The 276,377-nt window shown below is 48.9% G+C and overlaps 14 protein-coding genes, 1 long non-coding RNA gene and 1 pseudogene across 73 annotated transcripts in view; 9 read left to right on the forward strand and 7 right to left on the reverse strand.

The window, feature by feature from the left end:
* LOC125715314 (gamma-synuclein-like) overlaps positions 1 to 148 on the forward strand; it is a 7,120-nt gene extending 6,972 nt beyond the window's left edge. For both annotated transcript variants that reach the window (XM_048986631.1, XM_048986632.1), the window contains one exon: positions 1 to 148. This exon is cut by the window's left edge and continues 684 nt beyond it. The gene's annotated coding sequence lies outside the window, so the exon portion shown is untranslated.
* A 4,981-nt stretch (positions 149 to 5,129) lies between these two features.
* On the reverse strand, positions 5,130 to 20,682 carry LOC125715312 (glutamate dehydrogenase, mitochondrial). Its single transcript, XM_048986628.1, has 13 exons — positions 20,074 to 20,682; positions 16,184 to 16,264; positions 16,011 to 16,066; positions 14,924 to 14,987; positions 14,468 to 14,562; positions 11,042 to 11,221; positions 9,865 to 10,002; positions 9,216 to 9,353; positions 8,991 to 9,071; positions 8,127 to 8,250; positions 7,053 to 7,144; positions 6,741 to 6,803; positions 5,130 to 6,262 (listed from the first exon to the last, which is right to left on the reverse strand). Exons 1-13 carry the CDS (start codon positions 20,471 to 20,473, stop codon positions 6,143 to 6,145), a joined length of 1,632 nt encoding a protein of 543 aa, XP_048842585.1. The 5' UTR covers positions 20,474 to 20,682; the 3' UTR covers positions 5,130 to 6,142.
* Positions 20,683 to 30,887: 10,205 nt separating this feature from the next.
* On the reverse strand, positions 30,888 to 61,396 carry LOC125715952 (aerolysin-like protein). Of its 47 annotated transcripts, none has more exons than XM_048988087.1 (7): positions 59,038 to 59,076; positions 45,978 to 46,088; positions 39,193 to 39,227; positions 35,921 to 38,103; positions 34,217 to 34,327; positions 33,988 to 34,022; positions 30,888 to 33,172 (listed from the first exon to the last, which is right to left on the reverse strand). In XM_048988087.1, the coding sequence occupies exons 6-7, from the start codon at positions 33,988 to 33,990 to the stop codon at positions 32,225 to 32,227; spliced, it is 951 nt and encodes a 316-aa protein (XP_048844044.1). In that variant the 5' UTR covers positions 33,991 to 34,022; positions 34,217 to 34,327; positions 35,921 to 38,103; positions 39,193 to 39,227; positions 45,978 to 46,088; positions 59,038 to 59,076; the 3' UTR covers positions 30,888 to 32,224. The 47 variants fall into 47 exon arrangements, with proteins under 47 accessions (XP_048844044.1, XP_048844046.1, XP_048844041.1 ...); XM_048988089.1 differs by lacking the exon at positions 39,193 to 39,227 and adding an exon at positions 45,624 to 45,658; XM_048988084.1 differs by lacking the exon at positions 45,978 to 46,088 and adding an exon at positions 39,513 to 39,623 and having other exon boundaries at positions 59,038 to 59,056.
* Positions 61,397 to 65,745: 4,349 nt separating this feature from the next.
* Positions 65,746 to 76,268, forward strand: LOC125715951 (nuclear factor NF-kappa-B p100 subunit-like). Its single transcript, XM_048988065.1, has 22 exons — positions 65,746 to 66,218; positions 66,698 to 66,779; positions 66,881 to 66,921; positions 67,164 to 67,262; positions 67,901 to 68,052; positions 68,223 to 68,335; positions 68,432 to 68,590; positions 68,750 to 68,854; positions 69,037 to 69,122; positions 69,225 to 69,363; positions 69,505 to 69,651; positions 69,780 to 69,959; positions 70,068 to 70,209; positions 70,305 to 70,419; positions 71,126 to 71,333; positions 72,038 to 72,207; positions 73,773 to 73,875; positions 74,278 to 74,456; positions 74,557 to 74,635; positions 74,793 to 74,956; positions 75,270 to 75,381; positions 75,734 to 76,268. Exons 1-22 carry the CDS (start codon positions 66,177 to 66,179, stop codon positions 75,805 to 75,807), a joined length of 2,691 nt encoding a protein of 896 aa, XP_048844022.1. The 5' UTR covers positions 65,746 to 66,176; the 3' UTR covers positions 75,808 to 76,268.
* An 836-nt stretch (positions 76,269 to 77,104) lies between these two features.
* On the reverse strand, positions 77,105 to 120,835 carry LOC125715950 (PH and SEC7 domain-containing protein 1-like). Its single transcript, XM_048988064.1, is given in 18 exon segments — positions 77,105 to 80,653; positions 81,275 to 81,418; positions 81,713 to 81,857; positions 82,646 to 82,803; positions 82,964 to 83,034; positions 83,681 to 83,865; positions 85,603 to 85,646; positions 97,828 to 97,917; positions 98,420 to 98,478; positions 99,149 to 99,261; positions 99,574 to 99,654; positions 100,630 to 100,821; positions 104,194 to 104,420; positions 104,422 to 104,638; positions 105,342 to 105,828; positions 106,116 to 106,233; positions 106,979 to 109,394; positions 120,460 to 120,835. Coding segments are annotated over 17 exon segments (4,773 nt in total). The 5' UTR covers positions 109,199 to 109,394; positions 120,460 to 120,835; the 3' UTR covers positions 77,105 to 80,431.
* On the forward strand, positions 118,358 to 119,349 carry LOC125715953 (uncharacterized). Its single transcript, XR_007384228.1, has 3 exons — positions 118,358 to 118,613; positions 118,708 to 118,814; positions 118,973 to 119,349. It is a non-coding gene; the product is annotated as an uncharacterized LOC125715953 (long non-coding RNA).
* A 9,336-nt stretch (positions 120,836 to 130,171) lies between the features above and the next one.
* Positions 130,172 to 140,782, forward strand: LOC125715910 (elongation of very long chain fatty acids protein 6-like). Of its 2 annotated transcripts, none has more exons than XM_048987967.1 (5): positions 130,172 to 130,667; positions 130,930 to 131,063; positions 132,933 to 133,064; positions 136,868 to 137,019; positions 137,493 to 140,782. In XM_048987967.1, exons 1-5 carry the CDS (start codon positions 130,665 to 130,667, stop codon positions 137,918 to 137,920), a joined length of 849 nt encoding a protein of 282 aa, XP_048843924.1. In that variant the 5' UTR covers positions 130,172 to 130,664; the 3' UTR covers positions 137,921 to 140,782. The 2 variants fall into 2 exon arrangements, with proteins under 2 accessions (XP_048843924.1, XP_048843925.1); XM_048987968.1 differs by having other exon boundaries at positions 130,663 to 130,779.
* A 4,811-nt stretch (positions 140,783 to 145,593) lies between these two features.
* On the forward strand, positions 145,594 to 166,759 carry zgc:154058 (Transmembrane protein 150A-like). 5 transcript variants are annotated; one of them, XM_048987479.1, is made up of 9 exons: positions 145,594 to 146,150; positions 146,684 to 146,999; positions 147,258 to 147,495; positions 153,411 to 153,458; positions 155,063 to 155,149; positions 156,875 to 156,942; positions 160,057 to 160,184; positions 163,371 to 163,548; positions 164,215 to 166,759. In XM_048987479.1, exons 3-9 carry the CDS (start codon positions 147,431 to 147,433, stop codon positions 164,463 to 164,465), a joined length of 825 nt encoding a protein of 274 aa, XP_048843436.1. In that variant the 5' UTR covers positions 145,594 to 146,150; positions 146,684 to 146,999; positions 147,258 to 147,430; the 3' UTR covers positions 164,466 to 166,759. The 5 variants fall into 5 exon arrangements, 3 of the variants coding, with proteins under 3 accessions (XP_048843436.1, XP_048843433.1, XP_048843434.1); XR_007384144.1 differs by lacking the exon at positions 145,594 to 146,150 and having other exon boundaries at positions 146,522 to 146,999; positions 164,215 to 166,138; positions 166,176 to 166,759; XR_007384145.1 differs by lacking the exon at positions 145,594 to 146,150 and having other exon boundaries at positions 146,522 to 146,999; positions 164,215 to 166,138; positions 166,213 to 166,759.
* A 2-nt stretch (positions 166,760 to 166,761) lies between these two features.
* Positions 166,762 to 174,862, reverse strand: LOC125715670 (S-adenosylmethionine synthase). The gene is made up of 9 exons (XM_048987475.1): positions 174,564 to 174,862; positions 172,923 to 173,000; positions 172,703 to 172,825; positions 172,104 to 172,216; positions 171,586 to 171,729; positions 170,735 to 170,953; positions 170,385 to 170,567; positions 169,991 to 170,124; positions 166,762 to 169,375 (listed from the first exon to the last, which is right to left on the reverse strand). The coding sequence occupies exons 1-9, from the start codon at positions 174,652 to 174,654 to the stop codon at positions 169,273 to 169,275; spliced, it is 1,188 nt and encodes a 395-aa protein (XP_048843432.1). The 5' UTR covers positions 174,655 to 174,862; the 3' UTR covers positions 166,762 to 169,272.
* A 3,749-nt stretch (positions 174,863 to 178,611) lies between these two features.
* dydc2 (DPY30 domain containing 2) lies at positions 178,612 to 185,918 on the forward strand. 5 transcript variants are annotated; one of them, XM_048986665.1, is made up of 8 exons: positions 178,613 to 178,901; positions 179,303 to 179,411; positions 179,698 to 179,859; positions 180,306 to 180,419; positions 181,064 to 181,177; positions 181,699 to 182,070; positions 183,272 to 183,397; positions 183,955 to 185,912. In XM_048986665.1, exons 3-8 carry the CDS (start codon positions 179,713 to 179,715, stop codon positions 184,126 to 184,128), a joined length of 1,047 nt encoding a protein of 348 aa, XP_048842622.1. In that variant the 5' UTR covers positions 178,613 to 178,901; positions 179,303 to 179,411; positions 179,698 to 179,712; the 3' UTR covers positions 184,129 to 185,912. The 5 variants fall into 5 exon arrangements, with proteins under 5 accessions (XP_048842623.1, XP_048842622.1, XP_048842625.1 ...); XM_048986666.1 differs by lacking the exon at positions 179,303 to 179,411 and having other exon boundaries at positions 178,612 to 178,901; XM_048986668.1 differs by lacking the exons at positions 178,613 to 178,901; positions 179,303 to 179,411 and having other exon boundaries at positions 179,418 to 179,859; positions 181,837 to 182,070; positions 183,955 to 185,918.
* A 1,451-nt stretch (positions 185,919 to 187,369) lies between these two features.
* LOC125715331 (peroxiredoxin-like 2A) lies at positions 187,370 to 192,142 on the forward strand (annotated as a pseudogene).
* Positions 192,143 to 192,404: 262 nt separating this feature from the next.
* LOC125715330 (sideroflexin-1-like) lies at positions 192,405 to 203,188 on the reverse strand. 2 transcript variants are annotated; one of them, XM_048986670.1, is made up of 11 exons: positions 202,927 to 203,188; positions 200,424 to 200,606; positions 199,442 to 199,612; positions 199,235 to 199,333; positions 198,406 to 198,481; positions 197,925 to 198,010; positions 197,556 to 197,683; positions 196,998 to 197,047; positions 196,787 to 196,836; positions 196,467 to 196,514; positions 192,405 to 195,743 (listed from the first exon to the last, which is right to left on the reverse strand). In XM_048986670.1, the coding sequence occupies exons 2-11, from the start codon at positions 200,585 to 200,587 to the stop codon at positions 195,647 to 195,649; spliced, it is 969 nt and encodes a 322-aa protein (XP_048842627.1). In that variant the 5' UTR covers positions 200,588 to 200,606; positions 202,927 to 203,188; the 3' UTR covers positions 192,405 to 195,646. The 2 variants fall into 2 exon arrangements, with proteins under 2 accessions (XP_048842627.1, XP_048842626.1); XM_048986669.1 differs by having other exon boundaries at positions 200,424 to 200,609; positions 202,927 to 203,185.
* A 104-nt stretch (positions 203,189 to 203,292) lies between these two features.
* Positions 203,293 to 218,066, forward strand: LOC125715326 (PDZ domain-containing protein 7-like). Of its 2 annotated transcripts, none has more exons than XM_048986661.1 (16): positions 203,293 to 203,384; positions 203,791 to 205,215; positions 205,612 to 205,749; positions 207,900 to 208,074; positions 208,445 to 208,621; positions 208,881 to 209,028; positions 209,978 to 210,038; positions 210,254 to 210,691; positions 210,774 to 210,944; positions 211,449 to 211,573; positions 212,179 to 212,270; positions 212,709 to 212,800; positions 213,061 to 213,132; positions 213,834 to 214,382; positions 215,924 to 216,024; positions 217,384 to 218,066. In XM_048986661.1, the coding sequence occupies exons 2-16, from the start codon at positions 205,044 to 205,046 to the stop codon at positions 217,540 to 217,542; spliced, it is 2,670 nt and encodes an 889-aa protein (XP_048842618.1). In that variant the 5' UTR covers positions 203,293 to 203,384; positions 203,791 to 205,043; the 3' UTR covers positions 217,543 to 218,066. The 2 variants fall into 2 exon arrangements, with proteins under 2 accessions (XP_048842618.1, XP_048842617.1); XM_048986660.1 differs by lacking the exon at positions 203,293 to 203,384 and having other exon boundaries at positions 203,439 to 203,938; positions 204,602 to 205,215.
* Positions 218,067 to 219,116: 1,050 nt separating this feature from the next.
* On the reverse strand, positions 219,117 to 232,615 carry LOC125715327 (leucine zipper putative tumor suppressor 2 homolog). Its single transcript, XM_048986662.1, has 5 exons — positions 232,459 to 232,615; positions 223,356 to 223,856; positions 222,679 to 223,257; positions 222,322 to 222,591; positions 219,117 to 222,048 (listed from the first exon to the last, which is right to left on the reverse strand). Exons 2-5 carry the CDS (start codon positions 223,827 to 223,829, stop codon positions 221,314 to 221,316), a joined length of 2,058 nt encoding a protein of 685 aa, XP_048842619.1. The 5' UTR covers positions 223,830 to 223,856; positions 232,459 to 232,615; the 3' UTR covers positions 219,117 to 221,313.
* Positions 232,616 to 263,528: 30,913 nt separating this feature from the next.
* twnk (twinkle mtDNA helicase) lies at positions 263,529 to 270,565 on the reverse strand. The gene is made up of 7 exons (XM_048987341.1): positions 270,465 to 270,565; positions 270,191 to 270,277; positions 267,933 to 269,305; positions 267,267 to 267,507; positions 266,650 to 266,757; positions 266,205 to 266,346; positions 263,529 to 264,784 (listed from the first exon to the last, which is right to left on the reverse strand). The coding sequence occupies exons 3-7, from the start codon at positions 269,272 to 269,274 to the stop codon at positions 264,455 to 264,457; spliced, it is 2,163 nt and encodes a 720-aa protein (XP_048843298.1). The 5' UTR covers positions 269,275 to 269,305; positions 270,191 to 270,277; positions 270,465 to 270,565; the 3' UTR covers positions 263,529 to 264,454.
* Positions 270,456 to 273,700, forward strand: mrpl43 (mitochondrial ribosomal protein L43). Its single transcript, XM_048987342.1, has 3 exons — positions 270,456 to 270,698; positions 271,076 to 271,182; positions 272,989 to 273,700. Exons 1-3 carry the CDS (start codon positions 270,568 to 270,570, stop codon positions 273,204 to 273,206), a joined length of 456 nt encoding a protein of 151 aa, XP_048843299.1. The 5' UTR covers positions 270,456 to 270,567; the 3' UTR covers positions 273,207 to 273,700.
* Positions 273,701 to 276,377: the final 2,677 nt, after the last annotated feature.

Below are 276,377 nucleotides of genomic sequence, written 5' to 3' on the forward strand. Positions count from 1 at the left end.
TGCGGCACCCCACGGCCATGGAGAACACGCTAAACCTCACGCACAGCAACACGCCCACACTCACACACCCGCCGTGTGTACATCGGCATCCAGGCTGATTTTATAAACAATACCAGTTAATTAAAGATCATTTTCTTGAAACCCAGAACCAGTGTCTTGTCTTTTATTTCTCTGCATTCCAACAAAATTATGACGCTTCATTTTTTATTTCATTAGATTATATTAACGTGCACATTCATTTAATTAGCGATGTCATATCCAAGTAAGGAAGACTTGCTTCGATTTGTTATTTTATTAGATGTCTTCTTACATGAGAAAACCAGAAACTGTTTTACTGTGGTAACAAAAGTTCAAACACATGCCCAAAAATGGGCATATCCAAGTAAGGCAGACTTGGGGTCAGAGAGCAGGAGCAGCCAGCATCCCTGGAGAAGCTGAGGCCTAGCACCTCACTCAAGAGCTGAACAGAGACACCATTACTGAGAGTCAGGGGATTCAAACCTCTGACCTTCCACAAGGGACACAGATTCCTCACCTGCTCAGTGACGAAAATGAAAAACATTGTATTCAGGACAAAATGACAGGAGTCGGAGACCTTGTTTAATTGAGCATCTCGGGATACTCAGGTGACTCATGTTCATGCTTGAACAACTGAGCTTTATTTTGCCATTTCTTTAAGTACAGATACATTGGAATGGGGTTTCTTGCATATCACATCTTGCTCTCGGTTTCGGTTATGGCTGCACTCACACTAAACCCGATTGCTTGTACTGTGCCCAAGCATGATTGCCCCCCTACCCACTATCTCACTGGTCACAGAGGCCTAAGCCACTGAGCCACACCATAAGCCCCCCCCCCCCATTACATTCTGAAGAGGCAGCACATAGAGTAAGAAGATCAATGGCCCAGAGGCCTGTGGGATTCCACAGGGAATCTCATCTCCTTATGAGTCATGCTCTCCTCGGCCCTCGTTAGGTCTGATGGCACCATTCTGAAGGTGATTAATTACTAAGAACAATGATCTACAGTGTGAAAGGCGGCACGTGAGTGGCGCTAGAATGACGGAAGATCACTGACCCCATTGAGGTCACTGGCTGGCACAGCCCACACAGCCACATGCAAGGACATTAGAGTTAGGCATAGCCAGTATGCTTGAAAAACATTGTGTTGCTTTAAACAGTTTAGATATTTTTTTAGGAAAGAGTTTAGAAAACATACTGTTGCTCTGTTTTAAGTAAAGCCTACACCATAAGCAGTTTCAGTGCAATGGGAAATGTACTGGACTTAAAGGAGCAGTTGTTAATGTCACATGTCAGGCGTAGGATCCAGTGTTGTGGGAGGCAGTGTGTCTGTGATCGGGAGGTCGTTGGTTCAGATCCAAAGGTCAGCAGTTGCTCCAGGCGCTGTGTGACTCTGCTTTTTCTAAATGTTCATCGATTTGGATAAAAACATCTGGGAGATCAATCATTATAGTTAAATTATAGTTCAACCATTATAGCTGTGCTACAATTAACTACCCAAGTTAACAGAAAGAAACAACTCATGACTTTATTTAATCATCTTTTTAAATGCATTTTCAAGTTTAGCTGCCTGAAGATGGACTCGTGAAATGGTTCTGAAAAACATTTTTGATTGTCTTTTTGTTCACTCAGTACATGTGAAAAGTGATGTCGTCTTGCCGTCCTCAGTGCACTCAGATAGCAGACTTTGGAAATCCCTTAGGACAGTGTAAGCATCCACTCACTAGGTCTCAGGAAGAAGACATATCTGGCCCAGTGGTATAATTAGCAGAGCTAGTAAACATTTTTGCTGTTCCTGTTGTTAGATGGGCCTTTTATATAAAACATTAAAGGCTTTTCTTAATGTCAAAGGGCGCACGGTAACAGTATGGTTATGGCCTCCAAAACTACAGCTGTAACTTTATTTGCATGCTGGTCAGAGACACAGCTTTCAGAGGAGCACAGTAGGTCGTCGTCGGCTGACGAAATATCTGACATGGGGGATCTGTCTGCCTCTCAACAGGTAAAGAGAGACTGGAGAGGCGAGGTGAGCTTCCCAACACGGACTCACACCCTGAACTACTTAAGGACATGTTAGGCTTTTATCACAGTCATCATTCCAGGACATAAGCAAGTCGTGTTGGAATATGCCAGGCCGAGAGGAATGAGTAAGGTGGGGCTATGTTTAGTTCAGTAGGCATATAATATGGAGCCCGGTAACAACATGCATTACTGCTTATCACCAGCAGGGGGATGAAGGTTGGGAAAGGCAGCATACTGATACACTATGGTAGTACAGTGGGCAGCTTCTCTTTTTGTTGCCTGGCTCCCCTCTGGACACTCTTCATTCCTCCTGCAGTATAATAACTGGTGTTTAGGGAAGCTATAAATGACCCATTGTGTGAAAGAGAAAGGAATTGAATTCTAAGCTGGGTTTGAAATATGCAGGAAGCTGTAACAGGAGACTGTAACCTTGGAAACAGCCCTTAAATCTCTCTATCCATTTTGCATTTAGATTTGACTGCTGATTCCATCCATCCATCCATCCATCCATCCATCCCAGAATAGATTCATAGGTATCTGGCGGATTTTGTTGCCACTAATTTTGGGGCCTATTAAAATCCAAATAAAAAAACTGATGTTTTTATTTCTCTTCCATCAAAATTCCAGGCTCGGGAGGGGAGGAGCTCCCACCCAGCACCATGAGGGTGTGCCCAGTGCCCCCGCCCTTCCGGAATGCCCCCTGTGACCACCCATGCCCTCACATACAGAAGTGTTTATATAAGCCCTTTATTCTTTGTCTGTCCTTCCATGCTTCCTGTTTTCACGTTTGTTTATTCATATGTAACTTTTTGACCATGGCAGTTAGGAGGCTTCTGGCTTCTGACAGTCTGGTGCCTGCTCGGTTCCCCGGAGCACAGTCAGTTTGTGCTGGTTTGTCCTGCTGGGTGGAGTCATGTCTGTGGTGAGCTGAGAGGCAGCCAGCCTCAGAGCTTTTAAAACAATGATTCATTAATCTGGATCCTTACTTGGCATAACTGGTGTTTATTTTGCCAAGCCTGTCCTAAATTAAACTAGCTTGAACAAAATTACTTTCAAGTGTCAGTTGTGGGACTGTGTGCATCTGTGTTTGTGGGGCAGTACGCATTGGTGTGTGTGTGTGTGTGTGTGTGTGTGTGTGTGTAAACTTTGCAACATCTAAGTACCCACACCCCCGGCTCTATGGGCTGGTCCTCAGTAGAGCACGACTGTATAAGACTCTCCCCCTGCCTGGATTTGCCAGACGACGCAGCCACTCACAACATCCCCAGCAGAAACCACCGGACCACAGGACTTACACTTGGACATGGACTTAATCAAGGGCGCCGTCGGAGAGGATCAGGTCAACAAGGTCATCGACCAAGCTGGTGAGTTCCGAGATGGGCGTGCGATAGACAGAAGGAGGAATGATTAAGTTAATGTTTTGTTGTATACTTCTGTCTTGAATACACTTAAGTCAAGTAGTTTTTCGTAGTAAAACTATTTGCATACAAATTGCTTCGACATTTACAAAAAAAATTAAGCACAGAAAGTTTCTAACAAATGAACTATCGCATTGACTTGTGCTGCTCTTAGGCAAGTTTTTTAAAACTTCAAGCAAGCGTAAATGTTCGGCTGTTGTGGGCGTGTCCCCCGCATCTTTTTCGTGAATATTCGACTGAGTTTTGGCTACCGGGGGGGGCGCGTTTGCGGCGCATCTTTCGGCTGCTGACAGTCTGTCCCACAGGTTGTTGTACCCAGTTGCACCCGCTGAACACACGGCAACACTCCAATTCACTATATATTTGCCGTTTCTGTAAGGCACTCAGCAAGTTGTTGGATATGTTTTCATAAAGTAGCCAAAATGCAGAAATCTACAGTAATCTAGTAATGCATGTAACACGGACAATTATCCAGTTCTAATGATATATTATAAAATACCCATCTATTCATCTTCAAACCGCTATCGGTAGAGTGCAGCGGAATAAAGACACGCTTTTAAATATTAATTTTAGTGGCAAAGAAAAATCCCCGACCGCTCTCACTCTCTCTTTCGGGGGTTTCCTGTGTCCGTATTAAATGACTGAGTCTGATTTTATTCTCTGTCATATAAAACCTTATTGCTTGGAAGAGCGCACAAATCTGTCGGGTATAATTTCAGTCGTTACGCTCAGATTAAATCTTCTGTTTTTTTCCCGGTTACAAAATTAGATCTTGGGGTTTTATAATGCAATTAACTGGTCAATGTTTCTAAGCCGGACCGCTATAATCACCGTGACAGGTCTGCAGATTTTGTCCTGCACTGAGTAATGAAAACAAATTATGCTGTTCTATCTCTTTACGGTTTTGCAAAGTTTCCCTATCTTAGAACTGCATAATCTGTTCGGGATATTTAAAATGTTTCAGCCGGTGTAGCAAAGGAGAAGGTTGGGCAGCTGATCGGAACCGGGGGGAAGCAGCAGCAGAAGCAGCCCGAGCCGCCGCCGGAGCCGCCGAAGACGGGTGGGTGACCAATCAGCCCTGCGTACTATTTAAGTGTTTTGCGCCACATGCCTTAATATGTATCTAACGTAATTACGAGCGATCTGTAAATTTCAGAACCCACAGGCTTGTGCGACATACTGAGCAACGCCGCAGAAAAAGCCATCTCCGACGCGGCCAAGGACAAGGCGGCGGATTCGGCCATATCCTTCGGCAAGAAGCTGCTCGGCTGATCGCGGGATTTTCATACTAAACGTGACATACCCAAATCCGGGTCCTAGCGTATATACTGTATAGACTATATACTGGCTTCTTAAACCTCCTTTTACCGTCAAGCCGCAATTCCCATCAGGTAGGCTGGATAACTGTTGCAATTTCAATGTAAAATTAAAATAAAAGCCACTTTTACATGGTTATTTTCATGTGGTCTTAACCATCTCTGGCTGCATATACGGCAGCTGAGGGCTGTTCCGCTCTCTTCCTTGGTCCTTGTGGTCCAGTTTCATGTGCTTTTTTATGCTCTTTGATCCATGTTTTCTAAAATTCTTTTCACTTCACTGGAAGAAGGGAGACACTTGTTTTCCACAACACAACTTATGGGTGAGACAACCGGCAAAGATAACAGCTGAATTGTTGTTGCAATTTTATTTGTTTTCAAGAAAACAGGCAACGATAAAATTTCCCCAAGGAGTCCAAATCGAGTCTCATATGACCAAGTAGGGGATACGGGGATATGAGTCATTGTTCCCAAATGTATTCCTTATAGAATCTTCTCATCTCTCTTCCATGAAAATAAATTAAATTTAACCAAAACAGGGTGGAGAAAATGGCCCTCGTGGAGCTTAAGATGCCAAAATGCCTGACGTTCGAACAAAGTCTCTGGTATTTACATCTGTAGCTGCCTCAACTGACATTCCAATACAAACACAAATGTGCTAGTTTAGCTTGAAGGGTTGAACCTCCAACTTTTAAGAGCTAAGGTTACAAGAGAGCGAAAAGCCCTGCCTTTAAAACCTGAGAAGGCTGGAATTTTGAAGGGGCTTTGAGGGACGAAAACGAAATGCAGTATAAAACAAAACAAAATCATGACATGTAAGACAGGACAGGACCTCAGTAAAGAAGAAACAACCTGTTCACAAACACCCTACCGTTTAAATGTCCTGTTCGGAATTGACTTCACAAAAACATCTAACAGAAATAGCTGATTTATAAATGTACAGGTGCATAATACAGCAACTCAACTCATTTGGACACTTGGGCTACTGTGGCAGAGCCTTAAAAGCCCTAAACCTTTTGGCGCTAAAATGAAAGTGGGCACTGAAATACGACATGGTTGCCAGGAGCCGAGAGCAAAGCGGTAAGATGCGGTTTGTGTCGTGCAGATGTAGCGTGCCTGGGTTTGTGAAACTAGGACGGCAAACTCCCACAGTCTAACCTCAGAGGAAGTCAAACGCAGACAGACGGACCTCAGGCTGGCACCGTGTGGTCTGTTAACGGCATGGCACCTGCCCAACATGTTTTCGCAAAGCACGCTTTTGACGGAGAAGCAATCGAGGCGTGGATGGAGGTTTTACAAGCCGACAGAAGAGCAGAGACTGATATGGAAACTTGGGTTTTGGGGGGGGGGGGGGGGGGGGGACAGCCTATGTGAAGGTCAGGCCAGCCTCGTTGTACACCTTGAAGACCTTCTCGATGGCATTGACGTACGCGGCTGTCCTCAGGTCCAGCCCCAGGTTGTACTTGCTGGCTGTGCGCATGATTTGCTAGCATGGGGAAGAGTAACGGAATTAGCAACGGATCTCGGTCACGCGCCTTCGGCTCAAGTTGCAGTTTCGTTTGTTTGAGCCTCTGTGCTTTTAAAACCTCCTTGGACACGCTGGCCTAGCAGCACAGTGGGTTGTTTCGTTGTTATTTATAGTGTCAGAAGCCACCCCCAGCCCCTCCCCCAGCCTCAGCCCATCAGGCAGACAGAGGAAGCTCCCAACATACCAGGCCCAGTGAGTCACTGGAGCCAGAGGCCAGGGTGAACACACCAAGTTTATCGGTGCGACGCCCTGTCCCCAAGCAGCAAAATACTCCGCAAACTTGTCAGATCCTCATTTAACTGCCAAATAACACTGCAACTTCATGCATTAAATCATTAGAAAAAATGATGTGACAGCAGCTAGTTATGGCACAATCCATCACCCGTTTATGTGTGGGAGCCCTAGAAGCTTCTGGATGTACTGATCAGCCGCTTACCCTGGCAGACCTCTCCATGGTGTAGGCAAGGCCAGAGTGCACGATGTCCTTCTCGGAGGCGCCCTGGTGGCGGACAGAGATCGAGCTTGTCAGTGCAAAGGTCGCGCTCAAGACCCCGGCAACTCCACTGGCTCTGCAGTGACCACACTGAAGTGGCCAACTGGCAAAGATGCAAATTTTGGTGCAAATTAATGATCTGCTATTCTAGGGCTGATTTGTGGGAACACTAACGACTGCAGGTCCCCAACACAAAGCATGCCTCTGCGTAGGGCACCTTTTATGTCCAGCGAACAGTGATCACCAGTTACTCACCGCCACTCTGGCCTGGAAGTCAGCTGTGGGCACGATGGGTATGGGTCCGCCTTGCTTCCCAAACTTCCTCTCCATGCTCTCCTGGACGGACACTGCGGGGAGGATAAATAGGAAGTGGCCATGGCTGGTGTGTAGTTGGCACGATTTTGGTTATTTTTTTCAGCGATGGAAAACTGCCTTTGTTGCGCGAGCCAAACGGCATTCCACAGGAAAACAGCCACTTGTTTCTGAACTAGTCTACAAAACGACAGGAAAAAAAGGACGAATGATGGTAAAAAAAAAGATTAATCACGGCGTCATTATTGGATCTCTTTAGTGCTACTTACTGCACTTCTGCAATATGAACAGTATTAACTGTTTGAGAGGGTGTGTCGGTCACTCAACCCAACACACACACCCATCAACCGTCTAACCTCACTTCGCTATATTTCGAACAAAAGTTATCGCATATTCCTGAGCATTCGATTATCACCGGGCTGGCTGGTGTTAGAACCATCCCTTCCAGGATGTGGATGAGATGGTGCCCCCCCCCGCCCCCCCAGTGTGCAGTTGGCAGTCAAAAGAAAAAAACATGCCCAGGGGCTGCACTAACGTTACAGCCTCCCCATCCGTCACAGCCACTAGGGACCTACAGGAAGCAGATATTTACCGCGCTGCAGATGTCGCGGTGCACGTCCGCTTAAAGCCCTGTGTTGAGGCAGAAAAATATGCCACTATAGTGCATATAACGGTTTAGATTTTATGCAAAAGAACAAAGGAGAATCAGGAGAGCCGCTCAAGCCAGGTGCAAGGGAATCAATTCAATGTGACAAAGCGCAAACGCTATAGCTTCCTGCCGGGAGCTGTGATTGTTGAAGTCACTCGCCACCTTGTGGCTGAACAGATGTACTACAATAAAAGTATTCCTAAATCTAAAAATTGTACTGACAGGCTTCAACTGTTAGTGTTTGAGTTCATGCAATTGCTATGCCATGTACGTGCGATGTCCGACTGTTTTCTCCTCAAAGGGTTGAAGATGTTGGGTGAGAGTGGATGGCGCAGTCAGTCTTTTGGTCGAATGGTGCGCAAACTCACTGAGCAGGTGGTAGTTGGAGTCCCTCTCGTACTTGAAGGTCAGTCGGCCGTAGCTCACGTGGTTCAGGTTCTTCAGCCACTCAAAGTAGGAGACAGTCACCCCCCCCGCATTCAGGTACATGTCCTGCCGACCACAGGACATGGCATGGAGAAGCACACACACAAATGTGCCGGCCCACAGCCCAACACAAGAGTCTGTTCTGGCAAATGAGAGCAGCTGGGTTATTCCCAAAGGTGTCACACACTGACATTAAGCTGCGACACATATGTATGCAGCGCAGCGTCAGGAAGCACATTCTGACGTCCGCTTATTGGAGTATCTGCGTCGCATGTTAAGTTCACCAGGCGCCACCTGGTGGATCCCGCAGAGAGGATTTCAGACTGTATCACAATGGAAAGGCCCCTCTGAAGCAGCGTGCCCCACACCATAAAGAAAAGGCAGGCAACAGTCATTAAACCTTCCAAGCCTGACCAGGAGCACCAAGCTTTGGCTCCTCACGGTGATGTGGGACCTGGGGCACCGGACGGGTCACAGATCAGAATAACTTTCCCAAGAACCTCTGGGGCAGCGGATTGGAGGCACTGAGCCGGTTACGGTGCTACAGCAGAATCCTCCTGCCATGCTTCTGAAAGCTAATGAGGTTAGCAGGGTGTTCCAGACCTTGTACTGCTTGTGCAGGCCGAATCAAATATCCAAAGGAAGGTACCCACAGGCACACATGCTCTCAGATAGACACGCACAAACACTGTTCCACATTTTTCTTTGGACAACTCAATTCACACGTTTTAGGCCCTTTTGCAACCCAGCTAAGTGGGTTTCAGACACCGCTGAAGCAGAGGAAGGGGGAAATTACTCGTTCTTACCGGAATGACCATGATGTTCCTCTCCAGGAAGATCTTATCAGCGTCGGGGGTTGTGGGCCCGTTAGCTCCTTCCGCAATAATCTGTAGCCAGCACCCCCCCCAACATTGATAACATGACTGTTGTTGTTAGATACATTGTTACATAAATCCACCGTCCATCCACCGACTACTCCAACAGGACAGAGGACACATAAACCTCACGCCAGCCGCAGCACCCCGTCAGACCTTGGCCTTGATGTTGTGTGCGTTCTTCCTGGTGAGCTGTTTCTCGCTGGCCGCCGGGATCAGGATATCGCAGTCGGCCTCCAGGATGTTGCCCTCGTAGGGCTTGGCGTTGGGGAAGCCCACAATGGTACCATGTTGCTGTGGAATAGCGACAAAAACTGATCTCACTCTTGGGTCCTTGAGCAAGGCCCTGGATCTTAACCCAGCTTTCTCAATTGTATGTTGCTTTGGAAAAAAAGCATTTGCTAAACAAGTAAATGTAAAATGTATGTAATCATTGACTTCTAATGAGGAATAGCGTCTGTCAGCCACACAGATGAGCCTTTTAACACACTATCGATATATTCTGCTGCATCCAGATTATGGACAAACCACGAAATTGGATCAGGTGCAAAGAATCAACAGAGAAGAACAAAGCTGTAGGTTGAAATTGGACTGACTGCAGTACACCTGCCACTTCCCTAGGGGGCACCCTAACTCCAGATTTCACATAGGTTGCCTATACTGAAGAAAACGAGATCGAGAGCTGAATGCTTAAAACTGTGCATGGGTCCACAGGACAGTAACATTTCTGGAGCCATGCGGTTTCAGAGTTAGAAGGATGCCTCATAGTAGTCCCAGCAAACATAGCCCCACACACAGATCTCACCAGTTTGTAGTCCTCCAGCTCTTTGGGGTCGATGCCATCGGGGTTCCAGATGTTGCCATCCACCTCACCAACACCAACACACTTGGCACCATAGCGGTGCAAGTAGCGCATGGAGTGCAGGCCCACGTTGCCGAATCCCTGCAGGGGGAGAGGCGTGACAACGTTTATCAGTCCTTATATCAGGTTAAAAAGGCAAAAAATAAGGCTGCAGTCAATCATGGGCTTCTGTCTAGTAAAGATTTTCATAGCCCTCCCATTCGTTTGCCCCCCCCGGTTACAAAGCAGGAACAGACCACTCCACAGCAGACCACCCTGTGAAACACCGTGAACATATTTTGTGTTTATAAATGAAACATGAGACTCTGCTGTCACGTCACTCACACTTTCTGTGTGCACAGTGAACACCCCCATCTCAAAGCAGTAAACACCCTCAACACAGTAAACACCTGGTTGGGAGACCATGAACTTATCCTCGCCATCCCCCCCCAGCTACGCGACCTCCGGGAGTGAGTGCGTTTGTGCACGTGTGCAGGCTACCAGTAATCTACACCAGCCGACTCACACTAATGTGACCCCTGAAACCCGGGGATGACGTCAGCACATTGCAACACGCCCCCACATATTTGACAAGCAGATAAATATAGACTGGCACTCAGAGTGGGGGTGGGACAGAAGAGGCCCTCCCAGTCACATGAGCGCTTTGATGCAGTGCTTCACACAGGATGCGGGTAATCAGACTGGTCAGGTCCTGTTACCAAGTGAAGCTGTCAGTCCCTGTTACAGGCAAACCATAGCACCGCTTCTGTTCCACTGCTTCCTTTAATTCACACCAGCTATTTCTTCCTTTGAAGAATCACTTCATTTTAGCGCCGCGATGATTTTTATGAAATACAAATTAATCATCCTCTCTCCTGATGACATCAGCTGGTTCTGTGACGTCACAATGCTTACAAATATCATAAATTACTTCGCTGTCCCAATGTACTTTAGTGTAAAGCTGTAATGGATCTCATTACAAAGCCACAAACCCTGCACTTTCATCATAATGCAGTTAGAATGATGTCAATGGTTCCTGATGCTTGTTACTTGTCACGAGATGCTTCATTTTGTTCCGTACGATTCTGCGATTGGTGTCAGTGCAATGTGGGGGGGGGGGGGGGGGGGAGATGCCACAAACCTGAATGATAAACGTTTTGTCCGCAAAGCCAGGTGTCAGGCCCACCATGCCCATGTATGATGCCTCGTTGATGAAGTTCTCGATGCCGTGGAAGACTCCGCGGCCGGTGGCCGAGATCCTGCCATGGATCCCTCCCTGACTGATGGGCTTGCCTGTGACGCAAGCGTGAGCGTTGATGTCCTGTGGAAAAGCACAGGGAACGACGTGACACACCTGGCATTGAATTAACGTTTAAAATACACTTCAGAGTTCTAAATTCAGACCACTTATAGCTGTTTGGGACAGAGGAAAAAAGGCAGTCATTTTCAGCAATGAAGAGGGTGAGCGACAAATAAGGCCGATTAAGTCAAGCTGGGCTAAAGGGCCTATCACATGGTAGACAGGCGGTACTGCTATGCTATGACCAGCTGACATGGCGGAGTCAGATGGCCAAAACACGTGGGATTGGCTGGATTAGAGGCTATGCTTCTGGCTGCCTGCTATGGCCAGTCAGGAACCTTGATGATTATTCTCAAAAGCAGACACTGCAGTACGTACATCAGTCACAATATTACCATCAAAGCCTCGCTTGCCCACAGATTATTTTCTCTTTTGCTTAAATCTACGAGCAGTCAGGCCTGGGGCTCCAGCACAAGCTCACGCCTGGCCTGCTTTCCAGGCCTCACAAAAACACTTTGTGTGTCTGCCACGGTCCCTCCAGAGTCCCCCGAGGAGCCGCGGCAAAGGCGGGCGTCATCCAACACCAGCGGAGAGGGACGGTGTGTCCACTCTCACGCTCCTCGCCGGCAGAGTCAACAAAAGCAAGTCTCTCTTACAGAAAGCACCCCCTCGCTCATGATTCACCCCGTGAGACAGACAAGCCCTTTCCTATCCAATCAGACCCCTTTAACATCCTCTCAGAGGTCAGCCTCATGGGCAGGCTTTTAACACGAATGCCTGAAAGCCAACTGTAGCCATCGCCCAGCCCCCAACAGGGCGGGGTACCCCACACATGAAAAAGTACTTTTTCCAAGTTAAACAGTCAACTGTTACATCACAGTTTGGGCTTCCATTGTGCAAAAGAACAAAAAAACATTAAGGAAAATGCAATGTAATGCACTATGTGATGTGGCATACTCATGTTTTTACTGTTAGGTGGCTGAAAAGCATTAGCTACATAATTACTGAGAAAGGAGGAATATTCTTTAAAAGAAAATCTGTCCTCTGTTCCCTTTCACCCCCCTCCAGCCACACCCCCCACCCCCAAGCCCCTGTGACTATGGGAACAATGTGACCAACATCAATTCCCCGCAATCCAGACCAAACTTCCTTGGCTGCCATGGTAACACGACCGTGCAGAAATAAAGACAATTAAAGTCTCTCGATAAGCACTTTGAGAGAGAGCACGGCTTCCTTAAAATCCCCCCTTACAATCCAAGCCACTGAACCCGTTACGAGCATTAAAGCGGCACGACAGGAAAGTGCGTTACGGTAACGTGAGCCCCTGCTGCGCTCTGGCCCCCCCCCCCCCCCCGCAGCTGGTGCCTGGCAAAGTGATTCCCAGAATAGGGACGGTTCTGTTCACATGCCCACCGCCACCCCCCCCCCCCACTCTTCTGCTGTGCTTAAAAGCCAGCACTGTCACTAGCATTGCTCATAATGAACATTATCTTCATTGTTTAATCATTTGGCCTGCTCCTTCTTTAAGGTGGACTTCTGCGACTGAGGTTCTGCTACTGGGAGGTGTGGAACCCCAAAGACTCCAGTGCCATCCTGACCTTCTGTCTCTGCTGTACTTCTGACCTTAACCTGAGACCCAGGAGGGCAGATGGCACAACTTTAAGGGGATTGGCGGGGGGGGGGGGGGAGGGTAGTAAGATGTCATGGCTGCAAGACTCTGGTACGCTGCTGTATGACCCCAAATAGGTAGCGGCATGACAGGCGACATTCGGGGAGGGAATCCGAAACAGGCCAGCAGGTACGGTAAGCAGTATCACACAGCGGCTGATGAAAACGTCAACACAAATCAGTCTAGGTTAGACTGAGTCAGTGATGAAGGCCTTTCCTCTCTGTGAGTTTTCATTTCACATTCTCTGGATAGATAAAGTTAAATAAACCACAGCATTCTGAAATAAAAACCCTTCCCTATGTTCTGTAATGCTCACCCTACCAAAGCCCCTGACGATTGGCTTTCTCCTGTACGGAAAACCTTCAATGCACACCTCAGAAGAGTCCTGAATGCTGGGCAGTTCACAGAGGCAGACGGGGGCCGCGGTGCTGCCCTCCCCCCCAGGTCACTGCCCTGATTAGCATTCCTTTTCTCACACTTAATCCTTGTCTTTTTTAATGAGCGTTTCTCATCCCCCAAGGAAGTCGGGTCCAGAGGGGAGTGTGCCAGCCCCAAACGTGGCTGGTGATAAAGCCACTTCTCATCCCAGCAGCTATTTACCCCACTGTGGGCTCGCCACTGAAACACGCCACACAAACGTTACCATCTCATCTGCAGTGAGAACCCCACTGTGGGCTCGCCACTGAAACACGCCACACAAACGTTACCATCTCATCTGCAGTGAGAACCCCACTGTGGGCTCGCCACTGAAACACGCCACACAAACATCACCATCTTATCTGCAGTGAGAACCCCACTGCGGACTCACCACTGAAACACGCCACACAAACGTTACCATCTCATCTGCAGTGAGAACCCCACTGTGGGCTCGCCACTGAAACATGCCACACAAACATTACCATCTCATCTGCAGTGAGAACCCCACTGTGGGCTCACCACTGAAACATGCCACACAAACGTTACCATCTCATCTGCAGTGAGAACCCCACTGTGGACTCGCCACTGAAATGCACCACACAAACATCACCATCTTATCTGCAGTGAGAACCCCACTGTGGGCTCGCCACTGAAACGTGCCACACAAACATTACCATCTTATCTGCAGTGAGAACCCCACTGTGGGCTCGCCACTGAAATGCACCACACAAACATCACCATCTTATCTGCAGTGAGAACCCCACTGTGGGCTCGCCACTGAAACGCGCCACACAAACATTACCATCTTATCTGCAGTGAGAACCCCACTGTGGGCTCGCCACTGAAACATGCCACACAAACATTACCATCTTATCTGCAGTGAGAACCCCACTGTGGACTCGCCACTGAAACATGCCACACAAACATTACCATCTCATCTGCAGTGAGAACCCCACTGTGGGCTCGCCACTGAAACACGCCACACAAACGTTACCATCTCATCTGCAGTGAGAACCCCACTGTGGGCTCGCCACTGAAACACGTCACACAAACGTTACCATCTCATCTGCAGTGAGAACCCCACTGCGGGCTCACCACTGAAACGTGCCACACAAACGTTACCATCTCATCTGCAGTGAGTATGTTCAGTGGCATTTGGGAGTCTGCTGGTGGTGACTTACACCGTGGGCAATTGTGTTTGCATACGTGTCGGCGATCCAAGACATCTCCCTCTCGCCCGTGCTCATGTCGGGGGCGGGGACGTCGATGCCAGGCCCTGCAGAAAGAAAAACACACAGAACATCACAACACAGGAAGTGCGACAGTGGCACATTTGCTAACAGCCTGAGAGCCCAGACACTTGAGGATCCTTCCCCATATCTTCTCCTCCAACCTCCCAAGCTAGTTTGGGACTAATTATACACACAGGCTGACAGGAGCAGTTTGAGAGGCTCCTCGCTTTGAGCGTAGGAAGGGGGAAATCATCTGAAAAGCCAGGCTAACTCGCACAGAACACTGGCCCTCTGTGTCCACAGCGCATAAAAAGGTCTGATAGCTATGTGTTTAGGCAAATAGGACTGGCTTGAAAAATGGGGTCAGGGGTCTTCGGTCAGTCAGACTGAGGTGGGAGCACGCACCAATGAAGCCCTTCTTGGCCAGCTCGATGGTGAATCTCCTGGTGATTTTTTCCAGCTCATTGTCCTGTATGGGATGAATGGCAAACATTCTTATTAGATGTCAAAGTTACATGCCATTTTGGATTGAAAAACCATCACATGTTAGATGTCACTCTAAATTTTCAAACACTGTGTCTGTGACAGAGCTACAAAAATGCAGCGAAGTGGCGAGGCACCGCATGGCGCCTGCTCAGAGAGGCCAGGCCCAGAGTGCCCCGGGACTGGCAGCCAACTGACAACTCGGCTGTTCTCTGTCCAAGGACAAGGAAAGACCAGCCACCAATCAGTATGTGTTAGCGTGCCGGCCACAGGAAGCAGCGACAGCTGCGGAAATGAACTATTTCCTGTGCACTGTGGACACACAGCAATTAAGCAGAAAGCATACGGCCGACTAACTAAACAACAAGGACACTATTTGCGGGCTTATGATGCATGCAAATGGGTCTCTCAATTTCCTATCCAGCAAGCTCACAACTGAACAAAAATAACATGCTGTGCAGTATTAAGAAAACACACACCAGTGAAATAAATGAAATTATTTCATTTAAATCTCCCTCTCAATACTCAGGTGGTTTTCTGACTTATTTAATCTCTACTAGCATGCTTGAGGGACATAGTAAATAGAAAACACCAGCATTCATCACTTCAGGAATAGCAATCAAACAGGAGCACAAGATGGATCCAGTGCCACCAAGGAACAGGACTGGAACTGCTGACCCACCAGTGGGAAGAAAACCCAATGCAGGACATACAAAATGAGGACAATAACTAATTTTTAGAGCTTGCTGTTGAGACTAAAAAGAAAATGCACTTGTAGCATGAACTACACAAATGCCAGGATTGCCGCTAAAACCTCTGCTTGGTATACAGTGACAGCCACAAAAAGATGGCTTGGAGATGAACTTCATACATTCAGCCAGCAAGCACATCTCCACTGCATGCACACACAACACAAGACAGGATAGGTTAATGCAGAGAAAATGTAGCAAATGGAAAAAAGACAGTGTAACTCCCACAGGCGGTTCTGAAGGTCACACCCGAAACTTACAGAGTAATTCCTGGGGTTAATTTTTACTCCCGCCTTGGCTCCACCAAATGGCACATCTGAAATGGAAGACTCAGTGTGTAAGGCGAAACAGACTACAGAGCTACAGAGCACTGCAGAGCAGTTTATAAACACTGTGATTTCACAACGCCCAAGGGAGAGACGAAGGATCTTACCCACGACTGCACACTTGTACGTCATCAGAGAGGCCAGGGCTTTCACCTCATCCACGGAGACATCCGTGCTGTATCGGATACCTGAGGTGGCAACGGTGAAGAAAGGAGTGATTGGTGATCATTTTCCCAATATGAAGCTTCATGACATTAAGTAGCATCAAGTAAGAGAAGCGATAGCTCAATAGACCAGGGCATTATGGGTTTTAATCCCAGGAGGGACAGTAGGCTACATGCCGCATTTCATACTCTACATAGTCAGCCTATACATCTCCTGGGCTGAGGTCCACCACCTTCTGTTTTGAAATACAGGACCATCCCACTCCAAACCTTGGCCACTATTCTGCGTTTGATACACCAGGAAGTAATCAGGTCTCCAAGTATAAAACAACTTCTTAAATATTCAGATACACGTAAATCCTTTTTTCATTTATTAACCTCTCCTGATAAAAACATTTGCTATGACCTCATTTTTACTGCTGAAGGGTCTTGTTAAAAACGCACCACTGAAAATGTGCGCACACAAATGCTATCAAGCTCAGATAAGCTTTAATAAGCTTTGAAACGACCTTGTGACCTTTGATGTTTACTACAACTGTGAGCCAGTCCCACCCACAGCACTCCTTGAGCTACTAGGGTTTTGCTTAACATGTCCAGCAAAGTTGGCCTCTTCCAGATCACTGAACAAGTCAGAATGCCAAACTGATAAAAGGGGGAGGGAACAATTCCAGCGAGCGCTGACCTAAAGCACATGTAAAGTACAGGCAGACATTCACCTTGGCTGCATCAGCCAAACCTTAATGCAGGTAATGGGTGTGATCAAACCCCAGGACAATTAATTGCCATTTTTAATATGACTTGATTTAATTATAAAAGGAAACAGACACAGGCTGCCCCGAGCTTGCTGGATATAAACTTTCACTTTGGGCTCAGACGTCCAGTCGATTAGAAGATGATTGGTTCGGTCTTCTCCTGCTGGCCAACAACTGCCCGTTTTAATTAGTGTCTCCCGCTGCAGAGTGGAACCCCTGCATACAGACCTGCCAAAAGAGCGAGGCTTATTAAACATCGCACACGTGCTGCTGCTCTGCAGCCCCATTCTGCCGACGCTCAGAATGGGTTTATGAGAACACCCCACAAACACTGCAAGTATGGTGTTTATTCAGATTGCATGTACTTATTGCTTTATTGAAAACAGAAGAGACAAGTGATTAAAAAATAAAACAACTGTATATGAGGAAAGGGATGGTGTTATGAGCCTCCACCCCTTGGGCGGAGGGTAATCCCCATTCCTAAACTGTAGGGGGCGGTGTGTGGCTTTGCAGGTCAGGACTCTGTGGCTGACAAAATAATGGCCCTATAGGGCTCTTGAGCAAAACCCCACTTTTTCCAGGGACGCAGGCTAACCCTGCTCTGCGATTCTCGCCCATAAATCACTTGGACTAATGTGTCCATTAAATAAATAAATGTGCATATTATCCAGGCAGCTCAAAGCCATGCTGAAGACAATGAACCTCGGAGCGCACCAGCTTCAGGAAGAGGATGACCAAATGCTGCCCGCTCCGTCAAACACACTGCAGTCTGGGCCTCAGGCAAGCAAATGTTTACTATAAAACAGTAAATATTGCTGTAGTCGTTAGTGGAATATATAGCTGCGGCTCTGATATGAGGAGGATTCTGAGATGTGAGACTAGTTACGAACTGCCTCTGTCCGGATGGCTGGGTGGGAATGGAAGACTGAAACTTCAGAGCACGAGGTCGGGCGTCTCACCCGGCACAGAGGCAACTTTCATTTCTTCATCTGAGCAGAAACAATGTTTTATCACTCAGTTGAAATTCACGAGGCAAGAAATGACACAAAGCAATAAAAAAAGGAGTTTTATTATACCATGCCCATTGACCATGACTGGTATACTTGTACTCAAATTTTGTTGCACCAGGCATCTAGGTTAAGCCACCAATTGCTTTAGGCAGGAAGCACATGGCAGGAATGGAGCTGCACATGCCTGCTTACTGAGTGACATGAGCCCCAAGGAAGTGTCATGCAAGGACAAAGTCGCTACCCGGAGGTTCCTCCATCACTACAAAAGTACGAGGAAACTCTGCCCTTACACTTCCAGGAGTGGGTGGCCGTATAGACGGACAGCGAGACATCTGCAGAATGGTGGCATTAACTGTCAATATATCTGTGTCTCAATCTCCAAGGCAATGTGCCATCTCAATTCTTCTAAGCTGTTTTGTAAGCCATATCTTCAACACCACAAATCCCATCTGTTTGAAACTCAACAAGCCTGGAATGACGAGTTTTGTTTGATTTGTCTTTAAGCATGCAAGAACAAATTTATAGAATGATGACTTTCGGATTTCAATTGCATGTGACGTATTCAAACCTTATTCAAAACCTGAAACTTGGATTAAAAGAATCTGGGTGGCTTTGAGGCCTGTCAGTTACTGGTTACTCAGATCTGGGTAGAGGGAGGTACAGTGTGGGCCTTTTAAGAAATGCCAAACTCACAGGCTGACACCACACGAGGATTAAGCTGCATTAAATTTAAAACAATAAATGCATCACTTTTCATGCTTCTCTTGTTTGCAGACGCCCTTTTCAACTGTAGAAGTTGCTAAATAAAACAATATAAATTAATCAACTAACAACAAATGTCAATATATAAAGTTGGGCAGGGGGCTATTTCACCCCTGCCCAAAAGGCTGAAAAATTCAGCTGAAGTTCGAGTGGCCTGATGTACAGAGGCATGTGGGGACTCGTTCTCGGCTCATAGGACACACCCCCACACCAACAGCCCACCTGACAGCTGGCCCTGTCTTGCTCAATGTTTCAGACATGCAACTACTCAGCCCTTTTCAGCCATTCCTGCCCAGTGTCCTGTCCTTAGACCCACTACTTACCTAGACCTGCGAAATAAAATTGGACTGATTTGAATAGATATAGTAAAGATTCATCCAAACCAGTTCTTTCATTGCCTCCAATAGAAAAGAACCCTCAGGTAACAGTTTAAGTTAGACAGAAGTGTTTTTAAAGTGCATATAGGCAGAAAGGCTATCGTAGGTGGAAGTCAGACACATAATAAGGCATAAGGGCTGAATTTTTCCCTTTTACACATGAATCATGCATAGTTTGACCTGGAGACGAAGATCCATCTGCTTGCGATTTTAAAGTATGTGTCCTTAACTATGCAGCATGTCTGCTACAGTTATTCATGCATCACACGGATCCTGACGCGTATCAAAATGTTATTTCAGCACATTTACGGCTGCCAGATCCAAGGCCCGGCTGTGTCGAGAACATAGCCAGGGTCACCTGTTATTTTACAGGTGAGAGACCCGCATAAATTCCCGTGACAGGTCACCCAGAAGGGCACTCAGGCCGGGTCAGTGTACAACTACGTGACACGTTACGTGTCGCTGCACAGCGCGTCCAGGAGCATTTCCATTTCGCACACCGCCTTTCCCAAACGATTATCAACAGCAGACATTAATAGCCGCTCAAGTAAAATAACCGGTTAACCCCAGGACCCACGTTTATGGTTGGTTAAATTGGAATTACACGCCGGTTCGGGCCGCAAAGCCGCAGGGACAGGAGCGCATACTGTTACGAATAAACGAGCCGGTCGCCATCGTTACACTCGCAACCAGTAAACCAGCTATTTTTGTTTGATTATTGTCTGCTTCTTTATTTCCTGAGTGGGGGCTGGCTAGCGGGCACTGAGTTACGGCTAACGTGCTTATCCTTATTAACCGGTAACCCGGTAGCAAGAACAGTCAACAAGCCGTTACATTTCGTGCTAGCGACGCATAAAGCGCCTGCGCCAGAGGAGGCTCGCGGGACCCTCGCGGACTCATCGCCGCCCGTCCGCTGACAGGGACCGGCTCACCTCCTTTACACGGCGTCCGGTGCTGGCTGTGCTGGGCCCGGTAGCCCTCGATCACTTCCCACTCGCCGTTGTCCCGCTTGATGGGGAACGACACGCTGAGGACGTGGTTACACGGCTTAATGATCCTCAGGATGCCCCGCACCCGATGCCTCTTCTGCTCCGGCGTCTCTCTGCTCTTCAGGTCCTCCACCAGCTTGTTTTCCACGATGGAGGCGCCACGGTCGAAGAAGCCCTCTACCATTTTAAAAAAGTTGGGGTCGTCTTCCTTCTCTCCTACGGCTTCGCTGTAGCAACGCACCCGCATCAAAGACGCGGAAGCCGGCAGGATGGAGTCGGCGCATCCAGAGGCCAGCGTGCCGCTGGCTCCACGAGTCAGCAGCTCGCCTAAATACCTGTACATTCTGAATGAAAGGAGGTAACTAAATGGCTTAAAAATGAAGAAATAAAACGCGAACTGGTATGACAGTAACGTGGACTGAAAGAGGGAATGGAGGGGCAATGCGAAAAAAAATATATATATGAAAGGAGACAATGACAACTCCCTACCGAATCCCACCCAACATAAACCTGACAGCGTACATGCAGTCCGCTGGCTTTAAAAAGCAGGCGACGGACTGCAGTGGCGCCGGCGCGAGCGTAGGGGCGGGTCCACGCCGCGGAGCGCTACGAGGGGCGGAGTCTTACGAGGGCACGACCCCGCCGTACTCCACAGACAGATACACAGTATAAATAGATACTGGCAGCCTAGGGGGGAAAAAAGCGTGAGTACTTGGGTCAATCATGAATACTGTCAATGACAGGAGACAGAGTGCGTCTTTATATAGCTGAATAAGTGATTCTGAAGATTCTGCTCGTCTGCATTATGTGGGAATATCTTTGGTGCAGAACCAAATCAGGTTCCACGTATTTGGAGGAACACTGAAATTCTGTTGCCAGAGGTCCGGGGGTTGGGTGGGATAGGACAAACAGCAGTGCAATAAAAGGCAAGGCAATATAAGAATAAGTGAACAATAACTGAGCAATAAATAGGTGAGGCAATCATAACATTTCTATAGAGTCAAGGATCTGCTTCGGAAACTTTAGATGCCAGGGTGTCACTCACTCTCTCTCTCTCTCTCTCACACACACACACACACACGTTTGTATTAATTTCTTAATGGGGACTCTACATTCATTTTTATGGGCAAACCCTAATCCCAACCATGACAGCCGTAACCCCTACCCAGCCCTAACCTTAACTATAAGTAACCAAAAAAAATACAAGTGTTTTGGAGTTTTTAGTTTTTTGATCAACAGTCACAGATTTTTATAAAATTGGGGTTATTCTTTTTGCAAGGTAAAAAGTTACAAGTTTTCGCTACATTGTGGGGAAATCTGTTCTTCACAGTGTCATGTTTACAAACACAGACACAAACACACAGTGATGTGCAGAGATCTTTGAGGTGCTCAAACAGGTGGGCGCCCAACTCAGTAAATTTACATGATCGGGAGATTTTGCGTGATTGTCAGTTATTGAAAAGGGCATGTTTAACATCAAAGGAGGATCAATCGTGGCCCCCAGCCAATTCACCAGACAGACGGAAACCCAAACAACACTCAGGGAATGTGCCAGCTCCATACACAGTCAAAGAAGGTAGGGATCAAACCCATAACCTTGGGGGGTATGAAGGGTTAGGGTTACCCACTGCTACCCACTGAGCTACCCCTAATAACACTCAGTCCCAGCCAAGTGCGGCTCATTAAAGAATCTTTTTTTCCTTATCATTACAACTTTAATATCTTTAAAAGAATACAGAAATTGTCTTGTCAAGTTCAGTCTCTGCAGTTGAAGGATGGCCAAGCTTATTTATTCCTGCCGTACTGTCATGTTATTTACTACCATAGAAATTAAAGCAGTTATGAGCTTCTAGCTAAAAACTATACAAAATAATGAACAGTTACTCACAATGTGTCCTTGGGTTTTGTACAAGGTCCAGCCCCTGAGCTGTCGGCTCGTAGTCCATGCTTACATTCCGAGGTGTGTCAATTTTCTGTTTCGTGAACTTTTTCAATAAATTCAAATTCTAGTTAGTGCCATGAGAAATTTGACCTTTTCGGTAGATTTAAAAAGAAAAAAAAAGGACAGATCTGACAGGCACAATAGATTGTGATTTTCAGAATTTCACTGACAATTTGCATAAGTAGTTGCAACGACAGATTTGAACTGAAAACAAACAAATATTTTGAGACTAACATTTTCATTCTTGGGATTTTGTCAGCTGTTATATGATGTGTGGGTGGCACCCTGGGGAGACATCTGGACATTTTAGCTTATTTTCACTAGGAACGATAGGATAGGACAGACAGACAGAGAGTAAACCAGAGAGGGCTGGCTCCGTGGAAAGCTCTGCTGCATCAGATCTCCCAGGTTAGGGGATCCAGTTCTGCCCCCACTTAATGTATGTGTGAAGTTTGCATGCTCTTCCCTTACTGCGGGAATTTCTGATCTTCTTTTGCAGACCAAAGACGTGTGTCTGCTGAAGTTGCAGTGTGTATTTAATTTAATTTGCATTACCACTTGTCGGTTCTCTCTGGCGCAGTGTGAAAGCCAGCAGGTTAGGGCACTGGAGCTTGTGAATTGCAACCCTGTGGCTGGCCGAGTGATGTCACCACTGGGCCTTTCAGCGAGGCCCTAAACCTCACCTGCTCCAGGGTCACTGGCTGACCCTGCTCTCTGATCCTTACGTCTATGCTGCTATGGATAAGAGCGTCTGCTAGATGCATAACAGTCAGTAACTGAATGTAGTCGGTGAAAGAGAGTTCAGCATATGTTGCATAAGGGGTGATGCACATTCTCCAGTACAGTATGGAAAACTTGATGTCAGGTCTCCATTTCAGTATTGACCATGCAGCTAGTAAGAGAATGTCAATGTACTACAGAAAAGGCACAAATAGGCGCTAAAGGATGGATACTCATTATTGGTCAAAAGTACTGGAGGGCTTGGTCAGCCAGTTTGCTCTAGCTGGGGCTGATCTCACACCGACACACACTGACATTCGCAGTCGGCAGGCTGCAGATATCTTTAATGTTTTTTTACTCTTTTTCTTGTCTTTATTATGGGTTGGTGATAAGCCTGAGATAAACGATGAAAGACAAGTTAATTTAAACATGTGAAAAATAATATATCAATCAAACTATATTATGCTTATGATCCAGAGTGTGAATTAAGAACAATCTCTACCGTGCTAGTAAGAATCGCATTTTGGGTCTGTGTAATACGACCGTCAGTGGTGACGTTCCTCTAATTTGATTAGCCAGTTCATGGTAGATTTCTCAGCATGACCTTGCTCTGGCAGAGCAGATGGTGTAATATTGTACACAGCATAGTATACTATACACAACATATTTGTATGAAGCTCATTTTGATGGACTAACCTCAAACCTCTTGAAATGAGTCAGGTTCATTCGTAAGTGTTAAAGTCTGTAGTTGAAGGTCTTCATCAACCAGTTCTGTCCTGCAGTCACCGGTCTCATTCATTCCCCATAGCACTTTGACCAGACTATCTCCTGCCCTTGCATTGTATTTCCTGCTGAGCCGGTCTGGAAATACACTCCTTTCCTACTTGCTGAGATCAGCATTAAGATGCATATTCAGTGGCACAGTTGATTTGTGTATCTGAAGTTGTGTTTAGGGGTTTCATGCCTTGGCACCCTTCCACGGGCTGAGAGTTATGTGGACAGAAGCCTGGGTGATAACCAAGGCTCAGTGGTTTTATGAAAGGGAACAGTGGGGGACAGAGAGAGAGAAGGTGGAGAACAGGGCAGCAGGCTCACCCCAGTGCACTGCTGTGTCTTGGGCCTTCTGTCACCTAGAAACAGATCACTGGGGATCCTCTTCCCCACTTTCTTTACTCCCAGTCGCCCTTATGTGCCCCTTGTGCATGTGTTATTGTAGCCACATTGCGTCAGGCCACACTGAGAAAAGGTTACATCTGTGGCTTAATCAGCATGATAATTAGTTAATTCCAGTGTTTCAATGCATCGACGAAGTGAAGAGCTTGAATTCACCAGCAACTCAATAAAAGCAGCTCCATAAGAATCATCAACTAGCATGGCATGAAATTGTATTTCTTATGTGGGGGGGTCCCCTATGGCTGCAGCTGTGCAGGCTGGGAATCCCTTTGCTGGCAGATTGATATCATCATTAGCCCCAGCTGCTCCAATGACATTGGCTGAGCCTGATCATAACTTCTATGTTGCCTTTGATAAAACTATCAGCTCAATAAACTTAGGTGATTTGGGCCGGCCTGGTTTCAAACTAGGCTGAAGACCTGCGTACACAAGCACAAAGATTTATAATGAGACACGGCAGAACTGTGAGATCAGAGCAGAGACCACAGTGCCACATTCTGTCAGTATCCCAAGCGTCTTCATCCAGTGCCATACTCAGATATGTCTGCTGTTACTACATGACAAAGTTCCGTTTCATGCCATTATGAACATCAGCTTAGCTGTCTGTTGGTCAGTCACTCATCCCTGACTGACTGCTATTAGGGCTCTTCACACTTTATACATTTATTTTTTATGCATATAGTTACTGTAGTTTTTGTCCACAGAACAAAGTGTTTGTATTCTGTAACTGTACTCGATTCCTCATTTATTTGACATACGCAAGGGCAAAAGTTAAAGGTCACTGCAAACACTCAGACCCTCCTAATAAGCTGGGTCTAGATGTACAATGTGAGGCTTGGAATCTTGGAATCTAATTCAATTCATTATCAATTAAGCAGATAATTATCCCCATTCCAGATGCGGGACGTGGCTGTGAGGACAGACCCCCCCCCCCCAGCAGGATCCACTGTGACGTCCCCATCCAAACGATCCCCTCTGCGGCCCCCCTGCACTCAGCCTTTTGACTGGACTCTGCACTGCGATAGGCAGATAAGGTATCTTCTGATCCCCGTGGATCCTGGCACAAACAGTTCCCTTTACTTTGCTTAAAAATCTCACAATTATTAACTGTCCCCAGTACTGTGAGGGGGAGTGGCAGAATGGCCAGATAAACCTCTGATAACCCCCCAACCAGCACCCTCATCCCGCATGCACTGTCCTTCAGCAGGGGTTCACCCCAGTAACTGTATAATAAATGACTCCTACTTCTGACATTCTGCCTTAACAGGCCATTGGGTCTTGTCCTTCCTATATTATTACATTACACTTTCTGCTAAATGCACTTAACCAGAATGACCTACTTGGGTTAGAGTTTTAATGACGCTTTAATTATTCATTCAGTCGAATGCTTATGGAAGTAGTTCAAGTTTAATAAGCTTGGCTCTGTGTGCCTTACAGAAGATGAAGACTATGCTGTATGATCTGGTGCTGGGGCTTTTCTTTGTCAGCCATGTGATCTTAACCTCAGCCCCCCTCCCTAACTCCCCCCCAAGTTTTGCAGAAAGCATAGCAACTGGAGGGTTGGGTCTGTGCTGTGATTGGCTCACACAGACAACACCCTTGGCACAGAGGGGTGAGGGTTGTGTCAAGGGGTTATAAATTAAGCTTGTTTTTTCCCCTTCCTCTCTCCTCCCTCTCCCCTATCTTAGAAAAAAAGTCCAGTGCACAGAATATACTGTAGATAGTCAGTGACATGTTTGTGTTGTTAGAGAAAACTGAGCTGTTGGTAGTGTGATGGAGGTTGGTGAGGGTTGGGGGTTTCGTTCAGTGACATCAGTCTAGCATTTAGATCTTGTCGAGTGTGGAGATCTGGCCATATGTTTGCAGGCATCTGCGGTTGGTGTTTAACAGACACCTTTTCCAAAAGCAATCAGCTTACGACCATCCAGGTACAATGACAGCTTAATAAAATGAGATGATAGGCACAGTAGGTACCCGGAGGCTGCGGCCCAACTCTTCATGTTAAAAGACTAAAAGAACCACAAAAGTGTCAAGCAAATGCGGCTCCCTGATAAAGGAGGATGATTTATCAGATATTACCGAAGCTACTGTGTTCACCAGTATTTTGACAAATATAATTTTTTCCTGCAAAATACCTCATAAAACAGGGTAATTTTGGCTTAATTCAACAAATGGTCCATGCTCGGGCATCTCAGAATTGAACAATTTTGTGGCACTTTGTTTGCCCCTGGGCCAATATGAAAAAACAAAATTTCTCTGGCCTAGCATGTTAAATTTAGGAGTTACGCTGACTTTAACTTTAATGAGATTTTTCCTTTGTTTGCAAAAATGCCTGGTCGGCTATTTTCAGATGCCTGTGTTTTTGGAACGGTAACACCTAGGCACCGGAAAAAAATTGTGGATATACAAGTCTTTGGCCTAATTCCATATATTATTTATTCAGCTTGTAGCATGTACCCAACTAATGATAAAAACATTTTCTAAACATGTGCCCCTATTCAATTTTGACTGGTATTCTAAAGGCCGTATGTCAGTCAGCATTGTAAGTAAGGTCACCTAACATTATTGACATGTATTCATTACTCCATACTCTGCAACTGCACTTGGTATCTTCCTCTTATCTGCCAAGAGGTGCGCACTACAGGTCACCAAACATCCCAAATTTCCATATCAGGAGTCCTGCCACAAGCTCAGAATCTCAAGGGGTAGTAAAAATATTGTCAAAATGGAATGCTACAATATTGTCATTGTGTCATTTGAAAGTTCTAGGTTTGCTTTACTACACATAAACAATAATGGTGTTTTTTGTTTTAAGGGTTCTATTGAATTATGTTTTAGTCACCCATGGTGGTGATTATGCAGCAACTTCCTTTGTGTTAGATAATGTTCTATTTTGGTTACTGAATTTATGCCTGAGAAAAAGCTTAGCTCGAATTACAAAAAATGTAAACTTTGGTATAGCTAACATAGTATGAACATATTCCAGATGTCTTACTTTATGAAATATTTCATTTAAACAATGGAGGCTCAACAGTCGCTCAGTTAGTGCACTGCATGTTGTCTTTGTATACTTCACACGCTTCTGTAGTATGCTGGGGGCGGAATTATTCAATTCAGCAATTATTATTATTCAGTTATAAAAGTTACAATCAGAGCACAAAGAAACAGGAAGCAATAAAGAACTTGCTAAATTACAATCAAATGAGTAAGATATCTAAAATATACTTTTACTATTACAGCTACAGTTCAGAGACGCTCGAGCGTGGGCAATACCAAATACTTATTAAACTGAGCCAGAATGACCCAGCAAGATAATACACCAACACAGAATGTGCTAATTCCTCCCTTTTTCGCTGCCACTTCAAGAAAAAAAGCAATTTTATGTCCATCAGCAGGTTCCTAGTCTTCCAGATTACTTATCAACTTAAGATGGAATATGCACCTGACACAGCAGCTGACTAAATAAACATTAATTCCATTTTAACACTGTAAACCATGCAATTAATAATAATTATTAGTGTATAATGAACGCGAATAAAATAGAACAAAGAACGGTTATCACATGTTCAATGTAATCCTACAAAACTTTTAATGTTCTGGTAGCCTTTATTAAACATAATTTTTCTTTTCATAGTAACCCAAACGCTTTCTGGCATGAGAAATGGTGAGTAACTGTAAAGGAGTTTTAACCTTTTATCTGCAGCTAATATTGCTAGCATAGTTTTGAAAACAAAACAGAGCTAATATTATACTGACCAATCTGCCTCAGGGTATATGTTCAGTAGAGGGCAGAGGTTCCACTCATAACTCGCCTGTTGGTCAAAGCAAACATGGCAATTCACAACCAACCGTCAACTCCATAGCTGTTAGTAGCAAAAACACTAAAATCGAATGCTACAAAGCAGCGTTTCTCAAACCAGTCCTTAGTGACAAACAGACAGTCCACATTCTTGCTCCCTCCCGGCTCTCAAAAATGTGGACAGTCTGTGAGCCCTGAGGACCGGACTGGGAAACACTGCTAAAAAGTAAATTAAGGAATTAGCAATAGGTATTTTATACAACCAAGGAGAGGCATATCGATGCAGCTAGGAGCCGGATGTCGAGTGGGAGGGCCAATGTCGAGTAGGAGGGGTAATGTCGAGTGGGAGGGCCAATGTCGAGTAGGAGGGGTAATGTCGAGTAGGAGGGCTAATGTCGAGTGGGAGGGCCAATGTCGAGTAGGATGGGTAATTTCGAGTGGGAGGGCCAATGTCGAGTAGGATGGGTAATGTCAAGTGGGAGAGCCAATGTCAAATAGGAGGGGTAATGTCGAGTGGGAGGGTCAATGTCGAATAAGAGGGGTAATGTCAAGTGGGAGAGCCAATGTCAAATAGGAGGGGTAATGTCGAGTGGGAGGGTCAATGTCGAATAAGAGGGGTAATGTCGAGTGGGAGGGTCAATGTCGTGTAGGAGGGGTAATGTCGAGTGGGAGAGCCAATGTCAAATAGGAGGGGTAATGTCGAGTGGCAGGGTCAATGTCGAATAAGAGGGGTAATGTCGAGTGGGAGGGCCAATGTCAAATAGGAGGGGTAATGTCGAGTGGGAGGGCCAATGTCAAATAGGAGGGATAAGGTCGAGTGGGAGGGCCAATGTTGAGTAGGAGGGGTAATGTCGAGTGGGAGGGCCATTGTCGAATAAGAGGGGTAATGTCGAGTGGGAGGGCCATTGTCCAGTAGGAGGGGTAATGTCGAGTGGGAGGGCCAATGTCGAGTAGGAGGGGTAATGTCGAGTGGGAGGGCCAATGTTGAGTAGGAGGGGTAATGTCAAGTGGGATGGCTAATGTTGAGTAGGAGGTACAATGTGGGAGGGGTTTATAACATATCATTTGATACCCCAACCCTCATTATAAACCTGTCCTACTCGACATTGGCCCTCCCACTCGAACGCTCTTCTTCCACTAAGTAGTGAGGGGAGAAATTATTCTTTTTTTTGGGACACAGGTCATTTGATACAGTTCACCTAAAAGATTCGTTTTGAGCTACTAAACAAATTTTGTTGTATTTCTGATACAATGACAATAAAGTGTCATATTAAAATCATTTTAAATCATATCATATTGCATCTCTAAAATCCAGCTGCAGCCTCTGGAAAATCACTTCAGGTGTAGGATATATGCTACACCAGTAGATGGAGTATTTCAGTCACGACCCAGGTACGGCTCTCAGAAATGTACAGTATAGGTTTAACATACAAGACACCAGAGATTGTCTTTTGCTGGTCCTATAGGGTCGCTTGCCTTTTCAGCAATGGTGCTCCGAAACTGAGTTTCCCCTTAATGTGCCTGTCGCCACACTTTAGTTTCTACTGCAACTTGCTACAGCACTGCCCTTGGTTCACTCCTTCGGTTCTCTCGTTCTGGGGTTCCTTTCCTAACTTATATAGTTGTAACCATTCAGTTACATGCTATAAATACAATGAATTATTTAAATGATAAATGTGCACACATACCAATCATCGGTCAAAACATTGGTAAATTTGGCTGAATTATAAAGGCCAGTAGGGCGACTAAATAGCCGTCAGCTCTTATGTCTGAACTGAGCGCTGACCAAAAAGAACCTGAATGCCCATCACTCAAGGAGAGACTCTCGGTCGTTAGTTCACTGTAGGCGTGAATTAGGTCCCTGGTTCAGTTTTCAGCCAATCATATGCTGTCTTACAACACGCCCTTACATGCCTCACTGGCTCTCACTGGCCGTAGTCCAGGAGAGAAGCAGCATTGACGTCATATTTCTGAGGACAAGCGGAAGTGTATAATTCTTGTAAAGGACTTGTTCCCCGCAAACGAGTCACTCGCGAACGTCACTTCAAGATGGGCATATGGGTTTTTGTTTTGCAGCTTGATGTCATATTATGATAAACCTTCAAAATACACTGATGTATTAGTGAACATTGTTATTTTAATGGGTAAATATCATCTGCATAAGTGTAAATGGAACAATCAACCGCCTTCATTTACTGGATTCAAAAATGAACTTAAATTATACTTCTCCACAATATGTCTTGCTGATATACCAGTCAGTGGGAAAAAATAAGTGATACTGCAAAAAATGTACTAACATTTTAAGCAAATTGTCAGAACCTATTTATTTTACCGTAGTCATACACGTTTTTATTCTAATTGAATGTGTAATCATGCTTCATTTCCCGCTGATTGTCTATAATTTACTTTCAAACGGCCATGCGATTTATTGATTTATTTTTCTTGAATGTTACAACACGAGTGACATCCCATCGAGCTATTGCATCTTTATGAAAATAAAGCATTACAAAAAGCCCCCCAACCTGACTGAACACTGCCACTCCAACTCGTATACACAAGTATCACTTGAGGATTTTTACTAAATGGAAGCAGGGTGTCGGGGATGGCTATTTCAACACAAACAAAAATACATATTATAAATAAACTAGTAAAAATACAATTATAGAATTCTGCTCCTTATCCACTCATGAACAAATCGAAAACTGTCACTGCAGAACGGTAAAATGGACTGCTAAAGAAGTTAGAATCGAGACGCAAGCGGAGAGGGAACCTACCCTCCCCAATGCCAGTGTCAGCAGAATAGAAATGCAAATCAACTCTGCCTTTACTGCACATGAGGAATGTCACGCTAGCTTCCAGGTCACGGTGTGGAATGTGGAGGTGCGCTTACAATAAGTGGTCAACAACAGGTGAGTTTTTAATTGCATAAATAGTTTAAAACGCTATACAATGGTAATTCTGTGGCAGACTAGCCGAAGACAAGAAATCTCAAATGGGATGCGATAAACGTACCTACAGCGCCATCTGCTGTTTGGGAAGTTGATGTTACTCAGCCCGTTTGTGAGAAAATCTTGCAACACAGAAATGTTTGTGCGAAAATCACATGAGCCACAAATACAAAGCTGCCATTTTTGTATTTTTTTAATGAGAAATTGACCTTTTATATTGAGAAACACGTTGCATTTGCGAGAAAGTAATCGTTTCTGAATAAAAATCAAATAAACGCCCCTCCACTAAGTTCACTAGGATGCACTCCGGGTTCCCATTTGCAGAAGCAACCATGTTTAGTTATTTAACTAGCAACGCAAAAGCCGTGGGTTCAAATATAAGGAAACACACCCAAATTGTAACTTGTCCCTCTACTATAAATTGATGTTAGGCATATGAGGCAAAATGTAGAACAAATAATAAAAACTTATGTAAAATACATCCCACATAAAGTCCCACATAAATGAAAATATATTTGTAAAGTATAGGTTTAACATACAAAGTGTTAAGACATTGGTTACCTTATTTTTCGTTAACTTTGAAATTCATATTAAAGTACATGAGTAACAGTTTTCACAAAATGTTATTGTAATTTAATGAGATTTAATGCCTGCTGTAATGTCTGTAATCCACCGCAAGTCGCTGTGAACGTATCGAAAGGGCAACATAGAACATTGGCTGCAAAACCGTAGGACCATTAAACACAGGATGCGAACGCAACCTCCAGGATTGGCCTGGTTTTCTGTCTCCGCCGCGCCTTCCGAATCCTGTCATTGGTCACATGTGCCGCCCGATCTTTCGATTCAGCCAGTGGACCAGTCGGAACGATCCATCTGTGGTTGGGGTGTAACTATTGTCTTTCATGGCTACTTGTCTACCACGAATAACTACGAACAAAAAATAAATGAATTAATTAAAGTGTTAATTATACGATTGTTATAAGGTATGCTGTTATTCCTCAAACAAATATTAAAGCGTAATTGTAAAAAACTGGACAAATAACCTAAGGGAAGTTGTTACCACCTGTTATGTTCGAAAACGTGACCGAATGAAAACAACTGCAAGACTGCAATCTTTAGTCACACAAACATGGGCGTGGAACTGGGAAGTCGCCTGCGCGCCGCGGGCGGAGAAGGGTTAAGGAAAGCAATACGGTACATCGTTTAAAAATTAATGATGTTTGACCCTATTTGTCAAATAAATTAAGCAGGGAAAAAATAAAATATGAGTCTGATCATAAAAGACTAGTTTTACACAGTTAAAATAAGTCGACATAAAAGTGAGCCAGAGAGGACGTTATGAGATAAGATTCTCTTTCTGCTTCTCCTGCTTCTGCTGTTACGGAGGCCGGGGCATTGAATCCATGGTGCATTTCCTCCTGCTGATGATAAACTAAGGTTTCTTCCTTTGTGTTATTTGTAGATAATTAGAAGAAAGCATGTTGCTTATTAAGTGTCACGGCTCCACTTCACTCACAGATTCTCCTCCTTGATGTCAACATTCACGTTTTCATAAATCACACCCCTCCACATGCCCTGTTCAGTGAGCTCCTTCACCTCTCCATTGCTCTTGATCTTCTTGATTTTAGCAGTAAATGGGATGTCACAGTCCTCCTGCTTGCTGATTATTAAATTAGCTGTTACCTTTTTACGGGGTGGGATGGTGACCTCCGTCTCTTCCCCCAAGGTCATGGATGTCTCTTTCGTGGAGCTGGTGCCGTACGATCCCGAGTATGAGATTGTGACTTCTGATTTACATTTTACTATATATTCACACTCAAAAGACACAGTGGAGCTCAAACCCCAAGCATGATTCCAAGTGGTTGTTGCAGACTCAGTTTTCGTCCAAGTCATATTAAACTTGTGCTTCTGTTCCACGCTACTGCTGTTTGTGTAGGTTTCTTTCTTCACCACAGTTGGTTTTTGAGTCAGTGGAAGGACATTCTTGAAGTCCACAGAGATGATCTCAAACTCAGGACTGATGATGTCTCCGATGGTTGGGGTAAATTCACAATACTTGTCCGGCCCGTCCTTGGCAGCTTCAATGTTGAGGAGTCCACGGTCAATGAGACTCAGATATTTACCATTGTCAGCTCTAAACAAAACCTTCCCACCATTCCTGAAGACTTCAAATTCACAACATATGTCAGGGGAATTCTTAGCTGCCTCAGTGAAGTTAATACTGCCTCTCTGAATTCGACTGAGGTATACCCCTCTCAGATCTGTCATGCGAACTCTATGGTGCCCGACCTTTTCTATGAGGAACTTGCACCAAGGGTCTTTTGCCTCCTTGCAGCACTCAATAGAATATATTCCCTTCCGTTCAATCGGACTCCAGTATTTGCCATTGACATCAGTCAGAGCCACTCCCTCTTCTGCCCCAATGAAGGCTTCAAGTGGACCGAAACCAGCGACAATTGCCTGAAGCAAAAAATGCACATTTGTACAAAGGGCCTATATGTAGGTAATTAAAATAATACAGCAGTAACAGTTAGTGATCGGGAGTTAACAATATTGTAAAATGTACGTATTCAGTGTTCTGTAAAATAATTTGCAAGAGAATGAGAAGGTTATTAAATCACAACAGCTTGCATCGTACCCTGCATGAAAATATGACATTGAGCTTTTAACTAACAGAATGTACCACATAGTATATAATAAAATAATGTTTTAACATCAGATCAGGAGATGAACATGCAAACTGCACATATGCAGTACTGGACAGTTATACCAGCACAGATGATTCGCTAATCATGTGGTATCGCTGTCACTGGGAGGGGGTGTACTGTTATTGTCAATGTTTTGTGTTTTTGTCGTTTTTGCCTGGTCTCCCTAGGCAGCAGAAGAACTGATGATGATTGGGGACTTTGGAGACCCCAAACCTGTCACCGGGAGGGGGGGGGATTTCTGGTATGTTCACTTGGAGTGCTTTGCAGCGAATGGATCTGTAAGGAGCGGCTGTGGCCGACAGCAGTCATTATTAGCGAACGCTTCAGTAATTATAGGGTCTGATTTACTAGCACCTGAAATTAGACAACAGCTAATCGAAATGAAGCTCAGACTGGGCATTTGTGGTCTGTGTGCATGAGAGAAGTGACAGAATATCAGGCAATAAACCTACAACATATTAAAATGTACAGAGTGATCAATGCATGAGAAACGTATCTGGAAATGCTAATTTAAATGTAATAAGAAAACAGAGACTGAGTTATTTATGACGAAGAAACACAGCTCACCATTTTCTGCTTCAGAAATGATCTTTTCCTGTAACCTGAAATTCAAATTATGAATCATGAGCGCAGCAGACACGCAGCAGGGCAGACACGCAGCAGGACAGACAGGCAGCAGGACAGACACGCAGCAGGGCAGACACGCAGCAGGGCAGACACGCAGCAGGGCAGACAGGCAGCAGGACAGACACGCAGCAGGACAGACACGCAGCAGGCCATGTAGAGCGGCCCTTACCTGCACTCGCTTCTGCTGTCTCTCTCCAAAGGAGTGGAGCTTATTTTTGGTGATGAGCTCCTACTTCTGGTGCTTCCTTGAGAAGATGGTGGAACGTCTGAAGTTCTGAATCTGGCCAAAGACAGAAGATGATCAGTGGACCTGTGGCTGCAAATGATGCTTCCTTCAAGAGGAATAATCAAATGTGTACTTTGTTATTCTGTAATACTGTATGTTAAATAAAAACAGAATACAGTATTCTTTTCAGAAATGACTTTTATTGATTATCTTAGCATAATCCTGTCCTCTTAGGAGCTGGCTGCTCCTAAGATGTTTGGAATGTCCAACCAAAATGTGATTAAAATGTCACTTAATCTTGACTTTTTATATAGCTGAAGAAATATGACTCCTCCCTCCCACCCCCACCCCCCACAGCCTCGGGGATTATGCTGTCAGAAAGGGGTGGTGGCAGGAATAGTGCAGGTAATGAAAAGTTTTTAAATATAAGTAACTGAGCGTTACATTCTTACAGATGCCTGACTGACTCCTTAAAACAGCCAGTACTAACATTAATCCCCTGACAATGCTTTCAATGCAATTCATTGTGCAGGTTCCACAAAGAAATCTAAAAAATAAGAAAATGTCTAAGGTGAGAATTTTTCAGGCTCGTACTTGTCTGCTCGTGTACAAACAAGCTGTTTTTCCTGGTATACAGGGACATGCTCTCAGGCAGAGCAAAGGTTTTGTCTTGTGGGAGGTAATGAGAAATAGTCAGATGCCCCATTCAATGCAACATTTAACATGAATGGACATGAATGCACAAAACAAAAACAAGGTCGATGTTTTCCTTCAACAGTCTTACAAATCAGAGAAGCGTGTAATAACCAGCACAATAACACAAATGCTGTCGGTTTTGTGATTTTATGCTCTTTTTCCAACAAAAGATTCTATTCAAAGTCAAGACGAATGATCTCAACAAACGAAAGGAAATAGGCACCGTTGTCACATACCGGCCTATCAGTGACCAAAGACTGCCTACGTTCACAGCCATACCCCAAAACTCCAGCACCCTTATCAATGCAGGCTGTGCAGCCAAAGTTAACGTTACCATTCCACTCATTAATAAAGCGTGAATTTACTAAACCATTCTCACTGTCACTCTCTTCAGACTCCGAGAGAGGATAATGATCCTGCTGAATCTCATTTCCATTGATACATATTCTGAAGATATCCATCCATCCATTTTCCAAACCGCTTATCCTACTGGGTCGCGGGGGGTCCGGATCCTATCCCGGAAGCAATGGGCACGAGGCAGGGAACAACCCAGGATGGGGGGCCAGCCCATCGCAGGGCACACTCACACATCATCCACTCACACATGCACACCTTCGGGCAATTTAGCAACTACAATTAGCCTCAGCATGTTTTTGGACTGTGGGGAGAAACCGGAGTACCTGGAGGAAACCCCACGACGACATGGGGAGAACATGCAAACTCTGCACACATGTAACCCAGACGGAGACTTGAACCTGGGTCTCAGAGGTGTGAGGCAACAGTGCTAACCACTGCACCACCATGCCACCCCTCTGAAGATATCAATGGAATTGGCAACATCAGCATTTGGCAACATCAGCATGGTTAGTGCCTCCACCTCCAAAGCCCTAACATTAACGTTGATGTTGGTAGAAACTACTTGCTAAGGCAGCAGAAATTCAGTCCGCCCACCTCCTCCCCTGCACCGCCTTCGGCTCCCCGTCCTGGCCCAGGGTCAGCTCCTTCGCCTCCTGCCTGATCTCCCAGCCAGATCTGTCAGCTTCAGTGACAATGGAGCCGACAACCAAGAGACGGGCTTCACCAAATCACTTTTCCGTACATTCACATTGTTCTAAAAGATAAACACTCTTGTCGACTCAAACGATTGAGGTCTCCTTGGTTGAATTAAGAAGGAAGCCCTTACTCTCCATTATATCAAAATAACACCACACCATTCACAGACAGGGCATTTATTTAGAAATTACGTTTAAAGTGGATAAGAAAAAAATGACAGGATGTCAAGCAATAAGCCTACAAAGTATTAAAATATATAGAATGATTAACATACGAAATGTGCAGAGCTGTCACGATTATTCAATTAAACTCGATTACACGATTATTAAAAAGCATTGATTTAAACTTTCCTAATCGATCTGTCGGCAATATGCTGGAAGGATGGTGAAGCATAGAGGGTGAAAGTCCAACTACAGAGCAAAAGCATCATTTGTGTGGAAGCACTTCGCATTAACCACACAGCATGCAGGGCGCTTCGGTCCATAAAGGTTTGTTCTTCAATGTTATTGTATCAGTAGGTTTGATCAGAGAGCGAGACAAGTGCAAAAGAATTAGCTTGTTCATTCACTGCACATCTCTAAAAGATAAAAAATATACATGTACGATATGCATAGGGCACAGCGAGAAAAACACATTTTACAAATTAATAATGTTTGACCATATTTCAAAAGTAAATTAAAAGTAAAAAGGAAAATTTAACAAAATTAGAGCAGTACGGTAAGCTTATATTGTGACGACCGTGTGCAGGGAGAGCAAACAGGAAGCGGGGAATCAGGGTCAGGCACATGGAGACACAAAATCAAGGGGGGTTATTGTTGGCAGAGCAACACGGTAAAAACGTCTACGACAGGACTGGGGAAACAGACTCGAACACGGACTAAATACAAGGGACTGATCAGGAATAAGACGGGACAGCTGCTCACGTCGGAATTCCACACGAGGTAATGAAGGGGATGGTATGAGCAGGTCATGACATATATGAGACACAGTCAGACAGGACTGTATGACCATCAGGGTAATTTATCCAGTAAGACTCTTCCATGTTGGTTGTAAAGTACATGAATTTCTAGATTCATCTTTATTACATGTATTTCACCAGCTCGCTTAGGGGAGATGTTGCTGTTATATCTGATTACTGCTCTTCACAAATCCTCCTCCTCAACTTCAACAATCACATTTTCATAAATCACCCCCCTCCATGTACCCTGTTCAGTGAGCTCCTGTACATCTCCACTGCTCTTAATCTTCTTAATTTTAGCAGTAAATGGGACCTGACAGTTTTCCTGTTTGTTGACTACTAATTTAACAGTTATCTTTTTATGGGGTGGGATGGTGACCTCCGTCTCTTTGCCCAAGGTGATGGATGTCTGTTTCGTGGAGCTGGTGCCGTACGATCCCGAGTATGAGATTGAGATTGCTGCTTTTATAAATGCACAATCAAAAGTCAGAGTGGAGTTCAAACCCCAAGTATGATTCCAAGTGGTTGTTGCACACTCAGCTTTTGTCCACGACATACTAAACCTGTGCTTCTGCTCCACGCTACTCCTGTTAACGTAAGTTTCTTTCTGGACAACAGCTGGTATGTGAATCAGTTCACGGACATCCATGAAGCCCACAGAGGTGATCTCAAACTTAGGACTGACGACGTCTCCAATGGTTGGGGTAAATTCACAATACTTGTCTGGCCCGTCCTTGGCAGCTTCGATGTTGAGGTGTCCACGGGTAGCACGACTCAGAAATTTACCATTGTCAGCTTTAAACAAAACCTTCTCACTTTTTGTGAAAACCTCAAATTCACAAAATGCGTCGGAGGGATTCTTAGATGTCTCAATAAAGTCGACACCATCTCTGTGAACTCGACTGAGGTATACCCCTCTCAGATCACTCATACGAACTTTATGGTCCCCAATCTTTTCTAAGAAAAACTTGCATGAAGGGTCTTTCGTCTCCTTGCAGCATGCAATAGTATATACTCCCCTCCGGTCAACTGGACTCCAGTATTTGTCATCGACATCAGTCAGAGCCACTCCCTCTTCTGCCCCAATGAAGGCTTCAAGTGGACCGAAACCAACTACAATTGCCTGAAACACAAACAAAAAATGCACATATCTACAAAGGACCCAATGTAAAGGCACTTAAACTGATAGAGCTGTAGTAGCTGATGATTGGGAGTTAAAAATATTGTAAAATGTCCATCCATCCATTTTTCTGAAACTGCTTATCCTATTCAGGGTTGCGGGGGGTCCGGAGCCTATCCTGGACACAATGGGTACAAAGGGGGGGACAACCTAGGATGGGGGGTCAACCCATTGCAGGGCACACTCACATACCAGTCACACACACATGCACACCTATAGGCAATTTGATAATTCCAATTAGCCTCAGCATGTTTTTGGACTGTGGGGGGAAACCGGAGTACTGTGTGTATTCAGCGTTCTGTAAAATAACCTAAGACAAAGGGAAGGTTATTAACTGACAACAGTTAAAAAAATATAAAATGGAGTGTGTAACTAACAGTGTAGCTTAGTGTACAAAGATGTCATGTTTTTTAAGTTAAAAGCACAAGAGATGAACATGCAAACTGCACATATGCAGTGCTGGACAGTTATACCAGGACAGATGATTCGCTAATCATGTGGTATCGTTGTCACTGGGAGGGGGTGTACTGTTATTGTCAATGTTTTTTATGTTGTTCCTGTTCTTTTGGGGTGCAGGTCTCCCTAGGCAGCAGAATAACTGATCATGATCGGGGGCTGTGAAGACCCCGAATCTGGGGCTTGGTGTCACCGAGGGGGGGCATTTGGGGGGCGTTCTCTCTCCCTCGGTGGTCTGAACATTTGGGGTTTGGAGTGAATGGATCTGTAAGGAGCGGCTGTGGCCGACAGCAGTCATTATTAGCGAACGCTTCAGTAATTATAGGGTCTGATTTACTAGCACCTGGAATTAGACCACAGCTAATCGAAATGAAACTCAGACTGGGCATTTACTTAGAAAGCACATCCAATGTGGTCTGTGTGCATGAGAGAAGTGACAGAATATCAGGCAATAAACCTACAAAATATTAAAATGTACAGAATGATCAATGCATGAAAAATGTATCATGAAATGCAAAATTTAAATGTAATAAGAAAACAGAGACTGAGTTATTGTGACAAAGAAACACAGCTCACCATTTTCTGCTTCAGAAATGATCTTTTCCTGTAACCTGAAATTCAAATTATGATTCATGAACACAAATATATTTCCTGTATAGAATGAGTTATAAAATAAGGAAATAAGTGGCTGTAATGCAGGGCAGACACGCAGCAGGGCAGACACGCAGCAGGACAGACACGCAGCAGGACAGACACGCAGCAGGACAGACACGCAGCAGGACAGACACGCAGCAGGACAGACACGCAGCAGGACAGACACGCAGCAGGGCAGACACGCAGCAGGGCAGACACGCAGCAGGGCAGACACGCAGCAGGGCATGTAGAGCGGCCTTTACCTGCACTCGCTTCTGCTGTCTCTCTCCAAAGGAGTGGAGCTTATTTGTGGTGATGAGCTCCTACTTCTGCTGCTTCCTTGAGAAGATGGTGGAACGTCTGAAGTTCTGAATCTGGCCAAAGACAGAAGATGATCAGTGGACTTGTGGCTGCAGATGATGCTTCCTTCAAGTACTAAGATGAATAATTAAATGTGCACTTTGTATTTCTGTAATACTGTATGTTAAATGAAAAAACACAAAATGTAGCCTTTTCATAAATAACTTATATTGATTATCTTACACACTAATATAACCCTGTCCTCTTAGGAGCTTGCTGCATTTAAACATCCATGCAAAATGTGACTAAAATGTCACTTAATCCTGACTTTTTATATAGCTGAAGAAATATGACCCCTCCCTCCCAGCCCCACACAGCCTCGGGGATTGTGCTGTCAGAAAGGGGTGGTGGCAGGAATAGTGCAAGTAATGAAAAATTAAAAAATATGAATAACTGAGCGTTACATTCTTACAGATGCCTGACCGACTCCTTAAAACAGCCAGTTATAACAATCCCCTGACAATGTTTTCAATGCAATTCATTGTGTAGGTTCCACAAAAAACGGAAAAAAGCAAAAAAAATTGTTAATGTATAGGGTGAGGATTAGGCGGGCTTGCTGGCAGGCTGTCTGTCCTGGTATGCAGGGACGCCGTCTTGTGGGGGGAGATGAGAAATCGTCAGAGGGCCCATTCAATGAATATCTTGTTGTATAATAACATTTTACTGACAGTTAATGCAACTTTTAACATGAATGAACATGTAATAACAACCATCCCTATTTAACAGCCATATAACGTCCAACTACCAGGATCGACAAAACAAAACAACGTTGATGTTTGCCTTCAGCAATTTTACAAATCAGAGGCATATATAATTACCGGCGCAGTGACCTAATTGCTCTCAGTTTGGTAGGTTTAATATCCTCTTTTTCCAACAAAGGATTCCATTCAGAGCCAAAACAAATGTTCTCAACAAACAAAAGGAAATCAGTGAGCAAAGACTGCCTGCGTTCACAAAAACACCCCAAAACTCCAGCACCTTTATCAATGCAGGCTGTGCAGCCAAAGTTGTTGTTGTTGCAGACTCAGCTTTTGTCCAGGACACACTAAACCTGTGCTTCTGCTCCACGCTACTCCTGTTAACGTAAGTGTAGGGCCCCTTTGCTCTCATGGCGTTCAATAGGGGTAGCTACCCCAGGTCCCTTGGTAATGGGTGTAATCTGTTACTAATAAATAATTTACCTTACTTATCAAACTTAGGAGCTTTCTTGTCCTGGAAGCTATTTGCATTAATGTCCCTATGAAAACTAATGTTAAACCCAGGGTATAAACCTTCAAAAGATATGTAGTTACCCGTTTTACTAACAAATATGCTTTCTAACTAATCATTGTAAATATATCTCCCCCAGAAATATCGGTACCCCTATAATACCTACTACCAGTATGCAAAGTATAACCAATAATGCACACTCATTCAGGGAAATATACACACACACAGAAATATAAAACCACCATATCACTATTTACTTGAATGAACCTTAATCACATACCTTAAGAATTTAACACACTTTCCCAGTTGCAAGTTATTCCCATATCGTTACCTTAAATCAAATTCAAACTATTGGTTCTCCTACACATAAACCAATATTCAGTAATTCTTGAACTTATTCGTTCAAATAACCTAAAGCCGGCGTAAATTTAGAATACATAAACCTCAAAATGTTCACCGTTGCAGGCCCGTACGCCGCTCGTGTGCGCTGTAGCCCCGCCGAATAGCGGCTTCCCACATATGGAAGATAACCAGGTACCGGAACCTTCGGGATATCACTGAATCACAGAAGTGGAAATCCTGTACGATGAAGATGAGGAGAATCCATCGGCATCCGTCCGTCGCGATGTTAGATGAGTCCAGTGCAAAAGTCCGGCGAATCCGGCGTCCTCTGGGTCGCTGGCCCGGCACTCCCGTTGTTAGCTGTCCGCTAACACTTCAGCTCCGGCCACCATAGGCACCTTTACCCACCGTGCGCGAACTCTCTTAACCTCTGTCAGTGTCCCAAGCCGTTAACTTCACTCCGAAGTTACACTTAACCACCGACAAACTTTACCACCCATAAAGTTACTTTTTAATGATCTAGCCGATCATGTACGCGAACTTTTACAGGCGGTTTTAGCAAATACACTCTCCGTGTACTTCACCGTTATCTCTCCTCTCTTCTCTTCCCGCCTCTCCCTCCTCCTTACTTCGTACTTCCTTCCACCCTCGGACACATACTCCCTTCTCATTGGTTCATTGGTTACGTAATGCACATTATACATTCCAATTATATTCTTAAAATACCAAACAATATTATAAATAACATTAAGCACAGAACAATACAGGCACACAATTTTTTTTATTTAAAATGATGTTTCCTTCAAGTATTAAAATGAATGATCAAATCTGTTTTTCCTGCTAAGACGAGGGCTCAAGCCAGCAGCCTTCTGACCACAAGCACAGAGGAACAGAAGCTTACACCATTCAGCTGGATGCTGCCCCCAACATGTGTGGTGCATCTTCACATTTAACAAAAGTTCAAAGTTCAGTTCACATGGATTAAAATGAACTAGACAAGTGTGGGTTTTGTTGCAGGGACTGTTGCTGCATGGTTGGAGTTCTGTTTGTGCTCTTATTATGGTATTAGGCTCGCCGTAATACCATAGTCCAGGTGATTAGCTAGGTTTGCTGGTTTGGGATCGGGAGGGGCCGGATTAATTATTCTGGGATTGGGAGCGGACCGGATTTTTTATAAATCTATCGTGGGATTCGGACGGAACTGGAATTTCGTTGTGGGAATGGGAATGAAAAATCGCTGCCGTTTTTTTAATATGTTAAAAAATGTTCGAATGACATCTTAAAAAAACATCGTGGCATCGGAAAATATCGGAAAGATGCGTCATGATTCATTAATGATGAACGAACATGATATCAGTATTTCACATGTGTTATTCATGACTAGTTCACAAAGGTTTACAGAATTTACAGACATACTAACAAATAGAGTTCCTGATTGAGATAAAACTTTCCTCACGATACATTAATAATGCACTAACACGAGATTAGTATGTAACTAAGACTTAATTTGTGGCTAGTTAATACATAAGTAATACCATAATACTATATCATGTGTGCCCTGTCAACGTAAGTGTTGTCTAGCTGATAATAGCAAACATGATGGATTGTACACTGTACAGAATGAAATCCACAAAGGCGTCTTCCTCTTTGTTTGAAAACGGACTTGTCTGTCGTAATTCCTGACAAACACAACGCACAGAACCTTACATACATCTCCAGGTCTCCTTGAGTAAGCTATAGGAGGAAGCGCGTTTTTACACTGTTGGTAGAATTTTTAAGCAAATACTTTTCCTGGAAATAATTTTTAGCAAAGGTTGGGCAGACATAAAAGTGAATTCAGAAGTCTTCTTTTGTTCTACGTAAATTTATTTAGAGAGAAAGCCTTACATTAGTCTGTCACAAACAAAACAAAGAAAAGCATTTGATTATCAGTCTGCCCAATTACCGGCAAAATGGGAGGATTTTTCTTTCTTCACCACCAACAGAAATACTAATAAACACATTTAGATATTTAGTCTATAATGCAAAGGCTGTGGGTAGGAATCCCCGGGACCCGAACTGTAATCCTCCCCTCTACTGTAAACTGTTTTAAGTAAAAGTGTTGGATAAATGAGATAAAAATTTAACAAAATATATATTTGATATACTTCCCACATACACAATGACAACATATTTTTAAACTATAGATTTAATATGCGCATAATATCCAGACATTAGTTAGCTTACTTTTGGTTAACCCTGAAATTCATACTGACGTACATTTCTAACAGTGTCTACCACGTTTACTGTAATTCATCCAGGCTGCCTGCTATAACGTCTGTGATCCACTAGATGTTGCTGTTTGACAAGTGAATTATGCAGAAACAAAAAACACAAAATTGAGTCTGATTAAAAGGGAAAATTTAACAAAATTGAAGTAAGTGATATAAGAGACACAGCCAGAGAAGATTGTATATACATCAGGGTAACTCATTTAGTTCATTACAGGAGGATGATCTTTCCGCTGGTCTTGCTTTTGCTGTTACGGGGGCTGGGATGGTATAATTCCTCCTAATGATAAACTAATATTCATTTCTTCCTTTCTTTTATTTGTGGATAATTAGAAGAAGGCATGTTGCTTATTAAGTATCACTGCTCCACTTCACTCACAGATTCTCCTCCTTGATGTCAACATTCACGTTTTCATAAAGCACACCCCTCCACGTGCCCTGTTCAGTGAGCTCCTTCACCTCTCCATTGCTCTTGATCTTCTTGATTTTAGCAGTAAATGGGATGTTACAGTCCTCCTGCTTGGTGACTATTAAATTAGCTGTTACCTTTTTATGAGGTGGGATGGTGACCTCCGTCTCTTCCCCCAAGGTCATGGATGTCTGTTTCGTGGAGCTGGTGCCGTACGATCCCGAGTATGAGACTGTGACTTCAGCTTTTGCAAATGTAAATTCAGAAGACACAGTGGAGCTCAAACCCCAAGCATGATTCCAAGTGGTTGTTGCAGACTCAGTTTTCGTCCAAGTCATATTAAACTTGTGCTTCTGTCCCACGCTACTGCTGTTTGTGTAGGTTTCTGTCTTCACCACATTTGGTTTTTGAGTCAGTGGAAGGACATTCTTGAAGTCCACAGAGATGATCTCAAACTTAGGACTGACGATGTCTCCGATGGTTGGGGTAAATTCACAATACTTGTCCGGTCCATCCTTGGCAGCTTCGATGTTGAGGTTTCCACGGGCAATGAGACTCAGATATTTACCATTGTCAGCTTTGAACAAAACCTTCCCATCCTTCACAAAAACTTCAAATTCACAACATATGTCAGGGGGATTCTTAGCTGCCTCAATGAAGTTGATACTATCTCTGTAAACTCGACTGAGGTATACCCCTCTCAGATCTGTCATGCGAACTCTATGGTGCCCGACCTTTTCTATGAGGAACTTGCACCAAGGGTCTTTTGCCTCCTTGCAGCACTCAATAGGATATATTCCATTCCGTTCAATCGGGCTCCAGTATTTGTCATTGACATCAGTCAGAGCCACTCCCTCTTCTGCCCCAATATACACTTCAAGTGGACCGAAACCAGCCACAATTGCCTGAAACACAAACAAAAAATGCACATATCTACAAAGGACCTAGTATATAAGTACTTAAACTAATAGAGCAGTAACAGTTGGTGATTGGGAGGTAACAATTTTGCAAAATGTGTGTATTCAGTGCTCTGTAAAATAACTTGCAAGAGAAAAGGAAGGTTATTAACTGACAAGATCGTACCCTATATGAAAACACATGAAAATATCTAATGTGCAACTACTAAAATATACCATAGAGTAATGTTTTTAACAGATGAACATACAAACTGCACATATGCAGTGCTGGACAGTCCTACCCGCACATCACTGTCACAGTGATACATTCATTTACTTAGTTGGCCCTTCAAATTTCTTCCCCAGAATGAGCATGATAATTAAATAATGTGTTTTTTGTTTGTTGTTCCTGCTTTTTTTCGGGGGAGGTGGGGGGTCTCCCTAGGCAGCAGAATAACTGATCATGATCGGGGGGCTGTGAAGACCCCGAACCTGGGGCTTGGTGTCACCGAGGGGGGGCATTTGGGGGGCGTTCTCTCTCCCTCGGTGGTCTGAACATTTGGGGTTTGGAGCGAATGGATCTGTAAGGAGCGGCTGTGGCCGACAGCAGTCATTATTAGCGAACGCTTCAGTAATTATAGGGTCTGATTTACTAGCACCTGGAATTAGACCACAGCTAATCGAAATGAAACTCGGACTGGGCATTTACTTAGAAAGCACATCCAATGTGGTCTGTGTGCATGAGAGAAGTGACAGAATATCAGGCAATAAACCTACAAAATATGTACAGAATGATCAATGCATGAGAAATGTATCATGAAATGCAAAATTTAAATGTAATAAGAAAACAGAGATTAAGCGTTATTGTGACAAAGAAACACAGCTCACCATTTTCTGCTTCAGAAATGATCTTTTCCTGTAACCTGAAATTCAAATTATGATTCATGAACGCAAATATATTTTCTGTACAGAATGAGTTATGAAATAAGGTCACAATAAGAAGCTGTAATGGATGCCAGACCACAGCAAGACAGACACGCAGCAGGACAGACACGCAGCAGGACAGACACGCAGCAGGGCAGACACACAGCAGGGCAGACACGCAGCAGGACAGACACGCAGCAGGACAGACACGCAGCAGGGCAGACACGCAGCAGGGCAGACACGCAGCAGGACAGACACGCAGCAGGGCAGACACGCAGCAGGGCAGACACGCAGCAGGCCATGTAGAGCTGCCCTTACCTGCACTCGCTTCTGCTGTCTCTCTCCAAAGGAGTGGAGCTTATTTGTGGTGATGAGCTCCTACTTCTGCTGCTTCCTTGAGAAGATGGTGGAACGTCTGAAGTTCTGAATCTGGCCAAAGACAGAAGATGATCAGTGGACCTTTGGCTGTAAGTGACGCTTCTTTCAAGTGTTAAAAGGAATTATGAAATGTGTACTTTACTTTTTCAGAAATACTGTATGTTACACTAAAAACACGGAGTACTGTATCCTTTTTAAAAGTAGAATGTAGTTATTTTCCTCTTACGTACCAGTGTCTCTCTGTCCTCTTAGGAGCTTCGCTTCATTTGCTGCATCCAACCAGAATGTGAGTAAGACGCTGCTAAATCTCGACTTTTTATCTAGTTGAAGACAAATAACCCCTCCCTTCCACCCCCACACAGCTGTCAATCCATCAGCCGAACCTCACCTACCTGAACATTTTTGGAATTTTGAGTCTCTTTGTAATTTGTTATATGAGGAAGGCGCCTTAGCGATTACGAGAGCCAGAAAGGGGGGGTCAGTTTAACCTGTAATAGGGACTCAAAATGCCTGAATGACCCCTAATATTCACCCCACCAACAAACTTTTCAGTGCATTTCGTTTGGCGGATTCCCCAGAAAATACAGGAGCTGTGATGTCAGGGGTTATCGCCCCAGTAGGGTCTCCCAAGGCATACTGGTCCGAGGTGAGTGACCAGACAAAGTATGCTTCACAGAGACTCCCATGAAGAATACCATAAAGGACTATGTGGCCCCACCATGATTGGGGAGACCAGGGCCCTGTCCTGGCGCCAGGCCTGGGGGGGGGGGGGAGCTCGTGGGCGTGTGCGTGGAGGAATTTCTCAGATTCCCCAGAAACATTTTTCAAAAATTACAGCGTGAGAATATGACAGGCTTGTTGGTGGGCTATGCGGGAATTTGCGGTTTTGGTGCATTAAACAGAAATCTCACACCAGAGACCCTGTAATAACTTATTTATAACTGTAAGAGAGCCTCAGACGACCTGGGAATCCAAATGCGGAGCAGACGGTAACCGGTGACAGAGTCAAAAGCCAGAACAGAGCGGCAAATTATTATCTATGTGTAACACTAATCATTAAGATGAAAAGGACAACTGTGGCGACACCTACTGGCAGGAGAGGAAACAGGATGCTTTCTTTTACTACTCTTTTACGTCTTCAGAAAGATGACCGATTAGAAAAAAAATTCAAGAGTCACATAGATGGCAGGTATTGTGCAATCATTGGGGTTCCAGGAGGAACAACCATGTGTTAAAATGTTTTGATAAAACATTTAGCCTGTATGCCCAACACTGCCGGCGAGACTGGGAATATATAATATTTCTCTCTCCTTTGAAGGTTTAAACTGGCTTATTGAAGGAATTCAGGCAACTTGTTGCCCCCATTTCACATTCATTTTTCCAGATTTTTTAAAAGAGAAATTCTTTCTCCATAGAATCTTCTGCTATCCATCCATCCCCAGCCCTCAATCATTGCTGCTTCCCAAACTCAATGAATTACTGTATACTACTGTTAAAAGTCAAGAAAAACGGAAGTGAGTAGCTGTTTTAGCGCCTAATGTATCATAAAGCAGGACAACACAGATTAGATCAGTTTACAGACTGAATTCAGCTTGATGTCATTTTTTCATACAGAAAGTGAAAAAAGACGGTGTCTCAGAGATATGATATACTCGCCTGCTTCAACTCCATGTGTCGTTTCAAATTCGTTGCAAATATGGTTGATGTTCGGACCTGTTTTTTCAAACCTTTCAAACACATTTTGCATGAAAATGAGGGATTGTTTTCTCTTGGAATCTGTACTGATTTGTTCATAAATGTCATTCAAATGTTCAGACGAACTGCCTTCAGCGGAACCAGCGGCAACATATTTGGAATTGTTGGCGCGGTACCAGCCCAGCCGCACACCTGCCAGGCGCCACCATAAAACAGCGAAAAACATTTACGATCACATTCATTAGCTGGAAACTGATTCGTTCAATACACCGTTCAGCAAAAATATGAGCACGTCCAACGAACGCCCCCCCCCCACCACCTTTGGCATCGCGTGAGAGAGCCGAGGCTTTCCTCACTTCACGCTTTTGGCTCTTCTGCGAATCAGAGTGTCTAAAAGTAGGCGTACTCGATTTATAACTTCAGTAGACCTTGAGCATTACGCATTTGCTAGTATATAGTTAATAATTGCAAACACGCAGGATAATACAATGCAGAGTCAAACCCCTAAAGTCAGCTTCCTGTTTCAGACAGATTTAGGCAAACGGAGGCAGAGATTCCTGACAAAGACCACACACAGTACGTTACATAAAACCTCCAGGTCTCCATCACTAAACTAGAACAGGAAGCGCATTTTTACAAGCACAACGAGCCTTTATTGTTTATTATGTCGTTTATCTTGTACAAATTAGACAACAGCTAATCGAATGAAACCCCAAAATGGATTATATCACTTCTTTTCCTCTTACATACTAGTATCTCTCTCTTCTTAGGGATGAGATTCATTTTGCCCATCCAAATAGATTTTGACTAAAATGTGACTCGATCTTTATCAGGTTGAAGGTGACCCCTCCCTTCCACCCCCACACAGCTGTCAATCCATCAGCCGAACCTCACCTACCTGAACATTTTTGGAATTTTTAGGAAATTGTTTAGGAGCCTTGATGTCAGGAGCAATTTGGTCGTAGGTGAATGGCCAGACTAAGTAGGCTTCACGTAGACAGCCATGAAGAATACCAGAAAGGACTGTGTGACTCCGCCCAGATCGGGGAGACCAGAGGCCCGCCCTGGAGCCAGGCCTGGGGGGGAGCTCATGGGTGAACACCTGGTGACTGGGTCTCTACCCTTGGGGCCCAGCCAGGGAAAGCCCAATAGGGTTACATGCGTCCACACCTCATCTGGGTCTCCACCCAAAAGGGTTACATGCGTCCACACTCCGGTTGGCCCAACCCCTGTAGGAGGGATCGTGGAGGTTAGGAGCCATATATATCAGGTGGAGCACTGATGTCCATATCTGGTCTTAGACACATGGAGCACTGGACCAGCTCTGCACCATCACAAGGTTACTGGGGGGGGGGGGGGGGGGGGGTGGGTCATGGGAGTTTGCCCAGCCAGTCTACATGTGCTTTGTTGACTTGGAAAAAGCATACGATCGTGTATGGGGGGGGGGGTTATCAGGAGTATGGGGTACGGGGCCCGTTGTCATGGACCAACAGGTCCCTGTATAAACGGAACGAGTTTGGTTCACATCACCAGCAGTACGTCAGACTCATTCTCGGTGGGTGGTGGGCTGTAGCAGGGCTGCCCTTCGTCACCGGTTCCGTTCGTAACTTTAATGGACAGAATTTCTAGGTGTTGGGCGAGGAGACGACAGGTTCATGTAATATGCAGAAATATGGTCTTTGGAAGCATTAAATAAAAACCTCACACCAGTGACCAATTAATAACTGTGATTTATAACTGTAATAGAGCCTCACTGGATTTCAGGATCCAAATGCAGAGCAGATGGTAACGAGTGACACTAAGCTGAAGCTGTAGTCAGAAACCAGGTGTTTAAGCTTAATATCCCTCTGAGTCAAGAATTCAAACTCACACCGATGCAAAAATGTGAGCCGTGCTATAAAAATGTAGTTTTCTCTTGGGGTGATAGAATGTGTAGTTTTTATGCATTTTATAGATCAACAATTTGGGTGGGATGCACAGGGTGTGACAGTGGTAAGGAGCTGTTCTTCTGCAGGAAGACAAAGATGGGGTGGACCACCCCATTTTCTGTTTTTCAGAAAAGTTGCAGAAGCATCAACATACTTATGGTACAATCAAGAAGGAAGCCCTTACTCTCCATTATACCAAAATAACAGCACACCACTCATAGACAGGGAATTTACTTAGAAATTACATTTAAAGTACATGAATTACTAGCTTAATCTTTATTACATATATTTCACTAGCTTGCTTAGGGGAGATGTTGCTGTTATATCTGATTACTGCTCTTCACAAATCCTCCTCCTCAACTTCAACAATCACATTTTCATAAATCACCCCCCTCCATGTACCCTGTTCAGTGAGCTCCTGTACATCTCCACTGCTCTTAATCTTCTTAATTTTAGCAGTAAATGGGACCTGACAGTTTTCCTGTTTGTTGACTACTAATTTAACAGTTATCTTTTTATGGGGTGGGATGGTGACCTCCGTCTCTTTGCCCAAGGTGATGGATGTCTGTTTCGTGGAGCTGGTGCCGTACGATCCCGAGTATGAGATTGAGATTGCTGCTTTTATAAATGCACAATCAAAAGTCAGAGTGGAGTTCAAACCCCAAGTATGATTCCAAGTGGTTGTTGCACACTCAGCTTTTGTCCACGACATACTAAACCTGTGCTTCTGCTCCACGCTACTCCTGTTAACGTAAGTTTCTTTCTGGACAACAGCTGGTATGTGAATCAGTTCACGGACATCCATGAAGCCCACAGAGGTGATCTCAAACTTAGGACTGACGACGTCTCCGATGGTTGGGGTAAATTCACAATACTTGTCTGGCCCGTCCTTGGCAGCTTCGATGTTGAGGTGTCCACGGGTAGCACGACTCAGAAATTTACCATTGTCAGCTTTAAACAAAACCTTCTCACTTTTTGTGAAAACCTCAAATTCACAAAATGCGTCAGAGGGATTCTTAGATGTCTCAATAAAGTCGATACCATCTCTGTGAACTCGACTGAGGTATACCCCTCTCAGATCACTCATACGAACTTTATGGTCCCCAATCTTTTCTAAGAAAAACTTGCATGAAGGGTCTTTCGTCTCCTTGCAGCATGCAATAGTATATACTCCCCTCCGGTCGACTGGACTCCAGTATTTGTCATCGACATCAGTCAGAGCCACTCCCTCTTCTGCCCCAATGAAGGCTTCAAGTGGACCGAAACCAACTACAATTGCCTGAAACACAAACAAAAACTGCACATATCTACAAAGGACCCAATGTAAAGGCACATAAACTGATAGAGCTGTAGTAGCTGATGATTGGGAGTTAAAAATATTGTAAAATGTCCATCCATCCATCTTTCTGAAACTGCTTATCCTATTCAGGGTTGCGGGGGGTCCGGAGCCTATCCTGGACACAATGGGTGCAAAGGGGGGGACAACCTAGGATGGGGGGTCAACCCATTGCAGGGCACACTCACATACCAGTCACACACACATGCACACCTATAGGCAATTTGATAATTCCAATTAGCCTCAGCATGTTCTTTGACTGTGGGGGGAAACCGGAGTACTGTGTGTATTCAGCTTTCTGTAAAATAACCTAAGACAAAGGGAAGGTTATTAACTGACAACAGTTAAAAAAATATAAAATGGAGTGTGTAACTAACAGTGTAGCTTAGTGTACAAAGATGTCATGTTTTTTAAGTTAAAAGCACAAGAGATGAACATGCAAACTGCATATATGCAGTGCTGGACAGTTATACCAGGACAGATGATTCGCTAATCATGTGGTATCGCTGTCACTGGGAGGGGGTGTACTGTTATTGTCAATGTTTTTTATGTTGTTCCTGTTCTTTTGGGGTGCAGGTCTCCTTAGGCAGCAGAAGAACTGATCATGATCGGGGGCTGTGAAGACCCCGAACCTGGGGCTTGGTGTCACCAAGGGGGGGCATTTGGGATGCGGGTCTCCCTAGGTAGCAGAAGGATTGATGATGATCGGGGGCTGTGAAGACCCCGAACCTGGGGCTTGGTGTCACCGAGGGGGGGCATTTGGGGGGCGTTCTCTCTCCCTCGGTGGTCTGAACATTTGGGATTTGGAGCGAATGGATCTGTAAGGCGCGGCTGTGGCCGACAGCAGTCATTATTAGCGAACGCTTCAGTAATTATAGGGTCTGATTTACTAGCACCTGGAATTAGACCACAGCTAATCGAAACGAAACTCGGACTGGGCATTTACTTAGAAAGCACATCCAATGTGGTCTGTGTGCATGAGAGAAGTGACAGAATATCAGGCAATAAACCTACAAAATATTAAAATGTATAGAAGGATCAATGCATGAAAAATGTATCATGAAATGCAAAATTTAAATGTAATAAGAAAACAGAGACTAAGAGTTATTGTGACAAAGAAACACAGCTCACCATTTTCTGCTTCAGAAATGATCTTTTCCTGTAACCTGAAATTCAAATTATGATTCATGAACACAAATATATTTCCTGTATAGAATGAGTTATAAAATAAGGAAATAAGTGGCTGTAATGCAAGGCAGACACGCAGCAGGGCAGACACGCAGCAGGGCAGACACGCAGCAGGGCAGACACGCAGCAGGGCATGTAGAGCGGCCTTTACCTGCACTCGCTTCTGCTGTCTCTCTCCAAAGGAGTGGAGCTTATTTGTGGTGATGAGCTCCTACTTCTGCTGCTTCCTTGAGAAGATGGTGGAACGTCTGAAGTTCTGAATCTGGCCAAAGACAGAAGATGATCAGTGGACCTGTGGCTGCAGATGATGTTTCCTTCAAGTACTAAGATGAATAATCAAATGTGCACTTTGTATTTCTGTAATACTGTATGTTAAATGAAAAAACACAAAATGTAGCCTTTTCAGAAATAACTTATATTGATTATCTTACACACTAATATAACCCTGTCCTCTTAGGAGCTTGCTGCATTTAAACATCCATGCAAAATGTGACTAAAATGTCACTTAATCCTGACTTTTTATATAGCTGAAGAAATATGACGCCTCCCTCCCAGCCCCACACAGCCTCGGGGATTGTGCTGTCAGAAAGGGGTGGTGGCAGGAATAGTGCAAGTAATGAAAAATTAAAAAATATGAATAACTGAGCGTTACATCCTTACAGATGCCTGACCGACTCCTTAAAACAGCCAGTTATAACAATCCCCTGACAATGTTTTCAATGCAATTCATTGTGTAGGTTCCACAAAAAACGGAAAAAAGCAAAAAAAATTGTTAATGTATAGGGTGAGGATTTGGCGGGCTTGCTGGCAGGCTGTCTGTCCTGGTATGCAAGGACGCCGACTTGTGGGGGGAGATGAGAAATCGTCAGAGGGCCCATTCAATGAATATCTTGTTGTATAATAACATTTTACTGACAGTTAATGCAACTTTTAACATGAATGAACATGTAATAAGAACCATTCCTATTTAACAGCCATATAACGTCCAACTACCAGGATCGACAAAACAAAACAACGTTGATGTTTGCCTTCAGCAATTTTACAAATCAGAGGCATATATAATTACCGGCGCAGTGACCTAATTGCTCTCAGTTTGGTAGGTTTAATATCCTCTTTTTCCAACAAAGGATTCCATTCAGAGCCAAGACAAATGTTCTCAACAAACAAAAGGAAATCAGTGAGCAAAGACTGCCTGCGTTCACAGAGACACCCCAAAACTCCAGCACCTTTATCAATGCAGGCTGTGCAGCCAAAGTTGTTGTTGTTGCAGACTCAGCTTTTGTCCACGACATACTAAACCTGTGCTTCTGCTCCACGCTACTCCTGTTAACGTAAGTTTAGGGCCCCTTTGCTCTCATGGCCTTCAATAGGGGTAGCTACCCCAGGTCCCTTGGTAATGGGTGGAATCTCTTACTAATAAATAATTTACCTTACTTATCAAACTTAGGAGCTTTCTTGTCCTGGAAGCTATTTGTATTAATGTCCCTATGAAAACTAATGTTAAACCCAGGGTATAAACCTTCAAAAGATATGTAGTTACCCGTTTTACTAACAAATATGCTTTCTAACTAATCATTGTAAATATATCTCCAACAGAAATATCGGTACCGCTAAAATACCTACTACCCGTATGCAAAGTATAACCAATAATGCACCCTCATTCAGGGAAATATACACACACACAGAAATATAAAACAACCATATCAGTACTTACTTGAATGAACCTTAATCACATACCTTAAGAATTTAACACACTTTCCCAGTTACAAGTTATTCCCATATCGTTACGTTAAATCAAATTCAAACTATTGGTTCTCCTACACATAAACCAATATTCAGTAATTCTTGAACCTATTCGTTCAAATAACCTAAAGCCGGCGTAAATTTAGAATACATAAACCCCAAAATGTTCACCGTTGCAGGCCCGTACGCCGCTCGTGTGCGCTGTAGCCCCGCCGAATAGCGGCTTCCCACATATGGAAGATAACCAGGTACCGGAACCTTCGGGATATCACTGAATCACAGAAGTGGAAATCCTGTACGATGAAGATGAGGAGAATCCATCGGCATCCGTCCGTCGCGATGTTAGATGAGTCCAGTGCAAAAGTCCGGCGAATCCGGCGTCCTCTGGGTCGCTGGCCCGGCACTCCCGTTGTTAGCTGTCCGCTAACACTTCAGCTCCGTCCACCATAGGCACCTTTACCCACCGTGCGCGAACTCTCTTAACCTCTGTCAGTGTCCCAAGCCGTTAACTTCACTCCGAAGTTACACTTAACCACCGACAAACTTTCCCACCTATACAGTTACTTTTTAATGATCTAGCCGATCATGTACGCGAACTTTTACAGGCGGTTTTAGCAAATACACTCTCCGTGTACTTCACCGTTATCCCTCCCGTCTTCTGCCTCCTCCTCCCGTCTTCTGCCTCCTCCTTACTTCGTACTTCCTTCCACCCTCGGACACATACTCCCTTCTCATTGGTTCATTGGTTACGTAATGCACATTATACATTCCAATTATATTCTTAAAATACCAAACAATATTATAAATAACATTAAGCACAGAACAATACAGGCACACAATTTTTTTTATTTAAAATGATGTTTCCTTCAAGTATTAAAATGAATTATCAAATGTGTTTTTTCTGCTAAGACGAGGGCTCAAGCCAGCAGCCTTCTGACCACAAGCACAGAGGAACAGAAGCTTACACCATTCAGCTGGATGCTGCCCCCAACATATGTGGTGCATCTTCACATTTAACAAAAGTTCAAAGTTCAGTTCACATGGATTAAAATGAACTAGACAAGTGTGGGTTTTGTTGCAGGGACTGTTGCTGCATGGTTGGAGTTCTGTTTGTGCTCTTATTATGGTATTAGGCTCGCCGTAATACCATAGTCCAGGTGATTAGCTAGGTTTGCTGGTTTGGGATCGGGAGGGGCCGGATTAATTATTCTGGGATTGGGAGCGGACCGGATTTTTTATAAATCTATCGTGGGATTCGGACGGAACTGGAATTTCGTTGTGGGAATGGGAATGAAAAATCGCTGCCGTTTTTTTAATATGTTAAAAAATGTTCGAATGACATCTTAAAAAAACATCGTGGCATCGGAAAATATCGGAAAGATGCGTCATGATTCATTAATGATGAACGAACATGATATCAGTATTTCACATGTGTTATTCATGACTAGTTCACAAAGGTTTACAGAATTTACAGACATACTAACAAATAGAGTTCCTGATTGAGATAAAACTTTCCTCACGATACATTAATAATGCACTAACACGAGATTAGTATGTAACTAAGACTTAATTTGTGGCTAGTTAATACATAAGTAATACCATAATACTATATCATGTGTGCCCTGTCAACGTAAGTGTTGTCTAGCTGATAATAGCAAACATGATGGATTATACACTGTACAGAATGAAATCCACAAAGGCGTCTTCCTCTTTGTTTGAAAACGGACTTGTCTGTCGTAATTCCTGACAAACACAACGCACAGAACCTTACATACATCTCCAGGTCTCCTTGAGTAAGCTATAGGAGGAAGCGCGTTTTTACACTGTTGGTAGAATTTTTAAGCAAATACTTTTCCTGGAAATAATTTTTAACAAAGGTTGGGCAAACATAAAAGTGAATTCAGAAGTCTTCTTTTGTTCTACGTAAATTTATTTAGAGAGAAAGCCTTACATTAGTCTGTCACAAACAAAACAAAGAAAAGCATTTGATTATCAGTCTGCCCAATTACCGGCAAAATGGGAGGATTTTTCTTTCTTCACCACCAACAGAAATACTAATAAACACATTTAGATATTTAGTCTATAATGCAAAGGCTGTGGGTAGGACTCCCCGGACCCGAACTGTAATCCTCCCCTCTACTGTAAACTGTTTTAAGTAAAAGTGTTGGATAAATGAGATAAAAATTTAACAAAATATATATTTGATATACTTCCCACATACACAATGACAACATATTTTTAAACTATAGATTTAATATGCGCATAATATCCAGACATTAGTTAGCTTACTTTTGGTTAACCCTGAAATTCATACTGACGTACATTTCTAACAGTGTCTACCACGTTTACTGTAATTCATCCAGGCTGCCTGCTATAACGTCTGTGATCCACTAGATGTTGCTGTTTGACAAGTGAATTATGCAGAAACAAAAAACACAAAATTGAGTCTGATTAAAAGGGAAAATTTAACAAAATTGAAGTAAGTGATATAAGAGACACAGCCAGAGAAGATTGTATATACATCAGGGTAACTCATTTAGTTCATTACAGGAGGATGATCTTTCCGCTGGTCTTGCTTCTGCTGTTACGGGGGCTGGGACATTGAATGCATGGTATAATTCCTCCTGATGATAAACTAATATTCATTTCTTCCTTTCTTTTATTTGTGGAAATTAAAAGAAGGCATGTTGCTTATTAAGTATCACTGCTCCACTTCACTCACAGATTCTCCTCCTTGATGTCAACATTCACGTTTTCATAAATCACACCCCTCCACATGCCCTGTTCAGTGAGCTCCTTCACCTCTCCATTGCTCTTGATCTTCTTGATTTTAGCAGTAAATGGGATGTCACAGTCCTCCTGCTTGCTGATTATTAAATTAGCTGTTACCTTTTTATGAGGTGGGATGGTGACCTCCGTCTCTTCCCCCATGGTGATGGATGTCTCTTTCGTGGAGCTGGTGCCGTACGATCCCGAGTATGAGACTGTGACTTCAGCTTTTGCAAATGTAAATTCAAATGACAAAGTGGCGCTCAAACCCCAAGCATGATTCCAAGTGGTTGTTGCAGACTCAGTTTTCGTCCAAGTCATATTAAACTTGTGCTTCTGTCCCACGCTACTGCTGTTTGTGTAGGTTTCTGTCTTCACCACATTTGGTTTTTGAGTCAGTGGAAGGACATTCTTGAAGTCCACAGAGATGATCTCAAACTTAGGACTGACGATGTCTCCGATGGTTGGGGTAAATTCACAATACTTGTCCGGTCCATCCTTGGCAGCTTCGATGTTGAGGTTTCCACGGGCAATGAGACTCAGATATTTACCATTGTCAGCTTTGAACAAAACCTTCCCATCCTTCACGAAAACTTCAAATTCACAACATATGTCAGGGGGATTCTTAGCTGCCTCAATAAAGTCTATACCATATCTGTGAATACGACTGAGGTATACCCCTCTCAGATCTTTCATACGAACTTTATGGTCCCCGACCTTTTCTATGAGGAACTTGCACCAAGGGTCTTTTGCCTCCTTGCAGCACTCAATAGAATATATTCCCTTCCGTTCAATCGGGCTCCAGTATTTGTCATTGACATCAGTCAGAGCCACTCCCTCTTCTGCCCCAATATACACTTCAAGTGGACCGAAACCAGCCACAATTGCCTGAAACACAAACAAAAAATGCACATATCTACAAAGGACCTAGTATATAAGTACTTAAACTAATAGAGCAGTAACAGTTGGTGATTGGGAGGTAACAATTTTGCAAAATGTGTGTATTCAGTGCTCTGTAAAATAACTTGCAAGAGAAAGGGAAGGTTATTAACTGACAAGATCGTACCCTATATGAAAACACATGAAAATATCTAATGTGCAACTACTAAAATATACCATAGAGTAATGTTTTTAACAGATGAACATACAAACTGCACATATGCAGTGCTGGACAGTCCTACCCGCACATCACTGTCACAGTGATACATTCATTTATTTAGTTGCACCTTCAAATTTCTTCCCCAGAATGAGCATGATAATTAAATAATGTGTTTTTTTTTGTTGTTCCTGCTTTTTTTCGGGGGAGGTGGGGGGTCTCCCTAGGCAGCAGAATAACTGATCATGATCGGGGGCTGTGAAGACCCCGAACCTGGGGCTTGGTGTCACCGAGGGGGGGCATTTGGGGGGCGTTCTCTCTCCCTCGGTGGTCTGAACATTTGGGGTTTGGAGCGAATGGATCTGTAAGGCGTGGCTGTGGCCGACAGCAGTCATTATTAGCGAACGCTTCAGTAATTATAGGGTCTGATTTACTAGCACCTGGAATTAGACCACAGCTAATCGAAATGAAAGTCAGACTGGGCATTTACTTAGAAAGCACATCCAATGTGGTCTGTGTGCATGAGAGAAGTGACAGAATATCAGGCAATAAACCTACAAAATATTAAAATGTACAGAATGATCAACGCATGAGAAATGTATCAGGAACGATAATGTAATAAGAAAACAGAGACTGAGTTATTGTGACAAAGAAACACAGCTCACCATTTTCTGCTTCAGAAATGATCTTTTCCTGTAACCTGAAATTCAAATTATGATTCATGAATGCAAATATATTTTCTGTACAGAATGAGTTATGAAATAAGGTCACAATAAGAAGCTGTAATGGATGCCAGACCACAGCAGGACAGACAGGCAGCAGGGCAGACACGCAGCAGGGCAGACACGCAGCAGGACAGACACGCAGCAGGGCAGACACACAGCAGGGCAGACACGCAGCAGGGCAGACACGCAGCAGGGCAGACACGCAGCAGGCCATGTAGAGCTGCCCTTACCTGCACTCGCTTCTGCTGTCTCTCTCCAAAGGAGTGGAGCTTATTTGTGGTGATGAGCTCCTACTTCTGCTGCTTCCTTGAGAAGATGGTGGAACGTCTGAAGTTCTGAATCTGGCCAAAGACAGAATATGATCAGTGGACCTTTGGCTGTAAGTGACGCTTCTTTCAAGTGTTAAAAGGAATAATCAAATGTGTATTTTACTTTTTCAGAAATACTGTATGTTACGCTAAAAACACAGAGTACTGTATCCTTTTTAAAAGTAGAATGTAGTTATTTTCCTCTTACGTACCAGTGTCTCTCTGTCCTCTTAGGAGCTTCGCTTCATTTGCTGCATCCAACCAGAATGTGAGTAAGACGCTGCTAAATCTCGACTTTTTATCTAGTTGAAGACAAATAATACCTCCCTTCCATCCCCACATAGCTGTCAAATCCATCAGCCGAACCTCACCTACCTGATACATTTTTGGAATTTTGAGTCTCTTTGTAATTTGTTATATGAGGAAGGTGCCTTAGCGATTACGAGAGCCAGAAAGGGGGGGTCAGTTTAACCTGTAATAGGGTCTCAAAATGCCTGACTGACCCCTAATATTCACCCCACCAACAAACTTTTCAGTGCATTTCGTTTGGCGGATTCCCCAGAAAATACAGGAGCTGTGATGTCAGGGGTTATCGCCCCAGTAGGGTCTCCCAAGGCATACTGGTCCGAGGTGAGTGACCAGACAAAGTATGCTTCACAGAGACTCCCATGAAGAATACCATAAAGGACTATGTGGCCCCACCCTGATTGGGGAGACCCTGTCCTGGCGCCAGGCCTGGGGGGGGGGAAGCTCGTGGGCGTGTGCGTGGAGGAATTTCTCAGATTCCCCAGAAACATTTTTCAAAAATTACAGCGTGAGAACATGACAGGCTTGTTGGTGGGCTATGCGGGAATTTGCGGTTTTGGTGCATTAAAGAGAAATCTCACACCAGAGACCCTGTAATAACTTATTTATAACTGTAAGAGAGCCTCAGACGACCTGGGAATCCAAATGCGGAGCCAAAACTGTGGCGACACCTACTGGCAGGAGAGGAAACAGGATGCTTTCTTTTACTACTCTTTTACGTCTTCAGAAAGATGACCGATTAGAAAAAAAATTCAAGAGTCACATAGATGGCAGGTATTGTGCAATCATTAGGGTTCCAGGAGGAACAACCATGTGTTAAAATGTTTTGATAAAACATTTAGCCTGTATGCCCAACACTGCCGGCGAGACTGGGAATATATAATATTTCTCTCTCCTTTGAAGGTTTAAACTGGCTTATTGAAGGAATTCAGGCAACTTGTTGCCCCCATTTCACATTCATTTTTCCAGATTTTTTAAAAGAGAAATTCTTTCTCCATAGAATCTTCTGCTATCCATCCATCCCCAGCCCTCAATCATTGCTGCTTCCCAAACTCAATGAATTACTGTATACTACTGTTAAAAGCCAAGAAAAACGGAAGTGAGTAGCTGTTTTAGCGCCTAATGTGTCATAAAGCAGGACAACACAAATCAGATCAGTTTACAGACTGAATTCAGCTTGATGTCATTTTTTCATACAGAAAGTGAAAAAAGACGGTGTCTCAGAGATATGATATACTCGCCTGCTTCAACTCCATGTGTCGTTTCAAATTTGTTGCAAATATGGCTGATGTTCGGACCTGTTTTTTCAAACCTGTCAAACACATTTTGCATGAAAATGAGGGATTGTTTTCTCTTGGAATCTGTACTGATTTGTTCATAAATGTCATTCAAATGTTCAGACGAACTGCCTTCAGTGGAACCAGCGGCAACATATTTGGAATTGCTAGCACGGTACCAGCCCAGCCGCACACCTGCCAGGCGCCACCATAAAACAGCGAAAAACATTTACGATCACATTCATTAGCTGGAAACTGATTCGTTCAATACACCGTTCAGCAAAAATATGAGCACGTCCAACGAACGCCCCCCCCCCACCTTTGGCATCGCGTGAGAGAGCCGAGGCTTTCCTCACTTCACGCTTTTGGCTCTTCTGCGAATCAGAGTGTCTAAAAGTAGGCGTACTCGATTTATAACTTCAGTAGACCTTGAGCATTACGCATTTGCTAGTATATAGTTAATAATTGCAAACACGCAGGATAATACAATGCAGAGTCAAACCCCTAAAGTCAGCTTCCTGTTTCAGACAGATTTAGGCAAACGGAGGCAGAGATTCCTGACAAAGACCACACACAGTACGTTACATAAAACCTCCAGGTCTCCATCACTAAACTAGAACAGGAAGCGCATTTTTACAAGCACAACGAGCCTTTATTGTTTATTATGTCGTTTATCTTGTACAAATTAGACAACAGCTAATCAAATGAAACCCCAAAATGGATTATATCACTTCTTTTCCTCTTACATACTAGTATCTCTCTCTTCTTAGGGATGAGATTCATTTTGCCCATCCAAATAGATTTTGACTAAAATGTGACTCGATCTTTATCAGGTTGAAGGTGACCCCTCCCTTCCACCCCCACACAGCTGTCAATCCATCAGCCGAACCTCACCTACCTGAACATTTTTGGAATTTTTAGGAAATTGTTTAGGAGCCTTGATGTCAGGAGCAATTTGGTCGTAGGTGAATGGCCAGACTAAGTAGGCTTCACGTAGACAGCCATGAAGAATACCAGAAAGGACTGTGTGACTCCGCCCAGATCGGGGAGACCAGAGGCCCGCCCTGGAGCCAGGCCTGGGGGGGAGCTCATGGGTGAACACCTGGTGACTGGGTCTCTACCCTTGGGGCCCAGCCAGGGAAAGCCCAATAGGGTTACATGCGTCCACACCTCATCTGGGTCTCCACCCAATAGGGTTACATGCGTCCACACCTCATCTGGGTCTCCACCCAATAGGGTTACATGCGTCCACACCTCATCTGGGTCTCCACCCAATAGGGTTACATGCGTCCACACCTCATCTGGGTCTCCACCCAATAGGGTTACATGCGTCCACACCTCATCTGGGTCTCCACCCAATAGGGTTACATGCGTCCACACCTCATCTGGGTCTCCACCCAATAGGGTTACATGCGTCCACACCTCATCTGGGTCTCCACCCAATAGGGTTACATGCGTCCACACCTCATCTGGGTCTCCACCCAATAGGGTTACATGCGTCCACACTCCGGTTGGCCCAACCCCTGTAGGAGGGATCGTGGAGGTTAGGAGCCATATATATCAGGTGGAGCACCGATGTCCATATCTGGTCTTAGACACATGGAGCACTGGACCAGCTCTGCACCATCACAAGGTTACTGGGGGGGGGTGGGTCATAGGAGTTTGCCCAGCCAGTCTACATGTGCTTTGTTGACTTGGAAAAAGCATACGATCGTGTATGGGGGGGGGGGTTATCAGGAGTATGGGGTACGGGGCCCGTTGTCATGGACCAACAGGTCCCTGTATAAACGGAACGAGTTTGGTTCACATCACCAGCAGTACGTCAGACTCATTCTCGGTGGGTGGTGGGCTGTAGCAGGGCTGCCCTTCGTCACCGGTTCCGTTCGTAACTTTAATGGACAGAATTTCTAGGTGTTGGGCGAGGAGACGACAGGTTCATGTAATATGCAGAAATATGGTCTTTGGAAGCATTAAATAAAAACCTCACACCAGTGACCAATTAATAACTGTGATTTATAACTGTAATAGAGCCTCACTGGATTTCAGGATCCAAATGCAGAGCAGATGGTAACGAGTGACACTAAGCTGAAGCTGTAGTCAGAAACCAGGTGTTTAAGCTTAATATCCCTCTGAGTCAAGAATTCAAACTCACACCGATGCAAAAATGTGAGCCGTGCTATAAAAATGTAGTTTTCTCTTGGGGTGATAGAATGTGTAGTTTTTATGCATTTTATAGATCAACAATTTGCCTCTATTGTAACGCTGCATTCAATCAATAAAAAGTGGCGATTTTATTTCCAATTTAAATGCTGGCATCTGACTTCAGCTTCAGAGCTACGGTATGGTGGTACGTTCATGCTGATACATAACAACGGTCTGAAGAGGGCAGCAGGGAGCCTTACAGTATAGCACTGTGGCCTCACACCTCAGACTCTGAGTGGAACTTTGTGCATATGGCGCCCCCTAGTGGGTGTTCCTTGTGATATATTTGGATGGATCCAGGCCCACCACGAACCTACAAATGGTTATGCAGGATGGATGCATATTTTCTAGTTTTAAATGACAATGAGACCGAAGGGATCTATAAAAATGAACAAAATGGCATAACCTGCCTTTTAAAATAAGGCAAAATAAGCATGTGTTCACAGTGGGGACGATCCACAGAGTGGCTTTTAGACACCTGGGCAACTTTATTACAAATTAATACACCAGTGTACACAGCATGGAACAAATGTTCTTTGGTGTTCCCTTTTTGGACAGTTATTTCAAAGGAATCGAGGTGGATTCCCAGACTAGGTGCAGCCTTCTTCAAGAGTTTATTGAGCATTTGTTTGCTGGCCAAAGAACCGTTCAGATTTGTAATGTCAGATCTTACGCTGCCTCACAGATGTCTCCCTGTTATCATTCACACCAGCCTTTTCCGTTTTTCATATTTGATTTTACGGAATTCCCCCTGCGCCAGGGATTTCCCAGTTTCATTCGCCTAAATAACCTTCAGAAAGAGGAGTCAGGCCTGTGACAGCGGATGTTAGCTCCTGCAGCAGAGTCTGCGCTACCAGATCCGGTTCGTCCACATACCCGTGTTACTAACCCCAAAACTGTTTCACAGTTTAAAGTTGTTTCACATTAGCATTTGTGAAACATGCGTAGTTAAAGGAGACTGACCAATCAGCACACAGCAAGAACTCAGTGCTTAAGGTAAATCTAGTCCTTTTCATTGAAATGATAGTTTACGAATCACGTCCTTCCTGACCTGAATTATCTGGTCACCTTGTTTAATTTTAGAAGCAATGATACAGACAGTATCGTACATCCATGAGTCAGGCTGCATCACTGCATTTATGGCTGCAGAAACAGCTCAACCCCACACAAAAAAATTTTTTTTTAAATCCTTACGAAAAATACCAGCTTCCATCTCTGAGTGAGGTTCCTCGTTACGATAACGGATTTTTTCCGTTGCAGCCTCTCCGTTTTTCCCATCGCTTCTCCCTGTCTCCCACGCTCTCGGGTCCCCACACTAACACTGCCGCACTTCAGGGGTTCTCACCCTTGAGGATGAAGTTAAAAAATAATCCTCTTATTTGCTGGTTCCAGGAATCCCTCTCATCTGTGGTGCAGCATTTTACAGTCCAGGCCCCAAAGTTTTCTAATGTGCCGAATCAGCAAATTGAATCATTGTTTTTTTTTTTTTTTTTCGTAAATATCAGCCTGCTTGTTTCTCCACGTCTTTCCATGGAAATATCGCACATCTTGAGGGAACTTAACTCCTCAAGCCCAGCTTACGTGCTCTTGGGATTCGGTCAATGCAAGGATTGTCCTGCGATTTCCATAACACAGATCACTGCGAAGGTTATATAAACTGGCGAGGAGGCAAGCAGTGGCCCAGTCAGGTTGCCAGTGACATACACTCACTGGGACCTTCAGTGTATCAGTGACAAATTCACAGCTCGGGTTCATATTGAGATATTAATATGCCGGCTACTCCGAGAGACCAGTGTCATTCGCTAGTCTGTATGAAAAGTGACAGGAAGTCACATTTTCTAGTGTGGGTGGGAGATGTTTGCTTTTCATCTACGACATCTTGCCACTCCCTCCAGGCAATCGGCATGCTTCCCATAAGGCAAATGTTCCCTTCTGCCTGCTAACAAAAGGCTGGAGACAGAGCTACCATATTCAAATGTTCACTTCCAGTCTTACGCTATTTAAAGCAAAGGCACAGGACCATGACTCGGTCTTCTATGGACCATGACTCGGACTCAGGACCATGACTCGGTCTTCTAGGAGGTAGGAACGCAGCCTAGATGCAGATAACACCCCAAAAATCTATCTGGGAGTCATTCATGACGAGCTGCTCGCATGAGAATAATAATAATAGGTCCTGTTACTGTTTAGCTACAGCTATGTGGATTACTGGTTTTTATAATAATAATGAGGATAGGTGATTGGTCATTGGTGATGTCATTCATTTCCCAGTGACCTCCCTTAAGTGTTTTTGTATTTTAAGGCACCAAAGACTCATGAGAAAGGACTCGTATCTTGAAGTAAAATATAGTACAGGATTATTTTTCATGTTTAAAAAGCCTTCAAGAGACATCTTTTGAAAATAAGACACATATGGTGGTTGGTGATACTGGTATCAGAAATTTATTCCTTAAATTGTAAGACGTCTGATGGAATCCTTACCTCCTCACCCCACTTCTGCATACAGCGTGCTTCCGGAGGTTGTGTTTCTGTCCAGCCACATGCCTTTGCTCCGCATGAACGGCCCATCGGGCTCGCTGGGCAGCCAGTGACCGTGAGCTGCTGACCAGTGTAACGCCAGGAGGCCTCGGGTCCCAGGTGACCAATCAGATCGAGCACACAGGGTCTCAGCAGGTGACTACAAGCTCAAAAACTAAGGACCTGCAGATGGAGCCTAGAGCACAGAATCTGTTCGATCAGTTTTGTAATTTTGTTATCCAGAGCTGGGGTTGGTACTTCGAAGATTCCAAAGAATTAATGGATATGAAAGCATGAGGGACCCACTACTGCGTAGTCAACCAGCCTGATGCTCTGGTTTGCATGATTACTACTGTCCCCTCTCTCTCTATAAAGGGGGGTGTCACTACAGGATACAGGCCACATAGCATGTAGAGGAGAGCTGGCTGTGTGAGTTCCTGTCTTCACATGCCTTTGTGTGCGATGTTTGTCTGCATGTGTACCTGCCCGTACTCTGCTGCGAATGCGTGCCTGTGTGTACTTGCTGGGACTTTCACGCGCTTCTGTGTGAGTGCCTGCGTGCACGCGCGTGCTCAGCAGAGTGGCTGGTATTCTTGGGACTTTCCTCTCTGGCTTCCTCTTTTGGCTCGCTTCCTGGAAAGTGCCGCATTTGAGCGAGCAGCGCTCAGCGAAAGCTCCGCCTCTGCGCCTCTGGGGGGGCTCCTTCACCTTAACGCCGCGCCGCTCCCTCTCCGTCCCGCAGATGGCTTTGGGATCCGTGACGAGCAGTCAGCGACAGGGCGCTCGGCGAGGGGGTCGGGACTTGTGACCGGAAGCTCCGGTAGGGGTGGCTGACGTAACCGCTGCTGCCGCATTCGGACGCACTTAAAACAACCAGCTGTGAGGAAGCTTTAAATCTGCCGGCAGCCGGGAGATTGAGTGTTGAGAGAGGAACCTGCAGCGGGCCGTGTGTGTGAGGACAGGCACCCCGAGCAGCCGCTGCAGAAGCTGACGCTAATACCCACGCTGTGAAGACGTGATGCGCTAACTCAACCTTTTCTACTCCCAAAATGGACGGACTGTCATTTAACTTAAATGTGATGGACAATGAGGTAAGACTGGGGGGACGGGGAGGGGGGCGGTTTCATTTGTTTTTTTTTTTTTGTCTAATATATATGAAGACAGGAAAAGAGAAAGTGAAAGTGAAAATATACTGAATAGTTAGGCTGCTAGAATATTCCGGGGTTAATGTCACGCAAGTTCCTTCGGAGACCGGAAACAACACATCCCCTCAACTTTTGAGATATTAAATTATTTAAATTGTTTATATTCAGCACGTTTTCTATCTAACCACTGTCTTATTGCTCTTTCTATGAATCAATATATAGCTGTCTTTAGAATTTTCTTATCGTTATTCATATCTTAATAACTGTTTGATAAATATGAGCTAAGCTGATAAGCTGTGCTTCATGGATAGATGGTTGTGGATGGATGGATTTATTTAAATCCCTGTTTTCCCCTGGGACTGCCTCTGTAACGGTCACAGATGGGTGACGCTTCTTCATAATCGTAAAGCTGTTGTCTCCTGCAGATCCTGATGACCAACATGCCTGACTTGATGTACCAGCCCATGTCTCCGGCCAGTATGAAGGTCGAGCCCTTTCTGGAGACAGGTAACTAACCCTACATTACATGTCTGTGAATGATGAGGTTCACTGGAGCAGGCTAGGCGATGGTCCGCAGATAATGACGATCGGCTGCCTGTTCGTTGCAGCCCACGGACCGTACCTGCAGATCATCGAGGAGCCCAAGCAGGTGTGTGCTCCCGTAATACCCCGCGGTCACCCCAGGACGCACCATGCCACCATTGCCCAGTTACTTATCCCCGGACAAACTGAAATGTTGAGATACAATAGCTGTCAAATGCTGGAGATTTTCACGAGCGTGTTTCAGAAGAGCAGAAGGACAAATAAGCGATTGCTCTGAGTGCTGATGACTTCAGTGTCTGAGGTGTTAGCGACCCTGCTTTACTTATGACGTGGAACTCATGTGTGCAGAGGGGATTCCGATTTCGGTACGAGTGTGAGGGACCATCCCATGGGGGTCTGCCAGGGGCTTCCAGCGAGAAGAACAAGAAGACGTATCCCACAGTGAGGGTGAGCCTACCTCAACCTCATATGAGTTCATATTCATCAGTCCCCACCCCAGTGTGTTTGTATTCATGTGAGTCCCCGCCCCCAGTGTGTTTGTATTCATGTGAGTCCCCGCCCCCAGTGTGTTTGTATTCATGTGAGTCCCCGCCCCCAGTGTGTTTGTATTCATGTGAGTCCCCGCCCCCAGTGTGTTTGTATTCATGTGAGTCCCCGCCTCCAGTGTGTTTGTATTCATGTGAGTCCCCGCCCCCAGTGTGTTTGTATTCATGTGAGTCCCCGCCTCCAGTGTGTTTGTATTCATGTGAGTCCCCGCCCCCAGTGTGTTTGTATTTATGTGAGTCCCCGCCCCCAGTGTGTTTGTATTCATGTGAGTCCCCGCCCCCAGTGTGTTTGTATTCATGTGAGTCCCCGCCTCCAGTGTGTTTGTATTCATGTGAGTCCCCGCCCCCAGTGTGTTTGTATTCATGTGAGTCCCCGCCTCCAGTGTGTTTGTATTCATGTGAGTCCCCGCCTCCAGTGTGTTTGTACTCATATGAGGCCCCGCCCCCAGTGTGTTTGTATTCATGTGAGTCCCTCCCCCCTTGTGGCAGTGACTTTCTCTGTAAGTTACATATGGATTAACCTCTTTGGTCTCCATCCAGGTGGGTAACCACATAGGCCCAGCCAAGGTGGAGGTGCAGTTGGTGACGCACACAGACCCCCCACTCATCCACGCCCACAGCCTGGTGGGGAAGCACTGCAACGACGGGGGCAGCTGCAATGTCATCGTGGGCCCCACGGACCTGACGGCGCAGTAAGCACTGAGTCAGCAGAAATGTCTGCATCTGCTGCTCTCTGTGTCTCTATGTGTTTCCGCCGTGTCGTCTGATTTCCACGCCTCACACGTTCAGTCTTTATCCCTCTCCGCATCCGACTTTTCCCCGTCCCCCTCCACGATCGTCTCACCCTCCTCTTCTCATCCAGGTTCAACAACCTGGGCATCCTTCACGTCACCAGGCGAGGGGTGGTGGAGGTGCTGACCCGGAGGCTGAAGGTGGAGAGGATGAAGCAAACAGGAGGCCGGGGCCACCTCACCGGTATGAGCGCTAGGCCAGCGCTGGCTGTGCCCCCCCCCGCACGTCACGCCCCCGCTAACCCAGCCGGGCTCTGACGTCCTGTGAGTGTCCACACAGAGTCAGAGGAGCGGGCCGTTGCCAAAGAAGCTAAGGAGCTGAGCGTCTCCATGGATCTCAACGTGGTGAGGCTCAAGTTCACGGCCTATCTGCAGGACAGCCAGGGCGACTACACGCTGGCCCTGAAGCCGGTCATCTCCAACCCCATCTATGACAGCAGTGAGTGCCTCCCACCCCGAACCACGCGGTCCACCGTCCAACAGACTGTAAGGTCTCATCGACCACGAAGAACACACAGATGAAGGGAAAGCAGAGCAGAAATTGGTGCAATTAAATCGACACGTTAAAATTGAAACAGGATTCCCTTCCCCCCCACAGAGTCGCCCAATGCTTCCAACCTGAAGATCTCTCGCATGGATAAGACATGTGGCACCGTGCTCGGGGGAGATGAGGTCTTTCTGCTGTGTGACAAGGTGCAGAAAGGTGAGTTGGCTAGACCCAAGGAAGCCGTAAAGTCGATTGCTCACCGATCTCAGCCAATAGGAGTTGCTATCCACGCTTCCACAGGGCGGACCTAGCAGCGACGGAGACGTTTCATAGCATTGCGTCTGAGCCTCTTTTGTATCTGTGCATGTTTATGGACCATCTCGTCTGTTCCACTCCAGATGATATTGAGATTCGCTTTTTCGAGGACGAAGATGGAAGCTGGGAAGCGCTGGGTGACTTCTCTCCCACTGACGTCCACAAGCAGGTCAGGTCCAGTTCCCGTTTGTGCCTCTGTGTGTTCGTTTGTGCTGCCTGTCTATGTACCTAAACCACCTGGTGATGACATGGCTGCCCCACTCCTCCACAGTACGCCATTGTGTTTAAGACCCCCCAGTACCATACCACGGAGATTACGAGGCCCGTCACCGTCTTCCTGCAGCTGAAACGCAAAAAAGGTGGCGACTGCAGCGAGCCCAAGCAGTTCACCTACGTGCCACACAATGAAGGTGAGGCCGGGTGGCCCTGTGTTACCATGGCGATGACAAGGGGAGGGCGAATGTGAAGGGGGGGTGGCTGCAAGGTGGAGGTGAAATGACCACTGTCGCCATGAAGCTCAGCTGTCGCTCTGTCTCCTTCTGGACTGTCAGACAAGGAGGAGGTCAAGCGTAAGAAGCAGAAGCCTCTGCCTGACGTGTACGACCACTGGAGGGGGCCATTTGGGGACAATGATGGGCTCGGGGGGGCAGGAGGACATGGAGGCAGCGGAGGAGGGGGAGGAGTCAATGGTGGAGGAGGTGAGGATTAAGAAGCAGGAGATGCCCCGTGTGCACATGACAACTTGGTGCCGCCTACTGGTGGGGCTTCTGCAGCTGAAGTGTTTCCTCATCTCCCCCCCCCCCCACCCACCCCCATTCCCTGCCAGGTGGTTCCTGCTTCCAGTTCGAGCCTGCCATGGGTGGCGGCTTTGGCCAGTTAGGCGGGGATGGCCGATTCGGAGGGGTTGGAGCTCAGATGTCCGATTCGTCACAGCCACAGGATGTGGCCCCAGGAAGCCAACTGCGGGGTCAGGGGACACCACTGCAACAGCGCCTCCTGCATGTCGGTAAGCTGCATGACAGGGGTGTGGCTTAATGGCTGGGCCAATGAATGGACCTCGTGCATGTATGGGTGTGGCATGTGGCTGGCTGACTGTGAGCCATCCTGTCCCCAGCCGCCACAGTCCAAGGCAGGACTTCCCCGATGTCCCGGCAGATGGCAAGAGCCCTTCTGGACTACTGCCGTTCCGGAGACATCCACCTCCTGCTGGCTGTGCAGAGACACCTCTGTGCATCCCAGGATGAAAATGGTGACACGTGAGTCACTCCATTCACCTTGGCCAGGGTCCTGTGCAGATCTTCAGAATGAGTTTCCCACCCTGAAGCCCACTCGTGCTTCTGTACCACCCCAGACCTTTGCACCTGGCCATCATCAACCAGCAGACGTCCGTGGTGGAGCAACTGGTCCGCACCATCGTCAGCATGAACCAGCAGAAGATCCTGGACACACGTAACCACCTGCAGCAGGTAAGTGGAACCAGACACCCAGTCTGAACCCGGTTCTTGGGGACCCCAAACAGTTCACATTTTTGCTCCCTCCCAGCTTCCCAGCTTGGGGACCCCAAACAGTTCACATTTTTGCTCCCTCCCAGCTTCCCAGCTTGGGGACCCCAAACAGTTCACATTTTTGCTCCCTCCCAGCTTCCCAGCTTGGGGACCCCCAAACAGTTCACATTTTTGCTCCCTCCCAGCTTCCCAGCTTGGGGACCCCAAACAGTTCACATTTTTGCTCCCTCCCAGCTTCCCAGCTTGGGGACCCCAAACAGTTCACATTTTTGCTCCCTCCCAGCTTCCCAGCTTGGGGACCCCCAAACAGTTCACATTTTTGCTCCCTCCCAGCTTCCCAGCTTGGGGACCCCCAAACAGTTCACATTTTTTGCTCCCTGCCAGCTTCCAACACGCATGTACCTGGTATTCAGTGATTGTTTGATTATTTGGTTCAGTTGTGCTGGATGCTGGAAGGGAGCAAAAAATGTGAAATGCCCCCCCCCCCACCCTAGTCTGGGGCACTCCTAAGACTGGGTTGAGAGAACTTGTGACACTTCTGGCACTGTGAAAAATACAATAGTGGGTACCTGGGAGAGCAGTCGGCTGAGGGCCCAGCATGCACAGCGGTGTTCAGAGCCACCCCCCTCCCTCGAAGCTGAATTGGAGTAATTATGCCTCTTCGCAGACACCTCTGCACCTGGCAGTGATCACAGGGCAGCCCAAGGTGACGGGCTTCCTGCTGGGAGCAGGAGCTGATCCCAGCTTCCTGGATCGGGATGGGAGGACGGCCGTGCATCTGGCCGCAGCCTTGGGGGACGAGACCATGCTACGCACTGTGCTGGCCCCCCTGGGGGAGCGGCATGCCCGCCTGCTCAACGTGCCCGACCACAGCGGTACGTTTCATGCGCATCACGAGCAGGTGAAATGCGTCACAGACATGGGGATTCATACAGTATCAGTACAGAATGTCTGCACGCCTGCGCAGCAGCCCATAGCAGGACGTGATCAGTCACAGTTTCCATGTGAGGGAGGTGCCAGTAGATGCAGTGCAAGGTAGTTCGTTCTCATGGCTGTTTGTCATAGGCGGCAGGCTTCCTGGCCGCTACCTGCACTTGGAACTTGCAGACATAAACAGTTGGAATCTGTTTGTCTGCGACTTCGCAGGTCTGCAGTTCCAGCCTGTTTGTTAGCACAGGTAGCCAGATTGCTAGTTAGCCAGCCAGACAGACACTTCATCCTGAAGGAAATTGCAGGTATATTATAGCGTAATACACACATTTAGCCACGTGCCTCAGTGGGCCTGTGATCAGAAGGTTGGCGGTTCGAATCCAGTCTCCATTCTTAAGCCCCCACCTACCTGGGTGCCGCTACGGGTGGCCACCCTTCACAGCCAGCTTGCTGTCACCTACAGAGAGCAAGCTGGGGGAGGCTTAAAGAGAATTTAACCATGGGGATCAATACAGTATCAGTTATTATTAACAATTAATACTTAACAGTAATGATCAAGAAAACGTCTCTGGGAAAGTATTGTATGGAATTCCATTGTAACGGCTGAGAAATGAATTGTACTGACGTTTGAGCTCCCCCCACCCCCCAGGGCTCTTCCCGCTCCACCTGGCTGTGCGTAAGGGGGCGGAGCGATGCTTGCGGGCCCTGGTGGAGGCCGGGGCCTGGATCAACGCGGCGGAGCTGAAGGGCGGCTGCACGGCGCTGCACCTCGCCGTGACGGAGAACCTCTTCAGAATGGCCTTCATGCTGATCACTGAGGTGCCCTTTCCCTTCCCGTCAAGCCCCCCCCATCCTTCACATCAGGGACGCCGCCATCATACAAACACTATTTCACACCCCCCTAGACAGCAACCCCCATAAAATGAGCAATGTGATGACGAGTTGAATCAGCGTGGTGGTAGAAGACATCAAACATGGCAAATAACCAGTTGTGGGCCTGGAGAGGTCCTGTATAGCAGGCCTTACACGCTCTGTCCAGTGGGGGGCACTATAAACACCTCATACTGCTCAATTCAGCCACTATTAGCTAAGTGCTAGTGGTGGACAAAAATGACGCTTCATGAACTATTTGCTGTATTTTTTGTCCCCACTAGATGGTGCTCTCTGTTGAAAAAGGGCACAAAACTTGGCCCCAAAGCAACCAAGAGCACCATCTAGTGGGATAAAAAGATACAGCAAATGGTTCATGAGGCATCATTTTGTCCATCACAACTAAGGACAAATTTAAAACACATTAAAACATGCAAATAAATTGAGCTTTTCTTGGTGTCAAAGGCCAAGTATGGTATCAGGCATTTGGTCGGTGGTCAAGGTGAAAAGCCTGAATCTCCGCCACAAGCCCCGCCTCCTACCTGTGCTGGCATCATGCCCCGCCTCCTGCCTGTGCTGGCATCGTGCCTCGCCTCCTGCTTGTGCTGGCATTGTGCCCTGCCTACTGCCTGTGCTGGCATTGTTCCCCGCCTCCTGCCTGTGCTGGCATCGTTCCCTGCCTCCTGCTTGTGCTGGCATTGTGCCCCGCCTACTGCCTGTGCTGGCATTGTTCTCCGCCTCCTGCCTGTGTTGGCATCGTTCCCCGCCTCCTGCCTGTGCTAGCATTGTTCCCCGCCTCCTGCCTGTGCTGGCATTGTTCCCCCCCTCCTGCCTGTGCTGGCATTGTTCCCCGCCTCCTGCCTGTGTTGGCATCGTTCCCCGCCTCCTGCCTGTGCTGGCATTGTGCCCTGCCTACTGCCTGTGCTGGCATCGTTCCCCGCCTCCTGCCTGTGCTGGCATTGTTCCCCGCCTCCTGCCTGTGCTGGCATTGTTCCCCGCCTCCTGCCTGTGCTGGCATTGTTCCCCGCCTCCTGCCTGTGCTGGCATTGTTCCCCGCCTCCTGCCTGTGCTGGCATCGTGCTCTAAAGTTCTGTGTTAAAAAGTTCATTGACAAGCAGACTCATTGGGTGCTTTTTAATTAGTAACTCCTTTGCAAAGCTACAATTGCAATTAATAGCAAAATGGCAAGAACAGAACTGAATGAGTCAGTCAGAAAAATTATGACACTTTATAATAAGAAAATGTCTGTGCAGAAGACATGTGCAGATATGTTAAACACTGTTTGTCAATGGACTTTTGTTATATAACCAATACATTTGCAACATAGTAACAGTAAAGTGTCCCAAGACTTTCAGTTTGCACTGTAAAAGGCAGTGAAATTAGGGCCAGTGCGGTCACACCACTGCCGTCAAAGCAGCTGCTCACTCCCTGACCCACTTGCCTTTGTCATTGTGTTTTTCACTTCACATTTCATGGGAATCCCAGCCCTCAGTGTTCCCTGTGTCCCCCCCCAGCTCAAGGCGGACGTGAATGCGATCACCTCCGCGGGGAATACGCCACTGCACCTGGCCGCCAGCCTGGGCTCCCCCACGCTGTGCTCCATGCTCCTCGCTGCAGGTCAGGCACTGTGTGACATCACCGCTCTGTGGCACAGATCTGTGTGCTGTGCAGACTGTGCAGTGTGTTACTTAGTGCTAGCTGCTCTGGAAGAGTTCTAACAGATATGCTGTGTGTGTGTCGGCATGAAGCAGTGATGGACAAAGTGACACTTCATGGACCATTTGCTGTATTTTTTCATTAGATGGTGCTCTCTGCTCAAAAAAGACATGCCCCATAGTTATCAAAGAGCGCCATCTAGTGGGGGTCAGAAAACACAGCAAATGGTTCATAAAGCATCATTTTGTCCATCACTAGTAAGAGGGTTAGCTGTATGAGCTCAGAGCCTGCGTTACCTGTACAGGAAGACTATATTGCCCATCAGTACTCGACATGTGTATGTCAACATGCTGCCCCCTACAGGTGCCCAGAAGAATGCGGAGAACGATGAGCCGCTGTTCAGCCTCTCCTCAGATGAGGAGCATGGGGAAGCAGAAGAGAAAGTCAATGAGGGAGAAGAAGGGAACAGACACCAGGCCAGGATTCCCTGCAAACGGCCTGCCCCGGGGCACACGCCTTTCCACCTGGCCAAGTGCCAGAAGGTGGGTCTTAGGGTGTGTGTGTGTGTGTGTGTGTGTATTTTGTATTAGTTGAAGACATCAGTGTGCATGACTTGCACTAACACATATAAACCCTCTGCAGGTCAGGGAGCTGCTTGACTGTAGGAAGAGTCCCATGGCCAGTAGACATGCAGTCAGCTCCCCTAAGACACCCACAGACGGTAGGAGACGCTGTTAATTGCTAATGGCCTGGCAGTGAGGGTGGTCCAAGACCACCCTACATCCTGCGGCTCATTTTTGGGGGTTACCCATTCACCCTTTGCACCCCTTATTCCGGCTTTGTGTTCTCCCTCCCCCGATCCCTTCCCAAAATCCAAGATGTGTCCCATTTGGATGGAGAGATCCTTCAGCAGCTGGACGGGATCCTCAGCCGGGGCCACGTTCCCTGGAGGGATCTGGCTGAGAAGCTGGGGATGCTGACGCTAGCCGACCTGTTCCAGGAGACGCCTTCGCCTTGCCAGAGCCTGCTGGAGAGCTACCAGGTAGGGCAGACCTGGGACTCCGCCTCTGTACACCATCTCCCCGTCTCCGAGAAGATACGTGTAGTGAAGTGTAGTGTTCTTTTCTTTTGAGTATCAGATTGTGAAGTCTTGCTTCACTGATCTGCTCACAGTGGGTGTTTCTCCATTTAATTTTCTGAAATAGCAAAGCAAATTGGATCCGAACCCACAACCTGTTGCACTCTGGTCTTCTGAACTGCACAGTGGAAGACAGCAAGAGGGGGAAAAGTGTTCAGGGGATGGATAGAGTTTGTGTGGAAAGTCATCAGAAGAATCTGCTACGTCTCGTTTGCAGGTGGGCGGGGGTCAGGTGGCGGGACTGGTGGAGGCCCTGCAGTCCCTGGGCCTGAACGAAGGAGTGATGCTACTAAGACAAACAGAGATCAAGGACAAGACACACAGTGCAGGTATGGGCCATATCATGTTGAGCATTGTGACATCACAGTGTCCTTTTGTGACATCACAATGCCCTTTTGTGACATCTACATACTTCAGATTAGAGGGGACCGTGATGTCATACATTAAAATGGCAAAATCGGGCTTTCTCTGTTTACGATGGCCAGCTCCAATTAAATTAAACGGCACGTAGTTTGGTTGGCTTGGAATGCATACCATAATGAGCAGCCAAGAAATTGCTAAGAGACTACAGTCTACAGTCTTTGTGGCACGAAAGTGTGAAAATGATGGCCAATTATCAGTGGATAGCTATCAACAGTGTAGCTCTGTGTCCCTGTCTCACACTGGTATTCCCCTAATTAGATGCCACAGAAGACAGTGGTTTTGGCAGCCAGACGATGGACGATATGGAGCGGCCCGTCCTTGCCAACTCCTGAGCGATAAGGCCTGGCCCCATCTCACTGACGGGGGGAATCAGGCATGAGAGGTTCCTATAGAGGTATCATGTGACATGAGGAATGACACTCCTGCCCACTTTGCTGGTACTCGTGAGCTCAAAACATTGAAAGCCCTACGGTTCTGAAATGACTGAAAAACAGTTTGCCCAGCAGCAGAGGCCAAAAACTGTCTTGCATCTTCGGGACGCGAGGCTGTGTTCCACAGGAAATATTACACCCACTTGATGTTTCGTAGTAAGTCTTCACCGTCCTACAAATACCGTGTATTCTTTGTGTGGGTAGAAGACTGCACAGCACGTTTTTGCCAGTCAGGGAAAAACTGGTGCAAAATTGAAATGAAATATATTTGAATGTAGTGACCTTCTCCGGAAGCAGCTTTTGACTGAGGTTTGTGTCTTTATTGTCAAAGTCTTTTAAAATAAAGTCTGGTCCCCATTCCAGCTGTTTGTCCTGATTTAAGTTTTTCTAAAAGGTTTTTTTTTCTTTTTTTTTTTTTTTTAGTAATTTTAGGTCTTAGACTTAATTGAATCATTCTCTGACCGAGATTTCTTAACATTAACACATTGTTTTCTATATTCCACCAGGCAAACAACTTAAATTCTCACCATAATCTCAACAGATAAACAAAAGAGCTTAAAATAGTTTATAATTCTATTGTATTTCAGTGCTAGCAGTCATCTGATGGCTGTGAGTAAAAACAGAGGGTTTAGTGTTTATCAGAAAAGAAGTGAAGGATGTGCTTCCCCAGGCTGCTTCACTAAGTGTGTAACTGTCTAAGGGTCTGAAAACTCACGTGTTACTGTGAGGCTTATTCTCACCCTTGAAAGTTACCATCTCTTAAGACGGTGTTTCTCAAACTTTGGGCCGCGGACCGGTGCCGGTCGGTGGGAGGGTTCCTGCCGGTCCGTGAGAGGGTTCCTGCCGGTCGTTCATGCAGGGCCCTGCAGCCCCAAAGCCTGACATGACTGGTCCCCAGGACAAATAAGTTTGAGAAACGCTGTCTTAAGATACCACGTTTAATAAAGTCATCTCCTTCCAGGGCAAAGTAAATGGCCTCACCTCTCAGCCAGATGTTCAGTGCTTTATTTTAAGGCAATTATCCCTCTCCGGGGATTTGAACCAACAACCTTGCGGTTATGGGAGGAAGTCCTTTTCTACTGCTGTATTTATACCACCGGCAGGTGCTTGACCTGATCCAGGACAAGACAAACCAGGAGATGTTCTGGAATGTTCCTGAGTGGCGCATGTTACTTTGCACACAAAAGGCAGCCATTCAGTTGTTTTCAAAACACCTGTTTATTATAATTTTACCAGTAGGCTTCAAAAAAAAAGAAAAAAACAGCTCATATACAAATATTTCCTTACGGTCGCTTCTTTACGAGCAGGCATCAAGTGAACAGCTAAAGTGAGCCAAAAGACCCCAGTGATAACGTTTAAAAGAAGTCACATGATAGCTATTGGAGAATGCAGAACCCCATTCAGACGTTTCCCAGCGCGTCGTCCCTGGTGAGTGATTGCACATAAACGATTGCAAATACTGCATCGGCTTCCCACCTGACAAGTGTTGGTCGGCTGCGCGGACAGATGGAAAATGCCTCGCTCCTGTTATTTTCTTTTAACCGCGCATTTCAGGCTGGTTACCTTAGTTCGTAGTGTGCCATGTTACCATGTCGGCTGGCCCTTCATCCAGGGGCGATGTATAAGAGACAGACAAGTGTGGGACATACGCAAAACAGCAATGTGTGCTGGCCCCGCCCCCTCCTGTATGATGGACAGCTGCAGTTAAATGGCACCCTGTCCAAGTCAGTGTTTAGTGAGGCCAGTGTTCTCCTCCTCAGAGAAGTGGCTCACTTTCCATCAGCGGTCCTCACCATTTCCCCAAACGGACCACTCACCCCCTGTCCCGGCTCGCTTCCTGACATGCATAAGAGTCTCACGCAGAGAAACGCGCGCACGTGACACACTTCCTGGATCCTCACTCTCAAGAAACGACAGCCAGGAGAAAGAGTTTGGCGGACACTGGTATACAATGAATTGACTGTGTTCAGTGCTGCCTAAAGAGCTTCATGGCAGAGCCGGTTATACAGTGAAACAGCGCCCTCTGCTGGTGTAATGCTGCTATTACTGCATATGGGTTTTTCTACAAAGAGCAGGAGCCTGAGTATAATAATAGCATTCCAACGTCACCAAGAGACTACGTCATACCCGCGGAATATATGTATATATATATCTCCTTAGGAATAGTTTACATTCATATACAGCTCTTTAAATATCACTACAGGTATCATTTAAAATGGTCATTTTCTTCTTTGTTAATGTATAAAAATCCTTGCGCGTTAAAGGATAAACTAGGGCGTATAAAATGATCTTCAGTCAAATTCATTGCTCGTACAAATGCTAAATGATTTTTGTTGCTTTTTCTCCAAAAGACGAGCCCTTGCATTCTTTCAGATTAAGTCTCCCTCATTGTCACTTTCGAACTGAAATCTAAACGAATAAACGGAACGACGAATACGGCAATAACTACCACGTTTCACATCATGCTCGGGATACCACGGTTAAGGTACTAAATGGAATTATTCTTTTTTTTCAAAAAAAAAATCACCTGGGCTCAGTAAGCGGCTGTTATTTAGCTTCATAGCGAACACTTTCATTCAAAATATATGCGATTTATTCATGTATGCTGCTTGGTTATTTAAGTAAAGCAACAGGTTAACTAAAGGTAAAACAGCGTATTCCCCCGCTGCTGCCACCACCATCACCGTCACCGACTCAAACCCACAACATACTGGTTGCAAGCGTCATTCCCTAAAGAGGAATTTGCACCCGCGGACAGATCCGCTTAATCCCAACCATCACGCCTCGTATCCTAAGCAAACTGTATCACATAACTTGGCGTTTCGTCTTCACATGACACTTTCCAACCTTCGATTTGTTTATTAATCTGGGTAGATTAATATTTATGCGGCATGCAAAACGTTTAATATTTTTCAAAACTGCATGTTCCCAAATATTTAAAATGGATCTGAACATTTGAAAGCATCATTTCAGTAATGTGGTATTTACACTGTAAGATATGGTCCCTCCATCCCATTAAATCCTCACTTTGGTCCACACTGTGTTGCGTGGATGATTACTGGGCATATTCGCTGGCATTTAAGGGAAATTGCTAACTTGCCTCACACCAGGTAACAAAATAGGATAATGGCCACTTTACAAACAAAATACGTGCATAAATTCCTGCTTAAAGGATGCCACTAGCTGCTGCATATTTAACGTTAATGTCATCCATCCACACTCTGAGTCACAAAGGGCTTTACCATCCGTGACATGGCCGAGCTGCAGCACAGAGCAGCTGTGGGGGGGTCTGTCCTCTTATGAGTGACAACGACTGGATTGAATCTTAAAGACCACCCTCCTCCTCAGCACTCAAGAGTGGACAAGTATCGGACGAGCGAGACAGGCTAGTTTTAAAAATGGCCTCTATCACTAAGAAAAAAAGTACATTATATAAGAAGATGCTGTCACACAAAGATACAACAGTCACTAAGCACAGAATGTCTTGCATTTTCCTAGATCAAAGGCATATAAGTAAGAGAAGATGTCAAAGCAAGCCCGGCGATCAGTCAAGGCTTTGTCATTGAGAGAAAAATGGCCAAAGCCAATGGCTTCTGAAGCAGCTCTGGGGGGGGGGACACATCTCACCGGATATGGGAATTTCCATGGAAACGGGTCCGCTTCCCCACTGTGATGTCATTTCCTCTAGTGACCCGACAGAGAGGAGGGCCACACACAAGGTAACGCAGAGCCCTGCCCCCTCTCTGAGGTTCCCATCCTGCCCCTTTGTGGGGGGGGGGGGGGACTGCAGCTCAGCATAGAGGGCCCTGTACTTGGCCTTACTGCTGTAATGAACGCGCAGGTAGCATTAGCCAGCGTCTTCTACAGGGAAAGGGGACATGACAGGTCACGAATACTCAGGATGCAACAGCTACGGACATCAGAAACAAAAGTGAAAGCTAATCTAAAATTCCTAAGCAGCTGCAAAATAATAATAATAATAATAATAATAATACATTTATCATTTAACTCTGTAGCTAAATTAAAATGAACTGAGATTATGAGCCTTTTAAAAATGTTTTGGTCCTCCAGGTGAGATGGGTCTGTACCGACTGGTGCAGGGTCTGGCTGAAATTAGGGATAATATTATGGCAGCTGTCAACACCGAAATGCGTTAAGGTACAAAAACTCCAGCATCTCTGTGCGTAGATGCTCTTCTCTGTGGGCGACAGCAGGGGGCGGTGATGCGCTCCCTCACACACGCACCATTCCCCAGTCCTCTGGGCTCCCCGCTGGCTTCTCCCCTTCCTCCTGCTCCTCTGCCGCCATGTCAGTCACATGGCTTTAGCTTCACCTGTGGGCCACGAAGGATGGACAGACAGGAGGGGCCCTGAGCATGCGGGCTCCCCGGCCTCCCCCGGGCCCTCCACAGTCCCACCCACCCTCTGGGACCTCAAAAAATATGCTCGGACAGGGCGAGACGGCCCCCCCCCTCCAGACGCGGGGCTCTCCCAGGCCGCGCCGCCCCCCCTTCCTCCGGCACCCCTCACTTCTTGACTGCCTGCCGGCAGCCGTGCCTGGGCCCGTCACCGCGCTTTGTGGGCTTGCCACTGTCGGCCAGGCTGCCCTCCTGCTGCAACGTGGGGCTGGACCGGGCTCGCTGCAGGGCTCCCTCCTCCAGTACCTGGCACTCGAACACGGAGAGGTCCTCCTCGCCGCAGCGGATCTTGGCATGGAGCAGCGTGGCGTACGTGCTGTAGCGCGTCTTCTGCGAGACGTGGAGACACGGGGCACAGACTCACTGCTGACATACTGTGCGCCTCGTCCTTTATCTTTAACGTTAACTCATACTGGCGAATGTGAGGACAGCCAGGCAGCATGCGGCGTCTGCACATTAGAGTCGGGCGGCAGTTCTGGCTGCCCGTTAGCACGCCCTTAATGCGGGTTCCCCTGCTGCAGGCTCTGTGACGCTGCTCCCATCGTTAATGGTCACAGTGTCTCAGTGAACCGGGGATATGTATGTGTGTACTCGCGTGCGAGGACGTGCCCCGCTCGGCGCCCCACCGCTTTGCATAATCGGCGCAGGACCCGTGTGCAAGATAAGCCTCTGCTGAAGGTTAGTTAGAAGATGCAGTGGGTGAGGAGAGCAAGAGGGAAGTGTGTGGCTCAGGGGGTTAGGCAGGCATGAGAAGATATCCCTCCATGGGGATAAATGAGGAATTACTATTCTGTTCTAGAGAGAGAGATCTGAGGGGGGGCAGGGCGGAGGAGGAGAGGGACACTGCAAAACAAGGGGATCCGGAGGGGCGCGCCACAGCCTGATGGGAAGGTGGAGAGTGGCTGAGGGTGACGCGCCAGAGAAAGTCATTGAGCAGAAGGCCACGCTCACCTCGAAGTCGAGGTACTCGTCCCGCTGGTGATACTCCTCCAGCTCACGCCCTTTCACCTTGCGGTCCGGCGGGTACGAGCGCAGCTCGGCCAGCTCCGAGGACACGGCGCGAAGCCGTGCCTCGTGGGACTGCACCTGCTCCTCCTGCAAGAGCAGGCCAACCGTGAGATGACAGCACCCCCTACTGGACGGGGGCAGCACCGCAGTCCCGCTACGATTCTTACATGGCAGCTGTCGTGCGTTTAACCGGAATTCAGGCGTTGTGAACATTAATTAGCACTCAGAAGAGACAGTTCTAATCGCTAATCTTTTAAACGCAGATTCCCTCTAAATAGGCATATTCCTATTTAATAAACAAACGGGACACATTCTAGTGACAGAGCTCCTGGTGACTCCTGGGTACTGCGAGCGGCAGTGCGCGAGCTCGACGGCGGGTACCTGCGAGAGCTTGGAGCTGGATCCGGGCAGCAGAGGTCGACTGAACTTCTTCTGAGAGCCAATGGCTGCCGGGAAGGGCGGGGCGGAGAACATGGCGGCCACCGTGTTGATGCGTGTGATCCAGGACTGCATCTGCTCGGCGTTCCTGCGGGGGGGGGACACAGACACCCCAGAGGCAATGGTGCCCGACTCAGCATTTTGCCCCAACATCATTACCGAGAACGCATCCATTTGATACTCAAACAGCATTACTGACAGCGTGACTGTCCGCGTCATATTCAAGCGGCGTTACTGATGAAATGGCCATCCTGCTATTATCCAAATAATATTTCTGCAGATACCATCACGCCGCTGATAGTGAAACTTCATTACCGGGGAGATGAACATCCAGGCTAATATTCAAACATTACTCAGGACTTCATTATCCTGCAGTCATTAAGAGACCATTACAAGTCGAGCTCCTTCCATCTTCCCGTCACACGACAGAAATACTCAGCAATAATTAGTATATAAAGTGGTCCGGGTGGGGTAGGTAGCAGGGGGGGGGGCAGATGCAGGCTGAAGGCTATGGGGCTATCTGGGACACAGCAGGCAGCAACTGGAGCAGAGCGAGTAGACCACCTTCTCCTATGGGAAGGTGGGGATTTCTCAAGCACAGCATGTGTGTGATTGGCTAAGGCCAGGAGGCGGGACTTCCAAAGGGGTGAACGGGACTGGGCAGATGCCCCGGTGGGGGGCGGGGCATCCAGGGAGGGGGCAGGTGGATGCCAGTGTGACAAGACCTCATACTGTGGTGGTGTGGTGTGAGTGGACATCGTCTGGGAAGGGTTACTGTCTTAGTGTGGCAGTATGGGAGGCGTAAATGATGTGGGCGGAACCTTTAAAAAATGAACTGTGGGAACGTCAGGGGATGATGGGCGCTAGTGAACTCACGGGGCCTGGAGGAGGTAGACCCTCCAGTCGGCCGTGCGCAGGTAGAACACGTTGGGCCGCTTGCTGTAGTCGGCCGCTCGCATAGCCAGCGAGTGGTGGATGGACACGGCGTTCTTCAGGTCCTCGTCGGACAGCTGCTTCTCTGGCCGGAGCTCCCCCTGCAGGCCAAAAGGGAGTATGACGTCTTAGGACCCAAGAGCTACTTCTGTACCAAAGCAGCTAAATTGTGAAATCGTGCACTGAGCATGCAGGGAAATGCAAGCAGCTGGATGGTGGGGGTGAAGTCTGACCGCTGGGGGATGGGGGGGGGGGTCTTACCTTCTGCATGTAGAGGATCAGGCCCTTCAGCACAGCATAGAAGGTCTTCCAGCCTCGCTTCCCCCGTGGAGCTGTGAACCACATGGTCACGGTCAGAACCGGACATGGCGCTCGGCGTTTGTGGGGGCAGGGGCAGGCCTCGGGGGAGCCTACAGCCCAGACATGCTTTCACATACAGGGGTAGGGCTGGGGGTGGGATCTGAGGCGGGGCCAGCGCAGTACTGGGACATTATGAGCCCTCTGCCAAAATGTCACTTGGGGCCCCCAATTTCATGGTATAATTTAACATATTCAAGGGCCCTTGTCAAGTGCGGGGCCCCCTGAATCTGCCAGGGCATCGATGCCTCACCGACACCCCTGAGAAGGGCCACAGGGGCCCCTGCCGAAAGGTGTCTGGCCCCTAGAACGGCCCGTCCTGTGTTAATCATTGGCTGGATAATCATTGGCTAATGATAAGGTTGGCCCTCTGTGTTTATTATATCTCTTATTATTCCTCCTACCTTAAAAAAACCCTAGAATTGCCTCATGGCAGATCAGATATGGAGGGGGATGACAGATTATGCCGATTAAGCAGCTGAGTCACAAGCTGGAATGTGTCACATGGGCAGCAAGAGGATGGGCGTGGCTGCCATGTATGGAAGGCTGGGTCTGTGGGAGGGGGCGTGGCTTGCAGGAGGCGGGTCCATGTCGGGGATCAGCAGGGGGAGAGGTACGTACTTCTCTTGCCGTCGGAGTCCGCGTGCACCTTGCGCACCAAGAAGCCAGTTTTGTAGACAGGTGCCCCCGGCTGGGGGGTCACGCCCACTAGGGAGTTTCCGCCACCACCGCCGCCAATGCGCTTGGCCCCACGGGGCGTGGAGTCGCCCAGCTCCGAGAAGGACTTGCGTAACTCCTCCTCGTCGCTACGGGAGACAGAAGCAAGTCACACAAAACGCCCCCCTGCCCGTCACGTGACGTATGAGAGGGGGACGTGGCAGGGAGCGGCTACAGCGCCGCCGTCGGCCAGGGCGAAGCGCCGGCAGCGATGAGCTCAGGTTAGCCAACGAGGCGCTGGTGCGAAGTGCGGCCTGCCAGCAAGCGGGGGAGCACTCCTCCTCTGTTGCCTGGCAACTGCTGGCCTGCTTTATGCGTGCAGAACGTGAAGGGGAGAAGGAGATGGAGAGTCCTGACATAAAAAAGTGGGGAGATCTCATAAACGCGTATATTCTGCGGCAGGGGGCGCCGTGCTGTGCTGAGTGGGGAGCCCTGGCCACCTCCCCTGCCCTGTCCACATGTCCCTCTCCCCGTCTCAACAGTCCAGATAGGATGGCAACACCTGCAGGGTCTCTGAGGCTCCCCGCAGGATCCAGGGGGAGACACACCAACAAAGTGACCCCAGCAGAGGGGCGGCTGGATGGATGGACCAGAAGCGGCCTGCCGATGTGGTCACTAAAACACTGGCTGTGGGAAAACGTGTGTGTATGTGTGTGTGTGGGACTGTCTGTGTGTACGTGTGTGTGTCCATGTGTCTGTGACTGTGTGTGTGTGATTGCGAGTGTGACTGTTTGCCTTCAGTCCTAAGAAGCTATAGAGATGTAGCCACGAAACGGTAGCTATGCAGCGGTAGCTATAGCAACAAGGCCTGGAAAAGCCAGAGTCATAACTGGCGGCTCTGAACATCTCCAGAGTCAAATCCGGAATAGCAGCCCTTGACGACGCTGTGAGCTCGAGCAAACACACACAGCCACGTCCACACGCTGACCCGGCACACACTGGGAACGGTTTCTGAATATTCTGATATAAACAAACATGGCTGGCAGTAGTCTGTGAAGCTTGCACCCATATCGCTGATAGCAATCGACATGCCACTTTCACCGGGACCCCGTGGGTCCTACTTGCTCTCTGTTGCTCCCTCTCTTTTGTGGATCCCTCTGTCTGCCCATCAGAAGCCCCCCCCCCCCCCCCTCGCCACATGCCCCTTCACTTACGATGGTCCAGATTCCTGAGTGACACACGGAAGCGACGTAGGGCTGAATTATTCACTCATCGCTCATCCATTATTCAGTCGTTCGTCGGCACCGTGCGGGAGAACAGATTGGCCTCGCTCGTTGGCACCATGGGCTGAGCGTGGTGGGGGGGGGGGGGGGGTGCTGTTTGTTGCCCTGGCGACGTCGCCCATAATCGTTTGTAAATGCACAATAAGATGTGCCTGTAGGTGTAAGCGAATTCGCACACAGCTGGGCCATCTTCGTCGTTGTGGGGACCGTCCATTCATTTCTATGGCATAACCCTTATCCCAACATGGCGACCTTAACCGCTACCCAGCTCTAACCTTAACCATAAGCAACCAAACTAAGGATTTGAGATTTATTAAATTTTGATTATCCTTCTTTGGAGACCAAAAAAATGTTCCCATTTGGAAAAACAAGTACAGGTTTTTATTACATTGTGGGGAAATCTAGTCCCCACAATGTAATAATTACACACACACACACACACAGAATTACACAGATCTTCATACATGGAATATGTGCATAAGGAGATGTTTTCACCGGTGCACACAGTTGCTCACCCGCAGTAACATTTGCGATGTGAAACTTGCTTCTTACTCCACCCATCATGCATACATGCACTGGGAAACCCCAACGAGGCCGACTTACATGGTCCACTGCAGCTTCTCGTTCTTGATGGAGTTGTACAGTGCCTGTGGAGGGGGGGGGACAGGAAGTCAGCGACATGGCCGCAGGGGTAGGCGACACAGAAAGACCGGAGCACGTTTGCAGAAAGGAGCCGCCTTGGGTCGCTCGGGAGCTCAGGAATCCCCTAAATGTGCCCCGTGGCCTGCAGGCCTCCATCCGCACAGGCCAGAAGGACAGACACACGTATGCCGACGGTCCCACAGCTGACTCTGCTCCTGTCCACCATAACACCACAGAACCAATGACCCTGGTATGACTGCAGGCAGCAGGGCACTAACTACTGCTTCTCAAGCATGTAGGACGGACGACGGATCGGTCCTCTCTGGAAGCATCTCGGCATGTCCAAGTGGAGGCCACGGCTCCCGACCCCCAGCTCATGCGCCCTCTGGTCACCGTTAGGTCTGACTCATCAAAGACATTCTGTTTTTCTCAAGAAGCCCCCTAACTGTCTACACTTCAAAATCTCACATGCTGAAGTTCACATTTTATTTGCCATTTTGAATCTTTTGAGGAAGCGGGGACTGGCAGCTGGGGGCGAAGTCAGACTGCTGAGAGAGTCAGGCTGGTGACCCTCTGATTACAGACACAGCATCCCAGCTGGCTGAGCCGCAGACACGCAGCCGCAGACACGCAGCCGCAGACACGCAGCCGCAGACATGCAGCCACACAGACGCAGCCAGAGACGCACCATTGCCTAATCTTCATTGCCTAAACAGACTTTATTGCCTAAGAACACCCACCCCCCCATTCTCATCAGTGTAACTGTGGGAGGTTCTGCAGCGTATAGAGGGCAGGGACGCTGCTAGAGATTTTGGGCCCCATAAAAATGCATCATACTGGGCCCCCACATAGAACAATCAAATAACATTTTTTACGGCCCCTGTTACTCAGAAATCGCCTCAACCCACCCCCCCGCCCCCATAGCACCCCTAATAGGGGGTAATATGCTTTAGACCGGTGACAGACTGTCTGTCATAAGACCCCAGTGGTGCGATGGTGCTGGTTCACAGCATGAGAGCAGGGGTACTGACGGGCCTGTCCTGGGAGTGGACTGGGCCCCCCGGCGTCCTCAGCTACCCACCCGGTGTTTGCTCAGCGCAGTCAGTTCCTGTGGGGCCGGTGGTGACAGACTCACCATTTCACAGGGGAGAGGATGGACTAGGTGAGGGGCCCCTCTTCAGGGGACAGGCAGACCCCTTTTACTCTGTAAACTGCTATGTAACCACAGCAACTAAAGACTTCTAATCACTTCATCATCAGGAGGTGTGGCACGTCGTCAGGTCAGGGGATGACTAGTTAATTAATCGAGCAGTTACATTTGATTATGTAGAGTCCATTCTCACGAAGTCTGTACCAAGACTGAGTAAATGCAGAAAGAAAGGAAGAAAAACCCAGTAAGCCCCCCCCCGACCATTATCAGGCCGTCATGTAGGACTCCTGGAGTGGGGGGTCCTTCAGTAACAGCGCCAAGTCCCCCGCTCGCCCGAGAAACATCCGGGATTCGGAAAGAGCAGAATCCCAGCCTGCCACCCAGATTCCTGGCTGCCGGAGCCTCGACGTCCACCAAGGGGCCCCCTAGTGGAGAAGCACATGCCCACAGCAGCAGCGACGGGCGGGAGCCAGGGGTTAAGTACCAGGTTTCTGAGGGTACAGAAGCTCCGACATCCGCCCCAAACGGCGCACCAATATTTGCGGAAGCTGCTCTTCCACCTAACAAAGCTGCACCTGTGAGCCTAAATCCTTGCCGATTCCCACCAGCAAGGGGGACCGTGAGCTGGCCGCCCACCTCCTGCTGGCTTCTGCAAACCTGAAGAGCCCCAGCCTCCATGGGGGAGCCGTGCGGGGTAAATGGGGGGCCAACAGGGGGGCCCAGGTCTATCAAACCATTCCCAACAAGCAACAACAACCAACCAGACCCCCCTGAAATCCCTGGTGTATTTTTATGGTTCTCACGTCATTAGATGAATATCCACCGGCAGCAGTTCTTGTTTACCCACGATGCATCACTGCAGCAGCATTCTGAGCATACTGGGCGCCAAGGAGGTGGTCCAGTTTAAACTGGTCTTTAAAAGCACAACCCCCATTTCCCTGAGCTAGGCTGCAAACGCTAAGGGGATTAAAGCAGAAACAGCATATGATGGTAATGAGACAGGATGGAAATATCACTTAGTTTACATAAAATGATAAATACACTTTGAGTCGTTCTCCCAGGACTGGTCTCCCAGTTTACACTCAGCCCATCCACACACACCTCCCAGGCCTCCCAGTACTAACATCCCCAGAGACCAGTAAGCAGGCAGGCTTTCTGACACTAAAGCTCACAGACCCAACCCCCTTATATAACAGGAATGTAATCCCTTTACGGAAAAATGCAATGATCCGGCCACCATCGTGTAGATCTACGAAGAAATGTGCCCTGTGAGGATATGGGGAAGTATTAACAGAAAAGACAATGAACCTCGACAGGTACGAGGTGGCTGTAAAGGCCCACTGAGGCGGAAGGTGGAGCTGGGAAGGGAGAGGGCAGCGTGATGAACCAAACTGCTGCGTTTCTGCTGGGCCAGGCGTGGTGGGACATGATAATTACAGAGACCGAATATGCAGATGATCCCAACAGGTACTTCTCATGTAAAGCTGCACCATGTTGTTTATATAATATATACAGCTTGTATAATATACAGCTTGTGCTCATACCTCTCTAGGTGAGGTATGAGAAGATGACATCATCAGGTGAGGTATGAGAAGATGACATCATCAGGTGAGGTGCAATGAGAAGATGACATCATCAGCTGAGGTATGAGAAGATGACTCCATCTGGTGAAGTATGAGGAGATGACTCCATCAGGTGAGGCATGAGAAGATGACATCATCAGGTGAGGTATGAGAAGATGACATCATCAGGTGAGGTGTAATGAGAAGATGACATCATCAGCTGTGGTATGAGAAGATGACTCCATCAGGTGAGGTGTAAGATAAAAATGACTATACTGCATACCTTCCTCTTCTTGCGGGCCTGTGGGTGGTTCTGTCCATCCTGGGCCTTGCCCAGTAGATCAGGGAACACGAGGGGCTTGAGGGAGCGTGAGCGTGGCGTCCGCGGGAACCGAAAGGGGTCCATGACCCGGAAGTCGCGGCCATAGCGGACGGAGCACAGGGAGCGCGACCGCAGGCGGCCCGCTGAGTGCAGGCTGTTCACCCCGATCATGGTTGCCCGGCGAGCGGGATTCGGGGCTGCAGCAGGCGTCGGGTTTGGGAAGCAGGACAACAGGGTTGCCAAGGTTGTGGTACAAGAGCAGCTGAATCAGCCCCTCCCCTAAAGACCCAGTCACCACGCTGGCTTGTGCTTTTCCTCTGTCCCTTTTCCTGTTGCTGCCACAATGTCAGTCTTCTGGAAAAAAAAACGCAGGATCCTCTTCCTGCCAGAGGATGCTGGGATACCTTCAACCTGTGGGCCTCCGGTATCCAGGTCTGGAGTACCGCGCCTTACGTCACAGGAAGAGTGTCAGGAAGTCCCCAGCGGTCACGTGACGGTCCTGGTTTAGAGTGGCCCGTTCATGAATGACAGCCAGACCCAAACCGCCAGTGTGATTTCACAGGTGAGCGATGCCGGTGAGCACCTCGCCCCCGGCAGGCGTCACTGCCCACAAAGCCACCCTCGCTGCTTCCCAGACAACCACTGGAGCAGACACGCGGGTGGGCGGTTAAAAATGGCGGAGACACGCGCACAGACGTGCACAAACACACGGCGACGCAGGCTGAGCGTGCATACGTGAGGAAGCGTGTAAAAGAACAAAAAGCCGAAACACAGAGGCACACACACACACACACACACACACACACACACACTCACACGGCAGACAGACAGGGAGGAACGTGGACCCTCCCACTCACGGGGTGAGATTCGGAAATCCTTCTTGATATTGAGTTGCGATTCCTGAGAAAATAAATGGGAAAATTCCAAGTGAAAAAAGGGGGAGACCCCACAGGGAGGCGATCCCTGGACAAGCTGGTCACCCCACAAACCGTGGCAGGCAGGGGTCCACACTGTATCCTGTTGCACCAGACAGATAATCCCTGTCGGAGTGAAAAGACAGGCCAGCACTTTCCAGTCGCAAATCCTTCTTTTTCCCGGGTGGGATTCTGCAAGATCTCACCAGCGTCCCCCCCCAGAACGACGGAAAAACCTGATGCGTGGCGCCGCGCCTCCTGCCAGCGCTCCTACATGGGCTCCCCTTCCATCGCCGCCTTCCCTAAGCCCGTACGCTCAGCACCGTCGCCAATGCTATCAGCCAGTCGTTCCCCTCCTCCTCCTCGCTCTTCCTCTCTCAGGTGTTCGGCTCCTTTTTATTCCGCAGCGGATACAAACTGCCTCAATCGTGGAGAAAAAGTGACCTGATGGGGGCCGAGATCCGTCCCCCCCCCTCCATCCCTCCCTCCTTCTCTCGTTCCCTCACTCCCTCTCTCGCTCTCTCTCCTTCTCCCTCCCTCGTTCCATGTGTGTCTCTCTCCGCCTCGCTCCCCGTCTCTCAGCAACGGATCCCCCCACCCCCGTGCACACCGGCAGAAGCGATCCAGTCTGTCCGGCTCTCCGCTAGATGCCGATTAGCATGCGGAGCTCGTCGCTGCAGCGAGACGGCAGAGCGGCGCATGCGAGGCAGCGGGGAGAGCGCTACAGAGCAGAATGCGCATCCCGGCAGCAGCGGACGGTTCTGCAGCAGCGCGGACAGGGAGTCCAGCAGGAGATTGAAATGCCAGCCGATATCTGTCATGTAGCCTCAAGCCTGACCCTACCTACACTAACTCTACCGCGGGACAAATCATTAAACTCTTCATGTGTGCCATTTCGGCAGGCAGGCAGGTGAAGGACGCGCCTGTTAAGGTACCGAGGTAGAAACAGGGGTCCGTAAATGGATGCCGCAAGTGGCAGAATTACCCGAGGACCGGAGCTCCTGACAGGACTGGCATGTTGTACGTTCCGGACAAAGGTACTGATCCGCCATCTGCATCCACAGTGATCGGCACGGTAACGAACTCGCGGGGACAGTGCCAGGGGGTTGGGGATGGGGAAGGGGGTGAGGGCCTGGGAGGTTGTCACGTAAATATAGGCTGGGCAGTTTGCTGTGTGTATCGGTGCACCTTTTGGCCTGGCACCCCAAACATGGCACCCCAGTCCTATACTTGGCAGCATTAATGGTGTTCGGTGTGTCTTCCTGTATCTGGCATGTACTTCAGCCAATGACACTAAAACTCAAATCCAAACAGCCTGTGCCCATGACCATTGCAGTCACAGAAAACCTTTAATTTCTCTGAACAGCCGTGAATGTCACTCCAAATACTTCTTTAATGAATAAATGGAATTAAAAAAATCAGAAAATGTGTGAATGAAATGTTATGCTCAAGCACTCACGTCCATCAAAGCAAATCCCCCTACGCACATTGACACAGTGCTGGTTTCGACCTCAGCCTCAACTTCAGTCACAGCCTCAGTCACAGCCTCAGTCACAGCCTCAGCTTCAGTGACAGCCTCAGTTACAGCTTCAATCCGAGTCTCAGCCTCAGCCACAGCCTCAGCTTCAGTGACAGCCTCAGTCTCAGTCCCAGCCTCAGCTTCAGTGACAGCCTCAGTCACAGCCTCAGCTTCAGTGACAGCCTTAGTCACAGCCTGTCTCAGCTTCAGCCTCAGACTCAGCTTCAGTGACAGCCTCAGTCTCAGCCTGTCTCAGCCTCAGTCCCAGCCTCAGCTTCAGTGACAGCCACAGTCGCAGCCTCAGCTTCAACCTCAGCTTCAGTGACAGCCTTAGTCACAGCCTCAGTCTCAGCTTCAGCCTCAGACTCAGCTTCAGTGACAGCCTCAGTCCCAGCCTCAGCTTCAGTGACAGCCACAGTCGCAGCCTCAGCTTCAGCCTCAGACTCAGCAGGGTATCAGTTCAGCAGGCACGCCCGATCCCAGTAATGATCTTACAACGTCTTGTTAAAATATGACCTTGCTCTTTTCCCCCAAAGTGTGCCGATGCTGTCGCCAGGCAACAGAAAAGGACCCAAGCAGGGAATTTGGTGTCCTTCTCTGTTCTAACACAGACAAGTACATGAAAACTCAGACACAGTCACACACACGCTCACCCACGCATGGCGCACACACGGCTGCCGTGTGCACATGCAAACCCACAGTCCATCACACTCCTTTACATATGTACACGTGGAGCTGGAGACTAAGCTTGCACCCAAAGCGAGTCATTTAGAAGAAGGATGAGTACAAAAAGCTGAGCAGTAACTCGCTGGCGAGCAAAGAAAACTGAACGTCAAGCTACAGTTGTTCTAAAGTACTTGCACTCCTTTGTATTCTTACACACACATGACACACACGCCTGCTGCAGCCCTACAGCCCTGCTCCCCGCGCCTACACTCTCTTCCCCCAAAGCCGTCTCTTTGCCTGTCTGTCGGGTGGCCAGTCCTCCACCTTTAACCTACTTTCATGTGTGTCCATTTCTGCCATGCACTGCTGGGGATGCTTCAGTGAACTTACCTGCCGTGGCCGAACCCCACCTCACGCCGCCTCTAAGTGCATGCGGGGAGGCTGTTAAGGTCCCCATATAACATGGGTCACATGATCTGATGACCAGAGTCACACACTCACAACCAGAAAGAATTATGCACAAGAAAAGCAAACCAATGCACGACTACTAACATGAGAGCACCCAATCAGATGTCTATTAATACAAGACTAACCAATGAAACTCCTAGTAATACAAGACTTACCAATCAGACTAACCAATGAGAAGCCTGATAACATGACTACCCATATCAAAAGCATGTTAACACAAGGCTAGCCAATCAAATGCCTGTTAACACGACACCAACCAATCTAAATACTCACTATCTGCAGCACCTGATCTTACTGTTGAATGTTTCTTCTTGTTGCTGGTTGTTGTTTGTTGCCTGTTGTTGTTATTGTTGCTGATGGCAGCGGTTTGCTGCTGGTATATTGCTGCTCATGGTACTTTGGTGCAGTTGCTGTGTTTCATACTGTGCTGTTACTAAAACTTTCTATTTCTATGAGTATTAACTTGGTGGTTTGGTCGTTTACGGCAGGGATTCGTTTCTCTTTTTGTTCGGTTTGTTTGTTTTTTTGTCTATTTTGTTGAGTCTTCAGTAAAAATGTCATGAGGCAGAATCCCGCAGATCTCCTCAGCGCAGGCTGTACGATGTGGGAACCCCCCCACCCCACCCCCACGGACACTGCAGCAGCTCTCGGCCCCGTTCGGCAATCTCACCCCACCCCCCACCAGCTCCACCAGGAAACCAGGTCAGCGGAACCAGTAGAAGATGTAAACCTTTATGCCGTTTCCATGGCAGAGAAGCCAAGCAGACTGAATATGAGGATGCCGGGTGGAGGGGCTGGGGGGGGGGGGGGGGGGCTGATGGAGAGGGAGAGAAATGCGGCCGTTATTAGCCAGCGATGCTTCATCCTGTCACCCTGACATGGTCGCATATGTACACAGCACCACAATGTTTATGTGCAATACAAACGACTGATCTGCCTAATAGTGCAGCAGGCCCTGCTTATGGATGACAGATTGAAGGGTTGATTAATTCACTGATCGATTGATATTCCTGACAGTGATTATTCTGTATGAGTTTAACGGCTCCTTTTTGCTGCAGCTGAGGCACAGTGTGGAAAATGGGAAAGAGAGTGATAGCGGGAGGGAAAGTGGGGGGGAATCAGAGGCCCCCTCCCTCACTGCCTTTAAGCCCCCCCCCCCAAACATTCCTGTTCTGTTGTGTTCTGGGGGGGGTGGTTGAGGTAGGAATGGCAGGAACACAGGAAACTACCTAATATTAGGGCCAGACTGTGCCTTGAATACTGCGCAGCATGCGGGAGCCTCAGGGGCTCCGGCTTAGAGACGGCGTGTGGGGGGGGGGGGGGGGGCAGCTGGTGGAAGCCATAATCAGGCAGCCAATGAGAGCCGAGAGCTACTGAACCAATGAGCTGCTAACCAATGAAATCAATGAAATCGGGGACCAAGAATGAGCAAAGGACATGGGGGGGGGGGGGGGGGTGCAAATAAAAGGGATGAAGAAACCGGAGCAGCAGGAGGGGGGAGACAAAGAGGAGGAAAGCGAGAAAAGGAGCTGGAGAGGGACACGCTTACCAGGCTCTGATATGATGCATTAATAACCTCATGATGATGTGTGAATCAGTTTGAGCTGAGCTCTGCTGTGATGCATTTCAGTGGAATGCGCCGGAGCCGTTAGCGGGGGCTGGCAGTTAGCAACGCGCTTTCAGGACCAAGCGCCACTCACCCCGCCCCCGCCCCCGCGCTCATTACCCACGCTCGGGGACCGGGGTCGCCGCTCCTCTGTGTCGACACCAAGAAAAACCAACACTCTGCTCGCATGGAAAACAGAGATTGAAAATAAATGTGAGACAATAGCTCATGCTAGTCAGTTAGCGCCATCCCATGCTTGCAAGCTAATATGGCTCAGCACTGGATCGAGCGAGCCAGTTAGCACTGCATCACGCTAACCAATCAACACTATTGTATATTATCCACTTCACACTGATCTTTGATAGCAAGTTACTTGACTTATCCTAACGAATATTGTATCGTTTATCGGTATAACCATCCATCCACTTAGACGCTGCTTGCCCTGGTGAGATTACACTCCAGAAATGCATACATACAAATCTAATTTCTTAGCTAGACATTCGAGGAGCATGTATGGGTGCAGTGTAGCGAGTTCTTAGTTGGTCAGAATTCTCAGGCCAGATGTGCTTTTATTTTGAAGGTTTATTCATCTTCCTGCCAGAGTTTCAGGCAGACAGGGTCTTGGTGGCACCCGATTATGTTTTTTCCTTTTTTATATAATAAAGAATTTGTGCTCCTTCGTGGATGAAGAAACTGCCTCCTGTCTTTTCTCCTCGCGCCACAGTAGACAGACTGAGGGCCAGTGTAGCTTATCGGTGGCATTTTTGACCCCCTAGGGTGCCATTCTTAGGGGACACAAACGAGAGAATGAAAAGAATCAGGAGAAACACCTCCGGCTGCCTCTCAGGAGATTACAGTTATCTACCCCAGTTTGAATATTTCACGGCTTCTCCTGGGATACAAACGTGATCTAGATTGTTAGCAACCAGATGTGTCACTGAATTGTTTGTATGCAATGAATTGGCAGATTTTGTTTTCTGCTGACTGACTTCTCAGGGTCCCCTGCTGTCAGGTGACATCTAGGCTCCCTCTGACCCCTCACTGGCTCTCAGTGCACCATGGAGATAATTCCCGACTGGCATCCATCCAGCGATCAAAACTTTGTTCAGTAAATCTCCACGTCCCCTGATTTCCTGGCCCACGCACACCTAAATAACCATACACCGCAAGCAGTCAGTCATTCTACGAACCATAACAGAAAAACGACGGCAATAGGAACCGGTCGAGCAGTGATCTGCGTGGCCCCCCGCTGGTCGGGCTGCAGTACAGCAGTCTCTTCAGTGAGCATTACGCATTTGGCTGCTTTTGCCATATGAGATCAGGCTTCCCGCACCGCTTCTGAGACCAGCTGGTGGAGGGCTCTGTTTACCCGGCACACATACAAACACCGATCAGCCAGGCTCAGAGCACACACACACACTCACACTCACTCACACACACATATTCGCATTCGTCAATGGATTAACTACACCTGGCAGCGACGCACGCAAATCTACATGAAGACAAACACACAGATATGTATCTGCATATACAGATGGATTACTTAAACCTGATACGCACACAAACACACAGATACACACAGATGGATTACCTGGCACGGCCACAGATACGCACAAGGGACAAACACGTACAGAGCACGCAAGGGTCTACTCAGACCCAGAGGCACAGAAATACACAGAGAGCGGCAGAAACGCGAGCACACTGCTGTAATGATCTGCTGTCAGGCAGCACAAGTGGCACAACAGCTTCCCTACAGTGAAACCAAAACGCAGCAGCCGGAATCGTAAGCGGAAGGAGCAAATGTCAGCATGTCGCACCAATTCTAACATCTCGCCACCAGTGCAGGAAGGGTGCCGAGATTCCCCTGCTCACTCACGAGGCACTAAAGGGCCAGGCCCCTGCTTATCGGACCGCACGGATTAGCATGTAGCATCCAGCAGGGCCAGGCCCCTGCTTAGCGGACCGCACCGATTAGCATGTAGCATCCAGCAGGGCCAGGCCCCTGCTTAGCAGACCGCACCGATTAGCATGTAGCACCCAGCAGGGCCAGGCCCCTGCTTAGCGGACCGCACCGATTAGCATGTAGCACCCAGCAGGGCCAGGCCCCTGCTTAGCAGACCGCACCGATTAGCATGTAGCACCCATACACTGACGTGAGCCTTCCTTCAGCTCCCTGCTGCTAGGACGTTCCACCAGCACATCCACAAGTTGCCCCCTCGGTCCTGGGACTCTCATCCACACTGGGAGCCTGGTACTTTAGCCAGTTGACAACCCCAGTTCTCGGGTTCCCCACTGGGCAGTCCACATTTTTGGGTCCTCCCACCTCCCAACATACCTGTACCTGATATTCAATGGTCTTGGCTGGCTGGGAGATGAGGGAGAAAATCCAGTACATTACCAAAAGTATCAGCAATTTATGACCATCCCATTCTTAATACACAGGCTTTAATATGGAGTCGGCCCACCCTTTGTAGCTACAACAGCTTCAGCTCCTCTGGGAAGGCTGTCCATAAGTTTTAGGAGAGTGTTTATGGGAATTTTTGACCATTCTTCCTGGAGAGCATTTATGAGGTCAGGCACTGATGTTGGATGAGAAGACCTGGCTCACAGTCTCTAATTCATCCCAAAGGTGTTCTACTGGGTTGAGGTCAGGGTTCTGTGCAGGTCAGTCAAGTTCATCCACACCAGACTCACTCGTCCATGTCCTTATGGACCTTGCTTTGTGCACTGGTGCGCAGTCATGTTGGAACAGGAAGGGGCCGTCACCAAACTCTTCCCACAAAGCTGGGAGAATGAAATTGTCCAAAATGGCTTTGAATGCTGCAGCGTTAAGAGTTCCTTTCACTGAAACTAAGGGGCCAAGCCCAACCCCTGAAAAGCAACCCCACACCATAACCCCCCTCTACCAAACTTTACACTTGGCACAATGTAGTCAGGTAAGTACCGTTCTCCTGGCATCCGCCAAACCCAGACTCATCCATCGGATTGCCAGACAGAGAAGCGTGATTCGTCACTCCAGAGAACACGTCTCCACTGCTCTAGAGTCCAGTGACAGCGTGCTTAACACCACTGCATTCGACGCTTTGCATTGCACTTGGTGATGTAAGGCTTGGATGCAGCTGCTCGGCCATGGAAACTCATTCCATGAAGTTCTCTACGCAATGTTCTTGAGCTAATCTGAAGGCCACATGAAGTTTGGAGGTCTGCAGCTACTGACTCTGCAGACAGTTGGCAGCTTCTGCACACTGTGTTTCGGCATGCATTGTCTCCACTCTCTGATTTTACGTGGCCTACCACTTCATGGCTGAGTTGTTGCTGTTCCCAATTGCTTGCAATTTGTTATAATACCACGAACAGTTTAGTAGTGAGCAAATTTCACAAATGGACTTATTGCACAGGTATCCTATCACAGTTCCACGCTTGAATTCACTGAGCTCCTGAGAGCGACCAATTCTTTCACAAATGTTAGTAGAAGCAGTCTGCATGCCTAGGTGCTTGATTTTATACACCTGTGGCTATAGAAGTGATTGGAACACCTGAGTTCAATGATTGGGAGGGGGTGTCCCAAACCTTTTGCCAACACAGTGTTTCTGGGGGGGTCCCTAAGGATTGAGTGGAGAATCAGAATCTTAAACTGTTGTACATTTGCTAAGTGCTTCAGTGCAGCCATGTTGAGAAAGGCACTATATAAAAATAAAGTTAATTGAAATTCTGCCCAGTGCATGTGTGTGTGGATTATGTTTATATTACATTGTGGGGACCAAATGTTATTTTGGCATTGTGGGGACCATTTTTCAGGTCCCCACAAAGATCTGTGAATGCAATCAAAACTGAAAATTCTGGGGGTTAGGGTTGTCATGTTGGGATTAGAGTTTTCCCCATGGAAATGAATGGAGAGTCCCCACGAAGATATAATTACAAACCTATGTGTGTTGTTGTGTGTGTGTGTGTGTGTGTGTGTGTGAGGCCAGCTACCCACCTTGAGCAGCTCTTTGGGGAAGTCCTGCCCATTGTTCATGCCCTCCAGGTTGCCGACGAACTGTATGCATGACATCCTCCGGCCAACATTCTGGGGACACGGGGACAGAGCGGCGTCACAGACCAGCAGAGTCACACCCACCCCTCAGAATGTCATCTGCAGGGTCGGCCAATCTGCAGCCAATATACCTTTTCCATACCCATCTATCAAGACCTCATGTTTCCTTCTACAGCATTATGCTCTAAGGCTCAGCCAGTCACTGTACAGCCAAATTACTGCCCCCACGTAAAGGCTGGGTTATAACCCAAGGAGGTTGATGGGATGGCAAAAGTAACATATTTAAGCATGTGGCTCCAGACCAGGGGATTCTCACTCAGTTGCTTATTTTACTAGAGGTCGCCAAGGTGAAGGGGCTCCACCTGCTGGCTGCATTGTGCTTGCATTCCCTGATCAATGACATCAATCCTGGATTTGGGTTTGCAGCCAAAGTTTCAGTTACACTCATGGAAGCCCTCACCTCATTACAGGTGAAACTATCAGGCCCCCGACCTCCTGTTCCCCTTCCCTCCCTCGCTGTTTCTTGCAGACTCACCTGGCCATGCAGGTCACTGTTGAGCAGCATCAGGGCACAAGTCAAGGCATGGATGCTGTCTGGTGGGGGGTGCAGAAGGAGAAAGAGTGAGAAGGGAAGGTGGCAGGAGTAAATACCTAAAGAACCATACAGGAAACGTCTTCTGTCACCTACAAAAGGGTGCTGCCTTTGGGGCACCGCTGTGAAAAACAGCCATAGCATCTTGAAAACAGTCAGACTTAAAGAAATGAAGATGAGCGGGACCTGCAGCAGAAGGTATTTTACTAGAACATTCTGTAGCCCTGTAACCCATGCACTGAACTCGTTCAGACCCTTGTGGGGCCAAAACAGCCCGATACTACACAGCCCCACAGGACACATCGCTGCGGCAGCGTCTGATTCGAAACTTACAGAGCAGGAATCCAATGTGTGTCCACAAAAGCCTGAATGTACAGTACTTGTCTGGTAACAGACAGAATGAGCTCTTTGGTAGTGATGGACAAACCGACAATTCATGAATTATTTTCTGTATTTTTTGACCCCACTAGATGGTGCTATTAGGTTGCTCTGGGGGGTGCTTTGTGTGCTTAAACAGAGAACATGATGAAGTGGAATAAAATAAAACACTAAATGGTTCTCAAAGCATCATTTAGTCCATCACGACTCTTTAGCTAAGGAGCCTCATGCGGTTCTGCTACGGCGTGTGAGTCTCATACAGGCGCTCATGCATCCGCCATTGTTCCTTCCTACCTTCGCAAGTTACGCTGTCTGGGTTACACTGCAGGAACCTGCTGGAGAAATGGGACAGCACTCGCTCCCTCTCCTGGGTCTCTCCCTTGAGGGCAAATTCCCTCAGGAAATTCCTGAAGGGGAGGAAGGGGGCGGAGCAAGGGAACTCAACATGAGGTAATCTGTAATCACCGTCCTACAGGCCTGTGAAATGTGCCCTTGATGATGCACCCAAAAATCATCTATTTACACTCTTTTTTTGCGGAGCTGGTGAAATGAAGAAAGATGAGCATCACCAGCAGATGGCAGCGTTCTCCCCATCAGACTGGGCAGTAATGCGATCATCCAGGTACAGAATGGAGAATTCCTTTATGCTAAACGTGTCACGGCAGTGTGGCGATGAGAAGTGGCCTAAACTCTGGGTGGGTTGGAGAACGAGGACCTACCGGAGAGCCTGGTCCAAAGTCAGACCTGCAAAGTCAAAGAAACCCAAGTATTCCTCTGCAACCACACGGCTGAAGTCGTTGCTGGGAAAACACACAGAAACACACGGCAGACAGGAAGAGGGAAAGCTGTCAGTGTCAGATGAACAAACAGACAGGAACTATCTGTCATCATCTCTTTGCAATTTGTCACAAAGCTGAAGCATGTAGGAAGGGGGGTATGAGCATCACAGGAGGAAGGGTCATGTGATTTTGACCTTTCCTGCTGACTACTGTTTCCACCTTCACAAAAAGCTCATTAATCATTGCATCGTGCTTCCTTAGTTCCTGGAAATCCCAGCTATGGGTTATAAAACTCTCCCCAAATCCCCTGCCTCACAAGTGCCTAATGACACTTCCCTGTGTCACATGGTTCTCTTTACCATGCCGCGGGGGGATTTTCTCCACACCCATCACCGTGGCCCCTAATCCCACATTCCATTTCATCAGGCCCCAACACACTGCTGGCAGCCTGCTGAGATTATCCCACAGGCTGTGTTATGTGAGTAAGCAGCAGCTCTCCTGCACAGGGGCCACGCAATGCAAGGCATGACTGGGGCCCTGTGGGAGAGGGCAGGGTTGAGGAGCTACACCTGTGACAAGAAGGTTCAAGTCCTAGAAGGAAGGGATGAAGTCAAAGCAGAACAAGTTACAAAGCATTTAGCACATGCTTTTGACATCAAATTTCTTTTTGAGAAAGCTGAGTGAGGAAGTATCTGGAGCAATGGGAGGCCTTCTCAAAGAAATCATGCAGACCATGGGATTTGAACCAAGATCCATCCGATCACACACACCGTGCCTAAACCCTCAGAGCCACACGCCACCTCCTAAAGGCAACAGACTTGAGTCATACAATTGTATTTAAGTCTTTCTTCTACATCACAAGGTTCTGCTCTCCCAGATGGATCAACATCTGGACATAGAACTGGAACAGATAGGTAATATTCAGAAGCTGTCACCAGCAATCGGACTGATCAAGCGTCTTCCATAACCACCACTGGGCACGTCGACTTTGCTCACTTCTTGCTCAGGTGCAGGGCCACGTCAGACTTCCGGAAGCCATCCAGCTGAAAGAGCCGCTTAGCCAGCCTTCTGGCGGCCTCCGAGTCAGCCCGGGTCCCATTGGTGAGGGTATCGGTGCTGCCCAGGCCCAGCCTCTCGCTCAGGTCCTGGTCCATGTCCGAGTCCCCAGCCAGGCGGATGGTCTTCTCCCTGGGGAGGGGAACTCGAGGGGGTCAGCCGCATCTGCAGCCCTGAGGTCGATCACAACCCCAGCAGCATGCTACAGAACAGCTAGACCCCTCTCTTTGTTTTTAACCATGACTTTGAAAATGTGTTGCGGAAACTGGCTCTAGAAGCTCTAGCTTTTACTCTGGCCATGTTTAATTTCACCATCTTTACAAAGATACTCGTATTCTGTGCCCTCCCACTGCCCTCACATATTGCGGGGGTGGGGGTACTCACCCGGGACCACTGCTGGGGGATGTACCTGTACTCCATCTCCGTTCCCTACCCCCAGCAGCACAGCGCAGAACAAGCCCTCCCTACAGACCCTGCCTCCTCGCAGCCTGGTCACCCTACCCACCCCTGGCTGGGGGTCCTGCAACCTGGGGGCCGCGTTGGCCGAATGTCCGGGGCGCCGCACTGACCCCAGTTTGCTCCTGGTCCCCACTCTCCCTCCGCCGCCCCTCACATCCTCCTGAAGCTCAGAAGACCTGGAGGCTTGACACAAGGTCCTCTCCTCCTCCTCACCATCTCCTCTTTTTCTAATCCCGTCCTCCCTGCTATTTTTGCTTTTCTCCTGCACTCCCATGGCCCAACCAGGAGCTCAGACAGGGCAACCCTGTATCTCTATAGCCCACCTGTTACACGCCATAAGGTTTTGGGTTCATGCCGCAACCGTTTGTGTTTATTAAGTATAATTTGTATCTGTTAGGCTCTGGTGGGACATCGTCACTTTCCAGGTTATTCGTAGAAGAAGTCTGTTCTCTATATTTTCCATTCCTGTGTAACAAACATTTTGCCTACAAGACTACGAGAAAGCCTAGCCCCTGATGTTGACGTGTATCATTTATGGTGTAAAGAGTGACTGCCGTTTTCTTTGTTAGATTTATTTGTATATTTGGGTAGGGAGATAATAAGAGTGACCGTCTTTTGTTGCGTTTTTCTTTTGTAGGTGAGTTAGTTTGGGTCTCAGTGCGGTTGATTGTCTTGTTTGTTGTGTTGACCTGGGTCACTCTGTGGTGGGCAGACTTGTAAATACACACTCTGCTTGTACTACGTCCTTTGTGCACCCTGTTCGATCTGCCCCCCCACCACACATTTCCATACCTCCCTCCTCTCCCCCTCTCTACCTCCCTCTGCCTCGCTCTTTCTCTTTCTCCCTCTCTCTATCTCTCTCTCTGTTTCATTCTTTCTGCATGCCTCCTCTCTCTTTCCCTCTCTCTTTCTGCTTCTCTCCATTCCTCGCTCTCCCTCCTTCTGCTTCCCTCTCTCTCTTTTTCTCCATCTCTCGCACCCTCCCTTCCTCTCTACCTCCTTCTCATTCCCTCTTTATCCCTCCTCTCTCCCACTCTGTCCCTCCCTCTGCCTTACTCTCTTTCTTTCTGCCTCTCCCTCACTCCCTCCTTCTCTCACTCTCTCCATCTCCCCTCTCCCCCCTCTGTCAGAACATCCCCAGGTGACTTTATCTGAACTTTGTTTCCGGTTCCCTGCATTTTTGCCTGTTGGCTCATTTAACTCAGTGATCCTTCACTGACTGCATCTGAAACTTTGACTGCTTTAACATGCATTTTTGGAGACTGATGATCTTATAATCATCAGCATCTTTATTCTCTTCTCTGTGAGGTTCTTGTTCACACGGTGTGTAACTGGGCAAGTTAAAGCATTAATTTTCTTTTTGCCAAAACTCATTAATGCCTAGGAAATACCTCTTAAAAACACAATATTGAGCCAATAAGCATGCCAAGGGCTCGGTGAGCACCACAGATCCCAGACTAACAACGCAAGCGTGGATCCGCAAAGCTTATCAGCGTCATAACATCTGCAGAACATTTGCAGAACGCTTCTTCACGGGTCTCCTGTCCTCCTCCTCTCCTTTGGCACCCAAAGCAGCTTGTGTGGCTCAAGCCTGGGGTCACGGGGTCAAAGCAACCCTGTCCAATTAGGGCCCCTGAGAAATGATTGGCTGGCCCTGGGCTGGTCACGCTGACAATGTTCCAAAAAGAGCCTCTGTCCAAAGAGTATCACAGTTAGACTTTGCCTGCACCCACACTCTTCAGTTCCTCACCACTGTCCCCACAACCTGATGATGAACCACGAGGATGAGAAACAGCCTCTTCCAAGCTTCTTTGATAAGGGTTTGTAGTGTCTTTTCAAGCTTTTTACATCCTTCATGTCTGAAATGCGTCACTATAAAAGTGAAATCACAAACAGCATTGACAGCATTTTTCCCCATAAATTTTTGTTACCAAGACGACACACGTTTCATTTTCATTCTGCTTCTATTTTAAACCCCAAAAGTAACTGCCTGGGAAGTCTGTCTGCCGTCACTGCGGCTGGGTTTGATTGGCCGCCTCTGAATTGGAAGGGGTGTGCCAGAGGAACCATGTGACCCAGCAGAACGGCAGGAATACACGCCAGTCTGATACACACAGATTCCCATAAACACAAACACAGACTGGTACACATGCATAAGATGACATGACCGTCGTTCACATCTCCTGTGCGGCCCCATTAAGCACAGCACTGGCTTCAAAGCTCTCTTCCTCTTCAGCAGACTACTGACCAGTCAGGCCCCTGCCTGCCTTTCTGAGCCGGTTAACGTGCAAAGTCTGGCTGTGCGACACAAGTCTCCACCTAACTCCTGTGCTCCCTTTTGGCAGCAAAGCCCGCAGTCGCTGGACCCCTGTTGCGCCAGCCAACATAAGGGAGCCCTTGCTGTCGGTGTTTCAATGTAGACTGAAGATTGAGCTTAGCTTAGTTAGCAGCGCTGGTCCTGCTCCTATTTACTGGGGCGTGTTTTGCTGTACCGATCATGTGAGCTACGGTGGGTCAATAGTATCAGTGAAATAATGAGTATGAACTGAGAAGCAGGAGCTGGGATACTGGCCTGGTCAACTAATCTCCATGAGGTCACAAAAAGCTGGATATAAGAAAACAAAGGACCACAATCATCATCATCATCATCACTATCACCATCATCATCCTCATGCAGGGGGAATGGTTACACAGCGACGCCTGATTTCTATGGTTAGTGCCAGGCGCAGGGCCTGCTGCGGCTCCATTCTCAAAGAGCGGCTTAAGCGTCAGACTCAGGTATGGAGTGCCCTCTACTGGCCACTGAGTGCAGAGCAAATTAAAATCTAAATACTGTAAAAACAGCTTGACCAGGACGATAAGCCATTTGCAACAAAACTGTCAAATATGCAGCGGTTTGTTTTAATAAGGGATATTTACTAATTAACTTGGCAAAGTAGAAAAGTTCATACTAGTTTGCTAATCTCTTTGACTATTAAGAATAACTGTTAATAAGTGTGATGGGGTTAGCCTCATGTGCGCAGATGCTGATTGGTCAGTGCTGACCTGTACAGGGGGCCATTGGCAGTCCAGCTTTCGGTGGGGCCCAGGCTGCCCAGCGATGGTGCATCTTCGCTGCTCAGTCGTTCACTAGACGGTGCCCGTGTGGCATCTGAGGAGTCCGAAGGGCTGGGCCCCTGCTCGCCGTGCGCCAGTGGGGCGAATGCCAGCTGCACGATCTGCTGGGCGCTCTGGAAGCACCGGCCCGGGAAGTCGGGCATGAGAGTGGGGGGGGTCGAACGTCAAGCCCGTGGGGTCGCAGGAGCTAGACTGGCTGGCGCCATCCAGGCTATTGTAGGACGTGCCCTTGGCGCGGTACGACTCCACGATGCTCTCGAAGTGGTGACTGAAGGTGTCGAGCCCCACCTCCTCTGAGGAACGCCGGGGGCTCAACACCTGCAGTGGGGACTTGAGGGCAGGGGGGCCATCGAGGGGCTCTTCCTGCGGCCGTCTTTACGACACAGAAAGGAGAGAAGTGAGATGGTCCTACACTGATCTGCATGAATAAAATCTTCCACATATAATTGTTATTAAAATATAAATATTCCAAGCAGCAGTTAATCGTTTCGAACATTCTTTTAAGAAACATTGAGTTTCAGAAAAATATATTTATTTTAGGTGCTCTAAATAGAATAAGTTAAAGTTAATTTATCAGCATATTTTAATTAATTAACACATTTTGTTAGCTTTTTTTCTTCTGACCAGAGTCAGACAATGAAAATGTCAATGTCTATCATTCTACTGCTTTAAACTCTGGTAGCTTTTAATGAAAATGAATCAAATGCCGGTTCCCGAGACCAGATGAGTGAGTCATTTCATTGATGTCCAGTGGCCTGTTCATTCATTCTTTCACACTTATGGAGTGAGTGTCAACCTGCTCATCAAATCTCTATGGTTACCACGTGTTAGGAAGTGTCAACCTGCTCTTCAGAATCTCCATGGTTACTGTGTATCAGGTACTGTCACCCTGCTCCTCAGAATCTCCATGGTTACCAAATGTTAGGAAGTGTCACCCTGCACCTCAGAATCTCCATGGTTACCAAATGTTAGGAAGTGTCACCCTGCACTTCAGAATCTCCATGGTTACTGTGTATGAGTTAGTGTCACCCTGCTCCTCAGAATCTCCATGGTTACCACATGTTAGGAATTGTCACCTCATGAAGATGTTGCTGAAGAAGTCATCCTCTGCTTGACAGGCCAGCTGCTTCTTCCTGTCGCCCTGCATCCTCACGCTGACCCAGTCTGCAACCTCCTCCTCCTCCGCCCCCTCACCCACGTGCCCATAGAGCGCCCCCCAGAGGGGGCTGCTGCCAGCACCGGAGGTGCCCATCACACTACGGTTACTGCCGAATGCCGAGTCGGCCTCGTCCTGCTCGGCCAGCATCTCGTCGATGTCCGTCTCGCGGTAGCAGCGCAGTGGAACCGCATCCAAGTCTGTCTCCGAGTACTTTACGGTCCGCCGGATAATGCCCGTTTTGGGTGATGACCCCGCTTCTGCCAGGGGAGGGGTCACCAGCTCCACATAGACATGCTGCACATCGTGGCTGGCCAGTGAGGCCAAGGGCAGTAAGTTGGGGGGGGTGGGAGTCGGTGACTCACTGCTGGTGCCACTAGGGGGGGCAGTGGCAGCATCTGGGAGATCTTCAGGCGCAGAGATGGGGAAATAAAATATGCTAGTTATATAGCAGCTCATACCAGAAGTGGACTAACATTAAATAGACATACATTAAATAGACTAAAATGAAAAATTAAAGATCTACAAAATATGAAATTCACAGGCATCCATTCGGCTGTGTGTATCACTTCCTTTTCTAGTTCACAGAATAAACGTTTTCTAGCTGAAATTAAATGTTTGTATTTTTTGAAGGGGGGAGGCTTTCATTGGTCAATGGCTGCCTTTTATCCCAGCACCGTCTGTTTAGGGTTACCTTTACGTCCCGCCTCTGCACCCTCGCCGGACGACGTCCCGAACAGGAACTCCCACTTCGCACGTGCGATCTTCTGGGAGTGAAGGGAGGGTCCCATCACAGATGAGCCGCTGTCAGTCTGGGATACACACACATACATACAAACACAGACACACAAACACACATGTGCGGCATTATGAGCATAAACACGCCCACACACAAGAAACTCAACATTCTACCAAACGTGTTATGCAGTGGTACATGAATACAGCTTCATTGTCCAGCACCCGAGCTTTAAAAGAGCAGGCATTCAGAGTGACAATCTTCTCCAAATCTGCTCGCTCACTGGCTGTTCTGACTGGAAATGGGAGCGGCTCTTTTCCACAATCCCAGTGCCCTCACTTGTCAGGAGCGACAGAAACGCATAACAGTGTTTGACTGGGAGAAACAACCCTCAGAAGTTATTCACATTTTAATCCTCTGCTCTAAAGTACAAGCACTGCATTAGAACCACAGTTAATGTGGCATAGAAACACAGCATCGACATTTCTAACTGCAGTCCTCCAGTTTGTCCTCAAGGCCAAACCGTGAATTGAAACCTCCGGTTCTCCTTCCTGTGCTCTGTGAATGGCACTCGTGCTGAATGCCTGTGGTTCCCCGCCTGCCCTGTCATGTGACCACTGTGGCTCAACTGGAAACTCTAGAGATGGAATATCATGAACAATTTGCCTTTTTTTGTACTTGCGCATTTATTCTGTTGACCTCTGCATGCCTTGTCTCAGTGTCAATGCATACAATCACTAGGACCATTTAAAAGTGATTTATAGGTAGTTCCACGGAGGCTGCCCCCCCCCCCCCCCCCCAGCCAGTGTAATGCCCTGCACCTGTATTACTGAGGATCCATTCCCGGTCTCGCTGTCCCTCGGGCTGGACTGACTGGAGAAGCTGTCCCCGTCCAGCAGACTGCCCGTCACGCCGCTGGAGCTTCGTGAGGTCGCCTGCACACCGTTTCCTTCACCCTCCGGCAGCCCGTCCACCTCATGGGCGTCAGGTAGGTGTGAGGTAACTGGAAGCCCAGCCTGGGTACATTCCAGCAGGATGGGGCCCAAAAGCAGAGCCTCTCTCTTCTTAAACTCCGCTTGTTTCTGCAGCAGGAGGGGTGGGGCACTGAGTGCATTTTGCCGAACCTGGGGTCCTGAACATGGATTGCCGTCCTCCGCCTTCATCTCCTCCGCCTCTTGCTCTCTGGATGTCCGACTTGCTCCGGGCTCCTCGGCACTTTGGCTCAGGAAGAGGCACCGGGCCGTCTCCAAGCTATTCCTCGGTCCTTTGTCATTCCTGCCCTCCTGCCGTCTGTCTGTGGCAGGTGACCAACCCCCCCTGGTGTACTGTGGCAGCCGGTGACGATGGGGAGTGGGACTGTCTGTAAGCCGGGCTTCAACGCATCTCAGCCTTGGATCCCTCACGGGAGAGCTGACCTCCCCACAACGTGGTCGGAAGCGATGCAGCCGGGACGGCATCGCAGGGGACCCCCCAGGGGACCCCCCATGCACGGCAGGTTTTTGGCAGTACTGCATGTCAGTGTTGCGATCTTTCTCCTCCCTCTGCACGACTGATGAGTTCCCATCGCACACATATAAAAACGATGGAGGATCCCGCGGGGGAATTCCGTCTGCCATGTTGTGACTTTCAGGAAGCTGGTGGCCGTGAATCGGTATATTCATCGGAGCCTGGTGTGGTCCTCTGTCTTGTTCAGGTTTTTGGTTCTGGTCCGAGTCCTGCGACTGGCTCCCTGTCAGCTGTGCATTCCCCGATGGAAGAGCGTCTGCTAAAGCATTGGGTGAAGGAGGCCTCCTGACCTCTGTGAATTTGGCAGATAGCTTCGTGGCTTCCATTGCTATCTTGTGAGCCAAATTTGGAGTATTAGTTGGATTGCCGACCTTCGTACCGCTCAGCTGGTTCATCCCTCCCTCTGATTTCTCACCCACATGGAAGTGAGCTTTGCAGCTCAAGTAAGCACTGCAGCCAGACCCTGGTACATGACTTGGAATGCATGTACCATTCACTGCAGATGCATCATGCGGAATGGAAGCTGGTTTGTGTGGTTGGGGCACAGCACTCTTAGATAGTGTCTGTTTTTGTGCATCTGTAGACACCTGGTACTTGACTCTGGAAGACACTGCCACAGTTGGATTGGAGCGGCCAGGGAGGTGGTTGGTAGCTGGACTTCTGGGTAAGCTGGATGCTGCCTTTGGCTGGTCTCTTTTGGCATGGGGGCCAACTGGCAGTGAGTCGGTACGTCGCACCAGGCCAGGGGAGCCTGACCAGGACAGACAGCGTGGGTGATGTTGGTGCAAAGAGTTACGGCCACATAACCCTCTGGCGACCTTGAGCCTCAGCTGAGGGGACCCAAACTCCTTCAGGGCTCTCTGTGTGGCAGCTCTACCTATCGCCTCGAGGGGGGTGCAGCGGATGTCCGGGGGGTTCTCCCGCCGGCCCCTGGAGGCCATGTAGGACGGCTTTGGGCTGGAGCCACATGGAGAGTCAGGACCATTGAGCAAGGGGTTGCTCAGCCTCTTGCGAGGTGCTAACGCCTCCTCCTTGGGTCTGCACATCGTTTCCATCCCGTTGACTTTCCCGGAGGTGTGGCGCAATGCTCCCTGGGGGCTTCCGATTGTCTTAATACTGGCCTTCTTGATGTAACTGAAGGTGACAACCGACCGCATGCCTTCTTTGCCTGACACCACATTTGGCAATCGAACCTCACCAGAAGGTGTGCCCGAGTCTCCGAACTTTCTGTCTGTGCCATTCTGGAGCGCCGTGGACACAAAGCAGCCATCCGCGCCATTCGGCAACTTTTGCTTATGAGTGCCAGAGCCGTCTAGAGGGTGGGGTTGGAGCTTGACCCCACGTGGCTTGGAACGAGACCCAGTAGGACTAAAGGCCTGTCCATTGACACCATTGACCATGTGTTTAGTTCTTTGCCTTTCAAGGGCACCTGAATTTAGAGGCAGGACCTCCATTCCCTGCACTGAGGCTGAGCCGACTGCACCTACATGCCAGGAGGACCTTCTCGCTTTGCCGTTAGGTGCCCTCACATCCATAAGACATGACCCTCAGACGCTACAGAGATGGTTACCCTCTTTCTTCTTCAATTATAATTTTTTTCTGACAATCATTCTATTATCTGACCAATCACTCAGTGATTTTTTTATTGCTTTTTACTCTCTGTTCCAACAGTTGAAGCGACGTCTTCATCCATGTTCAGGAAAAATGAGGCCTGTGTATCTTTAACAGCTCCTGTCCAAAAAAGCAAGCAGAGAAAGAGATCAGAGTGCTGGAAACAGTACAAGCGAGCGTAGCGGTGGGCAGACGAAACAAATACCTGCTGTCATGTTATGCAGGCCATTGGCCAAGCTAACAGATGCGTTGCTATTTGTTGTGAAACCACGGCAAAATTAGAACTGCAGAGCTCTGCCTCACAGCTATGGTGGATTACAGCTCCAGGTAAAAGTTTTAAAGTTTGGGATTTTTAAGCTCCTTCAAACAAATAAGTTCTGCTCAGAAGCAAGACTTTTACTTCAGATGACAAAAACATGAGATGATGAAACAGGGGGTGAATTTATTGATAAACAGATAACCAGTGAGTTTGACAGTGACCAGATAAAATGAAATGCACTGGAAGATAATCACTAATCCTTCATCTCTTTACCCTCCTTACCCAGACACACACAAGACAGATCTAAGCGTAAGCCAGCCAAACATATAGGCTGCGATATATAACATTTTAAAAACATCCCTCTTCATAGCGGCTTATCAGGTACACGATTTCATCCGTCCTTTTTCCTGAAACAACTCGTCCAACTTAGGGTCATGGGGGGTCCAGAGCCTATGGGTACAAGGCAGGAAACAACCCAGGATTGGGCGCCAACCCATCGCATGGCACACTCACACGCAGTCACTCACACAGCAGTCACTCACACGCAGTCACTCACACATCAGTCACTCACACATCAGTCACTCACACGCAGTCACACACAGCAGTCACTCACACGCAGTCACTCACACAGCAGTCACTCACACAGCAGTCACTCACACGCAGTCACTCACACATCAGTCACTCACACGCAGTCACTCACACGCAGTCACACACAGCAGTCACTCACACAGCAGTCACTCACATGCAGTCACTCACACAGCAGTCACTCACACAGCAGTCACTCACACGCAGTCACTCACACGCAGTCACTCACACATCAGTCACTCACACGCAGTCACACACAGCAGTCACTCACACGCAGTCACTCACACAGCAGTCACTCACACAGCAGTAACTCACATGCAGTAACTCACACAGCAGTCACTCACACGCAGTCACACACACAGCAGTCACTCACACAGCAGTCACTCACATGCAGTCACTCACACAGCAGTCACTCACACAGCAGTCACTCACACGCAGTCACTCACACAGCAGTCACTCACACACAGTCACTCACACAGCAGTCACTCACACGCAGTCACACACAGCAGTCACTCACACAGCAGTCACTCACACACAGTCACTCACACAGCAGTCACTCACACGCAGTCACACACAGCAGTCACTCACACAGCAGTCACTCACATGCAGTCACTCACACAGCAGTCACTCACACACAGTCACTCACACAGCAGTCACTCACACGCAGTCACTCACACAGCAGTCACTCACACGCAGTCACTCACACAGCAGTCACTCACACAAGCGTGCCAATGGGCAATTTGGTAACTCTAATTAGGCTCAGCAAGTTTTTAGAATGTGGGGGGAAACCTAGGGGAAAACCCATGGGGAGAACATACAAATGCACACACATGGAGCCACTTGAACCCAGGTTCCAGTGATGCGACGCAACAGTGGAAACCACTGCACCAGCCCACTGCCACATACAGAACTTCAGGGAATTTTATGTTATGTTTGAACCCAAATAAATCATGCACAAATGTCATTTTTGTCAAATCACAACTTTTTAAAACTGTTTAACATCCTCAACAGGATGAGTGTAAGGTTAAGACGTCTTTGTAAGAAACAGAACACATCCCAGTCAGACCAGTAGAAACCTCAAGCATCCCCACTTGCATCAAGTCATCACTACTCTTGTATTCCTGGACAAGCTGTCAGTCATCATTACTCTCATATCACTGCAGGAGCCGTCACTCATCATATCACTGTACAAGCAGTTTATCATTGTTACTCTCTCATCAGTCATGTGGGCAAGTATTGTTTATATAAACAATATGCAGGTTGATCATATACAAAAAAGGGAAAAGGAGGCACAGTCTGCAGTTTTCCAGAAAACCTAGAAGACTTTAACATATATATACACACACATACACACACACACACACACACACACACACATATATATATATATATATGTGTGTGTGTGTATTCTATTAAAATGCTTATTATGACAGAAATGAGGGGCGTGAGTGGTCGAGGCGGCAGAGAGACCCACTTTGTATGGCTCCTGTGTGCCACCTGACGCTCACAGAGACTGCAGCTGGAAGACTGCAGCAATCACACGGAAGGTGCCGGAATGACTCATGCAGACGTCACTCTGTGCTAGGAGAGGGTGAGCTGCTCAGCAGCCCAATTTCAGCTAAGAGAGTCATGTTAAAAATGTACCTGCGATACCCACAATCCTCAGCCTCCATCTCCCTGGAGGTATGTAAATAAGAACGTTCCGGAAGCCTCAAAAAAACATGAGAAGCCAAACAAAGGACTCAGTGCACTTTGCTGCCAGTATGTAACAAACATACCAGAACTGATTGTGGTTTGGTGCCCAAAATAAAATACAGGACAATATAACAAGATACACAGGAGTAACTAACTATAAATGTGTAGTAGGGAGCCTATGAATTTACAGGGAATACAGTGCAAAGTGCAGGGGAAGAAGTGTGTTAGGAACAAGGCGCAGAACATTGATGCAGAACAGATCAATAAGCCAACGCAGGGCAAAAACAAAATCAGTTGTACACTGTAGTGTAAACGTACCGATACAGTGCAAATAGATGACGAGGAGAAATGTCCAGGCATGGGAAGAGGGAGATTGTTCCTGGGTGAATGGAAAACACCAGGATGACAGGATTATTTGGATGCTAGGTGAGTTTGCTAAGGAGCTGGACGGCTACAGGGAAGAAGCTGTGAAGGTGGCGTGAAGTGCTGGTCGTGATGAAGGGAGGAACTGGCATTATGCTGAGAGGCGGAGGGGGCATTTAAGGGCAACGGGGTTTATGTGGACTTATTGACTGCAGGGCTGAGGTGGACCCAATCTGGACCTCCTTGAAGATTGAGAAAAACCTCAATGGTTCTCAGCCCAGGCTCTGACCTTCAGGTTGAGGAACCTAAGAAGCTCAGCTCAGTTCACGACTGAGGAAGCTGCTGTTTAAGCCCCTGGACAGGAGAGTCACCCCATACTGCATCCGCTAAAACATTTGACTGGCATTGGATGTGCACAAACTGTCACAGCCTGACACATACAAACTGTCACAGCCTGACACACACTAACTGTCCCAACCAGACACACACAAACTGTCACAACCAGACACACACAAACTGTCACAACGAGACACATGCAAACTGTCACAGCCTGACACACGCAAACTGTCCCAACCAGACACACACAAACTGTCCCAACCAGACACACGCAAACTGTCACAACGAGACACACGCAAACTGTCCCAACCAGACACACGCAAAATGTCCCAACCAGACACACGCAAACTGTCCCAACCAGACACACGCAAACTGTCCCAACCAGACACACACAAACTGTCCCAACCAGACACACGCAAACTGTCCCAACCAGACACACGCAAACTGTCCCAACCAGATACACACAAACTGTCCCAACCAGACACACGCAAACTGTCACAACGAGACACACGCAAACTGTCCCAACCAGACACACACGAACTGTCCCAACCAGACACACGCAAACTGTCACAACCAGACACACACAAACTGTCACAACCAGACACACATAAACTGTCACGAGACACATGCAAACTGTCACAGCCTGACACACGCAAACTGTCCCAACCAGACACACACAAACTGTCACAACCAGACACACACAAACTGTCACAACCAGACACACGCAAACTGTCCCAACCAGACACACGCAAACTGTCACAACGAGACACACGCAAACTGTCCCAACCAGACACACACAAACTGTCCCAACCAGACACACGCAAACTGTCACAACGAGACACACGCAAAATGGCCCAACCAGACCCACGCAAACTGTCCCAACCAGACACACGCAAACTGTCACAATGAGACACACGCAAACTGTCCCAACCAGACACACGCAAACTGTCCCAACCAGACACACGCAAACTGTCCCAACCAGACACACGCAAACTGTCCCAACCAGACACACGCAAACTGTCACAACGAGACACACGCAAACTGTCCCAACCAGACACACACAAACTGTCCCAACCAGACACACACAAACTGTCACAACGAGACACACACAAACTGTCACAACCAGACACACACAAACTGTCACAGCCTGACACACACAATCTATCACAATCTGACACAAACTATCACAACCTGACACAAACTATCACAACCTGACACAAACAAACTGTCAGAAACTGACACGTACAAACTGATACACAAACCTGACACACAAACTAACACTTACTGACCAGCTGAGCATGAGCTTTGGAGAGAGAGACGCTGCTTCACCGTTTGTGAGGCACTCATGCGTGACTGGCGTGCTAATACCGCCCCCCCCCCCCCCATGCGCCGTCCTCTCCGTCCGCCACACCCCAGGTCTGCCGCAGCGCTGCACACACGAGCAGTCACCCCGCGGCCGGAAGGCAGAACGAGGTCACGCTCAAAGCTGCCCAGCGGTGCCAGTATCTCGTACCTCCGGCGTCTGGCTGCAGTTTGTCCTGAGGATGAGGCGGCGTGGCCAAGATCACAGCAAGGAGGGGAAATGAGGCAGCAAGACCGGGGTGCTGAGTTCCACCTACGGCTGCCGTCACTGTGTCCGGGGACCGGCAGCACAGAGACATCGGGCCTCTACTCACCGCAGATGATTCAGTTATTCAGATCACAAACTAGCGCAAAGAAAATTTTATAAAGTGTCTGCTGAGCCAGGACAGCAGGAACAGGTCCAGGGCCAGCCAGCTCTCCGCTCCGCTGCCGTACCTAACGGGGTCCAGACGTATATTTTTTCGCTGTAATTTTTAAGTCATATTTCGTTGACTTTAAGTGCACAGTGCAATCTGTTTATAGAGTACAGTCCATGTGATGTATATGTATATATAGTATATGTCAGTACAGCCTGCTAATAGCAGTATTTCACTGTATACCTGTGTATACATGACAAATATTATATTTGACACTAACCCCTGGCTTATGACTAACCCCACTGTTAATTTCTCTGTTAACTGTTAACCTAGCTTATGACTAACCCCACTGTTAACCAGGATTATCGAGAGCACAACAAACAACCGTATTTCCAATGTATTAACAGCATAACAGTGAATCTGTCAGCAACTGCTGGTCACAGATGTAAGCAATAACTTTATCACGCAGTGAGTCTAATTCACAGTGTCTCAGCTGGTCATACCGGCTTCACATGGACACCAACACACTGCTGGGTTGAAATGGGGGAGGGGGGGCAGATCCAACAGAGAGACGGGGGTGGGGGGCAAGGTGAATCTCATCTTCCGTTAAGATCACAAGACAACAACAGCGTGAGCTGAGCCCAGAGTGTAACCAGGAAACACAATAAAGCTGTGAATGAGGAGATCAGTTCCGCAGCGTGGGGGGCGACCGGCGGGCCACTGGGGGTGTGACAGGCCTGTCCTCCATCCAGGAGCACGTCACCGAGCAGCCCGCACGGCAGCAGGGGGCCACAGAGGGTACGGGGGGGGAGGCATGGAGGCTCTCAGCACAGTGTGACGCAGGACACGCACTGCGCACTGCACTCAGGCACACAGACTCACATACACACATACACACAGACACACACAGAGACACATACAGACATGCACAGACACATTCTCTCTCTCTCTCTCTCTCTCTCTCTCTCTCTTTCTCTCACACACACACACACACAGCCCCCCCCCCCCCATGCAGGTCCACAGACCTTAACAGTCCCCCCCTCCTCCCAGCAGCACCAACAAATCAGCTCACACAGCTTTCCTCAGCCGCGACCCGACCCCCCCCCCCCCCGCCACAAAGGAGCGCTTTCGGGGGGGGCTGGGGGGCACCAGATGGAGGAGAACAGTTTCAATGTCAGTCTCTGAAGTTTGAACAAGGTGAGGAGGGGCTATTTATCTTTTAGGGACAGGACATATGGGAGAGTGGGGGCATCCCCAAAGCACCTCTGCAGCACAGACTCATGGGGGGGGCTGGGGGGGGGGGTGAGGTGCAGAGCCTGTTCCTGGCGCCCGCTGCCGCAGGGCATGATGGGACCGGTTTGGCAACCAGCCTCAAGGGGCACAGAAAGAGACCGACACCAACACAGCTGAATAGCATCCAAAATCCCCCGAGATGTGAGCGCATTTTGTCACTTTAGCTACACAATGATTATATTTCCTTTGGACGAACGCTTTACAAGAAAACCCTAAGATTCTTACACCTTTTCCCTTCATTTAAGTAACATGACCCCCGATTTTCCTCAACACGTCGCTGTAAATAAATAAATATTGACATGAGCGAACCAAGAAAAGCGAATCTAAGTGTAGAAACTGACTGCAGGCATTGCTGTGTGCTGCTATGTTGGGATGTTCTGTCTGCCGGAAAAGTCGACATTCAGCACTTCAGTGGCATGACGAATCATCTGTTTTTAGCAACGACTTGTCAACAGAAGGGCAGCTCATTCAAACATCTCAGAGATTTATTTTATTTCGTGGGACAGGGAGTGTTAAAGCCAATAACGCGTCCAGTGGCCTGGGACAGGTGTTAGGTAAACAGTGCTGGGCAAACTCACAGGCTGTGACGTCACAAATCACCATGGCGAAGAGGACAGCTCAGTGAGGCTGAAAGGCCCAGTTGATCTGACACAGCAAAACTGAGGGAAATATGGCCACTTTTCTGCAGCTTAAATTTCCAGTGATTGCTTAGAATCACCTCCAGACAATTTTACCCAACAACTTCTGTAACGTTTGCTGGACTGTTTCGCCAGTCAGTGCCAACAGATGCAAGGTTGTATTTCTCAGAAATGGTCATGTAGCTTCAAGGTCCCCACATCGGCAGCTGGTTAACTGGCTAAGGAACAACTGCTGTTGTACCCTTGAGCGAAGCTTTAGCAGCCAATCAGGAGGACTGGGTAAGGCAGTGCAAGGACATACCAGCCAAATGTTTCACAGCTTGAGAAACTGGGATAAAACACGCCTGTAAATCTGGGCGTAAATCGGCGGGCAGCCTGGGAAAGAGGCAAAGAACACGCCCAGTCTGGTGTCTTACCAGAGGAGACTTCAGAAAAGTTCAATCCTTCTCCACAAGGAGGGTAAACAAGTCATCCACTCTCTAGGACAGGAGTGGATAGTCATGTGATTTTTACGGCCCGCCAAAGAGAGAGCGGTTACCCCTGCAAGCCTCCCCACCCCCCAATCCTTCATGCCGCAAAACGGTTAACTGTCGGGACAAAGGTGAAGCCTCCTCAGAAGATGAACAAAATGTTCAATCACGCATCTCTGGACCTCTGGACTTCCTCCCCGAGGATTAGCACGAAAAGCTGGTCGCCACCAAAAGCCGGGGCTGTTCCGGAGACGCTAAGCCTACAGTGACTATTATTAACCAGCTGTGCCTGCTGCTGGCCAGCTGTTGCCGCGCTTATCCAGCTGTGCCTGAAGGTCGCCCGGCTGACCACCATCTTTCGCATGGCATGACAGAAGATTCCAGGCAGTGGAGACCGGAGTTTATCACGTCACCGGTGGAGACGAAGGGGGAGCTCGAATCCATTTGCATATCTGAAATTCTATTTCTGTCCCTGCATCTCTGCAACTGAGCCACGACACGAGGGCCGATGGCAGTGACACAGCACCTGGGCACGCGTGCCGGCCGGGCCGCAACCTGCATCACGCAGGCGACTGTGTGGGCCGCGATCCCGAGATGGCGGCCTTCAAACAGGCCCGACTCCAGCTATGAGCGGTTGCCGGGGCCCCTGGAGTACCTGTCCGGCGGAGGAAGCGAGATGATCAGCAAATGTCTTAGTAGGAGGAACTCAATAAATAAATAAAGTTTTGGGTCCATGAACAGGAAGATCCAGCCCTGTGTCAAATCGTGGCAATTCAGAAACATAAGTTGTGATCATTGCTTAGAGTCAAATCACAACAGAAGATTAATGAAGCAGCCCACAGAGGCAGGAGTGCCATACAGGGAGGGAATTCAGGACGATTCCCAGGGGTGCAGAGTGACAGGGGCATGTAATTGGATTGGTCAGGTTGGGCAGCCCAATACGATGCTTTCATGGGGTCCAAAATCTCCAGCAGCCCCCCTGTGCAAAGGTCAAACAAACACCAAGGCTGGCAAACACTGGGCCCGGTCCAAAGCCAGCCAGCGAATCGACAGCAGCTTCCTGTTATGCTCAGGATTTATATCTTTATCTCATAGTTTTCTCCACGGAGCTCTTCTGACGAGGACGACTTAAGCGAGTCAGCTTATCGCTCTCTGTCGCTACGGTGCCCCTGTGATTCCAGGGGAAACGAGCGAAAGACTCCAAACTAATGCTACATGGAAGAGCCACACGTGAGAACCAGGGCGGTTCTAAGGTGCGGCCATAAGAGGGTCTATAATTCATACAGCCGGGCCAGCCTTACCATTAGCCAGTGATGTGTGACGAGTTCTTCAGTACCTGGAACACAGAACACGGAGAACAGCAGACCCTGGAAATGTGAGGCACTGCTCGTATGCTGGTCAGGGGATTGCAGCAAATCATTAGGACCGCCCCCTCCAGCAGCGGCAGCACAGCAGGGTGGGAGAACTGAAATACGGCCGTCTGGCTACGGCAGGATCCGCCCCAGCCCATCCACGCTTAATTCAGCTCTCATGGAAGTCGACACTGCATGAGAGCGCGGTTTAATTAGCCTGCGTTACTGTGATTCCTTCCCAGTATTCAGACCCCCGGACCTCATATTTCCTCGCACAGGTTGATCTGTGTTATAATGTGTCATGGGAGCCACTTTAAAGTGTTGCTCATTCTTCTCAAAAATGTCACGCATCATCAGCTGTAAAACTGTATACGGCTCAGAGTCGAGCCGTCAGTCGAATGGCTATTTATAGACCCATGTTTATAAATAAATTGCTTTTTTCCCAGGCGTCTAAGTAGATCCACCAGTCTGAGCTCCTTCTGCAGATAGGGAGCCTTTCACCAACACGCTACAGCAGACCGAACCAGGAACCTTCTCCCTCCTTGTGAGACAGACCTAATGTTTCCCGCCGTTTAAATTCAAATTCATCAGCAGCATTCGATCCAATCCTGCGCTGGGTTGGCACCACAGGTCGGGAGTGTGTTGCGAGAGCAGGGCAGCCTATAAAGCAATTACCGCTGTTTACACAACACCACTATCTCCTCTTCCTGTTTTTCTGTGACAGGCGCTACACAAGACAAGTGTCGGAAGCGAAACGGCGGTGCTGACCCAACAGAGGGACAGGAAACAGCCGTCCCTCCGCTGTCTGTCTTATAATGGCAAAGCCCGAAGGTCAGAAACGATAGGTCGTTTTACACCGACTTCCTGTGCTTCTAATGACCGTATTAAAAACGTGTCTGGCTATTTTAGAATGATTGATACCTTGGATCACACCTATGCTGGCCTCTTTGGTTTCTGCGTAGCCTTGAATTAGTTCTGGTTTAATTTAGCCTCCCTAGCAATGAACCGGCAAGGCCTCAAGTTACTCTTCGTGAGTCGGAGACAGAGCCCTACACTGACTGAGCTGTCCGGAGGGGAGGAAGGCAGAGGCGGAGGAGGACGACAAGACAGCACTGTCTGGTAGCCCTGACTGCCTGGCCTCAGAAATGGTGTGTGAGTTTAGGTGACGCGAGTGTGCAAATGGCGTGTGGCTTTGTGGGTTAGAACTCTGTGCCAGTCATCAGAAGGTTATTGATTTGTATCCCAAGGGCAGCAGATGGCTGGACCCTTGAGCAAGGACCTTAACCCCAATCACTCCAGGAACTGGCTGCCCCCCCTCTTTCACTTGTACCTCACTTTGGATAAAAGTGTTTGCTAAATAAAACGTTTCTGAGAGTAAACGCAGCCCTTTGGGGGTATTTTTGTGTTATTTCCCCACCAGAAATGCGTTTCCTGACCAAGGTCAGCCACACAGGGGAATGATCTTCCCAGAGGAGCAGGACCCAGTGGAGGAGAACCGCCCACGGGCATCGCATTTTAGCACGCCCACAAGTAGCAGGGCATTTATGTGTGTGTTTGCAAGCAAGCGTGTGTTTTATGCTGACATTTATGGGGGAGGGATTTTATTTTCTCCCCCAGGATACACAGTTGATGAAGAAGCATCTCTTGCCAGACATAATATTTCATAACTGATATTATCCAGCAACCCCCAACCCCCCCCCCCCCCCCCCCCCCAGACCAGTAAAAAAGCGGGCCGGGTCTGCTCATCACACGTGTCCAGTGTCCATCGTGTCCAGCGCCCGCAATGACCCCCCCAACCCGTTTCCGTCACCCACCACAGCCCCGTGGGCATCCTGCGGGCACAAGGGTCGTTGCGGCTCTCTTACCTGCTACCCGCCCGAGGACGGGACGGGACGGGACAGCCAGCCAACGGCTTATACATGTTCGGGGAGCCCCGCATATATCTCCATAGCACAGCCAACACACACCAACATGAAATTTAACCAGCACTGAGGAAATGATCCGGCTGCACCGGAAAGCGCGATGGCAAAATATTCCAGTCCGTGTGGTGAGACGGGTGACAGGAATGCATGCGCCGCTATTTCGGTCCATGCTGACGGATTAGACAGCGCACCGGTCATATCACACAGAAGTTAATCGGAGGGATAAACCTCATCGTTTCACATTATTGTATTAGTATGTCAAACACGATTCACTACGCTTACATTGCAATACATGCTTCCTTCCCGCTATCGAGTAAAAGTAGTTTGACTGCAACAAATTCATCTGGATGTCGGAATATAGCGATGATCGATATTCAGTCTGTTTACACATAAGCAGTACATGGGTAAGGAGAGTGAATGAAGCGCTGCTGTATAACCATGCCAGTAAATTCAATGAAATCGGTAAAAAGGCAGACAGCTGGGGCTATAAAACGAAATGATGCCCGTGCCCTGCAATACAACAATAAGCAGCGGGCACTCGGCGTGCGACTTACCGAGACGGAGCGGTGTGTGTGCGGGACGCAGCGTCCGCCGGCGCCTCTGACCGCATGTGCCGCCTGCCTACCGCATAACGCCGCGCTCACTGCAGACCGCATGCGGGCGAGGGGAGCGCGCTCAGCGCGCCTGCCTGCCTGGCAGTCTGTCTTTCTCAGTGGCTGTGCATGCCAGCCTTTACGGCCACGTGTGACCGGGCGTCTGTCTCTCTGTCTGTCCGTCTGTCTCTGTGTTTGCAAGACTGCGTGGTCCTGAAACGGACAGTTCCACTCAGTACTGTGCGATCTTGCTGCTGATTTTGCGAGTAGAACATGCACCACCCCCTTACCCCCTCCGAATCAAGCACGTCTTCACCCACATCACTGTTCTCACGGCGTCCCGACCAGCACCAACACGCCCTGCACCCCATTCGCCGATCAATACTCAGGTGTGACGGGTTTATCGTGCATAATCAGAAATGTGCAGGGTAACCTCTTGCCAACAATCCGTAGCGGAATTTTCAGATCGCGTGCCAAGTTAGCGAGACCTCAACTATTTAAAGAATATTAATATTCAGTACAATCGGTCTCACCTTCTGGAGTCAGGCAGCAAAGACGATGAGACACGCAACAGATAATCGTACAAGTTAACGGAACTTTCGAGGTTTATTTTTTTTTTTTTCGTGCTGCGGGGGAATTCATGCAAGAATCGGATTTTGAACTTTTATACCTTAGCTGGCTGAAACAGCCCTCACTGCAAGCTTGACAGATGCCTTCCCACATTTGCATTTCTGTGTCTTGCTGACCTGGAAAAGCGGTTCCCTCCCTGCAGAGTACAGGCACTAGCTAAGCAGGTCTGTGGGGTGTGTGGGGTCTGCTCTCTGGGGTGCCTAAGAAGCCTCCAGAAATTCAAATATGGCTTCCAGGTTAATGTTACATACCAGTATTAAAGTAAACCTGGCCTGGCACACGCTCACAGAGCCAGGTCCCTTGGTATGCAGCATAGTTATGAAAATCCTGAATGTGTCAACAGCAAAGACGCCCTGTTCCCACGAGGACGACTGATTTGTGCCCTTGAACGCTACATAATACGATACGTGGGACTGCCGTCTCTTTCAGAAACAGATTCGCCCAGTAATCAGTCATACCTACAGTAATATAGCAGTTCAATAACCCGCGTAAGGTCACTAAGGGTTTCTTGTTCATTTCTGGACACCTGTTCAGTCTGGTTCTCGACCTGCTAGTGCTCTCTGGGCTTGTGGTTCTGTTTTCCGCACCCTGTTGGTTTGTTCTCTGGATTCTGGTCCAGCTAAATTTCCCAGATTCTGTTTGCATCTTCCCTGACAATGTGCTTCCTCCTGCCGTCATGGACGTAAATTACAGGGAGGACAATAAATCAAAACCAGTTAATACAACCCCTCCAATAATCATGTTTCTCCTGTAATGGGTGGAGACCTCAACCCCCCCAATGTTCCAGCCAAAGTTACACCCTTGCCTACAGTCTTATCCTTTGCGAAGCCTATTCGCTTGAGTCCAACCCAACTTATCTGCACAGCCTTACAGTGAGCAGGCCAAGCCCTGTCAACACTGCATTCTCAAATATCGGCCTGACAGGCAAGAGGCCTGCGCTGAGCTTATCTGCTCGTTCCGTTGCTGCTTGGTTTCAAATTGGTTAATGAAGTTTTTTCGGATTAATTTAGCAGATGCTTCTGTCCAAAACAATGTACAAATGAGGATAGCTTTGGGTCTGAGAGCAGGGTCAGTCTGCACCCGCAGCCCCCAAATCAGGGTCAGTCTGCACCCGCAGGCCACAAAACAAGATGAGTCTGCACCCATAACCCCCAAATCAGGGTCAGTCTGCACCCACAGCCCCCAAATCAGGGTCAGTCTGCACCCACAGCCCTCAAATCAGGGTCAGTCTGTACCCACAGCCCCCAAATCATAGTCAGTCTGCACCCACAGTCCCAAAAGCAGGGTCAGTCTGCACCCATAACCCCCAAATCAGGGTCGTTCTGCACCCATAACCCCCAAATCAGGGTCAGTCTGTACCCACAGCCCCCAAATCAGGGTCAGTCTGCACCCACAGCCCCCAAAGCAGTTGGTCCAGCTCAAGAGCCCAATAAACATGATTATGCTGCTGTCCACAGGATTGAAACCCACACCCTTCTGGATATAAACACAGATCCCTAACCTGTATCCCTAAGACTGCAGCAGATAGACATGGTATGATGGTTTGAGTCTCCATCAGAGCTCCAGATTCAATCCTGGGCAGTTTTCTTCCCCCTGCTGATAGAAATTTCATAATTTTTTTAACTTTCTCATTAATATGAACCTTCGGTGACCTTCATGTTCTGGGCAAAATTATCTTCTGATACTGAAATTTGCAGCAGCCCACTCTGAGCTCCCGGGTTCTGGGGCCTCCATCACATGACCTTGATTGCTCAGCCCAGGTTGTCCACGTGCAAAAGATTTCTCTGCGTATTCTGTGGGGGGGGGGGGGGGGGGGCAGGTTCAGATATCTGTCAGGGTGCCATTTTCAGTCTATCCCCCGTTAGTTACATTTTTTTGCTTTTGCTGTTATTAGTTCCCATTGGAAACATTACTGCAAATCACCATGTAGAGCTTCTGTGAGAAGACAGCAGCAAAGGAAGCGCATCCCCCCCCCCCCAACACCAATACCGCAAACGCCGGTTACGGGACAGCAGATGGGAATATAGCGCATCCCCGCCGTACGTGACTCTCTGACAATGTCACATTTCGCAGCCCTTGGCAATGAGTCAGCAGAACAAGGAGACGCTGTCTTTCAGACCTCCTACCAGGGGGGGCAAGGATTACCGGGGGGGGGGTGTGTGTGGCTCAGCCGTCTGAGCGTCTGAGTCTATGGCCCCAAGGTCACTGGTTCAAGCCCGGCGTCAGTGGAGCAGTAACTGGCCATGAGCCCCTTGAGCAAGGCCCACCGGCTCCCTGGGGGCCGTAAGGAGACAGACCCCCATGACCCCAAGCCTGCCCTCACCTGTATATGTTTCTCATGGAGAACAAGACAGGGTAAAGTAAACTTCCCATGAAGCTTTTCCTCTCTATTCTACTGTTCTAAGGGGCCCAGGGGGGTGGGCCAAGCTTTGAGTGTTTGGGCTGCCTCATCGCCCCCCCACCACAGAAAACAGAGACACACATTCAATGTGCATCTTTCCACAACCATAGGACACATTCCAGGTGATATATAACGGGCCATGTTGTTTAAAAAAAATAAAATTAACAGCTGATTGGCTATTTAGATTATAAACATTAAAATTTGAATTCATAACTGTGTTGTTGATCTGAGCCACACGGCACATCTGGCCCCGGCAGGAAGCTGAACCGGCAGCTGTTACGGCCTCCTACCTGGAGGCCAGTCGACCTGCAGAGTCGTAAATCAGAGCTGTGCCGCTTTCGCACGTACAGCAAGTCTGAGGCTTTTAAGAGGAGCCCCATGTGTTTCTGGCAGCCCGTCCCGCATGTGCGTAGAAAATAGCTCAGGAGTTATGGATCTGTGTCTGTCCGGAAGGTTGTGGGTCCAAATCCCAGCGGAGTAGCCGCTGGGCAACGCCCTTGACGCCATTCGTTCCTGGAATGCTGTCTGCCCCTGATCACTTACCCTCACTTGTACGTCTCTTTGAACAAGTGTCTGCCACGTAAATAAGAATGTAATAACATTTCATGGTTCATTCTGTGTAAGTCTGTCAGTTCCTATGATCAGATCGTTTCATTGCAGTGAGACTGGAGATGCTTTTTCACGCGGCTTAATCCTCTGACCTGAAATTATAACTTCAGTTATGACATAAAATATCGACACGGTAAAGTAACACTGCCTGCTCCTCTGTCGCTCGGTGGCTCAGAGCACTCGGTTAAAAGAACGCTTCTGGGCCTTGCAAGCCGTAGTGTAAACCAGAGCCCCCCAAACTGGGCCCCCCATCCATCCATAATGCCTTGGTCTCCTGTCCCTGGTTTTGGGGCTGCTGACTGGACGGGCTGCCTCAGACCGAGGAGCACGGAAAAGCAACTCGGGCACGGAGGACTGCAGAACCAGGAACAGGGAACTGGAAGTGGGACTCAAACAGAAAACGAGGGTCCTCACTGCAAATCGAAAAACAAGACAAGCTCAGCAACCAAGGACAAGACAGCAGCAACCAAGAAGCACCAAGACACAGACACCCGAAACCACAAAGCCAATGATAACGATGGGAACTGTAAGACAAATCCAGGGATACCACCAACAAGTGAAACCGAACCCCTCGTTCACTGTGTTCACTGTCCTGTTTAAGGTTCAGGGCACCTGCCACTGGCTGAGCGTAAGATCACAGAAACCAGGCTGATGCATTACTGGTGTGACAGCATCGCATGGCTGTGGCGTAACATGCGTATGACATGTGGCGTAACATGCGCATGACATGTGGAGTAACATGCGTATGACATGTGGAGTAACATGTCACAATACAGACGAATGATTCTTTCAGGACATAAAAAACACTTAAATACATCCTCCCATATAAAACAATGCACAATTAAACCACCTTATTTATTTGAACAGATAACACCCCTTTTTCTAAGGTTGCCCTCACAACTCACTAATTATTTAATTCTAAAACTATTTATATTGACTAAACCAATTTATACCTCAGAAATAACAGCAGATCATTCAGGAACTCAACCCTGCAAACTGGGATCAACAGATTTTTCCTTTAACTGGTACTCCAGCTACTGGCCAATGACTGGAACCAGAATTTATAGGAGAGTCTGGACTATGGCTGACATAACTAACCCAGTAAACTAATAGCCTGCATCTGGACATTCGCACTGTCAGGCCTGCATACCATGGTGTCAGATTTGTGTGACTCACCGTGTCAGGAAGTCGTACCTGTGATTGGAGGGTTACAGGCTCAAGCTGCAGTCGCCAGAGTGATGTCACCATCGGGCCCCTAAGCAGGGCCCCGAACCCCCAGCTGCTCCAGCCTTAATCGGACCCTGTTTTCCCAGGTATGTGTCGCTTTAGATAAAAGCTTCTGCTAAGTAAGGAACATACTAATTTAACTAACAGAACAATGAATGATTGTGGTTCTGCAAATAAAAATGTTGTTTACTTAAAGCCACTGTGATTCCTTCCATATATCATATGAAGTTACTGACATTTTAAAAATGAGCGTGGAGGATTTGAGGCCTACAGTAAAGCCCTTTTAGGCCATAAATAAACACAGCAGGACCTTCCTTGTGCTTTTGGATGTTATGTATAATTATCATGGCTACTCTGTGGGGAAACGTTTGGAAGAGGAGTGAGAAAATGGTGCAGAACATGGGCACTGACGCAGATGTTGGGGCGCGAGTCCGTGCAGAGCAGGAAGACACGATCGCCCCCATTTTCTTTGCCCAGGTATTTGCTACTTTTGGATTCACAGGCTTAGAAAATGGGGACCAGCAAGACCCTGAGTGCCCTAAAGATCGCAGCTAAACACACGACCGAGTTACTTACTGAAGTGCACTGCGAGCGTGTAATTATGTGCAAAGCACTGAGCTAGGAGGAAAGGGCCAGCTTTTCTATTGTTTGGTTGTTGGATCATTGCCCAGATGCAAAATGCAGGGTGGCTTGTCTCTGCAAGAAGATGTTAGAAACAGCCCCCACCCACGCCATAGCCCCCCCCGCGTGAGACACACATGCATGCAACTGCAGGTATTTCAATATTTGCTCTTTTCTTCATCCAACGCCTGCACTTAATTGCTTAACTCACGTCATCACTTTGATATACTCAACCTTTTCTCAGATAGAATATATTTTTAAACTGCAGCTGAAGTGTAGCTGTAACACCTCCAGTTTCCAGCAGGGGGCTGTATTTCAGTGCTTCAACAGCCTCAAGCTAAACGGCCCTGGGCTTCAGCCTTAATGAAATTCTGCAAGCAAGTTTCGGTATAGAGATTTTGCCAGACAATAGTGATAAAAATGCCAGATGGCGCAACACATATTTAAATTGTAAGCATGACATAAACCTTGCAATAAATGTGGAAAAATCCTGAAAAAAATAACATATTTCATTCATGTCAGGTTGCTAAAAAGTGCAGCTGTGTAATTGGTTGGCATTCTGCGGTAAGAGTACCGTTTGATGTGGTATATATAGCACAACAATCTGCTAATAAGCGTTTGCCAAACATGAATCTGTTCTTTCACAGTTTATTATTAACATACTTTGAAAATATTACAGCGCCAATTGGACAAAGCGGAAAATGTCGGCGGAGACACACGCTGCGGTCACATTCTTTGCTCTTTATTTGGAACTTGGCCTCACAGTCTTAGTAAAGGCAAAGCATCTGGCAAAGACCGTCGCTGAGCTCACTGCAGTGCACGCTGCCTTTGCCCCACTCTCGCCGAACTAAACATCTCCGTGGCAATTTACATTGAACACATGGGGGCACCATTCCGACTGCCGGGAAGGTGATGACGTCACCGCAGTTCGGCGTTAGTGGCTAGATCCTCCAGGAGTTCCCGCCACGAACTGTACATTCAGGTTAACTGGCTCTTCTAAATTCTGTGTGTGTGTGTGTGTGTGTGTGTGTGTGTGTGTGTGTGTGTGTGTGCGTGTGTGCGTGTATTATGTTTATATTACTTTGTGTGGACCAAATGTCCCCCACAATGTCAGAGAAACCTGTTATTTTAACATTGTGGGGACAATTTTTCAAGTCCGGACAAAGATCTGTGAATGCAAGGTTAGGGCTGGGTATGGGTTAGGGTTGGGATTAGAGTTTTCCCCATAGAAATGAATGGAGAGTCCCCACAAAGATATAATTACACGCCTGTGTGTGTGTGTGTGTGTGTGTGTGTGTGTGGCCTTTGTTGGGTTGGCCCCCCACCCTAGGTTGCTCCCTGCCTTCTTAGCTCCAGACCCCCGCAACCCTGTATAGGACATTTGGGCATCGATACATTTATGTTAAATATTGCTTCCTCATTCGCACTAGACTTTGGAATTCAATATAAAAACATTTCCTTTCATTCGGATTGGATCGTTTTTCTGTGTCCCTCATCACACTGACCTTTTTGACCTATAAAACTAATGCGCTGCTACTTTAAGTTACACACGAAAGAGGAAGTGATGTCATTTAAGCTTCTGAGGGGGCGTGTTCAAAATCAGGGAAGTTGTGTTCAATATTGAATTTTTGAATTTGTTGTCATGTAGACGGAGTTCCAAGCAGGCATGGTGCACGTCATGAGACTAACCTACAGGAGATGCAGAGAGGAAATTACCTGAGCAAGTGGGGGGCCACCTGTGAAGATGTTTTTTATGTGTGAAATCAAGCTGCGGAAAGTGAAATAAAAAGAATATTCGGTGATATTTCGTTTCACGTGTTTTTTTCAAGCATCTTTGTCGTATGTTGACAGCAGTTGTACTGACAACGTAAAACACCACATGCTAAAATAATCTATTTAGAAATTTTAATTGTTTGATCAATTTTGAAAATTTTTATTTTTAAAGTAAAAAGTGAAACTCCTTTAGTTCCTATTTGCAATTTATATTTTTGAAGAAAAGGACATTGTACCTACACAGATGCATTATATGGACTGATCATTATTAAATCCGTTTATGTACAGCCTGTCAGGGCTTGGAAGTAGAATGAGGGTCATGTCTGTAAATAATGGGAAATATAATTGACCTTTAATGTCAGATTTGGTCAAATGTATTTTTGATTTAAAAAAAAAAAAATCAAAATAGCAAAGGTTTATAGCACCCATTACATTGAATGAATGTAACACTAATTAGTTTTACATATTTCAAAATGGTTTCTAAAACACATAAAACGGTTTTGCTGATTACACGTATTTAATGGTTGATTTTGTCCTTAAGGTTTATGGCTCTTGTTCCAGGGCTCGATGGTGACCTAGCACTTACACGATTAATGTAAAGTAGGCTTCTAAGTAGTTTTCTGATCTGAAAATTCCATTTGGCCCCGTCTGGATACTATATAGTATGGTCTTTATGATAAAATGTGTAATGAATTTTTTAAATAAAACTGCACTGGAATTTGTGATTCATGTCTGTTTTCCATGATTTTCAGCGTTGCCTGTGTAACGGTAGTTGCACTATTACTGTACGTCAGCAGATGGTAGCATTATCAAGCAAAACGATATGAAAATAACACTCCGACAAGGGGTAAAATCAGGAGATTTGAGATTTAATTTTTGTTTTGTCCCCGATTCACATGGAACAGCATCAAATTAGTCGTGGAAGAAAACTATGAGCTTTATGAAGTTAGGAGCAGCTGGAAATTTCTGTGGTAGGAAAATTATAAATCAACCTCTCTGATAACACTGATAACTTTCTGATTAATCTATAAAATAGCGATTTACTGTATATGCTACATTTTACATATAGGTCTATGTGCGCGATATTTATACGTTTTTGTATTCAAAATGTTTGTTTGCTTATAAAAACACAAGAACGGCCCATAAACCCGAGTCGATGTGCACGTCTGCCTGGTTTCGGTCGTAAGGCTGACCCCGCAAATCTCGTCTCTCTTCGGGACTAATTGGGAGCAGAGTTTGCTGACCACGGCAGGTCTGGCCGAACCTGCTCCATTCGCTAAAGTAAAACTGGAGAAGCTTTGTCCTTTTGACTTTGACTGCAGAACATCGTACAAAAAATAGCCGCAGCCGAGATACCGAGCTTTCAAAGCGGCCTTGCGTGGCTATGAACACCCAGCTGTGGAATTGGGAAATTCAGGTCAGCGCCACGGCAGCCGGTCAGCGGTTTCTGTTTGCAGGGAGTCTCATCCGAGTCGCTGTACAAATGAGTCAAGTTTACATTGTGCTTATATCAGCTTTGTAATGGTGACAAGCGAGACGCAGGAACCCAGGTGTCCCCAAAAACATTAAACCACAGAAAGCGCAAAATAAGCCCCGATTTGATCCGTCATCTTATACATTTATATCTGCTTAGGAGACACTTTTGTCCAAAGCGATGTACAACTGAGGACAGTGTTCCTGAAGACACTGGGGGTTAAGGGCCTCGTTCCGAAAGGGGCCATGGAAAAGGTCACGGAAATATTTAAATCCCTTTATAAGGAAACTATTAATATTTTCCGTTTTATCAGAAAGACATATAATTACATATAGGCCTATGATACAATAGGGGTGCAACGCAGAAGGCATGAACATGCACGAATAAAGACCACAATTACTGCACGATTTAAGAAATCGTGTTTTGTGCACTTATTAGACAGAAATCGGTTCCATCCTTTATTTGAACTCTTCAGATGCCTCTATGCTCAAAATATTCCGGTGCTGCCGCGACTAATGGGCTAAATCTGAAGTTCTGGTCGTCACTCTTTCACAGGTGCAGAGTGCGTTTCTGAGCGAAAACGTTAGTATCCTTAGAATTAAACAGCATATATGCGCCGTTAAAACAGGATCCACAAACATGTATTACTTGGGCATAGGTGTACACAGCATAAGAGTGGCTCGACTTCATTGTCCTGGGAATGTTTTCATCATTATAACACAAAGTCCTTCTCTTTTAATTTTACCTTTTGTGTTCTTAAACAAAAAGTCAGCACTTCCCCGTTGTAGTGAGGCATCCACCATACTCAGCTGCTTGGTTGAAGCAAAATCTTGGACTGGATTTTTACTTTCTGGGCCTGAAACGTACCTCTGGCTAAAATTAATTCCATCCAGTTTCGAAATGTAGACGTACACGATTTCCTGTGTTTCACTAAATCGCACCGTGGGAAAATAAGCCTTAATTTCGACGAAAAGTGTTCGGGAAAAAAGCTTTATTGGTATATTGGTTTTAGTTTAATTTGCATAGATGTTCGTACTGCTCAATAAAATGAGACAGACATGCATAAAATGAGCAGCAGGAATTCTAGGAGGACAAATTTTGTTTGACTACAATGCACCTAAAGCATGTGGATTTTGTAGGCGTATGCCTGTGTGCCGAAATAATGCTTTAATTATACAAATTATATTCCAAGGTCTGCAGAGATCGTACTGTTTCGGGATTAGTAAAGATATATATATTTTTTCTTTAAAACCACGTACGTTTTATACGCATGTCACTGTATCGCTGCCTGGGTGTGTGCTGCTGGCACTGCACTGTAGCCGAGGGGACGGCCTTAAGTTTTCGCCGCACGGACACCGGCAGATTCTTCCACATCGATCGGGATGGAGCCGAAGCGGACGCCTACGGCGGATCGCGTCGGCTTAAACAAAAATGGTAAATGACGGCGCCTATTTGCCGGGAGCGCAGGAGCTCCTCCTCCCACGTCCCCCATCGATCCCGTCCCTTCCCTACTTAGGGACGTTTCGCAAGGCGTGCGATCTGAGAGGTGTGTAAGTGACGGCCGGAGTTGAGGGAACAGCAGCGAGGCGCCAGCAGACTCGCTTTCATAGATATTTTACTAGAGGGTTTGGATTTTCCTGTCTCGGATGCTGTGATCTGCTCATCATTGTTTTAACCCCGACCGTGGACATTGCAGGGAGGAGATCACGGGAGAGTACCGAGACCGACTGCCAAAATGAACGAGACCGAGCAGCAGCTGCCCCTTACGGAGTACGATTTCGAGCGACACTTTGACGAGAGAGTCGCTATCCAGTGGATGCAGCAAAACTGGTGAGTGCGGCGGACGCACGGGCACCGGCGGGGCGGTCTGCACGCCGGACGGTCTGCACTACGGTCACCTGCAATGTCATGGTCACCCGCGACCCAGCCGCTCCACCGAGACCTTTCCGTGGGCTGATTTTTCCGTTTGAAATGTTTCATGTGATTTTTTTCCCAGTGTGTCTCATTGATTTCCCTGGATTATCGGGGGATGTCCTTGAGAATCGAGCAGCAGCGTTAACTTAGTGCTTGGAACGGGGATGAAGGAAAGCGACGCTTATCATCCACATGAAAACATCTTTATAATAAATATATGCCCTTCAGTTAAAGCGTTTTTTTAATTAAATATTTACACTTGATTCAGCACTGGCATTCAACCATTGTGCAACACAACTCCTTCATTTTAAATGTCAGTATGAACCAGCCTAAATTGTAAAGTATTTCCTAATGTCATTGTATTTTATTGTCCTTGCGAAATTTCATATAGCAGCTTGTGAAACTGAGCCGGAAAGTTCACCAAAGTGGTGAAGATGTCATTCTAGACAGTGCAAAACCATTAGGCGGGTTAAATGGCACAGGGAATTGGTTTAATATAATCCGAAACAAATCAATGCAGCGTAACTAAACGTGCGTAACTCGCAGGGAAGCCCGCTTCTGTAATGTTTATGCAGGGTCATCCTGGGTGTGCTTTTCCTATAACTGACTGCCTTTGTGAAGTATCTGCTCGCCGAACTTATCTTCAGCATCTTGAAATAGCGGGTGGAGCGCTGGCTTGTTTTACAGCCACGTTGTTTCCGGGTTACACAAGGTTTTTAATTAAAAAAAAAAAAAAAAAAAGTTCAGGTCATGTTCCGTAAAATGTTTAACAACGAGTTGAACAACCGTCTCTTTTTTCGGAACTTATCAACTGCCGCTTCCTACGCTGAAGTCAATAGATAATGACACTTTCGGACACCTGTCCATGTGGATGCTTGTATTGGATTCGAACCCACCACCGTTGGCATGGCAGTAATTACACGTAATATCGGCGGCGTACGTGTATGCATGTCTACTCACTTGAGGTCTTTCTCTACTGCTTCCAGTGACCCACATAGTTCGGAATAAACAGTAATGTGTTAAAAAGTGTGTTTGTGTGTGTGGTGGTGGGGGGGGGGGGTACTTTGAGGAACAGGGTGGGGCATGACAGACAGGATCTGATACCGGGAAGAGCAGCACTTTGTTGGGTGACATGAAGGGGGCTGGACTGGGAACCGGCCAAATGAACAGTTTATCAGTCTTGACAAACCGGGTGTGTGTCTGGGGGGGGGACTCCTCGTGGTGACTGTTCAGCCAGTTCAGCTACGCAGGTTAATGGCCCGAAGCTGTTCTGTCATCGCTTTTGCTGATTAGCACGGGTCGCTAGCTAAAACAGCCCACTTTCACTCTCCTTGCCTTCCCCTTTAGTCTTCCTGCCAGCAGCCAGTCTCCCTCTGTCACATGGGTTGCGGCTCGATGTTCCCCAGTTTCATGAACCCAGCCCACATCAGATTCACCTCCCTGATTCTCCTCACAAAAAGCACCCCCCCCTCCCCTCCACTTTAGTAGCTTTGCAGGACCCAAGATCTGAGTCATGTCATAAACATTAAGGGTAAAAAACACACAAAGACCAGAGAGCTTCAATCTGTACTGTCCGTTTCCTCCCTCCGCTGAGGCTGGCCAGTCCCAAAAGCATCATAAAGTGCCATCCCATAATATGTAGCATAGCAGTATCTTTAATTTAAAATTAGTTACGGGACATTTGGTCGTGAATGCACATCTACAAAAGCCGACTTCCAGGAGAACGTTGATACCGCCTCCCTGTACTGATGCACTTGTGTTTATGTGTGTTTGTGGCCCCTGCAGGAGGAAATCCTTCGTGTTCTGCGGCCTCTACGCGGCTCTCGTCTTTGGGGGCCAGTACTTTATGAGGCAGAGACCCAAGTTGGACCTACGGAAGCCCTTGGTGTTGTGGTCGCTCAGCCTTGCCATCTTTAGGTAAGTGTGAACACCAGGGATGCACTGCAGGTCCTGTGGTCACTCAGGTGCCAGATTAGACTGTAAAAATGTTTCAGGACGGGCGTTTCGCAAACATTGATCTCAGAAATCGCATCCCTTTTGAACTTATTATTTCTGGAAGATTTGTGCTTTTTTTAAGAATGTTTTTTGAGAATTATTCGCCCCATCCAAACCTTGCCTGTCAATTAAGCAACGATAAGGTGAAGCTGAGCCCTGAGTATTCACTCCTCAATGACATTTCCATCGCTAAGAGGTCAGCGTGATCTGCGGTTACGTTACCTGGAGGTTTCCATAGGTAACCTTGGAAACAGAAGCCTGAATTCCCGTCCAACTCGTTTTCCCTAACGGCAGTTGACATCAACACAGCGGGGGGACTGGCTGAGAGTTTGTTATGAAACATGCGCATTTGCTGCATAAAACTGCACTAAAAACATGTATTTAAAAATGAAGTTTGATTATAAAGACCAGGAGAGACAAACCCTGGGCAAATCAGCGGAGCATGATGACCGTTACAGCAATGAGTCTTATTCTGTTAGCGGCTGACATCCTCAGCGGAACCTTCCGGCTCTTGCTGATTGGACTGTAAGTCTTGCCCGTGTCAGAACACATCTGGCTGTGTGAGCAAGACCCAAATGTGGGTGTGACATCAGCAGCACGGCATGGCTCCAGCGCAGACCATGTCGAAGCAAAGAGGTGTGCTCAGCGTTCAGAGAGGGGAACGTGGCATCGGCAGGGGCCGAAGCGCGGCCTGGTGGCTGGATCCATGAATCGGCTGCTTCTCTCCAGGCTGGAGGGATTTCGAGTGTCTGGAACATTCCGGCTCAGCTGCCAGGGCAACCCAGAGACTTCATTCGCTTATCAACACTCTCGACGCGGATGCCTAAGTAATGTATATAAATGTGACTTTACCAGTTAGGCAGTTGCCAAGCAACATTGTTAAGGTGTTAGTATGTTGCCGTAGCGGCAGAGGCCCACGTGCCGTTCACACTGTTGAGATCCCAGTTGTGTCAGGGGCTCACTGCCTTCTTGCATACAGGTTCTGGCTATATTGCACGCAGCCCGATCCACTGAGGGCTGCAGATGTACAACATAAAGACAGTGGTGATATGTCCAGTTTGGGCACTGCTATTGCCAGTGAGGTCAGCACTGCATTCTGACAGATGGGCATGACAGTGCCTCTGCTGATGTAGCGAAACCCCCACATACACCCTGGGCCTGATGAGATGGTCACTGACCCTGGATCAGCATTAGTCAGGTCAGTTGGTCCAGGATCAGCCTCATGGGTAGAGTTCAGCTGGGATCCAGGTGCAGAACGACCTGCAGCACTGCGCAGCTGTCAGGCCTGCGAAATGGCAGCGGCAGCAGAGCAAAGTTACGCTGCAGCTCTGGGGTGACGCCCGCATCATGACAGAGCGTGAGCACTCTCTGTTCATTTAGGAATTTCCCTAATCAGCACATACATTTCCTGGCTCCTTTAGCACTGGAGGACAGCCTCCCGTGTTCGGAATAACTCGTCTTCTCACGCGGAATGCTTCAGATTTTTTCTTCAAATATGCAGTGGGCTGCAGTGTACACCCCCGGCTGCCAATTGTTAGGGGTGTCGACCGGCTGCCAACAAGTTGTTAAGCAAACCCCACGACAAGCGTACTGGGCCGAGGTGGGGGGGAGGGGGACAGGCATTCTCCAGTGTCAGAGACAAAGGGTGGTATTTATTCAGCAGGTGTAGAATGAAGCCCTGGTATAAACTCTCTGTCAGACCACTTTTTACCTGCAGAGGTATGTAAACACTGCCACCTTTAAATCAAAGTGAAAGTAGGAGGGGCTGCATTTCAGGGTTCTGTTTGTCGACACTTATATCTGCGTGTTAGATCCAGGATCTATGTAGCTGAAAGGGACCCTCCCAGGACTTGAACCCACAATGTCTGGGTTATGAAACCACGTTACGCTCCTTGCTGTTTCTAATGGATTGCGCCCATTCATACTTCTCTGCGAAGATGGCAGATCTTCCACCCGACAAGCTGAAAATGAATATGTGACTCTGTGCCAGTAACCTGTGAAACGCCTATTATTACAATGAGGTGCCATTAAGAAGGTGTTGACCCCCAGTATCCATGTAGATGCCGTTCTTCTGGAATGCTCCGTCCTCCTCAGGATTCCCAAAGGCATGTTAATTGCTTTCGACGGCTGAATCCACCCATGTTGTTGCAGCTCTTCCTCTTTTACCTTGAATGTCATCCATTATTATGGTCTGTTCTAAAGCATTGGATCTTCTGATCTGACCAAAGTAACACTCAGGCCTGTTATTCAGTCCGGAAATTCAGGCTTGGTTTGATGTAAAATCCGCTAGTTCGTTTGACGCGCAGTGCAACGTTCTCAAACGTCTTTGTCGGGGCCAAAGATCAAAGGCACTGACACTATTCCTGTCCTGCTTCTTCACCTTCCAGCTTTTACTTCCATAAAGAGCCCCGTAAAAATCCCACATTCTGAGCAGACGTGATGCTTGTTGTATTAAACGCATTAACACAGGAACTTCACCCAGTGTAAAAACACATCATGTTCATGTCCAGCCTCATTACAGCTGAAAATCCCTCAGAATTCTTCAGCCTTAATTTATTCAATGTGAAGTGTATGCAGGCGGTCACCTTACGCTCATGTAAATCCAGCCTTACACTATAAGGGTCTTTGAATGGTAAGGAGGAGATAATTCCTACTTATGTAAGGGTTTGTGGAACGGATTGTTTAAGCCAATCAAGAGCTGCCCGTTCTTAGGATTTCTTGACTAAATCTGGAGGGGGGGGTTGAGACAGGGTGTCAAACAGATTGCAGAAAAATCTGCAGAGCGTGTTGAGGTAGGATCCTATGGCGGGCACTGCAAACGCAGAGATGGCGTGTCTCACTCGGCACGCTGCCAGGTCGCCACGCAAAGGCTTGGAAACTAAACACCACGAGGGGTGCGGTCAGGAACACGTGTAGTAAACCGCGGGCCAGCAGCACACAGCGGCGGCCACACTGCCGCGTCTCGGATTTCATGGCTTCCCCGCCGCGGTGATAAGCCAGCCGGAACTCAGCCTCAATGAGCACATTTACACTCAGGCACTAAAGCGTTTGCGCAGAGCGTGTTGCGGTTTTTCCACATAGCTGGACGTGTTACAGGAGCGGAGTATGTTATGGGGAGGCCGTCGGGACAGCGATCATCATGCCCTTCCTGCCTGTGCACCTAGTGCTTCAGCTCCCGGGACTCTCCTCAGAGATGAGTAAACACACCTTCTGGAGCGCTTGGCTGTCAGACGGGCTCACTGGCATCCCGGGCTCCGTGTGCAGAGACAGGAGTGCCGTCTCCACCGTGGGATGGTGTGCGAGCTGGAAAACGCCGTGTGGTTCCATGCAATCCAACCCGCATGAGTTTATGCAAAAAGATCCCAGCTCACCGACGCAGTGCTGGTGACATGTCCTCTTTCCCTGCTTTTCTGTGCTTTTACTTTGAGTGACCAAATGTAACAAATTGCAAGAAGAAAAGGTGAAGAACTGTTTGTAAGCAACAAGTTGGTCCATCTGAACTGGGGTGCACTGGAGAAAAGAAGCAATGTTATATTATGTTGTTACGTAACGTTATGCTATGTTTCCTGGTCACATGTTACGTCACATCACACATCTTACATGTATTTAATGTGGTGGTTCTGGTACTTCAGAAAGAGACGAGCAGGTTTTTAGAATGGACCCCAATCTCGGGCGGCAGGTAATCAGCTGGCATTCCTTTGTAACCCTCCGATCTCTTTCCACAGCATCATCGGGGCTGTGCGGACCGGCTGGTACATGCTGTACATCCTGCACACCAGCGGCTTCAAGCAGTCCGTCTGCGACCAGGGCTTCTACAGTGCGCCGGTCAGCAAGTTCTGGGCCTACGCCTTTGTCGTGAGCAAGGCTCCTGAGCTAGGTAAGTCCTCAGAAGGATGGAGGGGGGGGGTGCATGGGACTGGCAAAGGACTGCGGAGGGACAAACTTAACCCCCATCTCTGCAAAGCAAATGTACCCGGTCAATGTGTCTCAAGATCAAAGCTGAATGACATTACGGTTTTATTAGCACAACTGCCAGATCTGCTACAATGCAGTGTCGTAATCAGTCAGTGCGCTCAGTAGTGTCCTTGCTGTGTGATGGTCCGGTCTGCAAAATAAGCGGGTGATAACCACTGACAATAAAGAGGCGCTGGGGACAGGAACGATGCTGAGCCAGCTAGAGTCACTCACAGAAGGATGGACGTCACTGTTAGAACAGCTCTCCTGCAGGAAAGAACAGGGAATCGGGCCAGCAGCCACGGGGCACACTGCAGCATGCACTGCGTACGTGAGTCCTCTGTGAGTGCATTGCTGAGCGGCACCCCACAGCCACGCTCTCTCTGCCCCCTGCAGGTGACACGGTGTTCATCGTCCTACGAAAGCAGCGCCTCATCTTCCTGCACTGGTACCACCACATCACCGTCCTGCTCTACTCCTGGTACTCCTACAAGGACCAGGTGGCAGGTGGGGGCTGGTTCATGACCATGAACTACCTGGTGCACGCCTTCATGTACAGTTACTACGCCGTGCGGGCGGCCGGCGTGCGTGTACCTCGCCCCCTCGCCATGGTCATCACCGCCATCCAGATCGCGCAGATGGTCATGGGGCTGGCCATTAGCGCCCTGGTCTACCGCTGGATGCAGGAAGACCAGTGCCCCTCCTACCTGGACAACATTGTGTGGGCCACCCTCATGTACCTCAGCTACTTACTTCTTTTCTCCTCCTTCTTTTACAAGTCCTACCTCAAGGGCAGGGGCAGTAAGGGGGGCAAAGAAGACTAAAGTCCGGTTGGGGGTGGGCGGGGGGGATATCAGGAGCTGGGGGTTTAGGGGTGAAGATTTAGGGCAGGGTTCCCCAGTTCCAGTCCCGGAGGGCCAATCTGCATCTACTTAACCTGGTAATTTGCTTAAGATGTGTCTGAGGAGGGAATCCTGCAAACTGTGATGCAGACCGGCCCTCCAGGACCGGGACTGGGGAATCCTGGTATAGGGTACCACGCGACCAACCTGCTGCGATGTGGGCTGCCCTCCACATTCGCTAACATTCTTGATTTTCCCCAGAGTTGCTTTCTTGGGGCAGAACACGTCTCTTTCCAAAACAACGAAAGGACAACAAACATGCATGTCAAACCCAGGAGAAGATGCGGACGGCCCAGGTCTCTTTGATTACTCATTCTGGTATTCCGCGGAAGGTGGATCATGTGTTTCACGGTGAATTCTGGGATTGCTTGTGGTTTGTAGCCACAGGATTAGGGAAGAATGCCGGATGTTAGCAGTCGGTCGTCGGACCAAGTTTCTTCTCGATTGGGTTTAGGGCTCCTTCTTGTTGTCCCTCTGAATTTGGCACGTGTCCACACCAAGTCTCGAGGCGTTGGTTCACCTCAGAAACACCTACAAGGGATTTCAGCTTTGCTGAAGCAGTAGACGTCTTTCCAAGTACCAAGCTGAGATCTTTCAGGCACAGGTAGGAGGAATACAGGTTCGTGACACAGAAATCGTAAGTGACACTGGTGTCACCGGTGATAGAACATCTTACCTCACAAGGAGCTTACTGGAACATCTGAGAGTCACTGAGGGACACCATTAGTTAGAGAGTGCAATCAGAACCATCCCTGAGCGTCAGTATGTAGTTGTCCGAAACTCTCAATTTAATGTCATGTTAGGAATCCAGTCGGGGTTTTTTTTTTGCCAATTCGCTCGAGGCAGGAAGCTGTAAAACTCAGTGCTGGGGGCAAAACTACAGGTATTAGCTGAGGGCCTGATCTCTGTTTCCATCAGCCTGGTGCGACACACAAAGTGCTTCATTAAAAGCATTCAAGAGACGTGAGACTGCGTGAGTGCTGTCAGCTGAGGCATCTGGCCAAACCGGCCCTGTGGAAGCCCAGCCTCTCAAGCCGTACCAGAGCGACGATAAGGACATCATGTCACTGAAACCGACTTCCTCGTTCTAGCTGTTTCTCGATCCTTAGTCACTCTCCTATTGCGAAACCCTCAGCCAACCAAGGGCTCCTGGAAAAGTCTTGATACCGCTGAGAGGGACCCATCTCTAATTACGCAAACCCAACGCGTAATTACCTTCCAGTTTGAAATGACACTTTTATATACCGCTAAACAGGCTGCGTTCTGAATCTGCGAACAGCTAGCTGGAGAGAAGCAGAAAGTTTTCACAATACGTGGAATGTGTGGTTTTACGGTTATCGTGTAAAATTGGATAATGAGAAGTTATTTATTTTCTTAACTGCATGGCAGCTGCAGAAATATTACAAGTAGCCCAAGACCTATCGATATTTACAAGCAGTATTGCAGAACATTTTGTCTTTTATACACCAGGTAATGCTCTATATTTATGTTAGACCAAAGCAAGGCTCTCAGGCAAGCTGATCTTATGGCACAAAAACATCCGGAAAATGGAGCTTTTAATAACGGTGGTGGTGATTTTCAACTCAATGTTTGTTCAAAATACATTTAAACAAAATGTGTATTATCATAAGGAACAAGAAATGAAAGATGTTATTTGAAAAACGGCGATGGACAAATCCGAGTTCCGTTGTGTGTCGTAGATCCATGGTGGATATGTCCGAGGGGACTAAAGCTGCTGTAACTTCATTTAAGCCTGATTCTGAGGTCATTGATTTTTGTTCTCAGACCACGCAGGCAATATTACTGGGAGCAGATAAACTCGCGCTCCAAATATGAATTCATTAATTTAAAAAAAAAAAAAACTCTTAATTACAGTGGTCAGTCTCTTATGAAAAACATAGACTCTGTGTAATACTCTGTATCCACTCTGCAGTTCATAGTGGAAACGGCAATATTTCCATTGTGTTTGTGTTACAACGTCACTATCGTTTTTTTATTGGTTTATCTATGTAACTATGTAACTAAGATTTATTTATCTTCTTAAAAGTTCTGTTGCTTTACTTCCTACACAGGACAGTGGGCGCAAGAACAGCAGACGTAGCGAGGCAGATATACTCATAGCGGTGGTAAGCTGCAGTTCATAAGCACACCTAAGTAACAGAGAGGTCTGGTGTGTAGTTCGTGCTCGCTAATGTCACTATCCCAGGGTTAGGACGATGACCGCAGAGCGCATCATCAGATACCCATCGGGATAAACTTTTCGAGTAAAACCGTAAAACAACATGGCAGGTCTCATGTTGATATGCGCATCATGTCGCTGTGTGATCTGAGTCCGTTACTTTGCGCCAGATCGTGTCTGCATAGCATAACCTACTTTTTAACATCAATCAGTCCATCCCAAACGCAAGGCGCGAATTTATATTAAACCACGAAGTGTTCTTCGTTTGTGCCGGAGTTGACAATGACGACCACGATGGCACGTGTGTGTGTGTGTGTGTGTGTGTGTGTGTGTGTGTTGTTCGGCCAAAAACCCGTCCTTAAATTAACACAGATCGTGTGTGATACAGCATCAGCCATATAGGAGAAGATGCAGCTTTAGCAGAGACGTTAATGGTGACGTGACTGATCCACCTCGTTCTCCGGGAGCGTCTCATTGTTCATCTGTAGCAACTGCAAAAACAAACAGTGTAGGGGTTTGTAGCATATTGCAGTCTTTAAAGAAAACAAACGTTTAAGGGCTTTGTGTTTAAATGTTTTAATAAAAGGACATCACTTGACTGAAAATGTGTTTTGTTTGCTATTTTTTAATTACCAAAAGTCAGTCGTAGCTGTACCATGAAGGTGAAGCAGATCTGGTACAGTTTTGGTCCTAAATGCAGCCCATACTTACCGTTTTAATGGGTAGGGATGCTGTAATAAAAAGTATTAAATCTGACTGCTAAACATTTTGTCCTTTTTTTCAGCATGCCTGTAATTGTCTAAAGGAGTTCAAGCTAAAACGTACAAGTAATAAAAATTATATATACATAGTCTTATATTTAAAACAATGAAATGCATACTGTAGTTTTTATTCATTCATTTATTTATTTATTTGGTTGCTGAGAAAGAAATAATTGCGCGTACAAGTTATCTACGGTTTTTTTGTTTCAGGGTTCATAGGTCGACATAAACATTCCGTGGAATGGGGTAAATCGTAGGCCGGCTTGCAGAGTAATCAATTACCTTTGCACCCTTAAGTAAAACCCTTAATATTCCATTCGCTCGTGGGGCAGCGTGACCCTGACCCTCTATTATACATTTCATTGTACAAAGATGTCTGCTAAATTGATGCAGTGAGTCATATGTATTTGTTACACTGACTTTGTTGCTGACTTGTTTTCTGACAACGGACACTCACTTGCACACAGCGGACAACGGGACCAAAACAAACAAATAACTAACAAATATATACCTTCGCGTCTATAGGAACCTTCTTCAACAGTACTCCAAATGATGAAGACATTATTAACTTGACGCGAGCAGGGGCGCAGATTTGGGTACGGACGGTAGGGAAATTGTGGCATAACCTTGTGTGATTAGGGGGGCGGGGTTGGGGCTGATTTGGTCCTTCCAAATCTTAAACCAAAGCGAAGCTCTTGCATGTGTGTGCCATGCGATGGACTGGCATCGCGTATAAGCCTTACCCCTTTTGCCCCCTTGATTCCAGTTCGGATTGTCCGAATGATCCGGGATTGTCAATCCTGATAAATCTGCATCGCAATGCTGCCACCACCTGGCGGAAAGCAATTGATATTTTTTACTGGGGTTCCGAGCTGCATGAAATCTAGCGGCGTATATGTTGGGTTTGTTTTTAGTCGGCCATGTAAAAACGTCCCTGTACATAATTTGAATGTCTGACGTATGTATGTATTTTACATTTGCTAGAATTAGTCCGCTGTCTTTTTGGCCTTAAGACTGACAAAAAAATATTAGGATGATTTAAATCACTCTAGGTATTGTTAGCACCTTGACATAAAATTATTTAAATATTTAAGATGAGACAGGTATCAAACTGAGACAAAAAGTAACTATTTGGCCAAGCTTTGACTTTCAATGCCGGACGTCTCTAGCACGTAGTAATGTAGTATTCCACTAGAGGGCAGCAAACTGTAAGGAAAATATTCATTCAAAATCATAGCGTCTATCTAGATGTCCGTTCGGCAGGCGGCGGTAGAGTTGCATCGTTTAAATGCTTCTTCGCTAGATTGCAGCTGCACTATTTAAGGCCCGTTCATCCATCTTCAAGCGGCTTTTTTAGTAGTCAGAGCACTATCACTGTTGGGTCCTTGAACAAGGCTCCAGGGACCAATTGACCCTATTTCCTCCGTTGTTCTGGATCAAAGAATTTGCTAAATAAATGTTAATTAATCACAACTGGCTGAAATAAAAAGGATAAAGGAACGAGGTGCTGAAAACCTGGTGAAGTACCCACTGCTGCGCGGGATGAAGTCACACATCCAATAAAGGTAAGTTATGTTGGACCCTACATCCTGCATGGGACAAGTGGGATTAGAAAATGGGTGTGTGGAGGGATAGATGGATGGACGCATCCAGTAGCTGGAAGCCCCACTTTCAGCCACTTTCTCAGCACATTACAACTAGCGGTCCATTTAAGGAAGATATTTGCAACTCCTGCTGCGACCAAAAAACTCTACTTTGATGTCACATATAGAAGAGTGAGGGTAGTGATGTCCGATCCACTTCCTATAGGCTTCAGAAAAGCCCCTCATAGTCAAAATGCATGTATGTGTCTGAGAAACATGGAAAAAAATCAGATAAGAGTAAACAAAGTGAAGAGCCCGTTGTGAAGGAGCTGCTCCGTGGATGTTCACCGTCCTACGTGTTTATTACACGTGTCTCTACAGTGGCCTCTGGAATTTCCTCTGGTTTCCATTTTTGCCTGGTTTCTAGCATTAATGCTGCCTACACACTGCGCTGCACTGGGATTAAAATTTGCCCCCTGACTTCCTCCACGGCCCCACAGCAATTTTTGTTAAGTGTCAGGCCAGGGGAGAGAAAGGGGAGGGGGGGTCCCCTATGATAAATTTTGATGGCCCCCATACTCATCAGCCCACCTGGAGAATGCCCAGAGGTGGAAATCTCAGGTCCAGAAAGTACAAATCCGGACGAAGATTTTGTTTCGACCAACCAGTTGAGTCCTCTGTGACTGTAACGCTTTAAGCTCAACCGGTTGGTTGAAAGTAAATCATAGTCCGGATTTTTATTCCTGGACCTGAAATTGCCAGATAGCCAGTCCAGCTCGACCTACACACAACGTGGTCCGAGCCAATGGCTTTCAAAGAAGGTCTCAGGGAGTGCATTTCAGGAAGCACCAAACTGGCATCGTAAATCGGTGAAGTCGTACGAACAAAACCAAAAAGATGACATATGGACGGTTTCCAGTCTGCTTCCATTCAAGGCACCATAGCCATAATTTTAGTCACAGGTTGCTGGGGTGTGTCCTCCGCTACCCATGCATGACTGAGACTCACTCCCAGCGTTACTCACTCGTCACTAGGGCGCGGGAGGCTCCTGTCGATCAGGTAAACAGGCCATCTATCTTTGAGAACAAAGGTGACAAAAAAGTAATGAGAAGTGATGTTGTGTCTGAAACCAAGACTCAGAGGCGTGTATTGAGTACAAAGGGAAGGATTGCATTGTTCTCAGAGAATGACGCGACTGACAAGGAACAAGAATTCACTTCCCAATGGGATGCACATACGAGTATGTCAAGCATTTGGTGGGTTGTTTTGGTTGGTGTGAAGATTTGGCGTGTTGCGTTAAAGAGGTCACTATTGAGAGATTTTGGCTGGGGAAGTTATTAAGGCGGGATAAATGTTACTGATCCCAAAGGGGAAATTGCTGAAGTAATTGAAGTGATTGTTGTCCTTCCTTTTCTATCTAAAAAAAAGGAACACAAAGTGAGAGGCGACATTCTTCAGTTTGGACATATATTCCTTTTTAAAATGAGAAACCTGTTAAGTCTTAATACAGTGAAATAAATTCATGAAATCATCCATGTTCTATGACCACCTATCCCAGAGGCTATGAGTACAAGGCTGGGAAGAGAAGGACTGGGTGCCAACTCATCACCGGGATTCACTCACACACCGCTCACGCCTACGAGCAATCTGGTAACTCCAATTCATCTTAGTATGCTGTTGGACTGGATCCATGGTGGAAACCCGAGCCCTGATCCCAGAGGTGCGGGACAACAGTGCTGACCACTACGTCACCATGCCACCATTACTTTTGTTTCTGAATAAGAATTGCTAAATAATGTCACATCTCACTGTCACAATGCACTGTCCTTACGAAAGTATCAATTCCAGTAATAGAAGTACATTTATTGCCCAATTGAAGCCCAACATATATACTACAGTATACTACATATATGCAAAAGATATTATTTTGTTCATGCTAGTCAGCACAGTGAGCATACATTATGCACATAATATGCTCACTGGCCACTGTATTAGGTACACTTTACTAGGATGAGGTGAACCCCCTATTGCCTTCAGAACTGCCTTCATTCTCCATGACATACATTCAGCAGGGTGTTTGAAACATTCCTCAGAGTTCGTGCCGACATGACAGCATCACACAGCTGCTGCGATCTGTCAGCTGCACCTTCATGGGCTTTCTGACATGGTGCGTTATCCTGCTGGAGGTAGCCATTAGAAGCCGGGTGCACTGTGGTCACAGAGATGGATGTGATTATCAGCAATATTCAGGTAGCCTGTGGCATTAAAACGAGCCTCATTTGGTACCGGGGCGCCCAAAGAATGCCAAAAAAATATCCCGCCCCCATAACAGCACTACGAGCCTGAATTGTTGATACAAAGCAGGATAGCTTCAGGCTTTTATGTTGTTTACGTCGTGAGTCCATACCCACCGAAGCCTCAGTTTCGTGTTCTTCCATGGCTGTAGCCCAACTGCCTCAAGGTTTGACGTGTGTATTTCAAGATGCTCTTCTGCATACCTTGGTTGTAAAGCGCAGTTAGTTGAGTTGCTGTTGTGTTTACATCAGCTTGACCCAGGCTGGTCAGTCTTCTCTCACCTCTGCCACCAACAAGGCTTTTTTGCCCAGAGAACCTCCGTTCACTGGATGTTCTATCTTTTTCGGCCCATTGTCTGTAAACCCTAGAGACAATTCTGCATTAAAATCCCAGGAGATCAGCAGTTTCTGAAATACTCATACTAGTCCGTCTGACATCAACACCCACACCACGTCACTTAAGCCACCTTTCTTCCCCAGTCTAGTGCTTGATATGAACATTAACTGAAGCTCCTGACCTGTACATGCATGGTTTTATGCATTGTGGTGCTGACATACGACTAGCTGATTAGATATTTTCTTCAAGCAACAGTTGAATAGGTGTACCTAATGATGTGGTCGGTGACTATATATGTTCACCAATAGGTGTCACTAGTGTACACGTTGTTGAATAGCGCTTCGAGTTATGAACTTTTTGGCGAATCATCGGGCTGGTTTGCCTCAGTGCTACAGAGAAGCTCATTTCGCCGTCCCTATGAGGGCATTATGATCGCAACTTCTCCAGCAAACGGGTAACTCAATCAACATTTCGACATTTGAATTCAGAGAAGGCATTGATCACTGCAGCCTCGTCGCATTTGCTCTTGAACACTGGGGTGCTAATTGGCAGTAATTAACAGTAAGGGTGTGATCATCAAGAAACGGGCACATACCTGAAAGCGCATAAAATGAAACGCTGATGACTAACGACCCTTAGCTGCTATAAATAGTTGATGATTATCCACCACCAAATCTGGTTGAGCGGTTCGTCACTTTGGGTTCGTTCTAAAAGAATATTTTCAAAAATAAGTAGGCCATTAACGGTAATGTTGCAGTACGATATAAAGTCCAATGCATAAAAATGTATTAGATTGTTCACACTGAGATCTGCTGAATTTCCGCAGTGAGAGGAACAGAAAAACAGAACCTCGGAACCAGAACAAAAGAATCAAATGTGTGTTCAGATGATTATACGGGCCGGAAATGGTCGATAACTTCTCGCCACGCCGCTATAGTTTATCTGTTGTTGCAGGAAACCAGCACTTGTGACATGAAATGGGGCGCAGGAATATTCTGGTATGTAGTAACAGTAACTTTCTAATAGTAAAATGAGGTGCAGCCGATGAGAGAAACGCTATTCCATAAGAAAATGGCAAATCAACTTGCCGAATGTTGTCTTGTTTAAAACAATTTAAATTGTAAACTTATGTAAAATTTCAATTTAAAACTATTTAGGCCTAATCGTTGCTGCTCGTTTAGGTTCAGGGGAATTTTTCGGGGATGTGTAATAAACATATTAGCGCCAGTATGCATGGGATCCTTATCGCATCTAAAAGATATGATTTTAATATAAAGACTATACTAATACGTTAACACATGCAGTCTAATGAAATAAGATGTTCAATACGTAGATCTACGGATGTTTTTTTTTATTTTTGCTTCAAATATTGTCTAATTTGAACTAAAGAGATCTGATTTGATTTTTAAATTTTGCTTTATATTAATCATAACGGAGTATCTGCCCTCAAAGCTTTATCACGCTTTATTTCTGTCTTATCCGTGCTTATGTGTGTATTCACTGTATCTTCGCGATAACCGTCCGAAATCAGGTAGCGCTGAAAACACTTGAGAGAAAAGCGAAGTAGTGCGGCGGATTTCTGGGGGGGCTCAACACACACGACTCCACTGAAAAGGAGCGAGAAGTTCCATCCACCTTGGCCGTGGTGTGGAGTTTGGCAGTGAGGCGCGGCAGATCACACCGCGCCGCTGGAAGGGGCGCATCAGTCCGCGCCGCTGGAAGGGGCGCATCAGTCCGCGCCGCTGTGACAGATGTGCATTCCTCAAACAAGCGGCGCGTCCCTACAAGTCGAGCAGGAAGAAGAGAAACCAAGTTTACTGGCGCACTGAAGGGGAGGGGAGGCGCAGGTAAGATGCGCGGAGCATGTGGAGGCTGAAGTTAATTACGCTCTCATCAGCCATTTTGCGGTGTTTTCCTGGAAGAAGCGGGCAGACCTGCACCCTCAGCTTTTTCAGATTTTTATACTGCAAACTCCGTTTTGCACTTTTGTGCCACGTCACCATTCTTTTAGTAATGGTAGCCGTTTTATAATTATTATTAGGAGTGATTAGAGTTCTTGAAGAGGGATACGGGTCTTAAAACGGGAAACATTTTGGGCTTTTTAGATACGTCCCCCAGCCTGGCTTGCTGCTTTCTCCCTGCATCGTGTGCATGGCAGACTAATCTGGTTACTAAGTTAAATGGTAACCGGGACGGAGGCAGCGGCGAGCGGCTGGCGACGGAGAAAGAGGCGGACGGCGCGGCTTTCCCCCCTCCCCGGCGCAGACGGGCTTCGGACATGTCTCCCTGGACTATCTTACCCGTCAGTCTTCCCGTCCTGACCATCACCGGAATATGGGTTGTGTAAGTACACCTTGTAACTTTAAACTGGCTTGGCTTTGTACACACTGCTGGTGGTTTAAGTACGGAGCTCTGCCGTATGACCACGATCGAGCTGCGCTTAACTGCTTTAAGAAAGTTTCTCTAAAGTCCCTTAAAGTTTATCGATGTATAGTATTAATATGACTTTTGATAATCTTTGGTCATTGTGGTGCGGTTATAGCCTAATTCATTGTCCGATGCTTTTGTGCTTCACAATGAGCTCGTGTTTATTGGTTTACAACGAGTTAAACTTGCTGATTACCTTATTTAAGAAGACAGTCATAACTTCTATTCTGCTTTTGTGTTAAGAATCAAAATGCTTGAATTTAAGTAAGTCGTTTCCTTTTCCTTAAGCAAATGAGTTTTCACAGCTGGGTATTTGATAGCGAGGAAATACAGGTTAGATAGGTTTCTCACGGGTTCGAGGGTGATGCTTTGAGTTTTAACCTAGTTTTTATGTTTTGTGTCCAAATTGCTAACCGCGAAACGCACAATGTGTATCAATGTTGACGATTATGTGGCTTCATTTAACGAGCGTCCATTTACAATTTGCCCTTTTTATTCAACGTATTAATGATTTTATTTAGACACATTCACCGGAATTGTCGCTAATGAACCTGAAACGGCACGGACGCATTGCTGTTAATTTAAAAGAAGCAGTGATGTTGTTTAGGTGTTTATTGGAGTGTGACACCTTCTTGATCTGTAGACTGGAGGTTATCGCTGCCCTAAAATGACAGGGAGGGGGAAATCAGGTAGCGCTGAAAACACTTGAGAGAAAAGCGAAGTAGTGAGGCGGATTTCTGGGGGGGGGGGGCCTCAACACACACGACTCCACTGAAAAGGAGCAACGAGTTCCATCCACCTGGAAGTCAGGCTGCTTCAGCGGGATCCTGATGGCTGTCTTTTGTAGGAACGTTTGCTGTTTCCAGGGAGCTGAGGGTCACTCGGGTGACGTGTGGGCAAAGAGGCTGGAAAGGCACTCGTTAACCGGTGCTGCCTTTGCAGTACTGACTGCATTTAGGGAGGAGGCTGCAGGACCAGCATGGGGGGGGGGGCTGGGGTGTTAAATGGGCCCAAAGGCTCTGACGGGGCCCTGAGGTGCTGGTGCTTTTGTGGGAGGCTCTTCGCAGTGTTGGGAAGTGGTTCTGGTCCAGTTTAAAGTTAGAGATTAAAGTGCAGGAGGTCCTCTGCCTCCCCTAGGACAACATATGGGAATGCCTAGAAATGATGATGATGATGATGATGATGATGATAAGATGGAGAACTTATTATTGTTTTGTGGCTGTTATTATCATCATCATGATGCTGGGGGACGTGATGATGTGGCAGAATACTGGGTAGCGTTTGCCAGAGAGCCATTCTCTGACCCCCACCCCTGTAATAGTGCCAGTTGTCCTTTAACATGTGGAAACCTGGCTGATTTCAAAGGGAGGCGAGCAGATGAAAGTTGTGGGGTCGTGTCACTCATCAGCTTCTTGGCCCGTCATTGTTTCCCTCTGTACATTAAACCAGGGGATCGTTTTATAGTTTTCTGCCTGCATGTGAAGCTCGTCTTCCTCATGAAGATGCTGAAGACGTGTAGGACCACCTGTGACCCCCAGCACAGTAGCTCTGCCTCTGCAGGCCACGGTACGGTCTGTACGACGCAGTATGAATGCTGTGGATAGTAGGGAGTTAAAGTAAATGAAGGTTCCGTGCCAGCGGTGTTGGACAGAGCTGTGGTTTCGTCAGTAAGCACTGCTGGGGAGGCGTGGGCAAAATGGCGGGCGGCATTCCTGCAGCAGGGGGCTCAACCAGAGGGGAACCTTGGGGGGGGGGGGGGTGGGTGTGGTCTCGATTGCTGGCCCCCTCCCAGGAACAAGAGATGTTCTCTCTGGACTGTTCTCCCCTAGCAGATGTGAGGTGGAAAGGAGAACTTTGACATGGAAGGATGGGACATCATGGCACTGTTAGTATGGGGGGGGGGGGGGGCTGCCTTTGCATGAGAGGTCCAGTGGGCCAATGCTTTGGGAGCCCAGGACTTTGCCAAAACAAAGCATTTGGAAAATGGGTCCAGTCTGTGTCCGGAGGCAGTCCTGAGCCCCAGGTGTGAGGTTGTCCGCTTTTAAGCAAGTCAAGTATATCACTGGATATAAACAATCACCAGCGCCACCTACAGGCAATTATGTGGTGTTTCTGGTATTAACCGAGTCTACAAGATGAGAACTGCATTAGAATATAGCAGATCAAATAGACCAAATATGTTGTTGTTTCTGGAACATTGGTTCAAAAGAGCAAAGTACTTAACTACCGATCAAGTGAATCATTAATATAGAAAACGATGCATTTGACACTAGTTTTCCTCTTCTTGTGGCTTGAGAACAGGCTTGTGTTCAGTAGAAGGAAGTGCCATAGTACACACCCCACCCCCCCCCCCCATCAAAAATCCCTCCTGACCAAAATGAATTTCAATTTGTGCCTCTAAGGAATATGGAAAAGCTCCCTTTTAAAAACTTCGGAAAATGAATGGATCCAAGGTTGTGGAGCACAAGGGCCCCCTTGTGTTGTGGAGGAAGCCGTGATGTTTTGGTGTCTCGCCTGTTTGCCTGTGATATTCTTAGCTGTGTCCTGCCTGTAACTGCACTTCAGTTCCAACTCGTTTTTTTCTCCCTCTTTCCCACATACTTTGTCCCCCGGTCCACTCGCTGCTCTGTGTGTTCTGCGCTGGTCTCGTCCCCCGGTCCACTCGCTGCTCTGTGTGTTCTGCGCGTACTTCGTCCCCCGGTCCACTCGCTGCTCTGTGTGTTCTGCGCGTACTTCGTCCCCCGGTCCACTCGCTGTTCTGTGTGTTCTGCGCTGGTCTAGTCCCCCGGTCCACTCGCTGTTCTGTGTGTTCTGCGCTGGTCTCGTCCCCCGGTCCACTCGCTGTTCTGTGTGTTCTGCGCGTACTTCGTCCCCCGGTCCTCTCGCTGTTCTGTGTGTTCTGCGCTGGTCTCGTCCCCCGGTCCACTCGCTGCTCTGTGTGTTCTGCGCTGGTCTCGTCCCCCGGTCCACTCGCTGCTCTGTGTGTTCTGCGCGTACTTTGTCCCCCGGTCCACTCGCTGCTCTGTGTGTTCTGCGCTGGTCTCGTCCCCCGGTCCACTCGCTGCTCTGTGTGTTCTGCGCTGGTCTCGTCCCCAGTCTGCCTGTCCTGTTTGTCCTGCTGCCCTGTGCAAACAGCTCAGGTCCCTTCTTGCCGTTTCCCCCAGACCATGTGAACCCCTGTTCTCCAGCAGCGCTGGGGCGGTGCATCATACAGCGATTTACACCGGTAAAGCAAAAGCATGTGGCTCTTATATGGGAATCTTCCAGCCATAGAGATCAGGAGCCGATCGAAGACTCTGAGGTTTTGAGAGCATAAGACGTCCAAAGCAAGCAGCGACGGTTCCTCTTCTCGCTGTTTTCTGCGCTCTGCTCCTGAGCGGCAGTTGGCAGTCATGGCCTCTAGGGCTTCCAGAACTCTCTCCTGAAATATGTCTTCCTGTCATGAAACCCACCCTTGTTGACTCGCCCCGCTGAGCGCCTGTGTTACGCCGGCTACAGTCTGCGCCCTACACTCACTGGGGGTGAAATGTTCTCTCTCCGCTCAGGAAGCCTAAAGCCCGACGTATTGTGTTTTCGGCTCGAGGAAGCAAAACCTCGACTACATTTAGCGGCCTTCTGTGTCTCGGCCCCGGATGGAGGGATGATGGCCTGAAGCCAAACCACAGGAAGGCCATGTTCGTCCCTGTGATTTTGCGGGATGCCCGTCGTTGGCCGTCCTGCTTGAACAGTCATAAAGGCAGAATTGCAGGCCTCCATTTTGGTCTCTCGACAGCGTCTGGCTGTGCGGCCTGCTGTGTGAATCGTGTGTGTGTGTGTGTGTGTGTGTGTGTGTGTGTGTGTGTGTGTGTGTGTGTGTGTGTGTGTGTGTGTGTGTGTGTGTGCGCGCGTGCGCAGCCTTTCAGTCTGAGTGCTGAAGCACCCAATTGAACTAATTATTAAGCTAATGGCCCATTTTAGCTTTAGCTAGTCTCTCAGTAGCACAGCTGTTAGCAGGCCGGAAAGCTGGAAACCGTGCAAACAGCAGTCTGGGCGGAGCTGGCTTACCGTCGGTGGCATTATATCCGTGTCGTGCTGTAACCAGTGACACCTGCGAGAAATTCTCATTGGTGGCCATAAGGGACCAGTTATATTAATGCGGCTCTTTCTATGGTCGTCCTTTTTTATAATTTGACAGGGATTCGCAGGCCCACATATTTAAGAAACGTTATCTATACTCAGAACACCGGTATTTCTGTGCATTTTGACCAATCAGATGGTAACACAACCAGCTCAGTTCGGTCACTCTAGCAGGGCTGTGTCGGTACAGCTCAAGTACTGTTCAGGGTACGGGTCGCGGTACCGATCGGGGTACGACTCGCAGTACGGGTCGCGGTACTGATCTGGGTACGGGTCGCGGTACTGCTCAGGTATGGCTTAGTTCTTTGGTCGTGGGAAAAGCACCATTTGACTGCTCTGTCTGACAATGAGGTCATTAATTCAATACCATAGTTGACAATATCAACGCAAATGTTTTGGTTCTTTTCTCGGTTTTTGGAATAACTTATCAATGACCCTCTGTGGCCACGGTGACGGAAAACAAGTTTATGATAAGAGCATGGAAGTAATGGGACAGTTGGTTCCATGTAGTGGCTGGGCTGCAACGTCGGCTATAGTCTGAGGGGAGGTTGGGTTTCCCAGAATGCAGTGCATGCGTAAACCAAGTGCCTCTCCACCACTTCTGTCCAAGCAAACATCACCATTGACTTCATGTTGGGGCAGTGACATCGATGCACGGTCACCCTGACACGTCCCCTATCAGCCGCTAACGACCTCCCTGGGTCTCCGGATGAGCCGCTAAACTTTAAGCCGTCTGTTTGAGTAGCTTCTGTGACTCTCTGCTGATGGAGTCACTGTGTGAGCTGTTCAGTCTGAGGAGCATCGTGGAGGATAATAGGTTCACCTGGGAGACGACAACCTCTGGGCAGGTGGCCTGTGTTTGACATCCTGTGCGATCACATCAAGGCTGAAGGAGGTGCTGGGCTCATCTTAAGAGGGAAGCTTCCGGTTACCCTGCGTGACGGGGGAGGAGATGGTCTGGATGGAGAGGTGGGGCGAAGGCCGGTGTGGGTGTGCTGTTAAAGAACACGTGTTGAAGAGAGAGGACGGTACGCACTGCAAGCTAAGGCGTCTCTGGCAGTGACTCAGGTGTTGGCCGGAAAGCAGCAGGGAAAGCAGCGGCATGATCAAGGCTTGAGTTCAGAGCAAACCGGGAACCTTCTGCGGTCTGAACAAAAGCTGGAGGGCCGACTTGTCAGAAGATCCCAGATGTGGGTGATTTTCCCATGATCACGACTAGATTGTGCTGAGTAGCTGTTATCGTCCATGTCACACACACTCAGCACCCACCCTTCATTCCACACCACCCACACACCCCCCCTCCTGGTTTCTCTTGAAAACTGGGTAATTGGAGGCAGTCTTATCGGATGACTAGGGACGATGTGCATTGTGTAGTGACCCAAGGCTATTGCTCCCGATACAGATAAGAATTAGAGCCGGCTCTGTTGAAGCTAAGTTGGGTTTAACCCTGAAATCTGTATCAGATGTGCTAAATTAGGGCTGCACCTATGACCTGCAGAGGGGTAGATCTGCAGGGATTGGGTTGGTGACTACTGTTCACCTTCCCGTAAACAGCTGAAATGTTCAGATCTAATACCCACCTGTCTGGCCCCCGACATGCTGTTTTCTCAGGCTCCCCAAAGCCTGCCAGTAGATGGGATCCCTCCCCTCCTGCACTGTTCCTCACCCCCTCCTGCTGTTAATCCCTCATTTTCTCCTTTTCCCTCTCATTCCAGATATGCCATGGCCCTCTACAACCAGCACGTCTGTCCCATGGATAACTGGTATGGTGGCTCCGCCTCCCGTCTGCTGTTACACGCGCAACATGTTCCCATCATCCCCTTTCAAGCTTGTCAGGGTGACCTGTGCGGCACAGTCAATGGGCCGGTCCGGTCAGGGTTTGCCATGTGCGGCACAGTCAATGGGCCCGCCCGGTCAGGGTTGCCATGTGCGGCACAGTCAATGGGCCGCCCGGTCAGGGTTTGCCATGTGCGGCACAGTCAATGGGCCGCCCGGTCAGGGTTGCCATGTGCGGCACAGTCAATGGGCCGCCCGGTCAGGGTTGCCATGTGCGGCACAGTCAATGGGCCGCCCGGTCAGGGTTGCCATGTGCGGCACAGTCGCTGATTCACAGGGCCCCTGTTAGCACAGGATAGACACCTTCCTTTTCTTCCTGAACCACACGATGATTTAACAGTGACTTCAGGTCTGCTAACAGTAATCTATAACCAACTCTAATCTGTAAACGTGTTTAAATGTGTCTGTGTTTAAACTTGCTCACGGCCTGAGGTGCCAAGTCTGAGTGACCTTGTCAGGGGTCATCCCCTCTCCTGACAGGTGCTTTGTATTTGACATCCTGTGTGACCCCATCAGGGGCGGAAGGAGGTGCTGGGGTGTCTTAAGAGGGGAATAATTAGGTGGTTAAATCAGATGTTTGAAGTTAGTATCAAGAAAGTCGGAAATGGGGTGGAGGGGGGGCTTCTCGGGGGTTTTGAAGGCCGTGGGGTCGGTTCCTCAGCTGCTGTGACTTTGTACAGCAGTTAGTGACGATGCTTCGATGTCACCGATACGCAGCGGAATGTTCCGGAGTGAGCTGTCGCTGTCTGCCACGGTGCCACCTCTTCTGCGGCAGAAAATGCTCCCCTCCCCGGCCTCGAAGCCGACAGAATGCCAGGCGTCCATTTTAAAAGCACTACCTTAGCAGGCGGCAGGAGAGAGACCCCCCCCGGCCTGGGCCACAGATGTGGACCATTAAAAACTGGTGGAGCTTACAGTTACACCTTCTCAAACCAGAGAGGGGAGACCAGCATGACAGAGAGAGAAGGAGGTATGGGGGGGGGGGGGGCTATAGAGAGGAGGGGGGCAACGTGGGGGGGGGGGGGGGGGGGGCTACAGAGAGGAGAATGCAAGGGAAAGTGCTGGAGACATTATGACAAATAAAAGGGACAGAACAGGGTGGGAGGGGGAGAGACTGCAGAGTGAGGGTCCTTCTAGGCTCCCCCCCCCCAGGCAGCATGCGCTGTGTAAACAAGGCACTGCCACGCAGACGTCAGGCCCCCCCCCACCGTGATACCTTCTGACGGTTCACAGGCTCGGCCTCTGTGCATGAAACATCTCCAGCACACTTTGGTTTGTGCGAGTCACCCCCCCCCCCCCCCCCACACTGTGAGAATGACCCGGTTCTAGCAGGCTCACTCGGAAGGCCTCCCACCACCCCACCCCCCGCCACCCCCACGGAGCGTTCGTTCTGAAACGGTGGGTAACATTGATCGCTAATCGCTTTCCTCGGAGCTAGAAGGGAGTTCGCCACGCTGGCTACACGTTTGGCGCCATCTGAGAGAGCCGCGTGTCCGCGTGCCTTCGCCTGACTCTCACCCTCTTCCCGCAGGGTGTATAACCAGTCCTGTGAGGTGGACCTGTTCATGCAGAGGGGGCCGGTTTTGTGCTGCACCCTGGACAACGTGCCCCTGATCAGGTCAGTGTGACTCCCCCCCCCCCCCCCCCCCAGCCGGTACAACGGAGCAAACAGAACTCTAACCATCCCACAGTTCCCATCCTTCCCACTGTCTGTTCCCCCAACAAGAATCCCTTCCCTGTAATCCGTAATTTGGCTGGTTATACAATCTCCTGTATTAAAATAGACATTCTCTTTATTTTGGGGAATGGGGAAAAACTGTCATCCTAACTATGGCGACCTTAACCCCCACCCAGCCTTTACTCTTAACCCCCACCCAGCCTTTACTCTTAACCCCCACCCAGCCTTTACTCTTAAACCCCCACCCAGCCTTTACTCTTAACCCCCACCCAGCCTTTACTCTTAACCCCCACCCAGCCTTTACTCTTAACCCCCACCCAGCCTTTACTCTTAACCCCCACCCAGCCTTTGCTCTTAACCCCCACCCAGCCTTTACCCTTAACCATAAGTAACCAAGCAAAATACACGATTTTTGGCATTTTTACTTTTTTGATTGCAGTCACGGGTTTTTGTAAAAATTTTTCAGGACCTGAAAAATGTCTCCACAAGCTAAAATAGTAACAGGTTTTACCACAGTGTGTGTGTGTGTGTGTGTGTGTGTGTGTGTGTGCATTTGTGTGTGTGTGTGTGTGTGTGTGTGTGTGTGCATTTGTGTGTGATTGGCTTTTGGTTTGTGTGCCATGGCTGCATCAGAACTAGAGTCAGACTGGGAGTTTGAGGTCAGGGAAGAATGCAGCAGGACCTGATTGATCTTCCTGTATAAAAGGAGAAAAGACCTAGAGTGGGCCGTCTCACACAGGCCTGTTACATGATGTTAGCCTGGCAGCCACAGCCGGCAAATTAAGAGAGGCGGCCCTTACATGGGCTGAGAGAAGCCGGCCAATGGGAGCCGAGCCCACCTCGGCGCTAGCAGGGGAAGGCGGGGCTTGTGGACAGGCAGTGTTCCTGTGAGGTGCATGGATCCCAGCAGTGTGGCTGAAAGAAACCTAGAGTTAGCTTTTACGTCGTGGCCCAGAGTCCGAGGCCGTGTGGGACTTCGGCCCCCGTCTGCTTTCCTGAAGCTGCTGAAGCCGGCTGACATGCAGCTGTAGCACTTCGTGGACTTTTCAGATCAACAGGAACTCTGGCTCTGAAACGGTAGTCGTGCATCTCGGTTCTGTTTCCTCCTGTTCCAGGGCCCACCTCACACCCCCCCTCCCCCCCCATGCTGCTCTCCTCACACGAGGGCTCCTGGCATCCTCTGAGGAACTGCACGCCCGGGTGGGGAAGGTGACTTCCTGTATCTAAAATAGCAGAGCATTGCAGTGTCTGGAGCCCCCGTGGCCCCTGCTCATGCCCCCCTCCCCCCCTCCTGGCACAGATCTGCTGGGGCTCGTGTATGTGTCACTGCAGTGCACTGCCCCCCACCCCCCACGTACACCTCCTGGCTGTGGAGTAGCTCTCGTCTGCAGTAGGTAAAAGGTCAGCGACCACGTCTGGGAGGCTCAGGCCTGCTACAGCGGAGTGGAGGACGGAGCCTGTGAATCTGACACCAGCGGCCCCAACCCAGGGCCAGAATAAACCCCCCCAGATCCCCCTAAAGTGCCAGAGGCCACACTTTGCTCACACGAGGCACTTCGGGTCTTAGCTCGTCGTCCCCGGTCCAGCTCTCCGGTCCCACCTCTCATGGGGAGCGGCTGCCTGAACCCCACACCGGCTAATGTCTCCCCCCGGTTTCCCCCACAGTAAGTGTGGCAGCCTGCCTCCTGAAAGCTGCTTCTTCAGCCTCATCTGCAGCACCGGCTCCTTCATGGGTAAGTGAAGCGTCTGCATGCATCCTGCTTCTCTGCTCATGCTAGTATGTCCAGGGTGTATCGCAGCCCTGTGCCCGGGACAGGCTGGCATCCTATCCGGGGGGCACCCCAGCCCTCTGCCCCGTGACAGGCTGGCATCCTACCCGGGGGGCACCCAGCCCAGTACCCGTGACAGGCTGGCATCCTACCCGGGGGGCACCCCAGCCCAGTACCCGTGACAGGCTGGCATCCTACCCGGGGGGCACCCCAGCCCTCTGCCCCGTGACAGGCTGGCATCCTGTCTCGGATGTACCCAGTTGTGTGCTGCCTGGAGTATGTTCCTGCCCCCCACCTCTCTAACTCTCCTGACCCCCATCAGGATAAGTGTTTGGTAGATGGATGGATGTTTAAGCCACCGATATGCACCTAAAATCCACATCCACCATGTCTGCCTCACCTCTCCTACATGATTATGCTATTCTGATGGGGGGGGGGGGGGTCACGACCTTCAACCCAGACATTCTCCCAAAGTTCACACTGACCATGCGCACCCCCGCTGACATGGCGAGGAACCACACAAACTTTTCCAAGCACAGCATGTTCACTAAGTAAACAATGATGTTGAGATGTGGCCGGGGCCCGGCTCAGGTATTTCCTCTCCCGGCTTTGTGTATTGACACTAAACTGTGGACTTGAGATCGGGTAACTTTTAAATGTCCCGGTGACTCCTCGATGGACTGATGGGTATGCAGAGGGTCTCTGTTTATCGGAGTCCGGTCACCTGCTGCGTCGTCTTTTCGTGTTTGTTTTAGTGAATTACAGGGTATAGAAAAGATTAGTCTACAGTGAGCTGCAGAACAAACAAATGTAGGGGACACAGTGAGTGTCGTACACCGGCGTCCCTGCTGGGGGTGCTATGAGAGAGCGTCGTACACCGGCGTCCCTGCTGGGGGCGCTGTGAGCGAGCGTCTTACACCGGCGTCCCTGCTGGGGGTGCTATGAGAGAGCGTCGTACACCGGCGTCCCTGCAGGGGGCGCTGTGAGCGAGCGTCTAACACAGCTGTCTGCAGCATATTTCGATGCTAGCTCTCTGGTTTTCGGTTGTGGGTCACCTGTTTCTGAGCGGAAATGGAGACCAAATGCAAGATGTTTCTCCCAAGTCAGCCACAGCACTGATCTGGGAAGAACCAACAGGCTGTTTTAGTTGGGAACAAGTTTCATTCCTAGGAAACTTTTTCCACAGAAGTGGAAACATGACTGACAACATCGGCATGGCATGTTGGGCCAAGATCTGCGAGGCGTGGGGTGGGGGCACGCCACCAGGTATCTGTCACTGTCATTCCCATGAGATTCATCTCCTTTAACCCCTCCCCCCCCCCATTACATGGCTGCCAGTAAGTGGGCGGGGGCTGCGCACTTTGGTTTCTTGGTCAATGTTTTCCAGCTGTTGAACCAGTCAGGCTGCAGCTCGGACTCCAAAGACGTACTAGCAGTGCCAGACACCCCCCCCCACTGCTGCCTCGCCTTGCACTGACCACAGGCGCTGGAAAGATCTGCCCCCGGAGTCTGCCCCCCCCCACCCCCAGCACCAGGATAAAACTGGCAACGGGACCAGAGCTAACCACAGCCGCCACAAGTAGCCTGGCCGCCAGGAGGCCTGCAGCTGCTGCCGATTCGCTCCCCAGCTGCCGACTGACCCACTAGAGTCCCCGAGCTTTTTCCAGCCCGAATCTGAGATCCGTAAAATGGGAACGACACTTGGACCTGTGCAGGTCCTCATGGGGAATCTGCTCCATCTTAATTAAGCCAAGAAGGAGGCAGTCGTGTTGGTTAGAAGCCATCAAACGTACCAACAGTCCCTGGACGGACGGTCATGGACAGAAATACTGGTTAATGGGGGTGTGGGGGGGGGCACAAGCTGACACAGGAGTGAGAAGGCTCCCTCGTTTGTTTGCTGCTGTCGGGCGGCTGTGATCTATGACCGGTTCCCATGGTGACGAGGTTTCCCCTTCCGCAGTGCTTGAACCCTGGGAGGGTGGGGTCATCACTTGATTTTTTGGGCAAGTGGTGTAAGCAGGAGGTGGTTTGGAGTGGGCCGCCCGTCACGTGACGGCTGTATCTGCCAGCTAGACGGAGGGGGGCTCACTGCAGAAGGACCCCCCAGGACAGTCCTAACGTGACTGCGCCCCAACAGCGCGCTTGGAGTCCTCCATGGCCTCAAGCACAGTGTCGCCCTTTAGTTTCCTTCCCAGTATTTGACGTTTCCCGAGTGAAGAGAATCTGTGTTCGGGCCACCCAGGAATGTCAGTCACTGGCTGCATGGCCGACTTGGGGGGGGCCATGTTTACTATCTTTGTCCAGTGCTTCTACAGCCCCCCCACCCCAGTCCAGCACAGATACCTTCCATGAACAGGCTCTTCATTTACACGTACGGTGGCTTCGGTGTCCTCTGGAGCGGCCCATGGCTGGGGGCAGGGGGCAGGGGGCAGGGGCTCACGACAAAGCACTCTTCCCATTTGCCAGTTAACCCCCCCCCCAGTTAACCTCCGCCCCTCCGGGAAAGCAAAGGCAGTCATCCGTGGCTTTGTGTTTATTTTCTGTCGGCGCTAAAAAAAGACGAGTGTGGAGAGAGGCGCCGGAGCTGTACTGCGGGGTGGGGGGGGGGGAGGAGGGGGCGTGGCCACCCGGGGTGGGGGGGGGGGGGGGGGGGGAGGAGGGGGCGTGGCCACCCGGGGTGGGGGGCGGGGAGGAGGGGGCGTGGCCACCCGGGGTGGGGGGGGGGGGGGGGGGAGGAGGGGGCGTGGCCACCCGGGGTGGGGGGGGGGGGCGGCTGCCTGGAATTCAGAAAGACACAAGTTTCCACTCTGGCATTTATCGGTGTGAATATTCAGGCGTTTAGGGATCTCTGACCTGCTCGCTGAGAAGGTTCCAGAATGACGGGAAACGACGTTAAGCTGCCGTCTCTCTCGCATTAGCGAAGCGTGCAGGAAGTGACATCGTTGCCTGCAGGAGTGACATCGTTGGCGTCGCTCTCGGTCTGTTGCTGGGAGAGGTCGCTCGGGGGAGGGGGGGTCAGGACACCCCCCACACACACACACATACACGCGCTCACTGATGGTGCCTTTGCCCCCCCAGTCATGCTGATTGGCCTGCTCCGCTACGCCCACGTCATCGAGAAGCACAGGAACTGCATCCTGAACACAGCGGCCCTCTCCATGTGCTGGATCTGCGCCACGGGCCTCATCATGGTGGGCAACTTCCAGGTGAGGCTCCTCCCCCGTCCGCCGGGGGCCGCCTGCCTCCCACCCCCATCACACATTCGCTGAAGCTTGCCCCTAACCCTCCTCATCCTCTGACTCTCCAGCAGCCTGACATCCTGCAGTCAGCCGATAAGCCTCCCTCTCTTCTGCTCTTTCATACTCATCCTCCTCCTTGCTTTCCACCCCGCCCTCCCTGCCTGGGTTTCTGGGGGCACATGGGGGGGGGGGGCTCTCGTTAGCTTGATAAAATCCAAAGGCTTCTAGCAGCACTGCTTCTGATTGGTTGACAGCCGGGGCGCCGTGTTCTCGAAGGACATGGACCATCATTGCCTGTGAGAGCTGAACGGCCAACAACCAAAAACAATCTCAATTAATTAAGGGGGGGGGGTTACATTATGGTGGAATAATGAAAGGTCCACTATATTCGGTTGCTGAGCCACGTGGTTGGTTGAGGGGGGGGTGAGACGTTCTGGTGATAGAGGGCCCCAGATTGACGTTAAGAGTGTGGGAGTAGTCAGTGCGTGGAAAATGCCCCCCCCCCCCCAGTTATTTAGCCACTGCTTTTCCTGTCAGGCCCCCCTTTACGGTACCAAATCTTCTCCTCATGTTGATTAAAGCGTTTATGGTGTTTATGTTCCTTCTGTGTTATTAAAGAACCCATTTTTGGGTCTGGGTGCAATTATGGCCGTATGTAATTGTGTGTGTGTCTGTGTGTCTGTGTGTATTTATATATTTTTTTATATGGCTGCCTCCCTGTTTTATTGTAACTTTGCCTCTGGGTGTTTATTTTGTTTTTAAAAAGCCTTCAAAAGGGCGAGATTGTTTTTGAGAAAATCTCACGGTTCGCGGCCGTGAATGTGTAATTTGATACGCAGCCCCCCCGCAGACTGTGCCGAGACAGGCCCCCCCCGTCTGACCTTGAGGGCCACTATCCGCGTCTGTAGCGCCCCACCTGTCACGTGCGTGACACACAGCTGGCGTCCATCCAAAGCCATTTTAACACTTTAAATCGCTTTTACACGATTTCACACACTTTTACATGCATTTTGGCCCTGAGCGTTTACACAGTCATATTGAAAGAATTCCACTTTACCGTGTGGTTTTACATTTTTATTGTTCAGAAATTAGCAGCAGCTCTAAGGCAACGAACCCCTCGCTAACAAAGTCCGCCGGTTAGCGCGCTAATCACCGCGCTTCATGTCTCCCGGCAACCATACAGTTGGCATTTCGAATTCCTCCCTCTGATTGGCCAAGGGACCTGCTATGGGTGGGAGACCCTCGAGGCCTGTATTTGTAGGGGTGTTTGCTCTCCTTCTGGGGTAGGAGCTGCCGTTGCCAGGACCCGGTGTCACCGGACAGGCTCCTGCTCTGATTTCCAGGAATCCCTGCAGTTCCTGGTCACGCCAGTCTGCTTCTTCTCAGATGGGGGGGGCTCCCCGATCCTCCGGCGAGCTTCTCAGTCTAGTGATGCAGGTCCGGACGCGACCCAGAGCCGGGCCTGCACCTGCACTGGGGGCTTCAAATATCACAGCTGGCTTCCCTGTTATTTAAGGGGTTATATAAGGTCATAACAGCACCCCCCCCCCCTCACACACACAGGTGATTCATAAATACTGATGATTTTCAAGAAATATCAAGAAAGCCATTATTATTTCAAATGTACACTCGGAAAGTCAATAGGTTCCACAGTTTGTAAGGCAGTTCCACCTTAATGGGAGCTAACGGCTCCACTCGCTCACTGTCGTGTCCCTGTTCTGCCACCTGGAACATGGGGGTCAAAGTATCAGCTATCTGAGCCCCTCGCCGTCCCGGAAGGTCGCGTCCAGACGCGTCCGCAGCCGTTTATCGGCTGACTGATGGGTGACCCGAAGCCTGCAGAGTAGCCAGACTGTATGTTTCCTGACTGAAGGTCAGTCTCGCTCCATTTGTCCCTCTATGTGACGTTGGCTCTTATGTGGCAGGTCAGGTGACCTCAAAGCCAGCGGCACCAAACAAAACCGCTAATGAGGTGAAAAGTAATTAGTGACAAAGGTGCATGTTGCTAGATAACGGCCCCGCAGACAGCCAGAGGGCGTGGCCAGTGGGCGTGGCTGCCACGTGCCGACATGTGGCCCCGTTGATTTCCACTGGCCCTGCCGCCCCCGATGTTTCGTTCGCTGTATTCTTTCGGCCGGTGCCGAGAGGGCCCTCTCGCACGCCTTTGTGCCCCGGCACCCCTGCGTGTTCAGGCAGGATCCGGTGTAAGGAACCGTGCCGGTGCAGAGGTGGGGGTGTAACAGTTTCCCGTCACAGTGCAGAAATTTCACACATGCTGTCTGGACACGTCCACACGCGGCCCTCCCCCTCCACAATTAGCGAGCCAATTAGGGCCCTGTCTCATCCAGCCGCCGCATGCCCATTGGCCGCCTGCTTCGCTTCAGACGTGGTCTGGATGTTCTCTGCTGTTCATGGGCGCGCAAACATCACCTCTCAAGCTCACGGTTGGCCCAGAGATGTCTGTGGTGCACTGGGGCACTAGGGGCCGGTGAATGACTGTGTTGGTCCAGCGTTCAGGGAATCGCTGCTCAAGAGCAGGCCAGCTGGAACAGGACTTTGATACCTGGCCTCAGTCCCACAGTCAGTGGCCACATCAAGAAGATTCCACTAGATGGCGCCATCCCACCTGCACTAACCTGCTAATTGTGCTGCATTATGGTTACTTTGCATATAGTTACTTTTTTTTTTTACATACTGCTTGTTTATATGAATCGTTTTAGACTTGCGTAGCGCCCCCTGCTGGCTGAGACTTGCTGCCCAGGTAAGGACGAAGGACGGTCTTTGTGTCCTTCCGTGTCTCCTGAGGGCCAAGGCTCCCAGGCACAGTGAAGAGGGTCTAGATGTAGGTGCCCAAGCTTCTGTGTGTGAGGGTCAGCAGTTCATTGACCCCGATTAGCTCACGTTCCCGAGCAGCGGCCACCCGGTGTCACCGTCGGTGGTCATGTGACCACAATCTGCACTATTGTGCATTGTCTTCCCTCATGTGACTCCAGGACAAGGCAGCTTTATGCTCGTCTGCATGTGTGTGTGCGTGTGCCTGCACACACACACACGCTGCTACAGCACCAGCGATGCCCCGGTAATGGCATGTAAATGGGAGATGGACCACTGACGTCTGCTGATGCACTAACCCCCCCCCCTCCCCCCCCGCAGGTGGACTACGCCAAGGTGCTGCACTATGTGGGGGCAGGGGTGGCCTTCCCTACCAGCATGCTGTTTGTGGGCCTCCAGTCGGCCCTGACCTACCGACTCGCCAAGACCCAGGCAGAGTACGGCGTGGCCCACTTACGCCTGGGGATGGCGCTGCTGGCCTTCGTCTCCCTAGTGCTCAGTATCCTTCCGGCTGTGTGTGTGTCTGTGTGTGTGTGTGTGTGTGTGTGTGTGTCGTGTATATTACATTGTGGGGACCAAATGTCCCCACAATTTGCGAAAATCCTGTTATTTTTTCGGTCTCCACAAGGGGAAATTCAGTTTTATAAAAATCTGTGACTACAATCAAAAAACTAAAAATGCTTAGTCTTGTGTCTTGTTTAGTTAATCATGGTTAAGGTTAGGGCTGGGTAGGGATTAAGGGTGTTATTTCTGGGATTAGGGTTATGCCCGTAGAAATGGAAGGAAGGACCCCATAGAGATATGAATGCAATCGTGTGTGTGGGTGTGTGTGGAGGGAATGTGTTTACGTCAAAGCACTGTGTGTTGTGAACTTGACACCTTCCAAAACATTCATTACAGCATTATAGATGGTAATAGTTTTTACAGCTTCTTAAACACTGCCTCCTGCTGGTCGCCTTCAAACGGTGGTTAACCATAGTGCTAAAGCAGGAGGGTTCTCAAACTTTGATCAAAGATCTGCATCAGACTTTTGTTCATAGTTTGTTCAGTGACAAAACAGCGTATCGGGAACTTCAACAAATTCTCATTAATTGTGTGCGTCAGTGAGACCCCACCCAGCACTCCCACACATCCCATCCCTGCTCCTTGACCTCCTACCCTCCAGGTGGCGCATTTTTTGTTCAGGAGAGCTTTGCGCTGCAACACGCCTCGGCCATCTTTGAGTGGGTCTTCGCCGTCATCATCATGCTCTTCTACGGAACGTTTGCTTTCGAGTTTGGGGACGTGTCCAGCGACACCCTGATGGTGCTGGCCCGGGGCGGGGGCTCGCGGGGTTCATCCCGCAGTGAGCGCAAGGCGGAGGAGGTAACAGGCCCGGGCCACCTGCACCCTCCCGAAGGCATGTCCATGCTGTAGTTGAGGGCTGGGAGCCCTAAGACACTTTCTGCCAGCCGGACATGGGATCTGCCACTGACAAGAGGGCAGGGGGACCTTCAGGAGGAGCAGTAGGGGCTTCTCCCTCCTTCACTGGGGCTCACAGAGGGGGCGTGGGCAAAGCTTGGCACATGGCTGACCTGCCGAAACCTCTCAGTTTCTGAGAACCAAAGACCAAACTGGCCTCCTGACTTCTCACGGTCCAGCAGAAAGGACCGGCAAGGAGCACAGGGACCCTGAACGGCCCACCAGCCCCCTGGGTAAAAAGGGTTCCTTCCAACCAAAACATTCCGCCCCAGAGCACTTCTCGCAGGGACCAGGATGGACACCTGGGACTTCGGCAGGGCATGATGGGTAATGAGACATTTTGCAGGAGCAAGCAGGGCGTCCAGTGTGCCTCTCAAACTCTTCCTGTCCCTGGTGCTTGATGGAGTAAAAAAAAAAATATTGGGGACAACATACAAAGTATGTTCTAATTTAAGTGTTTGGGATGGTTTTTAGTCAATTAAATGTACATTTAAATTGACGGCATTTAATCCCACACCAGTTTGTGAAAGCTGCTGATTTTTCCGGCATAAAGGGGTAAAACCTGATAGTGTTTTTAGTGAATGTAGTATTTGCTGATTCCCCAGGAAATCGCCATCGTTGTAGTTCAGAAGTGGAGGGGCTGTAATGGACACAGAAGAGGGCAGAATCGCCGATTGGCTGTAACTTTAGCTTTTCCAGAAGAAATGTGTCACATGGTGGGAAATCTATTAACCTTCCTTTGCCTTGTTCTCATATGCCCACCGCAGTGCTTTCAAACGCAAGAGCATGAAGTTCACACGAAGTCGCTTTTTAACTATGCAAGGAAAACAGCCCGGAGCTTAAAAAAAAAAAAAAAAAAAAGATAAGCCAAAATATACCTTTCAATGTGCTGGCATGATAATTTTAATAGTACCTACACCCACTCCAGGGCCAGTCTGCCTGCTTCAGTCTCCAGCTATATTTTGAAGGATCTCTTGTTCAATGAAAGGCTGACACCTTGTGGTCAGAAGAGATCACTACATTGCTCTATTTTGGTAGCGCACCTTATAGCACAACTATAGATTCTCTTTCGTCTGATATTGCACCAGTAAAAGTCAGCAGGTGTATTTTACCTTCAGGGTTGCTGTCTTACAGAAATGCACCAAGCCGTTATAGATGTATATTCCTATCCACTCTTTTATTTTTATTTTTTTTATCTGTCTCTTCTGTCTTTCTCAGGAAAATCCAGTACAACGTCTTTCCAGCTTGTAGTTGGAGTATCAGCAAAATATGTAATTTGTTTCTTGAATCCAGAAACAAAGGGACAGTGTGTCTTTTGGATGTGCAGCGATATTAGCACGTTAGCATTCTGTATGTCTTCATTACAGTGTCCAGGCCATGCTTTACTGAGAATGTGTCCTGGAAGTGAAGTGTCACCCGATTTAGTATTTGCTGGGACGTGGACGTAAATCCTGGATGGCTGCTGCTCGGCCTCCAGGAGTCCGAACTTGCAGCAGAGAGACAGTGATTGTGCTGCTGGCTCAAGGGTCACAGGTGACTTGGAACCGGGGCCAGGCAGCTGGTGGATCTCTGCAGTGGGGGGCATGGCCAGGCAGCTGGTGGATCTCTGCAGTGGGGGGCATGGCCAGGTAGCTGGTGGATCTCTGCAGTGGGGGGCATGGCCAGGCAGCTGGTGGATCTCTGCAGTGGGGGGCATGGCCAGGCAGCTGGTGGATCTCTGCAGTGGGGGGCATGGCCAGGCAGCTGGTGCCAGTTGGAAGGTGCAGATTCACAGGGGTAACTACAGATTTAAGGCGACGTCTCAAGAAGGTCGAGAACCACAGGAGCAGGAAGATGTGAGCCTTACTTATCCTGGTGAGAAGCCCCAGTGGCCCCCAAGCCCTCTCACAGCTAGGGTGGGGGTCAGTGGAAGAGAGAGGGCGTGTGGCGAAATAGCAGAGATTGGGGAGAATCAGTGTGCCTTAAACGATGGCAAATATCTCACACATGCAGACATGGCTGCAGAACTCACTGGCCTTATACTCACTGCATGCAGTGAGGTGGCTGAAGTCTGCACAGTGAAATGTTTTGTGCCTCTTTTTCCACTTTCAAACCAAAGATTTAATCCTGTTATTTTATGTTAAACTGTTTAATACGTGTTAGATTTTTCTAGCGCTTCAGAAAAGTTTTAAGTAGCTGTAAGGAGGACAGTTGTGCTTAGATTATGTAAGACTTTGAATTGTACACTCAATAAAAAAAATCCAGAGAAATATTTATTTTCTTTCTGATTTTATGTTTACATCTAAAAAATAAACAGAAAACATGCCATTTTAGATGATATTATTAATTTGTAAAAAATTATTTACAATTTTAGATTTCTCCAAAAGATCTAGTTGTCAGTCTTGTCCAGAAAGGGCCGCAATGAATAAAGTTTTTTGCTACAACTCCTCAATTATATTACTAATCAGAAGACTGAGGAGTCCTCACATGTGGGTTTGAACAGCTGACCTAAAGGTTACCCCAGCAACCTGTATACACACTGGCCCTTTGCAGATACTATTGCCCACCCCTAATTTTGAGGATGTAGATGAATGAAGACTATAAGGATGGAGATTTGGCCAGCAAAGCAGCACCTTGGTCTGCCCTCAGGAGACCAAACGTTAACGCTGAAGCGGTAGCGGATTAAAAGACAATTAGCCTTGAGGAGACTCCCCAGCCTGTGCGCAGTTAAAATGTGTCCCTCCTGCAACACAAACACGAAATGCATGACGTTACTTAGCTCCCTGAATTTGGTCCCTCACCCCAGTCCCTGGGGGTCAGGTGGTGAGCTTGTTTCATAACTATGCCTTTGCAGAGCCCCAGGGTCACGGGACATTTCTGGCTCATTATTGCTTTATCATAACAATACAACACGGCGACTCGTGGTTTGTAAGCCGTTTGTTCGCCGGGAGACTATGCTGACATTTGGTTTCTGATAAAAACGCGGAACTGGCACTTGAACTGCAGAAATGTAATTCCAGATTTTGCGGGGAAAAAATATTTTAGCAATTTCTACACACTTTGTTTTAGGACTCTTGAATTTTTGCACATGTTCAAGGAGTCGAAGGTGCCTCCCGAAAAAGTGAAATGTGTGAAATGTGTGTATCATCCGGGACACCGAGGAGCAGCACTGGCTCGCAAATACACCTGATTCATGTCCAATTCATTTAACCGACATCAAAGCTGGAGCAACAGCACAAAATTATGTAAATGCAAAGTGTAGACTGGCTACCAAACTGAACTGAAAAGGACAAATAACACAAGTGTACGAACTGGCACCTTCCCAGAACTAATGAAGTTGTGTCTCTAGGATTGTGCTTGAACTGAGAATCAGAGCTGTGATGATAATCAATCTCCAATTAGTTAAGACCAAACATACGTCTACACAGCGGCCATTAGGCTGCAGCCATTATGAAATGTTACCTACATGCAATTACAGAACTGGCACTTACAACCAAAATCAAAGGGTATTGTCAACAGATGTGATCACGGCGTGCAGAGAAGCTCATTCCGTTTATGAATGCTGGCCGGGACACGCCGCATGCTGGACGGGACACGCCGCAGGCTGGACGGGACACGCCGCATGCTGGACGGGACACGCCGCATGCTGGACGATATTATGGTATAAATGAAGATCTGACTTGTGGTTCACAAGGACTTCTGGAAGAGCGGACAGGCTATTGGACCTTAGTAGGAATCCCCCAACAGGTCCCATGTCATGTTCTGAAGGGTCACATAGTCTTTGGACTGATGCATCGCTGATATTTAGACCCGAAGATCCGAGGCATGGTGCAGGTGCTCCGGTCCGAAACCCACTTGTAACGGCTAGAAAAGTCTACTGGGTTTGAAAATCCATTTTGTTGTTATATTACAGCATTGTTTCTTTAAAGCCCATCTATGACATTTAGTTTTAAACCGTCGAAGTCGGTTGAAGATTAGTATAGCCCAGAATCATTCTTATCTTTGGGTACTTGTCTCATTGACCTTGAAATATGTTAGTCTAAAATTATCACATGATGTTGATACGTGCAAGTCAGCAGAGATTAAACACAAGCTAAGGCCGGAACATCCTGCATGTTTCTCACGGTTGCTCTGGCCTGATTTTGGGCGCGATGTGTCATTTCCCACTGCATGCCATACAGCGTGGAACAGCTTGACGCAGGATTGGTCATCTGCTAATTCTGCCTAACCACTGATAGGCATTCCCGTGAAGTATATAGCTCTGATTTCATTGTCCCCTAAGTTTGAGTAATTAGATATCCAACCTGCAGAAGCAGGCAGTGAATTAAGATGACAAAACACAAACCAGCTTGGCACTTTAACACAGGAAGTGGGAATAACGAGATTTTACCTGGTGAGCCTGCACTGCGGTTGCCATGACAGTAACCGGCTAGCAGGCTAAAGGTGATGTCATGACAGGAAAATACTCCCCGCAAGCTTTTTACATATATACTGAATTATTATACTAAAATACATTTTAAGCATGGATACTGAAGAACATCTATTGAAAGAATTGTTCTAAAAAGAAGAGACTTGCTGAGCATCCAAATTTTTTTCTGGCGTTGATTGAAAAATAAACAGAATAGCGAGGTATGTGGGGTTTAGCAGCCGTTTTCTGACTCTTTGTGTTTGAGCGGCTGAATTACAAGCTGCCCCAGTTCTCCGCTGACTGCTGGGTCTTGTCGTAACGTATCTGGCCCGTAGCAGCAGGCCCCCCACCCCCTTAACCACACAGGTCTGGCGACTAAAGCACCAGCTCCTTTGCCACCTCCCAGGGGAACTCCTTCCTGCCGAAGTGACCGTAACACGCTGTTCGCTGATAGATCGGCCTCTTGAGCTCCAGGTCCCTGAGACACAGAGAGTACTTTGGTTACCGTGGTAAGGATCTGATGATGCAATCAGGTGCATGATGAGATAGCAGGGTGACACACTAGCGGTACAAGGCCAAAGCATCCATCCATGTTCTGAAACTTCTTGTCCTGTTCAGGGTTACAGGGGCTCCAGAGCCTGTCTCATAAGCTACAGGCGCAAGGCAGGGAACAACCCAGGATGGGGCGTCAACCCATCACAGGGCACATTCACATACCGGTCACGCACACAAGTGCACCTTCGGGCAATTTGGAAACTCCAGTTCACCACAGCATATTTCTGGACTGTGGGGGGAAACCATGGAAACCTCACAACGACATGGGGAGAAGATGCAAACTCCACATACATGGAGCTACGGCAGAGACTTGAACCTGGGTCCCACTGCACTACTGTGCTACCGTACTGCCCCTATTATTATTATTATTATTATTATTATTATTATTATTATTATTAGTTGCTAGTCATTGTAGTGGAAATATCTGCTTTTAACTGCAGCAGGAGAAGCTGATCCCTAAGATATCACAAGGTTGACCTACACCTGCAACACACATAAAAGTGGGAAGCAGAGAATGAACTCGTTCTCCGGAGCCCACCTGACAATGACGCCTGGCCGCAGGTCAAAGTTCTTGTGGACGATCTCCAGCAGTTCCTTCTCCGTCTTCTGAGAGGAGCCGTAGGTGAAGAGGGAGATGGACAGGGGGTGGGCCACCCCAATGGCGTAAGATACCTGCACGGTGCAAAAAAGGGTCGCGTCACATGCCCAGTCTGCATCACATGCGCTGCGGTATAAAGTGCTTGGATATCAGCCATGCGTCCATTTGACTAATCGGAAATTCACGGCCAGCAAAAGTTGGAATCCTAGCTCTTCATTTACTGTACTATGTGTTATATTAGAGTAATAGATATGTATTCCACACAATTCCATGGAAATACAGCAATAGGAGTCAAATACCCCCCCCCCAAGTTGATGGCACTGCTAAACCTCACCTGCACCAGCACCCTCTTGCACAGCTTGGCCTGGACCAGTGACTTAGCAACCCAGCGAGCTGCGTAAGCAGCAGACCGGTCAACCTTGGTGTAGTCCTTCCCGGAGAAGGCGCCGCCACCGTGAGCCCCCCACCCCCCGTACGTGTCCACGATGATCTTCCTGCCAGTCACACCGGCGTCTCCCTGCCAACAGGAAAACCTCCCGTGTCACAGCGGCCTACGATCCACTAGAGGGTCTCCTCAACGCACCTCCATTCTCCCTCAACATTTTGGATCACAGTGCATAGATGATAATGCAACATCAAGCATGTTCTTGATGTGATGGGGGGGTATCATGGTGGCTGAGTCACCTGGGGTCCGCCAATGACAAAGCGGCCGCTGGGCTGCAGGTGATATACGGTCCTATCATCCAGGTACTTGGCCGGCACCACTGCCTTGATGACCTTCTCCTTCAGGATCTGCTTCTGCTCCTCCAGCGAGACATCTTCATCGTGCTGCACGGAGATCACCACTGTGTGAACCCTCTTGGGCACCACCGCACCTTGCTCCTGGGTGTAGTGCACTGTAACCTGGAAGGAGGGAGACGGCTGTGCTCACTGTCACATTCGGCACTTGGCCACTTGGTATGGCCTCGAGAAATATATGCATGATTGGATATTTGCCATCCATGTAAGCTCTGAAATAAGGCTTTCCAAACCAGGTCACACTGTTGCAGAGTTGGAAGCTCAGGATGAAACCTTAGAAACCTTAGGCCTCGCTAGCTATGGACACTTGTGTATCTCATTCATTGGGCTCCCGATCTAAGGAATCTGAAGAACTCCAAAATAGCACCAGGGTTCCAGTTTCCAAGCCAGGTCAAACTGAGTGTTGGCGCTCTTCGAAATGCCAGGGGGCTGAGCAACAGGTGAATGTTTCCCGGAATCTCCATTCCTTACGAGGTCGCTTGCAGTCCATCCCACCCACTCGTCAGAGAGATCCAAATACGAGGGGCTTTCCTGGCAGAACACATTTCGGCAGCCTTCTGAATCGCTGGGGCTGTCTTACTATGGACATGCTAACTGCAGTAGCTCACCCATAATTCAGCATTACTGCCACTATCTCGATCCACGATGTGCAATGATCTTCCAAAACATCACTGCAATCTAGAATAGAAAGCAGCTTGTCAGTACAACTGCTCCCACCTGGGTTTGGACTCTGGTACCTGAGTTTTGGAGTCCGGACGAAGCCAAGGGATGGTGCCATCCCGCCTGAGCTCTGCCATCTTAGAATTGAGTTTGTGGGCGAGGATGATGGTGAGAGGCATGCTCTCCTCAGTCTCGTCAGTGGCATAGCCGAACATAAGACCCTGCATGAAGTCCAAGCAACAGGATTAGACTGTATGACTAGCCAGAGGTACCCAAAGGATTTGTTTAAGCAGGGAACCACTAACTGCTATCTCTCTACATGATGACTAATCAGTTTTCATGGTCCAGATCTGCGATGACCCTACACTATCTTGGACAAGACACAGGTATCCTTATAATTTCATTGGCTGTCTGAAGGGGTGTGGCTATCTCAGAAGAAGAGTCAGGTGACCCGGTTTGTGTGTTGATTTGATCCTCCTCTCCCTTATCCATGAGTGAGGACATAGATGCATTCTGTGGTTTCCTGGCTTACAGTAAAGCTGACTTGATCTTAATGCGCCCCAGAAATCCTGCTTCGGTGTATTTCAGACCTTACCTGGTCACCGGCACCAATGTCCTCCTCATCTCGGTCTATGTGGACCCCCTGGGCGATGTCTGGAGACTGCTGCTCCAGGGCCACCAGCACATTACAGGTCTTGTAGTCAAAGCCTAAAGGCAGACGGAGAAGCTGAAGAAAGGGGTCCCTCCCTAAATCAAGGTTCCCCAATCCCCTAGGGCCAGAATCCAACAAAGTTGGATTTCCCTGCTCAAACATACCGTAATCAGTTACCAATCTATCAAATGCGTGTGTCTGAGCAGCGAAATCCGCACACTCTTTTACAAAGTGACCCTCCAGGACCCGAACTGGGGAAGCCTGCCCAGAATCCACAGGGTTACAACATTAAAAAGTTTCAGTGTCTTCAAAGAAATTTCTGGGTGACATAAAACCACTTGATTTCTAACAAGGGAACACAAAGTTCATTGTAATATGCTGGATTATGGATCAAACACTGGAATTAAACCCAGGCCCAGAAGCTTAAAGGAGGAATGTCTGATCAAAACCAAAAATTTGCTTCATTCTCATACAACTTTCTTGAAGCTGCACTGGGACATCGTGAACTGGCCGGACGCGTCCTCAGCCCCACAAACTCACACCTTTCTCGGAGTTGTCGTAGCCGATCTGCTTGATTGTGTCTCTCACCACCTTCTGGTAGTCTACGTTGGCTCTAGATGTGATCTCTCCACAGAGCAGCACCATGCCTGTCTTGCACACCGTTTCTGCAAGCCGTGCCATATCATCCATTCAGAGCCAACTCAAATCCCAAAGGTCCAATCCCTGCCAAGTGTTGGTGAAGCGAGGTCTGCACAAACTCACCACAAGCGACCTTGGCATCCGGATCCTGTTTCAGATGTGCGTCCAGCACAGCATCACTTATCTGGTCACAGATTTTGTCTGGAACGGGACAAAAGGGGGATATCTCACTAATATGCCTAAGTGGGAGAGTAACTGGCGCAGCTCAGCTGTTCTTCCTGCAGGGGGTGGCAGGGAGCATCATTTTGCTGTTCCATGTTTGCAGTTTTTCTCCCAGTGTAAAATCAATAAGAGATCTGAATAAAGTTCAGATGCAGTCTGCTTATCTGCCCTTTGGTACTGCAGGGAAAAAACTCGGATAGCTGACACATTTTCAGTAAAACCTATATTAACAAAAAAACACAAAAACAAGGACCTCTGTTGGGCAACAGTAAGCCTGTTATGTATCCTGCTAGAGGTTAGCGTGATAGCTCTGCCTGTCTGCCTCTTTTTTACATGATTATACATCACTAAGCAGAAGGCAGATCCTGTAAAACACCAGCGGTTCTGATGAGAAGTTGGTAATCTTTACCCAAGTATCTGAGGCAGTGACACGAACCTGACAAAAGGGGGTGCTGTGGTGACCATTTCACTGGTGGGGTAATAGATGCCAGGAGGTGTTTATGCTTCAGAGCCATCAGAACATCCAAAATTAGACTCAAACACGTGTGTTCATATGTGCACATACTCATAACTACATGTGTTGATGCTAAGGCTGAAATATGTTGACCCTGCCAGATTAATATCCATAACATAACAGAAGTACATTACTAGCCTAACCAGTTAAACAAGGTTCCAGCCCTTCCTGTATGTCAGAATACTGGGGTACAGGTGAGGACACTGACACCTTAAGGGTAGTGGGGCTTGGATGAGCAGGTGTTGGGCAAAGACCTGTGTCTGTACAAGATGCAGTGTGTTTAGGGTGAGGTGTGTGTATGTGTGAGTGAAGAACGCCTGAAAGACTATGTGTGTGTATTTGTGTGTGTGTGTGTGGGGGGGGGGTGTAAGCTGTAAATATTTGTGCATAGTAGTATTTTAATGCATTGACCTAAGACTGTAACCAAAACCCCTGTCCAACACTCTCGCACCCACACACACACACACACATGTTGAGTAAACATATCTTTATGGGAACCACTCATTCATTTCTATGGGAAAAATTCTAATGCTAACTATGACAACCTTAACCCCCATCCAAGCCCTAACCATAACCAGAGGTAAAGAGCTTTCGCATTTTTAGTTTTTTCATTGCAGTCACAGATTTTTATTAAATTGAGTTTTCCCTTATGGGGACCAGGAAACTGGACCACATAAGGGAAAAGAAACGGATATTTATCACGTTATGGGGACATTGTGTCCCCATAAGGTAAGGTATACCCGCTCACACACACACACACACACACACACGCATGCACACACAGAAACACAGAAACACACACACATACTCTCTCACACACACACCATGTCACAGTACTACCATTTGACTGGACACTTCCCTGTCAATAAAATACTACCTCCAGCAATTGACAGGCTGGTAAACTCTGTCCTGTCCAACTAGTCACCAACCAAAGAGGTAACCAGCCTCCAGCTTCTGCAGAAAGCTACAACTAAGCAGGCTTTTCCTGGCAGCATGCTCGGGGGGGGGGGGGGGGGGGTCTCACTCACCGGGGTGGCCCTCTCCCACAGATTCTGACGTGAACATGAAGGATCCGTCATCGTGCAGGGCGTCGTACAGGCCGTCCACTGGCCCGTTCATGGCTGCAGACTGCGGCGCTTGGCAGAGTGAAAGCGAAAAAACACAGGAACCAAGAACAAAGGCTAAAGGAACAGGCTGGAATTCCTTCTTCTCTGCAGGCAGAGAGGCAGCACGCGAGATTCCCCACTGCCCCCGGGGTACACGCTCTACGAAAGCTCGCACGGCTCGCTGCTGGTCCGTCACACGAGTCTCTGCCCGCGACGCAGGCCCTATATATGGCCAAAAGAAAACACACATGCGGGTCATGTGAATGCGCGGGGCAGACCATTCCATGTAGAGGGTGGGGGTGGGGGAGCAGGGAGGGCCATTCAAACTTTGGGGGAAATCTTTCGTTTAACCCCTCAAGTGCCATGCTTGCTTTCTTAGCACCTACCCCGAGAATATGGCTGTATTGTCCCAGGGGGTGGGAGAAGACGACTGTGATATTAACTCTCTCTGTCACCTTCTCATTTCGCTTCATTGCGACCAAGTCTTGGTGAAGGGGCAAGGTTCACACCAGCCTGGCCATTTCAGGCCACCGTCAAGCTCGACCTGGACAGGCAGGGGAGAAAACTGCAGTGTGACACCAGCCGTGGCGTTGACACCACTTTCATGTGCTGTAATTAACTGGAGAGTGAAGATACAGACTCTACTCTATCTCAGCTGGCTGGGGAGAAGGAAGTCTGTAAAAACAGGAAGCTGATTTCCTTACTGTTTATAGTAGGAAAAGGTTTCAGAAGCAGGCATCTCCGAGAAGGATCACGATGACACTGCTAACGCCTTTCATTTGCCAACGCAGGTAGTGACAGATGGTACCGTGACCTTGAAAGATCATCATAAAACATAATACAGGCTTCAGAATAACAGAAGGTGAACACAGGAGTTAGACACGCTGCTGTATTTATGAATGACTATGCTAGATCAAAGATTAACGACCAACAACGATGGTGAAGACATGGACACAGGTGGCAAAACGTTGTCACCCTCTGCTATTTAAATCATCTAGCTGAGTGGAAAGGAAGAATCTGTAGGGTCAGGAGGTGAACTGAGCTCCTCAGTATGCGGTTGGTTATGGTAAGTCTATCTGAGTCATGGGCACTGACCTGCCAGGGCAGGGTTAGGTGAAGTAGTCGCATGAGTTTTATTCTCTTGTCTTGCACTGTTTTCTTTCCTGTTCTCTGTCTTAGATTTTGAAAACTACTTATGCCAGTGCTTTGAGTGTGACTGCACTGCGCTGCACTGCACTGACGTCACTAATGTCAGGATCTGTCCCTGCCTCTTCCCATTCTTTCCACCATTTTCCCATTTGGTGTCAGTGGCCATCCAGTTTTCCTGGTCTTTCCCAGGATTCCTATTATGTTTCCCCGCTCCCCAGGCAACCATGTGGCTGAATGGAGCAAGTGGGCGTCTGGGACCCAGGCAACCCTGCTGGCATGGGTTGTCGGACATTGTGTGCCCCAAAATTGTTGTGTATAACCTTGTTAGTTACGTATTTATGTATTTCTGTACGGATCCTTGTTTTGGTACCTTTGTAGTTACCCCTGTTTGTATCTAGTCTGTGGTAATGTTCTATAATCTATGTTTCTAATGTTTGAGTAAGTGGAGTTTGTTAATTACCCTCACCTGTGTCTTGTTACTCCTACTGCCTCGTGTTTGGTTACTTGTCATAGCCCACGTCTGTTCCTTGTCTATTCTTCTGTTGGTCATTGTGCGTTTGTAGATTTTGTAGATGTTGCGGATGTTGAATGTGATTCTTGTAAGTGTGTCTTGCTCGTCTTTCCTTTGCGTTCAGTTCTAGCCACTTATTAGTCCAGTTCTTTAAAAAGGGCTATTTTCCAGTCTCCTACAAACCTTAATGGGAAAGGGTAGCAGGCCAAAGATGGACCTTGGTGATACCCTCATACCCTGTGCCCAGGATAAGGGGCGTCGCCAATGCTGTTGTTGTTAAATCACATTCTGTATCCTTCTCTCATCGGTTACTGTGTCCCAGCTATTGACACAGCACATGTTCCAGGTTTGCTCCCCATTATGTACACAACCTGCCTCCAGTCCCAGCACTTTCAGTGACGCCGGTGCCACCTCACGCATCACTCATACCTCGACTGAGTGGCCATGTGCTCACCCATCGGAGGTGGACCTCCAACAACGTCCTCAGGCGTGTCCAATCAGAGCCAAAAGCCTCAGTGAAAGGGCCCAGCTGGATCCCTCTGGTCCTGGAACTCAAGGCTACCAACCAGAAATGTGTATGACTTTGTGTTTACTCACTTGTGAAATCGGTTTCCAAAGCCCAGCTTACTTGGCTTGCTCGGTTCAAAGGACATTGAACAAGGTCTAAAAGCAGCCTTGAGGCTGCAGATAGAACCGTCTGTGATGTCAAGCCATTAACCATTACCTTCATTTCAGGACTTGGAAATAAAAGCCTACGACTTCTTTTCCTTTCAGTGCCAGACTGAGAAGCTGGGCTTCCCTGCCATAATGTGGTTTTCACAGTATTAGATATACCACCTTAAATGTTACTTGGAAGAATTGTTTCCTTTACAATCACTCTGTGAACTGAGGCCCATCTCTTGGCTGCTAATGGAGAACCACGGTTTACAGCTTCATGCTCTCAGGATCCTTCTTTGCTTCAATGCTCCTGTTTGATTGATGGGTGAAACCGAGGGCTGTTCACCGTAGCTTCCCTGCCGTTCATCTCTGAGCACTGCAGCAATCATGTGGGCTGAGTGTATATCACCGTATGTCTTGGTGGGGCAGCACCCGCAGAAGTAGGTGGGGTGGGAATCTTCGCCCCTGATTGGCCGTCTGGCTGTGACACACCCTCTGGAATAGTTGTGTATGTGTCTGGGGCAAACAGTCTTTCAGTTATCGCAGCCTGACAGATCTGAATGTTTCCATGACCTGAAATGAACTCCTCAGCTGGATTCTATGCCAGCAAGAGCCTGAAATGTAACCCCTGATCTATCTCTATGTCACCCATGTCATAAATTCACTCAATAATGGGTCATCCTGTGATGTGAGACTCAACTCACCTCCTCCAATATTAGCTTACAGTAAATCACACATCAAGCTTAGAGACAAAGACTGGAAAATGTTTTCAGGTAATATACAAACCAAAACTTTGTTTTTCTCTCCCCCTCAGATTAATCATTGACCATCGAGTCACCAACGGCATCCTCCTCTAAGTGCCGCATGCGTGTCTGACTCCCAGTGCAGGACTGCCAGCTTTGGTCAGCGGGCTCTTGTGAGATTTTCAGTTCGAGGCAAATCTGCACATACATGTACACACAATTTACATATATGCGACAGTTTTATCACCTTGTAAATAGTCTGTAGGGATTGCAGGCTACCCCAAAGATTTTGATGTAGGTATTTTTAGGTTTATAATGGAATAATGGGGATTTGCTGTAAAATTTCATGCATGAGCATGAATGTCTGAAAGTTTGAGTGTCACGCCAGATGTGTGAGAGTTGGCATCCCTGCCAGTGTGCCACACAGAACCTACTCTGGGACTTACAGTCAACCACAATCACAGTTGACGGAGCCCAAACTCTGTTCATACGTTTTCTGACTTTCAAGCTCACAGAAGAAACAGCAAACCTGCATTATCCCATTATAAACATAAAATTAACTACATCAGAAGTGTTGGGGTAGTTTGCAAATCATACAGACTATTTGCAAAGCAACAACACTTACATACATGTGAATGCGTGTGCAGACTCGTCTCAAACTGAAAATCTCACGCCAGCCAGGTGACCAAAGTTGATGACACTGCACGCTAGCTTTCCACACATCTCAGACCGATCGAGCTAAACTAGCCAGGGACCCCCGGTTGTCATTTGGGAACCAGTGAGAACATTAAAATGTCGGATTAAAACAATGCAGTTAGCGTGGAAATCCATCAACCTGTCAGTTCTGGTAATAAGCCCTTGGGGAGGCTTATAGCTGAGGCTGGGTACAGGCTAGATGAGCTCAGAGCAGGGATCTCCTTTCCTACTGCCTCTCCAGCAGCAAAACTGCAGCAGCTGCGGGGTGAGGTCTCACGCACCAGCACCCCTCAGCACATTCCTCCCCTGGCCAAAGGCGGCGCTGCCCGTGCCCTTGCCTTCTCTGGTTTCATCCATCTCCAGTTGGCCGTTCCCGGCACACCCAGAGTCCGGCCAGTTGACATAATTGTCGATATTAACTTTTACACTGCGAGTTTATTTAACTGTCTTAGACTAACGACTTTAGAGAACAGTTGAATTCGCATTTACGGTCAGCTGCATCAGGTATCTCACTGTGCTGTGCCGTACCATGCACAAGTAACTAATACTGAGCCCGACTGATGCAGCACACAGGGTCCTAATTTTACTCATTGTGCGACACTGGAATTAAACGAAGAGTTGAACTGAGAACGTGTTATTTAATCGATCACTGATTCTTGTTTAGTTATATAGGTACGCTGATGCAGGCTGTGCTGGTCGAAAGCTGTGTGACATGCAGAGTTTTGTTAAGTGACGTTAATTTACTTGGTCTTTGAGTAATAACGAGAAGCTATTTACAAAAAATAAGTTAACAACCTTATTCAGTAACAAACTAAAACAACGCAAACGGTTTTTATTGAAATTCAATGAAAGTAAAACTGACAAAACTATAACATTATAAAATATATTTATTTTTGTTTTATCAGAGGGGAATTTTATTGTGGGGAAGAGAAAGGCCGCGACACCGTTTCCATGGAGACCAAAGCCGTTTCGGACGCCGCTGGATCCTTCAGTATAAAAACGCTGCGGTAACATGTGCGTTTAGAAAGCTTTCGGTAGCGTAGGTTTTAAAAACATTAATGACGCTGTGTGTAGATTATATTTTACATTCTGATGCTTAGGTTAACAAACGTAAAACTCTGAACTAAAGAGCTACTCGACTCATCGATTTGCGAAATCTGGGCGAGTTTGTAACAGACACATTTGTAATTTAATAAGGTTATATATTAAGAAATGTAAAGTTATTTGGCTATCCATTGTTAAAAAGTGTTAACTACTTTGCTCAGCTACATATATACCTTTAATCTCGTCTATGATTTAGTAATACATTGCCAAGATGGACACGGAGTACCTGAAAAACAGCATTGGTAAATGTTTAGTGGAAGGATTGGCGGAGGTAGTGGAGCAGCGACCCATGGACCCCATCGAGTTCCTGGCCCAGTGGATTTACAAATACCGAGAAAACCGGGACTACGAGAGAGAAGTGAGTGTTATATGTCGGGACGGTAATACTGAAATTCTGCCACTTGGAGGCAGTCGCGATACACGGCACCGTGTGAGAGCCATGAGGCAGATGTGATGTATACTGTATGGACAGGTGGCTAAAATGCCAGGCAAAACCAGTCAATAGCAGCAGACAGAATTAGAATTAGAATTAGCTGTTTGAATAACTATACATTTAATTTATTCTGCTAGTACTAGGGTCATTTAAATTCCTGGAAGGAAAAACACCATTTTATAAGTAGGTTTAATTACAATTACAAAGCAGCCAAAGCTGTATGGGACTGTGTGTGATTCTGAATGACTGCAGTGAAGCAGCAATGACAGGACGTTTGTTAATAAAGGGCAAAGTCGGGGTGTAGGGCTGCGAGAAGCTCTCTGAAAGAGAACGTTAAGCGGATGTAAAACAGCGGGTTTCATTCTCCTCAGAGGAAGGCGTACCAGAGGGAGCTGGACGAGGCTAGAGCTGAGGCCGAACGCCGGAGGAAGATGCGGGAGGAGGAGGAGGAGGAGGAGCAAAGAGTGCATCAGGAGAAGTCAAAGGTGTGCAGGAGCACGAGGCCTTTGTCCTGCAGATAAAAATGAATGTTAGGGCTTTACTGTGTGGTGGACGTCGTCCATGTGCTGCGGGCTGGCAGGGAGAAGCCAGGGCCACATATGAAATTAAGAACATTTGTATACGTGAAAGACACCATAAGCCTGCAGAATACTTTGAAACTAGTCTTGACTGCTAGGTTTTGAGTGCAAAATAACACTAAAACTTCCTTCAGGTTATAATTTGAGTAAGACAGATAGAATATTTATGTAGCATTAGAATGTAGCTGGTATATATTACTTAGTATTAGAATGTAGCTGGTGTATGTTACGTAGCATTAGCATATAGCTGGTGTATGTTACGTAGCATTAGCATATAGCTGGCGTATATTATGTTGTTGTAGGTTGTTGATTCAAATTCCCGGATTGGCAGAGTCACCACTGGGCTCCTCACCGAGGCCTATAAGCCGTAGTTGTGTAGGGCCTGTCTGACCCAGCTTTCAATTGTATGTTGCTTTGGATATTAGCATCTGCTGAATAAATGAAATGTAAATACTTATAGTACTATATGCAGTGTTGGAGAACTTCTAACTTAGGGAATCGGAAAGTAATTCAGTCTTTTGTATTGTCCTGTAATATACACTGCTGGACAGCCTGAGCAGTCTGCGGAACCAGTACCGATACCTGAGAATTCTGTGGGAGAGCCGACCCAGCCAGAGGAATCTGAGGAGCGTGTCTCTCCACAGCCTGATCTGGTGGAGGATGGGGTGCGTTTGTCAGTAATGTTTCCGTTTTGACATTTGACGCTTCAACTGCCTCCTGAGATGTTACTTCGCCTCCGGTCAAAAATGGTCCCTTTTTCGAGTCGCTAGGTAGATGCATCTGTGCCGAGGGGGAAAAGCATGGGAGGCGAAACACTCTGGGACGTAATTCTGACGTCTCATTAAGTGTAGTCTGGCAGTCAGATCGCTGATTATCCAGGACACCATAGGCGTGCACTAAAGACATTTTTCTTACGTTCCGCACCTATATGGTCATTATTTCATCAGTCCTGAGAAAATCGATCATCAAGAAAGAAATGAAACTGAAGTAAGCAACTAGCAACACCCCCACAAGCATAGAAAGGAGGGATTATTTTTTAATAAAACAATGTCCATCATACCAATCAGTTTACAATGTGATTTTTACAATGTACTCATCAAGGCAAATGGAGTTCAGCTTTTCCTGAAATACTCATGACTCCCGCTGCTGAGTAGATGTTAACTGCAGCCTAACTCACTGTTCTTAGGCCTCGGCTGCAGGTCATCCTGGCAATGAGATGCAAGCCGGCCCGTCGCAGGACACTGAGGAAATGCAGGCCATGGCTGCAGGTCATCCTGGCGAAGAGATGCAAGCCGGCCCGTCGCAGGACACTGAGGAAATGCAGGCCTTGGCTGCAGGTCATCCTGGCGAAGAGATGCAAGCCGGCCCGTCGCAGGACACTGAGGAAATGCAGGCCTTGGCTGCAGGTCATCCTGGCGAAGAGATGCAAGCCGGCCCGTCGCAGGACACTGAGGAAATGCAGGCCTTGGCTGCAGGTCATCCTGGCGAAGAGATGCAAGCCGGCCCGTCGCAGGACACTGAGGAAATGCAGGCCTTGTCTGAGCTAGGAAACAAAGAGGTGACACTGGCGACAAACTGAACGGCATCCCGTACTGACAGACAGCATTTATTGCACGTTGCTGTTAGGGTGTGATACTGTAGCTAAATCTGCCATTATATTCCTGCGTTTTTCTTCCTTCTACTTAAAATGACTGCCAAAGTACAATCCTGCTGTGATTCATACCAGTTAGTGAAAAGACATGAATGAAAAACACAGGAGAAATGCATGTAAAAGGGTCTGCAGGTCAGATGAGCAGGGGAATGTTTTATAATGCTGATACTAGAGCAATACATGTTTAGTCTTTGAGCGGCAATTTGAGCAGCAAATTACCCAAAGCACCATTTCCCAGCAACCGAGCAGTGGTAGACATTTCAGGTCCAGAAAGTAAAAATCCAGACCATGATTTTGTTTCAACCCACCAGTGAGTCACAGTCACAGAGTACGCGACTGGGTAGTTGAAACAAAATGTTGGTCTGGATATTTACTTTCTGGACCTGAAATTTCCACCCCTGCAGCTGAGATGCAGGACAGCATCTTGGCAGTTGGGAGAGAGGGGCCCGGAACACACTGGGTACACGGTGCGTGCATCGCGACTGCGTGAACGTTGATTTTAATCTCGGCGCCCATGTTATCAGATTAGAGCAGCACGCTGCCTGTGTGAGACGCGCGTCTCAGGTGCGGCTCATGCAACACGGGTTAGCGCGTCGCATCACCTAGAGAGTTGCAGTGGCATCTATTTCTCATGCATTTGGTAAGCAGTTCTCCGTAAAAACAAACAGACGAAAGATCATTTGATAGTCATACTGACATCATGACAACAACTTGATGTAACTGACACCGTTCACTATACTCTAGGTTACATGTTATAGACATGAATATATATAGATATATATATATATTAATTATTTTAACCATCTTGGCAATTGCATGTTATTAAAGGAGACAGTGGAGTCTACATATGTGTTATATGTCAGAGCAGAAACCCAGTGCAGGTTATAAGTACATATGAGGATAAGTTAACAGGATATCCTCAATGGAGAAAGACAGGGCTTGCAGTAGCAGTGCCACAGCCGCCAGGCACGTGGTACGCAGCCGGTTTGTTCTGGGCCTTGGATTGTCCTGAAACTAACACAACGGGAGGAAGTAGGAGGAGGTGGTGACAGAAGGAGACCTTCCGCTGAGAAATAGTTTGTATTTATACCTTTATTTTCCCCTGAAGACTCCCAACCAGGAGAGAAATCAAGCGGCATCACATGAAACTACTCCAGTCGTGGGTACAGATGCTGCAGCTGACCATCCTGCCGCACGCGATGGGCAAAGAGAGAGCTCAGCTTCGGCCAATGAGGTACAGGGGACACTGTCCAATGAGGCGCGCCACATGCGATAGGCAAAGAGAGAGCTCAGCTTCGGCCAATGAGGTACAGGGGACACTGTCCAATGAGGCGCGCCGCACGCGATGGGCAAAGAGAGAGCTCAGCTTCGGCCAATGAGGTACAGGGGACACTGTCCAATGAGGCGCCTGCATCTGCCTCACCTTTCAGATCAGGACTGACCCATTTGTGTTAAGACCTGAGCTCTGTATCCCAGAACTCTTACTGTTGCCACTGACAGCAGGTGAAACACCTGAAGAAAAAGTCAAGAAAAGAAAATGGATTTAGGAAGCCAGCAGAGAGTGGGGTTTACTGAAGGACTGCTGTCTACCAAACATAACAACTACTTTTCACAAAAGCAAACCACATATTTAGCTAGAGAGATGGTCAACAAAAGATAATGATTCGCAACACTACAAGCAGCAATGTTGCAGATCGACAGATAAGCATGGAGAAGTACTGCTGACTCAACTGATTTTAACCCTAATCTCTCTCTCTCTCTCTCTCTGTCTCCCCCCCCCCCCCCCATCAGACACATAATTCTGAAACCCAGCAAGGCACCGAGTCCACAGGAGCAGATCCAGATCTCGCCACAGATAGCGATGGTCTTCGATCGATTGTGGGTCACCTGGAAATACAGCATGAAGTGGAAACATCTCAGCTTGGACAGGTGTCTTCTGAAGACGAGGTCAAAGAAGAGCTTTGAATGATAACACTCATACCATAACACTCTAACATACCCTTTCAGCTTTAATATACATTAATGACAGACATTATATGATGATAACAAACAAAATTGTATAATCATATAATGTTTGTTATTAATTTTAAGCTGTTAAAGTATGTTATGATGTTAAGGTGTACTTACATGCTGCTGATGAATGTTCTGTGAATGCATTATGAAGGTGCAGTTAATGTAAAGCGTTAGCAATATTAATCATATAAATTGTATAATATTAGATGTAATAAATATAAAATGAAATATAATGCATGGGATCCAGCAGAATACTGTCACTGCCTGGTTATAGTCTGGAAATGACCCAGGGAAAGAAATTCTTCTTCTGGCTAAAATATAGCCTTGGGTAGTCGGCTCCTTCCTGGTGGCAGCTAGAGATGGAGGCAGGGCTGTGATTGGTCCATCATGATGTTAATGCCTCTCCTCATGCAACATGTTAGGTTAGCCAACTAGTTTTTTATGATTGTCTATGCGTTTTTAAAGGATCCTCAGTGCTGTCGTGTTAGCAGACCGCGATACGTTACATCAGTGCACCCCCATCAGAGCAGAGTCAGAAGGTCACCAGAAGGCGTTTAGGCAGGTTTCCTTCCTCAGGTGTCCTCAGGAAGTACGTGTGTCTTCGTGGCAGGGAAGGTGCAGCCAGCTGATTGTGAGATATCTTTTGAGGTAGGACTGCCCTGGAATTTGAAATCCACTAAGTCACACTTGATTAAAACCAGAGTAAGCTCAGTGCTACGTTCCCTGACGCTGGTGATGAGCTCCTGGGTCTTAATGCTTAATTCTCGGAACACCATTTTCACAGGATCTGGAACTCACCCCTGTAAGCTGACTCATCATCTGGGCATAGAGACAAGGGCTTGGGGACACCAGTGCTAGGCATTAGGGCAGGGAATAGATGGAGTCCTAGCTAGATTTAAGAGGGTTTCTTAGAAATTTGCTTATCCATTCTTGCTCTCCGTGAGACACACAGACACAAGGTCATATAGATTCCAAGTAATTTGGAGACCATACTTTTTGGGATTATTGTGTTGAAAGTTCAGCCCTGGCCAATGAATAGCACCCTCATGTATATGCCCTGGAATCTGAGGTAGTGCAGATAGTATCTTCCAAGGATCTGCTGGGTTGGTCCAGAGCAGCACATGTGGGCTTTTCAAGGGCCAGGTGCTCAAATGGGGGAGAAGGGGATGCCCTCTGTAAATCAAAATAAAATCGCCGACCATGGTTGAAATTCGCAAAGCAGGGAGGTGGTCCCCCACCCCCCTGAGTAAGTTTTCTGGGATTATGGCTGATCAAAAAGGGGCAGAACCTCAGAATTGTTCAGGTAAAATGTTCAGGTGTTCAGGCGTCCTGAGCCCCCTCCCCCGTGGCTGACATGATGGCTTGATGTGAATCAGGAGGAACTCTCCAAGCATTCCATGAAGCTGCTTTAGTCCTCTGCCAGTAGGGTATCATTGCTTGGGGGAAGGGTGACCTGTGATTTGTATTTTGTTAACAAATGGAGCCTATTCCCTGGTTCAATGGGATTTCCCTAAATATACCGAAAGAATGCTGGCACAAAATTCATGAATACATGAATCACCAGTTTCCTACACATATGCACCATGAGTTAGAAGTGTACACATTTTTTTTTTCGAGTGGGGATTAGAAAATGCTTTTAAAGCTGATTTTGAAACCAAGAGCAGATATCAAAACCCTCATCTTGTGTTGAAATAGGAGCAGGGTATTTTTCTGTTACGCATCTGTCCCACGAATGAGCGCTGAAGAGATATGATAAGGGTTTGGAACGTGATGCAAAGATGCACTGCACAGTTTGAAATACGTTCTAAGATGCATGAATATGAATCTGTTGGCAGGAAGCAGTGTAGTAAGTTAGTTCCAACAACAACAATAATAATAATAATAATTATTATTATTATTATAATGAACTCTGTGGTGACAAATGTGCTCAGTGACCCGTGATCCTTAATATTTCATTGATGTGTCATGTGATCTTATCTGATTTAATTTCTACAACTTCAGCTAAAGCAAACACAACTTAAACTACAGAACTGAAACATTCACTGTTTTTTCAGGGTAAATGTGAAGATGAAGACGAATAGCAGATGAAAAAGTCCACTGTAAAAGTGCCATGGCTGCACAGTTACCCCCTTTATGTCAGTAGTGTGGTAGCTTTTCTGTAACCACACCACCTTCTATTATTGTGGAAATGCAAATAATCTTTGTTGGTGTTTCTGCTACAATCAGCCATGTGTCAGGCAGCATACAGCACAAAGCTGTGCTTCACCGAGGACAGGATGGCAGCCCATCAAAGGGCTGATACACAAGCATATCACACACAACAGGAAATTTATAGATGCCAGTTACTATGTTAAACTGCATGTGTTTGGACTGTGCGAGGAAACGGCATCACCTGGAAGAAGCAACACAGAGAGCTACAAACATTGAAAACTCACTAGTGTCACCCTCAGAGTTTGTAGGATAGAGAAAAAATGAACATCTATCCCGGTGATCAGACCCTGAGGTTCTACATGCTGCAAACCACCACCCATGTCGGATCCCGTTAACAAACATGTCACGTGAAAATCATGTGATTGTATAAAAGAGTCCAACATTAATATTTAATCAATAAATGGCAAGCTTCCCTGAAAACCGTGGGTGCTACGGCAGGGCATGGCAAAGGGACGGAAAGAGAGGGACAATCCATGGAGCAGCTTCGAGAGAAAGGGATGTATTAACAAACACAAGGGGGGCCACGAGGGGTCAAGGAGAATGTGTGGCGACGTAGTGTGGTTGGCTGTTTCTGTCAAAGATAAATCGCTTTAGCCATATAGTATTTAAACCGGTAATATATGGCTTGCACTTTTTATTTTGGTATCTTATTTCATTTTTTTTGTTAACCCTGCCTTGCGTATTCAAAGTACGGTCAGTACGGTTTGTTTTAGTACAATTGTTATTTATTTTTATAGCATCCTGACATCATAAATATTTCGAAAGTAATATTAATAGTTGTCGTTAAGTAACTTTTATTTTATTTTTGTATCTCAATTTATTTCAGTTTATGGAAAATGCTTTTGTTAACGAGAATAACCTTGCTTAGCGTACTGAAAGTACATAATAAACGATTAGTTTAAGTAACATTTTATGTTTAGTTTAAGCTATTTTATCTCATAATATCCATTCCACACGTGATAAATGTAACTTTAATGAGAGGCTTTGCTGTACAGCGCCACCCCTGGCCTAGCGTCGAACTGCGCGTAATAACAGGCAGCATCGCGCCTGCTATCGCGTGAAGTAAAAACCAGCCCTTATCCTGTCTTATCCTGAAAAACCTGCCGGGTCGCGACGGAGGAATTTGTAAGTATTACAATTCGGTTTATGATTGAATGTGACTATTTAGCGTACTACTACAACTGGAACATTAACTATAAATAAAGACAGATGTGTTTGGTTTTGCTTCTCAGTGTATTTCTATGATTGTAGCAGTTGATTGGAATTTAACCTGCGGAGACGCGGGGCTTTAACTTTCAAAGCTTGAGCTATGCGGGTCTTCCCATGGGCTGCAGAAGATACCGATTGCAATCATATTTAACAGCTTCAGTTACTCCAAGAATGTGATTAAATATTGAAATAGTTGTTTTTATTATAGTTGTATTCTGATTTAACTGCAGAAGAGTTGAATGATTACAGGCACATTGTTAGGGACTCCTGTTGTTGCATTGTTCAAACTTAAATAACATGTATTATAATAGCGTATTCCTCTCCACTTTACCACTTTTACGTAAATGCGGCACCGTTAGTTCCACAGGTCAATCTTTCCTTTATATGGTTTATATGCGCTGACCTATTTAAAATGTGTGTGGTTGCGCGCAGGGGGGAGCGGGGAGTTTACGGGTTTGCAGAAAGTGAGAAGCCTTTCACCGCAGACAGACTGATACGTGCATTTAGGAACGGTGTTTGATTTTCCGGCACATTCCGCCGCTCTAATCAGTGCTTGGGTGAGTGTTTGTGCGGCATAAATGACGAAGATACCTAACACGTAACACGAATACAGTAATCTACTGCCTGAACCCGGCCGGAAGTGTGCAATAATTTAAAAATATACCCGAAAAAATGCATTCTTTATGCCTTGTTGCATTTATTTAATGAATTTAATTTTGATTCCTTCCATCCTTGCATATATCTCCGAAGCCCAATGAGATTTAAAAAGCCGCGCCACGGTGACGGGCGTCCCATTGGCTGCCTGTGCATTAATATTAAACAGAGGGGCAGTCCCTAAAAGGCATGGGGAGCGCGCTGCCGCAGTTGCGCTGTGACAGACAGTCCGGCGCCGGCGAGCAGTGAGTGCTGCTGAGACGGAGGCAGAATCAGAATCGCAACAAGTCAGTTTATCTGCTGTTGTCATGCAATCATCAGTCCGTCTTTAAATGTGCTATTTTTTGCTGTTTGATGTATGAATTTTCTTATACGAAATATCAGTATTTTTATTTGTCTGGAGGACAACGTTTCAGAATCAAATGCGTATAGTTTTTAAACCATATTTGTAGTTATGTTTGTAGTTAGAATGTTTTGAGAAATTAATATGCTATTTTAAAGTGTTATATCGTAGGATTCTGTGTTTTTTCAGTGTTACTCTCTATTGCGTAAAATGCTGTCTTGTTCATTTTATCCGCGACCCTGAATAATACAAGTGGATTTGGAGGATGGATGGATGGATGGATGGATTGATTTAACCTTTTCATGTGGAGCATTGATCTGTAGCTGATCCTCTTGGGGGGGTGCTGCATATTGCCATTGAATCAAGTTCATCTCTCTGGATTTGCAAAATCCCTTAGCTGAGTCTATAAATTGATAAGGGCAGTTTTCAGTGCGAGTCTGACTCTCTTCTTGGGTGGGTTGCAGTCTGGTAAGTCTTTGCAGAATATAGAATTTTTTTTTAGAATGAGGGACTGAGCATGAATCGTATGGGTTTTCTTCTGAAGTTAAACTGGAGATATCAGCACAAAGTGAAGGAATGTAAGGTCAGAATTTCTGGGAGTTTAATTAAGAGTGTTAAACTCCCACAGACTCTTAGAATATTGCCTGAGATGTATTGTGCACCCTGAGCCAAACTCACTTATCAGTGCAACTAAACATAGAGGCATTTAACCAAGGTTGTTATTGTTAGTCTAAGGCTTGACCATCAGGTCAATGAAGAACAAGCATTGCAAAACTCCCAAAGGAAGAGACACAGCAATGCTGCAGAAAGGTCATGTCATCAGATATTTCAGTAACACTGGCTGCATATTTCATGAACTTTATCACAAAAGTAAGGAGGAGATAACAGAGACGGGCGGGAGGACATTGTCTTCTGCTCGCAGCCGCTGTCAGAGACTCCCTTTTACTGTCGGAGAGTCTATTCATGACTTATAGGACCCCTTGAGTTGCTATATGTAGCTCTGTAATTTTATTGGCAAGGGAAAGGATTACTACCCCCCCCCCCCCCCCACTGATAGTGCTGGTAAGAGTCTTCAGGCAAACCACAGAAGCAGAATGATTGCAGCGAGACCATGCTTGCGCTCATCTGCAGTACAAGAGCCTGTCAGAATGGCAGGCGTGATGAATCTCCGTCTGCCCTGCATTAATGCTGTGCCCTTGGTGTTCCTGCTGCAGTGCTCTCCTCCTTCCTGGAGGGGGAGCTCTTGGTCATGGCCATTTGGACCCTGGTTGTGGGCATGGTGGGTGCAGCCTTGGTGGCGATCTTCCTGGCCAACACGGACGTCCTGCTGCCCAAACCTGAGCAGGCCAGGCTGACCTACCTGCAGGACGCGGAGCTGAGAGAGATCGGAGGAGGTGACGGACCTGCCGCCCACCCCGGCTTTAGGAGACATGTGGTGGGATTTATGGTGGAGCTTCAGGTCCAGAATTCTGTCAAAGGTCCCGATGACGCACAGGCTAAGTGATGTGCCCCCCCCCCCTGCTGGCAGGACAGCCGGGTGATGCGGGGAGGAAGGAATGGGGTATATGGGTGTGGGAGCTGGGTTAGCAAAAACTGACATTTCTGATCCAGCATTTGGGGAGGGTTTTGGGGGGGGCTACACCGGGGTGACAGATTTGGCACCAAAGTCGCCAAACCTGTTCAGGGTCCAAGGGAGGACACAGTCTTGCACAATTTGTGGTTTTGGTGTGTTGTTGGTTGCCCAATCGTGACCTGACTGTACACCCCCCCCTCCCCCCCACAGATGAGAAGGTCCTGAAGGCCAAGTCCCTGTGGGAGGAGTCAGGGGCCGTTGTCATGGCGGTGCGCCGGCCCGGATGATCTCTGTGCAGAGAGGTATGGGAGGCTGCCCCGCACACACACACATACATACACACACATTTTTTCACTTGTCGCCTTCCTAGTAACTTTGATTTCTCCACTGACTCCTCCGTTAAACTATGTTCAATTTTTAATAACATATTGACGTGCAAATTCGTTCATCACACCCTTCTTTGCAAACCCTAGATGCTGCGCTGATTGCCGGTGCCGGGGTGGCGGCTGTTTCTAGAATGCTAGACCTTTCACCAAATCACACCACGTTCAGAAAAACACTTAGATCAGGCATCTCGGCATCTCAGCCAAACAATAACTGCCTGTGTGCTGCATGCATCCTGATGCGGCCGCATGATTTGCTGCTTCTGTCCCTTGCGTGTCGATATTGCACTTGGTAGGAATTAACGGATCTGCTGAAGCTTCTAATTGTGTTTATGGGGTTCGGTATGTGGATTCCGGGGATAGGGGGGTGATCGGCTGGCTCTGGAGTGTGATGGTGTACCGTCCCCCTACAGGAGGCCTCTGAGCTGTCCTCTCTCAAGCCCGAGCTGGAAAAGCTCAGGGTTCCTCTGTATGCCGTGGTGAAGGAGAACATTGGCAGAGAGGTCCAGGATTTTAGAAGTTTCTTTGCTGGGGAGATCTTCCTGGATGAGAAGGTGAGGAGGAGCATCGTGGGTATTGAAGTTCTTCATGAAAGCACGTTCTCTTGTTCAGTCATGATTATTTGTCACATTTTTTCATTTGTGTTTCAGAAATGTTTCTACGGTCCCCAGAATCGAAGGATGGGTGGTCTTGGCCTAGTTCGTCTGGGTGTTTGGCAGAACCTCCTCCGAGTCTGGAAGAAGGGTTACCATGGCAACATTAAGGGGGAGGGGTTTATTTTGGGAGGGGTCTTTGTGATTGGACCTGCGCAGCAGGTAAATTAACTGCCATGGAGTCAGTTTTGGTGCGAGTGGTTTGATGAGTGTCGATTCTAAACACGGACACGCCTGTCATTCCAGGGGATATTGTTGGAGCATCGGGAGAAGGAATTTGGGGACAAGGTCAACGTGTCATCGGTGTTGGAGGCAGCAAAGAAAATCCAGCTGAAGTAGAAAATTGGGGACTGCATATTGCCGTCTAATCAAGCGAAATCATCAAATCTCTTTGGATTTAGTTAGTTACATGGTGTAGTTTTTGATTAGTTTTCGTTTTACTTGGTTGTGATACTGCTGGAGATTTTATGCAGTGTGTGTCCCTGGCAGCCTCTCGCTTTTCCCTGTCTTTGTTCACTGTGTACATTTTCGCAGAAAGTTGGGTACAGCATGGGCTGGTTTCACAGCACGGTACATCTTCTGCTGACCTTCTACACAGGGAGCTCTGATCTCCTTGGCGAGTGACTCACCAGCCATGTGGGAGATGAAGGCAGCTGCAGATCAGACTCTTTGACCATCTCCGCTGCCTGCTTTGCAGTCTCATGGTTTTTCTCTCCGTCCCTTGATTACTGCCTCCCCCTCTCCACCCAGGCCAGGTCCTATCCGGTAACCATGCCGATGTGATGGCGTGTCCGTGTGTTTTATGATGGTCTGTGTCTAAACTCTGCTTTGGAGGGAAGCAGACCTGATGTGATGCATTTCCTCACGGCCTTGTCCGCCAACACTCAGCCTGGACTTGAAAGTGCCTGTTCCCTGGTCAAGAATAAAGTATTCAACCACACACACACCCGTTTTCTTGCACCATGGCCATGGTTTCCATTTCTGGTCACCAAGCACCCGCAGAAATACCCTCCAAAACCGCCTCCGAGTAAGTTACGCTCGCGTGCTATTTTCCAGGAAAGCACCCCTAAACTCAGTAGGCGTTTTTCTTCTGTGGAGGTTGTTAGTGTTCAGTTAAGCCTGTCATACTGGTCCTACATTCATCACACGGCAACCACTCGCTCCTGAACTGCAGCAGCAAAAATGTCATTGAGAGGAGGAAGGAAAGTGAGGCTTTTATTTGAATGAATCAGTGATGTGGGACATGAAGCTGATTGTCATCTCAGAGCGACATCTCCTTCCTGGTAGGATTCTCCATACTTGGGCCCTTGAGGGCTCTGGGCAAGGGGGGCTAGAACCTCTTCAGCCTGTTATCTTAGAGCCATAGGGCATGTTTAATTTGCTTTTCGGGCCAATTAAAAATAGCGAACAGGTTTTTTTTTTTAAGAAATTGTTGGTATTTCAAGTTTTTAAGATGGTAGAGGTAACATCTCAATCATTCTCCACCCCCCGGATTTTCATCTGAGAAATCAGGTGCACCAGATAAACAGGATGTGAGGACTAACCACCATCTGTTACGTTCGCATGCCGTTGTTCTTTATAACACAATAGCGGAGCTAACAGCTCGGAGCAAAGGAGAAGCATTACTCTGTAAGCCAAACATGCAAAGATGTCAAAGAAATTTCAATAGTTTCAGAAAATAAACATACATTAATCTAAATGCTTCCTTTGCTTTCAATGTGAAGAAAAGTTCTGGCTCACATGACATATTCTGGAGACAGTCTAGCTCTTTATGGTCTACCTCCACTTAATTAATATCACATTTTCAGGGTGGGAGTGTTGTTTCCATTTTACGACAGGGGCACGGGGGGCCTGTTCCAGGCAGTACAGAATAGGATGCCAGCCTGTCACATGGCCCACACACAATCATGCACTGAGCAATTAAGAGGCCTGCAGGTGTTCAGACTGAGGGGGGGAATCCTCTATGATGCGGGCAGGATGTGTGTAGCACAGCTCCCTCACACCTCTGGGGTTGGAGGTTAGAAACCCATCTCTGCTCTGTGTGTGGACAGGAGTCTACTGAAGGTACCGCGTCTGTCACTGTGCTGGTCCATCTCTGTCCCGACACTGCAGGGCCTCAGCTTTTTAATAAGCCAAATTCCGGATCTAACCAAGATCTGTGCACCTCAATATGTCCTCGACGCAAAGCGTGGTAAGCAAACCTGCGGGCTCCCAGGAAGCCTCATAACCACAATCGTGACATCATGGTGAGGAGGAGAGTAACGGCTCAGGCCGCAAGGTTTCATTTTTAGACATCTGTTCTGTTCTTGTGGGCTTAGAACCCATCCCATACTGCACAGATCATAAGGCTGGGGTACACCCTAGACAGGTGACTGGTCCATAAGAAGGAAACCCACATGACACAGAGCGGACATGCAAACTCCGCAGGCACACAGCGGAAATGGGACTGGAACCTAACCTAGGGTGAGAGACCTGGCCACGTGTGGGCAGAGAGCTGACCCATTGCCTTGGATTAGTGAGGTAACAGCACTATCCACTGAGCCACCGTACCGTCCTTAATTTATGAAGAAGGAAGAAACTGGGACAGTGGGAAGCAGGTGACAGGTGTGTGAGCTGGCAGCTCGAGGGAAGCTGCGCTTAAATGACGCTCGTCTCTCAACGCCAGTCAGCTGATCCTCCCCTCAGGTCACTGCAGCATCCGTAGTTACCACCCAAACAAACCCAACCGCAACATGCGCGGTGAACGCACACCTCATGAAGCTAATTACATAATTAAAAGGTAATGATGTGCGCTGCTGGTGAAAATGGACAGATACACGGACTGGCTGAGGTGCCCCTGAGGGCAGGTTTGGGAACCAAAGCGGTGTTCAGATACTGCTCCAAAAAGATATCAGTAACTGTCCGGAGAGTGGAAAAAATTCTTGTCATTTTTTTATTGTGTTGCTGTTCATTTACATTCTATATGTTCAATTATATATATATATTTTTTTTTTTTTTTTGGAAAAACATACACTCACTGCTTTGATACATCACTTTGTTTGGAGGGTATTGCACAGTACTGTAGAATAATTTATAGAAGGTATATGTGATAGAAAAACAAACCTGCTGTTTGGTATATTTAGATTAAACGTTGGTTTTTGTAAACAGACACAATGATATACACTAAACTGAACACATCACGGTACTAAGTGTGGCCAACAATAACCTCATCGAACTCAGTTCCACAAATACTTGATTAAATGATGGACCAGCTTATTAAGCGAGTGCTGCAGGTTTTAAGCCTGGCTTGAGTCTTTCCACCGAGTCAGAGCACCAACACCGAAAGGACTCCCGTCACAAAGCACATTTGTTCTAATTCACTTCATCTTGAAAATGACATAAAACCTTCTGAAAGGACAACCAAACAATGTTAAAACAAGTGAGCGTGTGTAACATTGTTTAAACGACCTGGCTGATCTGTTAGTACACAGAGGTGTGTGGTCTTTGTGGAGCTACGTAAATACAAACCACTCATGGCTGGTCTGTGTGTTTGACACGTTTCTTTGCCTTGAGATTGACAAGGGGGCATGAGGCCTGGAAGGGGAGTGGCGGGGTGGGACCGGGGGGGTTGTGGAGGGAATGCTAATAGCTAGTGAGTCCCAGGTGAAGGAAATGTTTATACCATAGTTCAGATTTCCTGGGGGTGCATTTACTGAAAACATCAGCAGTGTATGAGGATTGGATGGGTGCTGACTATGACTCTATGTCGCAGAAGCGTAAGGCAGAAAGCACCCAGAAAGCAAGAATTCGCATTAACAATCGTGAGAATTAGCATTAATGTCGTAATAATTAGCATTAGCATCAAAATAATTAGCATTAGCATCGAAATAATTAGCATTAGCATCGAAATAATTAGCATCAGCATCATAAGAATGAGCATTAGCATCATAAGAATTAGCATTAGCATCATAAGAATTAGCATTAACTCAAACATCCCTCATATTCTCCCTGTCTGACATGTCATACAGCATAGTCCATAAGCAGCACTGTCTCCACTGTCTCCATCGAGACACCCGATGCATAAGTGCTGGTGCAGTTAAGTGTTCAGTAAAAAGGTAAGGCAGGGAATACACCACTTTGGGATGACCTCATGCCGGTTATGGCTTTGAATTACACGCTCTGCTCCTTTTCACCCCTGGATGATATCAGTCCAAACAAAGGATGGCTTTAAGCTTCAAAGCAACACTGGACCTTACAACAAAGGGTCACAAGCGTAGGAATGCAGTTTCTCTTTCTCATCTCTCCTGCGTTTTCTTCACTGCAGCTCTGCTCCACCCAGTGGCAGGACACGTCTGGCAGTCAGTTGCCCCACATACTCTAATACAACACCACATTTCCCATACAGAACCCCTGCACCCTTCTTACTAACCCTCTCTCAGGTCCTGCCCTGTAGGAGCAGCGCCCCCTACAGGCCCTTGTTGAAATAAACCGTATGGGTGTGGGGGCTGCTGTTCCGAATGCTGTCCTGCAAGTCTGGCTCCAGGCTGCTCACTTTCATCGAGCTGTAGGTGTGGAGGACAGGTAGGACAGGCGGGTCAATGGGACGTGCACCCCCCCTCCACCCCCCCCACCCCACCCCAACTGCCTGAAGGCTGGACTTTACTTCAGTAGGAGTGCTGTGCAACACTTGAAAATATTTCGGGGCAGAGGTAAATCCTGCATCTATAAAGTATTGCGATGTAGTATTGTTGGCCGTTTCTATGGTTCAAGTGCATTGCACAAGAGGGCCAAATCGTTACTTTATCCAAATGGTATTTAAAAATGGTAACAGGAAGTATTTGATGTTTATTTTATTGAAGTTGATTTTAGGAGCTATTTCTTGTTGTCATTTAGTTGAATGTTTTATTTTTGTATCTTAATTTCAGTTTATGGAAGTGTTTCTGTTAACGAGAATAACCCTGCTCAGCGTACTGTAAGTACATTTTAGTTTTAGCTAAAAAAATTTTTCATTCTCATAAACATTCATTCTACACGTGAAAAATGTAACAATAAAGAGCAACTTTGTCCTACAGCGCCATCCCAGGCGTGACGTCAAAGTGCGCCGCTGCCTGGCACATTGGCAATGCGAGTACAAACAGGAATGAGGACGGTCCGGCACTGCGGGGCTCCCGCTTTCGCATGAAGTAATATCTGGCCCTGAGACAGGGCAGGACGTCTGTGCAATGACCTATACATACCTTCATAGTCGGCAGCAGAATATAGTGTTTACAGCCGGTGAGACTTACCTTTTCTGTGGAAACAGGGCGCAGCACAGAGGGGTGGCAAACACCAGGCTGGAGGAGAAAAACAGGGATCAGTGTACATCTAGCGAGAAAGACACAAGGGAGCAAAATGGGTTAGCAGCGACCGTGTTTAATAGCACTGAAATCACATGTTTACCAGGGGCCCGTGAGGCTTGGGGACCCCCTGCTGGCTACAATCAGTCACTACAGGAGAGTCAGAGAGAAAGTCAGAGGAGGAGAGGAAGGCTGAAGGTGATACAGGACCAGCTGAGAGACATAAAGCTCTTAGAGGAGAAGGAAGTGCCACTGTGGCGTTTGCTTACCAGAGCCCGACCAGCCCGACCTGAACGGGTGCGTTGAGCATGGGATACCGCTGCAAGCAACAAACAAGGAGAGCAGTGCTGAAGGAGCGTTACTCTCGGAACGCAGTGACACCGGCTCACTGGCAGACACTCTTTCACCAGTACACTGCTAAGGAAGGGGTCGCCAGGTTCTTGGTATGTTCCAGAACACTGGTGACGGAACCGGGCGTACCTTCATGAAGGCCTTCCTTTCCAGCACGTTCATGATGATTGGAGGGATTGCTTAAATGGGATAAAGGGACAGCGATTAGTGGGACAACTGGTGACTCTCACTGGCTGACGCTACTGTCCGTCAAACAGCCACCACTGCTAGTAGCCATAACAAGAGTACCCAAAACACATTCAAATATTAAGGTTTCTGCCTATTTATTAAATTATACAAACCAAAGAAGGTAATTCATAGCATCTTATCTGCTACAATATATACAGTGGCTTTTAGCTGCTGATCGCAAGTCATTCCTGTCCTCCCAGTGAAATTTAGACAGAGATGGGTAATTCAGATCCAGAGAATAAAAGTCCAGACCAAGTTTTTGTTTCAACCAACCAGTTGAACATAAAGAGTCACAGTGTACTTAACTGGTTGGTTTAAACAAAATCCCGGTCTGGAATTTTACTCTCCGGACCTGAATCACCTAACCTGTGTTTCTGTGGACCTAGAGGCAGTTGTGTTGCATTTCAGGTGGACAATGAAGCTAAATGTCAGCACATCATGTAGGGGCCCATGTCTCACCCATGGCTGGCATGGCCATGCCGATCCGGGACACCACAACCTGGACAATGGCCTGTCTGGCTGCCTGGGTGGACTGTCCAAGTCGGTGACCATCCTCATCCATCACAGGGATCCCATATTTTAGTTCTCTGTGAGAGTGTGGGGGGGCATACACAATTGTTGTAAAAGTCTTCTGGAAAACATCTTTAATCCAGACTGAGGTGATATATCTGTGCAATGACCTCCAGTCCAGCAGAGGGCGACCTTCTATCAACGCTTCAAATGCCCTACCCTGCCCCCCTCCCTGCCCTTCCCCTTTCAGCCAGTCCAGCAGATGGCATCCATCTGTCGAAGACTGATACGCTTAGGTGCTACATTCCAGGTCCTCACCTCTGTCTCATGAACGGGATGTTGATGCAGTTGGCGGCGGCCACCGCAGCAAAGGGAATGAAGCGAGCCATTATGGGCGGAAGGCTCTGGGAAGGACACAGAAAACACACACACACACACACAAGTCTTTCATTCATTACGGTGGGCAGACTAAGTCACAAAGGGAAAATGTTACTAAAGGAGAATCCATAGATCTCCCGCCTCGCCCGTTTCCCAGTGTTATTATCTATATGAGCACTTATTTACTCAGGGGCTGGTTTCATCTAAATGAATCGATTTGGGCTGTTCATCCAGCTGGATGTTTTATCTGAGTAATTTAAGTTAAATGTCTTGTCTGGGGAGCACAGCCCCTCCTGAGACTTTAACAGCTAACAAGGCTTGTAAGCAGGATTACTGTCCCAAGGGCTTAACCTCAGCCGCAGACCCATAATGCCGTCTGGGTCCTCTGTGATGTGGGGCTTCCGGAGAGCCGTGCCGTTACCTTGGCGAGAGACTTGAGGCTCAGAGCAGTGACCACGGCGCCAGAGGTGGCACAGACGTAGGCAACACCCAGCTGGCTGCAACGCAAACGCACAGGAACACACACAGATTAGGTAGCTATATCTTTGTGGGGACTCTCCATTCATTTCTATGGCCACTACCCTAATCCCAACAACAACCTTAACCCCCCACCCAGCCCTAACCTTAATCATAAGAAACCAATACAAGACTTTTGGCATATTTATTTTTTTCATTGCAGTCACAGATTTTCAAAACGTTTCACCTTGTGGGAAAAATGACAGGTTTTACATAAGCCACACACACACACACACACACACACACACACAATCATTTTCCGTCAGCCTCCATCACCAGCCAAGGACAGTGACTTCAAAGCAACCAGAGACGCAGGAGCTGGAGAGATGGGCGCAGCATGTATAGGCGGCATGCAGCACCAGTTTCAATGAGTTTCACGGGTATAAGGCATAAACGCACAATAACTGTCCTGGACCCGTCAGCCCAGGTAAAATACCCCAGTCCTGGTCCAGGACACATGCTGCAGTTTCCACAAGAGATTGACCACCTGAATATGCAGGAAGACCATGAAAGCTCTGCAGGGATACAGGGCTGGGTTTAGACCAGCGACACTAGAGATGTGAGACTCGAAGTTATTGAGTATTTTTGTACCACATGCATTTTAATTTACAGAAAGAGATTGGAAGCGTGTCAGTGGAGTAAATTAATGGCCACATCCTGCAAAGGAACATCCACAAGCCGACAGCACCAGCTAAGATAAGGCCAAACTGCCAGCATGCAGGGCGGCCACCTACTTCACGGTGATGGGTGCGTCCCCGCTGCGGTTGGTGTAGTTCACCACCGCATTGAAGGACTGGTTGACCCACTGCCAGAAAATCACAGCTGGGGTGGTCCTGCAGGATGGAGGGGGGAGATTTAGATGAGGAGATCTCCTCTAAGCCGCATGAGGCTCTGGTCAGTCACACGTACCTGTGACAATGCTGAGAATCTCGATCCCTTACCTGTAGAAGGTTAGCATGCAGCCGGTGATGGTCATGTTCATAGGCACCTGTGCCGACATCCGTCCGATCAGCACCATCTTCTCGCCCGTGTCCGGGTGGAAGGCGGAGTCGTAGATGTACTTGGCCCTCCAGAGCTCGTCCTCCGACAGCCCCGGCTTTACAATCCCCTTTCTGGTGCCACACAAACAGCAGAGGGCTCACTGCTTAGGGAACTGCTGCTACGTCCAAACAGACCAGCCAACAGGTCGCTCATGCACTCATGCCGCTTACAGCTGATGAAGGCGCTTGATCAGGTCTGGATACGGTGCAGCCAAATGGCTATTTTAATATTAGTTTAAATACTAGATAACCTTTAAATTGGCGGGAGAACATTTTAAAACGAACCTGAGGAAACACTTCTTTACACAGCATGTAGTTAAGTATGGAAAAAGTTTCCTGCTAGTGTAGCGCCAGCTGAACCCCTGGGTTCCTTTAAATCAGAGCTAGATAAGATTTTAGTAACTCTGAGCTATTAGATGAATTCTCCCTAAACAAGCTTGATGGGCCGAATGGCCTCCTCTCGTCTATAAATTTCTTATGTTCTTATGTTATCAGGGGTGGGCGATTTTATCCAGAAAGAGCCACTATTTATGCAGGATTTCACTGCAGCTCCCTAATTAGATTACTAATTAGAGGAATGATTGGCTGAAGGTCCTCACACCTGGGTTTGAACAACCTAAGGATCACCCCTAAAACCTGCATACACACCGGCCCTTTGTGGATAAGATTGCCCACCCCTGCACTGGATTAAAATGGCTGGAAAAAAAAACAGGAAGGTGATTCAGCTTGCAGAAATGCCCTGAAAGTCACCAAAGAAACTGTCCAAGGGGAAAGCCAGACGATGCAGAACATGCCCACTTTTCTACCCAAACATCAGCACTTCTGTATTACTGGAGGTCTGCTGTTGTCCATATGACAACTCATTGTCTGACCCTAAACTCACCTGTAGTCCTCCACGATGACACGCGCATCCTCCAGGGTCTGGTTGGACATAAGGACGTTCCTGGGGTCAGTGACCATGAAGAAGTGCTTGGCACGGCCCGCAAAGGTGCCCTGGTCCCATCGCGGCTCGGCAATATTGATGCTGGGTGATAGCCCTCCTGACATCCTTGCAGATGAGCTCCCCCTGCTGGGGACAGCAAGCATTGGTGACCCTTTGAAAAAAACCACTGAAAAATGTGACAGACATTCCTACAGTTCAGGCTATTTTTGGCAGTGGTGGCATTTATCGCCACGCAAATCACGCATTTGCACACATCGTGGGGGTTAGGGGTACAGACCCTATCGATCTGGAAAAATGTTTGCTCCCCTTGGCAAGCAAGGAAAAAAGATACAAGAAACGTGAGATAGAAAGATCACCGTGAGATATCAGACGAAAGGCTGCCGCGCGTATGTTTGACATGCTCCAAACCAGCATTGTACGTATATTTTCTGCATTTATATGTTACTTTCTGTTTCTCGTCTGTTAACTTTCACGTGTGGTCTCCGGCTTTCGCATAACTCCCAAAATCTTTTGGCCAAACCGCGATGGGGAAGCGAAATGGTGATCTGTGTTTCTTTATTTAATTGAGAGGGCACTTGCGGTCCCTGATTATACCCTGAGTGACCTGCTTAGCCAGAGCCATGTAGCATTAGTGAGTGTAACATTAAACCGGCATCTCTCGGTGCCTGCCTGGCTCCAGTCACATGCTTCACCCCCCGGCGAGAGCCGTGTCACGGGAAGGCGACCCTAGGCACCTGAGCGCTGTGGCGATGATGCAAGTCATTTGTCTTCATGGCACGAAACGATCGGTCAGCCAGTACAAAACGAGATAAAATGCATTCATTAAACACTCAGCAAAGTATCGGCGGCTCTGTCGGTATTTTATGTTCTCTTCCACTATTGCAATAAATCGCAGCGATTCAGGTTTGGCAGGATGTCAAAGCGTACAATAGCTGTTCACCCTCTGCATACCCACGACTGGGTGTTTCACTGAGGAAGCTTTACGCAGGAGCCCACAGAATTACCCAGGGAGCGCCGGCCAGAATTGGGCAGAAAGGGAAGGCTTTCGGGGACCCTGACTTCATGGGGCCCTATATCTACCACCTCGGAATAACAGCTTTTTTGTTATTTAAGTATACTTGCTGAGTGTGAATCAGTGTGCGCTGTGGGATCAATTTTGTGTTTATAAGCTGAAATGCAGGATGCTTGGAGGATCAGAGAAATTAAAATGGAGGAAAAAGATAAAGCTCTTAGTGAGGACCGTTTGATATCCTGGATTTAAAAACCATTTCATAACTGCCCTACACGATTTGTGCCATATGCAAACCATTTTCACAAAAGGAAGGGGCGGACGTACAGAACCAGTCAGATCACCCGGAAACTGGATCAAAATACCCAGCACTGGCTCGAGACGTCACGGGCACTGACCGTAAAAATGCAACTGCAGAATCACCCAGGAATGCGGTGCGCGCGGTGTGTGTGCGCGCTCACGCGCGCGAACAAAATAGTTTAACGTCCTTTTTAGAGCGATAGTCAGTGAGTGTTAATAAGAATAATAATAATTATTATTATTATTATAAACGACGAATTACCTTGAACGCCATGCAGAACCAGCGCAATTTGGCATTCGGCAGGAATAAAACCTGATCTGAAAGCTACTATAACGTTCCCTAGTTTAAGCATTATCATTATTTTAGTCGATATGTAAAACAAGCTACTTAGTCTGCAAGGTGAACTCTATCTATAAAAAAGTACAGGCCTAGTTCAGCGGCTACTAAAGCGGACCAAGCAAGTTACAAGGTTTCCCATGTTTTCACCATAATGACAATTATCTAGATTTTTTATTAAAATATTTGCGCAGCCGTCATTAAACATTTTTCCCACAGTTGGTTTCTGTTTGCCAGACGGTGGTTTTTTCTGAAGTAACAGAAAGTGAAACTTCTCGTTATCTGCTGCCTGCACGTGTAAAAACATTGAATTGGCTAGTAATAAATTAACTAGCGTAGTGACATGATTAATATACCACAGTAAAGTCGGACTGGACGCTACTTATAGGAAGCTAATGTTATAAAAATGAGTAGTTAAATGTAGGGGATGTTCGGAACCCAGTCGATCGACCAGGTTTTATCACATAAAAGGCTACAGTGCCCAGAATAGTGGAATTTTGACGTGTAGTAGGCAACTTTTCCGGTGAAAATGGGGAAGAAAATATTTTTAGCTTTTACACAGATAAGTTAAGATGGCTAACAACAGTAAGAATAATACATACAGAAAGGTCGCTTTCAAAGAGCTCTTTTGGACAGAACAAACTGCTGTCTCGTCGTTTTGGAAAGAAGTACTTAAGTTAAGAAACTGTGTATTAGCAGAAGAAAAGGGCGGTGTTGTCGCCCGAGCCGTTCTGTCTGACCCGTGGGGTTAGTTAGGCTGGGTTAGACTAACATAAATGGCTAAGCAGAGGACCTACCTTTGTTTATGAGGGTGTACGGTGTCAGAGGCTGCGAATCCCTAAGCAGGTCCCTGTGCCTCCACGGTGCTCGAAAGCCGCCAAATGCCCAGCAAAGACAACGACGGATGACGACCGAAGCAGGCGAGCTGTCGTCTGACAGGCGGTAATGAAGCGCCCGGGGGGAAGGCGGTGCCGCCCGGCGACGACACCCCGACGGCAGGCACGGCATTCGCCACCGCCCTCGGCTGCCCGGTATTTAGCTAATTGCTTAAGTTAAGTGCGATAGAATATGCCAGTACAAAGTTCTTAAATAAATATCGGGACGCTGTGCCTTTAAAAGTTTATGCGCGCTTCCCCTCTTGGCAGAGCGAGTGGCCAGAATGAGTCATGGGCTCCCGTCCGCTGAACACGGAGAAACGACACCATCTCCAAGTGGATAAATACCGAGCTGACTTTTTGTTTTAAATTACTCTACGGTATGATCTATATTAACGACAGCAGGTATACATACGTATAAAAATGACGGTACAAGACCAGATGAAAACATTGAGAAAATGTTGATTTAGAACTTTTTGCACTTACACCCATGGGTGTAGCTGGAAATTCTGGACATACGACAGATACCAGCTTGGACTCCTGCCCGCCCAATTTTACACAGATTTTTACGTATTTCGTGTCAAGCTGGGCCCCTTAACTCTGCCGGGGTCTCGTGCTCGCACCATTTAGTAATATGTTACACTGCTTAGATCGACATATCACCATATCACTGTAGGCCGATAGCGACAAAACAATACATCATTGACCATAAAATTTGCAACCTTCGGGAAACGTAAGAAATAATCATTTTAAACACCCTTTGATTCTGGAAATTGTAATTGGCAGCCTCCTTACGCGCTGTTGTGCGGCAGATGGCGCCCCCTATCGGTGTTTTTGTAATCAGCCAATCAGTTGCCCGGAGGAGGCGGACGTTTCGGAAGCAAGGGAGTGCTTCAGTATCGCAGGAGGTAACGGAGCGCAACATGGAGACCAGGTAAAGTCAGGGCAGCCTTTTCAGCAGGCAGCGCGTCTTGCATCTTTGTACTCCGTACAATACAAATCTATTTTCTTATTTAGTTACTAATACTTATTTCACTATTTAATGGTCGTAATGCAGGGTACTTACCTTAGATTAGCATTGCATTGCAAATTTGCCTTAATACTCCATGACAATGTTTATATAATATATTTATATTTATAATATTTATAATATTTAACTCCGAGGTATTGGGGTCATATTTATAACTTTATAAACCTGTTTTGAGGGTTTTACTAGTTAGCCAAGTGCAACCGTTTCACTAGTTCACGAGTTGCAGATTACTATTTTAATCAGGTTGTTATTACTCTGTTTTATCTTTGAAGATCTTCGATAACCTGTCACTCCTGCTTGCGCTGTCCGTGGTGCTGCCGTAGCAAGGTTAAGCACAGGCAAGGCAGAACGGAAGGCTTTGTAAAGAGAAAAAGCAGACATTTAGAGCTACAGAATGCAAATTTAATGCTAATAGTCCGTAGATGTCCAGCCGGTCTCAAATAAACACTGAAAGTGCTGAATGAACATTTTTTTGTATATATGAACCGACACTTAACACAGCCTTATAGTCGCCATTTAGCTGCGGACTGAAAACGTCTCATTTTCTCACCTGATGATGCCTTGCAGTCCTGGGTGCAGGTTCGAGGTGACGTTCTTCGGAATGAAAGCGGGCGTTATTGCGAACTGAAGGAAGAAGCAGCTGGAAGTTGGACCTCAGAGCGCCCTAGGAGCTATTGGGCGTCTTCAGACTGGACTTACGGGTTACCTGCGCATTTGGATGCCTAATTTAAAATAAATGGAAAAAATGATTTCCTGGTAGCATCCCCCCATTCTTGATTCCCGTTTGGTATCCAGTGACGGGGGGTGCAAACCCTGTGTCTGCATTTCTGATGGCTTAAGGGATGTGAAACAGCCTGGAGTTCCACACGGCTCGTTCTCTGTGCTTCTGACTGTGGGCTGGGGGCAGCCACCTGCTGCGTCGCATGCTGCCGGCCACCCCACCGCTGCCTCTCCTAACACCTTCCTCTGCACCCCCCCGGAGTTCCTGTCCACCCTCCGGTCCACCGGGATGAGAGGCCGTGAGCTGAGCCCAAGTTCCCGGCCCGTCTGGCAGATCGGTGGGTCGCGGATCACCTTCTGCCATGAGCAGGATGATGATTGGCACAGGGGGGGGGCGTCCCTCACAGACCGGTCGCCCTCCCCCATGGGTCGGGCCATGCTCATCCGTGCCCCTGTAGAGGGTAAGTCCTCGACTCTGCACATGGGCCAGTAACTCACCTGCAGTGTACTGGGCTGCCATTGGTCCCTGACAAACTAATGCTTTATCATTATTACTGGAGAGGGACCCATTATATAAACAGCCCTAAGGAAGCGCATCACAACACAATGTCCTCCAACAGGCTGAGCTGGGTGTGTTACCTTAACACTGTCAGTGACGAGAATGAATCCTGCAGAGACTTAATTAATTAGCACCAGTTAGACGAAGTTTGAACTTTCACCCTTGTGCTGGTTTTCTCATCTTTTTCATTTGCTACCTTATGGTTTTACTGCATGTTGTGTCATTTCCCATCTTTAAATGCTATTTAAAAATGCATTATGGGAAAACCAAGAGCATGTGTCTCCCCACTGGTCAACAGGTGGCGACGGTGGTGAGGTCACCCGCGCGATTACGGTGGAGAGGAGCACCGAGGGCAAGCTGGGCTTCAGCGTCCGTGGGGGGGCTGAGCACGGCCTCGGCGTCTTCGTCAGTAAGGTGGAGGGTGGCAGCTCTGCGGGTTAGTCCTCTGAGCCCAGCAGGGCGGCGCCGAGCGTCCACCTCATCTGAATGTGTGCAGTGCCAGCATCAGGATCCCATCTCCTCCAAGCTGTAGATACCCCGCCCTTTTCAGTATCACAGGGAGGGCCTTTCCCACAGCCAAAAGACGTTAGCCATTTAAGAACATTAGCATGTTCGGCATATTAACAACTCTGGCAATGTTATGTATTTAACAATCATGTCACTCCCTGACACTCCCCTTTAACAGTAGCCTTGATGCTCTTTATATTTTTATTATCTTCATTAAATACTGGTCTGACCTTATTTATTTGGCCACATGGCCAACACTCCCTGACACTCCCCTTTAACCGCTGTCCTTTAGTGGTCGTTATTTTTTATAGTCTTTATTAAAGCCTGGTCTGACGCTATTTATACAACCGCATGGCCAACACTCCCTGACACTCCCCTTTAATTGTAGTCTTGTTGCTCTTTATTTTTTAGTATCTTCATTATAACCTGGTCTGACTTTATTTGTACAGCCATGTGGTCTGTTTGTGTGACTTTCTCAGTATCCCACTGTTTCTCAGTGTACGCCTGTGTGCGTCTGTCTCTGTGTTCCAGCGTGTCTCTGTGTGCGTCTGTCTCTGTGTCCCAGTGTGTCTCTCTGTGTGCCTTTCTCTGTGTCCCAGTGTGTCTCTCTGTGTCACTCTCTCTGTGTCCCAGTGTGTCTCTCTGTGTGCCTTTCTCTGTGTCCCAGTGTGTCTCTGTGTGCCTTTCTCTGTGTCCCAGTGTGTCTCTCTGTGTCACTTTCTCTGTGTCCCAGTGTGTCTCCCTGTCTGCCTTTCTCTGTGTCCCAGTGTGTCTCTCTGTGTGCCTTTCTCTGTGTCCCAGTGTGTCTCTCTGTGTCACTTTCTCTGTGTCCCAGTGTGTTTCTCTGTCTGCCTTTCTCTGTGTCCCAGTGTGTCTCTCTGTCTGCCTTTCTCTGTGTCCCAGTGTGTCTCTCTCTGTGCCTTTCTCTGTGTCCCAGTGTGTCTCTTTGTGTGCCTTTCTCTGTGTCCCAGTGTGTCTCTCTGTGTCACTTTCTCTGTGTCCCAGTGTGTCTCTCTGTGTGCCTTTCTCTGTGTCCCAGTGTGTCTCTCTGTGTCACTTTCTCTGTGTCCCAGTGTGTCTCTCTGTGTGCCTTTCTCTGTGTCCCAGTGTGTCTCTCTGTGTGCCTTTCTCTGTGTCCCAGTGTGTCTCTCTGTGTGCCTTTCTCTGTGTCCCAGTGTGTCTCTCTGTGTCACTTTCTCTGTGTCCCAGTGTGTCTCTCTGTCTGCCTTTCTCTGTGTCCCAGTGTGTCTCTCTGTCTGCCTTTCTCTGTGTCCCAGTGTGTCTCTCTGTGTGCCTTTCTCTGTGTCCCAGTGTGTCTCTCTGTGTCACTTTCTCTGTGTCCCAGTGTGTCTCTCTCTGTGACGTTTTCTGTGTCCCAGTGTGTCTCTCTGTGTGCCTTTCTCTGTGTCCCAGTGTGTCTCTCTTTGTGCCTTTCTCTGTGTCCCAGTGTGTCTCTCTGTGTGACTTTCTCTGTGTCCCAGTGTGACTTTCTCTGTGTGCCTTTCTCTGTGTCCCAGTGTGTCTCCCTGTCTGCCTTTCTCTGTGTCCCAGTGTGTCTCTCTGTGTGCCTTTCTCTGTGTCCCAGTGTGTCTCTCTGTGTCACTTTCTCTGTGTCCCAGTGTGTCTCTCTGTGTGACTTTTTCTGTGTCCCAGTGTGTCTCTCTGTGTGCCTTTCTCTGTGTCCCATTGTGTTTCTCTGTGTGACTTTCTCTGTGTCTCAGTGTGTCTCTCTGTGTGACTTTTTCTGTGTCCCAGTGTGTCTCTCTGTGTGACTTTCTCTGTGTCCCATTGTGTTTCTCTGTGTGCCTTTCTCTGTGTCTCAGTGTGTCTCTCTGTGTGACTTTTTCTGTGTCCCAGTGTGTCTCTCTGTGTGCCTTTCTCTGTGTCCCAGTGTGTCTCTCTGTGTGACTTTCTCTGTGTCTTACTGTGTCTCTCTGTGTGACTTTCTCTGTGTCTTACTGTGTCTCTCTGTGTGACTTTCTCTGTGTCTTACTGTGTCTCCATACCACCTTCTCCGTGTCCCATTGTGTCTCCATGTGTCTCCATCTGGGACTTTTCCTCTCTCCCGTATGCCTGCAGCCAGGGCGGGGCTCTGTGTGGGTGACCAGCTGGTGGAGGTGAACGCCGTTGGTCTGGAGGGCGTCACAATGAGCAGCGCCGTCAAGGTCCTGACGGGAAACAGCCGGCTGCGTATGACAGTGCGCCGCGTGGGAAAGCTCCCCGGTCTCCGCTACACTCAGGAGAAGACCACCTGGTAGGCATAGCGCCCCCTGTTGGCAGTTATATTCACAATAACTCCTCAAGCCAATCTCCTTAATGTGGACCCAGCATCTCCTTTCTGAGTCCTAATGAGGGATTAACAGCCCCGTCCAATGCACCCATCCCCCAAAGTACTGTATCAATGTTCTCTCCATATAGCTGTCAGACATATGTCATTGTAACAGAGTGCAGGGGCCTATTACACTGGTCCAGTCCTGGCAAGAGAAGACCAGAAGACCTGTTCTGGGTATTTTTTTGCTTTCATGGGGGAATTTTCTAAACGATTCCCTGACCCGTTAAATCCTGGGTTTTGTGCTGGCTTAATCACTCTGCCATCTGTCTCTCTCTCCCCCCCCCCCCTGCAGGGTGGACCTTACGCACCGGCGCATGCTGGTGGAGGAGAGTGGCCGGACACCCTCCCTGAGCGGGCCGGACGGGGCGCTGAGGAGGGTCGTGCACCTTTACACCTCCCCCAGGAACCAATGCCTGGGCTTCAACATCCGGGGAGGCCGTGAGTTCGGCCTGGGCATCTACATCTCCAAGTGCGGGTCGCCATCTTAAGTTAACGCCCATAATCAGAAGGAAAGTTGTGACCCCCACCCCCCGGGCTTAGCGCACGATGCTTCCTTTCGGCTGTTTCTGTGAGGTTCAGCTGGAAATGGAGAGCAGCCCGAACCCAGTCCCCAGTCTCACTGCGCTCACACTATAATTGTTTAATTGAAGTGATTATATGAGGAAAATTCCCTATCGTTTAAGGTGTGAATCAGGTGCTGGTTGACCTTTTGGCCCCTGTCTCCCCAGTCTGGACCCAGGGGGGCTGGCGGAGCAGAGCGGGATCAAGATGGGAGACCAGATTCTCGTGGCCAATGGGGTGAACTTTGAGGACATCAGCCACGGCGACGCCGTGGTCACCCTGCGGAGCAATGCCCACGTTATGCTGACCATCAAGGTGGGGGGGGGGGGTCAGGAGCCACAGGGAAGCAGGAGGCTTCATGGTAACAGCCAATTGGTGGCGGGATGTGGGGGCGACCTTGTGGAGTCTGGGGCGACTGAGTTCGACTGAGTTCCCGACTTCCCAGTACGCTGCGTCGCTCACCTTACAGACCCAAGCTTGGGTTTCGCCTGGGAAGAAAGACAGCGGGGTCGCGTGCATAATTCACCAGGCCACGCGGATCGGGTTCTGATAAGACGGCCCTGTTTTTAAGAACGTCTTCTTGATCCTAAGAAAAACAGCACGTTGGCGGCATCGCAGGTCTGGGATTTGAGGGTCCTGCTGTCACCTCCTGGCAACATTTTATCTATTATCGGTGATGTGAGCTGCAGGTACAGAAAGATGGTGCCTGTAAGTCTCACTCAGTATCCGACGTATCGTGTCCAGACGGCACAGGCGGAAGGGCGGGCAGGCCGGAGAGACGGCACAGGCGGAAGGGCGGGCAGGCCGGAGAGACGGCACAGGCAGAAGGGTAGGCAGGATATCTTGATATGTTGGGGTCTCCAGGCAGCACAGCCCAGGAGGGGTGGGGGAAATAAAATGTGCAATTAGCCAAAGTAGGGGAGACTAGAGGCAGTGCAAACAGTTAGGTGAGTGCAGTATGTAAACTCCGGCAGATAAGACTATGGCAGCATAAGTAGGAGGGAGAGGCAGGTGGGAATGCAGGCATGGGGGGTCCCTGAACGTTAGCACTCCAATTCCACAAGGGGGTGTGAAGCTAGAGTGACAGACTGACAGTCCAGCTCATCCGATGGCACCGACCCCCAGCCAGCTCTACACCTCACACTATAGGTCTGACTGGGAGTGAGCAGTTAACTAGAGTCCCTGCATTTTCAGCGACGCTCTGTTGAGGAAGACGTCCAGCTCATGCCTAAAGTGCTCTCCTGTCTCTGTCCCCTCGTGCCAGGAGACCGGCAGATACCCTGCTTATAAGGAGGTCCTGGCCGAGTACAGCTGGCTGGATAACCGTATGTGTCAGAGTGCCCTCTCCCTGTCTCTCTCCTTCTCTGTCTCTCTCTCTCCCTTTCTGTCTCTTTCTCTCTCGCTGTTGTTTCTGCTGTCTCTCTTACATGCCTCTGAGATTTCACTTAAGCACCATCTCCTCTCAACATCTTTGAAGCTAAACTGTTTGATGAATGGGATGGTGATTCATGTGTGTGTGTGTATTCCTTCCCTCCCTCAGGGGGGTCTCCTTCCTACTGCGGTTCTGACTACAGTTCCTCTGTGTCATCGTTGTCCACCATGACTCCCTTCAGTTCCCTCGGTGACCCCCCTCAAGCCCGGTCACCCTCTCCCACCCCCACTCTCTGGAGTGCCCCCCCCGAGAAGGCTGAGGCCTCGGTCCAGACTGACCCCGCTGAGATCCACATCTCACCCAGGCTCGGCGCCCCCCTCACTGGCGAGACCAGCAGGCGCCTGGGGGCCACAGTACTGCTGGGGGACACTGCCATTCGGGCCGAGGGCCCCGGGGGCCTGAGTGCAGCTTTGTGCCGCCGCCGGGCCTCCTCCGTGGGGCTCTCGGCAGGTGAGGCAGCCAGCTCCCCGAAAACCAATATGCTCATGGCCCTCAGTCGGCCCAGCAAACCACTGCGTCGCTCCCAGAGCCACGTCACTGAAGCAGGTGGGCAGTGCGGCGGCGGGGTGCGTGGAGGTACTGGAATGTTCCATCCCACACTGAGGACCCCCTCTATCCTCGTCCACAGAGGACAGGCACAAGAAGAAGCAGGAGCAGCGGCCGAGCGGGCGGCTCCAGGGGGACAGAGAGGGGCTGCGTCGCTCCAAGACCTTTGTGGGTCTGCTCTCGAAGGGTGTGCGCAAGAGGGAGGCCACCAGAGGGCGCTCCAGCTCTGCGTCCAGCTCAGAGGTGGAGCGGGGTAAGAGGGGGGTCAGGGCCAGATGTGCGAGTGCTCAGTGAGGGCTGTTTAAGTGCGGGGTGATGGCTAGGTGCAGGTTTGCGCCTCCCGGAGTGGGCGTGAGCGCTGAGTCAGCGCAGGACAATCCAACCATTTCGGGCGTGTAATTATGGTTCTTTGACTGTCAACCAGATAAGACGTCCAGACACAGATGGCTGAAGAACGGTGAATAAGTGTCTGAGTGTTCCTGCGTGTGTGTTTCTGCATGTCCCTACACTTGTATTTGCTTCTGCAGGTTCCTGCGTGTGTGTGTATGTGTGTGTGCTGCTGTGTGTCGCTCTGTGTGTGTGTATGTGTGTGTGCTGCTGTGTGTCGCTCTGCGTGTGTGTATGTGTGTGTGCTGCTGTGTGTCGCTCTGCGTGTGTGACCTCTCAGGCTCACAGTCAGTACTGCACAGTCACATTCCCAGTATACTGTGCATGTCATTGCCTTCCCAATGCCGACCGCTGCATCGCGACCCCCTAGATAAGCAGCACGGCCACGTACGCAGCCTGCTGCCCAGCGCAGACGTCCTGCAGATGGTGGAGATCATGGCCCAGAGGCTTCTGGGAGAAGACGAGGTGGCTGCAGTCATGAGGCACTGCAGGCGGGTGAGGAATCATTTAAAAGCAGTTATACTTAAAAGAACCAAATTCTTCTATCACCTGAAATACTGGACCGTGTGTCCATGCTGGTCTGATGATACAGCCCAGTGGCCTTGCTGTCGTATACTTAGGTGACAACCTGCGTCCAGGGATTAGGGCCCTGATGAGTGTATAAGCCTGTCAGCCGGATAATGCGAGCCGGGCATGTGCTGTGTGTTTGGCAGCACGCTTACGCTGCAGCATGCCGGTTCAGCGTCTATAACAGGAAATTAGCCCTGGTGAGGGAACATTCCGGCTGATTTGGTGGTGGATCAGCGGTGTCGTTACCCCTAACCTGACACCTTGGGCGGGTTTACCATGCAGTGACCCTGAGGGACCCCGCAATTTTATGCCAGGAAGCTGTGTGGGTAGAACAATGTGTGATTAAATTACATACCACATACCATCATTCAGGAGAGACCATGCAAGAAATGGACAACAAAGGTGGAGAAACGTTAGATGCTGAAGATGTCGATAATCATTTGCTTCTGCTTTGTGTTTTGACTGTTCTGCTCCGGCTTTCCTTTATGTCATTTTTCTTTTCTTCTTCTTCGCTCCTGGTGACTCCACAGTTTGCAGTAGAGCATGTGCTGGAGGACCTTGTACGCCCCCTGCTGGTGCTCCTAGACCGGCCAGAGAAGGTCCTCTTGCTGCGGGAGATCAGGTGGGGGTGGAAGTGGGGTAAATTTGAGGCAAACGTGATATCGAGGCTCCGGTGATGTCTTAAGAGCCAGTGACAGGCTCCCTTTACCCACATTGGATTGTTTCATATCCAAATTCAAATGCACATAACTTTATTGAGATGACTACGTAATTAACATAATACTTGTAGGATATTTCTCCATACTTCTTCACTCCCTCCTCTTGCTCGGCTTTCCTTTCTGCCTTCTTATCTGACCCTCCATCTACGAATGTTTCTGCTTCACACCCTGAGCCATTTGTTGGCCCCTAGCGACTCAGATAACGGTGGCTGCAGTGGGCTAAGCTAAGCTAAGCTAAGCTAGCATGCCTTGAGACTGGTAGCGATAAGAAGGTGACCCGTTAACTTTCAGTGACTGACGGCATGGTCTGGGCCTCTGCTCTCACACCCCCACGCTTCCAGAATGCTCATCCCCCCTACCGACCTGGAACGCTTCGACAGTGCAGTGGGCCTGGTCGAGGAGGAAGCCTATGGGCTCCTGAGGAGCCGCGCGGGTGAGCAGCGATACTATGAGGGGCGGCACGCTCTCTCTGCCTGAGCGCAGCATGCAATATTAGCCGATTAATCATGGAAACCCCCCCCCCAGGCAGCACAGGAAGTTTGGAAAGCCTTCTTGGTTATATTTGTGTTCTAAGGTTAGATTAGGGGTAGCAGGTACAAGCTTGTCCCATTTCCTGTGTGCGTATTGGGGGTTTTGGTGGGGGGGGGGGGGGGGAGTTAATTCATTCCTTGACCCTCCCTTTCTGTCTCACAGCTAGGTCCCCCGCCCTTCGATCTCCAAGGACGGGACCAGCTCCGAGGAAGCAGCTCATCACCCCTATCCCAGGTCAGGGGGTTGACATGTAAATCAGGGATTTGACTACATGAGGGCGGCACTGGCGACCTGTGTGAGCGCAGCACTACAGTTGTCGTGTGGAATTTTGCATGAAATTTGTCCTGTGATCAGCTGCTCCTTTGTGACATCATTTACTGCTCATGTGACATCATATAATGCTCCTGTGACATCATATAATGCTCATGTGACATCATATAATGCTCATGTGACATCATATAATACTCATGTGACAGCATCCTCACTTGCTGCTGATCTGCTATCTCTCCATGTGTGACGGCCACCTGATAATAACCTGAGATCACCCTCTGAAACGAGTAGGAAATGAAACATCCCTGCACATCACAGCCCCCCTCCATTCCCCCCACTTGGCTTCCTCTTCCTGGATATGTTAATATCTTGTAATGAGGGAGTAATCTTAGGAAGCCCTCGGTGAACACAGAGCGGCCACCTTCGATGCCATCGATGCCAGTGTCCCTGCAGATTGTCACTGTTTGTGTCTTCCTGACTTATAAGCCACTGTCATATACTGAAGTTATATACTTCAGTTAGTGTGAACTGATACACATGCACTGAATTTTTCACATTACGCACATGATGCAAGATAGTACAGGCGTATACACATCAAAGGGACCTAGTCCTTTCTCATGGCCTCTCCATGTGAGTGACAGCTTCCTGTTCCCTGTCCCTCCCAGACCACCGGGGTGGTTTCCAGCTCAAACTGGAAGAGGATCTGGAGAAGGACAGGCGGCTGGCAGCGGAGATGGAGACGCTGCGGCTGTCGAGTGCCCTCGCCCCGCTGCTTGATGTGCCATTGGACGGCCACGAGGCCAGTTCGCCTCAGCCACGCCCCCATCGCTTACAGGGGGTGGAGCTACCGAGCCGAGAGAGTGGCACCTCCGAATCTGCGCATGGGAATGTGGAATCCTCATGGTCGGTGCCCCTCAGTGGGGGCACCCCCCGTGAAAGGGGGAGGTCACCGCTCCGAAATGGACACTCGAAAGTCAAGTGGGACAGAGGCCATGGCAATGGCGGGGGCACCAACAACACCATGTATAGTGTGGTGAGTGCACCCCGGCACGGACGACCCCCGCTCTCCCAAGTGTTTGGCTCTCAGATGGATGTGAGCTCCAGAGTGCCCTCTGCAGACAGTGTGAACAAGGACAAGGGCAAAACCCACAACAGCCGAATGCAGGAGTATGAGCTCACTCCTGTCAGCATCTCCAAGACCAGACAGTCGCTGGGTGAGTACAGCGGTTTGGCTAAAACAGGCCAGACGCAGCCTCATGCGGGATGATAGCAGGTTAGGTGATCGCAGCTTCTAGCTAACCTTGGAGAACACCTTGGAGTTTTTCTCCTACCTCGGGGTTTAGCTCATAATTCCCACAAATAATTCCTTGGAGAAACAGCCCAGATCACAAATACTGATAATCAAACAAGCCGGAACAGCAGCATGAAGGTGATATTGGTCAAGACTGGATAAGGAGCCTCAAATGATTGAAATGGGCGGTGAGTGGTGCTGTGGGCTCAGTCTCTGTGCCTGTGATTGAAAGATCACCAGTTTGAGAAACCCAACCTCCTCAACAACAGCCACATGTCCATGGGCCCCTGAGCAGGGCCCTTAATCCCCAATTCCAAGGGGCACATTGGCTGACCCGGCTCTCTGACCCTCAAGCTATGAAGAGCATGATGGGGTAGGCGAAGAGAAGAATTCCAGTGTGCGAATAAAAAATTGTTTTTATAAATGGGACTTTTGTGTCGCTTAGCGCATTACTACATCCGAGCAGTAGATGGCACCAGCACAATCTGAATTACACAGAGAGGAAAGGAGGTTTGTGTGGGGGCAGCACATCTAAACATGTGTTTTTATAGCAACACAACAGGCACATATCAAGCTGACTGCATGCGATAGCCCAGCAAAGGCTTGTGGCAGTTTGAGATATAGTGGTACAGTGAGAGGCGGACGTTTGCCCATGTAGAGGAACATTAAATCCCGGCTTTCATAGTTCACCATTGCTATACGAACCTCCTTGGACATCTGTCCGTTTGGGGGATTTTGGAGTAAATGCATCCTCGCGGGGCAAAGCTCACAGTCCTTGTGCCCCGGCACGCTGTGCCGCTGGATGCCTTCATGTCCCAACAATGAGAGTGATGGCACTAAGTGGGCAAACGCAGTTTCTGGGGGTGGCAGAACTTTGGAGGAGTTCGGTCTCGCAGCCAGGGGAGCAGCGATCAGATAAAGAAGGAAGTGAATTGCTCATGCTAACACTGACGCTGCCTCTCTGGATACCTAAATGTGGTTTGAGTGATGGACGTGAACCTCTGCCACTCCACACATGCTTACAGTACTCACACTCATTCAGTATTTATTCACACTACCCATACTCATTTAGTACTCATTTGTACTCACTACTCATTCATAGATCACATGTCCAGAGGCTGTCGCTGACAGCAGTGCTAAGCTATGACCCGGCCCGCAGGGCCCGAAAGCAGTGAAGCTGCGATTCTGCCAGTCGCCGAGGCGAACCACGAGCATCTGTCCGGAATGTTCATCTTTCTCAGATGACGTACAGTGACCTCCTGCTTTACCGATTAACAGCTGCGTTGGGAGCTACAAAAGGGCCTTACGATTAGTGCAGCGCTCAGATATTTACATTAGCAACCTGCACCATTTACGATATCATTTACGTTTTTTAATGCTTTATACCATGAGATGATTCCGATCACTGGGATTTGAACCCGTGGCCAGGCTGGTGACTGTCGTCGTTACCTTTTGACTCTGCAGGTATCAGCATTTCTGGAGGAATCGAGTCCAGGGTGCAGCCGTTCGTGAAAATTGAGAAAATCTTTCCCGGGGGCGCAGCTGCTGCCAGCGATGTTCTTAAGGTAACACAGCACACCCCCCCCCCTCCCAAAATCACACTCCCCCTGTGTGCCTCATGTAAAGCTCAGAAAACACCCACCACCCACCCTGAAGCACCATCCGGGAATATCACACCATAATGAGCGGCGCTGAAATGCAACCCCCCCCCCCACGCCCGTGTCCACACCCTGCCCCCGCCTGCCGTAAACCCAGTGGCTTGTGAAAGGAGTTGCAGCCTCTTTGCTCTCAGCAGTAGGGAATGATCAGCAGGGGTGTCAGATATGTGTGGAAGAGTTTTATTATTCGTGGCAGCTGTGAGTTGGCGGGGGGGGTGGCATGAAGCGTTAGAGAGCTGGTGGAGGTGTGGGGTGTGTCGGCTGGACGGTATCAGAGCATAGGTATCAGCAGTATTTGGGGGGGGTGACAGGGCGGCAGAGGCGGCTCGCAGACGGACGGCTTTATCTGCCTAAGCACTTTCTCCTCTAATCGCCGTTCCTGCTGTTCCACTGGACAGTGCCGTAATTATCAGGCGCAGAACGTCTGGCCAAACATATTGGATTCTAAACCAAATACTTTGGTTTCATAAATATGTGCTGTGCTGGCATTGTGAGGTCATTCGTGTGTGTGTGTGTGTGTCTGTTTTTAAAGTGAGATGTGCGCACACACACGCGCACACAAAGCGCAGTGCTCTACGGCTGGGTGTTTATTGCAGCGTCGGATGACATCATCGTTAGACTGGCTCTCGCTTTGAAATCAGCCGCACATGCTGGTGTGTGCGTGTGTATGTACATACATGTACGTGTACATGCATCTGCGTGTGTGTTTGTGTGTATGGACCTGCGTAGCGCCCCCCTGCCCCTGGGGTCTATTTGTGGGACATCCCGCCTGCCCCACAGTCACTGTGGCGGGCGGTAGGCGGAGCTGCCGGCACTGCGTGTCATGTGACACACACGTAAGTCACACAAGCATGATGACAGAGTCACAGGACGGAGGCGATGAGGTCATGAATACAAAGATCGGGGGGGTGGGGGGTTCCTGTTCAGGACGGGGCATTGAAAGGGCCTGAGGCAGGTGCATCCTGACAACTGGGACAGAGTGGCAAAGGGCCCTGCGCCTGGGATCCTGTGCTGTTGTTTGTGTGGCCCCCACTAGTGTATCCCCATTGTCCAATCAGAAAATAGCAGTCATAATATAAAATGAGGGGTAATGAACAGCAGACCCAAAATAGGAACATGCTGGAAAACAGCACTGAAAAATGATGCCTGCTATCTAAGCACATATATCTGTTTAGCAGACGTATTAAGGCAACCTAGGCTCTGGTTTATACTGGGCTGCTGTCTGTATATCTGTCAGCTCATACCTGTCCCACTGGCTGCTCCCAGGCCGGGTTCCAGTTAGTGTCAGTGGACGGCAAGCCCCTGGAGGGCCTGACCCACCAGCAGGCCGTGGACGTCATCCGCCAGGCTTTTGGCAACAAGACCTGGGAGCCCATGGTGTTCACGGTGAAGGTGCCCAAGACCCCGCACTCACCTCCACACTGATGAAGCTGACTATCTGGAGAGCAGACCCCATAGCCTCCGAGGAGACTCCCAAGGCACCAGCTGTCATTATATCCAACAATCTTCTGAGGAGTACACCTGGAAACAAAATGGGGAGCAGACCCAACGACCTTCTGAAGAGCTCACCTAGAAACCACATGGGGAGCAGATTCACTGATGCTCTTCAAAGCAGAACTTACAAGTTGCTGCAGAACAGACCCCACCACCTGATGACCTGCCCAGTGCACAGACCCAAGAATAGCTGGGAACCTTCCCCACATTTGCCGTGGGACTAATCAAACTCGGCAACCTCTGGGACCTTCATTTTAGAACAGGCATAGACCCAATCCAGTTTAGTGGAACTGTCTGCTTTGGGCAACAATGGGGATGACTAACCTCTTGTATGCTGAAGTCTGGAATATTCCATGACAAGTTCATAAGACAGCAGTACCACTATAGACCATGGTGTATTTCCTGTTTCTTTGTAAGATTTGCCATGACAGAAGACATTTGTTCCTATAATCACATTGCCCGTACTGATGCTTGTCTGAATCCCGATAAAGCATGCAGAGTTCTAGATGCAGGCAGTAGGTGAAAATGACTGATGAAGAATCTTCAGACCTGATGTACTTAGTATGTGGATGAACACAGGTCACTAGGACAGTGTTTCCCAGCCCAGTCATTGGGGACTTTAGATGCCCTACAGACACAGTAAAGATAGCTCAACAGACACACCAAAAATGGCTCAAGAGACACACCAAAAATGGCTCAATGGACACACCAAAAATGGCTCAACAGACACACCAAAAATGGCTCAATGGACACACTAAAGATGGCCTTACAAACACCGCAAAAACAGCTGTATATATACACCAAAAATGGCCCTGCATTCACAGTGAAGATGGCTGTATATACACAGTAAAGATGGCTCTACAGACACAGTAGTGATGGCTCTGCACTCACAGTAAAGATGGCTCCACAGACAGTAAGGATGGCTCTACACTCACAGTAAAGATGCCTCCACAGACAGTAAGGATGGCTCTACACTCACAGTAAAGATGGCTCTACAGACACAGTAGTGATGGCTCTGCACTCACAGTAAAGATGGCTCTACAGACACAGTAGTGATGGCTCTGCACTCACAGTAAAGATGGCTCTACAGACACAGTAGTGATGGCGCTACACTCACAGTAAAGATGGCTCTACAGACACAGTAGTGATGGCTCTGCACTCACAGTAAAGATGGCTCTACAGATACAGTAGTGATGGCTCTGCACTCACAGTAAAGATTGCTCTACAGACACAGTAGTGATGGCTCTACACTCAGTAAAGATGGCTGCATATACTCACCTACAAAGAGCAAGATGGTGCAAGCGAAAAGAGAATTTTCCCCTCGGGGATCAATGAAGACTAATCATCATAAAGATGACTCTGCGGATACAGTCAAGCAGAGACAGACATGGACAGGGAATGTGTCCTACATGCATGTCCAAAATACCCACACATAGCTGAATACAAAAAACGTGTCACCCGCTAATCCTAGGCTGTAAAAATAACCGCAGGAATCACCAGAAATATTCATTTTCCTTAGGTTTTTTTATTATTAAAAACAGTTTTTACAAGATATTTACAGCATGAAAATTATACATAGGATGACTAGCGTACATAAATGTTGGATTAAAAAGTGGAGAAAACAGCACATGGAGTGGCACACAGGAAGGGGTGAGACACGCAAAAAACAAAAACAAACGAGAATGGAGCAGCGAAGGTCTGGTGGTGCTTTGGTCTAATCAGAGTGCCTAGTCTCCTGGAACAGGTATAGTGTGCCTGCATAGAGCCCTACACTATGTCACCATGCATGAGTCACTGGTTTGGAAAATGTACAAGGAGGGCAGGCATGCTGGCCCAGGGGTCGCCCCCACCCCACTGTCCTCACATCCTGAGACGTCCCGGCTGGAGGACAACAGCTGAACCCTGGGTAAATGCCGTCCAAATCTGGACAGTGACCGGCGAATCCGCAGCCTCCCCCATCCGCTCCCTCCAGCTGTCAGCTCTTCCTACTATTGTCAGTCTTCCTGTCCTCCCGGGGGGGTCGAGTGGCGAGTAAACAGCGCCGACGTGGAGACAGCCCCCACAGGTGTTTCGAGTTAAGTGTTCACCCTTCATCCTCCGCCGCCTTTGTGGAGGAATGGGTCAGGTTTCGCGTCGGTGAGGGAATCGCTTCATGCACTCATTACGGCAGCCGGGGATTTTATTTCCGCTTAAGCTCTGAACCTTTCTCACGGAGTGAAACTTTTCCTGGAGAGACTCACTTGTGCGACTGCTAACTCAGACTTTTTTTTTTTTTAACGTTTCCAAAAATACTCTTCTGCTGGCATTTATCTTCCAAAAAATATACAGCATTATATAAAAGGATAATATATGTTTCCACTGAAGAAAGTTCATCGGTTTGCACTTAATGAGTTGAAATTCAAACTACTTTGTGTGTTAAGACGGCAACTTTCTCCAGAGTCACAAGGTCGTACGGAGCCAGCGATGGGAGAGCCGGGATTCGGCAAACGGGCGCGGACCCGTGTCCTCGCCATCCCGCACCTGCGCTCTGCCCCTGAACAGCCGTCGCTATGCTACTGCTAAACTAGCCAGTTAGTTGGGTGCACTAGTGTAACCCGAAGCCAGGCACGGAGCTCGCGTGATAGCTGTTTATGATCTGAATAATCTATGTAATTATGTATCGTTTACCCGTCTCACTCGGGTGTCCCGTCCCCAGGCGCATGCTAATGCCTTCGCTTAACGAAAGAGAAACCCCGCCTCACCAGGAGTGTTATCGGACACCGTCCCGCTAAAAGCAAGGAAGATCGATGGGGGTCTATAAAGCGAGGCTTTTATGATGATGCAGTTTTGGGGGGGTCGTTCCCATGGAACGCCTCACTCGCGCCGATAGACGCCTGTCCCCCTGGGGATGTCTGGGATGGGGTGGGGCGTGTCCCGTGTCCCATTTTTTGCCGCGAGTCGGCAACACACCACGTGCAAAGTGAGTCTGAGAGAAGTGAGATCAAAGCGCCCATCACATCGGACCACCTGCAACATGGGCCCAGCGGGCTGGGTGAGGCGTCCCCGACGTGACCCGCATGTTCAGGTTCCCCCACACACCCTGAGCATGGTTACCGAGCACCACTTCCCTCTGAAAGGCTCTGTGTCCTGCCTGAGGACGTGTCCCCACTTTGGCCAAACAGCACCTTCGTGGACTAGTGCATTTTCGAACGTAACCGTGTCACTAACCAGAAATCTACTTGCGCAAGCGGCATTGCCCATGTTCTTGGTGCATTCCTGAGCCGTCTGACACCCTGACGACGCGAAAGTCCAACCAGCCCCAAGGGGGACACCTCAGCGAAGCTGACCTCAGCGAGGCAGACACCCCGCGGGGTGTCAGCTGACCCACAGCCCTGGCCCTGGTCTGCCTAGTGAGACCCTCGCACCTGGCTTAGTGGCACTTGCAAGCCCAGCTCTCTACTTTGCTCTGCTGCCACTTTATGCCATGTCAGGTATTGGGAGCAAGTGATATTCAACCCTGACGAGCTGCAGTAATTAAATAAATAACCCCCTGCCTGGAATATGCGTCCCTGGATACTGCCCGATTGCTTTATTGCCATGTGTGTAGTGTGTTTCTGTGCTTTAATACATGTCATTGACGTGAAACAATAGAAGGATCTTATGGTCCAGGTGCTCCGGGACGCCTCTGGAAGAAGCCGCCAGGAGAGTTCTGGAGGGCCCGGCCTAGATCTCAGTGGCGGCGATCTCCTCAAAGTGGATCTTGCCGACGGCTGCATGTTCCAGCTGCCGGCTCTCCAGTGCCAGGCTGAGCTCCCGCATGACGCGCTCCAACTCACGGTTGCGCCGGTACATCTGCACGTAGTTCTGCTGCAGCTGCTCCTGGTAGCGGATCACCTTCTCCTTCTCCTCTTGCCACACGCGCCGTTCGCCCTCGAAGGTGCTCAGCTGCTCCTCGCCCCGCCGCCGCTCCAGCATGAGCTCCGCCCGCAGCCGCTCCACCTGCTGCCGTAGCGCCTGCGTGCCACCGCCCGCCCCGCAGCCCTGCCGCTGCGCCTTCACCTCATCACTCTCGCAGGTCAGCAGCCGCTCATCTGCCTCATGGTGGGTGGGGCTAAGCACTGGGGCCCGCCCAGGAGGTGGGCTGGTGGCTCTGCATTGGCCAAGGGCCTCACGGAGGCGTACCGTCTCCTCCTCCAGCCGACTGGCTTTCTCACGCAGGAGCTCCGCCTCACTCTTGCGCCGCTGCAGCTCGTTTTCGCACACCTCCAGCTCGAGAGTGCGAGCACGGGCAGCGGCGCGGGCCTCCTGAGCGCGCGCCTCGCCCGCCTGCAGCTCTGCCCGGGCCTCGCGCAGCTGCGCCTTCAGTGTGACGATCTCGCCAGTGCGCTGTGCCAGGTCTGCCTGCAGGTCCTTCAGCTGCTGCTTCAGGAGTGAGATCTCGCCCGTCTTCTGACACACCTGTCCGGGGCAATATGGAGAGAGGGGCGGAGCATCACCATTAGAGAAGCTGAAGCCACACCCACTAAAACCTGCCACCCGGATAATATCCGGATCAACAAGAATGAACAGGAAAATCCAGCCTGTTTTTGAGAAGATGGTAGCAGCCCATGCCGAATACTATAAGACACTGTAGCAAGTAGTCAAAGTCAGCCACATTTCTAACCATAGTGTAGTGTTTGCCCTTCCCCTCAAAAACAGTCTTTGGGCCATCCCATTTCCCCCCCCGCTCACCTCCCACTTGGTCTCCTCCAGTCGTGGGCCCAGCTGCGTCTGCTGCCGCTGGATTGAGGCGCAGCGGCTCTCCAGTAGTTCGTGCTCCTGCAGCAGCTGCCCAAAGTCCTCCTGCAGCTTTTTCTTCTCCTGCTGCAGCTGGTAGACCTGCAGCTGCAGCACCTGCTGGGCACGCTGGGCGCGTTGCGACGCCTGGCGCATCCGGCTGGCGCAGCTCTGCCGCAGCTCCTCCAGCTCCTGCTCGCAGCGCTTCTGCTTCTCCTCATACACCTGCAGGGGGTGAGGGGTCAGGGGTCAGCACGCTGGCAGTGGAGACACTCTCCCTCGCCATCTGCATTAGTGTTAGGGCACCTCCACCTGACAGATGGCCGCCTCGTTCTCGTCCAGGTTCTCCCGCAGCTGCTGCAGCTCCAGCTCCCTCTCGCGCAGCTTGTCCTCTAGGTCGCGGACCACACCCTCGTAGCCTTCGGCGGGCACTGGCGAGCGCACCCCGCTGGAGCTGCCGTCGGAGAGTGGCCGGCACCGTCCTCCCATAGAACCTGTACTTTTGCTGGACGAGGAACGCCCACTGTCCGAGGTGGAGTGGCCAGGGGCAGCCCGGACTGGCTCTGGGGGGCCCACAGAGGGCTCCCCCACCCCCAGCCCGTAGCCCGTGCTGCTGTAGGTGGGCAGACTGGACAGGGAGTTACGGCCCGAATCGGATGTGGCGCAGGATTGGCTGCCCCCCCCGCCGCCACCGCCACGGCCCCCACTGTAGGAGCCGCGCTTCTCGCCACAACCTGGCGAGCCACTGGACACCGGCAGGAGAAGGTTAAGGCTGCCCTGGCTCTCTGAAAGGGTGCCCCCTGGCCGAGGGGAAAGGTACTGCACCGAGTTCCGGTTCTTGGGCAACACAGGCTTGAAGGCTGTGGGCCGGATCACCGTCTTCTCCATGTTCTGGAAGAGAAACCACAGATACTCATATGATTCTTAGACATTCCACTGGTATATGGGGGGGGCAGGGAAGTCTGGACTGGGTTGTGAGGGGGTCTTACCTTCTCTAGCTTCCCCGAAACAGGGACAAGCTTGGGAGGGGGCCCCCCTATGTTCCCGTTGAGGACCCGCACCTCTCTTGCATCCTCAGCATCACTGATGGGGCTACCCGTCGACACAAGGTTGTCGTTCCAGTCACCGACAAAGTCCTCGTTCAGGTAGGCGTAGCTGGAGTTGTCACTGGTGGCGGGGGGGGGCTGCCTCCTGCCAGGGGGGGGTGGGTCGTGGCCCACCAGGTGCTCCGTTGAGCTGCCCCCACGGAAGCAGCCAGTGCCAGGCGTGGGCTTGCGAACCCGAGCCCCAAGGTCGCCGGCCCGGGAGTGGCGCTCCTGGTATGAACGGCCCGCGATGAGACTGCTGACTGAGCCCATGGCACCAGCAGGGGGTGACGGTGGGGGCGGGGACGAGGGACACTGGGCGCTGATGGCGGAGTTGCAGGGGTCACTGGAGACAGGCAGGGCCTGGACCAGAGCCATGGTGGCCGTGTGAGGAGTCCACACGCTCTGTGGGGAGGGAGGCAGGGGCAGAGACTCTGTCAGAGTCACAGTGGGATACAGTGTCTGTCAGTGTGCTGGTGACTCTCACTCAATGTGAAAGACAGAGTCACTTTCAGAGTTAGTGAGTCTTAAATGACTCACTGCCCCAGCTGGAAGTAAGGGGGTGGCTTGCTGGTTTGCTCAAAGCCACCACAACATCTGCAACACGTGCACAGTGGGTCTCAGGGACAACCTGCAGTTTCTGATTCACTGGACCTTCACTGTCATCATCACTGCGCGTGACCATCAGCACCACCTGCATTACGATCATCATCGTCATCAACATCATCATCGTCATCAACATCATCGCCATCATTATCGGGATCGCCGTACCAGCATCACCATCATTATCGGGATCGCCGTATCAACATCACCATCATTATCGGGATTGCCGTACCAGTATCACCATCATTATCGGGATCGCCGTACCAGCATCGCCATCATTATCGGGATCGCCGTACCAGCATCGCCATCATTATCGGGATCGCCGTACCATCATCGCCATCATTATCGGGATCGCCGTACCATCATCGCCATCATTATCGGGATCGCCGTACCAGCATCGCAATAATTATCGGGATCGCCGTACCATCATCGCCATCATTGTTACTATTGTATCATCATCATCATCACCACACTGCAGATATTAGTTACTTAAACAAGGAGCATTTCACACCATTGCTCTAGATCTCCCAGGATGTCATTAAGGTCTGTGAGCTGCTTCTCCTGCTCCATCACGAAGGGAAACTCCAATGAGGAGCTTTAAAAGCACCCAGACAGCGTCATTCTCATGAAACCTTTGCTTATTCTCTGCCGTCAGTCATCCGGCAAACCTGCTGAGGCGGGAGGCTCCTGGGAACCACGGGTGGGGGGCGGCTGGGTTATTAAGCTCCCTGACACCCGGCCGTGCCTCTGCGTGGGCCCCTGACATAACGGATTAGCCCCCCCAATCCTGGTCACACCCCCATCCCTCCACGCCACCTTCCCAAAGCGCACCACAAAGCCATGCGCCAGCTTCAGAAGACAAACTCAGCCCTCCCAGCCCCGGTCCTTCCCAGCGTGACCTTGTGACCCGACCAAAACCCGACTGGTGAGCTTCTGTGGGGCAGACCCCCCCCCGTTCCAGACCTCCAAATCCTTTGACTCTCCTCCAGCCTTGAGAAGGAGCCCCTTGTCCACCTCGTCCTGCTGCTATTTACACCAGGCAGCCACTCTCGGCACCCGCCCCTCCCCCACCTTGGACACAGGACGAATTACAGCGCCAGCCGTTCCATGTGTTGTCGATGGGAGGTGGATTTCATCCGGATTTGAACGGAGAGCACTGCAGGTTCTGGGGATGCAATGCCTAAATTGCGATACAAATAAAGGGGTCAGCTGCCAAACTTCTTGGGGAGGGGGTCTCCACAGGAGTCTCCATGAGACACACAGGGCTCACGGCAATGCCTCCGAGCTGTCCCCCATCGGTCTGCCAGGCTCCAGCGGATCCAGGGTTTGTCTGAAAGCTTGGACGGCATTCCAGGTCTACCAAGGCACTTATGAGTTAAGCACGGGGGGAGTCTGAGCTTTAGGAAACACAAGACAGAAGATACTGTTCGCTCACCTTTGGAGAACCGGCACTAGTCACAGCGGGCCAAACAGCCGACCGTCCCACCAAGCTCTGGGGGAAAACCGTCCTGCAACGGGGCTCCCAGCCGCGGGGGGTAACCGATGCTACCATGACAACAGGTGCCACGACAACACTTCTGAATCAGGACAGAGTCCGAGGGGAGGAGGAAATGCAGCTGCGGCTGGGGGGGGGGCATGATGACGATTCATACTGCGGATGGTGAGTCAGGCCTTTGCAGAGGGAACCGCCTCACCCCGCCGGCGCCCCCCTGGCCACCTCGAAAACATCACCTTCCTGACTCTGGGGGTGCCTGGGGTGGCCTGCTGTCCCACTTTGGAACTGGACTAACTGGGCCCCAGCAGCCTTAAACAGGTACAGCTGGGCAGAATGGTGGGGCAGCTCATGTCTGGTTTCGTCTGCTGTGAGGCGGAGGGACAGAAGGACACTGATTCAGTACAGCCGAGGCTGCTAAGGCCTCAGGGCCAGCTGTTACTTATCTGTAATGCATTAAAGGGAAAGGCTGCTCGGACATGGAGAGAGAGGGGCTCTGTGGTGCTTAGGCTGCGCTGGGCTGTGCTGTACTCTGCTGTGCTGTACTCTGCTGTGCTGTACTCTGCTGTGCTGTGCCGTACTTCGTTAGCTTTCCTGTGCTGTACTAGGATGGCTGTCCTGTGCTGGCTGAGCTGTAAGGGGCTGTGCTGCGATGATCTGGGCTTAAAGGGGTCACTAATGAAATCACTGCCACACTGCATCAGTGATCCTCAGGAATGTGAGCAAGAAAGTCAGGGGCAGGCCACCTCCTGATACAGCAGTGTGCACTGCCTAACACAGCACACAAAGGCAAACACACACACACACACAAACACTCTGCTGATAGCAGCAGGGCAGGACTCCAGACATCAATACCTTTTTGTCTCCGAAACCCCAAAATTCACCAGTCAGAACGTGCATGTGTGTGGTGCGTGTGTGTGGTGCGTGTGTGTGTGGTGCGTGTGTGTAAGCATGTCGGTGCATGTGTGCGAACGTGTGTATGTGTGTGGGTGCGTGTGTGTATGTGTGTGCGTACATGTGTATGTGTGTGCGTACGTGTGTATGTGTGTGTGTATGTGTGTCTGTGTGTGTCTGTGTGTGTGTCTGTGTGTATGTCTGTGTGTGTGTGTGTGTGTATGTGTGTGTGTGTGTGTGTGTATATGTGTGTGTGTATGTGGGTCTGCGTGACTTGGCTACACCCGCGGCTCAGGTTACCCAGTTCCATTGTAGATGCACATCAGCAAGAGGCCTGCAGCTTAATGCGTAATTATCTCTCAGCTCGCTGATTAACCTTTGCTTGGAGGTGCGTCCCGATGGGGGTGCTTTAGGAACCATGACATTACCGATTCACACATGGGAGGCAGGTAGGGGACAGAGAGCTGTAGAAGTGTCAGAAACTCAGGAGAGCTCCTGGGGGGCCGGGGTGATGATGCGAGCACCGGAGCAGGGTGATGATGCAAGTGCCAATGGGCTCGGTGACCAAAAGGACACCATCACTTCCTGAAATCTGGCAATTAACGGGGGGCTAATGAGGGGATTAACTAGGGGATTAGCAAGGAGGTTAATGAGCGGAGTTTGGGTAGAGCGGATGTTTAAAGCACACATCCCCTGGTGTCTGGGATGCACCCCCAGCCCACCCCAACTCCTTGTGGGGGGGCTGCTGACCGATCCCAGCCTGTGCAGCACATTCCTATCTGCTTTTTTTCTCTTTCATTCCTTCCAAACCACATTGGTGATTCCCGCGCCTCAGGCCAGCTGGGCGCCACCGACCAGATCACAGTTGAACGGGCAATAGCACTGTATCTCAGTGGCAGTTTTCCTCACACACAGCGTGTGACGTGGATGTTATAAATTCATTTCAGTTCCCCACCCCCAGGAGAGTGGCTCAGACTGATTGGCGACGGGCGCATCAGCTCAGACAGCGTCCATGTCGGGCATGAGTATTACCAGCAGCAGAGCCCGACAGAGTCAGTGCAAGTTACGGGGGGGGGGGGGGGGCAAGCCGCCAAGCTACTGGGCAACGGCACTCAGATAATCCCCGATTGCAGCTGATCAAGGCCCTTCTACACGCCCCCAGAACAGAAGTATGTGTGGCAGAAAGAGAGGTGTGTGTGAGTGTATTTCTAAGTCTGTGTGTCTGTATGTTTGTGTGTGTGTGTGTGTGTGTGTGTGTGTTTGTATGTGTCTGTATCTTTATATGCGTGTGTCTGTATGTTTATATGCATGTGTGTGCGTGTCTGAATAAACGGTGACTTCAGGCCCCCTAATGGTTCCTCTGAGTAAGGCCCCACTTATCATCTCACTCACTTTTAATTTCCTATGTTTGACTGTGAAAGACAGAGAGACAGAGTGAGAGAGATGAGGGGCAGATGGGGGTGGGCAGCCCGTTACTCTTGCATCTTCCCATGTCCAGAAGGTATCTGGAAGTATACAAATGTGTGTCAGTGTGTGTGATTGATATCACGTGACTGGGTGGCAGTAAAAACTCCCCCAGACTCGCTAAGAGGGAGGCAGACGACCTCATTTCAGCCGCCATCACGGTACCCTTGTAGAGATGTTCCTGTACAAAGTGACCGCAGCGTGATGCCGGGTTGGCTCTGGCCATTTCAGCCATGCTGTTCCTGATGATCCAAAACCCCCGGCCCACCCCCATTCCCAACACCCTCGCCAAGCAGCCTATTTTAAAGAAAAGGGAGAGGCAGAAGAATGGCAGAAAGGACCATGGAGGAAAGAGGGTTTAAATGAGAACCAGGCGGAAAACAAAGCAGGACATCGCCATGACGATGCCTGACCAGCGCGCTTTACGAGCCACTCACTGCACTTTCGTGTCGGCCCATGTTTGGGCCGTTGCCATGGCATCTGAGGCCTACACCTCACTGGTAGGAGGGGAGCCTTTGTGTGGGAGAAAGTTCCAGGCTGGCTGAGTTGGGGGAAGGGGGGGGTGACTCCTTAGCATCTCAAAGCATCTGGTCTCCATTAATCCCAGAGTGGAGCTGGAGTCGAGGCCTCTGGACGGGATCACGCACAGATAAGTGCACTCTGGACAAGACATGAGGGGGAGGGGCCAGCGGCCCCTATCCCTCCATATCTGGGACACCCCTTATATTTGGTGGGGCCATGGGTGTAGGGGGGTATTCCTCCCAGTTGATATCAGAATAAGTGCCTGCTATGGCATCTGCTGGATTCTCATTGGCCATTGGACAAAGAAAATACCTACAGGAAGTTCAGGAGAGATCAGCATCCAAGATAGACAACCACAAACAGGTGTACGGGAGGGATCAGCATCAAAGTAACACAACCATACATGCGTACAGGAAGGATCACCATGAAAGATACACAACCACACAGAGGTACAGGAGGGATCAGCATCAAAGGTACACCACTAGACACAGGGGTACAAGAAGGATCAGCATCAAAGATATATAGACACACACAGGGATATGGGGGGATCAGCATCAAAGATACACAACCACACACAGGGGTACAGGAGAGATCAGCATCAAAGATACACAACCACATACAGGAGTACAGGAGACATCAGCATCAAAGATACACAACCACACACAGGGGTACAGGAGAGATCAGCATCAAAGATACACAACCACACACAGGGGTACAGGAGAGATCAGCATCAAAGATACACAACCACATACAGGGGTACAGGAGAGATCAGCATCAAAGATACTCAGCCACACGGAGGGGTACAGGAGAGATCAGCATCAATGATACACAACCACACACAGGGGTATAGGAGAGACCAGCATCAAAGATTCACAACCACACACAGAGGTTACAGGAGAGATCAGCATCAAAGATACACAACCACACACAGGTGTACGGGAGGGACCAGGGGTAGAGAAGAGATCAGTCTGCATCACAGACATGCAAACACAATTGCTGGTTGCTAAAAAGCCAGAAACAGCTCTGGTCCAACCCAAGCATTCATATGCACCTCCATTTACTTTATTACTATGTTTAAATGCAACACAGACACACTCAACCACAGTACCTCATGTGACTCATAGGTCTCTGTTTAACTCTAATTTACACAAAGTCAGGAACCAGAGATCGAATCGTCAGGGACAGCAGCAATCGGCGATTCTGCTGGAAGGCAGAACCACTCATCAACATACCGTCTGCGGTGCAGTGAGTTACACGCACACGTTTTACACAAACAGAGCTTTTTGATGGACGGCAGCGCATCAGGGAATATGTAAAGGACCCTTCACTCTTCAGGTTATTTTTTCTCTCCCTTGAAAGAAATCTGCGCAAATGTAAACCTTTACTGGTCGTTTACGCAACGCAAACACAGAAATGCCAGTGAGTCAGGGAGCAGCCGGTGATACATCAAGCTTTTTCCAGGGCCTGCCCAGGCCTGAGAAAGATGCTTTCACATGACATGCGTGAGAAACAAACAAACATGCAGGAAGGCCCCCTTTCTAACATGTTAAAATAAGCAGAGTCACGCTAACAGGGTGACGATGGAGAAAATTCATCTGCGACCTTCATAACGAGCTGACATGCAGCACCGCATCTTCACGAACTAAACATAAACACGCATAAACACTTTAGTCAGCATCCAGAACTGGAAGCTGTGTGTTTTATTTTTATATTACTTTGTGGGGACCAAATGTCCCCCCCCCCCCCCCACAATGTAATAAAAACCTGTTATTTTATTGTTGTGGGGACCAAGATCTGTGAATGCAATAAAAAAACTGAAAATGCCAAAAAGTCTCGTATTTTGATCGTTTACTTATGGTTAAGGTTGGGGCTGGGTGGGGGTTACGGTCGTCAGGTTGGGATTAGGGTTATGTCCATAGAAATGAATGAAGTTCTCCCCACAATTACAAACCTGCGTGTGTGTGTGTGTGTGTATGTATGTGACCCTGCTGAATTTGCGATATCTTTGGTAGCAATGAGAAAGTGAGAAGCAAGACACTGGGAGTTGGTGGACTGAGCTAGACTCAGGGCAAGGCTGACTCGCTTAGGTTCTAAGTTACTAACAGTCCCAGGCTTCAGCTGACGCTAGGCCACAGGGTAGCATCCTGATGGGATGAGAATCAGGTAGCAGGAACAGGAAGCTAAGGTCAAAGGGAAGCGTAGTGACCGTCCAGGATGGTTTACAGATACAGAACACAGGAAGACTATCAGGGTGGGTGGGGTGTCATAGAAACCGGCGACTGCAGGGGATGCACTCCAAACAAGTGGGGGGGGGGGGTGATTTCCTCATGAAAACGGTGGAGAAAGTGGCTCATGCACAGACCAGAGTCACTACACCTCACAGAGTCACAGAGTCAGGCAGTGAGGCGACGGGGGCCTGGGATCACACTCACAAACACACAGATGGACGGAGGGCGGCCTCAGCCACAGACACCGTAACACCTGAACCATTTCATAAACCGGCTGGCCGCGCCGCGCCCGGCCCTGAGCTATAAATACTGGGCGGGGTGGAGGGGCTAAAAGGCAGGCAGTTGGCATGGCCAAGGGCCACAGCCCAGTGCCACACAGGCAGGGTGTGTGCAAGCTGTGAGCACATTTGTAAAACGCCCCCCACACTGGGATGGGTCTGGGTTCTACTTGAATTGGTCGATTTTGTTTTGTCCTTTCACTCCATCTCTGATCCGTTCTCTAGCATCGTCGTGACAAAGCAGGGTGGCCATGGGGGGGTTAATGCTGTGGTCGGGCCCCGTGGCCCTGTCTGCTCACACCAGAGCCCCTCCCGTCCCAACTCTGATGTCCTGAGAAGGTGGATCTAGTCCTATGGCCACGGGGGCCCCATCGTGAGCTTTTTGCCATTATGTGAGTCACCAGCATCAACAGAGTAACAGTAATCACAGACACCGGGAAACTGACACAAAGCAACTGACGCAGCATCCAACATACGATGACTGACACACAAGAACTGGCACAGTGACCGACACAAAGCAACTGACACGCAGTGTCACACAGTGACTCGTGCAAAGCAACGGACTCACAGCAACTCGACAGCAAATCACACACAGCGACTGACACAGTGACTGACACAGTAGCCGATACAGTGACTGATACAGTGAAGCCCAGAAAACACACCAATCATGAACCAGGGAAACAACACAGATGTGCTCACAGAGGCGCTCACAGACCATTATTTGGAGATCAGCTGTGAGCCCAGTGATGTGCAGGTCTCCCTGAAAAGCCGAGTGGAAAATATGAAGAGCAGGGAGCTGATGAGGGAACCCTGCGGCCAGGCAGCCGGCGGGTACAACGGCGCCGCTGTCTGGCTGCTGGGGACACCGCACTGCTCAGGCTGCTCGTCCTCTGTGAGTGGAGGAAGGTCCCCTCACGTGCCTCTTCAGGACCCTCCTCCCCGCCTAAAACCCCGGCTGTGAACGTCCCCACTTTCATCTGGCCACACAGTCACCCCCCCTTCACCTCCCCCCAGCGTTTGGGGCAGAGTGGGTGCTGTCGCCCAACTTGCATTCCAGGAACCTTTCCTGCCCCCCCCATAGCCATAGCTGGTCTGTGTGTTTTGGTTTCCTCTGCCGGACGACAGCCTCACTCGCGCGTCGCCCCCAGGCCCACAGCTGTGCCCCCATCCCTCTCCTACCCCCCCCCGCTCCATGGCATTCCACAACTAACTTCAGAGTTAAGCTTTGAGGGGGAAATGAGGAGCGTCAACAAGAGCTGCACTTTAAAAAAGAGCTGAGAATGCACCCCCCTCCCCCGTACCCCCCCCAGCCCGCCTGCCTGCTTGCCTGGGGGTCTTTTTTCACTTTTCTGTTCACAGTACGAGTTGAAACCGGATCTCTTCCCGTTCATGTGAGCCAGCCGCTCTCCGCTGCCCCCACGCAAGCAGACCTGCACACACAGACCCACATACACCGACCCACGTACGCAGACCCGCAGACCTGCACTTGCACACGAGCTTCCTCTGCCTTCCCGGAGCTCACCTACCCAAGCCCGTCGCCTGCATCGCTGCCTCTCCGTCCGGCTGCCCACTCCGAGTGTGCGCCTCCCTCTCCGCTCCGAGTATGTACCTCCCTCTCTCTGCTCTTTGTCTGTGAGTCTCAGCAGGCACCTCCAGAGCTGCTGGCTGACAGTTTGAATGAGAACACCCCCCCCCACTGTCTGCTCCAGCCTGGCCCCTCCTCCCCTCCGCCCCATTCTCTCTCTCACATTCACCCCCCGCCTTTTTTGCAATCCCTCCTCGTGATTCAGTACTCTGCCCCTTTCTGTTCCTCCCTCACTTCATTTCTATCTGTCACTCTCTTCCTCTTTCTTTTCCTCCCTCTCTTCCCTTCTTCCTTACTCTCTGCCACTCTCCTCCTCTTTCTGTTCCTCCCTCTGTTCCCTTCTTCCTTACTCTCTATCACTTTCTTCCTCTTTCTTTTCCTCCCTCTCTTCCCTTCTTCCTTACTCTCCATGTCACCCTCCTCCTCTTTCTGTTCCTCCTTCTCTCTTCCCTTCTTTCTCAGTCCCTCTCTCCCGCTTTTGGTTTGTTTCTCTATCTCTTTTCCCTCTTTATACTCTCCCTCCATCAGGGAAAGTTTTTCCAGCTCCTGATCCGGTTCGAGTCACTAGGTCCAGCAGGCTGAGCACAGACACACACACACACCCATACACACACACAAACGCACATGCATGCTCACACTCTGGAGTCAGAAAACCTGCCGGCAATCTGTTGGGGGGGTCGTAAGATGCAGCTGATTGTCGCCCTATAACTTTTCCTATCTGCCTTTTGATGGGGGCCCTCTGCCCTCCCCCATCGACCGGGATTGAGGCCATGACGTTATGTTTTATTTGTTGGTGAGCTGAAGACTGACAGGATGCCTTTTGTACAGCGTGTAAATGTGATGAGCTGACCGGCCATCGCAGAGGGCTTTCCCTGTAAAAAGAGCACCTTTATCCCCGGTACATTACAGATAACCGCAGTGTCACTTGCCCGGTGACGGCAGTGTCCACCGTGGCCAAGAAATTAGCTTCCTTCACTTGTTATTGAGCTTTTCAAACAAAGTTGCTGCATTCTCCAGCGGCCAAACACCCACCCAGCGAGCCACCCCCTACGCTCTCCACAATCAAAGCGGGGTGGGGGCAGAGCCTCACTCAAAGGGCTTTTCCTTTTCAGAGCAGAAAAATAATAACCTCCCCGCATGGGGGGGGCAGCTCTCTCTAATCCACCGGAATAGAGTAATTTAATTATCTGGCCCCAGCTTCTGCCCAGCAAACTTTGAGCTCCTGATGTTCTTTCGGCGCTGTGGTCAGGCTGGACGGTCCCCACAAATATATGGATTAAAAATGTGTGTGTGTGCATTTGTGTGTGTGTGTGCATTTGTGTGTGTGTGTGTGTGTGTGTGTGTGCATTTGTGTGTGTGTGTGTGTGTGCATTTGTGTGTGTGTGTGTGTGTGTGTGTGTGTGTGTGTGTGTGTGTGTGTGTGTGTGCGCGCACGTGTGGGCAGTAAAGGTTCTGGAATGTCCCTGGTCCCTGGACACGATGCAGCCCCGCATGAGGAAGTGATGTCACAGTGATGTCTTGGCCTCACAGCTACCTCCACGCGAGACCCAAGCAGCCCTGCCTTTTCCCCCCAGGACAGACAGGCCCCATCGGGGCGTCATCCTCGCTGCAGGGGGCGCAGTCATTAACTTTGGATTATCACAGCTGCCGTCGCTGCCACATCACTTTCACCCCCTACCACACGTATCCTTTTCGGCGTCTTTTTAAAGTGCTGATATTTACAGATTTCTGCCATGCTGGTCAGATGTCAGCGGTGTCCAGCCGGGCCGAAAACGGCCATGTGCCGCTCTTTTAAGCTCCGTTTCAGGGTGACAGGAGGGGCCTAATGACTTACCGGGCTGGGGTCACGGCCCACGCGAATACCCCAGTGCTCCATATTAACTCTGTTCCGTTTTAATGGGAACAGGGAAAGACGAGCCGGGATCAGAGTATCCAAACGGCGGGGCCTCCTGCAGGGTCAGCTGTCCAGCGTGACCTTTGACCTCCCGTGTCCCACAGGGAGGCTTCCTCCACATGGCCCAGGAGGCCGCAGAGTGTGAAATTAGCCTCTCTTGCAGACACAAACACCCCCCACGGACACCGCAGTCAAATAAAAGTGGTCGCAAATCACCCCGTACCCCCAGCGCCTAAATTAACGGTACAGGTTTATGGCACAGAACCAGCGCGAACCGCTGACACGCCCAAAAACGCACACACACGCTGCGCAGAGGGAACCACCATCAACAGCCCCAATTACCGGCACAGCTGGGCCAACCACAAGCAGAGGGTCATGTGACTACAATCACAGGAAATTGATGCTGCCAGGGCAGCAGGGAGATAAGCGCAGTGGCAGATGAAGCTTCCTGTGCAGCAGTGCATCGTGGGTAAAGGCGTAGCGCCATCAAGGTCTTCATTAGGCATGTCCTATTTTAGATTTGTAGAAGGTTCTGCAGCACCCCCTGGTGGTCATTCACTGAGGCACCATTGTGATACCCTTCAAGTTAAAGGGACAGACTCTGGTCTCTCTGAAGGACTTGCTGCCCAACTCCTCTGCTCCACTTAGTGGTAAATTACCAGTACTGCTCATGACAGCCTCCCCTACACCAGAACCACAAGGGTGGTGGCCAGGGACATCCCACAGTGGCACTCTCCGAATATCATTTAAGAAAAGAATGAAAATCTAAACTAAGCCATGAAAAAGACACTTTGGAGAAAAGACCATTATCATGTGTGTTTCTTCCAGCAAAGTCCTTCCTTTCAGGTCCCAGTTTAATAACTATCACATTTGGAATTCAGCCCCCGAGGTGGGGAGGGTGTGTGTGTGTGTGTGTGTGTGTGTCTGTCTGTGTGTGTGTGTGTGATACATATACGGTACTGTGCAAAAGTCTTAGGCAGGCAAAGAAAATGATGTTTAGATTATCCACACGGTGTAAAACTGTGATATTATGCCTGTCAAAGTGTGTCAGCTTATCCATTTCAGAACCTCTGCTAAAATCATCCTAGTATTTGCAGCGACCGTCCAGTGCAGACATGTATTTTTTGACTTGGCCACTAGCACACCTCATACAGCTAGTCAATCTGTCACTGACTTTTTAAACCAAAGTATTTAATTATTTAATTGTGCTGTTGGTGAAATTTAACAAAATCTTGGAACGGCTGAGGTGCCCCTGAGGAAAAGTTTAGCCATCCAACTGGATTCAAGTAACTTTTTAGAAAACAGAAGAAATTATTACTAGTTTTTATCGTGTTACTCTTAATTTGCACACGTTCTAATGTTAAACTGTGTTTTTGTTCTAAGCCAAAGTACACTTGCTGCACAGATAAACAGCTTTAAACATTTCTTTGGACTGCCTAAGACTTTTGCACAGTACTATATATATATAGGGCTAGGTGGGGGTTAGGGTTGGGTGGGCGTTAGGGTTAGGTTAGGGTTAGGGCTGGGTGGGGGTTAGGGTTAGGTTAGGGTTAGGGCTGGGTGGGGGTTAAGGTTGGGTTAGGGCTGGGTGGGGGTTAGGGTTGGGTGTGGGTTAGGGTTAGGGCTGAGTTGGGGTTAGGGGCATCATTGATGGGATTAAGGTTTTTCCCATAGGAATGAATGGTGAGTCACCACAAAGATATGAATACAAACGTGCTTGTATGTGTATGCATGGAAGCAGGCCTGTGTATATGTGTGTGTGGGGACAGCTCACCTCTCTCTGGCACCCTGTCTTCACCTGCTGGAGGCCCCGGGGATGCAGGGGAGGTGGGCTGGCCTCTCATGCCAGGGATGACTCACTGTGTGCGGGACTCACGCTCCTCCTGGTCTGGCCGTGGAGGTGATTGGACCGTAGGAGACACAGTGCCTGCTGCCTGCCTCTAGAAAAGAAGTGAACCGAGAGTCAGGCCCGAGTTCCCAGAACAGCAGTCCCATGCACAGGGGGCGCTATAACCAAATGGTTGTAGACAGAAGTGCGTGATGGTGACCTGTCCCAGCTTCTGTCCCTCAGCCTAATCACTCCTAATGCGCCACTCTGCCTCAGAGCTCCTTAATTCACATGGATTGGAACAGAGATTTACGGAGAGCAGTGCTTATGTACGTAGTTGCCGTGGTTTTCATTGAATCAGGCATTCTTAATAGAGAGTATGGCACACTTTGCCCCCTGGTGGATAGAAGGAGCATTACACACAGGGCAGCTGAAACTACAGCAGAAAAACATCCTACTGGTATGGACTGCCCATCTCTTCCATATGTGCCTCGTGAGTTTGAGAGGCCAAGCCCTCTCTGGGGTAGCAAAGCACTTCAAGAGCAACCCACCCCCACTCCCCAGAGCTGAAACCAGAGCCCAGATCAGAACTTGGTGAGGATCCACACGCTAGCAAGATGAGAGGGTTCGCATGACCATGGCCGCTTGGCCGGGGGGGCCACATGGCTCTGCACCTTTCCCACCCCCGCACCCCGAGTCCTTGTTGAGCAAAGTTTCACAGGCTGCGGGCCACCTAATTAACAGACATGAGAACGATAGCGCTGATCAGTCAGACTTACTGCTGCCGCACGGCTGAAGCTGGCCACCAGAGCGGCGCTCATTACACTGCGGTCTTTGCAGACCCCTGAGGCTCGGGGCTGACCTGACAAGACCTCCTCCTTCCTGTGCCTATTCTCCCCTACGGGCAACGTATCCCCATCACACCCCCAAAAGACACCCTGATGGAGGAGGATTAGCATCATGTGCAAAGCCCGATTACTGGCGGTCAGATCCAACAGCCACAGGTGGTGGTTGGATAATCACTCCTCGTGGTCCGTTAATTTAACCTACAAGATACGCATCACCATGGTGATTAATACGGGCAGCCCTTTATGATGTTTTCCTGGACATGCAATAAGGCAATTATCCTCTGCTTAGAAGGTACAACAGAAGGTCCTGCTCTTGGAATTAAACATTCTGGATTATTGAAGCCCCCGTCCCGAGCCTGGTCTGCTCGGGGTGAAATTCTGGCCAGTGGGAAGGTCTGCACACCGTGCTGAAATCAGAAAGACAGTATGGCAGGTTTAAATATACAGACCGCAAACTGAGCGGGAACCCCACCTCAGGGCAGGCCTGGGCACACAGACAGAGGGAAGTCAGGGCACCCCACCTCAAGGCAGGCCTGGGCACACAGACAGAGGGAAGTCAGGGCACCCCGCCTTGGGGTAGACCTAAACACATAGACAGAGGGAAGTTAGGGCACCCCGCCTCGGGGCAGTCCTGGGCACACAGACAGAGGGAAGTCAGGGCACCCCACCTCAGGGCAGGCCTGGGCACATAGACAGAGGGAAGTTAGGGCACCCCGCCTCGGGGCAGGCCTGGGCACACAGTCAGAGGGAAGTTAGGGCACCCCGCCTCGGGGCAGGCCTGGGCACACAGTCAGAGGGAAGTTAGGGCACCCCGCCTCGGGGCAGGCCTGGGCACACAGTCAGAGGGAAGTTAGGGCACCCCGCCTCGGGGCAGGCCTGGGCACATAGACAGAGGGAAGTCAGGGCACCCCGCCTCGGGGCAGGCCTGGGCACATAGACAGAGGGAAGTAAGGGCACCCGCCTCGGGGCAGGCCTGGGCACATAGACAGAGGGAAGTCAGGGCACCCGCCTCGGGGCAGGCCTGGGCACACAGACAGAGGGAAGTCAGGGCACCTCGCCTCGGGGCAGGCCTGGGCACATAGACAGAGGGAAGTCAGGGCACCCGCCTCGGGGCAGGCCTGGGCACACAGACAGAGGGAAGTCAGGGCACCCCACCTCAAGGCAGGCCTGGGCACACAGACAGAGGGAAGTCAGGGCACCCCGCCTCAGGGCAGGCCTGGGCACACAGACAGAGGGAAGTCAGGGCACCCCGCCTCGGGGCAGTCCTGGGCACACAGACAGAGGGAAGTCAGGGCACCCCGCCTCGGGGCAGTCCTGGGCACATAGACAGAGGAAAGTCAGGGCACCCCACCTCAAGGCAGGCCTGGGCACACAGACAGAGGGAAGTCAGGGCACCCCGCCTCGGGGCAGGCCTGGGCACACAGACAGAGGGAAGTTAGGGCACCCCGCCTCGGGGCAGGCCTGGGCACACAGACAGAGGGAAGTCAGGGCACCCCGCCTCAAGGCAGGCCTGGGCACATGGACAGCAGGCAGAGTGGGCACCCCACCTTAAGGCAGGCCTGGGCACATGGAAAGCAGGCAGAGTGGGCACCCCACCTTTAGGCAGGCCTGGGCACATGGACAGCAGGCAGAGTGGGCACCCCACCTTAAGGCAGGCCTGGGCACATGGACAGCAGGCAGAGTGGGCACCCCACCTTAAGGCAGGCCTGGGCACATGGACAGCAGGCAGAGTGGGCACCCCACCTCGGGGCAGGCCTGGGCACATGGACAGCAGGCAGAGTGGGCACCCCACCTCGGGGCAGGCCTGGGCACATGGACAGCAGGCAGAGTGGGCACCCCACCTCGGGGCAGGCCCGGGCACACAGACAGAGCCTGTGCTATGTGGTGGTCATCCGGTTCTTTATTATGGCGGTGTGATGACCTACAGCCCTCCCTCTTCGTCCTCAAGATTACAGACGGCTTTATTTTCAGAATTCTGATGCTTGGGATGTTTGTCCCAGTTTCACCCCTCTCCACCCCCATTCCCCCCCTCCCCCCGAGCTTTTGTTGTACAAGTACACATGAATAAAACATGATCTGCTCCTTCAGTTTCTGACTTTCATGCAAAGAGGATTTTTTTGTGCTTGCAGTAAAAGAACTTTTGTGGAAGAGTTGTGGACAAAAATGGGTGGTGGGGTTGGCAGGGTCTCACCGCATGACCCGACCCAGAACAGCAGCAGGAATCTGAAGCTGGACACGGTGGTGCTTAAAAACTACGGTGTTTGGGTGTAAGGTTTAGATTACCATTGATGTACGTAGAACACAGAACGTCTGCAGGAAGACACTGTAGAAACCTGAGGAAAGCTCACATCATGCTAAGTGTCTGTGGCACAAACATCTTGTAAATGACGTAATTTTCAACCAGCCCTACCTGCAAAGAGCCAAAGTGACTGCCGAGTCTGCTGTTTCCCTCCTTCCACACTAGAGGGCAGACATTGCCGGCACTGAGACATTTGGGCCGACATAAACAGCAGCTCCAGGCCATGATGTGTCCCATCACCCTGTGTGTCATCTAATGCTTCTCTTTCCACCCTCTGACTGCTGACTGACTCTCTGAGGGTGTGAGAGCATTGCTGCATGTTCCACAATTACAAGTATGCATTTGTACTCAGTGTCTTTGACTCAGTCTGTACAAACGAGATGTGACAGTGTGACAGGCTGTGATCGGAATGTGTATGAAAAGTAAAGACTCCTTTACTTTGTGAGCAGCTCCTAGCCAGGGTGTGGCAAGGTGTGTGAGTGTGTGTATCTGTGTAAGAACAGGACTGTTCACAGATACCACAATGGAACACGACCAGAATGCCCTGCTCCTGAAGAACCATCATTAGGATTCACCATACAGAGCCAGCATGAAGTACCACCATAAAGTACCACCATACAGACCCACCATACAGAGCCAGCATACAGACCCACCATAAACAGCCACCATACAGAGCCAGCATAAAGAACCACCATACAGACCCACCATAAACAGCCACCATAAAGAACCACCATAAAGAACCACCATACAGACCCACCATAAACAGCCACCATACAGAGCCACCATAAAGAACCACCATAAACAGCCACCATAAAGAACCACCATAAAGAACCACCATACAGAACCACCATAAAGAACCACCATACAGACCCACCATAAAGAACCACCATAAAGAACCACCATACAGACCCACCATACAGACCCACCATAAAGAACCACCATAAAGAACCACCATACAGACCCACCATACAGACCCACCATAAACAGCCACCATAAACAGCCACCATAAAGAACCACCATAGAGAGCCAGCATAAAGAACCACCATAAAGAACCACCATACAGAGCCAGCATAAAGAACCACCATACAGAGCCAGCATAAAGAACCACCATAAAGAACCACCATAGTGAGCCAGCATAAAGAACCACCATAAAGAACCACCATAGAGAGCCAGCATACTCCTCAGCTGTGTTCCTTCATTCCCCATTTGTTTTAATGGAAATCTTCATTATAAAAGAAACATACCTGGTTTTACTATCATTGAGCCACTTTGCTGCACTAAACTAGCATCTAATCCAGGATATAAAAAGTGAAGCAGACTCAGAGTTCCATAAAAAACACACCAGCAATAACAATGTAGTTTTTAGCCTGTAATACAGATTTTGTCTAACGGGCTGACATAAGCTCATCCGGAACATTCTGCACAGCCGGCCAGCTGGAGTGTTAAATCACCGCATCCTGAAATGAAAGCCCTTGTTTCTCCCCGAAGGAACGTTTTTATTGCTGGGGGCTTCTCAGTGACTTTGGATCAGACACTCTCTGTTAAACGTTCCGGTCTTTTCTACGCGAACAGTGCAGGCACACAGCAGCCGCACGGCACATTTTGGACCCATCGCCAGGAGTGTCTAGGGGCCCCCGCTCTCTGATGGGCCCTGTGTGTGTGTGGGCACATGTGCATATTCTAAGGGGCCACAAAACTCATGGTGCGAATCGGACGGGCAGGTCACAGCTCTGACACACAGAGAGGAGTCCCCATTCGCCCTGAAGGCAGCACTGTCCGCTGACAGTGTGGGAAAACAGCAATGAGCTCAAAACAGATTAACTACGGTGATGTGCGTCAGCAGACCAGGCAATCGCTGGGAGGGGGGCTCAGCTAATGTGAGCCTCTCCAGTTGACTGAGGATCAGGACCCGGTCAGCCAGCGGATCAGGACCCGGTCAGCCAGCGGATCAGGACCCGGCTGCCGACGGCCCGGCCAGCTGAGACACGCTTATCTCCAGGGACAAAAAAAACAGAGAATGAGCCACTGTAGGACTCAGAATCTGGGTGGTTACTAGACGGTGCTGATCCAGGGGGCGCTGAGCTATAAATGTAGCCCTGTGTGAGCTCCCAGTGTGGATGGGAGGCCCACTCCAGGGCGGTGCCCCACCTCAGAACCCGCACGTGGGATGGTCCAAGAGGATTTGGATGGAACTGGACGGCTACTGCGTGGGAGCCACAAAGGTGGCTCTGTGCTGCAAGTGTAAATACCAAACCGAAAGGGATTAAGGCAGAGGGCCTGCAAAGTGATTTATGGGTAAAAACGTCTGCTTAGCGAATAAACTGGCCAGCACGTCTGCAGTTGTCGAAGCCGCAAAGCCAGGCGGAGATAAACGGACAGCCTGCGTGACCGTGCTGCATCCGGCCAGTGGTGGGGGTGCAGCAGGTGGCTGGGGGGCCACTGACAACGGGCCGGTTTTCATGGGGGGAAGTGAGAGGAGTCGCTGGGTCCGGTGCATCGTCTGTCAGCCTGCAGTTATTAGTGCGTCAGGCTGCACATGTGTGCAGTTATACAATGCGAAGATCCTTATTGCCTCGACCTTCAATCGCAGAGATTACGGACGACCGATGCACGAGGATTTCGTCAAAACAACAAACCAAAGCCCACATCTGCCTTAATGTACAAACCCTCAACATTTCCTAAAGTGAAATGAAAGGTAAGAGCAGAACTGTCTTAATCTATAGGGGTCTATTTAATTGACCGTATAAAATCTGCTTGGATTTTATGTTAATGTTCATTTCGGCCAGGCTCTGGTTATACAGGAAGCTCACGGACAAAGCGGGGCACCTCCACAGAAGGGGGCATCAGCAGCCTTTCACAACAGTCCACATGTCCACCCCAAATCCCCCAGCCCCATGCTGCTGCTAAATCAGTCTTTCCCCCCAACTCTGGATCGCACTAGCCAATAGGACTGACCCCACGAGTCATGTGACAGGAAGGAGGCGTCACCAGGCAGCCAGAGTGACCTCACCAGACCTGGACGGCCCATTTCGGGGAATGGAACTTCCTCATGAGTGTATGCCAAATTAGGCCAAAGGCAACCCCCCACCCCCCGGTGTTTTGTGACTGTCAATAGACCTGACTGTTGCTTCAGAAACTGGAAACACTGACTATGCAGCTTTGGAAGGATCATCTGGCTGAGCTTGCGGGAAGGTGAGGGCAGAGGGTGGCCAGAGATCACAGAGGACGAAGCGGGGGGCTGCCTCAGCCCCCTGGCCGAGGGAGAGCTCAGGGACCATACAGCTCACGCTATGTAATACTGCAAGCTGCTTCATAGACCAGTGCAGATGGGCCCCAACTGCCAGGGGTACCTAGGCTCTGGGAGGGGGTTTGCGGGGGACCCTGCTCTGGGAACTTTCAAGTGACAGGAGGCCTCATATAGAGCACCTTCTGGTAAGGCTGAGGGCACGCATGGATGCAGTATCCGAGATGTTCTCATTGTCGCTGTGATGCACCAGTCTCCAGAGGAGAGCTGGTAAGCTGGGCAGACCCTCTCCTAGGCCTCAATTAGTATCCCCCCCGCCAACTATGCATGACTCAGAAGACAGAAACTAGAGTGTGTCCAATGGGGGTCGGTCTCTGTGTGTGCGGGAGAGACCGTGATGTGGCCAGACCTGCTTATTCAGCCTCACGGTACAAATATCTCTATAAATATCTCATCCCTGCTTTCAGAGTCTCCCCCCCCCCCCCCCCCCCAACCATTCTCTCACTCTGTCCCTTTAACCTGCACAGAAAGCAGGTGGCTGGTCCACTCAGTAAATAACGACACACACAGCACAGGTGAACAGATCGCTCAGCAAAGTCATCATCGCTGAGGGCATTTGTGTCTGTGTGTGGGGAGGGGGGCAGTTGTGAAGGTTACATAACCAGGGCTAATCCCTCCACCTCAGGGCAGGGAATGAGCAGGGGGGCGAGGGGCGGGGGGGCGAGGGGTCTCCGGGCTGCCCTGCTGCGGTCGGCAGAGATATTAAAGTGGGCTTATCTGCAGAATAAAGGATCGGTGTTGGTGCAGATGGGTTTGCAGGGTGAGGAGAAACATGACACCGCAGACTGCAAATGCGGAGATTTACTGCTGACTGTGGACCCCTGAATACAAACACCATGCTGTTCTACCGGCAGTGAATGCAGTGTACTTATCCACTGTGCTGCTCACTGTCTGCAGTGAATGCAGTATACTTACCTAGTCTACAGTTTACCGATTGCAGTGAATGCAGTATACTTTCCCAGTGTGCTGGCCATTGGCTGCAGCTAATGCAGTATACTTAATCAGAGTGCTGGTCACAGCCTGCAGTGATTAAAGTGTACTTAATCAGAGGGCTGGTCACTGACTGCAGTGAATGCAGTGTACTTAACAAGGGTGCTGCACTACTGTTCCTGTCCGCCAGTGATTTCAGCTTTCTTCTGCTGGTCAGACAAAAAGGGCAATTTCAGCTCTGCATATTCGATTACAGCGGCCCCTGCTGGTGCAATACACGCATGCACACACAGACACAAACACCCCTCCCCCAGAGCCCCCATCGACAAGCAGCAAGGCACATACGAAGTAGCTCTTCCCAGGTGCTGGGGGCTTACCGTTGCCCCGCCATAAAGTCCTGGTGACCCTAATCCCACAGCCAATCATATGCTGCTTTTCCATTACCACCAAGAACCAAGCCATCCCAAGCCAAACCACAAAGAGGCAGTTTTCCCCTGTAAAGCATGTGAGTCGTATCCGCACTGACATGGCCCAGCTTACCAGTAGGACCAAAAGTGTGACCAAGCCGAGCTGGTTGGTGAAAATGCTGGTTGGTGAGATATTGGTGTTCTGTGCCTGGGCTAACTAAAGGAAAAAGCAGATATTCTATATATATATTACTTATTCATTAGTAGTATTACACATTGTGATGCATTCCTGATATTCGAAACTTGAAAACTTCCAACATCCTACTTAAAAAAATATTATAGAACAGCTGAACAGAATGATTTCATTATGCAGATTCCACTAGCTTTTGATGCTTCGATATTTCAGTGGTTTTCATAGACGTGCTTAGACGGAAATTAGTGCGCAGTAAAAATAATAATAATAATAATAATAACTGCACACGGTAAATCATGGTAAACCCTTCTGCAGTGGAAAAGCAACGTGAGCTGGAGCCGCGCTGTAACTAGTGTCTCTTCAGTACGGCTCGGGTCCAGTGGAGAAGCGCAAACGGACTGCAGCACCTGGGCCGCACCCCCACAGATACGGCGACATCGACGGAATTCCATGACGTGTCATCTGCTGTAGGGGCCGCTAGACCAACAGTCAGGAGTTACAGTCTGGGCTTTGACGTGAGGTAATCACACTCCCATGGGGGGGGGGGCATAACTGACACGGCAGGCAGCATGGACACTGCGCTGGGGCCAGCAGGAACATCTGCACGCAATTACGGCATAAACGGTGATCAGTGAAAGAGAGCAGTAGTGTGGGAGAGAGGCTGCCCCCCACCCCGGTCTGGCAGGGGCCGCCGTGTCTGAGGAACATGGCGAAACACGCGCCAAGCAGCAGCCGCCCGCCTCAACAGCCTCATGGAGAAGAAAGCATCAGTTTGTCTGAGAGCCAAACTCAGGGAACATGTTTGGTTGGGAAACACAGATCACGGTGCAAGCACTGGGTTCCCATTGGGTGAACAATGTAACACGGCCAACCAAAAGTTTTCTCTGGGGTGAGTCCAACTTCAACAGTCAGTTCAGCAAGGTAGCTCTGGTTTGTGGGTCAAAGCCCACACGTCAGGGAGTAGGGGGGCGTCTGGGGGCGGGGTCCTTTGACTCTCCAAAGCTTACCGGGTCAAAATGAGGGGGGTCGAGATGAGGGGGGTAGCAAGCAGGCCCTTGTCGCCATGCTCAGTCTGGATGGAACAGCCGTCTGACTGGGCGTGAAGCTGGAGGCTGCCAAGTTACCTTTAGCTTAATAACTGACCAAGGCTCAATCTTTATCTCCCAAACTCAGATCGCTGACCCTCACACTGAGCACTTCAGTCACACACTACCTTTCTGTCCCTAACCATGTGCTTACCTTCTGGATAACAGAAAATTCCCTGGAATTTCCAAGGCTCCAGACTGGTTGGGTGGCCCCCTCCCCCACTGGGCCATTTGTTCAGCTTCCCAGAACAGGCTAAGACGTGTGGCACACACACACAAATACACACATACAGACACACACGTCTGTGTGACACACGTCAATCCATATGTCACCAAAAGTTCAGAGGTCAGGTGGCACGGCCCGTGTTCCCACTCCCTCGCAGCCGATCCCCGCGTAAGACACCCGACAGCTGAAAGCTTAGCCCGTCTACAAACAGCACCAAGATCATCTTATTACGCTCACGGGACGACTTCAATTACAACCGGAGCGACTCTACTTCACGATCAATTTCTGGAGCTGCCCGGTATCCCGGGAGCATGTGGGTTGCTGACTCTGCTGTTGCTGCTCTGTGCACGATGCCGGGGGGGGGTGGTAGGCGTGCCGGCTGGGAGGGCGGAGGACGTGACAGAAGACGCCGGAGACAGTGTTAAAAAAAGCTGCGAGCTCACGAGGCCCTCACGTGTGCAGCAGAACGAAGCCGAAAACGACAACGCCAGGCTCCCGCCGCCCAGCTGCCCGGGCCCAGTGACATCAGTGAACTGGAAGGGGGAGGGGGGCAATTTTCAGACTCCTCCTCTGGCTGCAAGGGTACAGATGAGCTTCTGGACCCTCTGAAACCACCAAACTCACGCAGCCACTAATTACTGCCATCAAGATGTCTGCCATCGCTGTGTGACACCCTGTTTAGCGTTTATTTTCGTTTGTCTGTGTTCAGACTCTCACTCGGTGCAGCCATTCCTCCGTCTGGCAGCCCTCCAGCCACTTCGGTAAACAGACAAATGTGCCCTGTGGCACGTCAATGGACAATCCCGCATGCAGACAGACGGTGGCGCTGTGGCTAAGGAACTGAATTAGAACCATTACGCCACGTTAAATTGTCGGGCATCAACAGGGTTACTCTGTAAAGTGGTGATGCCACAAAGACGACACAGAGTGGCGATCAATCAGCAACACCTTAATTATCTGATAAAACAAGGAGGGTCACAAGTCTGCTTCCGAGTTGTCTGCCCTGGAGGTCACAGTGACGGGTCAGCGCCCTAAGAACCCACAAGACGTCAGCCGCGTTGGCAGTTCGAGGCCCTGCATTGCAGGGGATCTCAGATGAATATCCATGAGCCAGGAGGAGGTAACCTCGGTAACGCTCTGTTTGCCCGCCAACCACATGATTGGGGACAATGGCTGCTAACAGCGGGCAAAGGGGCTGAGGCGAGGGGCGCCCACTAGTGGTGGATCGGCCGGTCTACACCTTCAATTCTTCAGACTCAGGCAGAAAAGTAGAAGCTTAAATAAATAATGTGTTTAGTTTAAAGCTCAAAGTCATCACATTAGTCAGTAAAGGGAACGCGGTGGAGGGGGGGGGGGGGGTTGACAAATGACAGACATAGCTCAACGCCAGAGAGAGAGGTTCGGAGCAAGGGGGCTGTTATCGCCATGGCGATGTTGTCCATCCTGTGGAGTATACCTGAATTGGGACAGTGTTGGCTGGTTTAAAGAGCAGAGCAGATCTGCGGGGGTGGGTGGGGGAGGGGCGGCACTGCGGCTCGAGAAACCTTACTGTTCTCTTCCTCGGGGGAGTGCGGTGGAAAACAGTCCCATGTGGGACCAAAGTGCCTGCCCCCCCATCTGTACTCTCTGCTAGCCTGGCATTTACCAGTTTGCAACTTTCCTGTCAAACTGTCGGGACTGAAACCAGGGGGGGCAGGATCTTAGCACAAGACAGCAGCCTCTCAAAAACCAAAGAGAACCAGCATGCAGAGGACGCTCTCCATAAAAACACGGCAAGCAGAACCACGTGACCCAATCGCCACGCTCAACCGCGACTGACAACAAACGCAAACAAACGTGCAGTGCAGTGTTCCGTCGCGTGTTCCGCGGACTCGCCTGAGGAACGTCAAGGACGGGAAATGCCACCTTGTGTGGTGCGTAACCTTCCGGATGTATCAGAAGGGCTGAACCCGCTTCTTATTCACCTCGGGGGGAGGCTGCCGACTCCCGCGCCGACAGGCCGGTGCAGGGTTACAACAAGACCTCCTCATCATGGGGGCGTACGCCCTGGCTGCAGGTGACGGCGCGGACACTGCAGCCCCGGGCGGGTCACTCCAGAGCGGCAGAGCACCCACGCCCCCCCGCTTATCGGGGCCGGAAAGGAGGGCGCAGGGTTTACTTACCCCAGGAAGCATGGACACGCGCCGGGGGTGGGGGCTAAGGGGAGCGGGGTCCCCAAGGAGGACGACCACACACGGATAACACACAGCCCTGCAGACACGACGGCGGGCGATCCTGTGCAGATTAGCGCGGAAAAAACACGCATGGACAGTCATGTGGAAAGACAGGAAGCTTCTGTGGAAAGCGATGTGAGAGACACACGCCTGCGACAGACGTGGGGGGTCAAGTGTGCCAGATCTGTGCAGAAGACAGAGAATCTGTGCAGACAAACTATGGGGAAAATGGTGGTAGCACTTGTATGGCGACAAACACAGATTAAGTATTTATGTCTTTGTGGGGACTTTCCATTGTTTTCTATGGGTATAATGCTGATCCTGACTAGGCTGGGTCTCCCTACCAGCCCTAAGCTTCACCATGAGTAACCAAACTAAATATAGCACTTCTGGCCATTATAGTTTTTTTTTTTTTTTTTTACTGAAGTCACAGATTGTTATATAACTGATGTTTATATTTTGGGAGCTTAAAACTGTCCATACAAACTAAACAGTAAAAGGTTTTACCGCACTGTCAGGACACCGAGTACACACACAGACACACACACACACAGACACACACACACACACAGACACACACACACACATACACACACACACACACACACACACACACAGCTGGGGTCTGGAGAAGCCCCATGCTGTATTTTCTCGCAGGCAGCAGCCTGACCTGAAAAGGCTTCTCCCAGGTCAGGCTGCCTGGCGTGAGGATGGCCCACAGTGTCCATCAGGGGAGGGCAGGATGTACCAAAACAACTGGGTCGGCAGCAACCAAGGCATGACGGGGGGGGGGGGTGCGTGGGGGTCGGGGAGCACGGGAAATATATTGTTCTCGTCGCTGCATCGCATCACAAGGCAGCTTTGCATGAAAAGCCCCATTGGAAGGCCAGCAAAGACATGGAGCCCCCCCTCCCAGCTACGCAGAACCAGGCTGGATGCCACACCTTCCCCCGACTCGTGCCTGGATGATGCCACACTTTTGGGGGCCCTCCACTGGACGCCCCTAATCCCCCCCCGGCCCTGCAGCCCTGGGAACAGCATGGAACTGGGCCAGGATTAAGCGCATGCCACCCAGCCTGGGGGGAGGGGGTCCTATTCTGTTTCTTTGTTTTAGGGGGGGGGGCTTCTTATGAACTTCACATATGCCCTTTGTGTCATGTCATTACAAGAGGCTAATACCTGCACTGACCCCCCCACACACACACACACACACACACAACAGCTCACTCAGGCCATAGCAAACAGGCAGGGGAACCCCCCCCCCCCTCAAATTACAAGAGCTAATTACCTGCCGGCACTAAAAGCCTGTCAACAGCCACTCGATTACAATGGAAGTTAACGACCACCCTTTTCACCCCCACCTTGCATTTCACAATGAGGATAATAACCGATTTAAAGAAAAAAGCAAAGTACACGTACACACACACACACAGATACACACACACACACACACACACAGACACACACACCACTGAATATATCTACTGAACCTGTTCAGCTTAACCTTGGCCAAGGGCACAAACAGCTTGTCCCTCCTGGGATTAGAACCAGCAGTATTACAATTTGGCATCTGGGGGTCTAACCTTTCAGACGACTGGGGACAGTACCGAGCCTCGAACTGCCCATAAAAATGTTTGTTGATAATATCAAGTGTCATCTCGGGATGTGAGCCAGTGTTCCAGCAGTGATTCCCAGACCTCCTGCGGTTTGCCCCTCCATTTGCTGGGGTGAAGAAGAAACGCCCCCCAGCTGCCCCGGGAGGAAACGCATTCCCAGACACCGCCGAGGGGGTCGAAGGAGATTTTCGACGGTGGTCAAACATAAAGTCACGCACACGGGCGCCGATTCGGCTTTACACAGCGGGCCATTCACACATGCGCCCGCAAAGTGATCACAGCCCCCACCCCACGCACCCGGGCTCATAAACTGTGACATGATGCGGTTTTTCACTCATAAGCAAAGCATTTAGTCCCTGCGGCTCTGAAAGCTGAATTACGCTGGGGTGGGGGTTAAGTGGGGGCATCGGACAAGAAGCCAAAGTTGAGGGACTCGACATATCGGAACCTCCTTCACGCTACATCCTACCGCAGTGCCTCGTTTTACTTTTTTCCTACTTTGTCAAACTTTTTGCGCAGCAAACGGAGCTGTCACCTCATTTTAAACGCCTTTCGATCTAATAGGCGAGGGCAGAAAATATTTAGGGGAAACGGCGCTCCGTGTAAGCGCGATGCCCTTTACAAGTAAAAGCATGTCTTGTTACTGGAGATATTAAATATAATTAAAATGTGCTACGGCTTCTTACATATGCATGGTATGACATCTTCAGCTTAGTTGTAATAAAGCGACAGAGATCACTTTACAAATGATCAACTTATGTCACTTAGTCCAATATCCCACTATTTGAAAAAACTAATTGTTCAGCGAGCTTTCGACTACTATTCCACGTAAAAAAATGCAGGGACAACTAATGAGTATTCGGTACTGCGTTACGTCGACCTGGCCAACCTATAAACCGGCAAATGCTCGGTCCAAGAGTACAAAAAACTTACCATACAAACTGCTCTGCGCCAAACAGATCCGGCACCAGATAGTGTCCAAAACCGACGCTGTTCGAATATAAAGTTGCTGTATTGAAACCGGAGGTCGATGCCGTGGAAAGTTGCTGCTGGAGTCCGGACTGCGCGGATCGTGAGCGAGTCCCCGCCGCGGCTGAGACTGTGCGGACTAGCGGCGATCGGCGCTCACAGCTCCGCACTGTGGTACTTCCCCGTCGGAGCTGGCCGCTGTGAGCAGCCTCGCCTCCTCGCCGTGTCTGGCCCCAGCCCCCAGCTTGTCTGCTCGCACATCCAGTCCTCCTTCTCCGGACTGAACCTCTGAGCCTCAGTGACAGGACGAGCGCCGGGGCTGCCGCAGGGGGGTTCCGGAAGGCCGATGCGCTTCCATTCCGAATCCGGTCGACTGGCGTAAATGCGGAAAAAAAACAGCGGCGATCGTCCGTAAACTGTGGGAGCGCTTAATGATTTGCGTCCATCAACGGAATTCAATCTAATTCACCTTACTGTGGCGATGGCTCGATCTACCTGAAGATAGTTGCAAGGAATACACGACAACGCGAGTGACGAACGAATCCTGGCACTTCATATTCCTTTTAATTAAGATAAACCAGAAAGTCTCCTTGGGATGGGCCGATTAATTTCCCCGAATACAAACATCTGATGTAATTACCGACTGGTTCGTGTGAACATTTCGGTTAGGTAGTTGATTTTTGTTTTACCAAGGTATCAACTTCATCATAAAGACAAGCGGTAATGAACTTTCGATGGAAATTAAGGCAGGGTACACGTGTGGCGTTCTAACGGTGCAACCGACATGCCTGTCCACGGTCAGGAGCCCCTTTCCTGCAGTCTGACCACTTTAATTACCTTAACGCACAGCACTTACACTCCCTATATATAGTCCCCCAAAGGCGCCGGATGGCCAAGCTTTTCATTAGTCATTAGGACGCCATCAAAATAATCACACTGTGCAATTTGCTATAAGATGTTTTGTGTTACGTATGTCCAGTCATTGTGCCGCATTTACGGCTGACAGTTTATTATTAGGCCTATAGTTATTATTGATAATAGTAAAAAACCAGGTGCGTGTCCCTACTCTGTCTCTGCGCCTCGGTCCCTCGGTTTGTGCCAAAGGCTGTTTGGCGGCACGTGAACATAATTTACTTTTAAAACCGATTAAACAGGCAGAACCACATCATTCGCGTTCAGATGTTTTGCAGACAATCCCTCCTCTGGCTGTTGGAACAAAAATTTTAACGGATGCATTCTCCACTACATTAATTATTATCTTGTTTACTACAACGCAGCTAAACATTCATTCTGTATTTACAGATTCGTATGTTTTTTGTAACTCAGAGGCTTACCAGCACTTTTAGTGGCAGGAATGAATATGTCTGCGAAGTCGCGGTGCAGTTTGGTGCAAATAGCTAGGCAAACGGGATGGGGTGCCAATATAGGGTATTCCGACGTACGACTAGTTATAATAAACGTAGTGAATTTGCTACATCGGCGAATACACAAGTTTTTTGAGAAATAATTCTTCGAAGGAATGCAGTTTGCCCAACTTTCTAAACTTGCACGTGATCTAATTATCGAAAATAATATCGGTTGCACTTTTTGAATATTGGACATTTGTAAAATATCTTTAGTTTACATAAACGACATCAACCCCCTATCGCGTTGTACAGTAAACTTCCTATTTCAACCCAAGTGAAGCGACTTCAGTCTGACTCTGATTGATGATGCACTTTTCGGCTGACATGCCAGCCACTAACTCGACTTGCTTTTCCTGGTTTACCATTTACGCATGGCAAACAGCGCAGAATGTCAGATATTTAAACTCAACCGTCACAATTATAATCCTTTTCAGCTAGGAAAACAAACCTAAACAACCCGGCAGTTACTACTCTTTGTGAAAATTAGCCGAGGCGACATGCCAACCGATAATTTAATATCAATAAATTGTACTATCTAAGCGTTAAGTTTACCACTATTCCTGCATGGTCGGGGTCGCGCCGGACCTGTACCCTATGACCAGCAGCACAGTGAAGGCTATAAGGCTAGCGGACATCCTAGACAAGATTGCTGTTGATTTTTCATCTAAAATAAGAGCATGTGGAGGTACAATTTCCGATGAGCCAATTTGGTGTATTTCCATTTTATTACAGAAGCAGTGCCCCATTAACCCACTGTTCGCTCCCTTTGTCGCAGACCATTGATGGCAGGCTTGGTCTGTCTTATACTAGGACATTTGTTTGGAGACATTCATTATATGACCGCTTTCATGTTGTCACACCCAATATAGGTTTGACAAACAGGCCATTGAATCCGAATTCTATTTGAATTTACCAAAGTCTTCGCAGTGTAAAGACGGCGAATGGTAATCAAAGTCATATTTTATCGCCAAAACCCAAATCAACACACTGTCTCTAAATAAATATATAAACGTTTTTATATTACAACGATCATTACACAAGGTTACCTTTTAAGGACATGCTGTAGGTAAGGAATTTCACGCTTCGGAAAGTTTAATAAGCCTAATATGCTACAATATATTTGTAAGCGTAGATATATGAACTGTTCCCCCCCAGCATAATTATTATTTTCAATTCGGCATTTCCGCGGGTGTGATGCCGCCCGGGCGGTCCTCTGCCCACCGGGGAGCAGACATCGGAGCTCACGTCAGTCCTCTGCAGGACTCCGAAACCGGGCCCTGTAGGCTGCTGTCCCATCTGAAACAGTGAACGCCTCGTGAACCTTTCGTTTCCAACGTAATATTCCATGTGGGTATTAAAAAAAAATCCCGGTAAATGGAAATTACACCACTTACTCATTAAATTTTCATGTAAATACTTTCTATATAGTTGAAAATAGTCGATATATGAATGCCTTTAGTCTGGTTTGATACATACATTTATACAAGACAGGCATTATATTATTTCAAATACAAACTAAGCAATCTGCTAATAGCCTAAGATACTCTGACTTGCACATCTCCCCAAAACATAGGCCTAGCTATCTGGAACCACATGATAAGATCTATTAGTTTCAGATAGAGTTTCCATTGGGGGTGGGTTCATGTTTTTCTGTTTGCTAATATGAAATATTGATGATCAAAATGAAGTATACTTTTACAGGAAGCCCTTGACTGAGTGCTGGGTGTTTGGCTCTCAGTGTGTGTATTTGTGGTATCAATGCATGACTCAGGACGTCAATCCCCCGAAACCCTCAACGCTCCCACATGCACGGTCAAAACGTGACCCACTCCTCTTCCCAGGGGACTGTTAGATCAGAGATTTTTTTCTCACCACAGAGGTCTGAGTTGAAAGCGTCCTGCGGTGAAAAGACAAATAAAATGGCCGCCCTCCTCACATGACTTATTTCCCTCAGCCTCGCATCTGCTGTTTTCCAGTGGCAGCTACTTGTTTCCATATTAACTCTGAGCATTGATGCGTTTTTAACTTCTCTTTTTTTTGCTTCCCTGACTTATTTATACAAAGCAACGTTCCCTGTTTACAGTGGAAACAAAACTGCAAACCCATTCACTGGATTAAATCAGATTCATTACCACACCCAAGTGTACAGTGATCCATCCCCACCTGGCATTTAAACCCAAGGCTAAAGTTAAGTGCAGTTAAGTGAATTATATGACCTTTTATGGGATGTAATGGTGTCAGAAACTTAGTAATCATATATATGGAGAGGTTTGCTGTTTTTGGGGCTCAGTAGATAAAGTCACTTTCGGCACCCCAGTGTGGCACCTTTGTGGCCAGTGATCACATTTTATACTGCTTCAAAACAGACCTGTTTCCTGATGATTATTGGGTCGAGTCCCAGGAGGTGCCTTGTTGTTATTTACGCATGAACAATGTGTCCTGAGAGGTGTCAGTTGCCCACCCCACTGTGTGTGTGTGTGTGTGTGTGTGTGTTGGCTCAGCATAGGCGAGGCCTGAGGGGAGACCCTATGGCGTGGTGGACTGGCACCGCGGAGGGCGTCACTGGCATTGAGGAGGGCGTCACTGGCATTGAGGAGGGCGTCACTGGCATTGAGGAGGGCGTCACTGGCATTGAGAAGGGCGTCACTGGCATTGAGGAGGGCGTCACTGGCATTGAGGAGGTCCGTGCCACTGGCAGAGGCGACCATGAGACAGCGACCTGTCACCATCTGGACAGCCTCTGAGAAATACCTGCACCAGGACAAGAAAATTAAGTGGCCGCTTAGGGTCCAGTGACAACCCCCCCCTCCCACCTCCCACCTGATAAGCCTGTCAGAAAGGGAGGAAAAGTAACAAATGACAACTAGGCTAATCAAATGTTGCTTTGGGCCCCGAGAAGGGTTGCACTGGCTCGATTTGCATGCACTTCTGCACTGATTTTATTTGCTTTAATTTAATTTTTCACAAGCAGCATAACATAGGAGGCAATATTTTCATGCAAAAAATGTCTCGCTTTGCAGGACGATATCATGACAACCATTACATCCCATAATAAGTCACAAAACGTAAAGCTGCTGCCTGTAGCAGCTCACAGTCTGTGTCCTTACCTATCACCCCATAGTGCCCGGAAAGACACACCTGTGGGGTAAAAGGGGCCTTTTTCGCAGACATGGGGCCTTCTGTGCTTTTAATGCACCTGCCCTACTTGGAAGTTTTCTGGGCTGAGATTTCTCTTCGGTCCCATTTTAATAGGGCGAGTTATGACCTTGAAAGACGAGCCAGTCTCCTCACAGAACACAGAGTCATTGCGTTTGGGGAACGGGGGGGGGGGGCGGGGGGTCCGTATGGGAGTCTGGTGGCGGCTCAGGGTCCCCAGCTGCTGAGGAGTGTTCGGGGATGCTGTCGGGAGCTCCGTGAGGAGACGCTGTGGAGGAATCTGCGTGTAAACGAGCACCGGATTAGTAAATCTTTCTGGTATATTCTGTGGCTGACGTGCGAAAGCAGGAAGAGCTGTGAAGCCACCCTCAACATCTCCGCAAAGAAGAAAGGAAAACGGCGTCGAACTGTGACTGGGGCCGACTTTCAGGCCTCAGAATAACAGTGTCAAGGTCCAACATGTTGCCCGAAATCGGAATTCCCCACTCTGAGTTTGACCACCAACTTATCCTTCATGTTCAGAACTTACCGGCATGTGTCAGCAGGCGGAGATGGTGACCGGCCTGGAAGGACCCAGAAGGGCAAAAGACAGGAGCTGCTGGCTGAAGTGGACCGGGACCGGGACTGGTGGGGGGGGTAACAATCAAGACAGCTTTGGTGGTCTTGCTGCTGTCGTTTTTGACCCAGGTCAATGCCCACAGACGGCTGGGGCCGGGGGGGCAGTCGGTTGGCATAGAGCACCAATAAAGCCCCCCCCCAAAGCACAGGAAGTGTTACATTGGGAACGTTAAAGGCTGGTAGGAATCCGCACATGTTCCCTGGAATCCTTCTGGTTTTGGGAGCCATTTTGATTAGGTGTACAGAGGTCACATCTGGCTCAGAGCACATAAATGATTTGCAGATCGCTAATACCAATAATACATCTACCATTCTGAACTCTAAGCAGACAGACTATCATAGACACCAAAGCACATGCCCGCTTTCCCATTTTCTACAGTCCTTCACTGGCACCGGGGAGCCAATGCAGGTTTGCAGTAATGTGCAATAAGGTGGCAAGACGTGAACCTTAACATCACTCAGCACAACTGGGGGCTGTTTGGCTGGAGTCAGACTGGTTCCAGGTTTACGACTAGCAGGTGAGTGTTGTGCAAGTGGTGCACTGACATGCTAACATGCTACGTTGGGCTACACAAGAGTGCGCAGATCAGAAAGGTTGACATGCTAACATGCTATGCTGGGCTAGCCAACAGTGTGCAGATTAGATAGGCTAACATGCTAATACTGCACACTGGGCGAGCTGATAGCATACAGATATAAAGGCTGATATGCTAACATGGCGTCTTGGGCTGGCCAACAGCATGCAAATTAGAAAGGCTGATATGCAAACACAAAACAGCTAACAACACATTGGGCTAACTGACAGCGTGCAGATAATAATGGCCAACATGCTAACACGTAGCCGCTAATTGTGCTTTGGGCTAAGCAGCACCTTTTCAGACATGTATCTCTTGAGGACTGAAGGTTTTTTTAACTCCACTTTGAGACGCCAAAACACCCAGCAGGGGTGAACATGAAAGTCTTCCCCCTTGAGATTCAACCCCCCCATAACAACACATTATGTAATAACGCTGTATTATGTAAAAACTCGGTTTCATAAAGTCCTCCCCCTTGAGACGCGACCCCTCTAAACCACCGGCCACAGATATGGTGATGCATATACCCCCCCCCCTCGCCAAAATGGAGCAGTATTACTCACATGCTTTGAGGCAGTGTGAGGCTCAGTGGGTTATGATGCTGTGTCAGTGATCAGAAGGTCATTGGTTCAAATCCCAGGGTCAGCAGAGTGATCCCACCCTTGGGTTCGTGAGCAAGACCCTTAACCCCAATCACTCCAGGGACCGCCTGACCCTGCTCTCAAGAAAAGTGCTTTGGATAAATGTGTCTCTTGCCAGCCTTGTACTTCCTGCACACTGACATGTCATGAAGATGGTTTTTCACAAAGAGATTCAATCATCAGCAGAATCCGTGGTGCAGGGATTTTAGCTGTGACATCACTGCTCTTTCTCGCTTCTCAAACACCCACATGATGTCAGATCGTTACTGACGCAGATCGACCTCAACACCAAAGCACACGTTTACACCTCCAAGCCCCCCAACCATCCCCTCGCTGGGTCGGAAGAATGTCACCCACAGTCACAAGGGAACAGAGGCTCTTCCATCAATCTCAGCCCACTCCCCCCCTCTCCCCGCCCCAGGAAGGAGAAAAATGAAACAGACGAGATATGAGGAAATGGGTTAGTCATGTGTGGGTTCCTTAACCAGGTACTCGTCATGCGTAAAGGACCAGTCGGCAGAGAAGTCCGTCCTCTCTCGCAGGTGCAGTTGGGAGATAAGATTAAAATAAAACAAAAAAACAGAAGGATTGTTTCCAGGTAACCCCTTTCCGGAAGGTGATTTTTTTAACACATTATGTAGGCCGGCGTTTTGGGGCTTGGTTCGGTTAGCGGAGGCTGGGGCTCATTCTGGCCGGCCGGGGACGCAGTGACACCGGGCACGCACCCATAGGCACTGCCAGCTCTGCCCCTGGCTGTGCCACACCAGAGGCGCGTGCATGCTGATCAATGGCCGTCATTCCTGGGGAGGATGCGCATGCTGGGGGGGGTTAATCCAAGGAAGAGGGAAGAAAACAAAAGAGGACCTGGGGGTTGGGGGCAGAATCTCGCTCGGAATCAGAACGGACTGGTTTTTCAGGCCCCCCAAGCCGCCTCCCACATGAAGGTCACTGAGCTCACCTGGAACTGGCTGCCGTTCAGGTGAGGTCAGCCGTGATTGGCTGTCTTGAATTTGGACACCTACCCCACCTATCCCCGCCCCAGATTTGTCTTTTATTACCATAACTACTGCCATATACCTTACACCTATTACAGCCATGGGGTACGTCATTCAAGAGAAGCATGTCTCACTGTAAGTGAATATCACTCCATGTTTCCAGTGCGTGTACGGAGTGTGAATCTTTTCACTGCATCCCCTTCTGTTAAAGAACACATTCCACAGGCAGAGGGTGGGGCTTCCTGTTTCCATCCAATGGGACGCCGCCGCCATTGAAACGCAAACACGGCCCCTGTTTTTAACTCGGGGCCCCTGAAATCATCCCCAGATTTCCATTCCTTCGCGTACAGAGGGTTGCAGAGGGATCCTCAGCTGAGAGACCCCCCCCCCACCTCCAAAAACTCCCACTGAATGCTAACCTGCAAGACTCATAGATGCAGCCATAAATATCAATCCCTGCTGTTTGTCATTCCTCTATTAAAAATCTTGATGCATTCCTTATGCATGAAAAAACCATGCCCCCCCCCAGCCTTTACTGGTTAAATGCCCCTACTGAGGGGAACTGACCACTGGGGACTCCTGCCTGAGGATGTTCGGGGGGGTACCATGTGTGCCAGTGCTGGGCCTGTATTCTATGTGTCTACATGCGAGTCTGCCTGCACCGTCCTGCTTCGCATGCATGCCTGCGTTAGTCATGCGGTGAGCGTGTATGCCAGCATGTCCCTCTGCAGGGGTGTGTTTGCTATGCGTCATAATGCTCCATTGTAGTAGTAATGGAGGTACACATTCGAGGAGCAGGGCTGTCCCGCCATTGTCGCTGTGCTCCCTGCGTCTGTTGAACCCGTTCCAGCTAACTGGGCATTGGAATACAGGCACCAAGGGATTAAACACCCTCCCCCCCACCACCACATGGCTTCTATGGGCCTCCCCTGAGACCCCTTGCTCATTTAGGGTCCCATCGCTCCCTCTCTGGGCCTCCTTCCCTTCCACACCTCCTCCTAGTCTCCCTCGCTGAAAGGCGACACCGCAGCAAACCTCAGGGTCCATTTTGTGTGTGTGTCTGTGTGTGTGTCTGTGTGTGTGTGTGTGTGTGTGTGTGTGTCTGTGTGTGTTTTTTCCCCTCGCCAAACAGGAGAAAGAGAAACTAAGGTTTTGAAAACCAGAGGAATCCGCTGTTGGTTTCATCACATTACATTAAAAAAAATTTCCACCCCATAATTAGCGTCTCTCCTCAAACGTGTCCCCCCCCCCCACCCCACACACACACACACACACACACACACACACACACACACACACACACACACACACACACCATCACCCCCTTAGCTCCAGATGTTACACTGGCTTAGATTGCTCTTACCTCCTGGAGAACTGTCATCAGCAAACAAAAAGGGCAAACAAACTTCCGAAGACAATGCTGTATAGGAGTCATAAGAGCAGGAGGGTGGGTCACGAGTGAAGAAACTCAGCCCCCCCACCAAGGAGATCAGCAGGGGCCTTTCGCTGCTCAGCCAGTAAACATGGCAGCAGTGAAGCGTTCCGGGACACGCCGTGTGGCATGTACACGTCGGACGTGTGAAGCGTTCCGGGACACGCCGTGTGGCATGTACACGTCGGACGTGTGAAGCGTTCCGGGACACGCCGTGTGGCATGTACACGTCGGACGTGTGAAGCGTTCCGGGACACGCCGTGTGGCATGTACACGTCAGACGTACGATGAAACGCCACGAGTGACAGAGCACTGCAAGCGGTGGAAAATTCTGCGATGAGGGTGGAGGGTCCAACGCCGGAGGAACAAAGGCCGCGTTGAGATGGGGCCTCATGCCCCCACATCCGCCTTTTCCATATTTAGAAGGTAAACAGTGTGGGGCTCGCCAGGGACCTGCAGGGGGGGCTCGCCACGCACACGGGACACAGCTGACGGTGCTACACGGACGATGCCACACTAACGACCCGCGTTATAAATAAAGACACGTCTCCACACCGCCGGGCGCTCGCTCTCTCAGGCTGGCAGGGGAGTCCCTTCAAACCCCCACAAAATGCCGTTTCTGCCTCTTCGGAAGAATAGTCACATTCATCCTGAGATATAGGCAGCGCTAACAGCCATTTTTCTGAGGTTTGCTTTCCTTTAGATACATCTCTGCCCTAAAGGATGCTCTGTTTTGGGCTGGACGGTGATCTCCTGGGCCAAACTAGCAGGATATGGTTATCCTGCCGGTCGTCACCTCACCCTGAAACGTGTCATTTCAGCTGCGAAAAAGGTGGACACTGGGGGAGGGCGGTCTATAGTTAACTTGACAGACACAAAACCACAGGTCACAGGGATTGAAAGTGCACAAGAGAGAGACAAGTGAAGTGGAGGTGTTTATTTAAGGGAAACGTCTCCTAAGAGAGAGCAGAGTCGGTCTGTCAGCCCCGCAGCCGTGGGACGCCCCGTGGCACCCGGGGCCTGGCCAGCACTTCTTCAGGACGAAACGGAGGAGCAGCGGAGTATCGCGTCAAAGTTACTGTGTTAACTCTTCCTGCACCTCGACGTTGTTCCCAGACCTCTCCGTGACCAAAGGCTTCCAACAAGCCATGTGTTTTCCATGACGTTGTGAAAAGTAGCAGTTCACACTGCACAGATGTTAGAAGCAGAGAAAAACATGTGCTGGGGGGGGGGGGGGGGGGGGCAAGAGCAGCTTGTGGGACAGGATGTGTGGGAACCAGAAACCATATTAGGGTCAACCCCTTACTCAAAAACACTCCACTATGAGACTGGGCCATTTTTTCCTAACCCTGTCTAGGAATGATGTTTTTTGGTTGCTTCGCTCACATTTTTTTAACCAGGATTTGCTTTTATTAACCACTGAAGGGACTTTGAAGTACTTCACAGAAAAGCACAACAGCAAAGCCCTACATGGGAAGCTTCCGAAACAGGACGCGGGTCATTAGCCGGCACGCTGCCCGCTCACGTTCACTAGGTAACAGGAAGCGAAGCAGGCAGTAGAGTGTGTGTTCTGCTACATGCTACCCTGAACGCCGGCCACCTCGATCCAGAGCTCTGATCCGACCCGGTGATTCCGGGGGGCGGCCAAGGTGACCTCGCCCCTGCTGTGCCGGTGGCCGGTGAGTCACTCCTCAGCACTTGTTTATGCAACCAGCGTAAAGAACGTTCTGGGAATTCGACTCCCCGTCCGCTATTTTTTTTTGCTAACGCATACGAGTTGGAATAGGCAGAGGGCCTCTGAAAACAACACCATCGAGTAATTGAACACAGCGACACTTAAGACAGTAAGTCTGTGTGATCGACGGACTGGGCCATTCCTTCCCTCTGAGCTGGTTCTCCTGGAATGAGCCAGTCCTCCACCCCGCTCGTTGTCAAGTTATTTATCCGTGTTTTTCCTTAATTTTGATGTTTTTTCACAATTACGCAGGAATGGCGTGACCAATCCAAGCTCTACCCCACCCACCATGTGGTAAATTTCAGCACAAGGCACAGGGGCCTTGGATTCCACCTGAACGCTTCCAGGAAATCTGGAAATGCCCATAAGAGGAGGCTGATGGATAAAGCCCTGGCACAGGGCAGCGTTTCTTTTTTAACAAACCTTCTTAATATATTTGTTTAAATGCAGGATGAGCCACACTGAAGCTGCTGGCCAACGCCACACTGCGTTCATTGTTATTCTGTGTACCTCAGCATGTCGGGGAGCGATAGCACGTCACAGGACACTGAGCTGTCCAAGTAATCACCAGCACAGCTCCCTGCCAGCCTTCCCCAAACAACGCAACCCCAGGGAGACTCCAACCCCCACCCTCCTCCCCCATCCACAGCCCAAGTGCTGGAGCCAACCAGCAGACATCCCAGGACTGGCTGGTCTACGCAAGAACTTGCCAACCCAAACCTAAATGAATGTGGTCAATAGACGTTGGGGGTTCTGTGCTTCACACCCTTCTCAAAACGTGATACCGTCTGTGGTCAGTCAGACGGACCATAGATCACCACTGACCAGAGCCAGAGCTGCAAAGCAAAACTGACAACAATAATCATCCACAGCGATTTCACACCGAAAGGCGATGGCTTCTTCAGACAAACCCTTCGCTTGGAATTCCTGACTCCTCCCAAATCTGCAAGCACTGGATTACAGACCCACAAGTCCAGCTTTCCGACCTCAGATGAGCCCTTCTGGTCATTTCTTTATGACACTTTCTACACTCAGGAGTCCAGAGCCTGCAGCTGTTCAGAGGTGGGAAGAGTCTGAGAAAACTGGTCTGAATGAGTCAGTGAGCATTTCACAGGTCGCCACCGCTGCCAGCTGAAATCGGTTCGTCAAAGATCCAAGTGTGTAAACGGAGGCGGACCAAGCAGAAAATGTGGCCATTACCTCTCCGGATCAAGTCTCCGGATCTGAGAGAGGAATAGCAGGTGAGCACTAAATCAGACAAGAACAAGGGATGGAAGGGTGGGAAGAGAAAGCTACTCTGCAAGACACTCCAGAGTGACCCAAGGATGCTCCGGCCAAGGTAAACAGGACCACAGACTAAGAGGCGGACTGGAAAGCCCAGGGCAGCTTGCTGCCTCACTAAATAAAAACTGCCGCATCCCAGCTGGATGGGACACGGTTGTGTTTTAAATGAAGGTCTGATGTATCTCCTGAAACTGCGGCGAGTCATGGCCGAGTCTGGCATCTAACCCCATGAAGTCGACACAAACCACAGAGGGACCAGCGCTTGCGCCCTGGGGACCCGTTTAGCCCGAGGGGCGGCGTGTTCCAAACACACTGCCCAGACACTTCGTACCCGGAGTCACGGGAGCCCACGGGCATCAGTAGCCATTCTAACACCCTGCTCATCTCGTCATCCTAGTAAACAAACTGACTTGTAATGGAATTTCTGCCTCTATCCTAGATGTTTACGCCACACAGATGTGAGGCGACGTCTTCCCCAGTGACTTTCTGGGGTCTGTATCTTGTACAATCAAAATCAAACAAGAGAGGTTGTTTTGCCCGACCGGTCGGCTCTGGTCACCCTCGACGGGCCGCATCTGGTCCGGCACTCTGCTTCAGGACCAGAGGAGCACGCTCGGGTGCACTGCTGTTCAACCAGACAGCTCAACTCAAGTCAGTCCGACGCACTCCTGCTGTGAAGATTCACATTCCCGCAAAAATACAAATCTTGGCAGCTCAATTAACTTCTAATCCTTTGTACCACCCATCTTTATGCTCTCACAGGAATGGTACAACCAGAGAAAGCTGTTGTACCACTTTCAAATGCTTATGCCGGGCACCAGTGAGATGGCTTCTTCATAACAAACTCAGATCCAAAAGAGAAGCAGAAGTATCACAAACTGGCCTAAGAATCCTATTGCGGAGCTGCACAGTAGGTGCGATGTACCGAGTGGTGAGGTATGAAAAGTATTTTTCCAACTGACTAGTGGCAGGAAATCAACATGCCCAAGTCTCTCAACAAACATTGTCCAAATCCCTCCTCTCACGTCTCGCTCGGACCACAGGCTCGGAACACGGAATTCCTGAAGTGCTAAATGACCCGTACGAGTAATACCTCTACATGCCCATATACTTGCCATTAATATAATTCCCATAATGCGGGTCAGGAAAACAGATGTTGCCTATTTTTACCAGGGAGCCAGGGGAAGTGATCAGCAACCTTCAGAGGCCCTTCTGGACGGCAAGGCCACTTGCATGTCCTCGCTTTCCAGGGACGGTTTAATCAAAAACTTCATGCACACTAACCTCACCCTCCTTCCTCTGTTATCCTCTAGCGACCCCTTGTGGACGGCACATGGAAAAGCACTTCGCGCAGATGTAAAAATGAACAGCGGCTTTACATTTTTATTAATAATATGCATTACAATTATATCAGGAAAGGTCAGTATAAGATGAGAAATCTGGTTTCACAGTGACTGTTCATAGTAACGACGTCCACTGGACTGGAACAGAATCGCCAGGCATTCCACTGGTAAAGCTTTATGGGCCTAATGGATTTTTCCACTAATCTTAGGCGGCTTCCACAATAAAGCAGCTCTTCATCTGATTCACAGCTGGTTTTCCGCTCCCGCCTGAACAGAGCCACTCTTAAATCATCATCAAACTCACTCTTCAAACGGGTCCCAACTGGCGCGACCTGGTACACGTCCATACCCAATCAGATCGGCATGAAGCCCCGTGAGGCATAAAAGCTGACAATTCAGCTAAACTCCCAATCTGGCAGAATCACAACCTCAAACGGTGACTTCGCGTCATCGAGTCGGCGGTTTTAACATAGGGTCACATGACCTAGGCGTTGGCAGTCAGGTGACATGCTGCAGCCCCACATGGCCTGTTTCGTGTCCACTGAGCTCTTTAGGGCTGCAGAGGTCACAGCTGAAAGCTCGCGTTCCGCCAGTAGGAGTGGTCAGCGACTGCGCGTCTTGATCACCTTGATCACCGCGTCTTCACCACCTTACCTACACCACGTGCTGAAGTGTAAAGGTCCAGCCGTTTCCCCCGAGACTCCAACCACTCGCGGGTCATTTAAAAAAATCTCAGCTCCCTGAGATAATTCTGTCGTCTCGTTTCGGGTCAGAGATGCTAGTCACGGCAGTTCCACTGGGCGGACAATGACGCTCTGCCGCCCCTCGACACCAGCAGGATCACTCGCAGCCTTCGTCTGAAAGCCTGCTGATCAGACAGGAGCAGTGTCACGCCCCACGCCGTCAGCCGGATGGCATTCCTCAATCTCGCCCCATCCTCCTACTCCAAATCCGTCTGGCTCTTCCCGCCCGCTGACCCCTTGCTGGGCTTCGGGGGTTTGGCCGCTTTGGCTGGTTTCTCCGCTTTCTCAGTGGGCCCCGGGGTCTCAGGAGCCTCCGCCGACTCGGGCTTGTCCCCCTTCAGCTTCCGCAGTTTGTTGCGACCCCGGGGCGGCGCCGAGAAGGTCAGGGAGGCCTTGTCGAACTCCAGCGGGAAGAGGCCCACGTCGCCATCGAAGCGGTTCTTCACCACCTGCAGGGATCTCCGGCCGGGGCTGGACACCAGCTTCTTCTCCTGCAGGATCAGCACGTTGTCTGCCTCCTGGCTAGCCTGCAGGGACAGGGGGGTTGGGCACACACCGGTTATCTGCAGTCACAGTACAAAGCGAGGAACCCGGAGGAGCTGCAGGACACGCCGTGCGAGGCCCTTACCTCCGCTTCAGCACCAACGCCCCTCATACAAGAAACCGCATTCTAACCAATCTGCTGGATAGCCAGTTTTCATCGTTCTCTCTCTCTCAACTGTTACTGAGTTAATCAAGAGCTTTAATCCAGATAACGAGCTTGTTAGCTAATGAAGGGACCTCCAAACATACACACAAGCACAATGTGATCTATCCATCCATCCATCTATCAGCTTCCGCTTGTCCGGGGTTCGGGTCGCGGGGGTGGCATCTTCAGGAGCGATACCTAGACCTTCCTCTTCCCAGCTACCTCTACCAGCTCGTCGGGGGGGACGCCGAGGCGTTCCCAGGCCAACCGAGAGATATAATCCTGAGTTTGCCCCGGGGCCTCCTCCCTGTAGGACATGTTCCGATCTCGCCTACTCTCACTGGTGAGCGAGACCCCGGGATACTCCTCCACTTGAGGCAGTACCTCCTCCCTGACCCGAAGAGGGCAATCCACCCGTTTCCGGCTGAGAACCATGGTCTCGGACTTGGAGGTGCTAATCCCCATCCCCGCTGCTTCGCACTCAGCCATGACCCACCCCAGAGCTCGCTGGAGGTTCCCAGCAGATGAACCCAACAGGACGACATCATCCCCAAAAAGCAGCGACACAATCCTGAGGCCACCTAACTGGACACCCTGAACACCCTGACTGCGCCTAGAAGTCCTGTCTATAAATATTACAAACAGGACTGATGACAAAGGACAGCCCTGGCAGAGCCCAACCTGCACTGGGAACACGTCTGACTTATTACCGGCAATGCGGACCTCTGCTCAGTTCATACAGGGACCGAATCGCCCACAATAGTGGACCCCGAACCCCAAAGTCCCGAAGCCCCCCCCACAGGGCACCTCGGGGAACCCTGTCGTAAGCCCTTACCAAGTCCACAAAACACATGTAGACTGGACAGACAAACTCCCAGGCCCCCTCCTGTACCCTCGCAAGGGTATAAAGCTGGTCCAGTGATCTATGAGGATTATAATGCATACGGCAAACATGATCTATATCACATGCAGGCCTGCAGGATTTCAGTTTGCAATACCTTACAAGACCCAGCAACAGAACACCTCAAGAACAAAGTCAGTTGATCAGATTGCAGATTTATTCAGTTAGGCATCAAACAGAAAGCCTAGGGGGGCTGTTCTACAAAGCAAGATTACTCATTTGGGTTAAATTAAGCCAGAAACCATAGGAATACTTCTTATTTAAACTCTAATATAACAATCATGACTTTATGCTTAAATTACCCCGGCTAACTGAGAAATCTCGCTTTGCAGAGCCCCCCCCAGGTGCTGCGGCTGACCTTGGCTGAGCCAAAGATGGACGCTGTCTGAAGCTCCTTGTCGTCTTCCTCTTTCCTGGGGTGGATGATCAGGGTCACATGACAGCTGCTGTTGGTGGCGAATGTCCGGAAGGCCCCGATGATGTGGTCCTGGACGGCAAACCTGCGATCGCAAGTTCAACAGCAGTGAGGGAAGCTGTATGCCATGCTAATGTCACCAGAAAAAAAAATATTTATGGACGAAGGTAGAACAAGGAATTATGGGTAAACATGACTTTCACAAGAAGAACCACAAGAGCTTATTTTTAATAAGGTCTGAGATACACAGGCAGAATGCTGATGCATGTATAAACCACACTGAACAGCCCGTATAACCTTAAACAAATTCGCCCACCATAAACACATTGACCATACCCAGAATGTTATCAGTGGCCTAAGAACTACATGGACGATGTGAGGCCCTTACTTGTCCACTGAGATGTTCTCGTGACCCATCATGAACTGCAGGTTGTCGATGACGACGTGACTGATGTCATACAGGTACACAGCATGGTTCATGGTGTCCAGCACCGTTCTGCCACAGCAGGAGGACACCAACGTTCAGAACATCTAACAGAGAACTGGGGCCACGAATCTCACAGTAAGGTCAATATGGACCGTCAGCCACCACGATACTCCACTTGTCATTGATTACTTTGCTGAATGCCGATTAGACATTGGTTACTGTGTAGTGACTGACAGAGCAGTGTCATCCACCTACCATATGTTCTAAAGCCCCTTTTCTTCCTATAGTCACAATGCAGCATGTAATAAAGGAAGAATCCCAGAGTCCATATTTTGCAGTCAAAGCCGTTAAACAGGAATTATGGTTATCAGTGTCGAAGGCAAGGCCGCAAGATATCTGGAAATTAAATTGTGTGCATGAGGAGGGAGATTTCATTGCACTCAGGGATTAAATGATCCGCCCACAGGGAGTCATTGGTTGCCAGACCTCAAATCCCTGGTGAGTAATTGTTTGACATCTTACTGCTGATAGCATTCTGCTGCGTCGGGGGGGGGGGGGGGGGGGGGGGCAGAGCTTACTTAATGTTCTGCTGCCCATGGAAGGTCATGAAGTAGAGAGGAAGGTCCTCAAACTTGTCGGCCCAGGCGTCGTACTCCTGCAGGCTGTCCTCCAGCCTCTGCCGGGCGAACTGCTTCAGCATGATCTTGGCGAGACGTACGTTGTTGATCTCAAAGCTGCCCCACAGCGTGCTGACGCCCTGCATGCACAGGTCCAGCGCGCACTCGCTGATGAATGTGGTCTTTCCGCTGCCCGTGGGGCCTGCGGAGAAAGACAGGGTGGGTGGGACACATTATCCTGAACTGCCCAGCTCTCAGGAGGAGAAAACGATCTAAACGTGTTAGTTGGATTTTCTTAGCGATTTAACAGATGAGGACAGTTAAATAGCAAAATTAAGGCGCGATATAAAATAAACTGATTGATTGATTGAAAAATGCACTGATCCTATTGATTTCTGCATATACCTTCAAAAAAGAGAGAGCAAAATCGATCGGGTCTATTATTCTACATTCATTTCACGTCCTATGAAAGCATTAAAAAAGGATTTGGTCCCACAGAAAAAACTGCCCAAGTCTATTCTAGAGCCTTGAACCACCAGATAGACTAAACCCTGGACAAGATGGCTGCCTGCTAGAAGACACATGAGAAATCAGTCCGTTAATGATGGAAGACTGGCAGAGCCGTACCCGTGAAGACAGTGAGCTCGCCCTTGCGGTGACCCTTCAGGATCTTGTTGAGCTCAGGGAAGCGGGCCCACTTGACGCCAGAGACCTGCTCGACGTTAGCCAGCTCGCCGTAGACGTCGTCGCGGAGCTGCCTGAACGAGACGATGGACTTGTGCAGGGCAGGGATGGCCGAGCGCAGGATGCGGCCCAGGTTGCGGCCGGAGGTGAGCGCATCGGCGGGGCGGGGCTGCTGCTCACCAGGCCGCACCAGCCAGCAGCGCCGCAGCCCCAGCTTGCGGGAAAAGTGCTTGGAGGCCTCCCAGGCGCGCATGTCGCCGCCCAGCCACAGGGTGATGCGCTTGAACTGCTCCAGGTAGGGCAGCAGCACGGGTGGAAGGTTGGCGACGCCACGTGGCAGAGCCAGGCAAGGCAGCCCCGTGGCCTGGTTAACAGCCAGGGCGTCCACCTCACTGCCTGTGAGCACCACCTCCGCGTCCTTGCGGCCAACCAGCGGCAGGCCGAACAGGTTGAAGTAGGCGGCCGGCCGAGGGATGGTGATGTCGTGGTAGGTCACGCCCCCACTGGCCTCACTGCAAGCAGACAGCAGTTTCACTCCCCGGAGAGTGCCGTCCCGTGGGCTGAACCAGGGGAACACAAGGCTGCGTGTGGGCCGCAGCAAGCGCACACCGAAGCGCTTCAGCGTGGCATTGGAGACGCGGTCAATTGCAAACATGGTCTTCATCAGCTTGGCCTCCTCCTCGGGGAGATCGGACAGTGGCAGGGCAGTGGAGTAGATGCGGCGTGCTTCGCCAAGCTGCGTCTCCCTTTCCTCCTGCTCCTCCGGGCTCTCCGGATACCCCAGCAGCACATCAGGGCTGAGGGAGGTGCAGCCCTCCCTGTGCATCACCTCCACACAGTCCTGCAGGTCCTCCCAGCTGCCTTCCACCAGCGTGTCCATGCACAGGAAGCGGCCCGTCGTCTTGTCGATGAAAAGGGTGAAGGCTTCCCGCTCACTGACTGCCGCATCCGCCCGAAAGAAGGTGGGGGAGTGCAGGCAGCTGTATCCATCCCGGAACAGGATCTCCCGTGAGCGCAGGTACTGCTTAATATCTGTCACCGTGATTGGCGTCTCGGGGAAGTCCAGTGAAGACTTGGCGTTCTTCTTGAAAGTCCTGCAGAGCTCCAGCAGTCCCGGGAAGTGGGTCCAGGGTGAACCGGCATGGGCAGTCCACAGGGAGGCGAGCCGTGCGGGCCCACATCTCACAGGTGGGGAGCTGTAACGATGGAGAAGCGGCCCCCCAGAGCAGAGGCTGGCCTGCCTGAGATGCGCAGCATGCTTGAGGAGAGAGCTGAACCTCCACATCTCCTCCAAGCAATCATCAGGTTTCTCACATCTGCAAGTTAGCAGGACACCATCAGATCCAGTGCTAAGCTATGGACACCCATAATGTTTAGCATGGTACTTACAGTACAGATGATAATATTGAGGCTAAAGATTCACACTTGTTAAGGCTGTAAGTTCTAAACCTACAAACACAGTGTTGTTACGCTAAGCATTCATTGTACATCACCTAAAACTTATTTACAGAGACATGCATGTCTAGAAATGCAGGCGACAATTAATGTGTCTGTTAATAAATGTTACTAAATCGCATCAGAATGGCACCGCATGGGCAAAAGAAGCGCTTTTCTTACTCCTGTTCTGTTCAAATAAATGTGCAGAATAGGGAGGAGCCTTTTGCTGATTTGTTGTCGTGGGATAATAATCGCCCTGATTGGCTAGAAAAGGCGCGGAGAAGCGGAAGAGGAGGAACACTGATGAGCTGTGTGCTTGTGACGGATTAATAAAATTCCGCTATGTCGCCCATATATCCACTATGAATAATCCCCAGAAATCACAGTCTAGAATGGTCATAGTCGTGATAGAAATATTGCATTTAAGATAAATATGTATTTGAAATACCGCTTTTAATGCTTTTTAATAAACACTGTACGAGTACTTATCTGAATATATCTATTGTATTACAAATAGTACAGCACAGAACAATGTGACATATTTATTTTACATCGCGGGTTATGTGCTGAAACCATGTAACAGTACGTTACAGTGTGCCATGTAACAGTACGTTAGATTACATTCGCCCTCTCCTTTCTACGGCCAAATAAAATGAAGAGCAGGATAACAAAATGAACAACATTCCATTGCTATTATGGAAACGTATGAATACTAAACCTTTACATTTAAACGCATTTAACGACGACAATCAACTTATCTTCACCTTGCTTCTAGTTCTCATGTGCTTTCCACGGATCCATGGCTGTCCTCACACCAAAATAGGTCCGTGTGGCACTGAGCGACGAGGACACTGAGGATTTTTGGAAGGAAAGAAATTATATTAAATTTATTGCTTTATACATGGTATATTATTAGCTTTTAATTAGTTGTAATATATATGTATGGACAATTTAATATATTAAGGCAGAATATAAAAAACAGTAAAGGCCGGTGATAATGCACCCGTGTTTCCAGTAGGAAGGTACCCGGTGGCGTACCGGCCTGCGCGTCCGCGTCCCTCACGCTGCCCTCTATCAGATCGTCTTCCGTGATGGTGGTCGTTGCACCGGCTCGTATGTAACATTTTACTGCCCTTCTGCCATGACAGCCAGGGGAACCTCGAGTCGCTTCCTTAGAAGTGTGCTGCAAAACGGCGTGGGCCGATACGTCTGCCAGCTTAAGAGGGTCTCGCTCATCTTTTCCAAGAACGGACAGGGATCCCTTGGAGCCAGGTTTGCAGTCAGTTTACTCTAGCGCTACTGGGAACGGAAATCGAAGTACGGCATTAGCATGGTCTATGATCCATCCTACACTCGTTAGAAATGTAAAGCCATAACGAGGCCACGTCCATCATATCTACTTTTTAGGGCTAATTTTACTAATCTAATAATGGCTCGTTAGCCAGGTTTAGCGTTGCGTTTCTTTCAGCTTCCATTGAAAATGTAACTGATTTATTTAGTTTTTACATGCAGATTATTTCTCTTGAGAAAACAAGATATAAAGATAAATGAATTCAGGGATCCACTTTATATTATAAATCGCATTATTGTTTTCTACCAAGTGATTGGACTTGATTTTAACTGAGCTTCTGCTGACGTGCTTATTTCAGAGAGTTTATTGAGGATGGCGTGGTGGATTTCGCCAGGAAAAATCCCGGAGTCGTGGTCTATGTGTCCCCCCAGCCCGTCCAAGTAGCCAAGATTGTGGCAGAATACCGTGAGTGTGAAAAGGACACCGACACAGAGCCGCTGCCTACGGCGCTCCTCCGGATTGTTCACGTTTTCTTTCCCCCAACGTCCTTCGGTAGAGGGCGCTCATCACACACAGTTGCTACATTTCAATATTTCACTAATGAAAGTCTATCTGGTCCATTTAAACTTTTTTTTGGCTGCATTCTAACATTTGGCAAATGCTGATACCTGCTTAGAAATTAAGAAAGCAGTAAATAAATTATCTGCGGTAAATAGATTCTTGTTTACTGGGTTTGACTCAGTGCTCTGTTGATTATCGGGTTTGACATTTTGCTGATGGTTTTTGGATGAGGACTTATGTCATACATACTTATGTCTCCCTCGTTCAGAAGACCAACGCTGAGCAGCTGGTCCCCCCTATGGCAGCTCTTCTGGCTGTACTCTCAGTCCTGAGTTAAGATTTTACCCTTAACCAGAGTGAAATATAAGCACAATGGCCTGCATCATGGAGGAAAGAACCTGCAGCTTCGTGTCTGTCTCAGCGGCCAGGCTGCGCTTTACTGGCTGATCTGCCAGAACTGCTGTGCAGAACGTTGTCTTGCACCCGTGGGTGAATGTGAAAGTCTAGTGGAGTGGTGGTGTTGGGAACTGGGCTATTACTTCCGTCAGTGTCTCTCAGGACATGAACACAGCTGTTCCGGGAGCTGATGATAAGCCGAGAGAGAGAGAGAATGGCCCATATTTGAATGGTTGACTGTACACGCTAAATATGTTTAAGGCTTTGTTGCGTGTGTTGTTTTGTTTTGCGGCTGTAATCTGGCCTTTCCTCCCACTCCTTTCTTTAACTGAATGGTTTTGTGTTACAGTGGGACCACTTGTTTGTTTAGATAATTATAACTGTAGGTGTGGTGCTTCACCTTCCAGATGAACGCTTGTAGCGCCTCGGAAACGACTACGTGTCGATATCTGTTTGCGCACCAGGAAGGCGGCTTTGTTTTCCTCCGAGGAATTCATTCGGGTGAAACCTCACACCTCCACCTGAACTGGTGAGACGGCTCCCAAATCTCCGCCTCCCATTCTGAGGCTGGACACCCACCGCCATCACATGCTTTGCCGCTTCCCTGGTTTTGCTTGAAGAAAACCCAACGTAGAGTGACTTTGTGTTTTCTTGGAGGAGTCTGTCCTGCCGAAGGCATGGAAGGTCGCAGCACCTCTGAATTCCATGGCTCCAGTATAGAATGGCCTCTTCGCTCAGCAACTGTCCTCCAGCACTGACCTGTTCCAACCTTAAATAAATAATATGGTTTCATGTGCACCAAACGACATTCGCTCTGACGCATGAGTAGCATTTCTCATTCACACGCCCAGCACTAAATCCTTCCCTCGCTAAGTCTCTCCCTCTGTCCTGAGAGACATTTTCTGTTGACCCAATTCATTGCGGCCGTGTTAAAAAAGGCTCGTTGCTGACGATGACCTCGATGTTTCTTATGTTAGATCAGAGGATCTGATGTCCCGTTTGAGGCCGGCTTGCCTGGTCCAGCTCCTCCTGGGATGCTCCCCGTGAGGTTTTATTTAGCGCCTGAAACACTCAAGGAGGATGACTGGCCAAGTAGTTAGTTCAGCGAAGGAATTTGGGGCCTCGGTTGGGCTAAACTCGGTTCACCCTGAGGCCCCCGGGAAGGGGAGGGGGGCTCTGAGCTGCATCACGTCGCATAGCGGCCAGCGGTGTGGACCTGTACAGACACGCCGCGTGTTTGTCCTCGTAGCCCTTGCGAAAGCCGTACCCAGAGAAAACAAAATGGCCGAGCGTCCTTTTGTTTTTGTTTCGCAGTGAATGGCAGCGTGAGGGAGGAGACCGTCAACAAGAAGACGACCCAGGAGATTGGGGAGATACTGGGGCAGCTGGCCAACCAGTCGGGCCTGGACATCATCCGCATCCGCAAGCCCTTCCACACGGACAGCCCCAGCATCCAGGGCCAGTGGCACCCCTTTGTCAACCGGCCGTCCACCCTGGGCATGATCCGGCCTCAGGACAGGCAGCCCGAATGAGACCGAGGGGCGCTCTGCCCTGGGGGAGTCGGCGACAGCTCTGCCGGTGCATCGCAGGTCCGGAGAAGTACTGTGAAATGTTGCGGGGGTCGGTCAATATTTTGTCATGTGACAGTCCAAGCATCGACGGCGCCACCTCGGGTTCGAGGTCGTTTGGAGAGTTGCGGACCGTATCTGTTGGGCCTGGAGAGTCAGACACAAAGTGGCAGGTTCCCAGCTTTCCTTGTTTCTCCCCCCCCCCCCCCCACCTTTGAGGCGTTCCACCCGTCCGTCATGCTGAAATAAATTGTTTCCTGACCTCCTGAATGATCCATTAACGTGTTTGTGGCTCGTATTCTGGCCCTGAAGGTGAGGTCGCCAGCTTGGTGCTGGAGGCCCGTAACAGGTGCTTGTACCGGCTCTGTAGATCGGTCTGGAGACCTTTTCATCTCTGTTTGATGTTAAGTCGAGTTGGAAAATGGCCAATGTGCATTAAACACCCACCCTGGTTTTTATATAGGCTTTTACACTTAACTGGGACAGAGTGTCTCCCATTGTAGTGAATTAGCCCCCAGTTAGAGCGGTTTATTTGTTTTATGTTGTGCTGTGATGGGTTTGATAATTGATTTTCTTGCACGTGTGTGTAACTGGCGACGAGACGCTGACATTCTGCTCCCCCACCCCCCCCAGAGGGGGGTGCAGCACGAGCTGACATGCTGATCGACTGGTGCTTGGGGAGGCTGGAAATTCAGGTTGCAGGGACGCGCTGGCGTGCAAGACCTCGCTCGTGCCTCCTCGCTCGAGTGCTCCTGGAATGTGGCCGACGTGCACCCCTGCCCTGATCGCATCACCGATCGAGCCCTGTGACTCGCGTAAACATGCTGGCTTGCTGTTCCTGCGTGTGATGGGGAGGGCCATCCCAGCTCCTGCGGGCCCTCCCCAGCCACCGGCTGCCCACTTTATTCGGTCGGACTCCCTTCGTGGCCAAGCTGCATTGTATTATGGGAGGTTTTCCTGCAGTTCCAACCGCGTGTCGCAAAGGCTTGCCCACCTCATTTTAAAAAGGCACATTTAGATTTAAAAAAAAAAATGGAATGAATAGTCCTTGTTGCTGAGCAACAGCGGCTGAGCTCTGGTCAATGCTATAGTCTGGCCTTGGTGCATTGGCGGGGGGGGTCCTGTTCCTGTCAGTGCCCTTCAGACGCTTCCTGGGTAACAGGATTTAGGATGTGTGAGTGCGTCACAGGAGCTCCGGTGCCTGACGGGGTGCTTGGCTAGGGCTGGGGGGAGCTGTGGGTGCTGTCCTTCGTCAAACAGACTCGCCCCAAATGAAGATGGAGGACAGGAAAGGGACTGAGCCGTCACTGGGGTCACGCCGAGGTCAGCTCTCCAAGCACGTGTCTCCTGTGAGAATGCGGGCTGAGCCGGGTTCCTGCTCTCCTCTGAAGGCTGATTTTTGGGAATGGAGAGCGAGGGACCGGATGCACGGACTGGAAAGGCTCTGAAGCCACGTTCCTTACACAGTGCAGCGGAACTGGGCTCCGTGCATCAAATCGCCTCCCGCCACTGGTGCTGAAATACAGCTTTTGCCTGGAGGGTTAGAAATAATTGGCAAGGCGGAACACTGACAGCAGCAGTGTGGGCTACTACAACATCACAGGCCTGAGAGCAAGTCCCCGAAGCTGACACCAGGGGGCACTGTGGGACCCAATTAATCGAGTAGATGTCCAAGGCAGAGCTGGTCGTGAAGCCCTCCTGCATTCTGGTGGGGACCCAAGATCCTCACACGAAGGGCTCACTGTATACACTTAACTGCACTCTGTGCCCCCCCCCCTCAGAAGGTGCTAGTCACTGTTTGCAGTACCTCTTCACTGTCGGCATGTTTGGGGGTGCTTTCTCCACGCTGACTCCAGGGGCGAAAAAACCGTCTGTCGTAGGACCGGATCAGTCAATCCAGACCGTGGGGGTGTCGTGACCACATGGGAACCGGGCACCGATCACGCGAGAGAAGACAAAGCCTCTGGTGCCCTCAAAGAGAAACCATCAACAGATAGGGTTCCGTCCGGGTCTGGCTCTCGGGTCAGATGGCAGCGGGGAAGGATGGGGGTTCATTAAACTGCAGTGGTAGACGTCGCCCCACTTAATGAAATGAGGCAGTTTAACAGAAGGCATCACAAGGTACTTTACCACAAACAACATGGTACAAGTCGTTCATAATCTTTTTTTTTTTTTTTTACTTGAAAACATTTACACATTTGAGGGCGTGTTTCTCCTCACAGGGGAGCCATATTGGAACACCACAGCCCTATTAGGAAAAGCCAAAACGCCTCAGGATGTTTATAAAATACGCAGACAATTAGTCCAAATGAGAAAGAAGTTACTAGAAAGATCAAAGGTGTAAATAAAGGCCCTGGAGGACTCTAATACTGTCAGCACATGTAACTCCAATCCCCACCCAAAAAAAACACTAAGCCCCTCCCCATCTTCTGCTGCATACCTCGCTCTCACACGTCCTTTGCTGACCTCGTGTTTATTGACACTGATGATTGATGGGAGACCAGCTGACCAGAGCGATGCCGTGATGTGGGAGAGTTACTAGCTTAGCACAAAATGATGCGGAGGTGGGGCATACAGGGGCGGGGGCAGGCACTTATTATAACCTCATCTGAACTTACAGCCTTATTTTCCAGGGTTTATTTTGAAGGTTTAGGATCAGGACTGGTGCGTTTGCAAAGGCTCCTGCAGCACCCTGATATGGGCAGCAGCGGGTCTTCACGATCGTGATGTTAGCAGAACCCTCGCCCGCCTGTGGTGAGGGCACCAGCAGGGGATCGGACCATCCTGGCAGGATCTGACCTTCGGTAAACAGGCACCGCAGCTGGCAGGACAGACCCTGCAGCTGGTGCCGCGCCAAGACCGTTTACACGCTGCGTGTCGGCCAGACCCGACAGAGAGATGTCCTCTGTGGACGAGCCAAACGCAGAGGGGACAGAGACAGCCAAAAGGGACCCGGTCACCCGCAGGGTCGCGGACGGCCGTGCCATCTCTGGCTTACAGGGAAGCTCGTGTCACAAAAATCAGCAACGTTCCGGGTTATTTTTTCAGTGTTAACTTTTTTAGTACAGGCAATCACCAGGTTACGAACGAGATCCGTGCCTGAAGTGTCTTTAAGTCGAATTTGTAGGTAAGTCA

The sequence above is a fragment of the Brienomyrus brachyistius genome, chromosome 20 (genome assembly GCF_023856365.1).
Source record: "Brienomyrus brachyistius isolate T26 chromosome 20, BBRACH_0.4, whole genome shotgun sequence".
In the NCBI taxonomy this organism is placed as follows: Eukaryota; Metazoa; Chordata; class Actinopteri; order Osteoglossiformes; family Mormyridae; genus Brienomyrus; species Brienomyrus brachyistius.

Excerpts from the sequence above, each read along its gene's own strand:
- LOC125715951 (XM_048988065.1), top strand. The coding sequence starts at position 66,177 with ATGGACGGACTGTCATTTAACTTAAATGTGATGGACAATGAG. Across the intron at positions 69,364-69,504 it reads CTACGTGCCACACAATGAAG|ACAAGGAGGAGGTCAAGCGT; the intron begins GTGAGGCCGGGT and ends CTGGACTGTCAG. Across the intron at positions 70,210-70,304 it reads CAGGATGAAAATGGTGACAC|ACCTTTGCACCTGGCCATCA; the intron begins GTGAGTCACTCC and ends GTACCACCCCAG.
- LOC125715327 (XM_048986662.1), bottom strand. The coding sequence starts at position 223,829 with ATGGCTCTGGTCCAGGCCCTGCCTGTCTCCAGTGACCCCTGCAACTCC. Across the intron at positions 223,258-223,355 it reads TTTCGGGGAAGCTAGAGAAG|AACATGGAGAAGACGGTGAT; the intron begins GTAAGACCCCCT and ends TTTCTCTTCCAG. Across the intron at positions 222,049-222,321 it reads TGGAGGAGACCAAGTGGGAG|GTGTGTCAGAAGACGGGCGA; the intron begins GTGAGCGGGGGG and ends TGCCCCGGACAG.
- LOC125715910 (XM_048987967.1), top strand. Across the intron at positions 131,064-132,932 it reads CAGTGGATGCAGCAAAACTG|GAGGAAATCCTTCGTGTTCT; the intron begins GTGAGTGCGGCG and ends TGGCCCCTGCAG. Across the intron at positions 137,020-137,492 it reads GAGCAAGGCTCCTGAGCTAG|GTGACACGGTGTTCATCGTC; the intron begins GTAAGTCCTCAG and ends TGCCCCCTGCAG.
- LOC125715312 (XM_048986628.1), bottom strand. The coding sequence starts at position 20,473 with ATGTACAGGTATTTAGGCGAGCTGCTGACTCGTGGAGCCAGCGGCACG. Across the intron at positions 9,354-9,864 it reads AGCTGGAGGACTACAAACTG|CAACATGGTACCATTGTGGG; the intron begins GTGAGATCTGTG and ends GCTATTCCACAG. Across the intron at positions 7,145-8,126 it reads CTCCAACTACCACCTGCTCA|TGTCCGTCCAGGAGAGCATG; the intron begins GTGAGTTTGCGC and ends TCCTCCCCGCAG.
- dydc2 (XM_048986666.1), top strand. The coding sequence starts at position 179,713 with ATGGACACGGAGTACCTGAAAAACAGCATTGGTAAATGTTTAGTGGAA. Across the intron at positions 181,178-181,698 it reads CTGATCTGGTGGAGGATGGG|GCCTCGGCTGCAGGTCATCC; the intron begins GTGCGTTTGTCA and ends CACTGTTCTTAG. Across the intron at positions 183,398-183,954 it reads GCTCAGCTTCGGCCAATGAG|ACACATAATTCTGAAACCCA; the intron begins GTACAGGGGACA and ends CCCCCCCATCAG.
- LOC125715670 (XM_048987475.1), bottom strand. The coding sequence starts at position 174,654 with ATGAACGGGCCAGTGGACGGCCTGTACGACGCCCTGCACGATGACGGA. Across the intron at positions 173,001-174,563 it reads TGTGGGAGAGGGCCACCCCG|ACAAAATCTGTGACCAGATA; the intron begins GTGAGTGAGACC and ends GTCCCGTTCCAG. Across the intron at positions 169,376-169,990 it reads CGGCCAGGCGTCATTGTCAG|GGACCTGGAGCTCAAGAGGC; the intron begins GTGGGCTCCGGA and ends TCTGTGTCTCAG.
- twnk (XM_048987341.1), bottom strand. The coding sequence starts at position 269,274 with ATGTGGAGGTTCAGCTCTCTCCTCAAGCATGCTGCGCATCTCAGGCAG. Across the intron at positions 267,508-267,932 it reads CGAGCTCACTGTCTTCACGG|GCCCCACGGGCAGCGGAAAG; the intron begins GTACGGCTCTGC and ends CTTTCTCCGCAG. Across the intron at positions 266,347-266,649 it reads GAGAACATCTCAGTGGACAA|GTTTGCCGTCCAGGACCACA; the intron begins GTAAGGGCCTCA and ends TTGCGATCGCAG.
- zgc:154058 (XM_048987479.1), top strand. The coding sequence starts at position 147,431 with ATGTCTCCCTGGACTATCTTACCCGTCAGTCTTCCCGTCCTGACCATC. Across the intron at positions 153,459-155,062 it reads GTCTGTCCCATGGATAACTG|GGTGTATAACCAGTCCTGTG; the intron begins GTATGGTGGCTC and ends CTCTTCCCGCAG. Across the intron at positions 156,943-160,056 it reads CAGCACCGGCTCCTTCATGG|TCATGCTGATTGGCCTGCTC; the intron begins GTAAGTGAAGCG and ends TTGCCCCCCCAG.
- mrpl43 (XM_048987342.1), top strand. The coding sequence starts at position 270,568 with ATGACAGCCAGGGGAACCTCGAGTCGCTTCCTTAGAAGTGTGCTGCAA. Across the intron at positions 270,699-271,075 it reads CAGGGATCCCTTGGAGCCAG|AGAGTTTATTGAGGATGGCG; the intron begins GTTTGCAGTCAG and ends TGCTTATTTCAG. Across the intron at positions 271,183-272,988 it reads CAAGATTGTGGCAGAATACC|TGAATGGCAGCGTGAGGGAG; the intron begins GTGAGTGTGAAA and ends TTTGTTTCGCAG.
- LOC125715330 (XM_048986670.1), bottom strand. The coding sequence starts at position 200,587 with ATGTCAGGAGGGCTATCACCCAGCATCAATATTGCCGAGCCGCGATGG. Across the intron at positions 198,011-198,405 it reads GCCTCAAGTCTCTCGCCAAG|AGCCTTCCGCCCATAATGGC; the intron begins GTAACGGCACGG and ends TGTCCTTCCCAG. Across the intron at positions 195,744-196,466 it reads GCCCTGTTTCCACAGAAAAG|CTCGATGAAAGTGAGCAGCC; the intron begins GTAAGTCTCACC and ends CCACACCTACAG.
- LOC125715326 (XM_048986661.1), top strand. The coding sequence starts at position 205,044 with ATGAGAGGCCGTGAGCTGAGCCCAAGTTCCCGGCCCGTCTGGCAGATC. Across the intron at positions 210,039-210,253 it reads GTACAGCTGGCTGGATAACC|GGGGGTCTCCTTCCTACTGC; the intron begins GTATGTGTCAGA and ends TCCCTCCCTCAG. Across the intron at positions 210,945-211,448 it reads CAGCTCAGAGGTGGAGCGGG|ATAAGCAGCACGGCCACGTA; the intron begins GTAAGAGGGGGG and ends GCGACCCCCTAG.